Here is a 288,358-nt window from a genome sequence, read left to right as displayed (position 1 = left end):
AGAGGGGAAACAAGGGACCAGAACCCAAAGGCAGAAGCTCTGTGATTGGGCAGAACTTTGAACTAAATAATTAGAAGTCCTTTGGGAAGAAAAATCTAGACCTTTCCCACCTCATTTTTAAAATCTGGAATTCCCTACAAAGTTCTATAGTGCCTTCATATTCTCGTTCTTTGTACTTCTAATAAGTAGCTCTTATTCCACATACACAGACAAATCCAAACAGAGGGTGTGATCTTAGGATATACTTAGGCTTCTTCAGCTCTACCTTTTCATTTCACAGGACTGGGCAGAACAGAGCAGCAATTAGATTAAATACCTGATTTATGTTTAAAACAAGAGAAAATATCAAAACAGACTCAAAATACACAAACATTTTTTAAATTAAAGAGCTGCTTACAAAACCCTGGATGATACATAGAGTAATGAGTTTTATTCCTAAAGGTTAAGTTCTGGGTACATTAGTCAGTTCAGACTTTGTTCATTATTCCTGAAGCACTTTGTGGGACAGATGAAAAACCTGGCATCACTCTGTCTGAACATAACCCCCCGCAAGGCGTGGAACTCATGCTCGGAAGACATCAGAAACACTTAGAAACTTAGTGCCTTCAGAAACCAAGGTGGAAGCCTTTACACTCAATCTTCCCTCAGAAACTCACACAGAGCAATTTCATTCTTTCTACCAGGATGGAGAAAGCAGATAGTCAGAGAGATCTCTTTCTGCCTAAGACTAACAGCTGTAGGTCTACAGATGTTGGGCTTCATTTGGTAGAGCGCAGTCATTGTATCCTCTTTTTTGAAAGGTGGTGAGCTCGGGTTTGATGTGCTGCTGTTAAGTGGCATAGCTACATTTACACTTCTTGAAGGTCTGGACTGGTGTCTCTGCCTTGGTTTGTCCTTTTGCTAGCTGAGCTTAGTGAACTTATGCTCATACAGAAGGCACAGACTTTGAAGTTATGAGAAGCAGGTGTCAATGTTATCATCAATAGCACTTCTGACACATGACTTCAAATGGGATTCTAACTGCATTTTTGCCAATACACAATCCTTTAATTTCCTCTAACTTAGCATAATTGCATTACAGGAATTTCAATGAGTTCTTTGAACCAAGGTACAATTAACATCCTTTCAAAGGACATTCTCAGCCAGCAGTTTACCCCAGGTAAACTTCCCTTCTGAAGAAAAGAGTCTGTTTAAGTGTAAATCAGCTTCCTCACTTCTGGAAATTGTTTCCACTCTCTTTCTTCCTCCTTCTCAAGCACACTTTCACATCGAAACCTGTCTTTAAGGCTTTGCATGTTATAAGGTATATTTTCAGCCAGAAAGCAGATAAACAAAGAAATTAAATATTTAGTTGATAAACAGAAAATTAGTCTCTGCCTCTAGATTACTAGACCATGGATTAAAGTAAAAAAATGCTGCTGATAGTGGATGTCCTAGGTAAAAGATATCAGTGGCCTTCACCTTTAACCTGATTTTTAAAGTGCCCTGAGAAATCGTTACTGCAAACTTTGGCTGATTGAAAACTGAATGGCAGGTGGAAGAGACAGATGAAGAATAGGCTGAATGAAGCAAAGACTGAATGATCCTGTCTTCTCTCCACTGGGTAAAAAGGGGAGTTCAGCTTCCACCGCTGTCATTTTAGCACCCTTATATAGCATGAAAATACACATGTAGAAAAATCCATGTCTTAATCTCTACGCAGTGTCATTTAGGAAATCATCTGACATTAGCTAATCATGCACATCCTCTTCACTTCCCTAAGACAGGCAATGCTGCTGAATGGGAGAAGATAAGGACTATGTTTTCAAAAGCTTTCAAATGACAGTGTTTAATTTCATCATTATTTTTAGGAAAGAAAAACCCTTATAAGCCTTTTAAATAACAATACACAGTCCTGTGGCAACATCTTGGCTGGCAATTATAGGTGAAGGTGCCGTGCTATAATAAGCTTTGAAATGTCATAAGACATTTTTCCCTTCCCTTTGCATCTATTCATGTTACAGCTGTCAGATTACACTGCACTCAAGCCATGCAGACTTTCCAGAGGCAGCCCATTTATGTGCTGTGAACATTTAGGAGCTATACATCATGTAGTGTTTATTTGAATTTGGATAGAAAATTAAGAGTTTTAACAGTGAAGTTCTATCTTATTTTTCTAAACACACGCAGAAGGGCTTGAACTTTTGCATGTGAACAAAAGGCCTCTATTTTTGTCTTGGATTATCAAGGATTAACTTAATGATTTCTGTGGAAAATAAAACCTTAAAAAAAAAAAGAGAGAAAAAAAAAGAAAAAAAAAGGAAATGAGAGGTTTGGTCACATTAAAAAAAAAAAGACATCATTGCTAATAGCTAAACAGATGCAATGAAATTGTAATTTACACAGCTTATAGGTTCAGTTCAGGTTGAGTTTGTTCTGAGCCAAATGTTCAGCCGTTAGATGTCTTTGCATGGGAGATCTCATCAGTTTCATCTCTTTTCTGAAATATCTGATGCTATGGCTAAAATACAACCTCCTTTCATCACAAGATTTTTGGTTAGGTAAACATTGTTCATAGATAACACATAATGACTTTTGGCTTCCTCAAAATATCACTTAACTGTCAAGCCAAGGTCATGCAATTATTCCTGGACTGCAAGGGAAGCTGGGAACCATTAGATGATCCATTTTAAAGCTGAGGATCTGGTATAAGAAATTTCAATGAGGTTTTAACTGCAGTTTTAGTGGTCTGCACTATGTATTTTTTTACTTCTTGTTTACATCCAGAGCAGGAACAAAATGCTTAGAAAGCTCATTCTACAGCTGACAAATACATGGTAATGGAGATCTAAACCTGTGTTCTTGAACTAATTCTTTCAAAATCGAGTCAAAGGAGGATTTAATCAAGTAGGGTTAATAAATTTACAAAGCCCTTATGATCACTATAGTTATACTTTCAGAAAAGATCACAAATCTAAAAGACAGCTGCCCTCAAAAAATATTAGGATGAATAAAGCAGAACAAGCTTAAGCTCCCAGAAAGTTGTTCCTTGCTGTGCTAGTCCAGATTGTGTCTGGGGTGAGGAGATAAAAAGCACTGGATTCATACTGCTCCAAAATTGAAACAGAGCAGGGGTGAATCAGGCCATTAAATTTGTAATCAGATCTGTTGATTGTCCATGGTGCTTTTAGTTCTGCTCTGTTTTAAAATAACTGGGGTTTTACTTGATAAGAAAGCATATATCACAAACAGGTTAGCAGCCCTGAAGAGCTGTTCTAAAAAACTGAATTCTCCGATTGTCAGACTTGATAATTCCTTATAAATTCCTATTCAAATTAATTGATTACAAAATCCATAAGAACTGTGGATGGGGAAGTGAACATTTATTTTCCCCTGAGATTGAGGTGTTCTAACTTGTCACATTAGGGGGCTTTGTAGATTTTGGGGGGGGGGGGGTGTGTTATTATTATTATGTGTGCTGCCAGATCACACCTGCTTGTGCTTTCTTCCCAAGAATATATACATTATTCATATATATATATATGAAAAACATATATACTCTGAACCTTTCCCAGAATTTATTTAGCAAATAGGTTAAAATTTTCCAATGAGAGTGAATGTGTTGTTCATAAAAAAAGAAAAAGTATTTTCATTTGTATTTGCTCATGATAATTTCCATACTTGTTTCTTTGTCAGACAGACACTTAATGCTTATATATAGTTATGTTTATATATACATACATGCATCAATTCAGATACTGTTAAAAAGTTTTTCTCTTTGCATGCTTAACGTACTTTGACATAATTGCCTAAATAAACGTCAATAACAAAGAATTTAGCAGGTCCTTGTCCGGAATAACCTTAAACAACGATGCTTTAATCATATGGTGATCAGCCTTGGACTGGAGACAGAAAACATTATGTATTTCCCCCCACAGCTCTGTAGTCATTTGTCGTGTACATGATGAGTGTATGGAAAGGACATTCTTTAAACAAAGACAGCAAGAAATAAAGTCATCTTCAATCACTGTCATGAATATTCTGTTTAATTGCTGATGGCTTTTATTTCACTGCATTGCAATGCCCAGTCTGTTGTTTTGCAGCCAGGCTTTGCAGCAGATCAAAAGCTACAGTGGGCTCTTCCCCTTCTCAAGAGGCCCAGAAACAAGAGCAGAACCTGCCAGTTCAGACCAATATCTGCTGCAGGGCGGTGAAGATGCGTCAGGAGGAAACAGATTTCTCCCTGACAAGGCAGAAGACAAATACCCTTCCTACCTGCTCTCCCTTGATTGAAATGACACATCGCTACACCTTTCTCTCATACATGACTCTTACAATCACAGCTCATTATCCTTGACCTGTCCTTAATACTGTACAGTCTGCCTAAAATAAAGGCTGAATAGTCTTTTTTACTACTCTGTTCACACAGAAATCTTCTTTTTGTTTTGTCAGAAGCCATATATTTTAAAAGAGCATCTACCTTGACAGCTCCAAGAGACCTTGACTGTATCAGGAAAGAGTTCTGCTCTTTTAATAGAAATATTCCCCCTTGAGAAGAAGTAAATATATCACCCATAACTACCTCTGCTCTTCTCCTCTCTTTGACATCCAAAAGAGGAGACACAAACAGAGTGTGTGGCTGGTTGGCCATGGAGAAAACGTTAATTCTATCTTAATGAGGAAAACAGGCAATTCTGGAGGGAATCCAGGCTCCAGGGAGCAGGAACCAGAATCAAAGACCATGCTGATGTTGGTTGCCACATGCTGTGGTCTTCCCAGTTTAGAAAATGCCACATTCCTTTGAAGTGCCCACAGAAACATCTGTGGGTTTGTGGTTTGGGCCCTGTTAAACATTAACTGCTTACTGCCACAGAGCAGGATCTCTCATCAGAGCCTGTAATCTGTTTGACCAAAATACTGCAAAAGAAGCAGGGTAAATTTTGAAAAGCTGTCTATGCAAAACTTAGTAAGCATAAATAATGTATTTCTTCCTGGCTTCAGTCTGCTTTAACAGAGTAGTACTAAAGTAGTTTTGCCATTGCTGCCGAGTGCAGCTAATGGTCTTTTTGTCTAAATTACAGTTGGTCCCTCCACAAGTGTGTTTCCTGCCAAGTGTGGTTTCATGAAATGCTGAGTCAGAGGAGCTGGAAGGAGGGACCAACAGAAGCAGCAGCAGCTGGCGATGGAGCCATAGAATTAATGGCACTTTTAAAAGAAGGTTTAGATATTATGTTTTTGGGCAAAAGGGAAAAAAATCTGGAAAGCAAATAAATTGTAAGGCAGCGTAAGTTACAGTGTATCATTTCCCAGAAGGGAATATCATACTATAGTGGTTTGATGACGTACAGAGTAATGTCTTAATACTTAGGAGTAGAGCCTTTAAAATATTCATGTGCTTCCTATTGGACTAAGGGCACATGTATAGTTGCAGGTCACCATACATCAGCACAGTGATCTGCCCCGGGAAATTTGAGGCAATTTGCCCTGGTTCAGCTTTCTGTAAGAGACACTTAAGTAAACCAGCTCATTTTATATTTGCTTGAGGACACGCATGTTCGCAGCTATTGTACTTCAAGTGATAAGCTGGTGGGTTGTTAAGTGACAGTAATTCACACTAGTATCTAACTCACACAGAACTTGAATACTCGTGAGGGTGTTAGCCAACTTTCTGACTTCCAGTTGGGCTAAGAGTTTTAACACATCATCTACCTTAACTTGCCCTCAGCACTACCAGACAGCCACCACCTCTGAAAGACAGAACATGACAGCCAGAATGACAAGAATAGATAAATATCATTTGCTTCTTACACTTGATGCTTGGAAATGGGAACAGGAAAAAAATGGTGTGTTAAGTGAGATGGTGTTAAGTGTAGTTTAAGCAACTCCCGGCCTCACTGGCTCCTTGTCCCTTTCAGCCTTCCTATTGTGTCTGCAAAGCATATGTGGGAATACAGAATGAAGGGATCTCATGCATTTGAACATTAACCCACACCAAAACTGCTTGTTTTCCACCCAGAAAAGTAATTTATATAAAAACTCTGGGGTCAGTGTAACAAAGAGGGCAAGAACAAGTGCCTGCAGGTTTGTTTTAGCCAGCATGACAATGGAAAAATATCCATGTAACCACAACCACCTTCTTAATTTTCAATGTCTTTTACTGCTCCAAGCTCTACTTCCAGCCACCTGGGACCTGATCTTGTTTCCACCTAAATGAATTGCAGCTTTGCCATTAACCTTGATAGGAGTAAAACTGATTCTTGATATATAAAGGATATGATTTTCCACATTTCTTCAAGGGTAGCATGGAGGAGTACACCGGCATCAGTGAATCCAGCCCTCCATGCTGGCTGCTCTGTAGTACATACTTGGTTTCTAAGGAATCAGAGACCAAACATCACAAGCCTCCCATATCCCACCAGAAAGGCTCCCAACACTCCATCACAGGAGAGCAAGGGCTTAGCAAACTGCAGCTAATGACACAGCAGGAAACATTACTGTTGTGTGAGGACAGCCCTTTCATTAGCGCAGAATGTGAGTTCCATGCACAGGATGGGTCTTGCAGCAAATGCTGCCAAGCTAGGGCTGTTTTGCCAAAATCCTGCCACCAAAGAAGGGCCACAGGAGAAGGGAGGGAAGGAATATGTTGGCTGTAACTGAAGATAGCCTTCAGTTACAGAGAAACTACATGTGTAGGCTATAAAGTTCAAACCGGATAAACACAAGCCTGCTTGCAGCTTTGCCACAGGTGGGAAGTCAAAGCCAAGAGGACTGAAGTCTGGCTTTACCTTACAACCTGGCACAATTACAGAGCAAGTTAGTTGCCCAGAGCAGTGAAGACATTTAAGTGCCCCGATTGGTCCTTTTTATCTCCATGAAGGAAGTAATCACAGTAAGACTCTCTTTTTACCCTAGACGCTGTTGCCTCCTGACCTGTTTCTCACCTTTGACAGGGTTTAGAGGTTTTAGTTACAGCCTGATTTTTCTGTTTCTTTTTTGTACTTTAAAAGATTGTTGATGCAGATAAGCAGCACAAAGGGGAAACTGACCTTCTTATGCTCCCTTATAACCTTAAGCTTCCTTTGTGGAACAGAATCAGCAACACCAAACTGGGAGGATATTTTGAGAAGCAGCTAATCAATCGGCACTGTGAAGATGTTCAGCTATGATGTTGATGGGTCCTTTATGGAGCCAGTTATACAATGCATTATTATTATTATTATTATTAATTAATTATTATTATTAATTTTATTATTATTGTCGTTCTTCTTGTTGTTGTTACCACCACTCTTTTCTACATCACACCTTTTGTTTTGATGGGTTTTGTTTGGGGATTTTTTTATTTTCTTTTATTTTGGGGTTTTGTGTGTTTGAATGGTTTAGGGTTTGTTTTGCTCAGGAGATACATTTATTGCATTTAGCTGACTCTTGGCCCAGATTTTCATTTGTAAGGAATGTCATGATTTAAGATCCTAAACTTATTCATGCTTGTTTCATTTATTTTCTCCAAGGAAACATTTTGCATATCAATGGAAAATATGAGGGTGTTTTCCTCAAACCATTTATTAGGATAACTGTTAAAGAACACTGCCCACAGAGCACTGAGGAAGCAAATGATACAGAATGATTTGGGCATTCAGATGTTGGGCTGGACATTCGTGTGCTGCAGGAGCAACCTGTGGGCTTTCTGCTGATGGCTCAGCTTTATTTTGCATGTAATTTCTCATCACTACATTTTATTGTTGTTCATAGAAGCTCATTTATGCATTCCCTTTCATTCCTTAATATTTTTCCAGATGAAAGTCTGCCTAAAGCATTTTATGTACTGATAGAACTTCTCTTCTTTTGATTTTTTTATTTCACTTTTTCCTAGGAAAACTAGACAAAGCTGATAAGCTGGGGTATGTGAGGACAACAGAGATGTAAACATCTAGAGAGAGAAATGAGACTATGGCTCAAGAAGCCAATGTAAGATTGTACGAACACCAGCCAAGGCTGCCTGGGATGCATGGAGAGTCCCTCCAACATGTAATTGCTTAGTAAGGTACTTTCTGTGCTGATAGCTTGCTTACTTCTCTTGCCCATGGGGTTTTTTTAAGTGTTCTTCCAAATGTCTGCCTCAGTTTTTCCTCATGGCCTGTCACCACAGAAAGCTAACAAGGTGCAGGGTCTCCAAAGTGAACAGGGAGATTTGTGCTCTTTCAGAGTTGTCAACGATTGTTTTCCTTTTTCTGTTTGACTCCAATTTTCAGCCTGTAGCAGTTGAAATAGTCCATAGGAGCTGACAATTGTACGCTGCTCTGTTAACAGGGGGTAAATGGTAAGAGGAAAACATCCACTTTTGTACTACAGAGACTGAAAGGCACATTGATAAACAGGCAGCCTCTGCTACTCACAGAACCCAGTTACAAATGAACTTTGCATCTTTACTGTCTTACTTTTCCTAGAAGTGTTAAGGAAGTAGCACTGTGAGGGCTGGTCTCTGCAGACATTTGGGAAAAGTTATGGCCTGCTAATATCCCATTTAACAGGTTAAATAAGCATGAATACATGTAAGATTGTGTGTTTCACAAGATTTAATTTTATGCTAGTTTCTGTACCCATCGATTTTCCCCTATCCTTTCTTTGAATAAAATCCACAAAGGGAAAATCTAAAGGCTCACCTTCTTCACACCCTCTTAATGAATGCATAGGGAGAGTTGACTGTTGTAGGACCTTACATTTTTAGCTTTAAGGGAGAACAGGACATGCAGAAAAAGTACAATGAATGAAGACCAGAAGAATGAGAATACCAGTTTAAAGGGGCATTATTCAAAGTAGCTGCCTCTGGGCATAGCATCTCTCCCTCTTAGCAATGAGCTCCCCCATTAGTTGCCACAGAAAGGGAGGCTTGGGAGAAAGCAGCCTGACATAAAGTGTTCTATTGATGGGTATTGATGTCTCCCATTGGCTCTCTGGGGAGCGGGTGAGGCTAGTGAGGGCTACTGCTGCCTCTGACGTGGTTAGACATTGAAGTGTTAAGAGTTTTGCCTCATCCCTTCTGTAGGCTGGTTGGCACGTCTGATAACTTTCAATTAGTAAGAGAAAATAAGAGGGAAGGAACACAAAAGATCCATTCTGAAAAGTAAATGTGAAGTTTTAGTCATAAGGGAGGATTTGAGTAATCACATATTTGTATGATTTTGAAATGGCTAGGCATGGTGGAGGGGCTGAGATCCTACATCCTATGGCATCCTACGACTGCCAAATGCTAGCAAAAATGTTTTGGTTTGTTGTGTGGGTTGTTTGGTTTTTGGATTTGGGTTTATTTTGGGGGGGAAGGGGGGGTATTTTTGTTTTAATAGCTCAAGATTTGCCCTGGAGTGTCAAGTATACGACTTTGGTTTACATCTCAGTAATGCAGATCGGCAATTAAAGGTACCAAATGACTTCAGTTTAGCCTGAGTTTAATATATTTGAAATCTGATTTGACATTTGAGTAGGATAGGTTCTTGAATCCCATGGTGCCATCTTAATATTAGAGCATATATTGCCTCTACTGAAATCATAAAATCATAGAATTGTGTAAATCGTATAATTATGTATTCACAACCAACTTGTAGAGTTCCCTAATCTTGTTTGGATATTGTACTCAGTTTGTTACTAGCAAACAGCATTTTTTATAGTTGGCCCTGCCCTGAATCATTCTGAAGTCTGATATTTATGGGTAGAAGAGAGTTTGATGGTGTTCCAGCAACAATCAGGACACCTCCAGACATAAACCTTATTTCACAGACTGAACCACCTGCATGTTATATTTTTGTGTTAACTTTGAAACCAGTAGACAATATATTTTAGGCAATATATATCATTAAACATAGTACTTTTCTGGATCAATAGCATTCCACATTCCTCATTTTTATGTTAGGGTTGCTCCATTGATCATGTTTGAAGTTAAAGGTATACTAGGGCCAAATTGACTCTTGACATTGCAAGATACTTAAAAAAGCTTTGTAACAGCAGCTAAGGATCTCCATGCAAGTTCTTCCACGCATTGCTCTTATATAGTAAAGGTGAGGCTAATATAGCAGCTTAGCTTACCTCAGTGATTCATAGGTGTGGTAACTGCCCCCAGGGGACTACTGTGCAAATCAGAGCAGATTTGCTCCTCCACAATTGCCCACAGGGTCTGATTTCCCTGTGTCTTCAAAGAATGGAGCATTTTACTTGTGAAACTGAACTGGTCATGAAGTGCAGCAAGTAAATAAAAGGGTGATAGGACATATTTTTTAACTTGTTGCATAGCTATATCCATTTCTGTGTTTTAGTGTGGTTATGAGAAGCGTTAGTCAGAAGACTGGCACTGTAGGCACAGTGCTGCCAACTGCGTTAATCATGCCTCTGAAGAGGCGGAGAAAGCTGTAGTAGAGGTATTAAACAACCTTCAGGACCAATGTCTAGTAAAAATTAATGAGCCAAAGTCACCAGCATGCTCTGGCTGTTCTGCACTGCCCCAGCTATAGGACAGAGATGTAAAACTAGTCTGATGGGTCAGATAAACACCATTTGAGGTTGCTTTATATTTCTAAGGAAGCACAAAAGGAGCTGGAACACCTGACCCAGGCAGTTCCCACTTTCTTCTCTGAGTCATGATGGCATTTAATTGCTAAATGTTTCCAAACATATTGAAAAATGCATTAATATGGAAAGCAGACAAATTAAGAGATCTAGATTGTTCTCTACCTTAGTGTGCTATTATTGATTACACTTTATAAAGCATGTAATTATGATTCTGAGCACAGCAGTAAAGCACACTGACAAGTTTTCAAGTACTGATCAAAAAGCATACATTAGAGTGACAACGCTATTCTTGGATTTTTGAAAGAATTTGGCCATATAATTGCCTTCATCTCAATAAAGAGAAGAAAACATGACCTGCTAGATCCACAAAAGCATTTAGGAGCCAGCACCCCATAAAAATCAATGGGAGTGTTTAAATGGCTTTGTGGATCCAGCTGGTGTGCAAATGACAGAAGTCCTTACCTCTTCTGTACTTCTTATTTACAGGTGAAGGACATTCAGGAGGTGATTGCAGCATCAAGGAGCAAGAGAAAAACATTCCTTCAGAGAGATTTCTGGTATCCACTGCACCAGGGATATAATAGTTCCTAAGTAATGTAGGGGATTTTTTGAAACAATTTGTCCTGACATTCAAAAAGGAATGTGAGCTTTCTGCAGCAAAGCCTGCATCATCTGATTCCTCAGTCAGTTTAAGGGAACATATAGAAAATACACACGTCAATATGTCAAGCAATGCTTTGAGGCAAAAGTAGATGTTCTGGACAACTGAAATCTTTTCTGAGGTTTTCATACTTAAGAAAGGATTGATCTTCTGTCTCTATAGTACCTCCAGCTCCCACGGATTTCAGAATGGCTTTTAGATACATGACTATAAAGGGGATGACTTACTTGCCTTTATTCTCCACAGATCTATGTAACTTCTCAACAATTTTATTAAAACATTATTCACATGAAAAGGAAAGGGGAAAAAAACCTTTTAGTTTCTGTGTTTAGCTTTTTTTTCATACATGAGAATCATCAAACTGTGCTTACTAGGTTAGGAAAGACCTCATTAAGTCAAATATCTGCAGTTTACCCTGTTGTGGAAAAGGAAAACAAAATGTATTCACAAATAATATAACCATTGCATCCAAAAAAAAGTTGTCAGCTAAACTGTCACAAATAGCAGATTGTGAGCTCTAAGTTTAAAACTCCTGAGTAAAGTACCTGTTTCTTCCCTCCTTTGCAATACTATAAATAAAAATAATTCTGTAAACTTCATGGAATTATAACAAAATGGGATAAAAAAATATCAGGTGAATAAAATGCACACTGAATCAGTTCAAACAAGATGCAGTAGATGGATTAGGAATAAAAGCAGTTTTGAGCAGACTTCACCCGGATTGCAGGCACGTTCCTGCCACTGTATCCGTAACATGCCCTGATCTCTTCAGAAGCCCTTGCAGCACACTGCTACTGTTCCCAGATATGAGTGCAGTATCCAGCATTTGGCTAGACCATCAGAGCTGGAGCCAGAGCAGCTTCCTGCTGAGCAGACCTGAATAAAATTATCCAGAGGGCTTTGGTAAAAATTAGTGGGCTTCAGTAAAATTACTCAACAGACCTTAGTAAAAATTAATTGCATAGCCTAGCCTAAAGCACAAAGGATAGCAGTACCAAATGAACAGCAGCTGAGTTTGGCTCACATTGGAAACAGCTAATTTGATGTTGGTCAGAAAAAAGGGGAAATTTATTTTGTTACTGATTCCAACAGGAAATGAAAGTAGATCTTTTTTTTTTTTTTTTTTTAAGGCTGCTTGTTGAGTCATACCCCTCTGAAATTTTCTTCTTTGTACTTCTGGGAATAATATGCAGTGCCAATGTACCTTCTTGTTTAAACAATGTTTTAGATTGCTGAAGCGAGGAGGAATGTGTGCCATGTCACATGGTTTCTGTAATTCTGCATAAAGAAGCAGATGAGGCTGGTTTGATCCCTGTGGAAACTTCAGCTATATTGAAGGTTCCTTGTGTTTGGTAGGACTTTAATCAAAATGTTCTGTATAACTCAACATCACTAGAATAATGGTTAATTTGAGAAAGTACAGGGCTACAAATAGGAAACTGAAGAAATTAAATTCAGCAAGGCTGTGTAAGACTTTAGTGGGATTATGGAAAACACAAAAACTATTCAGGCAATAGGCTGGGTTGCCTAGAAATGGGGTAATTGTTTAATGCAGTTAAAAAAAAAAAATCATTTATGCTCCTGGGCCTTTACTGTTAAAAGCTTCGTTATCTGCTTATTTTCTACCTTTATCCTTTATCAAAGTGTAGGTGAGCTGTACACAGTATAACCAACTCACATCACTCTGCAAAATAACATTGTTTTGTGCAGTAGATACCTACATTTCCATGGAAAGGGATTCATTTTTCAGAGAATTATAGCCTTTGGAGAGAGAAAAGACCTATTAGGTCATAAAATCTGTTCCTCTGCCAGTACAGGATTTGTTGCATCTATGTATATTCATTAGTGTTTTGTTCAAGCTGTTTTTCAATAGAGCAAGGGGACTTCCAGGGCTGAACTAATGAAACAGAAGCACGGCTGAGTATATCTCACTAGAAGTTTGCCCCTTATACCTTCCTTGTCTTCCTTTACAAGTGTTATATTAAAAATGCATTTTTCACTTTCACAAATGCCTCTATACTAGCCAAATGTTTATTACAGCTGCATCTTAATTAAATGAATTGTTTCTTCTCTTTCAGACAAATTTTATGCCTCATGTTTAGGCAGAATTGAGGTTTTGAAATTTAGGAAAAGAAAATGATTCCTTTCTGAACTTTCCCATCTCTCTGAATATAGTAACCATGATGTAGGGCTTGACAGGTGACAATTTTGAAGAAAAAGCCATGTACTATATATCAACATGATGTAACATTTCACCTGTCTGTGTCTTATCTGAATTTCAGACAAGTCTGCATTATGGAAATTTATCTCCACCTTTGAAAAGGCTTCAACCTGTGCTCTAAATAAAATGAGAACTTGCATATCATTAAAGTCAAGCCCAAATAAAGGCTTAAGGTCAAGCATGTATTAAACTGTTTTTAAAATATCTTTAATGAACTTGCTAGTTCAAGAAAAATAGCAAGACAAGTACAGTTTCTTGTTCTCATTCATAAATGCATTTCAGTATAAAAACATGCTAATTTCACCTAAATACAAATTTCTTGGGTGAAATTCAGCTCAGCTGTGCAAATATAGAAGGACTTATTAGCAAGCACATGATCATAAGCCTTAACACACAAAATCACATAAAACTTCACATACTTTCAGAGTAGAGACAAGTCTTACTTTCTGAAAGCTGAACTCAACATTACTTTCTCTCTTCGGTGATTTTAAATAAGGCTTTGTATGAATTCCCGAAGGTGCTATGGGGATTATTTTATTACTGTTTCTACACTTTTTGTGGATGATAAAATGAATATGATCTGACTGATCTAGTGATAACCAAAATCCTTGTGTCCACACTGGCCACTCAAATCATCTTAGCGCTTTTACAGGGGGATAGAAAAGTGTTAAGATAGTTACCTTGGCTCCTTATTCACAAGACTAATCACTTAGTTTTGAAAGCCAATTTGTCTTGTTTTTTGGCCAGTTTGTGTTGACCAGTTCTGGTATTTTAGCAACTTTCTTAAAAAAGCATGCATAAGGACAATCCTTTGGAAGGGGATTAAGGTAGGGTTTTTTTTCTGGTGAAAAAAGACTGTAACTTCCTGACATAATTTGCCACTTGGCTTTCTCACTTAGCTTTCTCACTTAGCTTTACAACAACAAAAACTTCAGCAATATCAGCCTGGCTTCACTGAGTACAATATGAACATATTCAGTTACTGAAGAATCCTTTCAGTGAGGCTTGTCTGTGGCCGTCTAAAACAACAAGCAGTCAAGACATTTCCTGTGTGCATGCCTATGTATAGGACAATACCATACTTCAAGAGACTGCACAAACTTTTGTGAAGCTATTAGAAAGGTTGCAAGGTTTATAAAGCAGCAAAGCTTCTAGATGGTATCATATTGGTCAGTCTCACTGGTGCTGCTATAATCAGCAAAATTCCTCAGCCTGGAGCTCGTTCGGTATAAACACAAAGGTGGGACTGGCAAGTTGTTTTCAAACACCTCTGCTATGAAACACATATTCCTGGTTGTTGAAAAATCAGATTTGTTAAACTTTTCGCTTCCTGCATGTCTGTATTCTCTCTGGCTTCTAGGGACAGGTTTCCAGCCAAGGTGATGAAGACTGAAAGTGGTTGATGATTGTCTTCACAGTAGCTGGTGGATAGACACTCTGCTAAGATCTGCCTGTCACATTATTTTCATAAGTTCTGACAACAGCATAGTCAAGTTTATGAAACAGATGATTCATACTATGTATAGCTTTTTATGCATCTGAAATGTATATACATATGTGTTAAAAACGTGATGGGAACTGTTGTCACAGAATACGCCTGCATAAGGAGAGACAGTAATTCTTCTTGAAGGGGAGGACCTGCAAAACTGAAGTGACACTCTAGCACACTGAAACACTGAAATGCTGTTCTATTGAAATAAGCAGCCATTTAAAATTTGTGCTTCACCATATTTTCAGCTGCATAATTTTCTATGCATCTAAAATTTTATTAGCAACATTATAAGGGTTTGTCTGGAAATAACGTGCATTTATTTGTACGTGTTTTACAATAAGAGACACATTAAAAGGCTCCTATAGTTTGTTCCTTGGTTGAATGATGGTCATGTGTGGTTTACAATTGAATTGTAAGGACAGGAGGACAGGCAGAAGAAAAGTGACAAATACAAGAGTCTCTCTGCCAGCAGGGAAGAAGAGCTGTAACGAGCAAAACTCCCAACTTGATCTAATTTACAGCCAAGCAGAGCTTCAGGAATGTGCCGGAATTAATCTTTTTATTTATCCAGAATGAAGGAAGAGAATTAAGGGCAAGCGGAATAGCACTGAAATGGACGGATTTGTATTCCTTCCTGAAAAACATCGCATCTAAGTGCCTGACAGCTAAAGTTCATAAGTGCAACAGCAGATTTTTAAGAAGCTGTATAGCCTTTCTGTTTGTTCTTTTCCTGACAGGGGATGGGAAAGAGAGTCTGGGTTTGACCAATAATGTGATCATTGTTGAAAATCTACAGCAGTACAAGAAATGAATGGGGAATATAGCCATAAGAAATAGGAAAATTAAAAAAAAAAAAAAAATAAGAAGACAAGACTAATGAATTTTCCTGACTTAGGCCCCAGCTATGAAAAGTGTCTAATCAAAGCCAAGGATTTGCAGTGTTAAGCTTTTCAGCTTGAAGAGCTATGATCAGCATGCCAGCATGGTGGTTTCTGCTCATCTGGGTTCCGACTTTCCAAAAAGCCATATCAGATCTTTACTTTTCTAGTCAAGCAATTCAGTTTAAGCCTAAATAAAATGAAATATATGAATAACCCATAGAAATAATTCCATATTGGGAGTCCCATGATGTTACTACTGTTCTTTGATATAAGCTAAGTCACATAGTTGGACTTAGCTTCCACATAGACTTACTCCTATAGTTGTTGGCTTTTTGCACTCACATGTATTTTTACATTCCATTCTCCACAAACTTCTTTTTTCTTTCATTTTGGCAGCTTGCCAGTATAGTAGCCAGATCCCCTATTATATGCCAATTAATCCCTTCTTGATGAATTTGAATCATTTGTATTTTATTGTACACAGTAGAGAAATACATCATGGCAAAATGTAGTACAAATAGGGCATGGGTTGTTCAAGTATAAAGCCTTTATTGTCCTCTACTAGAGGAGTATTTATAACTTCAAATTAAAATAACTAATGCCCTGCTAGAGGAGCTTTTTCCATTGTATTTGAGAAGCTTTTTAATATTTTTTTCCAACAGAATGCTAACAGTGTAACATGCCACATTTTGTTTTAGAATCACACATGAGACGTAGAGATGAGATGCAGAGTTATGGTAGTGTGCAAATATAAATAAATACAAATAATTGCATAGTACTACAATAGGCTGCAATCATTTTTTAAAACCTCTAAGGAGGTTTCTGCATACCTGGGGCCTCTGCCCAGAGAAGAGCATGTTTGGTCCTATTAACTAAACCCCATGACAACTGCATGTTCCACCAAGGCAGAAGCAGAGTCAGGAGGCATTTTAATCAGATGCCCATAGTGGATTTTCAAATCTACCTCTGCTAAAAGCACATACTTAAATCCAGTGAGGCTGCTCCTGTGAGATAAAGAGGGTGCTCAAGCACATCCTTGAGCTGCAGACTTGACTTTGGCTTCCTTAGGGCACAGTCCCACACTATGACAGAACTGACAAGTGGTCCACAGTGTCTGAAAGTCAAGAGATTTTGCCTGCGCTTTCCTTTTCTTCCTTCCACTCCCCTTCCTGTCCCTTCACTATACATTTACCTTCTCCCCTCCATCTCACTAACTTCAATGCTTTTCTGACCCCTAGATAAACTGTTTGCTCTACCAGCAAAAAAATCCACATTCACTTTTTTGCCAGGTTATTTTTTGCCATTTTACTTAGCTGAGGTAATGTGTTAATGAGGTAATGCTCCAACAAGCACCAGAGCCAATACAAAATAAGTGAGCATCCAGGAGAAAGAGGAAAGGAGAGCTTGGAGGGAAGGGGGGCCTTCATCCTCATTACAGCTGCTTTTAATTCATATCAGGTTGCATTAGCCACTGTTTACAAATAAAGTGACTTCTGAAATTGCAACATAGTGCCACCTCTTTAAACACAGTTGTGCTCATAAAGGCATTGGCTGAACTGATGTTGTTAAGTCCAGTCTTAAACTCCTACAAAGGTATTTTATTGCATAATATTATTATGATGCCTAGATGCTTCCCTCAAAATTCAAAAGGAATTAAAGCTCTGTAACACAGCAAAATTGTGTAGCCAATTAGAAGACATAAACTGTTCAGACGGAAATGTCTGTATGTTTAAGAATAAGAAGGATTTCACTTTTAACCAACCTTATAACACATCCTTGTATGTATCCTTTACTTGTTAATCTGATTTTATTTAGTTCTAAAGAGGAGCTTTGCATACTAATTCAGATTAATCAGGTCTGACCGCATGTAATTAAAAATTAGTGAGACAAAGGCAGACCCTAAATCAATTCTTTAAGAACATCTTCCTTCAACTACAAAAGATTAGACTTTATGCATCAGTTGCTCTGAAAGGAAAAACAGTTATTATTGAAGAGTATGCTAACATTTTATCATTAAAAAATGAAGCACGTTTCCCTAACAAAATTAAATGATCCGGACAATAAAGCACATTTGCAGAGATCAAGAATGATAAAACCAACACTAGAGTAAAATCCAATGCAAAAAAAACATTAAAGCACATTCCTGCAGTGAGCTTCTGGCGAAGGACCCCTGTGCAATAGAGGTCCTATAACATTTCAGTGTTTGCAGTGGATATAACCCAGGGAAATAAATCCGAGCCTATAGTGAGAAAAACATTACACTTTTTTGTGCAATTCACAAACAATGTAACCTGTGCCACAAGTTGGTTAAAAATTAGAAAAGCTACCTTAATAACCTCACCTTTTTTAAAAATCTAGTTTGAATTTATTTGAGAAGCCTTCTTCACCATTTCACTGCAGTTGGACACGGCTTGTCACAGCAAAGAATCACAATTTCCAAAACTTCATTGGTTTTTGGTTTCTTTTATTTTTTCAAAAGAGAACATTTAGTATTCTTACAAGAAAAAAAAATAAGTCTGCAAATCTCTGTGAAACAAAGAATTTTATTACAGGGACAATTAAATGACCTAGAGCATATGCACAACTGTTCCCTTCACAACTAAGGTCACATTCTCTGTTATTTCATGTGAAAGGAACAAAAGAAGGCTAAAATTCAACTCTGCACCCAGCAAATGGTCCTCATTCTGCCCTCTTCAAGTCCCATTTGTGTTATTTAATGTCTCTCAAAGGAGTCTTCAGCCTGCCCTAATATGTAAATAAGTATTCCCCTGCTCCCACCATCTCCATCGCATATACCAGGACAGGAAACATGGCAGCCCTGCCAGCAGCTGTTAAAACGGTGGTAAGATTACGATCACAGTGGCAGGGGAAGCCCTCTTTCAGGGCCTGAATTTAAACCACTGTGTTCATTACGGTCCATGCAGGAAAACCTCAGGGAGTGATAAGCCTCAATGTGCTTGCTTGCAACGTCGCATCCTTAGCAAATGGAGGACCCCACTGGTGAAGAGCCGGCGACACAATGTTTGCCTCTAGCAGCTAGCACTGACTTACCACACCTGGAATGGGTGCTGCACTTCAACTCAGGGGGCCAATAGCCCCAGAAATACAGGTAGGGAAGACTGACGTTTACTAAATAATCTTTCCAGATGGACCACAGAGTGTAGGCTTTCTCCCACAATAGGGATTTATTGATATTAAAACTCAGATGTTGTCACTAAAATTAGAATTCAACATACTGAATTCTGCTCTTCAGAGGGCATACAGTTTCCAAAAGTCTTATTTACCTTTTTGGGGCCAGCATTTTATAATGAATGCTGTCTTGTCCATGTCACTGTCTGCTTACAAACAGCTGCTGCAAGCATCTGAATAACAAGGGATTTCAGAATTGACACAGTTGCATTTGCACATATATTAAATATATGTCTTAAATTTATCTCAGGATATGTAAGACATCCTCTGGGAAAGCTGCACAATTCAACCATGCTTTCTATTTTTGGCAATAATTAAACTATACTACAAAGAGTTATTAGACTAAATGACACTGTAAACCCCAAAAGCAAAATAGATAACATCCCAATATGATGTTCTTAGTCCTGTCTCATACCTCATTCTTTTCAATACTGCAAATTAAAATTAGAGTCAATGGAAACTAAAGAAGTATGGGGTTTTATGCATGGGCTAACATATTTAACTAGGTGAGAAAATAAATACTGTTTACCTTTTTCTGTTTAAAAGTGTAAATCCTTCCTGCTGCACAAATTTGTAAAGTAAAATTGCTCAGTACTTATACATCTTTCATGCTTATCTTTTAAATCAACAGTGATAAAACCAGAATTTTGAAAGTAATAGAGTATATAATAGGAAAATCCCCTTGTCACTTGCATTAAAACACTACAGTGAAGTACAAAATAAAAAAAAAAAATAAACTATGATTCTGACAATAGTCACTTGGAAGATAAACTTATCATGGATTATATATCTTCTTTTAAATAATGCATCACACGTTTTTCTGAACCACTGCAGTTCCTTCTCAAGGTGTTGTAAAAACTGAGCAACCTGAAGCATATTTATACAGATTAAGTGGTTTCTAATACTCCAAAGAGCACTTAATCTGCATGAATGTGCTTCGTGTTGCTATGTGCCCCTAAAGCCTGAACAAGGAGCCTAAGTGATTCTGAAAGTCTGCAGCACATTTGTATTTTGATAAGTTAAACAAAGGCAGAAATGGAAGGAATATGTTAATTGGCCCTGGCAAGCAAGACAAGCAACTGGCAATCAGATGCTTTCCAGCCTGAGCTCCTTATTCTCCAGCCATATCCTTTAAACATCTCAAATTATACTAATAATGCAAGTTATTATGCTAATATGGAGTCAAAACCAGCAAAATGCTGGAAATGATGTATCCTTGATAAATGTTCTATAATCACCATGACTAATGTTTATTAAAATGCTGCCCTAGAAACTGAAGCAAAGGCCAGCTGTTTTACCTTAAGGGTTCTGCTGTGGCATTTTTCAAATATTCTGTGTTTATTACTTTTTTGTCTAAATGAGAGAACAGCAGCAATACACTCAGCAAAAGAGCCTTTAGATTCTGCCACCTTCTTGTGGCAGAGCCAGGAGCTGTTTTTAGGTAGCCAGTATATCTATAAGGTATGCTAAAAGTGAAATACACAACAGGAAAAGAGAGAATTTAAAAATAAAAATAAAATAAATAAAAATTATAAAAATAATATAAAAATAAAAATATTATCTTTATACCAGTTCCGCACTTTGTTCCATACCAATTAAAATAAGAGGAAGAAATTGCACCAGCAGAACTAGCACATGACTGATTGGTCTTACTGACTACCCTGGGGAAACAGACTCAGCAGTGTGTTTTGCTGCAGATGTACTTCCCCTTCCAGTGTTTGAGATGAGGACACAAAGATGTCGTGTGATGTGCAGGAGGATGACATTCTCCCACTCTTTCTGCTTATAGGAAATGAAGAAACTTGGTGGTAGATAAGTTTTGAAGGGACTGTGGTATACATGAAAAATTGTTTCTCATGTAATTCATACTGTTATGGAGAAAACCTTTGAAAGATTGTCAGAATACAGCAAGGCATACTGTTTAAGTTTCATACAAAATACATACAAAGCATTAGCACCTTTTTGTTGTTGTTGTTTTACTCTATGCAAAGTAAGAAAGTGTGGGATCTTGTAGAACATGTAACAAATATTCAGTACAAACTAGTTTTCCAGCAACTGGGTCCCAGAGCTGTATAAATATCTGCAGAAAGCAGTGCCCAAGGCTTTAGGAGTATGTGAAATGAAAAGGATACATCTGTCAGCTGGTATGTAGCACAGGAGGCAAACTGCTGAGTGAATTGGCAAGGGAGAACAGAAGATGATAATGAAGACAACACTAAAGTCACTAGAAGAGATGGAAGGTAACATTTGTCGGTCTTCAGTTCAGCATGGCTCACAGCACTGGATCATTTGGAATCATTCATCAGTTCCTAAGGCATAAAGGTACTTTCTACACAGAGTACTTGTCCCAGATATCTTCTTCTGATGCCTGTCCTGAGAGAGAGAAACAGTTTTCCAAGCTAATAAACAATTCAGGAAGATCTTGCCACAGAAGAGCAAAGAACATTTGGGGTTAACAAAGGGCTACTTAAATAGCTGGGGAGAGCACAAAGAAGTGAAAGAAAAATGATGAATGGCTCAGATTTGCATTTTTTTCTTCTTGTTTATGTTTTTGTAAATTTATGTATTGTAATCCTAAAGTAGCATTCTAAGCTGGCCCCAACCTCAGGGCGAAAGACAGGTCTGCCATAATATCTTTGAAAGGGAAAGATACAAGTCAAGAAAAATAGAGTCGTATAAATGGATGATTCAACTCAAATGGTTGGGATACGATGCAAAATTATTTCCATAAATACATTTGTGTGGAATGTGCACTAAATTCAACTGTTCAGACACCCCTATGTTGAACTGGTCCTTTGTATAGATAGGGACAGGATGTTTTCTGCCTTGTCAGCTTAAAAAGTTTCAGGCAATAAAATCAGTGCAATGTGCAAATGGCACATACCAAACTGCTCCTTCCTCACATTTGTCATTTTACTGAAGCCATAAAACTTAGGCATGTAATGGAGGGAATAAGGGGTTTTTAAATAGTTGGGTGAAAGTGTGGTTATTTTGGTGATGAAGCTTAGTAGGTTTATAGGTGTTGCAGAACAGACAGATCCTCCACCCTTTTTGGGTGCTCAGGAGTTAAATTCTGGCATCCATCTCAGAGGTACAAAAGAGTTTTCTCTGCCATCATTAATGCTCTCTTACTATTATTGCTTGGAGGTTTTAATATACCTCTGAGGTGTCCCATAAACAGAAGTCTGCAGGACAGCCAGTACCAGTAACACTGCACTTGATTTGCATGCTGTAGGATAGTTTTTGCCACACATTGTTCCCAAGAGAAATTAGAACATATGGTGAGCATTTTACCATCTTTGCCTCTAACAGGTCTGGATAACCTAGCAGGAATGGACTAACAGGATTTTTGTCACTCAGTTGTTTTGCCTGCTGTGAAAAGGCATCCTCCCTCACTGACAGTCTTCATCCCTCCATCCTCCAAAAAAGGGAAGTGCAAAGTGCCGCCCGCATGTGGCCTAAAGGTTCTCCTTATCTGATATGCAACTGCTAGGTTACTTTTTGAAGTGATGTTTTCAGGCAGCTTTTTTCAGCTTATCTGTTATTGCTGTCGTTTCTACGTTTACAAAACATACCAAGCTACTGCCACACAGCTTGGCCAGGACCATCGCTTCAGCTTCTCTAGTGCCTCCCACCTCTCCAAGCTCTGGGCCTGCCTCCCTGCCCTCCAGGGGTGCAAACACCATGATTCTCCTTCCAACTGGCTGTCAGGTCCAAGGCATACTTTTGACCTTTCTTTTTGGGAGCTTGAGATCAGCAGTGGAAACAGGGACCAGAAGGTTCTTTTATAGCAACAGGGGGATTTCATTGTCACTGCCCTTTGTGTGCATCTCTCTCTCTTACCACTGGGAAGAAATCAAAGCACAAAGGAAGTTCAAAACAACAAGACTTACAACCTTTTTCAAGCTCACCAGCATTTTTATATCACCCTTTTGTAGATCCAAATTTCCTTTAATTCTCCCTTTCTCCTCCTTCTACCTTGTCTTTCTGGCTGAAGCTCTTGCCAAGCTAATGAATCCAACATAAGTAGGCAAAGCAACACGATAATCCAACCAAGACAAAGTAGTCATAAATTATTACAGGCAGCTCCAAATCCAGTCTGCTGTTGTCTTGGCGACTGACTGGGAAGCACCAATAGTTTCTTCTTTCTTCTCAGGCTGCAAGATGTCATCCACATTTGTCTGTCTTCCCTCCCCTGCTTCCCCACCCTTCCTTTGCCAGCCCTGGATGTTACACACTGTCTGATCTTGGGTTTTAATGAGATAGCTTTGTTGTTAAGCAGTCCTTGAACTTTCAGTGCTATCTGCTACTGTATCTTTTGCTTCATTATTTTATGATTTTTAACAAAACCTCAGAAACACTGGACTTTTAGTCCTGTGAAAAGCCCCCTTCTCCCTGCAGCTCTTGCATTTCCTCGCTATAAGCTGTCATGCAGCCCTGTGTGATGTGTTAACTCAGTCCAGGAGCCACTATGCCACTTGTCACCCTGATGCTTTGTGTTCCTTTGACTCCTTTCTGTCGAGCACACTGATACTTCTACCAGCTGATCTCTGACTTAGAGAAAGGAAATAATGGAGCTGACCTCATCCCAGAAAATAAAGCAGTCTTTTACCTGGACACGTGGTAGCAAAGGGGTTCAGGGCACCATTTCCCCTTGCCACTGCTTCTTTGCTCTCTTTTTTTATTGCCACACATGCTCTGTATAGGAGAAAATGTCTAATACTTTTTTTTTTTAATCCAAATTTGATATTTTTGTGGGTTTCATTCTCTGTTTTCTAAGTAATTTTTTTATTTTTATTCTTTCATGTTGTCTGGAGAACATATAAGGGTAAGGTGGTTTATACCTTCTTCAGTTAAATGAGCAGTGATGGACACTAATATATTGTACATGTACTTAAACCAAGCAAATATTCTATCTTCCATCAAGTATATAGAAAGTTGCCTAGACAAACCATGTATCATGTATGGAAAACTGCAAATACAGAATGTATTTGATGCCACAGTATGTTAATAAGGAGTTTACAAAAGCAAAGAGAGATATGTAATTCCTATCAACCTACCAAGATGCCTTTGCTTTCTTCTCAAGTTTCCTCTTTAGAAGTTAAAAGCATTTACAAGCACATGATACGTTTAGGATGTAGCTGAAGTTGTGCTGTTATATTCCTGTAAGGCAGCATTTTGAAAATTTGGCACTTAGAAGGCACAACGTAGAGATGTTCTTTATAAAAGCGAGTCAGGGAAGAGATGTTCAGTTCAAAATGGGTTATTGCAGTAGAACCTCAGGCCCATGTGTCAGAACCAAAAAAGAAAAAAAACCTCTAGTGTTCCTATTGGAACTAGATGATCTTTAGGTCCTTTCCAACCCTAACTATTCTATGATTCTATGATTCTATGATTATAACACAGGTGGCTTATTTTCACCCACAATTATACAGGTTTGTCTTTCATTTCCTAAACAGGAACATGGGATTAAATTTCTTCAATGCTCACATTCGGGACTTTTAATTTCCAATTCTCATAAATAACTGCACTATTAAAGATGACATCATGATTACTCACCTTAAACAAAGAGAAATTGTAAAGATGGCTGGAATTCAATTCAGCAGAGTAAACACGTGTAATACAGCTATATGTGGAATAAATTCCTCTTTTAAAATCTTCTGAAAAATGTGCTTGCCTGAACACGTATCAAATTTACATCTGAGTTCAGAAAAAGACCCAAGAAAATTATGCCAGTCATATTCTTGGCAGCCATCAACAGGGTAATGCTGTCAAATATGGTATAAATTTCCTCTTAACACTTTGTACATCCTGCTTATCTCTCCTCACCCACAGCCACACAAAAGGGAGAAGGTGGAGGCTGGTGGCAGCTTGGAGACCAGACAGAACCAACAGGTGAGACCCTTAAACACCCAAATGCATTGAGTGTGTCAGAGACTACATCCAAACAGACCAAAACAAAGGAGTAATCTCCACCAGGAGGAAAGAGAGGCAGAAGAGGACTCCTTCAGCTGATATAATGAACCAAGGAGACACAGAATGGAGAAATAATCCTGTGTCCTTGGTGCCTGTAGCATAAAACACATCTGTGAGCAGAGGATCCAAAAAGAGACTGGCAAAAAAAGACAGAGAAGGGAAGAAAAGCCAAGGCATAGCATCCAAAGAAAAAAAGGAAATATGGAAAGAGCTAGGTGGAGAATCAGGAAGACATTTGCTGTTATGATAGCAACAGCTAATGGCACCCTCTGTCAATAGCTGTTCACTCAGGAGCAGTGGGGTTTGGCATGGTTTTGAGAGTCTCCACCTACTTTCTTTTCCTACTGCTAGATTTTGCTCACCACACCCTCACTTCTCCTGGCACTGCTGTGTCTTGCAACCTGGATAGAGGATTTGCTCCAACTTGAAAAATAAACCAGCACAAATAAAAGAAGGGCTGTTGTAGAAGAAAAGTCACAAAAAGGTGAGGATTGCTAAGATGACACTGTCATTAGAAAGTGGATTTTGCCATTCTGTCCCATATGCCTTCACAGTAACACCCCCCTCCGATGCTGCTGCACTTCTCTCTAACCCCTTGCAAAGCCAAAATAGGTGGATGCAATCACACGAATCACCCCTCCTGCCTGCCCAGGTCCCAGACTCCCTCAGACAAAGGCAGGCTGGGCTCCTCAGAGAGCCCAGGGAGGCAGGCATCCATTGCTTGGGCATCTGAGAGTGGCTCTGACGGTTGCTTCCTCTCAGTCAGAAACCTGATTCAAAAGGACAAGCTAGGAAGGCTGGTGGAGTAGTCTGACACTCCTCTCTGCATAGCAGCACTGGTTCAAAAGAAGAGATGAAAGGCAGCCTTATTGTTCTACCCCCCTCCCCAGGGCCACCTAACCAAGGGTTTTGTTGTTAATATGCTCTTGAGAAAGTGGAATGCTTAAAAACACATTTTAGAGATGAAATGGCCTCAGTCACGTTTTGGACGTGCCCTGTACAGCTGATATGGATTGGTGTACAGCAAGAGCACTTCCACATGCAGCAACTCTTCCTCGTTTTGGGATTGCAAGTGGGCCAGATGCCATAAGCAGATTCAGAAAGCCGAAAGGCAAGCAAAGCTTTTCCAGAGAACTACCATGTGAGGAAGACCACAGAAGCCACAAAAGCCACCACTACCACTCAGTGCACATCACACCTAGAGGTGGGCTGTGTTATCCACTAGCATGTTGGCATTGCGAAGTCCACCAAAGTCTAATTTTAGTCATCTTCATTCATATCTGGCCTCAGTTCTCAGTTGTATCTATATATGGCTTTAAGTTTCTTAGGAAAGTCAGGATTAATCCAGTCTTTCTGAGAGCTGCTTAGACAAACTCTGTAAATGTCCACTCTGTATCATGAGAGCTGCCCTGGTCCTTCAACTGGTTTATGTCTGGGTGCTATATGACAAGCTTTCTGTAGGTCCCACTTCCAGATAGCCCTTCAGGGCAAGTGTGGGTGGTAATGTAGAAGTGCAATGCTGTTGAACATATAAATTTTGTCTGTGAATTTAACAGTGAAAGATTTTCTGCTTGTATTAAGAACTCTTGCTATGCACTGATTAGTTCAGATATGTGCACACATCCATATTTATGTGCACGTGTGTATGCAAATATATATATTTATACATATTTTATATTACATTAATTTCTAATGTATAATCTCTTTTCTAAACAGATGGTTGCACAGAAAAACATAGCAAGTTTGTTGGATAAGTACTAGACCTGTCAGTGGACACAAAACATATTTTTTTTTTATTACATAGAGTATTTATCTCACGTTACTGTAGATTTGAATCACACACGAGAGCTCACATCTGCCTGAACACATCCTAACTGCAAATGATTTACTACTACTTAGGAAAAGGATCACTCATTTTTTATTGTGTCCCCACCTTATTTGCAAGTTAATGCACAAGGCAGACCTTAGGCAGCCTTAATCTAGTTTGCTCTCTTAGTTCCCGAATCCCTCATCTGTACACTGCCATTCAGCACAGCAGGGGTGTCAGGTTCCCAGACCAGAACAACTCCAGTCCCTCTAATTATTGAGTGAACTTTGTCTATGGCTTTCACTGAGGTAATGGAGTCCACAGGGAGCAATGATTTGGTATAATGAAGGTCATTCTCATCAAGATATTTATTTCTTTAAATTAATAAGAAGGCAGGAAAACACCTATCCTGAGCTGTAAAAACACTTTATTGTTGTAAAAGCTACAACCAGAAGATAAAACTGTATCACATGAAGAAACAGTAAGAACTTCTGAAATGGAAAATGAAGAGAAATGCATCACCTGCACTGCATGTTACTCATTAGACTCTCCAAAGTCTCATTTTACCACTAGTATATCCCTGCTGAGGTGATTGGCATGCAGCCTGTGGTGTGTGATAGCTGCTTAGACTTTCCCTGGTTTCCCAGGTACAAGCATAGATAAGCAGCCAGAGAAGTTAGAAAGACAAATACAGGATAAAGAAAAAACCTTTGTGAATCATGTTCACTCTAGCTTAGTCAGGTGGAGTGGCTAAACCAGATACATAAAATGTGGCTGCATTTACTGTCTAGACAAAGTTAAGCTAGCTGAAAAGGTAGATTCTTTCTTCGTTTAAAGAATCTTGGAGGGGATTCTTTGAACAAAGGAGGAAGTCTCCCCTTTACCCACAGAGCAGAATGCACACGTGGAGTAAGCAGCATTACTGAGACTCCCATTCTATGGGAGGCCTCTACAGTCATAAACTCAAAGCTACGGACTGTCAATTACAAAATCTAACAGCAATTTGTGGATAGGCAATGCGATTGGTTTTTAAACACTGGAACAGAAATAATAGAGAATATTACGTTTCAAAAAGCTAAGATCAAGAAGCAGGTCCATGATTAGTAGTGTTAGGGATGGGTTCAACTTTAAAACCTTTGAACACCTTCAGAACTAGCAGAACACAGTGCCGGCCAGAGCTGCAAATCCAAGCACTGTTTGTGGGACTAGTGCAATTGATACCAAGGTGACTTTTGTTTTAAGTCAATATGCTTTAGCAGACTGCTCTAACGCAAACAAACAAACAAGCCAACCTACCAACCACTAATAAGCTCTGCAAGTAAAATGTCACTCCAAGAAAGTAAAGATTGTATTTGTGAATGAAGTTTTCTTTAATATTAAAGACATAATGTGCCTCTAAGGTCCACTATGAGCAGGGCTCATGGCCATAAAGTTGTTCCTGTTTTCTTTTGGTTATTCAGGGCTCTATAGAATTATTCTTTCATTTTACCCAGAATAAGTGAGAACAAAAAGCCATCTTTGTGTTTTCTAAGTTATTGTAAAACAGACAAGGAAAACATGGCACATAATTTCTTTAAACTCCTGGAGGCTCCTAAATGAAGTACATGTTCCTCACTGAAGGATTCGCAGTAGCATTAAAGACCAGCTTTCTTCCAGAGACAGTATCTCTTGGTATTTTTCTACCATTGCATCTTTGATTAAAACAGACATTTGAGAATACTGAATTTCCAACTTTTACTCTAGTAATCCAATATCAAGCTATCAAACCTTACAACGGTTTCCACATTCTGCCCTTTTTTTAACGTTTCTGTTACAAGGAGGTTTGAAGCTGCTGTTGGTTTGCTTTGCTGTTTTTAAACTGCCTGCCCTCTTGGTTCCTAACCACACTCCTGTTGATATGACTTCTGGACAAGCTGACCTTCATGCCTAGATGATTTCCTAACTGTATCCTGTTCTGATCCTTCAGACAACCCATCCTGGCTATGTATGCAAGCTGGGAATGTTTTCCTGAGATGTGCCTCCTAGTCCCTTCCTTATGGATAGACTCTACTGCTCAACATGAGCATATTAAAGATTTTCTTGAAAAAAAAAAAAAAAGCACGCTTTCAAATTAATTTTTCTGTCTGGGATTTTGAGATAATTCTTGTCCTCTATTCTCAGAAAGTTCTGAAGATTTCTTGTTTTACAGCTATAAATATAGGTGGACTTTTTTCTTTTTTAATGAAGCTCAGCTATTTTGTTTCCTTCTAGTGTCTCCATTAACTATTTAGGATTTTCCTTTGTAGCCTTTTTGAAATGTGACAAGTGTTTTTCTATCTTCACACTTCAGAACTTCAGAAGTAAATTTTCAGTACTCTATTTTGGCACATATCTGTCACTCATAATATATAGCGTAGCTGAAATGAAAATAAATGCCACAGTCTTTAAAAACTCTGCACACATTCCAGTCCTACGAATTTCAAGGGAACTGTAGCCTATTAACAGGCAAGTCTAAAGCCTCACTTGCCCATTCTGACTAGTCTTGTTCATGCAGTCTTTTGCTCCTTTGAAAAGCACATAGCAAATGCCACCACTAGTGCTTGGCAAAATTCTCCCACACAGTCAGTACACTGACTGACATCTACTTCAGATAAAGTAAATGGATTTAAAACTGTCTCCTTGCATTTATCTAGCAAAATCCTATTTATAATGTCCTTAAACTACAATTACTACTTCCAGAAGTCTTTACTATACGTAAAGGGAGTACTTTACTCAGCTTTGTGAAATGAAGAACTGAATTATTATTTCTACATGTCCAAACCACTGTTCAGTAACCATGTCAAAGTAATGAAACAAAATCTTTAAATTAATTTTAAACTCAAACTATTCTATTGGTGTTGAAAGACTGATTTTTTTTATTTTTTAATTTTTTTTTAATTTCATAAAGCTCTTGTTTCTACTTCATTTTAAGGTGCATGACAAAGTCTTTAGATGCTTTAAATGCACACTTCTGGTAGTTTTGAAAAAGAATGACACATTGTACTAACTGAAGTTCTGGTAATTTAAATATATAGCATTAAAAAGGAAATTCACGTCTTTTATGTTCCCCTTTTCTGTGCTATCAACACTTTCTATTAAATAGTCCCACAGTCTTCTTTCTACTACAAAAGACATACACATCAAAAACAACCAACTCAGTGAAGAGTTTTATTGGCAGTATCTTTACAGATTTGGACAAAAAAGTACTTATTGATATAACATAATTCTGCACTGGAAAAAATCAGACTTGTAGCTATCTGTTTTTTCAGGAGCAATGACGGGAGGTTTAAAGTCAAGATAATATAAGCAACTGTAGTCCTTTGACCAAGCTTTGAACCTATATCTGTGTTGTGTTCTTCCACTTTGGCTACTACCAGTGGAACAAGATAAAAGAAGATATTTTCAAATAAAAATGAATGCTGTAAAGTGTATCATTGGAGTTAAACACTTAGTAAAACTTCTGACCTTCAGCCCTGCTGAATTCAAAACACAAAGGCAACTTTGAAATGCTGCATATTGGGCCCAGCTGACATTTAAATATCAATTCTGAATGTGTCCACACCCAAATATTGATGCATCAGAAGTGGGACTATTGATTTTTGTTCAACAACATGTTTCAGCCATCTGCTTTCCTTCGCCTAGCTGTATTTCTGTCAGTGCTTACAATGAAACGACTTTAGTTGGGGGTACACATACAATGAAATGTCTCATTTAAAATAAAAATGTATCAAAGAAAGAACTGTGTTTGCCTGAAACCAGTGCCCAGACCTTGCTTGTACCACTGTATTGTTAGCTCTGCTCACCCAGGACCTGCTAACAGGAATGTTCTATAAAACAAATGTTGCCTCTGAAACCACTGCATGGAGGATGCTTGCTCTGAAGGACAGGTAGGATCCAAACTGTAAAATGCTGGGATCCTGTGATTCCTGCTTTTGTGTTTTCAAGCTCCTTGGAGTAATACCAACACACAGCTTAGCCTGGGCTTCTGCCCACAGAACTCCTCAAGCCATTGTCTTGGAGATACTACTATTTCTCACTTCTCTGCCAAGTCAAACACAATACCTTAAAGTGCCTTTGCTCACACTCACAGTCATATGGGAAAGGAAAATTCTTCTGGACAGATACATCTATGAGTTTAATCAAAATGTCCTTCTTGCCTCACTCGGGAGTTTGATACCTCCTCTTTCTCTTCAGTTCTTGGCCCCTCTGCTCCTTGTGACAAAGGGTTTCAATGCCGAGGGCAGAAGCTGCCAAAAACAAGCTAAGGATTCAACTTGAATGATCTTTGAATTAGACAAAAGATCAGGCCCAAGTCAAGTACAAATTCAGAGACAGCTGCATTTTTCTCTCATTCCCTCCTAGCGCATAATTCTTTCTACAGATTTTTTGCATTCTAGGTGGATCACTGGAAAGGAAAGCTGAAAAGCAAGAGGGCGATAAGATAAGGACCTTATATAGGAGGTCTTAAGATGACAACAAAAGCAGGTACACATTGGAGGAGGATCTGTGCACCATACTGCAGGTACTATTATTATTCTGGCAGTGCCAGCAGGTGGGGAGCTGCAAGAGGGCATTCATTTGGCCTGGCATTTCTGAAATGAGTTTTGTTTGTTAGTGCTTAATTAACCCTTATTTTGTCTTGGTTTTTTTTTTTTGTTTGTTTGTTTTTGGTTTTTTTTTTTGAGAGAGAAGTTATAATTTACTCTGGTTTCCTTAACTCTGAATGCTGGCAACCTGGCTGGCCAGAGGGCACTCAAGAATAGTTCTGCTTGGCTCCTGTTGTGTCCCACCACTTTGCATTCAGACATATCCAAGTGTTTTGCAAGGAGGGAGGCAGATCATTGTCCCCATTATTCCCATTTTATGAATAAGGAAACTGAGACAGAGATCACAGGGTTTGTTTTGTCCTTGGGACACAGATTCAAGAATAAAGCATCTGGCCCCTTGGCACACTTCTCATTGGAACAGCGCATTGCCTGGGATGGCAGGATGAATGGTACAGGTGTGGGGGAGCCAAAGGTAGGCACAAGCTGTTCGATTTCAGTGATTATCAGGTTTTAAGTGCATTCTCCACTTTGCATTTGAAAAACTAACTCATTGTGCTATTATATTTCTCCTCACTTCCAGATGCAGCCAGATGCATTTCTGGTCACACCAGAGAGCAAGGGGCACAGTCTCCCCAAATCCTAAATATAGGTAATTATCACATAAAGCTACACTGACTGATTTAAAACAAAACAACCAAACAAATATCTCTAATTAAAACAGGTACAACAAAGTGGACAGAAACTTTCACTGAAACGAAATTAGGTAAAAAAAAAAAAAAAAAAAAAACCAAAACAAAGCGGAAAGAAAAAATGAAGTTTAAATCTTTGAGACCTCGATGTAAAGAGAAGTTTGAAGCTAATGAAGAGCCTGATGAGAAGGCTTCACTGCCTGATGTCCATCTCCATTTGTCCTAAGCCACTTCATCTGAAAAATGATTCAAAGAATAAATGCGTTCATAGCTTTTGCTGTTATGGCCCAATCATATTTAGTCAAAAAAATTGGGTCAGTGTACTTTTTATTTTCTTTCCATTCTACTAACTCAACAGGATACTGGCTGAATTCCAAGCACGCTGTGCCCAATTCCTGATTTCATAGACACTGAAAAAAATAACACCAATGACAAAACGGACTGTGGATGGCTCAGCTGACACAGCCATGGGCAGGAAATGGCTGGTTGTTGCAGCATATTTTCCACAAAGCTATCCAGACTGCAGGTTTTGTTATTTTACATCTCACCCTGCCAACCATGCCTATTGGTTGCTGCAACCAGAGCTGCTGTTGCTGCTGCAGGGTAGAAAGCAAAAAACAAAATAAAAAAGATGGAACAGCAGAAACAATGGCTAGTGCTGTGAATATGCACAGTGGAACAGAGTAGGTATAACCCGGTACTAGCCTAATTAATTAATCAGTCTCTGATACTCATTCCATTGTACCTTGTGAGAAGTCTAGGTCATGTTTGTTAAAACTGGTCATTTGGAGATGTGAAAGGGACACTCTGCACTGCCTTTGTGGTGTACGGGGGTGTACGGGGGGAGAGGTGAAAGGAATGCAGTTATATGTATGTGCACATAAATGTGTATATATATGTATGGTATATATATGTGTATATATATAAATATACATACATCATGTGTGTGTATATATATGTATGAATGCACATGATGTATGCATATTCATATATATAGGATTAAAGGCTCCTGAAATCTAAAAGCATTTTCTAAACACTTTTGGGAGCTGTCTTCTCTCCTTAGTCATCTTAATATGATTAAATACCTAAGCAGTCTCCCTATAGAGAAAGAAGCTTTGGACACCTACTCTTGTCATAATAACATACATAGAGGGCGTTTGAAAAAAACCCCAACTAATTAGATTCACCATATCACTCCCAAATAAAAGCAAATGTGCCCTTTCATTTCTAATCTCTTAGAACAATTTATCTGTGAAGGGGATAGTTTTTTAAAAAAACTTTCCTCATTCCTGAGTTGTTGCAATTTGGGGTTTGGGTTTCTTTTCTTTGCTGGTGGATTTTGGGGTTTTCATTTGCTTGGTTTGGTTTTGGGTTTTTCTTGGGGGGTGTGCCAGTCTGAACGAAGAGGACAAAGAAGTTGACAACCTTAGGGGTGTTTGAGTGTGTATGTTTGTGTATTTATGCATGTAAGGGAAGGGGGAGATAAAAACAATGGGAAGATTTTAAACAGTTTGGAAATTTAATTGAGAAAGGCTCAAAGAAGATCAGGTGCTGCCCCACAGACTCAAGGTATTCAGATTGCCACAGCAGCCTTACATTTAACGCATGAAGGGAGCACCCAGTAGGGCTGGGACAACAGTGATAATTTATGCACAATGCTAAACACCAAGACACAAGTTGTAACTTCCTGTGCAAGCACAATGTCTCTAGCCACTGCTTGCTGAATTAGTTGAATGATTAATTTGCCCTCAGTAAGTGTGAAGCAACCTCATCTTCCAGTGAAGTAGCAATCAAGAGGTTTTCACAGCACTACTATCAAACGGTAAGTAACACCTTCATTCTAGTAAAATTAAGGTGCTGAGAAATCCCTAAGTAAACCATAGATACAGCTGGGAATAAAAGCTGGACTCCCCAGTTCTCAGGCTTATACATTAACCAGTAGAAAACTCATCTCCTTTTAGTCAGTGGGGAAAGACAGCTGAATTTCCATGGGGAATGCCACAATTATTCTGTATAATCTTACAATTATAAACCACTGGCTTACTAAGGGTGTAAGACAAATCTTATTGTAATACACACAATCTGTGAAAACCAAGCCATGATGAAATAAGGAAACCAAACCCACATGGGTCATTGTTAATGAACTAAAATCGCTAACAGGCTATTCACACTTACAGACTGATGTCAGACGGAAATTCATGTTCTCAGAAAGATTGTTATGGACCATCTCACAATCATTAACAGAGATACACTTCCAGTCCCCCACAAGAGATGCATTATTGCATCAGGTACAATCAAGTAAAAAATGGTTGCAGGCTATATCCTATGAATTCTCCCAGGTAATCATAGAATCACAGAATAGTTAGGGTTAGAAAGGACCTCAAGACCATCTAGTTCCAACCCCCCTGCCATGGCCAGGAACACCTCACACTAAACCATGCCACTCAGGGCTTCTTCCAACCTGGCTTTGAACACCGCCAGGGATAGAGCACTCACAACCTCCCTGGCCAACCCATTCCAGTGCCTCACCACCCTTGCAGTAAAGAACTTCCTCCTTATTTTCCATCTAAACTTTCCCTGTTTAAGTTTGAGCCCATTACCCCTTGTCCTGTCACTACAGTCCCTAATGAATAGTCCCTCCCCAGCAACCTTATAAGCCCCCTTCAGGTACTGGAAGGCTGCTATGAGGTCTCCACTCAGCCTTCTCTTCTCCAGGCTGAACAGCCCCAATTTCCTCAGCCTGTCTTCATACGGGAGGTGCTCCAGTCCCCTGATCATCCTCGTGGCCCTCCTCTGGACTTGTTCCAGCAGTTCCATGTCCTTTTTATGTTGAGGACACCAGAGCTGCACACAATACTCCAGGTGAGGTCTCACAAGAGCAGAGTAGAGGGGCAGGATCACCTCCTTTGACCTGCTGGTCACACTCCTTTTGATGCAGCCCAGGATACGGTTGGTTTTCTGGGCTGCGAGCGCACACTGAAGCCGGCTCATGTTCATTTTCTCATCGACCAGCACCCCCAAGTCCTTTTCTGCAGGGCCGCTCTGAATTTCTTCTTTGCCCAGTCTGTTGCTGTGCCTGGGATTGCTCCAACCCAGGTGTAGGACCTTGCACTCAGCATGGTTAAACTTCATAAGGTTGGCATCAGCCCACCTCACAAGCGTGTCAAGGTCCCTCTGGATGGCATCCCTTCCCTCCAGCATATCAACCGGACCACACAGCTTGGTGTCATCGGCAAACTTGCTGAGGGCGCACTCAATCCCACTGTCCATGTCACTGACAAAGATGTTGAATAAGACCAGTCCCAACACCGATCCCTGAGGGACACCACTTGTTACTGGTCTCCAGATAGACACTGAGCCATTGACTACAACTCTTTGTGTGCAGCCATCCAGCCAGTTCTTTAACTACTGAGTGGTCCACCTATCAAATTGACATCTCTCCAATTTAGAGACAAGGATGTACAAGAATACAGAAAATCATTTTGGGATTAATGATCCTGATTCCTGTTTACTCTTTCCTCATAGAGTAAATGAATATTCCGTGTGACTAAAAGTATCAGGACGTGTCTCCATAATGCACTGAGGTCAGGATGTTTTTGGCAGAATTTGAAATACAACTCTCATCCCCTGAGTACTGGAGCTCTCTCACCAGTGAAGAATTGCAATCAGGCCTTGTAGCAGTAATCAAACAGAAGTGATTGTCATGAGGACAGAGCACATTGAAAAGTAAGAGAAAATTGGATAGGACTTAGGACAAGTAAGAGATAAAGAGGTGTTGTTGAATAAAACCGGTAGCAAGAATTCCTGACCTATTTATGACAATTTGATTAAGAAGGTGAGAAGTAACTATCAAAGCAGGGAGATGATAGCTAACAACTTGTTATGGGAGGGTAAGCATTGGCAGCACATGACTCTTCAGTGGAGTACACTTGGTGGAACTTTGTTCTATTCTTAAAAAGTTTGGGGGGGGGGGGAGGTTTATTAATTTTATTTTTTCACTTCTTTTCCCTTTGGACCTGTCAAAAGAGTCCTTATAAAAGCACTGACATCTGGAAGCAAACCCAGGCACTGAAAGAGACAGGCTCAGTGCTTTTAGCTCAGCACCTTCAGCATGAAGGTCACAGCCCACAGCATCACCCAAGCAGAGAAGGTGAAACACAAGGTCCAGGCGATTCAGTCACCTAGCTCAGAGCTTGCATGCAGCTGAACTGTCATTCACCCCTTATCAGTGTTTGCTCTAGAATTCCAATGTTGAGGTCAATTAAAGGGCAGTGTGGGAAGTTAACACTCACTGACTCAAGGGCTGCACAATGGCTGACTTTGGAATTAATCAAGGTCTGAGGTTTTTCTGAGTTACCAGCTGGTTTAGCCTTATGCAGACAGCAACTCTTAAAAAAAGAAAAGAAGTGGCTGGTAAGCCTGCCTACGCTAGGCAGTTTACAAGGCATTTCACTTGGGTTCTGCATCAGCATCACAACAGAGCTTTCCCCACTCACTAAACCAAGCGTCGTGGGACTGCATCCAGGAGAAACAAAGCTGCTTAAGTCAAGAAGCCATGAGTAAAAATTCAAGTAGCAAATTAACTGAGTGCCTAATATTACATGCTGAAATCAGTTATCTGTAAAGAAATCAGGACAGCCCTTCACAAATGTGACCTGAATTTTATTTCTTATCTTCAATATGCCGTAAACCACTTCCCTTCCAAATGGAGTACATACTTAAATAATCATACTTCATTTTGTATTTTCACAAAATCAAAAAAGGAATTACTAAGGTTCAACATGTTCAAAAGAAACGACTCTTCACAGTCTGTCAATTACAGCTATAACAAGGAACTTCCAAAAATAGTTATTCAGAGGTGACTGTATTTCTGTGGTGAGAAAAGTGATTTCCATTATGGCTTTTGCTTTTTCCAGAAGAGTGAAATACTCACTTAAAACACAGATTTGCCCTTCTTTTTGGGTTTGGTGGGGTTTTGTACAAACTTATCTCCTGCGAAATGTTCCTGGGTCACAAAAATTTCAGCAACACAGTCATGACTTGTTTTCTATTGTTGGTAGATAAGTAGAAACTACAGGACAGCTTTTTGGTTCATTTTTGAGTTACAGAATAGGTTTCAGGGAATCAGACACATGATTTAACATATGTTAGATCCTGCAGACAGATTTGAGCTTAGCAGTAAGCATGTGGCTAGTCTAATTTAGAAGAATTACAAAATTAGGCATGGCTATTTGTGGGATTGGGTAAGGCATTAATTTTTAGACTCAGAGCATTTGAAGAATCTGATCAGTTCTTTATTTTTGAAGGATAATTCCCTTTGTTTTGTTGCATTAACTAGCTTACACCAACCAGCTTCTTAGTGCCAAAGATAGGTGACCGCTCAGGACAACAACCTGGGCTCCTTAATTCCTCCTTGTAGAATCATAACAGTAGATGCATTGCCAGAAGTGAGCTATGGACACCTGATTTCAGCAGGATTCATGTTTTACAGTATCCCGATACACCTGACCAAACACCTCACCTTGGTTTTACTGCCTCTGATAGAAAAAACCTCTCTTATGCTACTATGGGAAATAGGAATATCTTCTGCATTAAGCCATCGACTCTTAATAGGCGTCTAAACAAGTAAGTGGGTCTCCTTATCCCCTGTAGCATCTTTACTGCCACAGTATTTTCTCAGAGAAACCTTCCACTGACTTCAACATGATTGGTATTTTAGTCTTCATCTTTAAAATTACGTATTGCGTACTCGTTGGGTTTATCTAAGTGCAGGAAAGGGTGACACAGCATAAATTGCCAATACTACACGGATAACCTTGGCTTGACCTTGGGTGATATTCTCTCTCAGGGAATTTTACACACTGAGATTGTCAAATAAAGATATGCTTTTAATAAAAAAATTTTATTAATGGAAGATTTTTCTCCTTTTTGTCCATAGAATATATATTAAGACCAGACTCAGAAAACCACAGCTTGACTTTCTACAAACCTATACCACAACTAAATATTAAGGCTTCATCACATGTCAGCATGTGAAATCAGGACTTAATATTTAGCAAGGCTTTCATTTATAAAATAGAGTTTAAAAATTAAAAAGCACAAATAACATGGCATTTTTGCCAGCAAGATATTTTATCACCTTCTCTTGAAGCTCAGAGGAGAGAAGTGACAAACTGAAAATACAACTGATAGCCATCTTTACCACAGAATCCTTCAATGATGCTTTATCTTAGATGGCTTCTTCTAAAAAAGAACTTACTCGGGACTACAGTAAACTGACTGCAGAATTAAATGCAACTGTTAACAGGTGTCATTTGCTATGCTTTGCATGAAAAGCCTGTGCCTTTATGATTTTACTTCCAGTTTAAGTTGCTTCTTCCTTAGAGGCATCAGGAATGAGTTGTTGCTGGTGTACTGAAAGAAAAGATTATATTGCTGAGCTCAAGTTCCATTTCACACTGCTACAAGCATTGCCCACTCTTTCTGAATCATAAAGCACGACAACCCCAATTACCTAGCATGAAGTTTCTTTATGAATAGGGTTTAATCTTCAATGAAAGGTCTACCACTTCTTTTACTCATCAAATCCTTTTTCATCAGTTACCGCTTCATGGAAGAAACATTGTCTGAGCTTTTGCTCTAACTTACATTTCAAGATTGCTTCAGGAAAGTTAAAAATGTCACTAGTTAATCTATAATAAACCCACAGTTTGTATCTGACAAGGCATGATAACTCACTGCTGTAAATGAAACTCCAACTAGCATGCTCAAAAAAACATGCCTGCTAAAAGAACATTAAATTTTCACCACATGCTGATACTGGTTCCATACCATCGCATAATTTTTCTTCTGCTTCCAAATGTTTACACTCTCTAAACTTCCCCCATCTTTTTCTGCATGGTATTTTTCCCAGATCAGTTTCTTGAACAAGCTCTCCTTCACCATAACACTTGCACTAGCATGAAGAAAGAAGCGGCACAGGCAGGGGAAAAAAATGGTCAAGAGCATTCTCCTAATAGAAATATCTATCTAACCCAGTCTGAGTGATTACCTGTTAAAGAACATACTTGTAAAACACCCAGATACAAGCTTCTCGAATTTTTCAAAATGTCAGAAGTAGACACTGGGTCTTCAGAATTAAGTAAAAGTGCATTAAAATATAGTTATTCCATTTAACACAAGCAGTGTTAATACATTTTTAGTGAGTAATATATTTTTTCCTAGTAAAGTCTAATAACTTTGGCATAAAGAGATTGACCTAAATATAGATTCTGCAATTCAATAATGTTCATGTTATAGAAATTAAGTTTCTCTTTGGGTTTGCTAGACTGATGAAATACAAGCTTAAAATGAGTGTAACTTGTGTGCGAGTTTTAGCTCGGTTTTCTCCCTGGGCTCACATTGGCAAACCCCACAGCAAAGCCAATTTGTTGGGGTTCTTTTGCCCCTCCAGTCAGGGCTGGGACTGGCAAGCCAGAAGGGTATATAGCCTGATTCTCTGAAAAGGGCCAAGGATAATGAAACCGTCATGTCCTAAAAGCAACATTTCTTTCATAATATCCATCTGGAGATGTTTGAATATGGAGTTTTTAGTGTTCAACAAACAGATGAATCACCTAAGGATATGTGAGAATCAGTCAATCAGCTGGACTAAAATGCTGAATATCCAGCAAGGGTAGACATTGTAATAAGCCCTGACATACCTGGTTAGATAACTCTGCTACTGCCTGAACGCAGGGCCCTGCTATTTGCCGTGATCTGGGCTTATATAAACACAGACACGCTCAAGCATTTGATAGGGCACTTTTTCATTTTTTATAGCATTACTGGAACCTTCCCGAGAGTGCGGAAACAGCATTTGTTGGAGAACAAGCCTCATTAAAATAAATGACATTGTTGCTACTTCCTCAGATAACTTTGCTTCTGTCTCAGCAGAGGTAGACTGGTTCTATTACTGGGAAACAGTCTCTATTGCCAATTCTGTGGTAGAGGAATGGCATTCTAAATTTAAAAATCCTTTTCTATTGATCCGTGTTTATCACATAATACTACACTGGCTTGCATTAAACAGCAGAGATACATTTTCATCTCTATGAAGGGAATTAAATGCCCAATTCTTATTATTGTTAATAGTTGTGTGCCTAATGCCCAGTGTGCCTGCCTGCAAACATACCCCCTTAATTGCCTAATGTGCAGTCTTGAGAGAAGCAGATTATTCAGCTTTATGTTTCTGCATTTGCAAATATACTAAGGAACTGGTGGCTGTGGCACAAAGAACAGATTTGTCAATGTGTTTATTTTCAAAACAGGATAGCAGAGGGACCTTGTTCTAGCAACTCTTGGCTATAGCACTGTGAAATTCTAAAAAAAAAAAAAAAATAATTAAAAAAAATGAAGTATTTTAACATATGGATTTCTACAGTGTGGGAAGGCTCTGCTTTGCATTCAGGACTCTTTCCAATTAAACTGAATGTTATCTCAGACCATTTAAAATGCATATAAACTGTACTTATGGGTTTCCAGTTATGCTTACCCTCCTTCTGAAAGATACCACAAAGGGCATGACCAGAAATGCAGAAATATCTTAACTCTTGAGTTTACACATGGGCTTCTGCTGTGGGTATTTTTTTCCTTTGGATGGAAAAACATAGATCCCTAAAGACAGTATCTGCCAGTGCTTTTCAAAATACAGTTTTTGCAAAACTCTCTTTTTGAGAGAGTTATACATGAAAACGTACATGGAAAGGTGTACAGTGAAAAACAGATGTTCTGAACAATTACTTCTATTCAGCATCACACCAGGGTGAAAACGATTTTGACCATGATAAGTAGTCCACAAAGAGCTTCATCAGTTTCAGTGGGACTAAACCTTGTACCACATTACTTCCTACAATGACAATATGAGAATTTAGTTATATTAAGTGAATACTATTAAGAATTGTACATTTGCAAATACATTCCAAGGCTGAGAATAAATCTGAAAAATTAATTCATGTGACTTCATAGTGACTGTATCTATTTTTGGAATCCAAAGTTTATTGAGGTCCATAACATAAGAAATCACTATATTCTTGGTAAAATCTTGTGGCTGAAGTTCCCTTGTAAAACAATAAAGATATTTAAAATACGTTTCTCACAGAAGCTGTCAGGAGATTCATTTAGTGCAGATCAATCTGTCCACATTATCTCTATTCACACATTCCAACCACCTCTATTGTCAGAAGAAAAAAGCACAGCACAGAAAAACATCTAAAAAAATAAATAAATCCCTTTTCCTGTGCTTTGAGAAAAGCAGAACTATTTCCTCCCACAGAAGCCACAGAGAAGTAGGTGGCTAATGGAATAAGGGTATGTGGGCCAGAAGTCTCAAGGGTAACAAGGGTGAAGAGTCGCTTCCTCAGAAGCAGGCAGAGCTATATCCTGAAACTTTTAGTGTCTCTAAAATGAGCAATTCTTTCATGCTTTCATCTGGGGAGAGTGTTTTGCACAGACAGCCCACCTGGGTGCCTCAAGCCGTCTCTAATTGAGCTCTGCCTAGGAAAGCAGCACTTGGCTGTATTCTCTCTTGGCTGTTGCTCCTGGGTATTCACCTCCATTCACACCCACGCTGCAGCTTACAGCATCATCGTCTCTACACCATGGTTAGGTAATGAGGAGGACATCATAAAGCCAGGCTGGAAGGGGCTTTGTGCAATCTGGTCTACAAGAAGGTGTCCCTGCCCATGTCAGAGGGTTTGAACTAGATGACCTTTAAGGTCCATTTCAAACCTAACCAGTCTAACATTCTGCGACTGCATGATTCCATGGTTCTATGATTTTACGATTAGATGCCCCATGTCACTGGGGCTGAGGCAGGCTAGAGGTTTACAACCCCTCATGTCTCCCGTTTGCTTGAATATTTCTCTCATTTCATAGAATCATAGAATAGTTAGGGTTGGAAAGCACCTCAAGATCATCTAGTTCCAACCCCCCTGCCATGGGCAGGGCACCTCACACTAAACCATCCCACCCAAGGCTTCATCCAACCTGGCCTTGAACACTGCCAGGGATGGAGCACTCACAACCTCCCTGGGCAACCGATTCCAGTGCCTCACCACCCTAACAGGAAAGAATTTCCTCCTTATCTCCAATCTAAACTTCCCCTGTTTGTCAGATGGGGCAATAGCATACTGAGAAATAAACCTCTTTACTCTGCCATATCCCTGTAAGAGAGATATCCTTATTAGCAACTGCCTGAGCCAGTCAGTCAAAGTTTTCCCAAATGCTTCTTAGCATCAGCTAAGTCACATAATATTAATACCACCGATGTCTGCTACATCTCTATGGGATTTTAGCAAAGAGCGAATGTTATTAGAAGAGATAGTGTGGCTTTCCCTTCATTTGCTCTTACACTATGCTCGTTAAACAAGAAGCAGTTCCTCAAGTCATGCCAATCAAGCACTGCTATCTAGGACCTAATGTTCACAGTGAGACACAGAAATACAGTCCCTAAAAAGCCAGGTGGGTACCTGGGAGTGGCGTAATGGTACTGGAAACGTTTCCAGATTACTGGTGCCAAACCAGTCTTGGCGGCACTGGACAAAACCAGCACCGTTGCTGAAATGAGTTGGTACTTTCTCTTCACTGTCCACTGCAGAAAAATCATTATCCCTGCTGGCACACATTAGAACCATTCTTGTCCTCCTCAGTGCGAAGTCCCAGGCTGTCCAGGCCCCATAAGACCCTTGTACTTCTCAGGAATACTTTAGCTTCATTGGTGCAACTGGAGGAGATTTACAGGTGGGAAAGGGGAAGCACAAGACGAAGCAACGTTATCTCCCCAGGAAAATAAATCTATTCTGTTGCACTGGCAGGAGCGAGCCGAAGCAAAGCCGCGTGAGCAAAAGCTGAAGACTCCTCTAAACTCCCCATACTACTCTATCTTCAACAGGATACAAAGTGATAATTTATCCAAACATCGAGACAGAGTTCCTCAGCTAGTGTAAACAGGAGTTTACCCATTGGCTCTGGCCCTCCTGAGAACAAACTCCCATTGACTGATAAGTGATCCTGAGGATAAGGCACTATTGTTGGGCTGTTTCTAAGAGCTGGCCTTCATAAACTGATCCTTTCACGGGTGCCATAGGCACCAAATTCTAAAGCACTAAATTCACTTGAGAAATCCCACAATTAGAAGGCAAATTGACTCACCAATTTAATCTTTAAAGGTTTTATTTTACCAACCTAGATTTAAGAGGGTACAAATCTAGGCACGATAAGATTAGCAGAACACAAATAGGTGAGCAGAGGCAGGGCTACCCCAATGTATTTTCAAATCAAATCAAAGAAATTCCATGTGCTCAAGGGCAATTATAGTCATGCAACTGCAGATGACTGAAACCCATGACTAATAAAAATTAAATTGGCCCAAAATTAATCATATGCAGCAGGAATGATTTAATTCAACCAGATTAGCTGCTAAAATGCCTCTAGAGGGTTGGATCTCGGAAGATATACCCTTCTATCTCAAGGCTCAAGGAGCAATATCTTACAAAGGCAAATTAACAATAGAATGCATTAGCTTGTCCCCTCTTGATCTCCACAATGAAAAAGCAAGCAAGGGAAAACACGACTGCTAGTGCTGGGCTGTTTCTGCATGCCTGGTGAGGTGGCCTGTGAGATAAACCATGGGGCAGCTCACTGGGACAACCAGCATGCTCAGGCTGACTGAATTTCATGAAAGGAAACCTCTTGTACGGGAGACTTCACTTGCAGACTTGCTGTTCAGACAGTCTGACCTTGAGGGTGGCTGCAGAGCACCCCTCTAAACACCAGAATGATGTAACCAGTACTGTCATGCTTTCCATTGCCAGCACCTGAGCTACACATATCTCCTGTGGTGAGCAGTGACCTAGCTTTCCACAGTTTGTTATGTGGTCTTACTGCTTCTGAATGTGAGTAGCAAAGGAACAAGGGAATAATCAAGAAAGCAGTGTGCAAAGATAAAATGCTGCATAGTTCCTTCTCTGATGTATCTTTTTTTTACATTATGTTGTTCAGTTTGAATGAAACTCAAGTATATCATTCATAGCATTTCATATTTACCTATAAGATTAATTCAACTTGAATAGTCCAGCTTCTAGGATGTTTTATTTTGCAGCTATGGACCTTCACTCAATTGGCTGCTAGAAACTGGCTCTCAAAGCAGGAGGACCCTAATGTCCAGGAACTTCTGTGTTCTTCCCAAGTGGTATGAAGCAACAGACTCCATGGCATGATTCCAGTGGGTCCAGGAATATTGCAGGTGGGCTAAAGGTTGCATTTTGTGAACTGCTACCCAGTGAAATAGTCCCATTCATTGTAGTTTAATTTACAGCAGACCAGGAGACACAATGGCAAGGAAAAATAGTGTAGATATCTTTACTACCCTCTACCCATCTCTGAAGCTAGGATTAGGTATTCACAGGTTCTTGTTTTGGACAAGGACTTCTCAGGTACCTCAGAAGTAGGTAGTTCTACCCCTTGTATATCTGGGCCTACGCACTTCCACTAGTACTTTAAAAGACTCCCTTCTCCCTGCTTCCAGGCAAAGGTACACAGCTGGATTTCCATCAGAGTAAATCCCTTTGGCTAACTTCTAAATGTGGAAAAAGCATAATCCTGATTTCCCATGGTTTACTTTATCTTTCTTGCATTTATTTGTAGGGGCACTACTGATAACCTGTATCCTGTAAATAAATGATTGTACATAATAATTCCCTCCATCAGAAAACACTACAATCCTGATAATTTATGGGGTGGTCTGTACTCATCAATTATTCGATTGGTCATGGAGCTAATCAGCTAAAGAAAATAAAGACACATTTTCTTTCAGTCTGCACTGCCAAGATGAACATTGTGCTCTAAATAGGCAAAATATGCATTTAGTTTTCTCAACAGCTGGATCTAGCACTGCGTAGGAATTTCTTGAGCATCTGGTATAGACTAGAGCTGTAACACCATCCCAACTTTCCAGCTCACTCAAGTATTTTAGTCCATTCACCCATACAGGAATTACATCAGTCACATAATCCCTTCACTTTCCCTTCTAGGGCATATAAAAAGAATCCCTGCAGTTCTCAAATGCTAGTTAGGAACTGTAACTCTGATGAAACTGTTTTGTAATGTAGCTGGACAGGTTGCACAGTGGCTGGTCACTCTGCTGGAAGCTGGTTTTAAATTTGATCCTAACACGGATCCACTGAATTCTCTCAGAATATGGACAGGACTTCATTTATCTGAACTTTGATTTATAGTAAATAGAAGGAATCTGGATTTCATTTATATAACTCCCTGAAGATGCATATTATACATAAATTTATTCTTCTGTTCCTGTTCCTTTTTATAAACCTAAGCAAAGACGATCTCTCCAAGAATATCTATTGGAAAGCCAGGGGAAGAAAATAGAAGAGCTGATATGTGCAGATGATTTTTTAATGTTGGGGAGGCATTTAGCTCAAGCAGTAAACACTTTTATTTTTATGAATAGTATTATTAAGGAGATTTCATGACATTAAGAAAGCTTCATTATCATAGCTTTCCTTTAAGTCACTATTGAGTCAAATACAGCTGTAAAACCTTCAGTGTGTTTGGTACTTACACTTCAATCATCTTTTAAATTTTTCATAAGTCACAGTCCAAAGAGAGTAAAAAATATGAAGTCGCTATAAAAAAATATGTCAATTAAAATGATCTTTTAAATATAATTTTCCTACGCAGATCAAAATATGGTCAGTGTAAGCATGAGCTCTGTCTTCCCTCCTTATGGGAATTTTTAGACCAGATGTTAAGGCTTCAGTCACCACATTTGAAATACATTTACAGTGCTGTTGAAATACATTTACAGTGCTGATAATACACAACACTATTTACAAAGAATCATAGGGAAATTTAAGGTGGACAAGAGCTCTGGGCACGACCCAGTCCAACCCTGCACTCAGAGCAAGGCTACTTTCAGGGTTGGTTGGGTTGCTCAGGGCCTTATCAGGTCAAGCACTGGGTGCCTCCAAGAAGGGAGATTTCATAGGATCTCTGGGCTCTTGTTACTGTGCCAAACCACTCTCCCAGTGAAGGATTCTTCCCCTGCGTCTCACTGCATGGTCTCAGATGCTTTAGCCTGTTGGCTTGCAAGGACCATCTGCCTGTGATGTTGTATACTGCCTTTTCACAATCGTCTTTGCGCCCTTTCATCAACACTGCCAGGGCAGTGTTTTCTAGAGTCTCTGCCATAGTATCTTTCCTTTGCTGCTCTAATGTTATTTCTTGATGTTGCTTCTCTCATGAACCTGCAAACACCAGTAACATTGTTGTGGGGTATTCTCATGGGAAGCAACTTTTTGCTAGTGTGACAATCAAACCTTCTAGCCTTTTGTCTTCAGCTATAGCATTTGGATTATATTAGGGGATGAACAATATGTATGCACAAAACTCAACTAACAATCAGTGGACAACATCTGCTGATCATCAAAGTGTGCTCCAGGCATCCCTAATGTTCCTCAGTGGGAATGACCAACAAGGATTTGAGAAAAGGCTGGTGGAAAATATAGAATTACTGTGGGAAAATTACTATGGGAGAACACTGCTGTGTAGGAGAGAATGTGGAGGGAGGATGCTCCTCTGGAGACCCTCATCACTTCCCTTCCCAGCTGGTCAGTGAACAGTTTCCTCTATGCCTTCTTTTTGTCTGTCTGTTTTTTCTTCTTTACCCTTACACTTTTTCCCCGCAAATAGCTTTCATCATCAGAATTGATGTACACCATCAGTGGTAGACGGACCTTGCTAATATGCCTTCAGTGCATGTAAACCTTTGTGTTGAGAATTTTTCAGTGAGAATTTCCCTTTCTGCAGCTTGTCACTGCTGTCCCTTATCCTCTTTTTGTGCACACTGGATAAGAGCTCTGTGCTCCCTGTAACCCTTCCTCAGGTAATGGAAGACTGTAATTACACACACACAAGGAAAGCTTTTCGTGTACGTCACATCCTCCAGTTTCCTCAGTTTCTTAGCAGCCCTCCTCCGGACTCTTTCCAGTTTGTTAACAATTAATTTTAGGTGTCCCTAAACCAGATGCAGCAATCCAGAGGCGGCCTGGGAGTACTGAGCAGAGAGGAAGATCACTTTGTTTAACCTGCTGGATATATTCTTGCTAACACAGCCCTGGATGCGGTTAGCTTCCTTCTCTATAAGGACACACTGCTGGCTCATTTAACTGACTACCAGGACCACAAATTTGCTTCCAAAGAACTGCTGATTTCCCAGTCAACACCAGCTGGTGCCTATGCATGGTACAGGAATTTACCTTGGCTTTTGCTGAAGTTCATGAGGTTCCTCTCTGCGCTTTCATCCAGCTTTTTGAGATCCTTTCCTGGCAGCCCTGCTCTCCAGCATGCCCGTGGCATCCCCAGGACTGGTGCCACCCACAACCTTGCAGAGGACTCATTCATGCCAGTCCATCACCCAGGCTGTTGTGTACAAAGATGAACAGGATCAGCCTCCCAAGAATACCAGACTGCTGCCAGTTAAACTTCCAGTCATTAACCACTACTACAGATCCAATCCATATGCCCTCAGTGAAGCTATGTGGGTACTCTGCAAGAATACATGAAAAGCTTTGCTAAATTTGAGGCAAACATCCACTGCTCTCCACTTAGCCACAGAGCCCAGCATTCCACCACAGAAAGCTAGTCAAGCACAGTTTGCTTGTAAAGGTAAGTTTGCTTGTAAAGTAAATCTCTTCTGGCTCTTCCTGGTCTTCAGAGCTCTCTCAGGGTTTCCCTGTTGCTTAAGCATGGCATCCTTAACTCAACCACACTTTGACAAAGACAGCTGAGATTCCTTATTTTCTGTAGTTAATATTCTACTCTGAGCAAGCTCAATGATATTGTAAAAGCATATAAAGATCTTAAAAATTAATGACCTAAGGTTTCTTAAAGTTTCTGCCAAGACTTTTTCAGGAGACATATAGCACAGCACTTCCACTGCTCATTTCTGTCTTTTAAAAGAGTGAGCCTGTATTCTGCAAAACATGGATGCTCTTTTTTTAGTGGCTAAGACAATGAAATAAGTGAAATTTTAAGGGCTGTACCCTCACTTGTTTACATCAACTCATACCCTTTAGCTTCAGTGTAACTGTACTAGTTTATACCAAAGGAGGATCTGGGCTCCAGTTTCTATTTCCAGCTCCGTTTTGCTCATGTGAATGCAGCAGTTAATTCAGAACATATGGAAGAGGTGGGGGAGGGAGTTCCTGCTCACACAGCTCATGCAGCTAGATTGATTTTCGCTAATGCCTAAAAAAAACCACAGCACACGCCATGTGTGACAGTCACTGTCCTGCATTTGTGATATGAATTATATTGTATAAGAAAATGTGAGTGTTAAAATTTAGTAGCATGGCAGTTACGCTATGCAACACTTCACCTGCCTGGAAATACAGTTATTTCCATTTTCATAGTAATGGGATATTGTTTCCCAAGATGCACTGAGAGAAAACACACTTAATGGGATTTTATGTGAACACCTGGAGGACCAATTTATACAATGGAACTGGGCTGGAATTACTTGATTAAATGCAAATCGTTAATGTTGTAAACAATACAGAGTAAACCAAAACTGAATGTGAAATAATGAGAGGAAAATGGGCTTTACAGTGTTTGAAACACACAGGTCAGATCATGAGGCTTCCATAGTATCTGCTAAGGCAATTTCACGGTGGAAATTGTTTTTCTATTATAACGAAGCCAACTTGCACATGATTGACTGGGAGAGATGTGGTCTCTAGGTCTATGAAAGTATTCCTAACTCTTAGTTACCTCCCTAATTTCCCACTCAAATCAACTGGAAGTATGAATACTGTATAGCTTTTTAGATCTGAACTATGGCAATAGAATCCTTTACATAGGAGGTCTTGAGTTAGAAGTTTCTTCTCCAGAAATGAAAAGGAAGAATATATAATAAGTGTAAAGGAGGGAACAGCTTATATTTCACAATCTTTGCTTGGATGTGGCCCATTCCCATACTCCCACAGAGAAGCTGGGATGTTTAGGCAAGCAGGATGGCAGGAGCTAAAGGAGATGGGAAAATGTACACTGTAAAGGCAAAAATATTACAAATTAGGAACAAACACAGTGAGAACAGTAGTTAAGTGTTTATAAATACCCATTTCCTATAGCAAAGCTCTAATCCAGACACAAGGCTGCTTGTGTCTTTTACTGAATTTTCATTGCATCTCCAGGGTCAGGAAGGCAGGGAAGAGGGATGTCAAAAGGACACTATGCCCTGAGGTTTCACCACAGCTCTGTTCTGTGTTGTCTCAACTGGAGCGCTTGAATTGTAAAGGTGCAAAACACGGTTCCCCTCAGGTACCTCTCACATTTGTAAGAGCTGCAGAAATGTGACTACCTTAGGAAAGATTCCTTTTTTCTTCTCTTTTTTTTTTCTTCTTTTTTTAAGCACTAACAATCTAGATTTAGGTGCCTAACTTTAAACACTAAACGAGTTTTAAGATGTCAGCTTTCATGCCCAGCTTGAATGTTGTTTGTTGTTTTTTTTGGGTTTTTTTTTTTTTTGTGATAATATATTTAGCTGGGTCAAATGTATCCCTCAAGTAATCTGGTCTGTTGTGCTTACAGTCTGCTTAACTTTTATTTTCTGATTATTTCTTCTTTGGTTTACCTTTGTTCTTCTACCCTGTGGCAAATAAACAATCCTTTTATTGAAGATAGCTAGAACTGAATGTGAAGACTCATATGTATTATCACTAAGGGTGCCTTAGAGCAAAGGGAACTACCTTACTTTTTCTCTTCTCTCACCAACCGCTCTTGTAATAGTGCAGAGTATTGTTATTATCATGGCATGACTCAGAGAAACAGCAAAAGAGACATTTTAGCAGACAGGATAAACAACTTCTGAGGAATTTGGGCCCTATTTCTGTCCTTTATGTATCCTTTTCAACCCCTTGCTGGGCTTTCACCAGATGCTCTTTTCAAATCTCATGAGTTATGGGGCTTCCCTATGTAAGAGGCAGCTCAAAATTCACTGATAACTTCTTTCTTCAGGGAACCCTGGAACAAATAAGATTCAAAGACAACATTCAGCCAGACACAAATTAGTTTGGGATCGGTTTGAGATTTGGCTTGAGGGCTGAACCAATTCTTCCTGCATCCCCTGCTAAGCCAGGTTGTTCATCTCTCATTTTAAACTCTAGGTACTTTACAGTAGTGTGGTATGCACTGCTTCCTGTCAAGACGATATGAAAAGACTTTCATATCTGAAAAACATTCAGATACAAAATCACCAGGAAATCTGGAAGATGGAAAAATTCCAGCTTTACAAATATTCTCCCAGAAGAATCTGCTGCTAAATTGAGATCTATTTGTTTATCATTTTTTTAACTCTCTATGGGAGACACAGCACTGGGACAATGAGCCATACAGATAATGAGCTGGGAAGAAGAAATGCTGTAAGTATTGTCCCCAGCTTCAGGATATGTAATGTCTCTCCATATTTTTTTAAACACATTTGTCATACCAAAGGCTGTAACTTAAAAAGCGCTGGATTTCCAGGCTGTAGGAGACAAAATTCAATAACAATAATTATATTATTATTGTTGTTGTTGTTATTGCTGTTACATGAGCAGCAGAACTCATGAAGACAGATTTCCTAAGGGTCTCTGTTCTTGTACAATCGCGTCCATCTACCTACAGGCGCCCGCAGGCAGTCTCCATCTTTTATGATACTTTCATGATACCTCTACCTTGCAAAAGGTACATGCTATGGTCACTTCGGAACTAAGGTCAATCAAACAAGTTTTCTACATTTCTAAATAAATAAACACACAAGCATGCATAATACATAGGAAGAGGCTCCAAAGTTAAAAAAAGCCTGCAGTCATGGATCCTATACTGGGGTAAATCCTGTCATTCACCATCAGGACCTACCAGCAGAAAGAACAACCTGCATAGGAAAGAAATGAGTGAGTAATAAAGGCAGGTTTGTAAAGTCTAGGTCTGCTTTGATCTGCTTTTGTAATTAAAACATTGTCAGCTGCTAAGACCTATCCTGCAGCTCCATTGCTGATGAAACTAAAGGAATTCCAGAGCAATGGCAGTAATGTACAGGAAAAGTGCCAATTTAGGGAAACAATACCACATGGAATGAATCACAGAATCACAGAATCACAGAATCCCAAGGGTTGGAAGGGACCTCAAAAGATCATCTAGTCCAACCCCCCCACAAGAGCAGGGTAACCTACAGTACATCACACAGGAACTTGTCCAGGCGGGCCTTGAATATCTCCAGTGGGAAACCTCCATTCTTGTCAGCCTCAGAGCATAACTTCAGTCCCATCATGACCAACTCCACTAATGCCAGGAACCATCAGTGTTTAGCTAGGATGATGAAAAAGATACCTGTATAAATTGCATTGAGCTAATATAAATTTCCACCTGCCTAGATTTTACAGCCCTAGTATTAAATCCCACTGTGGATATGCAGTATTCTATGAATCGGAATTTTGCTGTGGTTTAATGGTGGGAGACAGGATTCACCCATGGTTAAAAGCCACTGAGATCCAACACCAATTAAGAAAGTCAATGTAGAAAGTTAATAGTGCACTACTTGGGTCTCTAAATGATTTAAAAACTTACACGTAGGGCTTTCTGTCCTCCTCAAAAACACACATCAAACAGATTTCATAAACTTGTGATAGGGCTGGGAAAATCCCTATTCCCTATACAAATTCCTTTTGGAAGTACTTTAATTTCTGTTTAGCTTCCAGTATCAGAGTCTTGTGAAAGCACCCTGTAATATGCATATCTGTAATTCTCTTTTGACATTAATATTTGTATTAAAACACTCAAGTTCTTTTCAAATTCAATACTAGTAATCCTAAAATACACCTGCAGTTACAGAGGACAGCAGCTAGCTCAAAGCTCAGAAATATAGTGGTATTTTAGGTGGCATTATCATTGCCTTGGGGAATGAAAACATTCTCTTTTCAGAATCAGCAGTTTCTTATCTGTGACTCCAGTGGGTAGTGCGTGGTCATCTTCTGGCATCCTCTGAATGCTTAATGTTATACAGGGAAGGGTATTTGAATGATCACTCAAGCCACTTTCATAAATACTGATTTCATGCTTCTCCTCCATGTGACAGCACGTGTAATACTGAAACAGAGAACTTCCGGAATCAGGACCTGTAAGAATGAATCAAGGTATTACAAAAATAATTCTTTTCCCTTTTTTTTTTTCTTATAATGAGAAATTGCTTCAATGTCCAGTTGTGAAAGATTTTTCCTAGATCTTTTTAAATCTATTCCTTAGGCTGCAGCTTTTTGCTCTGTGATAAGAGAAAACACTTTCCCAATATGTGTAAGTGAGAAACTCTTCTCTCTTCATGTCATTATGAAAAAAACTGTAGCAAATCCCACTGATGTAAAACTTGGAAAGGATTAGCAGGAATGCAGCCACTGCTAGTGTATTTTTTCCCTTTTGTCAGTGATAAAAGAGAAATACCCAAAATGGCAGAGTCCAAGATCAGATTGCTGATTGTGGCAGTTTCCTCTGAAGAGTCCAATACAAAAATTATGTTTCTTCTTCATGAACCCGCTGTCCCATATAAGCGTGGCACTCCCTGTAGTTGGGAAGATCTCTTTGTTCAGGCAACATGCCAGCTGAAGTTGGCTAAGAAAAGTGCAACTGTTCCTAAGTAACCATTAACACACTCCAGAGTGTGCATTTGTCAGCCAACATATACATCTAGTATGTAGCTGAAGAGCTTTCAGGCTAGGAACATTGTTGAGTGCTTATAAATTACACAGCTGTACTTGCCAGTGTAAATCTAGACGTGGGTCAGCTGCACTTGCCAGTGTAAATCTAGACGTGGGTCAGCTGCACTGTATGCAGTGGGGCTCAAGCAAGCATCACCTGTATGGTACAATACAGATGATAGTAGCCCTGCTGAAATCTCTGCTTTGTAAGAAATCATCACATGTACATGAGTTCACACACATGTAACTGTGCTGATACAATTAGATCCCATCAGCATTTTTGAATCACATATACACTGGGTTTGACTTTTCATCTGACCTTGCGAGACACTGCTTTTTCTGGGATATTCAGATATTCGGTCCTTGGGCCATCAGGTGAATCCTAATAATATTAGTATCTCATCCTTGGCTCATTTCCCAGCTTGCTAACTCTCTAACCAACATAAAAATTGATAACTTTGTGATAACTTTGTGCCTACATTAGATTGTTTCCTTCAAGTCACCCACCCCTGCATTGAATGCCATTAGCAGCAGCAACAGATACCACTCTTAATGGAGACTGGCTTTTATCAGCGGAGGGCAGACTTCTTTACTTCATGCACAGCAGTGCTGTCCATCCTAACGTTCACACTTTTGCTACTACCAAGTAAAGCTTAGGATTGACATTCAGAGTAATGACTGACAGAACATGCCAAGTTAATACCAATAACTTAGCAGCAGGATGTAAGTAGGCTGGCAGGCTCTAACCTAAATGGCACATAGCTCCTGCTACAAATGGTAATTCTCTCCTACACAAGGGAGCTGTGGCCATCATTCTTATAGGATGTCTTTCTTGGTTTCTAACTGTACTGGCACTGTATATTATTCCTTGGCCCAAGAAACACTATTTCATATCCGCTGAATGCCCGGAAGGAACCAGTCGAGAGGTGAATATTCTGATATTCTTTCACTGCTTCCATGACTCACAAGAGATGCCATAACAAAGCCATACGCAAGACATTTTCCAGTCCCAGTCGCTTCATCTTTCCATCCCATCCTTTTTCTCTCTGTTGTTTTAGTAAGACTGCAAAGTCTTTGGTGGCAGAAAATCTCTTCCTATGTGCTTGTGCAATAAAGAGAAACAGGCTCCTACCCCAGCTGAAATCTCTGGATACTGTTTTAGACTATTAAACACTTTTGGATCTTGGCCCGAAACAGATAGCAGTGCACACAAGGCTGTAATAGCCTAGCTGTGCCTGGTTCTTTTTCACACGTAGCAGTTTCCTTGACACTAGACCTGATAATTATTGGATGAATTGCCTCTTCCACTCTCAGCCCCCAGCAACCATTATCTTAATTACAGTTCAGCTGGAATCAGACACAAAAATCCCACAAAAATCAACAACATTAAGAAAAACCTTCAGCACACAGAGCTGCAACCACGTAAGTCAAGTCTGAGGTGTCATGTAAATCACCTCAGCATATTTCATCTGTGCTTCAGGTAAAGTCCACTTAACATTTTTAAAAGCATTAAATATATAAAAGATGTTCAGTTGCATGAGGTAATAGGCATGGTGAAATCGCAATCTGTTTGCGAGAGGTAGATTTTAAAACATGGCCAGGTAGAGCTTTTTCTTTCACCAGTCAGTAAATAACTTATAGCTCATTAACTTCTGGTGACTTGTATCTAAAAGGAAAGTTACACACGAAAACCGAAACGCACTGTCGCATGACAGATTTGGATTTTTTAATAGGGGATAACAGGGATATTTGAATTTTACAGCAAGCATAAGAAACTGGTTAGCAGGTTACGTATTTATGCTTCTATATTCTATACTTGCAGAAGCAGAACAGACCCAGACACAGCACAATTATTACATGGTTTATCCTGACAATACAACATGTAATGAATGAAAGAACTTGTTACCAAGGAGATAATTGGACTCGAACAGTGAGAATATCTCAATGTGCCAATTTTCAGCATCAGTTTTTCTTTTGCTGTGGCTGTGAACTGTAGCTGGCCACATTTTTATAATAGCAAACTAGGGTCTTCTTTTTGTGTCGCAGATTCCATAGTCTAATATATTACTCTAACAGGGATTTTATGCTATATATTAATGATTTTTGTTTGTTTGTTTAATAAATAAAACACAATTAAAAATAGAGCATCAGTAAGGAAGGACAGTTTATAGACATGTCAAAAAAGATCAAGAACAAAATGGTATTACATCAGATCCTCACTAGAAAAAATCAGAGTGTATAGAAAACTCTGCAGGAGGCAGGAATGGTACATATTGATGTCACATAGAAAAAGGACTTCTGTCCACCTGTCTGGCTAGACTTCATTATCTTGTCGACCTCTGTTCTTACTGCTTTAAACTCTATTACCCCATACTTACTAATATCTTTTTCTAGGCTTCTCTGATAACCACTTTTAGCATATTATCTGTAGATGAAATCTCTTTGCCTTTTTTTTCTTTATTTTTCCAAAACCAACTTCAAACCAACAAACTTCTGAGACATGCGTATCATATAGAGTATAACGAATGGATTAAATTGCCTTCTTCTCAGTCTATATCAAAGCACAAAGAGTAAGTAGATATGACAATTACTTTTAATCTTTAGTTGATGTTTGATATTTTTCTGTTCGCCACGTGGAGGGATGTCTTGATATGCCTTATTGTTTCTTATCCTCTTTGGTTGAAGGTGAAGCAACCAAAACATCATTTTTTTCCATTACCACCTGCAGCCTGTATCCTACACTTCAATGCTGCTAAATTTATATATCGATGAATTACACAAACAGGTTGGAAGTAACTAAAGAGAACAGCCTAAAGGTTTGTCTTTAGTTATTGCCTTAAAAATTTTCTTGCACCTTGCTAAAGTCTTTAACAGCGTATTTTTAAATGGTGGTTGCAATAAGGCAATGCATGATCATCTTCCAATACTATCAGTGCCAGCTGAAGACATTTCCTTCCTCAAGGGCTCCCACTGTCCCCTTGAAGACTGACAGTCCTTCAGATCCAGTGGGCAAAATGCTTGTGTGAGGCCTCCTTAATCTCCTCCTTAAAGTTGCAGTCTCAATATGCCATGCTGGTAAATGCTGGTAAAATGAGCAAGATAGATAGCCCAGCTCTTTCTGGCTGTAGAGGGTAAACAACGCTTCCATGAGCAGCTTGCTGGTGGCCCTGAGAGAAGCCCCTAGAGTAACCTGGATCTTACAAACAGCCATTAGAGGGAGGAGCAGGAGATAGGAGGCTCTGCTTCTCCCCATGCTGGGGTCGTTCATTCAGATTTCTTTCCAGCCTCTAGCCTTTTCCTTAAGTTTCAAAAATCCAATATTCTTTCTTCTCTTTTTCTGGACATTCACTGACAGTCATCCAGATGCAAAACTGAAGGAAAATGTCTCTTTTGTTCAGAGAAGAAACATCCATACCTTTTACAAAGCCTTCCCTATAGTACTGCCACGCTAGGAAACCACATGTAATACCCACTTTTCCTGACTTCCTGTTTATCATCCAGTTTCTTTACCCTCCCATATTTTCATCCAGTTTTTGTCTCCTCCTATAGTTTCCTCCAATAAACCAGCAACATCATAGGATCATTTTCTAACTGTAAGTACACAGTTTATTACAGGAAACAAGGAGATTTGCTTTGCAAGACATAGAAAAGCAGCAAATAGCTGTGAAGTGCTGCACAGAGATTGGTCTGTCGTCTTCCCAAAGGAGGTATCAAGAATAAGTAAAGAGTATCATTTAGTTCACTCACCACAAAACCTGTATCCCTAGGCACTAACAGCACATAGAGACAGCAAGTTTTACCCTGCAAAGAGATGAAGGTGTTTTCCAACTTAAATGATACTATGGTTCTGTGCTAGCATATATATAAGCCTCTCTAGATACTTACAAGAGGAAGAACACCTTTTAGTGTTCTCTGCCCCAAATTTGAGGGTACTTCCTGTACAATAAGCAATGGACACAAAGCTGCTTAACCGTTTGCTTTAGTCTGGCTTGAAATTCTATGTTGTGTCAATTAGTGGTGGGGCATGGCTGGTGTGGTCTAAATGCAATAGAGGAACCAGAGCTGAGCGGACATCTCTTAAGTTTTTCCTGAGCCTCCTCAGCTCTGTGCAGCTGCCCTGCTGATGCTCAGAAGTGATGCCCACACCTCCTGAGACCTTGACAGCTTCTGTTTATTTTACTTTCAAGCTCGATAAGGCAGATGGGAATAAGTTCCTTGCCAAGATAAAACCTGTTAACTGCGGTCATTCTATCACTGCTTTATTGTCTTGAGTACCCACTAATCTTCAAGCAGCTTCACAAATGTGTCCCGCTCCATAGCTATTGAAACTTAACTAGCCAGTGAATCTTCAAGTGATAAAGATGGGAGAGACAAGAAAAGATGATAGGATTTCATTTTTTTTTTCTCTCCAGATTCATAACAGTGAAACAGAGACAAGAATTTAAGACAGTGGAGTCACTTTCTTTTTAGATTTTTCTAATGGAGGATTTTTTCTTCCTCTTCATAAGTTAAATAGCTAAGAAAAATATGTTGTTGATGTATATAAGATAATGCTGCACACAAAGGATGCTCTGATTATCTCCCAGTTTCACAAAAGAACATTTGTCATCGCTTCTGATGACATGAAATAAAATTGTGATCTGCATCAAAGACATCAGTTGAGAAACAAAAAAGTGGAAATTCATGGAGAAAATACTAGTATCGACATTAGCATGATGAAGAATGCAGTGATGCAGAGACTTTGTACAGCAGAAATATCAGTCTCTCCAGAAACCTTTCACTGTCCCCATGCAAATTAAAAAGAGATAGGAGGATTGTGTGTTATGAAAGTAACTGTAAAATAAGGCCAGTGCAATAATTCTAATTCCAAAATGGAATGTGGGAAAACTTGGTTTCTAGTAAATGTAAATGTTATGCTTGATGAAATTAAATTATTCTGATTTTAGCCACTTTAAGTTTTTCTTATTGGTAAGGAAAAAAAGAAATCTCAAAAGGAAAAGGTGTTCAGCCCCTCTGATTTCCCATTCTTGGTCAAACTGCACTATTAGAATTGTGCCCAATCAACAAGTCTCTCTTCTGCCCTCTATTTCTGGACTCTTTTTCCCCCAGACCAGTAATTATGCTGTCAGGTGCCTCCCATTCCTCTCCTAAGTATTTTCTCAAGGCTTGTCCACACTACAGAAATTTATGATACAAAGAGCTGTGCCGGTCTTCTAAGGATGCTTGTAAAACACTTCACATCCATACGCCAAAGTGCTCCAAGTGGTTTGTAATTCTGCCAAAAAACACTTGGATTTTTCTTGTGTTCAGCAAGGGCTAAACTTGGCTCGAGGACAGTAGGGACAGCACTAAAGGAGATAGGATGCAGCACTTGTGCTGCAGCCCTACAGAGGCACTCTGTCCATTCCCAAAATCCACCCTCTGTCAGAGATACACTGGGAACAGGGAGATGGTTGCCCAAAGGACTCCACAGCTGAAAAGCTTTGGGGAGGCGAGCAGAAATGCTCGTTTGGAACAGCAGTAGGCAGGGTACTGCTGGATATAACAAATAGTTTGCATTTAAACCAAAGAACTGGGATCAGCTTAATGAGAACCCTTCTAGTTATCAGGGTATTAGTAAGGCAGTGAGAAAATGACACAGGTAATAGAAGGAATTCCTGCTGCTCACTCCCCTGCCCTGCCTGTCCTCCTCAGCCTTTGCATGCAGAGCTCTCCCTGCTCTCCTTTCAGTCAGGATCTAGGAAGGAAACATGAGGAAAAGGGGGGGGGGGGGGGGGGCTCACTTTCAAAATAGCAACAAATAGCTCCTCTGCAAACTATGACTGGAGGTATAAGCTGGCAGCTTACACTGCTTTGCTGAAATAATGAGACTAGAGTTGTAGAAGCAGGCTACCTAAAATGTACATTATTAGTTTTCTTTATTAGGGACTGGGTGGGAGAGTGAGGAAGAGCTGCACTTCCCTGTGCGTTGTTCCTGCTGTCACTTGACAGCTTTTTTGTCCTTGAGATATTCTTTCAAGAGGCAAGGAGTACACCAGCTCCAAGTAACTCCAGGATGGGGAGAAGAGGGTCAGTGTATCTAGGGAACCGTGTCCACAGCAAATTTGACTGTTGAAAAATAATCTAGAATAATTTTGTCAGGAAGGTAAGATTTCATTGTAGAGAATAATTTAAACTTAAACTGTAAGGAATTTTAAGCATCATTACAAAATTCCCCACATAACACATTAGGCACAGCACAGGGAATCCTTATTTAACTTAACGATGAGCAGGCTGACCAGATTTTCAAAGTGAAATAATGGGATTCCTGCGGGGGAAGAAGCACGGTTCGCTCACAGACATTTGGAGTGAAAAGCAGAGCAAAAAAGGAAAAGACAGCCAGTTTTCTCCTCCCTTGATGTATTTCTCTACCTTTCCTCCACTCCTTTTGTGAGATGCACGAATTCCTCACCGGGTAAGCCCCATGACAGTGAGTAACAAACAGTAATGTTGATGAGGGCAGTAAGCAATGCTGGGCTTGTACTGATGAGATTAGCTGGAGGAGAGGCAGAGCGGAGCAAGGATCCGGTTTGCCCATCATAAGAACTCTGGGCTGTACGATGGGTAGACAAGATACACTGGTTGATACCCTCACACACACACCATCCGACACACACACGACTATGTACAGACTCAGACCCACATCCTCACTCTGTTGCACAGGTCATTCCCCTATAAAATGCTTATTTCACTAGCTAATAGATTCATTGTATTTTTTCCATGATAACTGCCAGAAGTCTCAGTCTTGTGTGTGTTGACATCTTGCATAAATCTCAACCACCTGGTGATTTTTCACTAAGCAAAACTGTTGGGTTTTGGCTAACTCTACTCAGCATCCCTGCCTGAGGGCACAGGACATTCTCCCTTTACCAGCAGCTGGGACATAGTGAGGGGCTCTCCCGCTTTTTATTCTTTCCCAGGTCATTTGAAGCAAGGCCTGCTGACCTATCAGGTTGTTAGCTGAAAGAATCATCCCTCAAGGAAACATTTCTTTTTCTTCTTCCCTGTGTTCCCGTTCTCAAATAAGCCTCTCCTTATAGGCTTACAATTACCATGAGCTCTCTCATTTTGTCCAGAATTATTGCCTCTTGTTCTCCTGCACAGGAGAGACCTGCCAAAGTCGAGGACTGGTGGTAGTTATCATCTCCATATGGTTTACATACCATATACTATCTGCCACTTGAATTAGTTGCATAGGATATTTGTATATCTTAGATAAGCTTTTTCCAAACAGGAACACAGTGGGGTTTTTTCTCTTCTAAAATGCCTCTATTGCATATAAATAATGAAAAAACTAAGCCCTCTACACTGAACTGGGGCAATCTGGTAACTAAAAAAACCTCATGAGGCTAGGCTTGAAATAAGGCTTTCAGTTTCTACAACACAACACATGTGGGACTGATGAGACAAGCTGAAAATATGATATGATGGTGAGCTCACAAGCATGTGGCACTTCTTTGACTCATTTGATATATAATAGCATACTAACACCATCCTAGAAAAAGACTATTGGTGTATCTAAAAACATACATAGGCACCTTTTGTACATTTTGCTGCTCTGCCTCTTACCTATCAAATCCAAATATTTCTACTTTGTTCCCCACAGACACAGTACTTGGTCACTTCTGTCTGTTGAGGTAAATAATAACAATAATAGTAATGGTCACTATAATAAAAATAGTCTGAAATAAGCTTTTCATTTCCAGCCTTAATTGCTGGACAGAATTCAGAGGAGGGCCGCAAAGATGACCATAGGGCTGGAGCATCTCTCCTGTGAAGACAGGCTGAGAGAGCTGGGCTTGTTCAGCCCAGAGAAGAGAAGGCTCCGGGGAGCCCTTAGAGCAGCTTCCAGTCCCTAAAGGGGGGCTGCAAGAAATCTGGAGAGGGACTTTTTGCAAGAGCAGGTCGTGACAGGACAAGGGGAATGGCTTTAAACTGAAAGAGGGTAGAGTTAAACTAGATAGTAGGAAGAAGCTCTTAACTGTGAGGTTAGTGAGACACTGGCTGCCCAGAGAAGCTGTGGCTGTCCCATCCCTGGCAGTGTTCAAGGCCAGGTTGGACGGGGCCTTGAGCAAGCTGGTCTAGTGGAAGGTGTCCCTGTCCTTGGTAGGGGGGATGGAACTGGATGAACTTTAAGGCCCCTTCCAACCCAAACCATTCCACGATTCTATCATTCTGATCTCACTAAAGCCCATATTGCTTCTATTTATCCAGGAGGATGTTACTGCTGAAATGATACTTGCTGACTAAGGGTCTAAATATTCCCGGTTTAATGTATTTGCCTTCCATCTCTTAGCTACACCAATGCCAAGTCTGCTTCCTTCTCTTTTATTTTTCAATTTGACTTCAGTATTTGGCTACTACCTACTTTCAGCATGTAATATCAGCTTCAGTACCCCAGACCACCCATTATTTTCACTGTGCTGGCTAAAATATTCCAAACACCATGCACGACTCTCTTGAAGACCATCTTATCCATCTAAATTACCCTAATGGAACTTTTCTGCTGAGGCATGGACTTAGGCAATGAATATATGTACACATGAGGAATACAATGTAGGCTACGGAGTTCCACCAGCTCACTATGGCCAAGCGGCTGTTTCATGGCCTTTCTCCCCTTTTCCTCTTCTGTTACTATTCAGGAGCCACACTGCACTCAGTATTTCTGAGGAATCTTCTCTCTTCTGTGAACCAGGTTGCATGCAGCAACCATTACCAGCACTCACTCAGAATAATAAATGATAATTAGCAAAAACACTTCTCCGGACTGAAGTGTTACTGTTCTGGAAAAACACTGTTCTGCTTCAACAAGATGAAATGGAAAGCAAAAAGAATGGTAAGACCAACGTTCTTGCCTGCACCAACTGCCCCTGGCCAGAAGGTAAAGCTCATCCATGTAAGCTGCTGATTTCTTCCACACTTCCAAAGCTGAAATGCCTTCATGGAAATTCAAACAAAGGCCTAGTCTGGATTATTTCTCATTCAGCCCAGCACTGGGTCACAGAAAGATGCCTGATGGATACAGAAGTGGTGAGTGGAAAGAAGTCTGTATTTTAAATTGCATTTTAAGCACCAGATGTTATTATAAAAGTTGATCAGTTAGACTACTTTGCATTAAACATCCAGAAAACTTTGCTCATATCTTCCAGGGCAGAGAATGCCATGCAGTAAGCATTTCTTCACATTCATCTGGAGATACAGGCAAAAGAGAAGGAAATATAATTAAGACAGGACATTTCAGTGATCACAGTATCAAGGAATCTAGTTATGTAAATCTGACTCAGCAATGTGAAAGCATGAGCTCAGAAGGGAAATAAGACCAACCTTTCCATGATGCAATGTAAATGTTCAACTGTAACAAGATTGCTACACTTCTTGAAATGCAAAACTTTAGATTCAGAATTCAGACAAAAGTTGATTCTTTTCTATCATGAGCAACAGGGATGTCAGAAAGGATACAAATTTACATTCTTTTCCAAGAAATCTCCAAAGTCATATCAAGTACAAAACTGAAGCAATTATGGAAGTTTGGAACCTGATTTAAACTTTCTCACAACAAATTACTTTTGCAGAGACAAATACTTATGACAGAGAAAAGAGAGAAGAGGGCAGAGCACTGATTATATATCTGCACCTAAGTAGCTATTTATATCTTTAATAGCCAATTTATACCTTTAATAGCTAATCTACTGTGTTGTCCTTTCATATCACTATTAGCCCTTAGATAACTTCCAAGAAGCATACTTAGACAGAAAGCACCATTCTACCAGGCCTGGAACTTGGCTTTGGTGCTAGGATGCCATACGTTCTTACACCAAAATTGTCTCAAAGATTAATGTTGTTTGCAAAATGTGGCACAGAATTCCTCCTGATAGACTGTCAGACTAATACCAGCTTATCCCATCCAACTTCAAACTCATCTGCTCCTTTTTACAAGGGAAAGAATATGCTTCTCAGAAAACATTATGCTTTTAAAATATTGTTTCCCTGAAGACACTCTGAGGGTCACATGGCAGATGCTGTATTGGTACAGCTGCCTTTGTAAGCGTGTTTGAATCTCTGAGTGTCTCAGGCAAATTCAATATTTGATTAAAAAAGAGATACTCAGTTATCTGCAACATGGACCCACTGCCTCAGTAAAACAAAATGACAAAACAATGTTGTCTCAATTGCTAGAGTACTGCACAAATGTCTTCCAAGGACACAAGAATGAGCAACGTTCCTCAAAGCAGCTAGCAGCATGGTTCTCATTTTAGGATCTTTTTTTTTTTTTTAATTTCTCTGATATTTTCTGCTGATATTAGAAAAAAGCGTTATTCCTTGTAAAATGAAACATTTTGCCCAACTTAAAAAGATGTGGTTTACATTGGTTTGGCTGTTATTATTAACACATTTACATTGGTATTTTTAATTAATTTTTAAAATTAAATATTTGAGGCAAAACCAAATAAAAATATTTGCTAAATATTAAAATGTTGCGAACTTTATCAACAAAAATTTTTCATAGAATTAGCACCACTTTCTGCAAAGGTTTAGCTGCACTCCAAAATGTATTTTTTAGTAAACACCATTTGACAACAAACATTCTCAACTCAATATATCTTCATTGTTGCTTCCTTAGCTATCATCACAGAGAACAGCAATTCACACATTATCAGACATTATGAAACCAGAGATGCCCAAAATATCAAGAGATTTGGTCAGTCTCCCTTGCTCTCCAGCTGGCAGTAGAGGGAATCCAGCCATAGTGCAGTTGGGATAACAATAGATTTTCAGCAAAGTAGGCGGCTGTGCCAAAGCCCTGAAGATCTTCCACCACTCCTGCTGCTGAGGTGCCAGGAGGAGGTCTGGGGTGAAGGTCCCCCCCGAAGAACACAGCTTGTCCACTCATCTGTCACAGGAAGGAGCCTTCCTCCCCGGGACTCCCATTTATCCGATCTCTGCCCATTCCAGTGACAGGAGAGGACATTGGCCTGGTGGACTCTCTCAGCCTTAGGGCAGTATAACTCTGCTTTTGCTATGCAGCTGAGAAGCTCTCAGTTGGCGCTGTGCCAGGCACTCTGTATTGCTATGCTTTGGAGGTTTTCACAAGGATGAAAGAAAGCATTTAGGGAGGTTCCAGAAACGATGCTGATGGCTGCCATGCTAATGCTTGTAATGAATTCTAAATTGGTAATGGGACCACTTATGGATAACTAAAGGCTTATTCACTTCCCTGGATATCTGCTTTTCTTCCTTTACCACTTTTTGCTGGATTTAGTGCCAGGATTCATTTTGCACTTTCTCTTTTCCTCTTTTTCAGTTCTTCACTTTCGTACTGTCATTTTTCATGCTGTACTCTTCATCTAAAAATTATCACCTCTGAGGCTCTCCACTTATTCTAGTGGCCTTACTGCAGCAAATGCATATCCTGCAAATCCTTAGGTACCATTGATATTCTCTTTTCCCGTACGGGGCTAATTCCTCAAGTTTGCATGATTTTGAAACAACACAGTGTGGATAATAACATTTCTATGAACATATGATTTCATTTTACATCTACTGGATAATGCAAGCTGCATTTGTACCACCTGGAGATAGGTGATAGAGTAACAAGTGGTAAAATAATAGGTGGTATAATGAAGGACTGCATTAATGGGCAGCAATCATAACTGACACAGACCTATACTTTCTGGCTGATGCAGGTTTAAATGATGCTAGTGTTGATTACAGTATGTCTTATTGCCTTAGGAGATATGTATTAAGTATAAAGGTTTGCAGTTAAAATTCTGTGAGGCACAAGGCTCCTCTGGAACATCTATCATGTCAGCAGAACTGCTAAAGTGTAACTCTGGTCAAAAAAATAATGACACTATAAAAATGACATCTATCACATACTATATTTATTTTCCCTTGGTGATTTCCAGATTAAATCTGCCCAGTTTACAAATCAAAAGAGACTTTTTTTTTTTTTAACTGCTCTTTTATCCAACAGTCTATGTTCCCTGTTCAGAATCTGCCTAAGAAAAAAAAAATAATAAATTAAACTATATTCTTTCTGTTTCATTCATCATTTTCCATCCTCTTACAATAAAAATTCTCCAGCTAAAATACAGGTTGTATTTGTACTGACATGGAATGAATCAGAACAAACCATATCTCACTCACTTTTCAGATCAGAGCAAAATGTGTTTTTAATCCCCAGTAAGCTACATACATATATAGATGACATGGAGTGATCAAGCTGGCCATTTTTACTAAGGCAAACTGAACAATATTCCATACTAAAGACACAGCTAACACACGTTTTACACATCAATTTATATGTATATACACGCACACATATATCTGTATGTAAGTATGTACATATAATACACATCTGTTAATTGTTACACATATATATTTGTATAAGCTTTCAAGCGAAGTCCTAATCAGAAGGTGTCAACAACATTGTATATCCCTTAAACACTTGTGCTGATATCCCTCTGAAATGTCCTTCCACGTATAGGAGAAACGGGTAAAAGGACGGTAGCAAACTTTACTGGCACCAAATGACTTCAAGCCCCACAGTGCTCCATCTGGGTTGAAAAGCATTAGAATTATTTGTATTATTTCCTAACCCTTTCCTCTCCTATTTGCTGACCTATCTTTCCTTAACTCTCCCCTTTGACATGGCCGAATCCTGTCAAACTGTGAATCTTTTTCAATTTGTAATGGGTAATACAGTTACTTACTTTTTGGTATCTGTTCATAGCATAAGAATAATGATGTTATACACAGTGTTATAGCACAAAATGGACATAGCTAGTTAGCAGATATTTTGACAATGGAAAGGAATATGATTTCTAACAAAAACTACTATAAAAAATGCTGCATTTAAAATACCAGGATTACAGAGAAATTGAGAAATGCAGAGGTAAAGCTGATGTTTTAAATTATCACTTAGCTCTACTTCATCTTCAGCATTAATCACTAGGATGGCAATCAGATCATCTCGTCGCATGTATGAGGTATAGACAAATAGAGGAAATCAAAGCAAGGCAAAGGTCTTGCAGATAAATAGAATATACTTTGTGGAGCATGCTTTGCCATGATTGAGTCCACTTTGGCTAAAAGTATGTGCTAGGAGTTGATCAACCTGACTTGCTTTTGGACCATTTGCTTGTACTAGGTTCCTTCACAACTTTACTTAACTGTTTGATAGTGTGAATCTGGTGGCAATTCCTCCCTCCATCACATCCCAGAAGAAAATTACATCATCCATCCTCTTGTCCAATCACAACTTTATTGCAGGAAGTTATCTGGACAGAAAATTATCAACCCTTAGGAAAGATGATAAAGAACAAATAAACAAACAAAAAAAAAAAAAATATCTAAAGCATGTGTCCTCAGTAATGTAACCTACCTACCATGAGCACATTTAACTTATTTTCCACTCCTTATACTGGGCCACAATCTTTATTTTCCACACAACACTTGGGGTGGATGCAAGGTAACTAAAAAATCACCTAAAGTTCTCAAATGCTGACTAATGCGTAGTGCTATTCTTCAGACACTAAGGCAATTTTATGATACAGATAAAGTTTCTCTATGCAGGAGACACAACATTTTAGGGGTGTCTATGAGACTATGAAGAAAGATACCACATGAAATAATGACCTCTACCAATCTTGCCACTTTCTGCTACAACTGCACATGATCAATGTTAATAATTTCATTTAATGAAGCACTGGAAGGTGAAGAGAAGAACAGGAGCCGAGATAGAATTTAAGCCTCAATTTGTCTATATCAGTGGCTGGCTTACAATCTGGTCCCCTTTTAAGCCTTAATGTATTTGTGTCAGCTAATAAATTTGCTATAAAAACCGACAATAAAACTGAGTTAATGTTGACAGTGTGTATATGACATCTATACTAAAACATATTCATATACTCTTAGAAATTAAAACCATATGGGAATATGTTTAATCATAAGGAAAAGTCAAGATTTCGTAATCTCTTCCTACCCCAAATCATCAAAAAAATAAGATCTCAAGAACATTCAGCACAGACCACCTCAAGTTAAACAATTCATTTGACAATGCAATCAATTTCAACCAATGAACTTATTTAAAACATTTGGTTAACTTAAACTTGCAACTGAAAAACTATTTTAACTCATAAAGTTATTTATTCTGTTTTCTAGACAAAGAGCCTTGATTTGCAATTTCTGAAACTGTCATATTCTTGTCAAAACAGTCTTCCACAAGAAGTGGTTCTGCCTGAAAATCCTGCTCAAAATATGTTTGACCAACGCCACTGTAATTTTCCACCCAAAATCCTCATGTACAATATAATCAAAACAGAGCTGTGAAGTACAAAATATATAAAATTTAAAAAATGTTAGAAGTTAATTCTAAAAATTAAGCACTGGCTATGGACAGTGGAGGAACACAGTCAACCCCATCTCTGATGTCAGATGCCCAGTGAAATCACACAGTAACTCCAGGTTACAACTCAGGCATTTGTGTGGATCCTTTCTTTAGCGGAATGTTTATTAAAAGGAATGACCCTCCAGGACACATGAAAGTACCTTTTTCTTTCTCTTTCTGTTAGTACAGGAGCCCATGTGGCTGAGATGTCCATGCTGAGCTTCCTCACATCTCCCTGCCCTTCCCTTCTGGACCATACCGCTGACACGCAGCCTTTGAACTAACAATAAAGACACAGAGCCCAAACTTACTTTCATTAGAAGCCTGTGCACTTTTTGTTTTTTTCCCAGTGAAACATAAAGAATTGTTCTCTTTCAAAATGGCTGCTATTCCCCACTGCCTTCGGCAACACTGATACTAAGCCATGTATAAAGACAGAGGCTTCCTACGCTGAAAGAGGAAAGCGTTTTTAGAATTATGTTTGTAAAAAAGAATTAAATGTTGAAGTGTGTATCTGCTGGGATAAGTGTAGTCACAGATTTATTTTGGCTGAACTCCAAGTTAGGAAGTTGTGAGTGTGCTTTGGCTCGACAGTCAGAGAGGCAAATTAACAGAGTGCTAATATACCCCCTTTCAGCCTACTGCTTCAGGTAGGACTCTAGAAGAGGCTGACTCATGTTTGGGAAGCTCAGAAAGAAAGGTGAGAGAACAGGGAAATCTGGCTACTGTTGACCCTTAGCTGTGAATAAAAAGAGATCAGGAAATTTGTTCCAGGATTAAAAAAATAAAAAAAAAGGCACTGATCTTGTAACACATTTCCTGCAAATGTTACTGTAATGCAAATATTCATAAGTGGCAGCATGTTAACATTCATAAGTAGTATCATGTTAGTATTCATAAATAGCATCATGCCAACTTACAGTAATTAAAGGAATCTATGTGGTGAAATTCTTAAAGTTTTAACACATTTGGTGTTAGACAACTTAATAGATAGCAAGGATTGTGCCCCAGCTTTGATTGTCAAGTTGTGAGGTAGTGAAGATCTCAGTGCACCTGCAAGTGGGAACACTGGTAGGACACCAGTTCAAAGATGACAAACAGCAGCCTCACAATGACCAACCAGATCTCTTAACAACCCTCCGAGGTATCCCGTACTATCCCATACGTTCAGTTTACCTAGGCAGCCCTTAACTTGATCATCCTTCCCTCTCCCAGTCCTTGCTATGAGATATGGAGACCTGGGAAGCCTGCAAGCACTTCATTCCTCATCTACTCATTGCACATTCTTTTTTCCCGTGCTACATTACTCTCCAGGGACACAGAGAACAACAAACAACTCTATACGTATTTGAAATTCATAACTATGTCCTTCCCCTCTTTTCCTTATGGAGAACATCTAATGATTTTGCATTCTTCCCTGGGAAGCTGGGCTTTCCAAATTCTAGATTATGGTCATTTTTTACTTTTAGTCCATACCATTTTTGAAATTTAACACCTAGAACTGCACTCAGTCCACCATATAATACCCTACTTTCATTCAAAACACTGCAGTTTTCCTCTGCACACCAAATATGTACAAGGAGATTTCAATCTTCTTTTTTTTTTTTTTTTTTTTTCCCTTTGCATAATATAATTAGATTTCATGGTATTTAAATGTGAAAAAGGCTGTGCAGGACTGATTCTATGCAGTGGAACTCCAATGACAATTCTCACTGATTTAAAACTCAGGCTCAGGGGTCCTAGGAGTGACTTCGATGTCCTCCTGTGTTGTTGCTAGCTGAGAAGCTTAACCTACTTCCTACTTTTTCTAAGATTTAGAGGCAGCCAAGTGCACATCCACTACTGGATGAAACAGTATGATAAACAGCTATAACTGTTGCTCAGTTTAATCCTTTTGACCTAAGGCTGAAGCTGTACCACTGCGAAGCTGCCACTAGCTCAATAAAGCACACTGCAGAAGCTTAGTTTATTTTTCCCAGACCAGAATTGGTGAAAGTTGACTTACCAAGTCTTGAAAGTAAAGATTGAGATGTAGTTAAGAGGAATTATGGCTATACACCTAACTTTGTATCTTTTTCTGGCTTTTCTATGTTCTTTGAGTGAATAAATACCTTAATTTGAGCCATTTTTACCTAGTGTGCTGATCACAGACTCTTTGGCAGGAATGATTTTGCTCTAGCCAGATATAACTGGTTCCATAATGCTAACACAGCAGAGAATACAGAACTACAGGACTGTAAGGCTTCATCTTTTGTGAGGTCTGAAGGAAAATAAGCCTGCCACCTGCTAAATATCTTCACAGGATCTAAAGCAAAGTTTGACATGCAACCATAACAACCAGCTTGGATTTTCTTTCTTAAGAGAAACCGGGGCTAGTTTGTACCCAATCCATAAAGTTCAAACCCATTCTTTTTATGGTTTGTGGGAATTGCATAAACATTTTTCTGAGAGCTGCTTACCATTGTGTTTTGAAATAATACAAATAATACAGGTGAGCACATCAGAATGCAGATGCAAAGACCTTCATGGTGAAGACATAATGGTGTGATATGATAGCAGCATCAGTGCTGATTCAGAGCTGTAGGCAGCATGCAGTATCACTGGGTAGTCCACAAAAGCACATTATCTGGTAGAAAAGCCACACTCCCCTCTTTGGTTGACACACACAACTGGGGCTGTTTAATGGAAGAAATAGAGCTCTTTTACCCCTTCAACAATCTTCCCTAGAGATTGTACATCTTATGTTTGCACTGAGAACAATTTACAGACCTCCTCAAGTTTCTTTCCTTTTTGTAATATTAGTACATTTCAGTGGATGCCATCATGCAAATGCACCATAAAAAAAAAGATAGAAAATGATATTATGCACACCTACCTGATCTCCAGACGCTAACAGTTTTGGGTTATCTGGTTTTCATTTCTTAGACTAATACAAAATTCAGTTTTTACAGTTGCCTCTGTGGGTGGAAGGATGCAAAAGATGTGAATAAAGAAGGCTTCCTAACAAATGTTCTTGAGTATGCTTTAATCTCTTTTAGGAGTTAGAAATTCTCCTTAATATTACTTTGTTGTTGAGCAATTTATGTTTTCTTCAGTACAAGATGAAGTGATGGCAAAGTGTGAGAGCAACAACAATGAAAAGAAAACAATAGTCTTTAAAGCTGAGTTTCACAGCCTCAGCCACCTTGAGGGCTGTTGTTTTATTCACCCTTTCAGTATATTAGGTCTTAAGGAATTATTTTTTCTAGTGTCACTATAAATGTGACAATTTCTTGATACTGTGGTTTTATTAGTGGAAAATGTGAAGATAGTTTTGGCAATGGTTGAACAGCATGTGACAGGACAGCCTGTACAGAAAAGTCTATGATACATCTGCAACAGTCAGAACAGCAAAAGAGCCATCAAAGCATTGAAAAAACTCTGTAAGCAAATAAATAATCTAGGACTGAATTATTATTCAGTTCAAACATTAAAGAATCCACACATCAAGGAAAATGCCTAGATTTAATATTTTTAAAGGAAATCTATTGCTGCTGAGTTTAGAAAATAATTTCTGAATTGAAAAACATCAGAGTTGTGAAACTTGGAGAGTTCTTCTGACCACACTATAGACCTGTGACAAAGTCCTGGAAGTAGAAAGGAGAATAATTTTGCTGTTCATCCTGTCTCAACCTTAGAAGGCAAGAATGCTTATTTTTGATCCAATGTTTGTTGTTTACTCCTAATTTTTTTGTAAAGCCATACTGAATAACAGAGAACTACCTATCTGGAAGGGATTTGAGAATGTGAGCTTGTACAAAGGCACTTTGCTTTTTTAAGACCAATCCTGTGACTTACTTGCCTATATAGCTTTAAAAAGAAACACAAATTAACACAGATTTCTAGGTTCTACATCCATCTCCTTCCGACCATGCTTTCCACATCATAGCTCCAGCTTAAACATTTCTTATATTTGCTGCATACATGCCAACAAAAATCCCTGACAAGTGAGGTGACAAGAGAGGAAGAATAATTCAAAGAAAGACTGTGGTGCTTGGAAGGTGCTAATATTTACTGTTGGCTTCTCAATTAGAAAAGGTAAATTTCAGTCAGGTTGTGAGACTGAACTTAATTGTTTTGTCATTATAAAAGGTCTTTGTTCCCTGTGATGCAAACCTGTCCTCTATTCAGCCTTATGAACAGAGGGAAGCAGGAAATTAAAACTCTTTTATACCTGCAGTAAGTAGCAGGCATGTGCAGTGAAGATGGAAGAGGAACTGAAGATCTAACAGGCTCATGAGTAACTTAAAGAGTCAAGATTAAAGTGGCTTATTTAGCATAAATGTTACAACAAAGTAATACAAAATTGTAGCAAAGGTTTTCAAGCTTCTTTAAAGGTGTTCTACTCTATTTATTCAGTTAGCTACTGAAAGCTTTTTATACGGATTTTTGTTCAACTTATTTCTTAAATAAAACTTTATTTGGCAGTTCCAAGTTGTCTGTTTTTATTTAAACCTCAGCAAAGTGTTCCAGAAATAACTGCAATGTAAGTACTTACCAGAACTCTAACAGTGTAAGTCAATGTTTATCAAGTTTCAAATACTATGTAATAGTGGATTGCTGAAAAGCCCCATCTTAAATCTTGTTTTTCTTGTAACTTTCCTGAATTCTGTGATTTTTTTTAAATTTAAGAATACACAGGACCTCCACACCATCTACTCAGTTTGCAGAGCCTCCTTTTCTCATCTTAACAGGTTCATTCAACTATAACATCTTCTGTAGTATCTGTCTCATAACTCAAATCTTACAAGGCTAGAGATACTGTCAAGGACAGAGTGTACACAATCTCTCTTCACCATCCTTCTTGAAGATGAAGAATAACCTCCTGCTTTCACTCCCTCTACCAAGTCTAAAACTAGCCTCAGTAGCTCAGGAATTATCTTTCTTCTGTGTTTACATAATGCTCAGAACAAAAAGGCCCTAAACTCAGCAGGAGCCTGGTACGAAGTGTCAGTAATGCAGGCATATCAAAAGAGGCTTTACTAAGAAGCTCATTATTAAGTTGCACTTATGTTCCACCTTCTTTGGAAGTTTTGAAAAGCCTCTTATTATCATCATTAATATCTCTTGGATATAAAGAAGAGCAGGAGGGGAAAAAAACAGCCCACAATTTTAGTACTTGGTTTATCTATTACGGAGTTATTTTGGTTTAAATACATTGACATTTCATCGCATTATGAATACAGTGTAAGAAATAGAGGAAGGAGGAGAAAAAGCTATGCAGAGAAGAAAGAAAGTGATGAGAAGTAATAGCTTCCACTACTGAGACAAGGCAACTGCTTAAGCAGAGGAGCAACTTGTAGAGGAGAAAGGCGTGAGAAGAATATGTGGGAGTAAGTCTTTATGGCTGTTTCATAGTTGAAGTATCTAGAATAGGGAGATACCATCTTTGTAAACAGAAAACAAAAGATCTTTTGCCCCCCTATTTCCTTTTTTTAACCTGTTAATAGAAAGGATAATTGATTTTTTTCTTTTTTTTTTTTTCTTTAGCAATGAGATCCTAGCTTTGTATGACTGAGAATTATTGCTTGAATGGGACAAAAAAATCTTGAAAAAAGCATTTTAGCCAGCAGCTTTTGCAGTTTTGGTCCACATCTTACTTATAATGCTACTTAACCTTCATTTTAACACAAAGCTAGAATATATTGACCACTTTTATCAAAAGCCAAAAATAACACAGGGCTCAGTATTTTTCTGTGCAAATATTATTAAAGTTGGGGGAAGAAGGGAAATAAAACTGACCTGAGCAGAATGAAAAATAGTGCTGCAATTAAAGAGACTCAGCTGTGGCAGAGAGAGAAAATAAGAAAAGGAAAAATACAGCAGCATGTAGGAAATAAACAGCAATTAGTGAATGAGGCTATTGCTGCTTCAAATTGGTATTTAAAACTTGGAAGAAGATCAAGCAACTTTCCTGTAGCTTTCCTATATTAACATGTACAATAAAACTTCCTATCAGCAAACTGCAGCATAAAGGAGTTAATGTGTTATGCTACCACTAAAATAGCATGAAAAAGTCTTGGAGGGGAAAAGAAAGGAATCTGGGGGAGAAAGGTTTCTGCAGTTACACAAAATGATTAATTTTGTCTCATGTGTATTTGGCAATGAAGATTTAAAATTTAACAATGACAAGGACTGTTAGTATTGCAGTTGATGTTCTAAGTGGAGGTGCTTATATTACTTAGGTTTCATTTTATTAATGTTAGAACTCTGTTATTACATAAAGACAGACAAATCCTGTAGAGTAAGAATATATCTGCTTAAAACTGTATTTTTGGTATAACATGAATGCTTTTCAAAGCATACTTTATTTTTAAAATGTTATAAATGCCCTATGTTTCAGAGCTAGAAGTCACATTAATATTAATCTGAAATGTTCCTAACATTTCCTTTGCTTAAAACAACTAAAGTTGGAAGAGTTCAGTTGCCATAATGCATAATAATACACCTGTCCCCAAAACGTCTTTCAAAAAGATTGTTTTTGGGGATTTTTGAGCTGGCAAAGCCCCCACTCTCTCTGGAAATTGTTTCAAAGCCCATCCTATGTGAAGGCCTGCTTTAGTTGACATTTATGTGATTCTCTTCACAGACATCGTAGGGAGGTCACAGTGCAAAATCCAAGTGTTTGTTTTTAATTCCTAATAGCAGAGAGGTTTTACACATGAAGCAATCGTTCACTCCTTCAAGAAACATAATTTATCTCTTCCCTTAGCACAGTCAGATCCTGGAGACTTGCCATTTCAATTCTCCAGGACTTTACAACCCACACTACAATATTCAAATAAAATCTAATTGTATTGTGAAAAGGGGAGGGAGGAAAGAGAAATGTTAGCACTGATTAAAGTTGAAACTTCAGTTCTATGAAGGTCAGGAAATTCAAAATAGCTTCTTATAATATCTCTACCCTGCTTCAGTGTGTGAACATGCAAATGCTTCTTTGCAGTGTGTTCATGCAACAAAATACTCTTTTACATTGTTTGAAAAGATCCTTTTTAGGATCTCACTTTCAAAGAAAATCCTTCAAAATATGAGTAACATTTCCTTTTTAATCAGCATAGTAAAGCTGAGTGTTCCTTGCCCATATTGCTTGACAGGCAAAGTTGCTGGTACCCAAAACAATTGGCTCAAGAAAAGTTAGGCTTGTTACCAAAGTTATTATCAGTGTGATTTCCAATAAAGTTTGTACTAGCTGAGATTGTGAAATCCAGACAACTAATTTAAAATGTACCCTTTGGCATGTCAGCCATCAATTTGAAAGGCAGCTGAATTGTCTATTAAGTCCTCAAAGCCAATCAAATGTGTATTGTCTTAGTATTTCCAGTGTTTTCTCTAAAATTATTATTTTTTATTTCCTTTAAATGCAGTAGTAATCATGTCATTGCCTTTGGACACAATGTCCAAGGCTGAGCATGTTTTTAAAATTAATCCCATTACTCTGTCAGATCTCTCCCCTTTTAACAGTTGAAAAAATAGCCTCCTGTAGAGAGTCAAATCTTTTATTTATCATTTCAGTGCTAGCTACAATTAACTTTGTTATTTCAAAAAAGTTATCCTCTTACTGAAGAGATCTGAAGGAAAAATGTCCTCAGTTAAAAGGACACACACTGTCAGCATTGTTAGTCTTTGAAAATTGTCTCACATTGTGCTTTTTTTCATAGGAGTACAGGACACAATTCATACACATGTAAGTGGCTGGAGTGCTGAATAATAAATATTAGACTTTCTGTATCTTCCTCTGTAAACAAATTGATTGCCTATAGCAATATGTCACTTCTACATAGATTAAAAAAAAAAAATAACCACAGGAATCTTTAAAACAAGAACTTCAACACCAGCCAGCTGTCCAACCCTAATCACCTTGGCTCCATTTGCTTAAAAAAATAGTAGCCAGATCCTCATGCAACATTTGCTCAGAATCTAAGAGAAAGCATCAGTGGAGTTCAATGGAAATTAACCTGAAGCTGAATTTAAAGAATTAGGATACATCTTGGACAGAAAGGACCAAGGCAACTAAAGGAGCAGACTGGGTAAGTAAAGTTCAGTACAGGAGAGGGCACACTGTTCATTCCCTGCAGTACGAGCCAGAGGAATGGCAGCTTCTCAGATTGGGACAAATTTAAAGACAATTGAAGTCAACTGACTCACATTTAGCAGCAAATATTGCTTGGGCTTCACCAAGGAGAAGCAGGCTTCAAATGTGACCATTTAGTATGAGCTCAAAACATTCACTGCTCCTTTTTTTTCCAGTGACTTGTGGATTTTATCAGCCAGTTCATCCTAACAGTAGGCTTCTTCAGCAAGTCAAAGTAAATTGTTATCCCATTGACTAATTTTTAGGGGGTCTAAAATTTCTGTGGGTTTTTATTTGTTTGTTTAAAAAAAAACCCAACAACTGAAACCAGTCTATACTATGTTTCATTTAACACTTATGGAAAATTAAAGCTTTTATAATAGAAAATTACCAGTTGAAAAACCTTGGCTATAAGGGCAAGAATATAAAGCAGGTGCAGACTCCTTTATCCCATCTTTAAGGTGATTAAAGGAGTAGATTTGACAGTTCCGTGTTTGAACTGTTAGCAAGACATTTGAAAAGATACTGCTTAACACTAGAATATAGAAGGACACAAATAAAATGGTCTTGCTTGTTTGGGAACTCATTTTAAGATTTATTTGCTCTGTAAGAACTAAAGAGATAACCCCATGTCTTTTCTGTACACTTCACAAATAAAGAATATCAGAACCGATTGTTAGATGGTTAGAGATCTAAAACTATGATGGTTGTGTAAACAGATGAATGTACTGGCTGGCCAGAATTATATTTCTGATTCATTCATCAAGTACCCTGTATAATACAAACTGAGTAAATGGGTTTAGTTTATTGTATTTCAAAAAGAGTTTCTTTAATCTTTTGTTTTGTTTAGTCTAGTTTAATTTGGATGCAGGTGAATCATTACCTAGGTGGAGTGCCTCCTGGTAACAGGATGATTATTATTTCATTTCCTTTTTAGTTTTAAACACACAAAATCTTTCACTGAAATAATACTAAATATTTTGCATTAGGAGTTTTCTTCAGACCCAGCATGACAGGAATAAAATTAATGCTGTCCTTCAGTTGACACCAGCAGTATTTAAATTTTTGTTAAGATTGTGCAGAGTTCTTAACATGTATTGGCACTGTACTCCATCATGACTTCATATTGCTAGGATAATGTACATTATTTTGTACTTAACACTGACATAATTCTATTCAATGCGATTTTGCCTTGTAATAATGCCTTATTGGTGTAAAACCATACCGACTCTGACTCCTTAAATGATCTCACTAGGTTGTATTGAGGTTAATTTCAATCTTGATTCTGTACTTCTGGTCTTTGACCAGTTTTTAGACAAGAATGGGCTCGGGGAGATCCATGGCAGTCAATAAAACAGACTTCTTCTGTACTTTTAAAATACCTTTCGGTACAGCTTTGAACAAAAAATAGTGAGATCAGCTGAAGAAATGCTTCACTAACACCTTCCTGAGGCTGCACCTGTAATTGGTGGTGCACAAGATGAACCAGTTTAAGCACGGCACTTTAGGAATATCAAACCCAAGTACTTCTATCTTCCACATCTGGGTTGTTGTGGGATTTTTTTCACAGTGGAGGAAAGTCCCTGAAGAGAGGAATTTCAGGCTGTGACTCAGACTAAAACTCTCTCATTGCTTTTTTGACATCCACTACTTCTGCCATTTCCGTTTTTGAGCTGCTATCAGGATGCCTGAAGGATCTTGATTAATGCTGTGAATGTAAATCAGATCAGTACATATAGGCTGTGCCTATGCAACCGGAATTTTATACCAGATGGATATTACTGTGCAGTATTGTGTACCCTCACATGTCTATGGTCACCTGGCTCATGGAAGAGGAGTAACAGGTTGAGCAGATAATTCTACAGAACATGGTGCAGTTTTTCCAAGTTGGCTTCCACTACTGAGACAAGGTACTTGCAGTGACAAAGACCAGAGCAGTGACGCCTCCAACAGCAGCAACAGAATTTCAAGATGACAAAGGCTACTTTCCTATGTATCTGCATGGATGTTTCCACATCTCACTGTCATCAGAAAGTTCATTTACCTACTGCTTGCTTGTCCTAAGCTAGATATTTGAGCAGATCACAGAAAGGCAATCATAGCAAAGATTAGAAGCAGTGGAAGGAACAATGCTGTTGTGTCATAACAGTAACTTTGGTTGTTCAGAGAGATCTATGAATTGCATTACATGGCTTCATTCCTGATTCCACTAGGACTCATAGAGGGATGTACATGACTAACCTTCAGCAAGGTTTCAAGCCAAAATCTTCATCTACATGACAAGATATTTTTTCACGTTGCTTCAAGGCCTATCAATTATTAAGGAAGGTTCACTAATATTAATGTGGAAACATCAATGTTGCCAAGAACTGGGGCTCGTTTCCAGCAGTGCCCAAAGGAAAATCTGCTCTCTGGATAATCTGGATATTAATGGTGTTAAGACTTCACACCTCAGTAGGGAATATCTGGTTTATTTTTGGTTCCCCAGCATATGGTGCTTTCTCTGGGTACCTTAGGCAGAAGAAAGAATAGTTTGGCTTCATTTTGCTTAATCTGAAAACAAAAAATGCTTTTGGACCATTTATAGTTGAATGCTGAATGTCACCCAAGGATTTGTGGAAAGGCCTGTTTCATTCCACCAGAAGTAAAGACGGAGTAAGTGATTCCTGTGGGAAGGTCCTATAGCCATTGCTTGAAAGGGAACTCCCTACAGTGACGGGGCAGCAGAGCTTGGGGACATGCTGCTCAGCCTTTTGTTGAAGATGTCCACTATCATCACTTTTCCTTTCATTTTCTTCATTTTGACCCTTTCCAGAGCCTTTTGATCCAGTTTGGTCCTTTGGTCCTAGGATAAGAAACTATCTGCTCTCAGCTGTCTCTTTACAGCTGTCTTAGAGCAAATACAATACCCCCCCACACACCCGAATAAATCTTTTATTCTTTCTCTTCCTGTGGAGATCTGTCTGCTGTTCAGTGGAGCAGAGCTACCCCCCTTTACAGAAGCTGCAACATGACAGAAATATCCCAGGCACTTGGTGCCCCCTCTTCATAATAACAGTGTCAACAACATAATCTTTTTCCCCTTTCTCACCTCCCCCGCAGTTTTTGGGGAGCCATTTCCAGCTACTATTTTACCTTGTGATTTCTTTTGGCTTCTCTTTACAGGCTGAGACAGATTTGAAATTATCTTCTACTTAAAGCTTCTGTGACAGTAGCTGGATGCTTGACCAGCAATGTTAGACTTTGGTGGGTAAGTAGGAAAAAGAAAACCAATTAGATGGGTGCTAATAGCATTCTGCATTTATCAAACCTATTCTTTTGTGGATGCTACCCAGAGGCAAGACTTTCCTGAGTTATAGAAGGATCTTACTCAAAACAGCCAATAGGCAAACTGAAAAGATGCACAAGGGTGCTATTTATCATGGTCTTTTCATGGTAGAGGGAAATACTAGTTAACTGAGCAAGCATATGAGAGTTTCTTGCTTGAAGTCTGTGCACCTTAGCTTTCAGGTTTTTATTACACCTACAAATATTTATAAAATACACTACAAAATTAATAGCATTCTGCAGTAACTGTTTAAGGCCAAGCAGTTTGGAATGCCTTAAAAATCTCTACTGATGTTTGAATTGTCTCTGTAACGTGATTTAGGCCATTTATGTTGTAAATTCTCAGTAGCAGGAAAAAAAAAAGAATGCACTAGTGAAATCGTGAGCCAACATTCTTTCACTATTGTTCATGTTTGAGCTGTCACTACAGTAAGCATCCTTCCTCTGCAAAGCATCATGTTTGGCCGGCTTTTTTTTTACTCTAAAGTTCTGGTTTGTCAGCTTTTTAGAGGAAAAGTGGAGAACTCACACTTTAAATTCCCCAAGACTGAGTGTGAGCTGTAGCCACATCCCATCTTCATACTGAAGTGACATGTGAGCACATATAAATCCCATTTGCTTGTTGTCCTCAGGAGAAATTATGACCAGGAGACCAGGTCTTAGAAGCATGTAACTTTTAAAAGGTTCTCACATGAACTAATTGAAGGAAACAGCTATTCAATAATAAGCCTCATGTTAAGGAATACTTACCGGTTAGGAAGGAGACATGTTCAAATTAGCTTATACAGGATTCTTTGGCTTTATCGGACATGTGATTCCTGGAAGAAAACAAAACTATTTTTAGATGAGCACCTCCTAAATTATACGCCACTTGCTTCAGCAGGAATGTGAAGACATTTTGGGGGAGATACTGTGAATGGATATTATGCCTTTTGGAGTCTTGTATTCATTCATACAAAATGGAGAGGTAGTGGGGTAGTGCTGTATGTTAGGGAGTGTTTTGGTTGTCTAGACCTTAATGATGGTGAATAAAGGGTTGAATACTTATGGGTAAGAATCTGGTGGAAAGCTGACAAGGCAGATATCATAGTGGGAGTCTGTTACAGATCACCCAACAAGCACGAAGAAGCAGATGAAATATTCTATAAGTAATGGGAGAAGTCTCACAATTGTTAGACATTTTTGTCATGTGATACCTCAACTTACCAGACATCTGCTGGAAATAAAATACAGCAGAGAAGAAAAAGTCTGGGAGGTTCCAGAAGTGTGTGGAAAATAACTTCCTGACACAGCTGGTGAGGGAGCCAACTGTGGAAAGCACCCTGATGGACCTGTTGTTTGTGAACAGAGAAAGACTTGTGGGTGATGTGATGGTTGGAGGATGCCTTGAGCATAGCAACAACAAAATGATGGAGTTTTCAGTTCTTGGACACATGAGGAGTGGGGGCAGAATTGCTATCTTGGACTTCCAGAGGGCAGACATAGGCCTGTTTAGGTGCCTGGTTGACAGAGTTCCCTGGGAGGCAGTCCCAAATGGCAAAGTAGTCCAGGAAGGCTGGACATTCTTCAAGAAGGAAATCTTAAATGTGCAGGACTGGATTGTCCCCATGTGCTGAAAGATGAGCTGAAGACCATCCTGGCTGAACAGAGAACTTTGGCTGGAATTCAGGGAAAAAAAAGGTGATCTTATGACCTTTGGAAAAAGGAGCAGACAACGCAGGAAGACTACAAGGATGTTGTGATGTTATGCAGGGAGGAAATCAGAAGGGCCAAAGCCCAACTAGAACTTCACCTATCTACCACTTTAAAAGACAATAAAAATGTTTCTATAAATACATTAGCAGCAAAAGAAGGACTAAGGATAATCTCCATTCCTTATTGGATGCAGGGGAAACATGGTGACAAAGAAAAGGATGAGGTACTTAATGCCTCCCTTGCCTCAGTTTTTAATGGTAAGATCAGTTCCACTCCAGGTACTCAGCTGCCTGAGCTGGAAGACATGGATGGGGATCAGAATGAAGCCCCCATAAACCACGGGAAAATGGTCAGTGATCTGCTAGACCACTTGGACACACACAGTTCTATGAGACTGTGATTCATCCAAGGGTACTGAGCCTGAAGTGCTCACTGAATGACTTTACATCATTTATCAGCAGTCCCGGCTGAACAGGGAAGTCCCAAATGACTAAAGGTTAGCAAATGTGACACCCACCTACAAGAAGGCCAGGAAGGAGGATCCAGGGATCTACAAGCCTGTCAGTCTGACCTCAGTACCAGGAAAAGATACGGAGCAGATCATTTAGAGTGCCATCACATGGCACATACAAGACAACCAGGTGATCAGACCCAGTCAGCATTTATGAAAAGCAGATCCTGCTTGACTAACCTGATCTCCTTCTATTACATGGTGACGTACTTAGTGGATGAGGGAAATGCTGTGGATGTTGTCTGTCTAGACCTTTGTAAAGCCTTTGACACCATTTCCCACAGCATTCTCCTGAAGAAACTTGCTGCTCGTTGCTTGGACAGGCATACTCTTCACTTGGTAAAAAACTGGCTAGATGGCCAGGCACAAAGAGTGGTGGTGAATGGAGTTCAACCCAGACGGCAATCAGCCACAAGTAGTGTTGCCCAGGGGTCAGGATTGGGGCCAGTTCTGTTTAATATCTTTATCAATGATCTGGATGAGGGGATCGAGTACACCCTCAGGAAGTTTGCAGACAAAACCAGGTTAGGCAGAAGTGTTGATCTGCTTGAGGGTAGGAAGGCTCTACAGAAGGATCTGGACAGGGTGGATAGATGGGCTGAAGCCAACTGTATGAGGTTAAACAAGGCTCAGTGCCAGGTCCTGCACTTGGGTCACAGCAACCCCATAAAACACTATAGGCTTGGGGAAGAGTAGCTGGAAAGATGCCTGGCAAAGAAGAACCTGGGGTGTTGATCAATAGCCAGCTGAATAAGAACCAGCAGTGTGTCCAAGTGGGCAAGAAGGCCAACAGCATCCTGGCCTGTATCAGAACTTGTGTGGCCAGCAGGACCAGGGAAATGATTGTCTCGATGAACTCGGCACTGCTGAGGCCACACATGGAATATTGTGTTCAGCTTTGGGCCCCTTACTACAAGAAAGACATTGAGGTGCTGGAGTGGGTCCAGAGAAGGGCAACGAAGCCAGTGAAGGGTCTAGAGCACAAGTGTCATGAGGATTGACTGAGGAAACTGGGGTTGTCTAGCCTGGAGAAAAGGAGGCTCAGGGGAGACCTTATCACTCTCTGCAACTACCTGAAAGGAGGTTGTAGAGAGGTGGGCATTGGTCTCTTCTGCCAGGGAACAAGCAGCAGGACAAGAGGAAATGGTCTCCTGTATTGCCAAGGGAGGTTTAGACTGGATATTAGAAAAAAGTTCTTCACTGAGAATGTTGTCAAGCATTGCAACAGACTGCAGAGGAAGTGGTTGAGTCACCACCCCTGGAGGTATTTAAAAGACTTGTGGCACTTAGGGACACGGTTTAGTGGTAGACTTGGCAGTGTTAGGTCTACAGTTGGACTCATTGATCTTTAAGTCCTTTATGTAACCTAAATGATTCTATAATTCTATGAAAATACTGTCTTCAGCAGCAGTAACTGCCAGATTTTCATTTCACTCCACTCCTCAAGAAGAGTCAGACTGTGATTTGAGGGGGCTTAGTCATGATATGTATGTATATGCAAAATGTGCAGAAGACACTGAAAAAAACGAAACCTTTCCAAAACTTAAATATTGCTTACCAGCGTCATCCAGTTCAGGCTGAAGTTAGTGGAGTTTACATAGCACCCTGATTCCAGGGAGGTAACAGCACCAGGAAGGAGTAGTAAGGCAGAGTAGTATGTATGGACAAAACTCCAAGCCAACCCAAGGCCTGGCATTTAGTGCAGACAATGTTAAATTACAGCTATTGATCATATAATTTTTGTTTTTTTATGGACAACTAAACACTACATAATTCTTTGGCTTGATGCAATCACCATCCAACTCTTCACAACTGTGGCATATCCAATACCATCAGTCCTCTTTTGATCCTCAGGTACTTCTTCAGGTACTCTGTTGCAACTTATTAGACATTGACATGAGACCCAGATTTGAAAGGAATTCTTCATTAGTTCTGAGAAGCTCGTATGTGTTTACAGCTTACTGACTCATCTCCAGGTGGGATTACACATGCTTCTCTTCAGAAGCTTGGGACACGTTCAGGCAGAATCAAAGGGGACATGGCTGCTTTAATGGATGCAGAAACTAGCTATTACTTAGCAGTGGAGTGGGGCACTCCTGGCTTCCCAAGGGCATTTATTTGTAGAGGCAATCTGGTCATGATGACTCCAAATCTGTGTGAGGAGAGAATACAGAGAGATGTAAAGTGATGAGCGTGGGATGGAAGTGGAAGACTGCCAGAAGTGGAGCTGCAAAGAATGTATTTACAAAAGCTTCAGCACAAAGGAAAATGAGGGTTCTTCCTGGAAAAGGCAGATGCCTGGGAACAAATACTGATGGGTGTGTTTCAGAGTGAGGAATACTATTTTGGGAAACTGTGGTTCTGACTGGGGAGTTGTCTGATAACCAAAGCAATAGTGTGAGGAAAGGGTTTATATGATCACCAGAACATTGAGTAGGAAGCTGGTACACGTATTCTGTTTTTCAAATAACTACAGCTGCAGGTGAAATACAGTGTGTGGTTCTAATACCAATATTTCAAGCAGCATGTTAAAAATTAGAGGGTCAGTGAAGAATCGGAACATTTATTAAATGTTTGGGAACTATGTGTTTTAATGAAATACACAAGGACTTTGATTTAGTTAGCTTAATGAGGAAAAGCTTTGATTTAACAAAGGTAACTGGTTTGTAGTTCCAATACAGGGAACAGACATATGAAAAAGCAACTGTTCAGCTTATTGCTGAAAGAAGTAACAAGAGTGAATGCTTGGAAATTAGATAAGTTAGATAAATGCCTACTTATTACACAGACACTTTTAAGGAGAAGGGTAACCATCCACTGGAACAACTTAGTTCAGGTGACATTACACTCTCCATCACCAGTCATTTTTAAATAAAAATTGGATTATTTAGAAAAAGAGAAAAAAGTCTAGTTCAAGCAGCAACTACTTCAGCAGTGTTTTATAAGCAATAGTACATCAAAGGTCATCCTACAGACTTTTGTTCATTTAATCTAGGCTATTTAACATTTCCAATCTAACAACTTTAAGGTAAATCACAAGCATGCACAAAGAAAGTCTGACTGCAAATCCTGCAGCATTTTCAGTATTTGCTTGTTTTTCTCCAAAATCTATTCCTGCTGTGCAATAACTGCGGTGCAACGTAGATACTGCAGCACCATCAGACCGAAAGGTACCAACAGCACAAAGCTCAGAGCTGGATGCAAAGTCCTTCTGCAAATCAAAGTGAGTACTTGGGTGTTTAGCCCATGCTGTGCTCCCTGCTGCTGCCTGCAGCTCGGAACTGTGAACAGACGAGGTTACAGAAGCAGCTGACTGCACCCTTTCCAAAGTGGTTCAGAGAAAGGCCTAGGTGGAAAAAGTGCCTGTCCCTGACTTGTGAAGTAAGACTTTCCACAGAAGAACCTTATTCATTGGGAAAATGTGACTGTAACAAGACTGTCACTCTAAATCAAGCTTCCATGCCTGCCTCAAAAACATCCCCTTGCTCCAGACAAGTTCTTGGCCTTGTTAGGAAAATTACTAGGTAATACTCTTAAGACTGTGGTTTGATGAGGTCAAAATAAATGATTAAAATGGTCCCTTCTGACTTTGCAAAATACAAAGACCAGTGGATGTGATCCGTTCGCAGTGGAGAAAAAGCAAGAGATTTTATTTTAAAGCCAAAGAACTGAAGTCCTAGATTTTTTTTAGTTAGTTATTTTCAGAATCTGCACATGTACTGAATTGTGCTCCTTAACACAGAAACAGATCTGGGTCTGTGATTTGGGGAAAAAAGAAATAAAAAAATCCTTAATTTTAACTCCAAAATATTTCTGTTAAGACTCTTGGTGGGGGGGAATGGACAAACTTTCAAATGTGACAGGCACTCAGCAACTCACATAGATCCTAAGGTCAAAAATAGCAGAGTGGGGTTTATAAGGAGGAATGACGTAGATTTAGGGCTTTGACAAAGGAGCTCTTGCTCATCTTGCCGTAACGGTTGTTAACACCTTAATCCAAAGAACTGTCCTGCTCCTTGGCCTCAGCCACCATGATTTTTTAATCCACAGCCTGGTAGCTACCTGGGGGCACTGCTCAGCTGTTTAGCTCACACTGGTGATGAGCTTGAATTAACACTGTGGACTGCAAACTGGTGAAGGGAGGTACAACTATGTGCTTCCCTCAGCTCTGGGGATGTAGACCTCTTCGGAAGGGACAAGGTGGGCAGCTCTTAACAGTAGCAGACCACAGTGCCACAGGGAAAAAAAAGCCTTTTTGTTTGTTTTTTTGAAGACCTTAGGTTTGAACACAGCTCTGCCCAGAGACCAGGCTTTCTGCAGGACGTACCTAAGCACTGCGAGGATAAAACCTCAAGTCTCCAGGCTGCCAGAGGCTAACATAACCAATATTCTTCCATTATGAATAAATGTTTAGATTCCTAAAGTTCAGGTTAATGATCCAGTTATGCAAATTCAGATAGCATTCAGAGAGATATTTTGGGCTTGCATTACTGCAAAAAAGAAAGAAGACCTCCAAAATGTCACTTTGGAGAAGAATGGCATTTTGAAGTCTTACTAACGTAAAAATGATTCAAAAACTGGGAAGAGTTTTTTAATTAGAAGATTTTTCTGAAAGTATGTAAAATATTCCTGCCTGGCTACACTCTGTGTCAAATTTTCATGTGGACTGACTTTCTGCAGACATATTGTAAATGCTTTTAATAAGAACACTGCTATTATTAATCTGTCAATAAAAACAATTTTTCAGGTGTTTGAATACAATTTCCTAACTTTTTAAAAGCTCTAAACTTCTTGAATCCCTGGAAATAACCTGTAACATGTTTATTTTAATCTGCAATTTTGGGGAACATTGACTGATATAAAACTCAATTTTCGTAATTGAGTTTTCTCTCCTTGCAGCAGAAAAGGGTATCAACAGCATATCAACTATTTTGTCATACTGGGCCATATTACATTCTACCTTCATGTTTCCTATGCAAAACATAATCATCAGTATTATAATCCATAACAAAGGAGGGTATCTCTGAAGTATAACTACGTTTTATATTCACAACAGTTTCTTCATTGGAGGAAGCCGTATATTTCTGTTGTTTTGTGAGGAAATCTTAAAGCACTACTATTTTTTTCCCCCAATATTGTACCCAAGAGAGGCAGGTATTGCCTCAACCCTTTCCTTCAGCTTACCCTTTGATACTTCAGTCAGACTCAGCTCCTTCTCCATGCTGTTGCGGCCTTTTGAGGGGAGCAATGAACTCGTGAAAACAGAGTCTCTGCCACCTCTCTAGTGCTTAATACAACAGAAAGTATTTGGAACTCCAGGGCAGCTCCTCCAGTCTCCAAATAGGGGACATGGACTTGTTCTACGAAGATGGCTTGTTTGCAGAACTGTTGCAACACAGCAGTTGTTGGGGGAATAAGAGGTATATTAGACGTAGACAGATCTGTCAGGGGATATAGCTGTGAAACTCTTCTGAGCTATAACATTATAATTTTCAGATTTGTAACAATGCCAGGTTTTGGGCAACTTTAACAGCTATTGGAAAAGGCAAAACCTCAACATACAAACCATGCCCCTCCCACAGTTAAAGTCTGTGCTCCAGAGCCTAGTAAAATCCCTCAGTGAGATAGCACTAAGAATTTTGTAACAAAAACAAAATGACATATTTTCCTTGATCTCCTTCTTCAAAAAGAACAAAGGATTTTTCTCAAGTTTTCAAAAAGCACTTGGCTTGAAACAACCAACCAGCCCGGAGAATTCAGTCTTGTTCACTAAAAAAAGAAAATATTACACTAAATGAAAACAAGATTTGGGGATAGAAAATATTAGGCAAATCTAACTACAGGTGTTAAAAATTGTTTAATAATGAAAGTGGTAATCCACATGACAGCTCTATGCTGGTTTACTATTTATATTTATTATTCTATTTATGTATATTTATTTTACTATTTTTATTTTTTAATAAAAAATTAGATTTCTGGCTTCTGAATTTTTGCTACCTAGAAGTCAGGAGTAGTAAGGCTGATGTTCTGCAATTTACAGTGTTTCTTTATTGGTGTTACATACATATATTTTCAGAGAAGCCAAAAGGTTTATTCCTGCCAGTGAATTCTGGCTATGGATAAAGAGGGAGTACAGGACTCTGCTGACTGCATGAGTCAGAAAAAAGTGAGACTTTGATCCCAAAACAATAAAATGATTACTTGATTTTGCTGGAAAGCCAGTCAAGTAAAATTACTCTATAATACAAATATATAAAAATACTAGAAAAATATCTCTTCAAATAAGAGAATTATCAGAAAATTTAAAATAGTTAAAATTTACTGAAGCTACATTTTTAAGAAGCAAGTTATCTCTTGCTACTGGCCTATTCAATAGGAAGCAGTTCTATGAAACTGTAAAACTTTCTTCTGTGGTGATTAGAAATCATCATAAGCCCTTGTTACAAGTTGTCATCCTTTCAACCCTTTATCACATCATATGATTAAGGCCTTGCTGTTTTTTTTGTTTGTTGGTTGAAGATATCTGGCTGAATAGAGATGCTAAGCTGATCAGAAGGTCATCTTCTCTATCTTGATTTTCAATAGGAGCTCTGCAGGCCAAACAGCTTGCTGGCACTGGGCAATGATGCTGAATGAGATCCCTGGGAGAATGAATTAGAAGCACTAAGCTTGACTATGTTGATACCCAAATCATCACACCAAGGGTATAGACGTAAAGCAAATTATACAATATACAAATATATTGCATCACATCTGGATTACATATGCTCAGCTTCATCTCCATAGAGAAATCCTTCGCAAAAGTTGCTAGCAATTAACAGAAATATAACTGTGGTGACAGACAGGATTTAGCTCTCAGGAAAAGGAAAAAACCCTTTTCCAACAAATCATATATATGTATATACACATACATAGCAATAGAAAAAGATTGATGTTGCAGAGGGACTGTTAAAGCAAAACCAGAACTGCTCTGTACAACATTCTTCCATCCTAAACCATCTGATTTTCAAATTTGAGCAGAACAGCCCACTAACTGCTGCAGCTGTAGTTACCTTTCCACGCCTTGCATTTTTTTGATGTGAGAAACAGGCTGAAGAAATATGCAGAGCTATGCACATTAGGTAACGATAGTGCCAGAAAAGCCCATGAGGATAACTTAAGTTCTGTAAGAAATTACAAGATATAGTCAAGTAAATATTACTTACTGCTAAGACTGCCCTTCTTCCCCCCACTCCCCCTCAAAACAAAATCAAAGTTTTAATTATCACAATTCTTAAAATATTTAAGCTGTTTTGGCACCTGTGCCACTCACTTTTTCTTTCCCAGATACATAAAACTGCATTCTTCCTGGCAATCGTGATTATCTGTTTCCTAAAACAATCATTTTCATGCGTTGCCAGTGACTCAGAATCTTACAATTCAGAGAAATTTCCCTCACCCCAGGAATTTTATATATGTGAAATTGCTATATAGAATATACTGTGTTACAAGTATACTGTGTTAAAAAGTTGTATTTTTATTTTTGTTAGTGCTAGTTCCTCTTCTATATGTTAAAGGAATATCCCAAGGAATCTGCGTTAGCAGACAGGGTGTGCAGCCTTCATGTCATAGTAAGAAACAACCACTGCTTTTTCCACTATTGTGATAAAATTCAGTAATAAGCATTGAATGCCCTCAGAGCCTTTAATTAGGTGTTTCTTGGTTGGTTTTGTTTTGTTGTGTTAGCAGATAAATGTATTTCTTCATATGTAATGAAGAATACAAGGAAACAGGGTAAACTAGTATGCCTTTAGTACTATTGCTTGGTACATATATCCTTCCACCTTGTAAATACATAGACATACCAACAATGGTATGCTTGTGTGCAGTGTGACTCCATTTGCTGAGATCATGTGTATAAATGTTTGTCAGATCAAGGTCTAAACTGTCAGTAAGGTGCTTAATTTGTATAATTTGAATTGAGGAGAATAGTCATAGCAGTACCAGGCAAATTAAACATAAGGATAGACCCACAAGGGAAAAGGTCTTTTTTTCTTTTTTTTTTTTTTTCTCTAAAATATTTGAAGCCATGAGCAATCTAGTATGTTCCAAATTGAAAACATTAAGTTTTTACAGAATTTTCATGAACCCGAGAAACGAAAATTAATTTGGACAAGTTGAGAGGTTCAGCTCCATGACTAACATGGGAATTACCCTAATCCTCTCCTCAACTTAATCATGGAATTTTAACAAGGTTTCTCTGGAAGCCCTTGAGATCTCCTAGGTTGAACAAGAACTTATGTCCATTATTTTTATACTACTTAAAACACACTCATAAATGCAATCTGTAGCCGAGTTATGAGATAAACCCTTTGAGTTCTAAATCACTTGTTCAAATCTTGGCCAGGAATTGACACTGTTCGCTGTCTTTTGCATGATACACATGAAAAGGGTTGGCAATCTCAGTCTAGTAGCAGTTCTACCACTGAATCTCCACCTATGCCTACTTAATGCTAGAATATTTCTGGGGGGAAATAAAAGAAAAAATAAAAAATGCATGCTGTTTTCTTGGGCTTAAGCTACAGATGAATAGCATAAGCCCTGAGGAATCATCCATGTCTGGAAGCAATGTATAAGTTTCTCCTCTGCTCTCCCACACATATGCCTCTCACCCACAACAAGATGCAGTGCAAATTATACCTTAAAAGGTATAACCCACCCCTGCTCTCTTAGCTCTTCTTTATCACAGTACCTGGAACTAGGAAACTCTGTAAGCTGGAGGAAACTTTTAGTTACAACCATGTAAACAAGGGAAGCCAACTGCTTGACAGAACCTTGTTCAAAGCTAAAAGACTCAGTAAAATCATGTTGGCAAGAGCAATTTTTCTGCCAGTGTTACTATTTCTGCTAAGTAAATTTAAAGGCAGCAGCAGAACTATAAGAAGCATCAGCCAGAGCTCAGATCTGGTAACCTTCCAGATATGCTGCAGAGCCTTTTATTTTTTTTTCAGGCCTTTAGGGATGGATGAGTTGAGGGATATGAGGAGCCAGGCCCATTTAGATGATAGGTAATTACTCTCATTGGACAGTTGGCTTATGGAGTTGTTTATATTGTGTGCTTCACATTTTGCAGAACACTTGTAAGAGTGAATAAATACTGCAGTATGATCATTAGTAAATTTTAATATTATGTCTGCCTACCTGAAAATGCAAACAGGAATCTTTTACTCAGGGAAAGTCACCATTTCATAAGCAAATCCACACAAAGGCATTAGAATTGCTAAAGAGACTGAACACATGCTCTGTCAGGTGCAAACTCTTCCTTGTAACAGGATATAAACATCAGCTGTGCCCTTCTTACTTTCCCTCAGTCTGTTTTTTTTTTCCTCGTAGGCTAAATTTTAATCCTGAAACTCATTAACATACCTTGTTTCCCTCATTGATTGTTCTTCACAACTGGCTTCAGTACAGTTTCATAGGCTTCAACTTTAAAGCAGGCGTGGGAAGGGAGGGGGGGGATGCGTGTGTGTGTGTGGGGGGGCTGTTTTTCTAGCTGGGGCTGCCTGTCCTCGGCTGGGTCTCATCTGGCTGTTAAGGCTTGCAGGAGGTGCTCACCCTGCTCGCGGCCTGTTCTGACCTGGCCCACGGAGGCGGTGGGATGCACGATCCTGATCCTGGTGGTCGGGCATCTCCGCCGCCGCTACTTGCTCTCCCCCGACTTGAACAAACAGCTGCATCGCAGCTCGTAAGCGACCAGTATTTTCAATTTCGAAGCTAATGAAATCAGCATCGTGTGAACAAGTACTTACCCCACCTTTCCCAGATAAAATATTAAAGCAAATCCACTGTTTCCTTTCAAAACACGAGCATGGCGTTTTGCATTATTTTCTTAAGCAGGGAAAAAAAAAAAAAAAAAAAACCACGGTATTTTTCTTGCACGTTCAAATGTAAAATAAGATGCTTTAAAATAATAATGCACCGTTTTGAATCAACATTTCATGAGATTATCTAGGGGCCAATGGCTACAAATTTTTTGCTTTACTATGTCCCAGGATGGGAGCTCTGAGGTGTGGACACAAAAACAACTTCACCAAATGACTTGTGGGCGAGAGAAAATATTTGCCAGCTCTGCAAATGACCCAGCACTGATACTTGCTTCTGTAACTGTTCTGCTCAGCAGCACTCCCCAGTTTCGTTAGAGCGCGCTGAGATGTTTTGGACCCATGGACCGCAGCCCCAGCCAAGCTGCTGAAAACATTTGCGGATAAAATTCAGCAGGTAGCTTGGAAAAAAAACGGACGGGGGAATAAAAACTGAAGGGCTGTGGGAGTTACCCCGCTAAGCAGTAACAGCTGAGCGAAACTTTGCCGAGCCGCCAGCACCGGAGTGCTGTGCAGGGGGACCCCGCAGCCCCCGGTCTGGCACCGCCGACCCCCCCCCGCAGCTTCTCGTTGCACCGGCTGGCCCCTACCGAGCACAGTGGGGAAGGGGCAATCCCTCTGTCCTTCATTCCATCCCTCCCCAGCAAGTTCTCTCCTTGGACCCCAAACAATTGCTTCACACCAAGTTGGTGGGTTGGAATTTGGAATTTATCCCCCAGAGCCGGCTCTCAGGGAAGCCAGCAGGGACACTACGATTCGCGGGCAGCACCGATCCCCAGCGCTCGCTGTGCCGATCCCTTCCCATTGGCCGTGCGGCCGGCAGGGAGCGACGGGAGGCGGAGGGGGAGCTGCCAGCAGCAGGCAGGCAGGCAGGCACCGTGCGAGCGCGTACACTAGGCGCACGGCAGGCAGAGGCTGCTGGGGTATTGTTATCATTGTGCTTCAGCGGAGGGTTTTGCCTGCAGGGGGAGGGGTGGAGGGAGGAGAAGAAAGAGGGAGAGAGAAAGTGCGGGGCGAGCATGCAGCAGGGCTGGGGCCGGCGCAGCGGCGGTGTTGGCGTGCCCGGGCTGAGGCGCTGAAAGGAGCCGCCTGCCCGAGCTCGCTGGGGGGCACCGGCGGGAGGAGAGAGGCGGGCACTGATTCACTCGTGGGGAAGGCAGAGAGCTGAGGGAAGCCGCCGCACCGGCCTCGCAGCAGAAGCAGCGACTACTTCTTTCTTATCTCCCAGCCTTTTGTTCATCCATCCTCCTCCTCTTCCCTGCCCACTCTCTGCACCGCGGAGGGGGCTCGGCAGAGAGAAAAGCAGCCTGACCCAGGGCCGACTTTCACCCATCCTCCGCTCCTCGCTCTCTCCGTCTCTCTCTTCCCCCGCTGCATCGCTGCCCATGAGCTAGAGCGGCAGCCGGCTCCGGCAGGCGGGGCACACGCCGTCCGCAGCTCCCGGCAGCTGCCGCTGCCCGACCCTCTCCGCTGCTCCCCTCGCCCCGCTCCGCGGGCTCTAGCCGCGCTCCGGAACTGCTGGGGGCCGCCCTGCCGCCGCCCCTCCTCGTCTCCATGTGCCGGGTAGCGGGAACGCCGCCGCGGATCCTGCCGCCGCTGGCGCTGATGCTGCTGGCGGCCCTACAGCAGGTAAGCACCGCCGGCGGGGAGCGGGGCCGGGCTGCGTCTCTTTGTTCCCTTGCGGGCACCGATGCCCGGGGAAGGCGGGAGAGCCGGGGGGAGAGGGGAGTGTAGAAGGGGGCTCCGCCGCCGAGGTGGGGATCTCGGGGAGGGGGTCCGGGAAGGCGGCAGCCTTCCCGACCCCTGCAGCCGGTGTGGCTTGTGACCGCTCGCTCGGAGCCACCTGCTCGGGGGCAGCCCCGGCGCGGGAGCCGCTCTCGGGGCCGGCTGAAGGAGACAGGGGGTCCCCGGGGCGGGAGGGGTGGCAGCGGTGTCGCCGCTGCTGAGGAAACGCTGGTTTCCGCCTCGTTCCTGGGAGAGCAGGTGCCGGAGGACGAGAGGAGACGGGGGGGGGGTGTGTGTGTGTGCTGTCCGGTATCCGCTCGGCCGGCAGGAGGATGGGATCTCGGCCCCGGAGTGAGCGCGAGGACAAAGTAACGGAGTAGTGGAACGGGGTGGACATCGCTCCTCCCGACGTGGAGAGGAGTCCCGGAGCTGCCGGGCAGGAGCAGCAGCCGCCGCGCCCCGCTTGAAGCGGCTGGGGCCCTGCGTACTGCGCCGCGCCTGCTCCCGTGCCCGTTAATCCTTTCCCAGGAAGAATTTAATCAGCCTCCGCCTGGGCGCCGGGCTTCCCCACCCCCTCTCGTTAACGGGAATTTCCACTGGGACGGTCTCAGGCTCCGAAGTGTTTAATTTATTGTTATCAAAGTCCTGCTGCTGCCTCCCCCCGGCGGGCTCCCCGCCTGCTCCAAGCGGAGGGGGTCCCGGGCGCGCAGTCTCGGGACGCGGGGCACCACTGGGCACCGGCTTCCGAGGTGGCCCGGTCTGTCGGGGAAAAGGGGGCTGTCTCTTTTCGTGCAGAAAGTAGGGGTTTGCCGGCCAGAGCCGCTGCGAGGGGCCGCGGGGGAGAGATGGGACTGACGGGACCTCGCGGGGGGAGTACGGGGAGACGACAAAATGGATCCGGGTTGGGGCAGCGAGGGCAGTGCCCGCCGGGCGGTGGTTGGGCTGGGCTCCCCTCGAGTGGTGCGGGGAGTCCGGAGCAGGCTCGGAGCCGAGGGAACCCCCAGCGGAGGCCGGGGGTAGGTGGGTAAGGTGGCGGCGGGTTCCTCTGCCGCTTTGTGCTCGCTGAGCTCGTATGCAGCGCGGCGCCGGGGGTGGAGAAGGCGGTAAGTCTGAGGGACAGATGGCGCAGATCATCGCCTCTTAATGGTATTTACGGTTGGGGCATTTCTGGCGGGCCGGGGGAGCGGGTCGAGGCGAGGCCGGCGGCGGGGACGGGGTGCTAGGGAGGCCCCGGCGCCCTCCCGCCGGAGCGGCTGGCGCAGGGCAGGGGGAGGCGGCGGGCGGCAGCCACTGTCCATGGTGCAGCCACCCGCTCCTCCGCGGCGGGGACAGGAGGTGCCCCCTCTTCCTCCCGTCGCCTCTTCCGCCGCTTCTGTCAGTCCCCGTCCTCTCACGGGGTCCCCGGTCGATCGAGCCCTCTCTCCCCGCAGTGTCTGAGCCACTCGTAGGGCATGAGGCTTGCACCAGGCGAGCGAGGTGCTGAAGTGCTGCTCCACGGCAGCCGCGGATTTTGCCTTGAGTCTTAGGAGGACACGGGGCTGGCTGGCGTGACATGGAGTGTCCGGTTGGGCATGAGCGAATTCATGTGAAAGCGGCCACCCTCCTGCTCAGAAACTTGTGGTGTGCCACTTACAGGCTGCTGTTGTCTTGGGGTTGCTTTGGGGTGGGTTTGTTTGGGTTTTTTTCTTCTTTCTTTTGGTTTTTTTTCCCCCAGTTTCTGTACTGGTTAATTTTCACTTGGGTTTGTTTCCCCCCCACCCCCTCTTCCCCCCTCTTTTCTAAATGCTAGTGTATCAGCAGATCTACACTTGAAGCTTTTCTTTCTCTCCCCCACCCCCCAAGTCCTTACGTTGTTTATTGTACGTCCTTCAAGTCCTGTTTAGTCTTCTGATCTCAATAAATCTTTAAAGCACAAATTCTTCAGTAAGCTTTCTTGTTTGTTTGTTTTTTTTTTTTCTTCCCTTCCACCCCTCCCTACCCAGAGCATGTTTAAAATTGAAGCACAAGCTATGAATTAAGGACAGGAACTAGCCATATTGCTTTTATGCATCACTCTGTGTCACTGGCACGTTACGGTTGGGGAATCCAATTTCCCCCTTGTTTGGGTATCCATTAAATCAGGTTAGGGTTGATTTTTAATAGTGTGTAACAAAATTGGAACTTGGGTATGAAATCAGATTTATGGACCTGCATCTGTACAACACTTTCATTTTAAAAGCCTTTTGCCCCCCCCCCCCCCTTCCCTTTCTTCTTTCATGCGTACTGCAAAGAACCTTCACAAGCTTGGTGCAGTGCTAACTTTTCTTTTTCCCTGTCATCATGCCTACTGCTTTTGGTTTGTAGGAGGTTTTCTGTATTGGGTTCTTTTGAAATGCTGAACCTTTTTACTTAGTTTTCGTTCTCTGCAACATCATAAAGGAGCTATCTACCTTTATTTTCTGGAGTTGCTGATCACTTTGTTATTCACCAGTGATGTAGGAAAGCTGTCTTGGAATTACTTGGAAGATCATAACTGGAAGCAGGTTTTAAGGCAGATCTGTAGGAGCTGTTTAGGTACAGGAAATAGGGCTTTAGATTTTTGCCAGTATGTAACCTGCATAAGGCTTAAGCGAATGAAAACTGCGCTTTATTTTGCTGGTTAACAAATCGGTGTGAGTCTAGAAGTATGTGAAAAAACCTGACAGAAGAGAGGATGAAAGGAGCCAGGCTTGCTTCTCTGGCCAAAACAACAGTTACAGATTTTGGAACTGGGATGACAACAGGGTTAAAAAAGGAATGGCAAAGCTACAGGAATGAAACTGCTGTTAGTTAGAAATGAACTGAAAAGAGAAATAGAAATGAAGTGCTCAAAAAGGGAGTAAATCTATTTTTTTTAATGTGTAAGGTGATTGGAACACTCTGTGGATGTTGACCATTTTAAAATCAGAAACAAGTAAACAGTAAAGCGGTTTTGGAGCCTTTTGTGCCTAGGTGACTGATTTGAATTTGAATTACGATGACAGAGGATGTAAGTTATTACCCTCTGCAGGCAGTTTTGGTCTTATTCCAGGTCTTAGCAAATCTATCCAGGTGATAAAGCTACTACCCTAAATGACACTCCTGTTAAGCTGCCTCTGCTCAGAATCCAGCAGTGGCATTTCCTGCCAGCTGCCCCCTCTAGTAATCACCCCCAGAGATAGTCACTGGCAGAATTGGGGTGAATCATATAAACATGGTTTTGTGCAGAAGTGGCAGCGAGATCTCCTGTTGTGGGTGCGACTTCTGTCTTGTACACCTGTGTCTTAGACTATTACTAAAAAAAAAATTAATTAGTCTCTTTTAAGTAATACAGTAAATACATGATTGTGTAAGCACAAAAAATGAGATTTAGAGTATCTCTTTTTTTAACAAATTGGACTCCATCATCAACTCCTTTCAATGAATTTAATGCATTTTATAGCACATCGTATAAGCCCCAGAACAGGACAGTTATGTGAGTGCCTCAGCCTCCTTGGATGTAGGTCTTTATACTCTGGCTTTGCTTTGTCTTCAAGGAATATATCTGAAAAGTTAAATGTGGTGGGATATTGCAGCAGAGATCTCTCTAATCCGTGTCTGGCTGGTCTGAGTGATACTGATACCACTGATGCATCCTCAAGATTCAGATAATTGCAGAACTAAAGAAAAAAACCTAGAAGTATCTCTTTAGTTATTAAAGTGGGTATTTTATATAAATATTTGTTTTGAAAATATTTTTAACTGCTTTTTATGCCTATTTTAGGACAGATAAGGTGAAAAATGAATTTTTGAAAATTAAGTCATTGATTGACAAAACAGGAGATAATTTTGTGTTTTAAACAAGTTCCGATTATCTGAGCAGATACTGTAACAAGCCCAGAAATGTATATACTGCTTATATAACGAGGTATATGTTCTGATGTATTGCCAATTTACATATTTTTAATAAACACTGTTTTCTAGAAAGCCTTCTGCTGTGCTCTCTCTTTGTGCATAGTACTGCTTCCTAGGTATGCAGCTTAATATTCTAGAAAGATTATAGTTTTTATGATACCAGTTTTTAAAATATTGCCCCAAATGATTGTATTTTTTAACTACATCTAGTCAAGAGTGCATAATTCAAAAACCTCCCCTCTATTAGTTTTATTTCTGCTCCCAAAAATTGGAGGAGCTCCCAGAAACATCACTGTCCTGTCATGTTCCGTCTCAATTTAGTTTCAGTGACACTTGTATGTCAATAATTTTTATTTATTAGTTTTTTTAAAGTAACTGAAGGCTGTAATGCATAAGACAGTTTAATTGTGATGGAAGTGCATGTATATATTTAAAAATAGCTTGAGGAAGCTGTGAGTAAAGTTGTTTTTACTCAACACAGACAGTCTTGTGTGAGGGACTTTTTGTCATGTGGAAAGGAACAGGAATCATTGAATAGCTTTTCTTGCCTGAGTAAGAGGATCATTTACCAGTTAAACTCTCTGTCTCTCACTGAAAATGCTTTTTAGGTTAACCAAAAAAGAAAAAAAAAAAAAGTTTAGAAAATTTGCAGTAGTTTCAGTAGTTCACCAGCGCTCCCATTAGGATGAGAATTTGATTTATTTCAAACAATGTACGCGTACAAAGCATGAGTCTGTTCCCCAAAGGCTATGCAACCTGTAATGTTCCATGGCATTTTTAGTTTAAATTGCTTCTTGTTATAAAGCACAGCAGGAGCCTGTAGTGTCCTTACTGAATAGATTGTGTGCTTCCACTAACCCAGTAGCACTAGTTGTGCATAAGATGCAGTGAAACATACCAGGAGTGAAGAGTGATGAAAGCAGAAGGAATATGTAACGTCTTTTGCAGTAGCAATAGTAATTAGAACAGCACTTCTCCTCACCTATCGTCAAACTAAGACTCTCTGGTTGGCCAAGCATACGTAGGTGTGAGTCATGGTAGGAGGAAAGGTGTTGTATTTTACTGCAGGATGAGTTTAGGGAGGATTTGTGTTTTGCTAAAGCATGTTTGTAGTTTGTAAGTGATCTGAGGTGGATCTTTTTCACCTGAGTGTTGGACTGTGCTGCCGTTCACCTTGAGAGGTGTATCTCTCTGCGTGATTCATCATTTGATTTGATACTGCAGTTCTCACTGAAAGACCATGGGAGCACTGTCTGAATAAAGAGGGAAAAATAGGATGTCTTATTTTTAAATGGCTTATGAAGACAGATGTGGGATCAGTGGCTTCCAAGATGGAAGGTATATCACTGCTAAATCTTTTCAACATGTCACTTAAACTATTTGGCTTTAGTCAGTATTTGTGTATTTAATTAAATACAGTGTTTCCAAAAGGCGCATTTATCCTCTAGGCACTCCTTGACATATTTAAAATATGTATTTTTTACCAACAGAGTCCTCTAGGGACTCCTACATTCCTTATAATTAGCATATAATTATCACCCAGCAGCTGAAGACATAGTTAAAATTTTGTGATCCCCCAAGAGTTCTTCTAGATAGGCCTTGCGAGGCCTTGGAAAGTGCAGCATCCTCCTGTACACAACAGTTTTCCTGGGCAGAGATGTTCAGTGTGTGGGTGAATTTGAAGGCTGTAGGTGTGGGTGCCCCATCCCTGGAAGTGTGCAAGGCCAGGTTGGATGGAGCTTGGAGCAACCAGGTCTGGTGGAAGGTGTCCCTGCCTATGGCACGGGGGTTCAAAGTGGATGATCTTTAAGGTCCCTTCCAACCTAAACCACTCTTTGATTCTATTATAAAATCAGAGAGGTCATTTATTCTCTTAGAGAAATGAGAATGTATTGTCAAACATAAGGATGATTTGTTTGGGTTGGTTTTGTTTGGGTTTTTTTGTTGTTTTTTTTTTTAATATTAAAAAATGTGACTTGCAGAAATTCTATTTGGTTTTGTTACTGCAGTTGAAATCTTAAGATGTCCTTCTCTGATGAGAGCTGTGGCTTGTCTGGAGAACCATGTGTCTTGGGAGATGCAGCAATTGCTGTTCTTCTGACTGGGGGAAGAGAATAGTCCAACCTGGGCTCTGGCTTTGTGCTACATGGAGTATGCCAAATTAAGTGTCAACGTGTTTAATAAGGCAAATGAATGTTGTCTCTTAGTTGGGGTTAGGAGAAAAGGGTACGAATATGATTCGTGAAACTCTCATCTAAAAAGCTGTGGTGATGAACCAGTGGTGGTTCAAGGCAACTCATTTTAAACTGGGTGGTACCATGAAAATCGCAGGTCCTGTTATTTGGGGAGAGTGAGAGCTTTAAGTGTTGGCTTAAGAAGCTGGATTTTCTGATCTAAAATATCCTGGTTCATGAAGTAGAGCACTAATTAGAAGTGAAGATGGCACAGCGAGAGCCCTTTCTAGTGTAACTGAATGACCTCTGGGAGGATGTAGCCTGGTACCCAGTTTGGAAGCTTTTGGCTTCCAGAATTATTTGAATGAAAGGCATTTTTCTTTTTTTTTCCAGTTGCAGCCTATGGTTGAAAACAAATTGTACTTGACTGCATTTACTGAAATACTGAGTGCCATGAGAGTATAAACTGTTGCAGCTCTTTGCAGCAAGTCAGATTAAGAAAGAATTGCTGAATGTTTTCAAGTTTATCAGCTAAAGCATTTTGGAGATGTGTGTTATCCTGCAGAGTAATTTTTTTGTAAGCTTTATGGTAGTAAGTAGATACCCATGATAAAAGAAGACCCACCTTACATAGAATATCCCACTATGTTGGATGACGTATGTGTACAAAACTAAAAATAGATAGAATGTTCCCTGGGATACCCAAGTTGTAAATGAGTATTGGGTAACATCTTGGCCTTTAAATTAATGAAGAAACACCCAGTCTTTAAACACAGTCACTAATGTTTTTATGATCTGTTCTTAAGCTGAATATTACTGTCATAGTTGCAAATTAATGTTGGTTATTAGGGAGGGAGATCTCAAATACCCCATCCTGCTCTGTCATACATATAATTATGTCAGATGTTGTTTTGAGCTTCACACAATAATGCCCTGTGAATTGGTTGAACTTGGCAACCAGCAGCTGTACTATGTCCAATTATAACTGTATAGTATGACATTTTCTCTCATGCATACCCCTCTATTTCTCATTTTACTACCTAGTTTTATTTTCCTATAGGAATAAGCTACAATGAGTGTAAAAGCAAGCAGTCTTTCAGAAACAACTTTCCTTACATTTTATACAATTGCTATTAGGAAATCTAATGTTGAAGTACCTGCAGATACAGACAGTGGAAGAGCAGAGACTTTGATATTTCAGATTAATAGCTGCTAGTGAACTCCAGTGGTGTACAGTATATTCAGAGAGAAAAATATCAGCCCTGTTTGAAAGCTGTCTTCAGGAGCCCAATTCTGCAAATTTAGAATGCGTGTTGTGATAAAAAATTGCTTCTACAGTCATGTGGTGAGCTTGCATTTTTAAACAGATGTTTCTTTACAGAACCACATTCTAAATATGGCTACTTTTTAGAGAGTATGGGAATTGGGAAAAGGTATTAGTCTAGAACTGTCAACACTAGTGAAGCAATCCTCTCTGGTTTTATTCTTGTTTTAATTTATGATCTTTTCACATGTGTGAGGCCCATGTTGTTGGAAGATGCTAACTAGTGCTGTTTAGAAAAAGATGTAACCAAGAATCCCTTAGAAGTGTGGAGTTGAGATTTTCAACAGGTCATTGGTTGGTTTTTCAAATTGAGCTGGAATACAACCTTGAAATTAAACCACAGGTTTCTAGATACTCAGATATCTAGATAAGAAATTAAAGTAACTGAGGAGCATGTATGAAAACTGCAGGCTTAACTGCCATAAGTGTATCAAAATGGCCAATTCTTCTAATTGATTGAATAATAACTTTGACAGAGGACTTGTAATTTACATCGTGTTGCTTTTGTACTTGCAGTTTGCCTATTGCATTTAAGATGAGATCTACAGTACTGAGTTTATATGCATGGTCTGACACCATATTTGACTTGGTGTTAGCTCTTTAGCTCTGGAGATAGTAATGCTGGTAACTCATTTTGCAGTTAAAAATGAGTGAATAAGCCATAAAGGATGAGGAAAGTAGAACAGTTTTTCAGTAGTAACCCGATTTTGCTTTAGCGAAGTTGGTTAGTACTTGAGAGGAGAATGTTCCACGTGCTGAGCTTGTTCAACACTTTGCAACTCCATTGAATATGTTTTATATGGGTACAAGCTGAAGTAATTGCTTTCCATCTTAAAAGATAAGGTATTTTTAAGTAGTGGCTTTGTGTAGATGAATGTACGACTAATATTATCTTAGCTTTGAAATAGTCTCGTACCAATCACACAAAATCCTGTAAATTACAGTAATGTTCCCCATAATCTTCACTGGCTTTCCTGTTTTTCCCCAGATAAGGGGATAAAAATGTTTCAGCATCCTCTTCTGCTTTTAGTTATAATGGTTTAAGTCTTGCAGTACTCCTAGGCTGAACTTGATATGACCCAGTGTGTCTGAAGCTACAGCTTCTACTTAATTCAAAATGCTTAACATAGGGCGATTAAGAATTGCTGAAAATCTGAATTCTTCTTTTCCTTGTGTTTTTATTCTCAAACAATCTTTACAAAGGGCTGTTTTTGGAGAGCAGAGTACAGTCTTTTGTTTCCGGATAAAATTGATGGCTGCAAGTGAAAGAATAAAGAAGGCTCTCTATTCATGTCCCCCAGCCTTTGTTTCAGTGGGCATTGTTTCAGTTTATAAGAGCTGTTTAGTACATATAGATTGCTAGAAAGGCTGAAAGATTCCCAGGCGCATCAGCTCAGACTTGTTAAAAATCCAGCTATCTGCTCAGCTGCCCACCCAGGACCTTTTTGTTTCAAGGATACCATGAAAAGCTTTTTTTCTTTTTTTGCTTTCCATCACATTTTCTTTGAGGTCACCTTTTGTACAGTAGTTTAAATGAGTCTTACTGTTTTTCTTTCTAATTATGGAAACCTTACCAAACCTATGGTTTGAGTTCTAAAGCTGAGGAAACTGGCAGTTGGAATCATAATTATTTTTGATGTTGCCATCTTTTTATCTTAAAAACTCAACAAGTGGTCTGTTGGGGCTTAGCTACAGATCCAAATTCCAAGTAATGTAGTCACATGGTAGCTTAAACTGTTATTTTATGTTTGCTTTCTCTTTAGGATCCCCATATAAATATTTTAAAGTACATAAGTAATTGCACAAAAGTGAGATACAGGTGTAGTATTTAAGTCACAGTTAAATCCATACCACAGTTTAAGTTAACCTGATATTTGATAGTTACAAGTTCTCTTACCCGCTGCTTACCTGGATAGTGAATTGAGAGTTAGGTAGTAAATTCTTTTTCGGTAGTGTCCATGTTGAGCTGCTTAGTAAAGACCATGTTGGTGCAATACAGTGTGCTATAAATGCCTCCTTATGTTAGTGATAAAGTTATTCTAATAGGGGTTGGCATGCTGAGCTTGGCCATGTGTGTCAGTGGAGAGATTACACTTCTGCTGCCTGATCCCTCTTCCCTGAGGGAGCCCTTCTGGTTTGACATGCTTCTGTCCCACCTCTGTTCTAATGCTCTCTTTCCCTGAGATTACTATGGTAAACGTGCACCATCATCTCCTCTTTCTCCATCCCTTTTTTCTTTTTTTTTTTTTCTGGTAGTGTTTCTTTGCCAAGTGTATGCAGACGTGCTTACGTGGCCTTGAGTGGGTCTACTTGATGGAAGCCCATCTGGGAAAGTAAAAAGGAAAATCTAATTTAAGTCTTGATCAGATTTAGGTATGACATAGCAGCATAGTTGCTCATGCTGTCAAGGGCCATATACTACATCTGGGTATGCACATGGATAAGCCTTTGCTTGTCATGTAGGTGTGTTTGAGATGCTGTGAGGGCTCTCACAGTTTCTCAGAAATATCTCAGCCCAGGCTGGCGTGGGAGCTGGCCTCTCCGCCTTGTGCATCATGAAAGGAGTTCTGCCATGTATGGTCAGTTAGCCACATGTAAGGTGGGCTGTTGTCTTGTGTGGCGCTAAAATGAGACAAAAGCAACTTACTGCAAAGAAATCTTAGTCCTTCGCCACAGAAAATTGGATGATTTCTTTAATATTTTTTTTTTTCCAGCTAGGTGACAAACTGTCCTAGAAAAGAGCTTCTCTATCAGAATTATCTTCTGAACATGGAGCATTACAGAACAAACAAGTTTCAAAATTCTGTAGTGTATTTCTCAATAGAAAGGCATTTATGAAACTCTTTGAAAAAGTGATTCGAGGGGAAACTTTCTTAACTAGTGAGAGAACAAAGTTTCAGTGGCTCTGTTCTTCCATTGTGCAAATTTAATAATGAGCTGGTCTCCTTTTAACTTAATGTCCCTTTGAAATAGAAGGAGATTGCATTGGAAACATTTGGCTTTATATGGTATCTGTTTGAATGCTAGTGCAAATAAAAGTTCTGTTACTGCAAGTGTAGCATTTTATCTTAGTTTACTTGTGCTGGTGCAGGCTCACATAGAAAAAACTCTAAATAAAGTGTTTTAAATCAGTGGTTGAAGTTGTTCCTCTCAAGTAATCTGACTGAAAAAGTTGGCGGTCGGTTTTTGTGCAACATTTATTTCCAGAGAAAAGAATGTTTTTGTTCCCCTTATGATTCCCCTTCAGCCACGATGGCTGGTTTTGTGGAAATGTTCAGTTGTCAGAAGAATTAAGATTGTGTATTATTTAGATCTTACTAGACAAGTGGGATTTGTTCCTTCCATTCCAGTTATCAGAAAGATTAACCCTTTGCCCCCGTGGTCCTAATTGCAGTCATTCAGAAACAAAGATGCTGCTTGTACAAGGCAGGAGCAAAATGGAGTATATGCCAACTGGAATGTTTCTCTGGTGAATGAGGGTTGTGAGTATTACATAAATTTCATCTTGCATTTCAGGCACCGATAAAAGCAACCTGTGAAGATATGTCATGCAAGACTGGATTTCCTGAAGATGTTCACAGTGCAGTGGTGTCAAGAAGTGTACATGGAGGACAGCCTCTTCTGAATGGTATGATTAGAAAAACAAGCTTTGATATTGTTTTTTTTTTTATTTTTCTTTAGTTTTCTCTAGTTGTAACCCTAAATCGCTCTGGAGCACATTTTCAGCTTCAAATAGGGCACACACTCTTGCAGGAAAGAACATCAGCTGCTCTGTGATTATTTTTTGATTGCTGTCATAGGACTTGGAAAATCTGTTGGCATTAGTGGTAGCACGTGCACCTCTGTTGACTGTAATCTGTAAATACTGAGTAATACGAACCTTCCCATGATTGTCCACTAACTCTCAGCCCAGCATTCACACTGCTGTTTCTTCTTCCCGCTGACAATCGTATGTCATCAGTCTAAACTTAGAGCCCATGTATGAATGATGAGGATGTAAAGAAAATCTCTGTTCTGCTTTAAGTCTCCCATATAAGTGCTGCGCTTACACCTAGTACTGGCGCTCATATTAATGCAGAGATAGCTTCCTTACTACTTTTTCCTGGCAACCTGAGGAGAAACACCTGTGGTAAGTAAGACACAGGACAGGCAGCAACATTAGAGAGTGGATGCCTGTGAGCCCTTGGTTGATGACCTCAACGCTGGCCTCTGCAAGGAACCGTGCCAGGAGAGGCAGGGCAGCGCACTGCTCTCTCACCCTGGCACTTACCTGCATCTGAATGGCACGGTGCCCAGGATGAGGATGAGCCGCTCCCAAGCTCACGGTGTGTTTGGCAAGTGCAAACCTTGCCGTCATGAGGGATGCACTGCAGTCAGATCATATGCCTGCAGGTTGTCCAGGATGGGAATTCAGTCTGTTGCTCTTTTTGTGTCTCTATTTCTTTTTCACAGCACATGCTCTGAATCTTTCCTGGGTTTCCCAACCGGTTAAGTTTCAGTACACAAGTTTGTAGAAATAGAACATTTCACAAAAAAAATTGCATTAATTTGGCTGTTTTCTGAGCTGCTACCATAGTACTTTTTTTTTAATCTAATTTGGAAATTGTGGAACTAAGAACATTAGTTTTAGATGGTTTCAAATACATCTTAAATAAGTACTAATTTAATTTAATTTGTTGTTTCTTTCACATATAAATATGGTTACACAGATCAAGACATTTAAAGGAAAAAATCTAATGAGTCTGCAAAACAAATAAAGTAAAAGCTGTAGTCTTGATTTTACATGCTGTATGTAGCAGTTTCTCCTTAATTATATTTTACAGACCTATTTTGTGCTTTTTTAGAAGTATAATGGAAATGTGAATGCAGGATGAATTGATTAGCTTTAGCGTGTTTAAACTGGAGTTATTAAAGCTTTTTCTGTTCTTTTTCAAGGAAGTATATTCTACCACCACAGACTTCCCTTTTATTAAAGTACAGCTTAGAAATTCATGTATTAAAGTAAATGTTCTGCCAATTGAGAAAATAATAAAAAGGAAAGAGAATTTTCTTGCTTTTTCACCAGATGGGAGTTAATAGATGACTCTCCTATAGACTCCTGTAATAGCCATCAGCACTGAGAACTCCTGTGGTAGGTGATGTGCAAACCTAGAGAAAGTGGTGGAAGTGGGGATGTAGAGCACAGAGGGCAAGAGCTTTCCAAAGGTGTTACCTTGAAACCACCAAATATTTGTTACTGGTTAATTATCATACCATCAGTTTATCTTACAATGGAGATCACACAGGTTTTGAGATCTACCCTGTCCTGTGAAAGTTCTGTTCACTCTTCATGGATTCAAGACCCTTTCTGCAGTTTCCCCCCTTTTTTTGTCCACCCCCTGGGGAGCATAGTGGACTGCCCACTAATTCTTTGTTGGCATTGTTCAAGCAAATCTGATGATAATGACCAACCAGCCTTAACTAAGTCTGAACTAGGAATGTACGATGGGAGACTAACTTCCTTTCTCATTAGTCATTGCATTCACACAGTCTCTTCCCTTGCTTCTCAGAAGTGAGTGAAGCATGACTATTGTTTTGTCCTTGAATGGTATTAAAGCGCGTAGCATTTTAGGGAAGTAGGAATTGGAAAAACTGTATGAGGCATATATCAGCTGGTTGAAAAATGACCTGGGGGAGATTTTTCTTACCACTGTTTCCTCAGCTGAATTACTGCAGTGGTTAATTCTTTTGAAAATTTTGACATGCTTAAAAGCATATAATTTGCTGGTTACACATAAAACATACAGCCCATCATTGCATAGCTTTGACTTAAATTTAATTACACTGTCGTTTTGAAATACTATTGTTGTCAAAAGCCTGTTTTCTGGTTATTTAACTGGATTCAGATGACTCTGCAAGTTAAGTGTAGTTGAGTGATACTTGTTTCTTAAGCATAACCATAGGCCTGATTCTGATCTTAGTTGTCTCACCTCTCTTACTGTGTAGAATCATAGAATCATTGAGGTTGGAAAAGGCCTTTGATAACATCAAGTCCAGCTATTAACCTAGCACTGTCAAGTCCACCACTAAACCATGTCTGTAGGTGCCACATCTACACATCTTTTAAATACTTAACCACTGCCTTGGGCAGCCTGTTCAAGAGCTTGACAACCCTTTTGGTGAAGAAATTTTTCATAATATCCAGTCTAAACCTTCCCTGGTGCAACTTGGAGCTGTTTCTTCTCCTGTCACTTGGTCCTTGGCAATAAGAGACTGACATCACCTTGCTACAACCTCCTTTCAGATAGCTGCAGAGAGCAATAAAGTCTTCCCTGAGCATCCTTTTCTCCAGGCTAAGCAATCACAGTTCCCTCAGCCACTCCTCATCAGACTTATGCTCTAGACCCTTGCCCATCTTTGTTGCCCTTCTCTGGACCTGCTCCAGCACTTCAGTGTCTTTTTTGTAGTAAGGGGCCCCCAACAGAACATAGTGTTTGAGGTGCGGCCTCAACAACGCTGAGTACAGGGGGACTATCACTGCCCTGGCCCTGCTGACCCACACTAGTTCTGATTTAGGTCAGGATGTTGTTGACATACTTCCATCTAATCTTCTGCCAGCTGTTGACCAACACCCCCAAGTCCTTTGCCAAGTCCATCTTTTCCAGCCATTCTTCCCCAAGCCTGTAGTGTTTCATGGGGTTGCTGTGACACAAGTGCAAGACTCTGCACTGAGCCTTGTTGAACGTCATACAGTTGGCTTCAGCCCATCTATCCACCCTGTCCAGATCATTTTGTAGAGCCTTCCTACCCTCAAGCAGATCAACACTCCTGCACAACTTGGTGTTGACTACAACCTTCTCAAGGATGTGTTTGATCCCCTCATCCAGATCATTGATAAAAAAACTAAACAGGACTGACCCCAATCCTGACAAGTAGTGGGTAACACTACTTGTGGCTGGTTGCCAGCAGGATTGAATTTTGTTCACTGCCACTCTTTGCGCCTGGCCATCTAGCCAGTTTTTTACCAAGCAAACAGTATGCCTGTCCAAGCGATGAGCAGCCAGTTTCTTCAGGAGAGTGCTGTGGGAAGTGGTGTCAAAGTCTTCACAAAAGTCTAGACATACAACATCCACAGTGTTTCCCTCATTCACTAAGCAGGTCACTTTGTTGTAGAAGGAGATCAGGTTATTTTTGAGGGAGGGTTAGATTTCTTCCTATCTTATTAAAAAAAACCCAAGTTTTTAACTGATAATGGCTTTGTTAATTTATATTGCTAGGATAGTATGTCAACATTTATTAGTTTCTCCTTCTGTACATGAGGGCATGAGAGGCCCCATCTTCAGTTGTTATCCATGTGTTCAGATGTCACAATATGTGAAAAATCAGTGGAACAATGTATTCAGAATAAATTGGAAAAGGGAACCCCCCCCACATTTATTAGTGTTGTATTACTGTATGTAGTAGTCAGAGAAGAAGAGGTTAAGTTAAAGAAGGACTTCAGTATGTTAAATGCCTTTGCTTGTGCAGGTTTTATTGCAGTTCTGTAGTTTATCCAAGAAAAAGTACTTGTGGCAGTTTGATATGCCTGCTTATCTAATCTTTGTTTTACATCCTACAAATTTTAAAATACAAATAATGCATTTCTGCTAAAATCATTCACCTAGGAAGATTACTTGAATGGTTATTTGCAGTATTAGGGATTCTTACTCTGGTAATTTATTTTAGTAGTTTCATATCTTTCAAAGACTTTATTTTAACAATGTCCCTCCTGTTACAAAATGCATGATTTTAGTTTTCTGCTAAGCAAATTCGTTGTCTAGACATGATTCAGATGTATCCTTAGAGCGTTGTGTAGCCATAAAATATTTCTAAGCACTTTGAGTTGCACAATGATAAAGGAAAAAAAAAATTTGGTGTTGATTACTGAGATAAGTGGTGATTATGGATGAGTAACAGCACAGTTTCATGAGCCATTTAAGCCAGGTTGAGCTCATACTGTTGCCAAAAGAGGCACACTTACGCCTTCCCTCCTCTTTGAGCCTGGTACCAAGTGCTCATGAAACCATAAAATGAACGTGGTTAGCTAATTTATCTGGTGTAAACTCTCACTCCTACTCCTTTAGATTTTTGCTAAAAGATCTTGTGTGCTTAAACAGAGCCGAGGTGTCCCTGCTGCCTTCTCTCTTCTAGCAGTGAAATGCTTAGAAAATACTTGTTTTGATCCTTTCTGACTGAGTGACAAAGCTTGATTTTGGCATTCCTACTGACTTATTTTGTAGTTTACTATTGAAAATACCAGTTGGTCTGAAACAACCCAGAAATGCATTGCTGTGAATGTGGTGCTCAGGCATTGCCTGGTGTTTAACTAATGTTTCTTTATGATGTAGTCAAAGTTACATGGGCACCAACTGCCCTGGGTGAAGCCAGTTCACTTCTTAGTGAAGTGCTAGTGGTGTTTTATCATCCTGCATAGAAATGCCCATCATCAGCTAAGAATAAAATTCTTTTAAAAATACCACCATTCTTAAAACTGAAGCCAGCAGCATATCTTTTAAGGCTAAGGGCTTGTTCCTTTCTATAAGCAACTCGTATGCAACTGTATTCTTAGTATGGTAGCTTTGATATTCTGGTTCATGTTAACAGTAGAGCCAGAGAAAGTATTTTTAGCAGAATCATTTTTTTTAAGAGGAAGATTAGTCTTCCCTGTCTCCACCCTCTCCCCCCCCCCCAAAAAAAAAAAAAAAGGACTCTCCCCATGAAAAAAATTAAAATAAAAATGGTAACCACTTTGTTTGAAGTCTCCTTGCCTTAAGCAAAAAGACAAGTTGACAAGTTCCTTCCAGGAAGACAGCCAAAGAATCTCAGATGGATCGGGTCTCTCTATGAGCTGCTGGCAAGCTGGGAAAAAAATGTTTCAGTTCTTCCCAAATATATTGTTTACTGAAATTCTCTTCCTGTACCCTTAGCCCTACCCCCCCCCCCCCCCAAAACAAAACAAAACAAACTAAAACAAACCACAACCATTCTGGTTATTCTTTTAAGCCTTAGTGGGAGTGAGAATTACTATTTGGGTTTTTTTTTTTTTCTGCAGAAGCTTATGTTGGGGAAAAATACAAGTATATTCCCAGTCCTGCTTAACATTTAGTAAGTCTAGTTTTGCCCTCTACCATGTGAAGCAGAGTAAATTTTAATGCTCTTACTTGGTGCTGTTGAGCCTTGTTGTTTTATTTTGTTACATTTGCATTCCAGTTCTCAGTCTCTTGCTTTTCTAGTCCTTTTCCTCTTCTTTTCAGCTTTACTTTTGTCCTCTTCCCATACCCCACAGCATCTTAAATTCTCCTGTGTCAGTACTGAGCTTACTCTCCTGGATTGGAAGAGCTGCTTCTGTTTGCTTTAACTACACTAGCACAGTGGCTGTTTTATGATGCCTGTGGTCTATTCACATACTAAGCTCTTAATGTATTCTCGGATACTTGTCCCCTGAAAATCAGAGCTTTCTTTTGCAGAAGCAAGTGATTGCTTTTGTTGAGTTGTGGTTTCCTTTTCCCCACTCCTTAGTTAAACATAGAATATATCCTAGAGTATACATAACATGTTCACCTTGCTGAACAGTGGTGAAATATCTGCTTGAACGGTGACCCCTTTTTTTCTCCCTTTAAATTCTGTAAAGTTCTACATTTAATTCATATATGATACCTGCTTTTACTCTTTAGTATTAAGCTGCTGATTAATGTTGGTATTTTCTCATTGCAAGCTTGTATGTAGAAGTTACATATATATAAACATATATTACATATGTATTAAAAAAAAAGAGGATAAATACAAGTAGTGAAATTCAGTGGTGTTTTGGATGTATGCAAAGGATAAACATTTCAGAAATGTTAACTCCGTTGTCCCTCGGTGGACCCTTAAGCTGTTATGGAATGACTGTCTTTGGATCAGTTTGTATATGTAGTATCAAAGAATTTCTCTTGAGTTCCAGATAAGAAGACATTCTAAAAGAAGCCTATAAAAATGTACTAAACAAAATGTTTTCCTTTTATGGAATATTTGTATTAGAGGTGGAAATACATTTTGTAGTAAAAACAAAATAATTCCTAAATGCACTATTCTGTCCACTTTTTCCTGAGAAGAAACCTGACTCACCCCTGTTCCCTGCAAAAGGAACATTGCCTGTATTTCCAGTGTAGATTCTTATAACTACATCTTGATAAAGAAAAAAATAAACTTGCAGAGCAATTATAGAAATCCTGAACGGTTGCAGTGTTCTGGGATGTGTAAATTACTATCTTAGTTAATTAGTCCAGCTCTGGTAGTAATTTCTGTTTATGGTGCATTTACTTGGAAGGCACTGAATTAATTAGTACTTATTCCATTTTCCTATATTCAGCTGGTTTCTTATGAGGATTTGAAATGTAGTGTCCTTTCTGTGTGCAGAAGTATGAATTATGAGAACTGAGTTGTCAGCTGCCCCTATAAGCTCTGGGCATGGCTCAGCAGGGGATAGCAAAGATGTTTGTTTCCACCTCTGAATCGGGGTCTAGCTTTATGCTGTTGGTATCACCATTTAGTGTAGCCTCAGCTTAGTTTTAAACTCTGCCATCTGGCCCTGATTCCCAAGGGGCCATTATCTCGCCTGGAATCGCTAATAGTTGGAACCTTCTCCAAGGCTGATCTGTGCTGTAGGGGAGGCTCGGAGGAATGGTGGTTGCAAAGCTGTGCAGAAAGCCTACCCAGCAAAGGTGCCCTTAGGTGGGAGAGGCTTATCAAGTGATAGAAAAAAAGTTGCTGTTGCTTGCAGCAGCTGCATTAAAAACAAAACAAAATAAAATTTCTTTATGTGAGTGGATTAGTGTATGAAATCCATGGATCAAAAACTCAGGTAAGGCCGTCTGCATTAGCCTAACATGAGACACATGGTATGCATGATTATGCATTTGAATTCTCATGTAAGACTACTGTACATCTTTTGTTGACTTGTCATTCTTCTAACAATCTGGAAGACAAGTTCACTAGAGCATCCTATTGAACTGATATAGGAAATGCCCTGTATTACAGACATTGCAGTAGTACATAGGGATACATTCCAGTGGTAGTTAAACACTTAATGACTACATTGAATCAGATACTGCTGTGTTGAAAAATTAGATGTCAATCAACAAATTCAAGTGCATTTTGAACTGCTCTGATTTTGGTTGAATGCAGTGAGGCAGATTGATTGCTTTGGGTTGAAATTGTGACACTCAACATGGGGGCATTTTTTAATTTGGAAATTATAACTTTTGGAAGCATTCACTTCCAAATTTTTAGGGCATGTCTTAGGCATCAGAGTCAGCCCTGCTGAAATGAGAATATAGGAAGGGCAGAAGGAAGGTACAAGGGAACAGTTTTGGATGGAAAGGAAATTACTAGAGCTGCTATTCTCTTCTAAGCTGCAGAAGGAGTAACTGGCCTTTGGTACCCTTTAAATCTTTCCAATTTAACATAACACACATAGTTTTCTACTCTTCTTCATATACTCCAGCTGAATGATTTGTCATCCAGAGGGTAAGGAGAGTAATGTTAGGGGATAAGTGGGGTGAAACCTGTAGTGGAGAATGGGGCTGAGGCAGGGGAAAGGGGAGAATCAGAAGAGTCCAGGTTATGAAGGATGCTGGAATAAGTGGAAGAATTAGTAGAGACTGCTTGGTGTAGTTCAAGGAAGAAAAGGAGAGCACAGGTTTTCAATAACTCTAGAAAGAACGGAGAAACTTGTCATTGTTTGAGGGCTTAAGGGCAGAAGCAACTTAAGGTAGGAAGGAAGATATCTTGGAGTACTTCCAGATTTCCTCATGACATCCAGTTTGAGCTAGTCATGGGCATCTGATATCTGTCCTAAAGGAAGCGCCAAGGACTCAGTGGAGCTCACCAGAGTGAATTAAGTGAGCAGATAGTGCTGAGAAGCTTTTCTAGGAGAAACTGCAAGGCCTTTTTGGCATCAGAATGACAACATGATGCCCACATCCCCCCATTTTTTTTTTTTTCAGTTTACACTGATGCCAAGGAACTTAATTATTTGAGTATTCAGCCAAGATCAGAACATGCATAAGAGCCTTTTGAAGATAAATGGACCTTATAGCAGGAAAATCAACTTCCCTGGAGAAGTATTTAGAGCTGCACATTGTGGCTTGTCCACTGTTCTGGAGGCAGTACTGGGTTTGAGCACTCAGTCCATCAGTGTCTATAGAGTGGTCTCAAAACCCACTGCTGCTTCTTTCTACAAGTGCATTGGTACCAGTAATGTTGTTTTCATTGTTTCTCACCTTCATTATAGATGTGCAGTTTAAGTGCATGTGAAAGCTGGGAGAGGATATACCAAAAATGCAGCTTTCTTGCCTGATGTTATAATTACATCACAGTGATGTGGCTGCCGGATGAGTGAGTTAGATCAGCAAGTTGATATGTCTTAAAACTATTTGTGGTAGGGTAGTTCTCCCCTGGGTCAGCTTGCTTTGGTGATTTACTGGGACCTGCTATGGAAAAGGAGATGAATTAATGAGAAAAAGGGATCCATTGGGGGTGATAAGAGAAAAGGGGGTCATAGCTGAATGAGACTCCACTGTGTTGGATTCCCTGTTAGGCTTTTGGTTTTGTTTGGGGTTGTGGTTTTGTGTTGTGTGTGTTTGGCTTTTTTCCCCTCCTTTTTCTCCCTGCAGTGCAACTGGGAGCTTTTTTCCTGCTGTTTTAATTTATTCCAGCTGAGGATCAGCTCCCTGCCCATCCCTTGCTGCTTGCTGCATCCTAGCCCCATACAAGTGTAGCAGTGGACTGTGCTGGTGGCTCCTTCCAGATTGCAGATGACAGTGTGCAATCCCATTAACCTGGCAGCCCAGCTGCAGATGATCCTGGAGAACCAAGGCACCCAGCACTGGCCGTGGCTGCCATCCCTAGCCCCACTGCAACCCTGGCCTGCCAGCGGGCACTGATGCTGCAGGCAGAGGAGTAGCACAGCACAGCTCAGGTGCATCTTAGTCTCCTGTGAGCTTCCTGTAGAGCTTCAAAAAGTGTCCCATTTTGATATTTTCCTGTTCCCTTTTACTATCTGCTGTGTTTGGCACATGCTATGTTCTTGTGTGCTCGCCTGCAGAAACAAGCTTGCTCTTGTGCGCTGTGCTGTCTTTTAAGAAGTAGGTTTTGGTTGGTTTTGAAAGTTCATGGCACATGCCTCTCAGGTCATGGAGAAGAGGAATTATTTAAGAGCCTCTGTGAGTTCCAGTTTAACATTCTTTTAAATAGGAAAGTTATGAATCCCTAAAAGCATAATTTGTAACATGAAAGCTATCAAAAAGCTGTGCAAGCTGTTAAAGTGTTTAAAAATTTGATTCTCTGCAGTTTAAAATGTGAAATAAATGTACACTAATTGTTTTGAATGGAGATGAAGATGGTGTTTGAAGCCAGTCTTTAAAGGAATTAGTGAGATGGCACAGCAGTTAATGGTGGAGCACTATTTTTCTGTAATGGGCTCAGCAATGTTCTCTAATTAGCTTGCAAATTGATATTCAAATACAAGTAAACTGGCAATCAAATACAAGCAAAACATCTATGTAAATAGAATATGGTTTCTGCAGTTAGCATACCTGTATCGAAATTATGTGTGGGTGGAGGGTAAGCTCTTAGTTATTTTTCAGCATGGAGCTTTTATTAATGGTGGCTCAGTGGTTACATTAGGTCAGGGTTTTGCTTCAAGCACATGAAAAGAGGAAAAGAAAAAGTACCCCTTTTCTTCCACAAGCGAGTGGCTTTTAAACATTAGTAACATAATACCGAGTGTGTACAAGGTGTTTCCTGTATTCATTTCTTTCAGGTTTTGTCAACTAGTTGTATATATAGGATTTGATGGGTAGCTGAGTCAGTGGAAATTTTTCTGTTGATTGTCCTGGATTTGGATCAAGTTTATGTTCACTATTAGAATTGTTGCTGTATGGTATAGCCATTTAACTTGCCAGCCTTTTGCCAGAAACTGAATGCATAAAGTGTTATTGATGTTTGTGTTGTAGACTTTTCTGCTACATATTGTGCAAGGTTCATGAAGTTGAATTGAACTCAATACCTGGCTTAAGTAGTTTGTAAATTTTTCTAGGAAGGAGAACCATACAACAAAACTTGTGCATAAGAACTGTTGCGGGAAAGATAAATAAAGATCGTGCATTTGAAATTTGGTTTTCAGGGTCTTTTTAAACTCATTTTCTAGTCTATGAAACTCCTCTCAGTCATTGACACACTGATAATTTCCTAACTACCCTCTAAGTGTAGTGTTTGTTGATAGTTGGAACTGTGACTATATCAATGAGTCGACTGTGTGGTTTTATTGTACCCCCATACTTCTTCCATCAGTTGTCCGTGGTGTGTGTTGTTCATCAGTCATCTTTTATGCTAAGAGATCTATGGAATACACTTGCCCAAATCAAAATCTTATCCCTGTGCATTCATTAAATCCATTATTGTTTGCATAGATTTAGCTTTCAGTGCTGGCTGTGGTCTGAGTTCTTCAAGGGAAAAAAACCCAAACTCAAAAGCTAAAAAACCTTGTGTTAAGAGTGTTTTGTAAAGCAGCTAGTATGCTTTTTACACCACAGAAATAATACGTCAGTGAAAGCCTCTGGCTTTCCAGTTCACCATGTGCATTTCCATTCAGATAACAGCAGTTTTCCCTTTACAGTGCTGTAGTGCATGTTTGTGCTTTTATAAAAAATTGATTAATTTGATTCTCAGGGGATGGCTAATGGGGGAGTGCAGGTCCCTTGGAGGGTCACAGGTTCAGATCCAGATCCTGCATCTGCATCCAGTAACCACTAACAGATAGCCGCTCAATATGTTATGCACATAAGAGCCGTGGTTGGATTGGTTTCTTCTGAAAGAGTTTATGTTGAAAAGGTGCTTGTTATGTAAGAGCAGGAATACTTCTGGAATTACTGAAAACTGGGTCAGGACACGCAGATACGGAGCATTTGTATGAAGGTAGCTGGAGAAGGTCAATACCATAGTGCTTTCTAGACAGTCTAGAAGAGAGAAGCAATGAAGTGGAGATTCTAACCTCTTGGAGTTCATTTATTGCAGAGCTGAGATGCATTAGGACAGGAGTTTTAACAGCTTGGAGGAGGAAGGATGTCTAGCGTTCCAGGTATCTGAGGTGTTTTTTGCCTACCTGGAATTGATTCAGCATGTGTCCCAAAACCACAATGAAGTCCGTATTGCATTTGAACTTAAACAAACCCCAAATAAACAATAAAGAAAACCCTTTTAATTCTTACGCTGCATGTCACTGTCTGCACTTGTGAATGTCTCAAGTCTCAATTAAAATTCTGTCATGATGCTCGTGTGCAAATTAAATATTTAAGAATGATATGTGTCAGTATTACAAAAATACATAATTTTCCCCTTAGAGAAGGTGATCTTATCAGTTGTTATAACTGCAGATGATCGGTTTCCTCCTCCTGATTTTGAAGCAAAGGCTCTGTAATGTACAGATGCTGAAAAAAAATAATTCCAAAAAGCCAGAGTAGTCACTAAAATAAAAGATTTTTTTTAGCCTTCAGTGGGTTTGTTGTTTAAAGGAAGCAAAGCTTGCAAAAGCCACAGGTGCACCTGGCTTTAGGACCCAGTTTTGCAAGAGAGAAATCTGTTTTGTGGTCCAGACAAAGCTTCCTGTGGCTGCTCCAGTTTGCTGGGCAGGACATGGTGCCAGGTATATGAAGCCTGGCTTCATTTGGCCACCATGTCCGAGTCTGTAGGTTTTGTATTCCAGCTGATTTCAAATGAAACGACAAGTAACTGAGTCATACTAGTATTGAGTTGTGTGTTCCTCTTAAAAACAAAAGTACCTACAGATTCTTATTTTTTAAATGCTTTTTTTCATGCAGGACATCAATAATAGACTGAAAAAGTAAGCTCTGAATGTTCTTTCATGTAAGCGACTTAACCTTCACGTGGTGCTTAAACTTTTTGTAAGGTATATGAATAAGATCTTGAGAAAAGCGGGTTTTGAAGACTACTGGAAAGTGGTTGTGTGATCTCTGTTGTCATACCATAGAACTCTGCCTGGGTCCTCTTGGGGAGGAAAATGTGTTGTGTTGACTCATTGAGTGATGCGCAGCTGTGTGGTGAGCAGGGCTGGGCTGGGGCCAGTCGATGGATGCAGGTCCCTTTGTTTGATAGATCGATACATTGTAATGAAGTCGGTGCTCCACTTCCCTGGTAAGGATCACTGCAGGGGATAGGAAGGTTCCTGTTTTTCTGGAATAAATCAAACTGAAAATTAATGTTTGAAGATTTTTTTTCCTATTATGCAGGGATTGAGTAACCTTTCTTAGTTTCCTCCACACACTGAAGACCCTGTAACACAAACTCCTAAGTTATCTGTGAACTGGATGTGATGTGTTTTTCATGACGACTTCTTTTTGAAAATACCACAAAATAAATCGATAACTGCTTTAGTTAGAAATCTAAAAGGGTTTTGGGATACTTGATTGTCAATTTGTTTCCTGGTTGTTGTTGTAGGAGATGGTCTGTGTTTACTCCTCTGGCACTTAAACAATTAAAATACTGTGAAGGTGAGCCTAGCAGATGAGCAGAGTCTGGTAAGGGTTTATATAGTTCCCTAGTCATGTTTTTTTTAATTGCAATATTTCTTGTAAAACATAGCTTTATAGAAGGTGTAGAAATAGGTAAATGGTTTGATAAGCTGTTACCCAGCTGTTTTAATAATGCTGTCAGCCACACGTATTTATGATACAGAGAATTTTCCAGGCTGTATATAGTGTCAGAATGTCATTGAAGGTCAAAATACGGTTTGTTTGCTTAGAGGTCTCTGTTTTTATTTGGTGCTAGACTTCTCTGTTTGTATTACTGTTTTAGTAAGAATCTTGCTGTCTTTGATTTAAAATTCTTGCTAGCCGAGCACTGATCTGCCACAGGATAAATTGAATTGAGTGTACTGTGCCATAAAGTGAGAGAGGGGGGAAAAGGTCACCTTTGTGTGATAAATGCAAACTGTATTGATACCGTTACTCATTTTGTATCGAATACTTTAACTTTGCTGATTTTATCAGCAACAACAGGGAAAATGTTTTATTAACAAAAAGGTAATATTAGACAAGTCTTCAAAAGGTGCTAGTGATGCCAAGAGTGTGGTTGGGCCCCTTACTCTGTAAGGGACAGGCACGTGGGTTTGGGTTGTTTCAGAATGTACCTGCTTAGTTATGATAAAACGGTTGGGGGGTTAATACTCATTTATACAGAGTGTCTTTACTGCCTTTCTGAGCTCTGCACATGCAGATGAATGTGCTATTTCTCATCTTTTGAATTGATGCACCTACAAAACATTCTAAAATAATTTTTCTTCAATATAGTGAATACGAAAATTAAAATTTAGCTGGTAAAATGTTTTTGCTGCAGGCTGCAGAATTTTTAGTGGTTCCATGACTTGAATCATCAGGTGTCCAAAGCCCTTCGAGATGGATTTTGCAAGTTCCAGACAATACTATGTGTTAAAAAACAAACAAACAAAAAAAGAGATAGTTAACTTGTCTGTGATTGAAAGACTTAAAAGATGCTGTCATGTGGGGCTATTGACAACAGCCAGAAAGATTAGGAGGCCAATTCAGGAGATTGATTTCCCCAAGCTCCCTAGTAGCAAGAGTATAGTTCCACCAGTTTAGAGCATATAAGAATTCCAGAACAGCAGCTCCCAAAGTTAGAAGCATACCTAGGTAGTAAGAGACCAGTGCTAAAAAGATGAGTCCATATAGTAAGATTTACTGATATTAGTCCTACCTGTGCCTCACTCTCCCAGACCTAAATGGATAGGGAGGTTTGGTGCAAAGGCACTTGCATTGCTGTGGGTAGGTGGTGACATTAAAACTTGGTCTATCGTTTTGTTACTGTAAAAGATAGCAGGACCAAAGTGGGGTGGAAGGAGGGCAGGGGGGAAGGAGCTGTTTTGATGCAGGACTGTTGGCACTACTTATGTAAGTCACACTTCAGAGGAGGAGACAACCCAGTGCTTCTTCACTAATTGATGATGGAGGAGCTTGGGCAGATTTGCGTTTTCATGTCTGAGGCTGAAGTTCTTTATTACAGTTAAAAAGATCTAAGGCTAAATTACCGCTGGAGAGGAAAGTCCCACAGCTCTTCTTAGCCCTACCCAGAGGTCCAAATGCTTCTTTTGCACTGGATATAGTGGTTGTGCAGCCTCAGTATAAATCAATGCAGAGGGCTGATCAAATAGCAGGCTTACCCCGGAGCAAGAGGAATGATATTCCCTTGGATCAGCAGGGTGAATTGAATTGTCCTGCAGCTCTGCTGCAGTGGCTACTGGGAGAAGAGAGAGATGGGAGGCTGCAAGTCTACCTCCTTTAGCAGCATGTTCTGCCTAAAAGCTTTTAATTGCTATACCAGAAGTGCATCCTAGCTGTGTCTGTACATACTGGTCATCCTCTCCTGAGGTCTTCATCCTTCATCTTTCACTGGCCAACAGTATTGCTTTGCTGTTGTTTCTTCAGAGCTGCAGAACCAGTGGTTGATTTGAGCATCTAGTATGCAAATGAGATGATCTTTTTGCTGTGATTACATTTTTTTTTTTTTAATGAATATATAAATCATGGATATTTCACCATTAACTCAAGCCCTTCTGTGAAGCATGAGGACATCGTGCAGCATTTTCATCTTTTCTCCAGTCCGTCCAGTCCTTTTCTCTCTGCTGTGATCATCCAACAGTAAGCCTCTCAACAAGCAACAGTCTCTTCAGACAAGAAGTGGCATATGTCTTACTGCAAATCTGCAAGGCAAAATGAGGCAAGCAAAGCTGACTTACTATAGTTGTAAGCCACTTCTGCATGCACCCCTTCTTGAACTCTTCTTTAGTCACCTTCAGTCATGGAAAATACGACAGTCCACATGTGCCGCTCCAGAGGCTTCAGCGGGATGCTTGCTCTTGAAACTGTTCTGTGTGAAGGAAGAGCTTTGAGGGACAGCTCTGCTGGAGCCTACTGCCGTAACTGAGGATACTGCTGCCTCCATGTATCCATGCTGGCTCTCTGCTGGAGGCTGCCATCCTGCAGCAAGACTGATGACGCAGGCTGCCTTCTTGGGCTTTGCCTCTGAGGGTCAAAGCCTCCTGTGAATTATCAATAAAGATGTGCTGACGCCAAGGCAGCAGCAGAACTAGAGCAGCAAGACAAGGATGAGCATGCCCTTCTGTTGTGTCTCACTAGGCATTGTCCTCAGCAGAGAGACAAGATAGGCTGGGAGTGGTAGCATTTCGTAGGTGGAAGTTGGAAGAACGCCAGGGCTCACCATTTGGTCACAGAGACTTGTGAATCAGTCTTCAGAGAGTGGTCTGCAGCTGTATCCTGTATAAGTTCCTGTGGTGGTACGGCTTGATGCTCTTCATCTAATGCTGAAGTCTCATTCCAGGTGTTCATACTGTGGCTGTGGAGGTTTAAAAAATTAAACATTTCCTGTGCTATGTAATAATTAGCTTGATTAAGTTTGGGTTGAAAACAATAGAATGTTTCTTTTTATAGATGAAGACTGTGATTTGTTCTTAATGGCATTTTTAAAGCTTTGCATTAAGGAAAAAAAAAAGCGCCTTTTAAACTTTAAAACTACCTACTCCAGAGGTCTTCATATAGCACAATCTACTTCTCTTAAATTAGTGGTCAGCATAAAAGTAATTCATCAAAACTGATGGATTTACATGAGTATAAATGTGGTACAAGAAAGAGGAAAATTAGTTCCAGAGTTTCTGAGAATACTTGAAATTTGAGGCAATTCTGGCTAGTCAAGGATCAACCACAAACCTAGTAAGTTCCTAGTATTTAGATTTTCTGCTTTTTTGGAATATCTATCTCAAATGGAAAAGGGAAATTCTATAAAATCTTCTATAGAATGTATATTCTGGAAAAGATTTGCAAGTTATTTTCATGTATGCTATGTGAACATTACAGGGAATGACAGATGCTGGTTTCCTGTTCAGGGATGGATGGGCATCAGGATGCCTCTGCAGACTAATAATTAGTGTGCTTTTGTGTATGATGAAGAACAGAATGTATCTGATGGTACAGGTGTATTTGTTCAAAAAATTTTTGATACCTGATTTTATTTTAATCTGAACCAGTGGTCAGGAGTTCTTTTGCTTTCTTTTTCTTATGATTTAAAAATATTTTCCTAATACTGGCTTTCGCTTGTTAGATGCTTGGCAGTACATTTTAATTAGAAGACTGATGTGCAAATTCGTAATCTAAACATCCAAAGTTACATTAGTGTTTCATACTGGTTTACATGGACTATTTTTTTTTATTTGCCCTTGACTTGTAATGAGCTTATTAGCTACAAGCTATCTCCATGCCCATGGGCAGATCCTGATTCTAAAAGTAAAAGCTGACAGCTGTGGCCAGAGGGGGCTTTTCAATGCAATACGGTGTGGCTTTGCCAATAATTTTAATTTCCTAAGCAGGCTTTAAAGGGGGGGGGGGGGGGGGGGAAGAGGCAAAAGGGCTTTCATTGTTGACTCAAAAATTAATATAAATTTCGTTTTCATTAATTTTCCTTTACATTTGATATATTTTGTTCTTTCATGAGAACATTGTGAAAATAAATCTGCAGTATTTAGACAGATGTAGTACAGAATTATTTCATCTGAATTCAGTGACTGCCTGTCTTGCATGGATGAATACTTGTCATGGTCCAGAACTTTAGAAGTAGACTGGAAAACAGCAATTTCAAGTAGTACTAGAAATTTTATAATGTTTAGGTTTTCTGGAATGCTCTACAAGGCACTGAATGTGAACATTATGTTTTAAAAGAAATGTTTTTTATATACTTGCATCTGTCCAAATTAAGTGGAGATCAGTAAATAGCTCATGATAGATAATGTGCACCTCAGTCTTACTTCAAGTATTCTTGGGGGAGGAAGGAAGAAAGTCTGGTTTTTCCTTATGCTTGAGAAACAGGCCTAGATGGTTTGACCGACTTCACCATAGCTTTTTCTTGTATTCTAAGTCACAAGTTGTGAAATTCATGTTGAGATGAAATATGGAAATCTGTACTTTCCTTCATACTTACCATTACAAGTTAAGACTGGTAGTTAGAGATTAGTTTTGTAATTTTTTCATACTTCTGTCAAATGGCGATAGATACGAAAATAAAGTACATCTGTTTTTTCTCAAACTATAAATGCAGTGCCTCGATGGTAATTAAGTTATATAGGCTCAGCTCTTGTTAGAAGCTTTGTTTTGGGGTGTTTTTTCCTCATTTACATTCTTGAAGCAGCAGAAATTAGTAACATTTCATCATTTACAGTCAGCACAGTTACTGCATTCAGAGCTTAAAGTAAATTTTGCTTTGTAGAAATTCATGGTTAACACTGAAGATGGATCTTGCTGTACAGTGCTGAAGAGCAGAACATCTTGTCAACTCATCCTAGCACAGGAGCTGCAGGGAGCCCTATAGGGAACATCACACTACTTTTTGGGAATTCTTTCACTTTGCAGTCACTGTTGTTGTGGGGAGCAAGAGCCCACATCATTTAGTGTGCTACTAGAAATGCCAAGGGGTTGGAGGTGATTTGGAGGTGGAGTATTTGCTGTAGGAAAGATTGGCTGGGAGATGGCACCCACCAAAAAGGTCTCTCCCTTTGTTCAGCCACCCTGCTCCCTCAGGAGTGTTTCCTGCCTGCTTTCCCCATCTGTCCAAAAAGGAGGGCCAAGAATTGCGCTTTGTCTTTGTCCGCAGTCTACTTCCTGCTGAGCCAGGTAAAGCCTTGCAGGAGTGAAGAGCACTGTAAGGCCAGGCCTGGATAATTTTTGCATCTCACTGAGTCTGTGGGTGATCCAAGGGCTTTGCAGAGCACGCATGCAATGCTGGCACTACCACTTACCTTTTCTTCTCAGAGTTCATTTGCCCATCAAGATGCATGTTGCTCATAACTGTAAAACAACAAAAAGATAAAATAGTGCAAATACTCATTCTCTTCCCCTGTCACACAAATCCAGAACAAGTATTAGTGTTGTCTATCTTTATATTTAAATTCCTGGCTAGCTAAATTTCAAAAGCAGTGGTGTCTGGTCTTTGGGAACACTTTTAAAGGTGTCTGACATTGATTTAGGTGGCAAGTACAACTTTGGAGAGCTCAGAGGAACAGGATTTCTAGCGTGGGATGCAAATCGTGATTTAAAAAATGCAGAGCAGTGCTCGCTGTTCAGAGCAGTTAAGCCTGAAAACTTCTTATTAGAAATGTTAAATGGACTTTTCAATAATGCAGTAAATGTGCTGTGTACTAAAGGCTTTGATTTTTAAAACCAAAAACCAACAAATCTTGGTTTTATGTAACCTGTTGTACAGGCTTTGTCTTTTGTTTCATGCTGTTCAACAGGTCAGTATGGAATACCAATTTTTGATACCTAGTCCAGTTGTCATCTCCCGCGGTGCAGCCTTTGGATATTGTGCATGCAGGAGACTACCATGTGGATCATGTAGCTCAAACAAAATGTGAAGCTAGTTAGAAGTCATTTGGTTGCCTTGACAGAAGCAAAACACTGTTTCTTTAAATGTTGCACTTTGTCACAGTCTGTTTATCAGACTGCTTGGCTTTGTGTATATTATTGATTAAGGTAGCTTGTGTCCTGTCTTCGCTACTGTACCATATTGGTTTTCTATCTTACCAGCACTGTAGTACCCCAGGTCATAGCAAGATTCATTTCAGCAGTGATCCATCTGAGTTTAGTATGAATTTGGGCTGATGTAGATACCTTTGTATTGTCCACTTGGGAAGGAAAGCTCTGGGGTCAAATAGCTCTGAATAGAGCCACATGTACTAGTGAGGTCTTGCTGCCCAACAACAGGTATGAGGCTAGAGGCAGAGGCGTGGGCAGCCCCCAGGCATGGTGGTGCTTGTGTGCTGTGGGAGAGAGGGCTGTGGGCAGCTGCATTTACTGAGGCACAGTGTGGCACCAGTTTTACCAAGCAATACTAATCTCTAAGGGATTAGACCTGTGCTTCACCTTTGCACTGGGAGTGAAAACTCAGTAGCAATCTTCAAAGTCCTGGGTGGCTTGAGATTACATTTAAAAAAAAAGTATAAAAAGCAAGTCCTGAAGGTAATACTTCTGTTGAAGAAGGGTCTAGCTATAGAATAAGCTTCCAATGGCCATCGCGAGTAGAATAGTCTTTTTACAGAAAAAGAAGAGAAAAATAAGTCTTTCCAAAGACCAACTCTCACCCACTTCAGCATAAGAGACAATGTAAGAAACCCTAACATAAAGTCTTTTTAAATGTTTGGTTGAAAGAGTGCTGTGTAAAGAAAAAGAAGTAAGAAAAATGGAGGAATTCCCCTCACTTCAATTGAGGTCCAGAGTTAAAATTCTCATGAGAGATTTCAGTAACCACTGACCTTTTGCTCTCAGTATTTTAGCATGGAGAAAGTTAAGGATGATGGTTTAACTCCCCCCACCCCTCCCATTCTTTTTTTTTTCTTCCCCTCTTGCTTTTCAGTCTCTATTAATCCAGTGTTACACTTTGGAGAAGGAAGTTTTTTGTTGCTGCCAGTTAGTGTCTGTTCTTTAAGACAGTTCTAACTTTTTTTTAAGTCATGGAAAATAAAGTGTTGAGTGAGTGACTTCTGAGTGAGACCAGAAAGTGCACCTGCATTAAACCTGTCTTTGAATGCTACAGGTACCAAGGCTATTTAGAGCAAATGACATTAGAGGTGTGGCTGTGAGTGATGGCCCTTATCTCTAGCTGTCACCTTGGTGTCAGATCTGATGGGATTTGGGTATGCAGGCACGTGTGCCATATGCCAAGCCGCTGTCCTGCTGTAGCTGCACAGAGGTCAGATGCTGAAGGCAGCTCTGGTCATTTCTAGGCAGCTCCCAGGATGGTCCCAGTAGAAAGCCGCTGTGGTTTATTTTGGTCCAGTGACCTTGTCTCTGGCCACAGAGCAGAGATATGAAATAAAAAGGACTGTGTGCCTCCTGAAGCCTGTAGTGGGTGTGATTTAAGAAGTTATTTGCACGTGACAAGGTTTTCCATAAGCTTCAGCGTATGAATGTTAGCTGTCCTTTCTTGCTAGATTTATTAGTTGGTAGTCAGTGTTGTTTTCTGCGTTAAGTTGAAATGCAAAAGCGAAATTTTCAGTCAAAAGCAAAGCAAAAAAAAAAAAAGTGTTCCTTCCCCCTTAGGGGAAACAATCAGTGCATATTTAAAAGCAGAATACCTTTAATAGCACAGTGAATAGCAGAGCATCTTTCTGTGGGCATCCTTTACAGCTAAAAGAGGAAGAACTGGGGTCATATCCTGTCGTGCTAGGTGGAGAAGTCGTTGTCTGCCCACTGGCATAGTCTGTAATATATGACAATCAAACACGCAAAGATGACATAAAAAATGATGTTTAAAAAATAACATAACCTTAAGGTGGAAGAAAAAAAGAAAAATCATAACAATGTGAGCAAGAGTCTTGTGTTTCCCATTTGTTTGTCTGGTTGGTCACATAAAATCATGTAGCTTTAGTAATTTAAAGCTACCAGTCAGTAATACAAAGAACCTTTAGTCCTTAGGTGGTTCAACCTGACATAGAATCCAGCCACTTTGGCTAGTAAATTAACCCAGCTTTTAAAATGCCCAAAGAAAATATCTTGGAGGAGGAGAGTGCTGCACTGAGGTACAGGACCGTGGAAGTTAGTTTTGATGTTGGAAGAACAGAAAACAGAAATTGTGCCAGTTCTGTTAGCAGATTGAGGTTTTTAGCAGTTTTTGGCAACTGAAGTTATTTTCATTTTTTTTGTTTTATTGTTTTTTACAGATTCAGGTTACTGCTGAAGTATATTAACTTGGAGGGGATGTGCTTTATCAAGTTGCATTTTATGCCAGCTGTACACTGCTAGCTCTGTAGAGCCTGTCTTGATGCTCCCTGTCCTAAAAGAAGGCTTAAACCCTCCATTTCCCTGTGCTAGACCTGTGAACCACTGAGAAATGTGATTTGGAGGTGTGATAATTGGATTAATATATGAGAGAATTAATGTGCCATGGCATTAAATCAAGGTGGTCTTCTGTCATTTTTTCGGTTCCCTGGGAGCAAAAAGACTCAAGTTGGCATACTTACTTACCAGCTGAAGTCTAAAGATGGGTGTAGTGAAGAAGGAAAGTTGGGAGGAAGATGTCAGGGGTTTAAAGCTCTTTCATATTTTTCCAGGCAAAATTGTGTTAGGAAGGGCCTTTGTAATGATGCTTTTTTTGTTTGCAAAGCCCACTGACAATGAAAAGCCCTGTGTAGCACAGGCTATCATTATCACTATCTGTGGTCTGACCATTGCTCAGTACGCATATTTTGTGATGTCTGTAATCTTCTGACAGGACAGGGCTATTGAAATGCCACGTAAAGTTCATTCCATCCTTTTCACTAGTTAGCTAAACTGTCTTCAAAAAGCTGGTTTTGCTTTGTGGCAAACCTTGGAAGGCATTCTCTAGGGTTTTCTGTATGTAAAAATTAAAAGACAGTGTTACACAAATAGCTGCAGACTTCTTTGAGTCGTCTTTCTCTCATTTGTTTTCAGAGTAGTTGCATGTAGGCTAAATTGACCTTTTTGGCTTAAGTCTACACCATGTGACAAAGGGCTCTGGAGTTACTTGAGGAACTCCTAAATCTGTCTTTTCTGTGCTCCTACTGTATCCCTCCCTCCCTGTAAGCAGGACCCAGCCCTGCCCCATGGCACATTTTCACCCTGCTTTCCTAAATCCAGACCCTGGCACTGCTTTTCCAGCATTCCTGCTGTTGTCCTCCTCCATATCCCCAGCCTGTCAAACCAGAAAGGCCTCATCTTTTTCAGTGCGTACCTTGAACCAAATGTGCCTTTGCTCAGCATTCTAGGAGTGGTGCTCTCCTAGGGGAACAGGTTACTGTTGTCATTTAGCAGCTGACAATCTCCTTGTGTACATACTCAAGTTTTGACACATCCAGAAGGTGGGAAACTGAAAACTACCATCCATTGCTAGTGTGTGTCTGAAACATTTGTAGGTGTAAGGTATGTAGTTCTAGTGCTATTGGTTCTAACTAAATCACGCTGCAGATCTACCTTTACTTTCTTGTACAGCCTTCTCATCTCTTGTAGACAGCCCTGTGAAGTGTGTGATGTGGAGAGCTGGGACATCAGGCCGCGTGAGGTTTGTGTGCTAAAAACTGATAATCTTGTAAGGTTCACAGTGGAGTAGGGTTTGGTTTTGTTATTTCTCAAGAGTTGTATGTAAATTATATGGTGACTATTGGAATTATTCTTAACAAGAGATGGCATGCATTCTTGAGAGTAATGAAAGACCAGAAGTGCAGGGGCTACGCAACAAAGAGGCATAAATGGTTCCGCTGGAATAATGAAAAGTTGAGCTGTAGTTGTCTGGTGCTCTCTTGGGATGTGGTGCAAGACCAAAGTTAACTCAGTTTCTCAAAATCCCCGTAATCTGTCAAGTCACTTAAATGTTTGTGGTTTTGTTTCGTAGGAAACCATTCCACAAGATGCAGTACTTAAAGCTCTCTGTTCATTCTCCAAGCCAGATTACAGGGTGGGAAGAAGTGCTTAAAAATAGGAAGGGAAATTCACTCTCCCTTTTTAACTTTCTTTGTAACAATAAGGCTAACTAGACTTTGAAGTCAGCTTACATTTAAGGTTAGGGAGGGAGGAAAGTATGACTGGTTGATTTTACTACAGAGATCTGATGTGTCTAGGATACTACAAATTTTGAAAAGATTTTAGATAAATGCAGTAGTTTACTATAGTACTAAGGAAGTGCGGAAGTCCAACCACCTTCCTGCTCAGGGCAAACCTGATTTTTTAGTAAATTGGACTTCAGGTTTGCTGCTGAGGTCTCTCCCTGCTGGAAAGAGTCAGGCAGCAGCCACATGGTGAAGCCCTGAGCACCAGCCTGTCAGGTTGCACTGACAGAGCCCTAGGCCCAGGGAATTAGAATTTGGCTTTTCCCTATTGCAGCAGGAGCTGCCCCCCCATTTAGCTGGGTACTTCTTCCCTGTCCTTCAGCACTGGCCAAATAAATAAGAAATTCCATTTACTTAGATTGCAACTAGAACAAAAAGTTAATGAGGGCACATGTTAAAAATTAATAAATGTCCGGAAGAAGTTGATACAGATGTTTTGGCTGGTCCGTAGCTTGCAGGGCTTTATTTCTTTGCTGGGAAGGGACCTCTTGGTCAAAAGCCAAGACTAAAGTGTTAGAAAATGAGTCTGTTTATCTCTTCACCATTTGTCATGCTCACTGAACATCTAGGTTTATTTATTTATTATTGTTTTAACTAGACAGCTTGCAGACCCCCTATATTTCTAATTTCCCAACCGTCTCGGCCCTTCGCCACCAGTTGTGGGTTATTGGTTTGTTTGCCAACCTAAGTGGCACCAATGGACTTTTAAATACTTTCAGTTGGAAAAAGAAAAAATCTGGATAATCTGGTTCAATTCATAGAAGGATAATACCTATATTGTAAACAAGGAGTTCTTTCAAGATGAATCTTGTCAGTAGCTACGAGAATGATACTAAAGAAAAACTACTCTTGTAAGACCCAATATGGGAGGATTTTCTTCTTGTAGCTGGGGAAGAGTGAGCTACAGAAGATGTTAACCATTTCTCTTCAGCTCCTTTCTGGTTTGCAAGGTGGCTAACCCAAATGTATGAAGTAAGTTTGTGCTTATCCTTTTGAAGAAAGTGTTGCTTCAGAATGAGTAATTTGCAAATCTCAATTCTTTGTGCAGGTGGGCTAAAGAAACAAATCCTAAGTTGTGTGTGGTTTAGGGAACATAAGTTAATCTGCATACACAATTGTGGCACACTTGTATATGCACTCAAGAACTAGATATTTACAAAGAAACATGTAATGCAGTAACATCATTTTCTTAAAACTGATTTCTTTATACTCACTTGTAAAACAAAAAATGATCAAAAATAAGCATTCTTGTTGAGTTTCAGATACATTATTTTTTGCAGGTATATTAACTGGAGAAAAGATAGAATGTTTCTTTAATGGCTTGTGTTTAGAAAACTGTTCAAGAGACTTTTTAAATTGAAGTTTATTTGGATTCTGTGATGATCATTTTGACACCAAATCATGCTTTGCCCAACATCCGTGTCAGCATTGAGCATAGGTTAAAGCTTCTTGCTTACCATGAAGTTTTGAGATGGTGATCATTTTAAGGCAAGTTTATCTAGACGGGAAGTGGACAAATTGCTGTGCTATGTGGTATTACAATTACATTTTTTTTTTAATTTCTTTTTTTAAAGAGCAGACTTCAAATACATAATGTTAACTCAGGAAAGTGAGGGTCTATTTGACCAAAGGCCTCTATGCTTTCTTCTCTTTTCCATGGAGAATCAGATAATCTCATTTCTGATGCTGCTCAGGGTTCCATAACATAATTCTGTGTAGACTAAATGTTCAGCTTCATCTAATGACTTCAGTGTACTTTTGAACTGACTGCATAAGTTATGTAATAGAAGATTCATGCACAAAATATACAAATACTGAGTTAGCAGTAGACGGGGTTTGTGGATGAAGTTTACTGCATGCAGATGGCCCACTTAAGGTGCTTCTACTTGACAGCCTCTGCCAAAGATACCTTTGTGGGAGGAGGAAGGGTGGTAAAAGGATGAAAATGTAATCTTGGCACTCTCTAAAAGGCCAAGGTGTAAGTAAGCATCTTGCTTGATAGCCTATCGAGGATTTGGGGATCAGGTAACTTGGGTGCATTTCTTTATGTTGGTTTTGCATTTGTTTTGGAGACTGTAAACAAACATTACATGAGTAATAGAAAGAAAAGTAAAATACTGTGGGTTTTGCTTAACAATGTAGTTATTAAAGGGGACAGCAGTTGAATTAAGTAGTCTGAGTGCCATCCCTCAAACAAGGTAAAATCTAATTGCTCTCTGGTGTGCAGAGCCCAGGGACACTATACTGAATAAAGATTTTAAATTAGACTCCAAGAAAAGAAATGTAAATGCTGTGAATTACTGTGCGTAAGTTATGGGGAAAAAATAGAGGGAACAAAGAGTCTCGGCAGGCTGATGGCCAGGCTGTGGGGCAGAGATTTAGGGCAGCACCGTATCATAAGGTAGGCAAAAATGATTGCATTATGTTGTTTGAATAAAATCAACCTTAGAAATACTTTTTCTCTTTTTTTTTTTTTTTTTTTTTAAGCTTTCTGTTAGGAAAAAGAATCATATAAATCTGATGTTATTTGGGTCCCTTATTTATATTTACAACTATTAGAAGGGAGCTGTCACATTTAGAGGGAAGTAATTAGGCTTTTCTCATTCTGAAAAATAATTAACTGTAAGCAAAGAAAATTCTTTAGAGTATTCAAATAGAATAAGCTATTGCCAATTAGGCTGTACACCATACCTGATGGGTGGAGTGCTTTGTTAAATACAACCACCTAGGGTGGAGGGAAGCCTTATAAAAGGTATTGCAGTGGCCTTTTAACTAAAATTGGAGGCTCTCACAAGCATAGTAACATTTCATAGAATGGGGCTCATTCTAGAAGTTGAATTGAAAGCCCTGGTATGTACACTATTCCGAAAACAAACTAACAAAAAGCCAACAGAGGATGCCGTATTCTGTTCTCATGCTAAAATGTGTGTGCTCTGGACATTGTGCCTGTAAAAATGGCTTTGTACTTCCTAGTGTATTGTTTGTCAGTGAGATCTATATCAAATTCGCTTAGTGTAGAAGTTTAATTATGTTCCCTCTAATTGCTAGCGTTGCATTTTCAGGCTGGAACCTAAGTTTAAAGTGCATTTTTCTTTATCATCTTCAATATTAAAAATTGTGTGGATTCAGCTAAGTCTATTTTTGCAGCTCTGGTTCTGGCAAGAACCAGAGCTGCTGCGGGAACCAGAGCACCAAGAACTGGTGCAGCCATTCTTGTTAAGTAGGCTGTATATTTACAAATAAAAGAAACTGCTTTGTCCTTGTACCGACCCACCACCCACTGAAAATAATTTTAGTTAACACTTTCATAGGTGTATTGGCATTTTGCATTTGGCTTACAGTTTATAATCAAATGTGTGACTTTGTTCAGGAAAGCGTATTTTTAGATAGGATGCTAAAATGCCATTCTCTGTCTTTCTTTTTGTGTATAAATAAGCATGTCCTTCATCTGTATGAAGTGTGTGTCCAGTGATGCATTTGTTTGTTGTTTAAGGTTGGGTTGTTTGTTTTTGCTTGGACAGGTAGCTTTTCTTATTGCCAGATATTTCTGATAGCTTTATTTTTGCATCTCCCTCTCTATCTTAGTAAATCTTGAGAACCACAGAACCTTTCGAAGACTAGATGTAAATTTGCTGTCCTGGAGTGCAGGTGTTGCTAACCTTGAACTTTAGCAGGTATCTTATCCTTGATCTTGTGGAGTCATACAGGCATTCGTGAGTGAGATAAGGCCAGTATCATTGTCTTTTTCTTTTACCATAATAGTGGGTTTTTTGTTTTTGTTTTTGTTTTTTAAACTGATGCCAGTTAGCCTATTTGAGGAAATTCCTATGTAGAAATACATGAACTTTGTTCTGACATGAACATTTTGATGTGTGCATGAATATGCAGGTCCAGCAGCCTTATTGTTTTACCTCTGACCTGTTCAGTGCTGTCTCTAGAAAGTGGTTCATAAAATGGTTTTAAGGATGCTTTCCAGATGTTGATGTAACTGAAAAAGAAGATGAGATAAGGTTTAGTAAATCTTAGTTGACACATGAGAAAGAAAAGAGGAATGTGCTTTTTATTTCTCTCACCCCTTTGTCTATGTTAAGGTATTCATCCATGGGTATGTCAGTATAATTACATGCAGATTCTTCTGGGTGAGTAGGTGGGGGTTTTGTTGTTTCCTGGGTTTAGTGGAATTTTTTGTTCAAAATTTTGGGGTTTTGTTTATATATGAGAAGGTTTCTCTAAGGGCTTTCTAATTTTGCTATTCTTGTTTGTGGTTTTTATAAAAAAAAGAAAAATCTTATTCTTTTGGCCAGCAATAGTGCTTTCCAAATACATGTTTTTCAATTCCTGCTGTACCAGCAAAGCTCATGTGGGAAAACACCAAAATTGCAGCAAAGAAAATAAATTCTGCAGGTGAGTGATACAGACTGCCCACTGTCACATAGCTTGCAAAGCGCTAAGAGCTGTTCCCATGTGCGAGGCTGTTTTTCTCCAGAGATGGTGCGGTGTTTTGGAAGTTAAGAGAGCCAGGGGAAGTGTTACTCTTTCAGACGTAACTGTGTGGTAAGTGGTTGTTTCTTCTTCAAGACTTTTCCTGATAATCTGCCTCCATTGTCCTTATTTATGCAGACCTGTGCTCTCATGGTACCCTCACAGAATCCTTCCTCCTCCCTGTACTGTGTCCTTCAAGTGCTTTGCAGATAATTATGATAACTCCTTATTTGTTGCTTCCAATATTAATTTATGATGGCAGGCTCCTTCTTGGGTTTGTTGCTTAACTTTCTTCGGTATGTCTTTACTCTTATTTATCTTAGACCTGACAAAGTATTTGGAGGACTAGTTAGAGAAGCTGACAGAGTAGATTCAACTTTATCACTAATTATCCTGCTTCCTGGACTTGGAGAGGCAGTGTATGTATGCTATGTTCTTTTTCTCCTAGGTCATTAGGAGAGGAAAGTAGTCTCTGGTATTATTGTGTTGACTTAAAAGGGAGCATCAGCATTAACTAGATGCAATGAATTTAATGGGGTTTTAGTAGAGGGGAAAATGATTTAAAGAACATAGCAACTTCGCCATACTCTGGTTATGAGAGAGGCCGTAGGTTTGTTGTCCTTTTCTAGCTATATTTTCTTGACCTGGTAACCCTTAATCACTTTGTATGTTTGAATGGTGTTTTTAAATCAAGGAGCAGTTGACAGAAAGGAGAGGGTTGTTACAAATGTGTAAATGATGACAACTCTTATCCTAGTGAGAACTAGTAGAATTTTTATGGCAACTTACAGAAGAAATATGTATGACTTACTGCCAGACATTTTATGTCAGGCAATTAAAATTATTTAGGAAAGCTGGATATCTGAAGCAGAATCGGAAAGCAGATCAGTCTGGGGAATTGTCCCATCTGGCAGCTGTCTGCAAGAGATCACTGCAAGCAAGAACGATCTTTTCTTTTTCACAAATAATATATGCTTTTCCAAATTTAGCAGCAGCCTTTTGAGAAATGCGTGTTTTAAGTTTCATTGCCCTCTCTGGGTGCAAGTAAGCACAAGTGAGGAAAGACTGATCTCCAAACTGAAGCAAATAAAAGGATCATTGCCCTCCAGAATTGATTATCTAATAGGCAAAATCTCCCAATCTCAGATATTTTATTTTTTTTCTCCCTGGCATAGCAGATTTTATTTTATTTTTAAGCATCTTATGGCAGATTAAAGCAAGTAGTATAATAGGATTTGAAATGCATTGAGCAGCCATGACTTTGTGGTTTCTACAGCCAGCTGCCTTGTGTCAGTTCTAGATCTCACTTGCTATGAAGATAGCTATTTAATTACTATGTTTTCTGTCTGTGTTTGCATATCTTGGAAGGTCTGCTAGAGATGCATTAAGAAAAGAAGCTCCACTGTCAGGAGGCATAAGTTTGTTAGATGGAGACGTACATGTCCAGTGGAAAACATTTTAGAACTTCACAAAAGGAAAAAAAAATAATCCAACAACTGTTTTCTTTCATGGGTTCCTGGGTCTTTTTGGACGTCCTGAGGGAAGAGATGACAACTCTTCCCATTTCCTCCGTCCCCCTCACCCCCTCCTATATCTTGCCTTTTGGATTAGGGAGGGTAAAAAAAAAAAAAAAAAAAAAGGGAAGGAAAAAAATTGTCATTCTGGGTGTTCTTTATGAATTTTTAACTTCTTTCCTGAAATTAGTGCCTGTTTCCAATTCCTATGTTCCCTTAATTCTGACTTGAAAGAGGTATATAACAACATAAAATCACTGACAGGTAGTCTTTCCTCTAACAAGCTTCGGTATGTTACTGTACAACCCTCTTGACAGTACAGTGTTAAATGTTGTGTTCATCATGAAGGAATTGTTGGTGTTTTTTTTAGTGTAAATTGACAGATATTTCTATCTGAAGGCTGTTTCCCTGTGCTTGGAACAAACTTGCCTGGGTGTTTAATGCTGGATATTGATTTATTTATTAATGAAATAATGCTTAGAAATAGTGTTTAACTGAGTATTCAGGATAGCAAAAACCCGTTTGTAAGCACACCTATTTTCTTTACATGGGAAATACTTCTTATATGCAATTCATTTGCCACGTTTTGGCTTTCTTCAGCTTGATTATTTCCTTTTGGAAGTCATTAACATTTTGTTGACTACCACATGTAGAGCAGAATGATCCCTTGTAGTAAGGTGATGACTGGTTAAATTGTTTCATGCATAAACTTCAGCTTCTGTGTTCATACTTAAATTATTTCCTAAGTATTAAGTCTTTTATGTAATAGGAAAAGAACTGTGGGGAAAAAATACCTGGGAAGTGGCAGACCACATAGCTCAGTACAGTTTCTGTGGAAGTTTGTAGTTTAAGTTTGATACTTTCAAGATGGTAGTTTTTCTGTACTCTTTTTTTTTATAACAACCATGAGAACATCACTTTCACTCTGCTCCAACAGCACTGCAACTAGGAACTGAGAAACTACAAAGATGGAAACCCTCAGCAGAAGTTTAGACTGTTCTCTTGGTTGCAAAGACCAAATTCTAATATATGTAACTGGTCCACCTAACAGCAAGACAAACTCACCTAATGACATCAGCACTCTGAGATGCTTAAAAAAAACTCCAAACAAATAATAATGCAAGCTGGAGAAGGACCTTCCTGGAATCCTAGTTCTTTTCCTATAAAATTGCAGTGCAGTTTTAGAGATAGTTTATTGCGTTCTGTTCTTGTTCTCATGCTGGTGGAAGTCATGCATAATTCTGGCCAAAATGAAATAGTACGGTTTTTTTGTCTGTGTGTTTTTGTTTCTGAAATGAGCACCAGAGAGAACCATGTGTTGGGCAGTATATTTCTCTGCTTCAGTCACAAACACAAGTGTTTCAGCCCTATCTGTCTCTTCATCACGTAGCAATGCTGTACTGTGCTATGTCACATAAGGAATTTTAGCTGTTGTGGCGGACCTATGGGACTCTTTAATTGTGACCCAGGATTTATACTGTGGTCTGCAGTACTGTGAAAACGTTATTCAGTGGAGTCCTATGCTCGTAAAGGAATTTGTACTGGAATGTGAATTCTACTCTGAAGGGAACAATATGTTGCCTTTCTGAAAAGAGGTTTTGCTTCTCTCTGTTCATATAATTATTCAGAAATGAAAAAAGAACAAAAAGGCAGCTCTTCCATTCACCAGGTCCCAAGGTACTGAAGTAATGTATTTTTTTAAATGCTTTTAGTATTGTATTTCAGACTTTTTCCAATTTTAAGTTGAAGTCCCTTCCAAAGTAGAGAAGATTGGATGCCTCGGTGGTCATCATTATGTCCTTAATGAAAACCTGAGATGAGCACCTTTAAAGCAATATTTGGGGTTAATATTGGCAAAAAAGTCCATATTTATTTAGGGTTTTTTTTTTTAATGCAGCCATGATGGTGAACTTCTTTTGATAAAAATTTATTACTGTTTAACTATCCTTGAAGCGAGAGGTAATGTTTTAAAGTTGGATCTGGTATCCAGCTCTTGGATATTGGCTCTTTATTTATGAAGACTATGTAAACAGCTCTAAGGTATCTTGCTGTGTATATGAAAAGTGCATATTTCCTTTTTCCCAGAAATGGACAAATGTATTTAGCCACAGTTTTGCTTTTCAGAGCATTTGCACATTTTCTGCTGAACCCGTATTATGCAAAGATAAACTCCTAATATCACATACACACCTCTCACTATCCCTCCCAAACAAACCAAATGGATAGCCTTTGTCAAACACTTAATTTAATCAACTTTAAGTGATTTGTGTTTCCTAAACAGAACCTTTATAAAGGCAAAAATTTGAGGGGGTGGGAAACAACACTGATGTTTCATTGCAAATCCTGTCCTCCTGTAATGTTTCAGTAATAGTGATGCACACGTTTTGCACTGCTGTAAAAATACTGTATCCATTACTTTGTGTGAGCTTGGCATTGGTGCAGCTGCCTTGGTGCATGAACACAAAAGAAGAACCTGACCAATTAAAACCCCTCCACAGAGATAAGGCTTGTAAGTAGTTCTCTCCAGCCTGAATTTTTGTCACTGTTATTGTTCTGTTGGTCATTCTCTAAGAACAGGAACACAAAGGCTTTTATATCCCAGTAAAAAATGGAGTTTCTAACAAGGTGGAACCAATAACTGAAAATAAAGACCTTTGTATTTGGAAGAGCCAGAAGAAGGAAGGGGGTGTGGGGGTGAGGGGCTTCCTATTGGGAAACATACATTAACAAAACAAAACGTACTCACAGACACACGAGTTTATTAGCAGTGTTCCAGCCATCTTTTTATCCTCATCTCAAAAATCAAATTTCCCATAGATCTGCAAGCTTTGTTTTGGCAGGCTGTTAAATGGATGACTGCATTGCCACATAAATACCATAGATTTGAGACTTAAATTGCAGAAATTAATCCTATCTGGCATCTTTGTCTAGCATTAAAATTTCATTGACCACCACTTCTAAATTTTGGGAGTAAATTCTAATTATGCACATTTAACTTTTATCTACATGAGGAAGCAGACTTTCACGTTGTTTTCATAGTAGGGGAGAAGGTAAGATGCTTTCAGGTCTAGAACGGCACATGTTGAAGCAATCTGAGTTTCCTGTGATGTCATCCATTGATATATTGACAATCAGCCAAGGTTTTCTTCATAATTCGGCTTACTTGCATAAACCATGTTTAAAAATTGTTAAAATGGAAAAGAAACATAACATGGATAAAATTAATGTTAAAGATACCATATTTGAAATTAATTTGAATTAATTTTAAATTAATAAAATCCTTTGCCAGTACATAAGTAGAAAATTATGGATAGCTTTTGTCAGGCTTTTTACTTTTTCTTTCACAGAAAGATTCATGTAATTCGTGATGCACCTTGTGTTGTGCTTTGTGGGTTGAAACACTGTTTATTTCAAAAATACTCTTCTGGGCAACTGTGCTGTTAGAACTTCTGAGACAAGGTGGTACACATCAGCCAGAACCATATTCTTAGCAAACAAAGTGGTCTCACCAGCAGACTGCCATTTTTGTGCTTTTAGTTGTGTGCTTTTCTGGATTAGTCACGGAGAAACTACTCCAGAAATAGTTTTTCATGTTTGATGTGTGTTTTGATTAGCAGTTGCCCTCCTGCTTGTTTTCTTATCTGCCCTGGTATTCCCCCAGTAAAAGTGCATTTTACCTGTGAATGATGATAGTCAACTTTTGCAAATCCCTTTGTCTTGGTTTTAAAGGAACAGAACTGGATTGATTGAAGAAGGAGGAAGGGGAACCTTGACAAAAACCACCATACATGGTTCTTGATATGTTGTCTTTTTTTCTACATTTTCATGTAAAAGAAGAATAATATGGAAAACTATATATCTTGTTTTCTATGCTTGAATTTAAGAAGCTGAAGTAATTTTGCTAAGTATATTCTTGTTCGACTGTCCAGCTCTTTAATTGAATGAGACCTTGTGTTGTTGCTTCTGAAAGCAATTCCACTTATGGACTTACTTCATCGCCAATATTTCCTCAAATGAGGTTTAGTTTTAATATAGTGTGATGTGCTTAAATTGTTTTCTTTATATGGTAGATTTCTTTGAAAACTGCATTTAATAAGCCATTGACATGGAAGACTGGAATGGTACATTAATAAAATGAATGTTTGACAGGCATGATTTTTTAAATGTACATTGTTTTCCTTTTCGTATGACTGTAAAATTAAAAGTGCTCATAGTAATTTAGTTTCAACAAATGGTGCTTTTAACCAATTTAAAAATAACTTTTTCTTTCTATTAAGCAATTTGAATATTTATACCAACTAGGTTATTAGCTTAATGTGCATCAGTTATTTTGACCAACGGGGGGAGGGGGGGTTGGGCGAGGGAAAGCACTGTGTAGTTCTTACTATAGTTAATTTGTTGTAAAAAAACCAAACCAAACAACCCCACAAAAACTAAAAAATCCAAACCAGTAAAAGTTTATGCAGTAAATCATATTACATTAATTTTGTAGTATAAAAACTATACTTTTGTCTTACTAGAATAAACAAAATATGTAGAGGGAGAGAGGATGTAACTCAGAACAGCTGAAAAATAAATGCTATGCCTGTTTAAGCTGCCGTCACTCTGTGACATTTTTGAAAAGGGAGTGTAGAAAGAGGCAACAAATAGAGAAATGCAGGTTGCTGCAGGTAAGGTGGCCATGCTGACACAGTCTGAACTCTGAATGTTTCCATACTAACTTGATTTCATAGAACCATAGAATGGTTTGGGTTGGGTTGGAAGGGATCTTAAAGATCATCCAGTTGCAACATCCCTGCCACTGGCAGGGACACCTTCCACTAGACCAGGTTGCTCAAAGCCTCATCCAACCTGGCCTTGACCACTTCTAGGGATGGGACAGCCACAACTTCTGTGGGAAACCTTTTGCAGTGTCTTACCACCTTCACAGTAAAGAATGTCTTCTTAATGTATAATCTAAATCTCCTCTCAGGAACAACAATTTCAATATTAGTTACTTTAGTCTGAGGTTTTATTTTGCTGTCATAACTGCATTTCAGGTGAACTACAGATAAGAGTGAGTAGGTGGATGTGTAACTATGTACATGTCACTTGACATGAGGCGTGATAGTTTAAGGTTAAAGAATGTTCTTCTCTTAAAAATAGTTTGGAAAAATTATTTTTTTAACTATTATAAGTGTCACATAGAATTACATTAAATTATTATAAAGATAATTCTCACTCTTTATTGCATTTTGTAACCCACAAAAGAGTCTGTGTTTGTAATTGTCTTGAAAATCAAGCAGGGAGGCCTAAGCCTACAAAGTAGTGTAGGGGAATCTCTTTCACACATCTGTTCATAGTTGAGCGGGTGTATGGGGGCTGTGCAAGTAGAAGGGCCCATTTGACTTCAAAGTTTTGGTACTTCATGTGTACCATGAAGAAGGAAGTTGTCGCAAGGTTATGGGTTGAGGTCTACCTGGTCCTGCTTAGACTGGTTTTTGTCCTCCAGTTTATAGTAACATATTATTATTTGTATAATACATGCATTATCATTGTTGTTTATATAACTTAAAGGCAATGATGAAAATAGGATTGTTCAAGAGATGAACTTGCTGTCTTTTGGAATGATTGGTCAGTATCTTCAATTATTTGTGTTTGTTTGTTTGCTTGCTTGTTTGTTTCTTGTGTAGTATTGCGGATTGATTTACCAAGTCAGCAGCAGTTTGCTCTTTCCTAGAGTGAATGTCTGAGTTTCTTGTTACGATTTTGTGCGTGCTTTTGTCTTACTTTAGCTGCTTTCTTTGATAGCCTTAATTTACCTTGTGACATCACAGTTGTTCATCTCTGACCAGCAGCAGAACTGCTTTATTGTGTTTTTCTTAGGGCAGATACACAGCCCTTTGTGAGCCTTCCTCTCCCAGCTTTCATCCCACCTTTTGTCTTCCTAGGGTGGAATTTAATCCCACCTCAAGAGAGCTGTTGAATTCAGCCAGTGGTAAAAGGATGCCATCTCAAAGCTGGAGGAGAAAGTTGACAGGTCCCGAAGGATGAGCCTCTTTCAGCATGCCTGCTTAGCTAAAATATTAAAACTGGGGGCTCTGTGCGTGCCATCTTAAGAATGTGTCAGTGTGAATAACCTCCGACCCTCGACTGTATATCATCTGAATAACAGCTTTGTGCTTCAGAAACTTAACACACAGAGCAGGACTAAAAGCCGTGTTTCATTGGTTATTTTGGACATTTAACATTCAAGTCGTGTAAAAGAAAGAAGCTCGTTATGACTCAGTTCCGTTAATTAGACGTAAATTACTGTCTTCAGGGCCTTAACACAAAGGAAGGTAAGGGGAGTTCTGCAGGACCAGAGGATGCAGAAATTGTATTTCGATGAGGGCATGTGCTGGGAAAGGGTGGCTGAGCACAAGCCCCCATTGAACCGGGGAGCTCACACTGGAGCGTGCCTGTGCAAGGCCTGTAGTCAGAAAAAATCACTTTTTAACCTGCACACAGATTTGTTGTGATTTATTCCAAGATGAACGGTGTGGCTGACGCTAAAATGATGTGATGAACAGAGGTAGTTTATCTAGGAAAGATTTTAATCTACTGCAGAAAGCTTTAAGGAGTTCCCATTTTAAAATGGAGATTAGCCTATAATTCCTACAAGTTCAAAGGGAGATCCAAAATTTTTCCTGACATCTCATGGTCCTGAGATAACCCTGGTTTTCTCGTAGTATTTATCATCTTTTTATCATGTATAGGCTAAAAATGGTATGCCTGTTACACGTTGTCTAGCATACGTTGTCCTGAAAGAAGAAGAAATGTAAAAGCATTAAAGAAATTAATATACCTGTATCTCTATTGCAGAAGAGGCAATAATTTGCATTGAAACTAAATCATTATATAAAATGCTGGTGTTTTTTTTTTTTCCCCATTGCTTGTAAAATTAACCATATATAAACTGTATGATTTAGAAGATGCTTTAACCCATTAAAACGATTTCTAAGGAAAAAAACAACCAACCAAAACTAAACAAACCCCAAACAAACAAAAAAAACCCTGAACAAGAGCACCATGACAAAACAGTATTTTTCAGTTTTACTTGTTGCTTGCTTCAAATCCAGAGCTGAAAGGATTGTTTTCCATAGTGTAAACATAGGAATGTTTCTTGTCCACCTTAGTAAAGAATAACAATTGCCACAGTCTTACCTCTTTGCTAGGATTGTGTCCAGTGGTAGCTTGTGCACTTAACAGTCGTTGAAATTTTTTGTGTCTGTGTCACTTGAGTTGATTTCAGAAATAACATACTAGCCTAACCTCTAAATGATCAGAGACAAGACAATGGAGCAGTCCTTTCTGAGAGATTAGAAGAAAAAGGAGTACTTAAAGTAGCATTTGATTTGTTTCTGAATGTTGGTATTTACTGCAGAAAAGCTAGCTGTAGAGAAAATACCACAAGATAATGGGTCAGGCTTATCGCTGGAAGATGGACATAGTTGTTTCTGTATTGTTATCTGTCTGGCTGTTCAGCAAATACATTTTTGGGCCAAACAGTGTATCTTTCTTCAACTTCTATGCTGTTTCTCTCAAAACAGTTTTCTGTTCCTGGGATAATAATGTTGATAAGTAACTAGGCTGAATATACCCAGAGAAACAGAGATTTGTGGTCTTGCTTCCTGATTTTTTGTCTTTCTCTGTTCAGCAAAAAGCCACTGAAATATTCATAAACAAAACAGCAGGTTGTTTAGCACCACAGAAGCCAGTATAGCAGAGGAAAGGCAAGGGGAGGACATAGATGGACTTGTAAGTAAAAGTCAATGAAATGTAAAGTTTCAGGCTTTTTTGGAAAGAAAATGGGACAGAGTTTAAAACCTGTAATGAAGTGGTCAGTCTGGGTACCTGACACCTAATGTGTTACAGAATGCATGAAAAGGGTTTAGCAGTTACAATATCACTGTTGCAGTTACAATATCACTGTTTGAAATGCAGGAAACCTGTGAAGGCTGTTGTTAAAGCAAAAGCGTGATCTGCTCCTCAGAATTACTTTTGGGTTTATTTTTAATTGATACTCATTTTCTAACCCTTTAAACTACCTTTGAAGTAACAACCTACAAAAGGTAAGAAACAGGTTCACAGACTTTCAAGAGGAAAATCAAAACCTCAAGTACATACTTATTTACAGGCATATTTGCTACTGGAAGTGCTAAGGGTGACGGAAAGCAGCTTGCATCTGTGCTGTTGTGGAATTTATAAAGCCTTAACTTGTTCTGAGATATCTTAGAAAAGCAAAGTGATTTCTTTGAACCAAGTGAATTCTTTTCTTCTTATCTCAAACTGTTTGGCTTGTAAATCCCATTCTAGCCTCATCAGTTACTTCAGCAAGTTCATAGGGAAGCAGTGCATTCTTCACTATGCAGTCTTATTAAGTGTGGTCACTATAAATCATCATCATCACAGTGATCATCCGTCAGTGACAGGATGGAAGATACCATGTTTGCCCATGCAGCTGTAATGGCGTAACTGTTACCACTAAAGGTAGTTGCTGAACGCAGAAGGGATAGTGGATGTTTATTCTAATAGCAATTTTTGCATGACTGGTGTTAAGTGGTTTATATGTCCAGATTGTGAGAATTTTTCTACAGCTAGAAAGCACTTTTGCAATGCTGCCAGCTCAGAATAGCCTTATAGATGTTATTGATGTGATGCAGGACAGAATTCTACACTGATTTTTTTTCTGGTCAGTCAATTTAGCATGTAGGCTATTCAGTGAAATGCTTATTAAATGAGAAATCTTATGAACTATATGAATAATTTGTGAAGCGGAGCAGACCTAGGAGCTTTACTGTAACAGCATATGTCCCTCATGTCCCACCTTCTGCATCATCTGAGGCTAATCTCTAATCTAGCGAAGTGCATAAAACATGAGCTTATTTAAGTCTGTAGTTATCTGTTTATGTCTGTGAAAGGACTCATCTGGTACTTACTCCTTTAGTCCTGGCATATGTTTCTCTTGCTTCTGTTAGTGGAAGAACAACTTTTGAAGAAGCTGAGTCAAATTTGTTAAATATATCAATAGAATAAACGAGGAAGTACTAAAACATACATGATTTATTTCCTAAGCTCAAAGCACAGATAGCAGGGGCACCTCTCATACATAACTTGGACAGACATCCTTCAATGGATTTTTTGCGGTTAGATATTTTTTTAAGAATAAGTAGGTGATCTCTTCTGCCAGCTTGTGTGAAGGGCTCAGCTTCCAGCTGCTAATTTTGCTCCCTTCTGTCTGTGTGCATGTCTTACCTCAAATCTCAGAAATTTTCAAAAATAATAAAACCCACCTTGTCTAAAGAAGGAGATGTCCTTCTCTAAGGCTGGCTTCTCGAAGAGTAGGAGTGTCAGATACTTAGCCAGTATTCAGCAGCTGATACTCTTTTAAACCTGACTGAGAAGTGCCTTGTTATAGTTGTCCAAATTCATGTTTTGGTTGGCTGCTTGGGCATTTTGAGATAAATAGTGTGTTTTTGGTAGCTTCAGTGGTTATGGGAGATTTTATCAACACAAACAGAAGAAATATGTTCAAAAGTTCAGAATATTGGAAGAAAGTTACTGGCATCTCTTCCATTTCATCCTTGATTTCCCTCTCTAATCATTAGTTAGTCACTTTTTTTTCCATAAATGGTTGATAAATGAACTTGAAACTTTGCACTCACTGTCTTCTAACTGAGCTTTGTTCGGTGCCCTTTAGTCTTAATAGCTTCCGCTGTAACCCTGTGAGGTTGTACCAGGAGTAGAACAGAGCTTCTACGAAGTGCTCTTTGAGGACGTGTTGCTTCCCGCCTGTCCGCAGTGCTTAGTGGTATGATGTCCAGTTTGTAAACTTCAGACTTGTGTTTTAGAGGCATATCTTACAGGCTGTGGAAAGAAAAAGGTAAAGGAATCAGCAGTCTGTTTCATCTGAGCCTGTGTGAGTTTTGAGTGTAGATTTGTGGGCCCCCTTCATTGAGAGAGGGATGAGAGCTGGTGGCGTAGCGTGTTTCTGTCTGCTGAGGACAAGGCAAGGAGCACAGTGAATGGTGGGGCAGCATCCCTAAATAAGCAATGAAGCTAAATGCAGCCTAGAGAGAAAGGAAGCCTGATACATTTATCTGATTCATTGCTCTAAGAACTGTGTTGTGATTTCTCCTTTCTAGCGTTAGCTCCTTCCTGCTTCCAACTGGCACATCTTCTCGTATTAGGCCTTATGCCCTTGTTTTGCAGTCTTCCACTATTACTGTTGTTTCATACTTAGCTCATCACAGTTTTCTTAAGTGGCCTATTAAAGCTTCCCTCCAGATTGTTCCTGCTACTTTGGGTACTGCTCAACAGTTTGTGGGAAGCTTTTTTGTTTGTGCCTGTCAACTGCGATGCAAACTAGAGAAGACATTACTCCTTGTCAAGTAGCAGCACTAATTGCAACCCACACTGGGTATATCGTCAAGGCTATTTCAGATCCCATGGCAGGAGCCTTTGCCAGGCCAGCTGGTAAGCATTCAAGGTCAGGACTTGTGTAGGAGTCCCTGAGGGACGAGTACACAGATATCTAACTATGGCTTACTGGAAGGGTTATATCGGGGACTTCTGAAAGACCGCTCACCCTTAGACACTACTTCTCATCTGGACTATTTTACCTGTAGGCATTCTCAGCCTCTAAAATGTTAAACAAATTTTTCAGTAATTTTTTTCCTCTGGATATCTGTGTGTGTGAACCATTTCTGATCTGTACTGACTCACTCCTTTTCAGAAACGCTGCCTAAAAGCAGGCGCTAGTTTCAGTCCAGTTAATCTCTACTAAGGACAAATCTGTTTCAGCATGAGGTTAAAATTTTCATTCAAAAAATAAAAAAAAAAAAAACCCAAACAAAAAAAAAAAAGGAAAAAATCCAACAAAAAACCTTGTTCCTCCTTTCAGATGGTTGTGCCTTAGTTTGTCAAAACACTTATATAGGTGGCTTAGACCTTTTTAAAACCATACACACAGTATTGGAGCATGGGGTTTTCTTGTGACTTGAACCAGTTTCATGTATTATCAGCAGCCAATGTGTGGTTTGGTGAGTGACACCAAAGTACCTTCATGTTTGGAATTGTGCCTTGCAGAAACTCACTTAAAGCATTTTCACAAGTGTCTCTTTGTTCAGTGCAAGCATTTCAGAAGTAGCAGAGAAGCAGTGTTAGCTAAGGAAAGAGCCTCCCAAATGTACGTCCAGAACCACGTGATCTTTAATCTGAGTTTGCTGGTGGCTTGCACAGTAACCCTGGACAAAAATCTCTTGATTTTGTATGTTCATCATTCCTTAGCTCCTAAATAAGAATACTTGCCCAGCTGAGAATAACGTTGTGGGATTCTAAAACAAAAAAGGATTTGTGTGCCCTAAATCCCATGTCATTTTTTTTAAACTATGCAAGTTGGCCTAATGAAAGATACTTCTTCATATAAAACTTACTATAAACTAGATGCATTGTTAAGCATCTAGTGTGTGTTGTCTGGGCTTCTGGCCTCTCCAGTGGAGAGGGAGTTATTTTTAGATGGCGGTTTGCCCAGCCTGTCTTAACCCTTTAGGAAAGCAATTTGTCTTTCAGTTGAGTACTTGAAAGTGTTCAGATGATGAGAGGTTTGGACGCGCTACAGTTGGTTGAAATTAATTCCGTCATCTTCAGCCCTTCATTGCCATTTTTAAAATGTTTATTTTTATTTGATAAATTGGGTAGAAAAGGGGGTAGAAGGTATGCCAGATACTTTCTGGAAGTCTGTTGAAGACATAAGTCTTTACACTAAATACATCAACAGCATCCATATATAAAGGATTTAAATAAACAGTTCACTTAGGTCTGAGATAAATAGCACTCAGTGTTCTAAGGCATTGGTATGCATCTATATATATTTATTAGTATATGTGTGTAGAGCATGAGTGTCTATACAGACAATGCAAATGTCCTAAGATACAGGAAAGCCTCTTGTTTTACATTCTGAGTACATTTTGTATTTTTCTGTATTCCCAGCTACTAACAATATCAGTCTTGTTGGGGCAGACTGTAATTCTGAAAATATGCTTGTTGATGGTCCTTTTGAATGTATGCATGTGTGTACTTATCTTTGGCTAAAGGCCAAAGAAAAGGGTTTTCAATGGAAAAAGCTAATATAAAAAGTTGCAATTTACTGTTTGTCTTGCTCTTAAAATGAACTTATGATAAAAGTGAATGTCAGTTGAAATAACTTCTGATATCAGTTACAGATACAGTCTTTGAAAAAAGCTTTTCAGCAGCTTTTAGCAAACTTTGACTCTACCAGAGAATTTCTAATGGAGTTATTTGACCACTTTAGAATAAGTATAGTAATAACGTATATATTTTGAACTCTTAAATGTTGAAATTATTTTGAAAACGAGATTCCTGTCCATTAGGAACTTGAATGACTCTCTTGTGAGAACTGAAGTGGTTATCAGTCTTTTTAGCAACTTCATAGGCAACCAGATCTCTTCTGTGAAGTGTACTTAGCTGTGTCTTTGTCTGAAAAGGAACTTGTCAGGCTCAATGTTATGAATATTGCATTAGAGGGGAAAAACATTTAATTGTGAATGTATAGTTTATTTGACATTGCTGAGTTTAAGCAATGATTTACCCCCAACTCCGTGAGTTACACACACCTACAATTTAGAAGCAAATTGGAAGATCGTTGATTATAGGAACCAGCATTCCCGTTGCTTATGCTTAGCAAGCTGTTATGCACACAGTCAGCATCCTTAATATTTATTATACACTAGGATTCCCATTTAGCTTTTCTCCTCCCTCCCATACAGACTTGCTGTATTACCAGAGCTTTGAATCTAGGCTCCCTCCTGTACAGTAAGACTCTGTGAGCATCAGTGGGAGTAGAGCAGAGCTGACAGTATGTAATTCTAGCGAACTTCCCTCTGCTTCCGTGACACAATCCCACAGCAGGCATACAGGCTTGTTTTGTGGTTTTTTTTTTTTGTGTCTGCACAATAGGAAAGGGATTTAGCTGGAGAAAATGGAAAAGGGATGTAATACACACATTTAAAAGAGGGGGGAAATGAACTAGAGAAAATAATGTTAAAAGACAGTATTAAGAGCCTGCTCTGATGGGTTTGAAGTGATTTTTTTACTGCATTGAAAGCAGATAACTAAACAAAGCAATCAGTCATACATACCTTTTTGCTAGCATCTCCTACCAAATTTTTTATCCTACCAGTTTCCACCACAGGAACAGCATGAATGTAAATACCAGCTACAGCTGCAAAAAGTGATCTTAGCAGCAGGAGTATAAAACTTCGGTATTTCAGCTGCCATATGAATACAGAGATGTGTTAACAGTCCAGGACTGCCTCTCCACCAAGATTTATACATATATCCAGTTCAAACCATATAAATAGTCCAGTTGACCAAGAGTATTTGTATTAAGGCAAAAATGATTCTACTGGTTCAGGCCTTGCTTTCCAGTCAATCGGGCAAATATTACAAATGACATCGTGGTGATTTATATTATCTAGGGCTCTAAAATCTGCTTTTTGATTGTGTGATATAATACTGTGTATATTTACATCACAAACATCCTTCCTCCATGATCATAGAATCATACAATAGTTAGGGTTGGAAATGACCTTAAGGTCATCTAGTTCCAACTCCCCTGCCTTTGTTTCTGTAATTCTGTCTTTTATATGTTAAGATGAAGGTTTGGCTTTGGAAAATTGGAAACAGACCTGCGTTTAGAATTATATCCATAAACGTGCAGCCCTTAGTACAGAATTCTAAATAAGGAGCAGAATTCCCATAAAACAGAGTAAATGAAGTAAGTGGTTTCTGCTGCAAAGAATGAGAAGACTTGTTCTACTTAGTAATAAAAGTTATGTGTTTCTTTGCAAATATGTACTTTAGGCAGCAATCTTGTGAAATCATTGGCTGATTGCTGCTGATACAAAAAACATACAGATGTTAACAGGTGACCAGAGTTTCATTCTCTCATATGAGAAAAGGAGGGAAGAGTATATTCCAGGTTTGTTTATTACAGTTATGCCCCTTTTTGTTGATTTTAGGTTTTGTTGTACCAAGATGTAGCAGGTGGGTCAGGGGTAACTTTGAAATTTGTCTGTCTGTGTACTTCAGATACATGGAGCACAGACCTTTACGAAAGGCCTGGTAAACTGAGCTGCAGAGATACTACAGATTTTCAGCTGGGGTAGAGGGGAACATTCTCAAAGGAACTAACCTCTAATTTGCTGTTTCCCAGCATTGCTAAGGTGAAATAGTTTTCATAGACATCCAGTATAGCAATGGCACAATGGTTCAATTCCACTATCAGTGAAAGTTTGTTATCTTTTCAACTGCACCGAACTATAAATAGATGTGGTAGAAGATCTTAATTATAGTTTCCCTTAAAAGTAGGATTAGATTTTTTTATTTTTTTCCCTGGGAGTCAGGAGGAGACTTTTGTGTGTGGATTTGAGGGTTTTGAATTGGATTTAGGGAAAGATTAAAGGGCTGACAAAGTTTCCTTAGCTTTGATGTACATTATGGTGATTGTGTAATTGTTTTACCAAAATGTCCGTGGGTTTGGTATGTGAAAACATCTCGAGTCTGAGCAGAATTTGGGAACATTCTCTAAAATAAGGAGGTAGGCTGCGGCAGGGGATCAAACCTGAAAAGGGATTTTGATGCAAAAACATATGCAAGTGCCTATCTTGTTCATCCGTCCTTGCTCTGCCTGCCTGTTAGAATGTGTCTCTAGTGCAACATCATGAAATAGATGCTATTGTTTACTATATGAGTATTTTGTAATATTTCTTTTGTTTATTTAAAAAAATAGAAATGGATGGAGAAAGAATGTTCTACAGTGTGTTCTGCCTCATGTGTCATCATCAAAACATACTTGTGTGTTTCTAAGCCTGGTCTTTACTGTTGGCATCAACGTCCACAATGGTGATAGCACTACTTGACTGTTTAGTTCCTATAAACTTCACAGCAGGAATCAGGATATCATGAGTGCAAGATTCACCTGCATCTGTAAAACAGGGCCCCTCTTTGAGAGGCAGGATCTTGTACTGTGTACCACTGGTGTTTTCTTGTTCGATAGTTGGGGATTTAATGTTAGTGAGAGTAGAATATTTTTCTTCATAAATCTTGCTGAATTGTACTGTCACAGATGTTCAGGTACACAAGGTTGCTACAACAAGGAATAGGTCATCTGTACACAGAGTGTATTGGTTTACTCATCATCAAAGAAACTCTAAATGATGCATCAAAGAAACTTTTTTTTTTGTTCCTGCCAGATTGGCTAGTCTGGGAAACTAACACAGTTTTCAGATTTATTCTTCCACTACTGATATATTTTTAAGGCATTAGTGGCAGATTTGCATTAAACAGATGATTGACAAGTCAAAGACTGTACTTCAGAAAGAATGTCTAAGCACTGGTCATTAGGATGCTGCAACCATAAGTGGTCAATCCAAATTCTTTAAATTCTTGGCTTGTGCCCAAGAAAAAGCTGGGATGCTGGGTAGTTCTTGTTTGTTTCAAGTACAGACCCATGACATTAGACATAACTAGTTGATGCTGACAAGCCCCTAAGTAAGCTTCGTGTCGTGAGTGTAAAGGTTATAGCAAAGACGGACTGCGGTGTCTCCTGTTTGTGACATGCCACTGTAAGAAGATACTGCCGGAGGATGCTTGAAGTCGTAGCAGAAAAGCAATTACAGACCGAACCCCAGAAAGGGTACAGTCAGCCAGTGTTCTGGGTGGCATTTGAGGTACACTTTACACAGGTGAGGTGACAGGATTTCTGGATTTATTTATTTCTTTTATTTAACCTTGCTGAAACCATAGGCTGTCCAACAGAGAGGTATTCTGTCTTGATGTTGTTTGGCCAGGTATGGCTATGTCTAAGCTATGTGATGCCTGAAATGAGATTCCAAAATCCATATTGTGGTATCTATAAATAGTTTAATTTTTAGTGGTCCCAAGAAACACAGCTGCTGTCAGCAATTCAGTTAATACAGTATACTGTCTTGCATTTAATGGCAAGACATATGGGCTAAAATTAAGAGAGATGGTGATGTTAATGCTGCGTTAATGTGTTGGAAATAGACCAGCAGCAGCTGATCCCATCAGGTTGAATGTCTCTTGTATCATTTGACCCAGGTTTTCAACAATTGCCAGTCATACTTAGGAGAAGGTAGCAATCATCTACTACAGATATGTAGTTTTGTGTAAAGATGTTGAGAGGTCTTCTAGGGTGTGATGGTGGTGGTGATGATCCTTCCAGTGTCTCTTTGTTAGGTAGCTGTTACCTGTCCATTTGATAACCCGTCAGAACAGACTGGGAAGGCAAGGAGTTAACATCTCTCCTTGTTTAGCCTCAGTCCTTTCCTGCTTTTCAATCCACTGTAGAGACAAAAGAGAGAAGCAGCATGATAGAAGAGGTTACAATGTGGAAAATTACCAATTTTTCCCTGTTCATCTCCTCTTTCCCCATCCTACTGTCAGTCAGAACTCAATGTTGATACATCATGCACAGGTTTTGGTGTACTCACAGAATTTGAAAGTGGGCATATAAAAGTCAGCAGCCCATGAAATCAGGAAATTTATAAACATTCATGCAAGCAGGCAACCTGTGGCAGAGTGAGACCTTCCATCTTTTCTTTCCTGTGAGAAATAGCTACAAACCTTGTGCTCTCTTTGCAAGTAGCCTTTCCTGCAAGAGGTTTAGATGTGGAGACAGGGAGCCAGAACCCTTGTTGTGTATGTATTCAGCCTTGCATTGTCACACTATTCATCAAGTCCTTAGCACTTAATTCAGAGACTGATAGGTGCATGCAACAGTGTGTCTCTAAAGCCAGCAGCTACTATAGTTGTCATGGCAGCCTCTGATGTAGGTCAGAATTACATTATCAATGAAACGTACCGCAAATTGAACAGGTCCTTGTACATGATGTACTATTACAGTGTAGCCTACAAGAGGTCCGTTGAGACTGAGTGCTGCTTCATGGTGGTAGCCTTCCTCTCCAAACGGGTTAAAGGGGGACAAAAATTATATGCTTGGCCTATCTCCTTGCAAAGCTAGGATCTGACAGAATTTGATATGGAAGTTACACATTACTGAGTTACAAGAGTTACTCGGTAATTGGAATAGGAAGAATTTGCTGGTTGGGGCCTCTTTAGAAAAATAAGCTTCCATTTAAATTCTTTGCTGTGAGTATCTCAATTGCACTGAGATAGAATTATTTGTTTTCACAGTTGCAGCCTAAATGCCACTAGCTGTTCCTCTTCTAGTCGCTGGAAACACTGTGTCTCTGTTACCTCAAACTTTGTTGCCAGATCTGTGACTATAGTTTGAATAGTTTGAAATGAGTCTAGCAGAAGATCACTCTGATAATAAATGTACAGAGTGCCCAGAGCAGCTCCTTGCACAAACTGCCCTCCTTATTTCTCTTCAGGATCCTCAGGAGAAAGGGTTTAACACTTGTGCAGAGTTAAACCTTCAGAGTGAGTAAACATGAGTCTCATTTGCGGGAGGTGCTATGTCGCGCGTTCCTGGGGATAAAGGGTGCTCTGGGGCTTTATGAAATGCTGTGCAAACCAAGTACGGCTTTCTACCTCAATGCGCTGGTCCTGCTGCCAGCATTCTCGGCATACCCAACCCAGGGAGGCCCTCCTCCGTAAACTCCACATGAAAGAGAGCAGACTAAAAGCCTTAGAAAGTGCATCCAGCTTTTTGTTTCCTTTGTCATCAATACAGTGTGTTCTGGTGTCTCCAAGACAACCATGTCTAAAAGGCTGACTGCATCTTTCACTGCTTCTCTATAGAGAGCTTGCCGAGATGGGCTGTGAAGGCCAGCCTCTAGCTGTTTGTTTCTTTTTTATCCAAGAGTTTTCTGGGTAGTACCTTATGTACTTTATGTGCTTGCTTTGGTTTCAGTTTTATTACAAGAATTAAGCTTTGGTTAATCAGTTTTACAGATACTGTTTTGGGGTTGTCCCAGCTCAGATTTCTTTGAATATTTGTAACGAGCAGTTAGGATGTTCCTAGTAACACCCGCAACAATGCTGGCTTTCTTTGCATTTCAGGCCCATTCTCCATCTGATAATAGATGCCTTCCTGCCACTGAATAGAGATGTACTGAATTTTGTGTTCTGCGTGCTCTTTGTTGCCCATGTATGCTGCCTTTTGAATGATTGCTAGTTTCAAATTTAGGTTCAGATAGTCTGAATACTTCCTGTTTTAGTACTTCTGTGTAGTTGTCAGTTTGCAGATTTGCAAATCTGCATAATCTGGGGGGAGTATAGGGGAAGGTGGGGGGAATTATTCATAGTACATGTTCTCTGAGCAGCAGCATCACAATCTTTTTCCAGTGCTTATCTGCCCCGGAATTGTGGCCTCTATGTCCTCTTCTGTGTAGCAAACTTCTCTGCCACTTGCCCAGAAGAAAATTGATGATGAAATACGGTTTCGAGGGCAGCGTATGTTGTCTCCCATGAGGTTAGGGGCTTTGGGAATTACAGTTGTTCTGTTTCCTTAGGGTTGTCTAGGGGAAGCTGGATCAAAGATTCTGGTCTCTTTAAGCGAAAGTTAAGAGTAGTCAATGTAATTATTTGTGTTTTGCACCTGTAATGGTCAAGAACACCACTCCATCCCTGCAGTGGGCCTTGTCAAAGTAGTTAGCTTAGGCATCTGTAGGAGTAACGAAAATGGTTTTCCTACTGTTGCTTTCAGAAGTGGCTGAGACCCATATGCTGACACAAAGGAAATAAATTCCTCTCATGGCAAATTCATCTAAGTGGCTGCAGTTTTATTCTACTAGCAACTTCAACATACTGTAAAAATGTATAGATAAACATCTAGATAGATAACATAAATGTTAGGAAATCTTTATCAAGGATCTTTTGTCAATTCTGCATGTGTTACATGTGCCTGCAAATCCATCTCAGATCCTGGAGATGCTACGTGCATTTAGTGTTTGTTGTCATCCGTTAATCCATTTGTATGTCAGAATTCAGTATCTTGAAGATAAAATTGATTTCTGCAAGCATTGTGTTGGTATAGTTGAAAGAATAAGTAAGGACTTGCCTGTAGACAAGAGAAAGGACTGGGAATAAGGCATTGTTAGTGGAGCTGTAGCCTGCAGTAGAATGAATGAGAGCAACCCATGATGTGTATTGACCAGGGCCGTAACTAATGTGCTAGAAGCATTGCCCCCTTGCATATGTGCAGTTGTTGAGACCAGTTCTGTATTCCCTTAGCACTGATTCAGAAACATTTCCTCTGGTTTTACCAGGGTCTCTGCAGAGCCTGGAATTGAAGAAAGGGGATGCACTGCCAAGGAGGGGGGAAACTGGGACATGCTTCATGCTTTGTCAGCCTTGATCCCCCCTCCTTTTCTGTTACCTATGAGAAGTTTTAGCAAAAGCCACGGGAGCAAATCGTCTGTTCATTGGAAAGGTTCCAGGCATCAGAATGCGTCATTGCTTCCTTTCATTTCCCTAGGATCCAGTCTTGCAGTTCTCCTGCATACCAAACTCTCTCAAATCAATACCAATGTGTAGTATAGAGAGGTTTAGGTATCTACTTGTTTCCCTTTACCACTTTCTTTGCAAACACAGTGACTTTACTTTGGAAAAGCTGGTGTTTGTTTGTTGATGTTTTATTTATTCAAGTATCAATTTGAGATGCCTTTCCAGGAAGGAGTTTTGTTTAACTTTCAAATGAAATCACAAGCAAAAACTCATGCATATCTCTTTTTCTATAGCAGTCTCTCCTTTTTTTCTTCTCTTGCTTCATTTAAAGCACGTATAAACAGCACCAAGATTACTTCAATATTTCTAATTTTTTTCTTTTTTAAAAACCACATGGCTTCAAATTTCCAGTAGACACCGTCCAACAATTTCAAGAGGGCAGTGCAGTGAATAATGCAGTAATGCCTAGAAGCGGTGGTGGTGATTCTTATTTAAAATTTTTTAAGTAAGTTTCCTATAGACTTGTAAGAACTTAAGGTTTTAACTTACAACATTAACAGGCTATGGCTGGTTGATTCAGGCTTTTCAGGTCTTGCTTAAATTCACCCTAATATTGTGGAAGCCATCCTTTAGTTGTTCAGTTGCGCCGTGAGTCATTTGTTCCACGTGTATGCAGTGGTTTTAGAAAATTGACTGATGTGGGCATTGACTTACATAATGATTAAGACCTTGAAACTATAGTTAGTTTTAATCTACTGTGTGCTAACAAAATAACGTAAAAGAGCACTCTGAGTTATCGTTCATAGTTGCATATAAAAATCGCAATTTACAGTTTGTTAAGTTTTTAATAATTTCAGTGTTTCATGTTAAATGAAAATTTTCATTTTGAAAGGTGGATTGTTCCTTTCTGTAAATGGATTAGTGTTAGCCAAAGTCACCTTCTTGTTCTTCGAAGAATAATATTTTACAGTTGACTTCAGTTTTAGGAGTTTTGACAAAAATTGCACTTTTTCCTCTGTCAGAGCTGGGGGGAAAGATAAAAAGATTGTTCAAGGTTATTACTGAAATTCCCTGTTTTCACTAGCTGTGTTGTAATTTCTCATTCAACGTGTGACAGTGGTGCAGCATAAACTACATAATGGCCTATAAATAAGCTTTAAAAATCCATATTTCTGTTTTTATCATTAGTATGGCTGCTAGTGGGCACTGTCACTTAGCTTCTGCCAAGCTGTAAATAAAACTGTTTTGCAGTCATTTGTTGCTTCCTTCAACTTGCCATGCAAATCTTTAGCCTGGGAGAGATTTTCCTCATGAGGAATCTGCCTGGCACTGTGTTTTCCTGTAAAGATGGGGGCAAATTCTGTCTCAAATTATAAACCTTCACAAAAGCAGCTTGCTAAATACTGAGTGTTGGAGGCACTTGTTTGCCTGCTCTTTGTTTACTTTTGAACTGGCTTGTCTGATGCTCTTTCTGGACATGTGAAAGAATCGGGAGGGGGGGTGTGGAGAGAGAGAAAAAAGAAATATAAAAGCATGCCACATGTAGCATACCACTTGGCAAACTTGATAAAGGAGCATACCTAGGACTCAGCCTGATTTCCCTAGACACCAGTCAAGTACAAATGCTTTTATAGCTTTCACTGCCCAAGGCAAGCTGGAAAGAATTACCACCCCTCCTAGTCAAAAGCCACTCGCACAGTAAACAAAATAGTCACTAAACAATTTGCTGCCCTTGATACTTTGCTGACCTGTGTGACCCCTTGTCCTGCCTGTATGGCAGAGCTTCCCCTGCAGCAGTATCGCTGTAAAACTCAGTGCTACAGCAGTTCTCTGTCATTTGATGTTGTGTTCTCGAGCCGCATGTGTGTGTGTCTGAGCGTAAATTCATTGTCTGAGGAGAGGCTGAGGTGTCATCTCTTGTCTGGAAAGGCAGAGGTCTGGAGCAATTAGAAGGAGTAGAAACTGCTTATGGTGAGGTGCTTGCCCTGTGCTGTGTGGTACTGCCCAGCTCAGCCCTGGCAGCAGTAGCAGTGGATCCTCCTCACCTATCATCTTTCAACCTCCGTCCTTTTCTGCAGGAAAACACTTTGATGAAGGAGGGGCATTCCTCAGGGTGATCCAGTAAAGTGGTATTAATACGGGAAGGGATAGACATTATGCCTCATTCCTGGCCTCCTTTACTGGACATTTTTTATTTGCCTTAGATCTTGGTTTAGTGGAAGGTGTCACTGCCCATGCCAGAAGGGCTGGAACTAAATGATCTTCAAGGTCCCTTCCAGCCCAAACTATTCTATGATCCTGTGTTCTATGGCAGATGCATTTGAAAGCCCCAGGAAGGTTGTGTTTTGTTTTTCTGTGAATTTATCATCCATAGTAAGGAAATTAGATTGTTACTATGTGTGCACTGTGTTTATAAGCAGATGAGAAATGTAGACTTGTCTATTGGTCCAGTAAATACAGTATTAAGTCAGGAAACGTAAATATACCTTTTATAAACTTAATAAACTTCATTTTGGAAAGCAGCAGTATTTTACAGCACAGCATTAACTAGTATCAAAAGTGTGTTTAGTTTGAAGAGCCAGTCTAATTCAAAGTGGTGACTAGGTCTTGTAAATGTATTTCAGGCTTGGATGAAAAAGTAAAGAACAATGCCTTGTTTATTACATTACTTAAAACACGCCATGTCTCACCCTCCTGCAGCTGATGACCACAATCAAGAAAAGTATGAAATATTAATAGTAGTTTAAAAATAAAACCTGTTACCTTACTGAAAAGACATTTAGGGAAAGATGGATTCTTTCAATTTTTGTCTAGAGAAATTATACAGCTTTTTTGTTATGAAGCATTCAGTTTTCCCTTCAGGTCAATGAGCACCACACAGGCTCAGGTACGTTTTTGATCTGATGAGGATACAAAGAGAGAATGCTCCAATTTGGCAAGAGAGGAAACATTTACACGAATCATACTCATTTATTTTTTTTTTAAATAGGAAGACAAATATTCCTGTACGAAGTTTAAGTTGTGACAGGTTTTCAGGGCAGTGCTTTGAGAGTCTTGCCTCTTTGTTAGGGTGGCTTTAAGAATGGTTTCCGAATCTCCTGTAAAGATAGCATGAGTTACGGCCGTTCTTCATCACTAAATTAGAGCATCTTGGGTTGTGATGCATTTGACAGAATAGTGGGAAGAAGTGATGTGCCCATATTGTTAGATCTGAAATACATTGTGAGGTAAGCTGTCCCAAGAGAAGGAGATCTGTTTCCTAGGGCATTGCTGTTTGTCTTGGCTCTGCCACCTTGCATCAAGGTTTTGGGAAGACAACTTTGTTTACAGCCTTTGGAGCTAAGACTGTTTCATTCTCTCTGTATCTTTCCTGTTTTGGAGAATGATAGAAGAGATCTCACTGGCACTCAAGAGACAAGGAGATATGTATCAGTAGTATTGCCGCAAACAACATGGACACGTTTTATGGCAAAAGCCTCTTGGAGACATCTAGTTCAAAAATGTGAAGGCAGAGAATTGCATTGTGTCATATGTAGAAAGCAAGTTAAGAAAAGACATGGTGGAGACAGGTGTGTTAAGGAACAGGAAATTAATTAATACTAAAACAAGTTAATGCTGCAATACATGGCAAAAGAAATGTATCTGGTCTGAAAGTAAGGTAAAGTAAAAAGAAAGCTATGCAGCTGAACATGAGCAGTTGAATGTGATTTGTAAATAGATTGAATGCAGTTACTGATTTTTATCCTGAGGGCTTTTTGAGTACTACAGATAAATCACTGTTGCGTGACTAAAATATCAGATGTCTCAAGTTATTCTGTTTCCATGGTCCTCAACAAAAAAAGTTGAATTGTGGAGCTGGAGATATCCAGCAACAAAGGAGTCAAGGAAAAACCATGTGGGTTGCTGATACCAGTTTTCTAAAGATCTGTGTTGCGTCTGTAATGGGCAAAATGCCAACAGTTGCACATTAAAAGTGACATCTCTGCATTTGTGTAGAAAAAAGCACTCTAGTGAACTTTATCAAAATGTTAACTTCTAATGAAGAACAGCAGCTATGTTACGTGCTTCTGAGCCAAGTCGTGTTAATTTTACCCTAATGCCTTTCTTCATACCCAAGTTACTGTATGTAATTCATTTGTGGCATCAGTTAATGTAATTTTTCTGATTTACAACGCTATTAAGCATTGAATCTCTTAAAACCTTCACATGAATATTATTATTGTATGACATCATAGTGTGTTGTCTTTTGTAACATCCTTATGTACACGGTATTGCAAGGATTATTGAAAAATGGACGTGACTTCTAAATGGAGTTCAGTTTTCAGTGGCTCTTTGCTTTGCCTTGGCAGCATATCAAAGCAAAGTAATAATGCCTCGGTGCCAGTGTTTTAAAATGTAGCTCAGATGTTTAGTTTAAGGTCAGATCTGTTCCATTTCACTTGCTGCTTCCTCCTGCTGCTGGGAGAGGCTGCATTTAGTTTGCAGAAAACCCTTTCTCATGGGAAGGTGAGCTTTAGATACCTTGATCTGAGCCCTGAGAGGCAGATCAAAATAATGCATCACTCATTTACCACAATCATTGCCCAACTTAAGAGTTGTTCTGGACTCAGGGAGCTTGGCTGAGAAGGCTGATCAGATTGATCATATTGCTTCATAACTGTCTGATTACCTCATCAAAATGTTATGCACCAACCATGTGGACTCTCTCCATTGGGCAGGAAGGTCTGCAGTACTGTCTCTGTGAGCAGCCTGTCCGACCAAAGCTTGAAAGACACGTGATGGCACATGTGCTGGGTAGTGCCTTTTGGACAACTCCCCAGCCTGTGTTTGCAGGCTGTCAGGCTGTATTCACTGGGAGCCTTGTCCTGAGGGGAAATAAACTCTCCTCACCTTTAATATGAAGTGAGGTAGGGTGATGTGGATAGGGGTCCATTCTTCAGCTGCAGCGTGCACATTTTAATAGAAGATAGATTGTAGTGAAGAATGCTTGCAGACACCCTTGAGCCTTGGTTTTATTTTGGTTTAATTTTCGGAGTGTGCATGTGTGAGGAGGAATTTTGTGTTGAGGTTTTTTTTGTGTTGGGGTGGTTTGGCTTGGTTTGTTTTTATGCTTGTGATTTTTGGAGGTGTGGTTTTTACTTCGGGTTTCTATTTCCTGGAACACAGCCCTAAACCCTAGTGAAATAGATCCTAAAGAGCTTTGCAGAGTTTGCAATGCAGGATGTAGGCTGGCCAAACCTGCGTGCAGATGGCTGTCAATTCCCTCAGACATAGGTGGGAGGAAAGAGTGGTTTTAGCTGCTGCTGCTGAACATCAGACTTCCAACATCTGATGACAGGTTGCTATTTCACGCTCTACAGTTTTGTTTCAACAGAAATTCAGTATGTTGTCTCGCTGAATGACTTTGTCTTCTCTCAATAGGTGAAACTATTACATTTATGGACCAAAAGCATTTTCAATATGCATACGAAAACTTGTCTTGGTTATAGTAAGTGTTTGAGATTTATTGCAAAGGAACTGCACATCATGCACCAGGAAAGGAAAGAATTTTGCCATGAGTAACTTTCATAATAATTTAAATAGATCATGAATCTCCTTATATTAGCTACCACAGGACAGCATTTCTATGATCTTTGTACAATATGTTCATGATAATGCTTATCCTACGAAAAAATATCTCTGCATCAGCAGTCTCTCCTGTAGGACACACTAGGTAGTATTTTCTAAAGTATATAGCAAGTGTAGTATGGGTTTATTTATTCACTTTGCAAACTGGCATTGTTTTGGGGGAGAGGAAGTGAAAAGAGGTGTTTGTTCTCATGACTGAATGCCACAGGTGACTTTTTAAGGAATTCAAACATCTGAGGAAAATCGAGAGGAATGCAGATGACAGCTGAAATAGCCATTGAAATTACAATGGGGTTTTTCTGCCCAAATTCCTTTTGGAAACAGGTATTTAGTATTCTGGTAAGCAAAGGAGGAATGCCTTCCTATTGGAGTAAATGAGACTGCTTAGGTTTCTAAAGACAAATTTCATTTCATTTTTGTGATGCATTGATTCTGCAAGTTACCACTGAATGTTTCTGTTGTCCGTGGTGGCTGGACCATGTTTGATTCATGCAAATGTTAGAAGTTACTAGTATTTTCATGTGGTACCTAGGACTCTCACTCAGGCATCAGTCCCATTATACTGATTGCTGTAGGGATAATTCCTAGACAGTTTGCAGTCTGGACCTTTGGAGGGTGATGCTGTGTAATCTTTACTAAGAAACTTAGAGTGTCATGACTAATAATGGAGAAATCAAGACTGCATAGAGTACAATACCTCGCTGCTTCTCAGCAAAATAGGTTTGACTCAGACAGTAATAGGTTAATTGCCACATACAGAAATGAATCCTAATGATTCCCTTTAGGAGCCATTATCGCATACGGGTTTTTCATTGTGATATTTATAACTGTAATCTTTTGTCTCGAAGCTCATGTAACTGTTCAACCCAACAAAAGGGTTCAGAAAGGTAATATCCTGCTCCCATCCTTAGGCTTTGCTAAAAGTAGAATCTTCAGTTCTAGTTCAATCAGTCAAACCCCTGCCATTTTCAGGCATTATTCCAGTCTAACACAATTTGAATGTCAAGTGCCTTATGTTTTGCGCTCACAAGGCCCACAGGAAAGTCTAGACACCAAAAAAAAAAAAGAAAAGTGCTGCATTTATCATAGGAAATGTATCTTGAAATACATCAGAAGACCTGTTCTTTTTCTTTTCTGCTCTTCTGTGGCTGGACTGAGTTGCAGTTGTTAAATGAGAGTGTGTTTAGTCAGGTCTGTGTCTGTCTATTTCCACCTGTAATAAATTGTATAAATTTGCACAACATTGTCTTGGCATAAGATCCTAAAGTATGTCTTAATTTTGCAGTGGCTGTACTGAAAGATGGCTCTTGAATGAAGTCTGTCTGTATCCCTCTCATTTGTCTGCATATTGTATCCAAGGGTTGTAGTGTGCTTTTTCTTTGCTATATAAACCCAGGTACCATGTTGTGCTGCTGTCACGCTTCTCTGCGTTTTGTAAAGAAAACAGTTTCTATCAGTGTTTTTTCCTAACATAACACCTTTTTTTATTCCTGTCAGTTTTGTTACTGTCAATTTAAGTGGATTATTTGAGCCTCTTAATTTTGTAATCCCTAGACAAGATATGGTAAATGTTCTTGTAGAAAAGCAGTGTTGCTTGAATTTTGGCTGAACCTGTGTCAGCTGTACAGAAGTGACCTTATGGTGGTCATTTTAAAGAGTTTGTAGCATATAGTGCCCTCAGACATGAACCAAGGATACTGTTTCTGCTTGCAGCTAGTGTTTCTCTAGCTTACCAGGTAGACTTTACACAAAGTAAACTAGCAGGTTGACAAGACTCAAGTCTGAAGTCCTGGCTCAATAGGTCAGACGTTTCCTGTTTTGATACCTTTTGTGCTGTTGAGATTTGGTAACATTGCAATAATGGGATGGTTTTCATCTCATCGGGAATATGGTTTAGATAATCAACCAAGAAGATAAAAGTAATTAAATATCGTAATCTGTTAGTATTTACTAAGTGCCAGTCACTCAAAAGCACTGGATTTGTTTTTTTCTGATCACTGTACTTATGTAGCTCAAGAGGCAAAATATGTAAAATACATGCTAATCATTCTTTGCTATATGTAGGACTGAATACAACTTCAAGGTTTCACTATGATGAACTTTTGTGGTCAACAGTATTGGATGATTCCCTACATATTTCTAATTCATTTAAACAGGATGGCTAATGTTAGTAGCCCTTTGTTTTTAAGGTATCTACACACAGATATTGCATCTAGGGGCAATGTGAGGTGTGCTTGAAGAGATGCTATAACAAGCTACTGAATGAACAGCCCAGGTGATAGAGGTACCTTCAGATATGTGAAATAAGGCATTTTCCTGCCAGTTCTCTTGGTACTTCGTAGGTTAAGCCCAGTCCATAAATCAGAACCATGCAGTCTACTCCGCCCTCCACACCCCACCCCCCACCCCCCTCCAGCCCCCTTTCTTCCCCCACTCCTGGAGGGATGGGAAGAAGAATTGAAAGAATGTAACTTCCACGGGTTGAGATAAGAACAGTCCACTAACACAAACCACTACTGCTACCACCAATAATAATAATGATGAGGGAAATAACAAGGGAAGAGAATACAATACCACATGCCGATTGATACCTAGCCCAACCCAGCAGTGAACTAGCCCTTCCGGGTAACTCACAGTTTACATCCTGGGCATGACGTGCTGTGATATGGAATACCTCTTTGGCTAGTTTGGGTCGGGTGTCCTGTCTCTGCTTCCTCTCCTCCGTGGCAGAACATGAGAAAGTCCTTGGTCGGCCTAAACATTACTTGCACCAACTAAAAACATCGGTGTTACCAGCGCTGTTCCCAGGCCAAAAGTCAAAAACACAGCACTGCATCAGCTACTAAGAAGGAGAAAAATGACTGCTACTCCTGAACCCAGGACATTCCGCCTCTTAAATAATTAATTAATGATTAGTTAGCACATCAGCTTTTCCATTTTAAATTATGAAAGTGGTATATACAGGCAGAAAATACCCATTTAGAAGTTACTTTTTCACACACAGGTATACTCCCTTATAATGATATAGACATATTGCCTTAACTAATTGAGACCTCTGCTGTGTGAGTCTACTGTGATCTGGCTGTGAAATACACTGTACCAGCCTGTGCCAGTCACCAATGCTTTTTTGATTTTTATGGTAAGATATTTATGTTTAATAAGAATAACCTAAGGTCTGACATAACATTAAGCTGCCATGCCAGCTGTTTTTCTGCCTGAGGCCTACTGACGGTTCATGTTCCAGTGATAGCAATAAAAATCATAAATCCCAGGGATTATGCTATCTAACACATCAGTGTAAATGCTGCTAGGCTGTCTCTGCTGTTCTTCCACCTTGTTCGTCAACTGTTAGGTTTCTTGCCCTTTTTTGATAAAAAAGCGCAGCGTTCAAGCAAATTGGATATTTTTCCACCATTAGCCATGTGCTAAGGTGATGAACAGCCTTGTATTATAGGGTGGTTCTGCTTTGAGATGGGCTGTGCCTGCCTTTTCCTGTGGGAATGCTGGTGCAGCTGTGTCCATGTCCACCTCCACTGCTTGGAAAGTTCTCCAAGTTCTCCCTGGAGATAACAGAATTTATCTTTTAGGAAAGAAGTGACATGGAGGGCTGCTACAGTTCCTTGAGGGTGACTAATGACTTTCCAAAAGTCATTAAAAATAATTGCAGCTTTGGAAAACTAGTGCATAGTGTGCCCAGAATGGCTGGTGGTAGAGTGGCAAAAGCCACCTTTGTTGGACAGACCAAACTGAGTAAGGAAGGAGAAAGAAGAAGCAACACAGGTAATCATAGAAGGTCATCACACTCTCAAATGTGCACTGGTTTGTGAAGTTGAAGGGCAGCTTCAGGGAAAACTGTTCCCTGTCCCCTTGCTGCATCTGTAGCCCATTGGAGGGACTGCAAAATGTATTCCCAAGAGATGGGTACTGTCCTGGTTTATGCAGCAGAACACAGAACATTAAATGGTCCCACTTCAAGACGCTGTTTTTTGAAACGGGAAGCAGGAGTCTTGGCATGGTCACTGCCATTTTGTCGGAGCTGGGAATTTTTCTTTGTTGCAATGCAATACAAATACAACATTTGTTTCTGCCTGAGAAGTCCTATAATTTAGTAAAAAAAAAATCTAATATAATTTTATTGTATTTATTTTCATTATAAAAAATAGCATACAGCATGTAAGTAATACATGCATGCTTCTCCCTATGTTCTGTTGTTGTTCCTAAACCCCTCTTTGTGTGGGGGCTTAAGCTGCTGTGGAAAACTGCTGACCAGTTGTATTGGTGAAACAGATCATCAGCTCATTTGAAAGTATGCACTGGTTTGATATTCAGCAAGTCCTGCCTCTTTACAGAAACTCCAGAAGCCTGCATTTGCATTTAGTTAATTAGTTTATTTTTTAATTAAGACAGCCCTCCAGTGACAGGCTCTTTTTGCCTAGATGTACTTGAAGCCTGAACTGCAGACAGAGTTGTCAGCCTGAAATTAGTAAGGCTTTTGCACCTTTGCATTTCTGTCAGGAGCACAGTTGAAAGAGAGGGTAGGAAAAAATGGGAGTCTTGGGGAATAAAGTAATTTGTTCTGAAAATCAAGAAAACAGAACACCTGGATAGAGAGGGAGGAGGAGGTATAAAGAGGAAAGAAAGAAGAGCTAGAAAAAAATGTAAAACCTGAAGCCTAGAAGGACTTTGAGCCAAGAATAGTTAGCAAAGAGACAATATAAAAGCATCTATTCTCAGTCTCCTTATTGCTAACAAGGGAGAAAAAAGAAAGAAGAAAAATAGAAAAAGCTAACTTTTTTTTTTTTTTCATTTTCTAAAGATAGACTAAAAGGAAAAGCTGCTTACCCAGTTTTAATAGGTATTTAAGTCATTACTGTAGCAATAAAACTGCCCCTTAATTGCTGCACTATAATTGTAGGTATTTGTTTCTTACACTGCTTAAGGTCACATAAAAATGAATAGAGGTAAAAATAGGTTTGTGTAAAGTGCCTGAATTTTGAAACTGTGTTTTCTGCTCCCCGTCTGCAGAGAAAGTACTTTCCCTTTAGTCTCCGGGTTTGACTGTTGAGTAGATATATTTTTTAATTACCAAATTGGATTTTAGCAGGTGTAGTCAGTTGATGCATTATGGGTATAAGAGATTAGTGTTTAATCCTTCTTTTTATTACTGTGTAGAATAGTATACTTGGGAAAGTATTAAAGGCGCATTGCATACTCCAGAGTACAGAAATGACATTTATTACCGAGTTTTCTTTCAGCTAGCATCGTTTAGAAAAAAAGCTGGTGCAGAACTCTGCAGGGGCCTATAGGCTCATCTATAGTGAAACAGGCTTAAACAATACAGAGTGGAGGAATCCGGAAAGAAGCCTTTTGTATTTTAAAACAAAAGCAGTTGTCGAAAAAGAAGTACTTCCTCTGCTTGAAGATGCTTATTCTCTTTTTCTGCATTTTATTTTTTCTAAAATAAAGACAAAAGGGGTGTCAAAGCGCAGAAGATCTTTGTGTCAGTGAGTGGTAGAGGCAAGGACTGAAAAGGGTCAGTGAATTAGATATAATTTGGACTCTATTTGAGATACCAGTCCTGTGTTTTGCTGATGGCTGGTATTCCCCTTCTGAAAAGCTGCAGAGGCATTTCTGTCGAATAGAAAGAACATTATCCCCATTTTCATTCTGGCATGCCTGTTACGACTTTGTTCTGTAAACAAAGAGGATTATGGGAACTGGGAACTAGATTGGCATTTTATTAAAGAACTGTGTGAGTCTTTCACTGTGAATGCGGGAATCAGACAGTCTGGTGATAGTTACCTGTGAAAGAAAGTACTTTAGAAATATGTTTTAGTGTCTTAGTTAGTAGGGTTTATGAGGAGGCGGTCCTCTCAAGTACAACAGAGTATGCGCTGGGTGTTCATGTTTCCCAGTTACACCCTGCAACAAAATACTTGGGGAAAAAAAATCAAAATGCAGTTGTACAAATTAAGAATAAAAATATGTGCTGCAAAAGTAAGGAGAAGGAGGCGTATGTCCACTGTTCTGTTGTGTAGGCTGCCAGATTGCCTTAAAAGTATGTTATTTTAGGAAACGTGCATATTTGTCTATCTAGATCTAGCAGGCTAGGGAGTGGGGCAGGAAGCACTGCACTTAATGAGCATTAGTTGCAGTAACTAGCACAAATTATTTCTACCAGTGTGTCATATAACTTTTCATATAACTTTATAGCTTTTCTGCAGGAGACTATTGGCTTAGCAGCATCATAATTTCACAAAGTCCTGTATTAGTATGAGGTTTTACCTAATGCCTGCTGCATATCACTTTGGCACTGCTTTCAGTTAATGAAATAAGTGTACAGGATGAATTAAATCGTAAGTCTTGGAGATCACTTCTCCTTTTAATGATTGTTCTCCTAACTGAATAAACAAATGATTAAAGAATGAGTAAAAATTTCCATACAGTATGGAAATAGGGAAAGTTAAGTTGTTAGGAGTCGGATCATGGAGCACCTAAAGTTGGTAAATAGCTTGAATGTATCCCCAGTGTTATGTCAGTTCAAACGTTTTGGTGTGACGCTTTTTTTTCCCATCTTGTGGGCTTCATAGCCTGGCTTTCTCTTGGCACCAGGCTGTAAAGCTTGTGAAGTCAAGTGAAAATGGCATGATATTTGGCCCTTAGTAAGTGGCAAAACTCCAGTTGGTTTTGTGTGACCTGCTGTAGTAGCCTTCTACTGTGCATGGGCTGGGGTGGCAGAATGCAGAGCTCAGCCCAAAGGCAGAGTTTTTCAAAAGCAATTACTGAATTAGCAGGCTTGCATCTCGGAAAGTGGTAAGCAGCTGCCTTCTGACAGCCAGGCTTTCTTTTGAGGTGTTGCAGGTTGGTTGCTCCAGAAAGGCTCATAATGAGGAGTGCTTTGAGATTTTTCTGTGTGGTTTGGAGTACAGGATAAACTACAGTGCATGGATAGAAAAGGAGGAAAGGGGATTAGAAAAAAGACTTAAAACCTATTTAGAAACAACACTGGTGTATTAAAGTATCTCTAAAGGATACTATGACGAATTATAATACAGGTAGGAAAATGATATTCTCTAAAATAACCTGATTATATTGCATATTTATTTTGTATTGACAAATTTCTGTAGCTAATTTTCTCAGCTTCTAGGTGAAGAACAGGACATTTTCCTGGCTGTAGACCACCCATGTATCAAAAAATCAAAAAATAAATAATGTTTTAAGCAGGTCTCAGGAAGTTCTAAAATCAGACCCATTTTAGGAGTGCTGCTGGTGGTGGAAGAGGCAAGTTTAGTTTTGTGATTGTTGTGGTCCACCATGATGTCAAAACCCCACTTCTCTTGAAGGTCATCTGTAACTGTAGTAAAGGATGTCTCATGGGCATTTCACAACCCACTCCAGCAAACCATGAACTGAAATATGAGCATGTGCACTCTGTTAGTAGGCTTGAGAGATCACCTTACAGATAGAGAAGTATCCAGTCTGAATAAATAACTAATTTATAAAGTATTTATTTTTAAAAGTGTGTTTTAGTGTGGTTTTCTCCAGTTTCTCTCTCTGAAAAGTAGGGAGACTTGTTAAATATAGAGTGTTCTTGGAGAAGATAGTGTTCAGATATTAAGTATGCAGATAGCTAGGCAGTTCAAGCAGAATGTTTCCATATAATTTCTCATTCTGTCAAAGGTAAAAGTGGTACCTGGCGGATAGCTGTGTGTAAGCTACTTTCTTACTCTATTTATTTTATCTGCTGCAGAGTGATCCTGGGTGGATTAAATATACCTGGGTTTTCCGTTTTATGGTACACACTCTTAACTGTATTGCTGGAGTGCATATGTTGTTGGAATTTGCTGAGATTTCCATAATGTACTCTGAGTCTTCGTCTTGAAGTTGATGCTTAGGCATTGAGAATAGCATTCAAGAGGTGTAATACCATTCCAGCAAATATACAGAAGGAAATACACTTTTCTCTTTGTATGCTTGTAGATGTTATCTAGAAATTAATATTTTCGAAATGCAGATATCCAGATGGCAAACTCAATGCAACTATCTCAGTATCAAAGCAAGTAATGAAAATCCTGTATTAATATTCTATATTGTACATGAATATGTTCATGAAAAAGTGATATTAATATATCATATCATTCTGGATGCCACATCCTTGGAACTGTTCAAGGCCGGGTTGGATGGGGCTTTGAGCAACCTGGTCTAATGGAAGGTGTCCCTGCCCATGGCAGGGATTTTGGAACTAGATGAAGATTCTTGGAAGTAGATGATGGGTCCCTTCTACCCAAACCATTCCATGACTGTATGATTCTGTGTTCAGTCCTTGGGTCAAGTAATTCCAGTGTTATTTGCCTAAGACTAAAAGAATAGAAGCAGGTTGTCAAAGGGTAAAAACCAACATAAGTAGCTGAAAAAGGTTCTTTACTGTCTGAGAAATGGTTCTAGGTAACAGGATTACTGGGAAGGTACATGGTTAGACCTGTATTTTACAGATACCATGAATCATTCATCTTGTTAACCTGAGCATGAGTGGTGTAGCCCTTCAGTGCACTTTAAATGAATTTGCATGTTTCGTTCTTAATGTTTTGTACACTACACACGTATGCATACGCTGTAATTACTTCCATGCAAGAGTGTTAGCTTGAAAGCTTGCTTTAATACCAGAGAGCTGTAGATTCTCATTTTAGAATGTTGTAGTCATAGAGGTCCTATTTTATTCTTTTTTTAATAGATTATACTTGTCTTGTTTTTAGGACAAGGAAAGACTTACAAATTAGGATACTAACAGTCCTTTGTCTTAGTGCCTAATGTTTAATAATAATCTTATACTAATACTATATATGATTTTTCTTTGGTTTAAAGATCTGGTTTTGTAAATCCTTGTGCACAGCCTTATTTTGAGCACACGAACTAATTGCACTTGCTCCCATGCTGCATATTACTGCTTTGATGTGACTACAGATTCTCTTTAAAACCAAGCTAGTTATATTTCAGATTACGATTAAATACTTCCTAGTGGTTTCAAATAATAAACTTTTAAAAATCAGATACTATTCAGATGCTCAAAAGACAAATATTTAAAAATCCATGAGTTGTTTTTACAGATTATGACATACACCGATCATTTATGCAGAGAGTGTTCTTAAAAAACAGTAAAATCAGATATTTGATTACTCTTTCTACCCTGTAAAGTGACTAAGATGCTGCATAGCGTATCTAGTTAACCTTTTTTTAAATGAAAAGAATCAATATGACTGATCTGTCAACACAAAGTGACTTTTGGAAAGCAGGCCTCCCTTTCCTGTGGTTGTTAGAAAGAGCATGGTTGGCATCAACAGTCATTATTCTCAGGGAGGGAAAGTCCTGTAGCATTTTCATAAAAATCTTTACCTAAAACCTTACAGTCAGAAATCACTCTTTGTTCATACCAGTTGAACACTGAAAAATGAAGCGAAGTGGTCTAAATCCAATTTACAAGACTGATAACTATGCAGTTGGGGGGGAGAGAGTAGCTACTGCACAACCTGTTCTCTGTCAAGGGAATTTAATTATAGATGGTTATACTTGAGTATAATTTGTTAATGTGCGCTCCTTGCAGAGGGAGAATAATTCTCACAAAGTATTGACAATTTTCTATATTTTTACCAGGATACTGTCAAAGGAAAGGGATTTTCATTGAATTTCATAATATACAGTTGCCTGGAGGAAGAATATCAATGAAGTGGCTATCAAGGTTTTTTTTCTTGTTATTGTGGATTTTGTTTTTTTTTTCCTACTGTATTTTATATATAAGAAGATGGGGAAGGAAATCATCTTCGTTATGAATTTTGAATATACCAAAAATGAATATATTATGGTACTGTGCAATAGCTCAAAAATACTTTTTTATAAAATACTGTTGTGATATCTTAGTCTTTTGGACTATAATGACTGTAATATTAATTCTAAATTTCATCTTTTTTAAAAGCCAGTAATGATCAAAGATTAGATTAATATTCATCCTCTTTCCCACTCCCTGCTTTTCAGAAGTAAGTCTGAGAAGAGCCAGAGGTGAATCTGGCTCGCTCTTCAGCCTTTTGGTCAAGGCACCCTTTGAAGAAGAGCTTTTGAGAGCAGCTGTAGCTGAGATGAGAGGTCAGCAGAGGCACAGAGCTATGGGTTATTATTGCTGGCTGTTTTTTTTCCTTAGTCTCTTAATGGGAACTGTTTCTAACTGAGAGTTTTGTTTGTGAGCAGAGATGACACTTGGAAAAGGCTCAGCTTTCTCCATGCCTGGGGTGTATGGGTGGTCCGTGCCTCTGAACCAGAGTACAAGCAGTGCTGTTTGGTAGTCCGGTCATTATGTTCTTAAATTAGTAGATGTAGTGACTTTTGAGTAAACTCTTCTTGGCACCTCTTTATTTTTGTGCTAAACGATATAAAATATCCTGCTCGGAAGTTTGGCTAATCAGAATTAGAGAATTAGGACTGTGGTAATGACTGTGGTGTAATGATTGTGGGTACTGGTAGCTGTTTCAACTAGTAGTTTTATATCCCTAGCTTAGAATCATGCATTTTCTCAGCTGGACTCTGTGTTTCAGCGTACGATCATGGTAAGCTGACTCATTCTGCAAGGCTTAGTGTTGAAAAGAGTGGGACAGTCAGTATCTGGGAGCTTGACCTTCTGCCTCTCTATTTTCTTCTCCCACATGAACAGCAAGCCAGAGGTTCTGTTCACCTTCCTCCAGTCTTGCAGACTGGTAGTCCGTAGATCCATAGGAAAGGAAGTGAATTGTACTTTATGGAGAGGTAAGATGAATTTGAGGAGCAGTAGGGATTGCCCTAGAGAGTAATATGTATGAAAACTTATATAGAGGGTTGAGTATTCATTAGCATTTCAATGAAGCACTCACTGCTAATGAGGAAGACCCAAGGCAACATCTACAAGGAAGACCACAGGGAGGGCCCTGATGGTGGTGTGGTGCCTTTTACCCAGGCAGATTTATTCTCCTGCGTTCAGCGCTTTGTCAGCATGGATTGCTCTTCTCCCCAGTGTGGGGATGGCATTTCATGGAGGCAGACCTTTCAACTCTGCAAGCCATCTGGAAAAAGCAGTATCCCTGCCCAGCCCCCAAGATCAGTATGAAGAAGGTTGATGTTCTGTTTATTTGGAGAAATGCTCTACTTGTCTCATTTTTGTACATGATGGATGCTTTTAAAGTACAGTCATTTCTGTCAGGAGAGGGAAAATGGGGGATTCTGGATAACTGAAAGGGTGCAGTAAGGAAACAAATTTTATGTGTCACCTGAACATCAGTTCAGTCCTTGAAGTTCAGATGAAAAAGGGTATGATTCTTCTTCTCAGTGCCTTCCTAGAAACAGTGCATTACAGAAGAAACCATATGATGCATGACATTTAATAGTGATTTTTCTTGAGAAGGACCTTTAGGTTTTGAAGCTAAATAGTTTGTGCATGGTTTAGCACAATATAAAAAGTCCAATAACTGAAATGAAACACAAAGCCTCTTTTCATCTTAATCTTTACTATGTGAATTTCAGCAGAACCTTCATAATGATATTTTGCACTTCTGTTGCGCATACAATCAAAATACTTCATAATGCCTTGGAAACACTAAAGAATGATCATTGGTTATAAAAGCACACTTTCATTTTTTACCTACTATTATTTGCAGTAACCCAGAAGGTAAGTAGTAGTGAAAGCAATTGGGTGAAGAAAGCTGCAACCTGTTGTCAGTTCTGTTTTGTTAACTTCACATCATGATCTGTACAGTCAGTTTTACTGACTTCTTGTTCTGGTGTACATCTTTCAGGCAGGACAAAAGGAAGGAGTGGAGGAATAAAACAGTGGGTAGGTCATAAGTAGATGAAAGGACATGTGTGATACATGAAATAGATTTATTTTAAAAAAAGATAATAAAATGAAGTTTTTAACTTAAATTTTCTCTGTGAGGTAATTACTGCTGCCTCCATCTTGTAGATGAGGGATGAGGAAACTCTGGCCCCGAGCTTGTAAGGGACATACCTGAGATGATACAGCTGGCTGAACTGGGCATAGAAGTTAATCTCTTAACAGACTTTTGGGTTTCTGCCTTACCTGGGTTGGCAGGGAATCTGCTGGAAGCATAGTTGTGTTTATGATTAATGGTTGCATTGTAATTAAATTTATTGTTTGTTTTTAATGAATTGACTTGACTGGATCTTTGTGAGGCTTAAGGTACAAATCCCTGCAGCCATTACACTGGAAACCGACTGAAATGTAGCGTAGGATGTGGAGGGAAGTGGTTTTCTTGCTCTGTTTGTGTGTGCGTCTTTGGAAAGGAGGCAGGCTAACTAGGGTTAAAATCTCTGCTTAGCACTCCACAGATGTCAGTGTTATGTGGACTGACCCCTAAAGTGCACGTCTTAACTCATAATTGTGTGTGATTATAGTAGCAACAAGTTAAGCCTCTCTGCTTTTGAATCTTTGTTCTTAATGCATTTTATGACACACTAAGTTCAAGGGGGCTGATTTTTCATTTTTTTGCGCTTCATTTTATGTCTGGCTTACAGTGAGGTTTCGAAGCTGTGATGGAAACAAAAAAATACACTTTGGAAGCAGTGAGCCAGAAGATTTCAGAGTAGGTGAAGATGGTGTGGTCTATGCAGAGCGAAGCTTTCAGCTTTCAGCAGAGCCCACAGAGTTCGTCGTGTCTGCTCAAGACAAGGAAACCCAGGAAGAATGGCAAATGAGAGTGAAGCTAACCCCTGAACCGACCTTCACAGGAGCTTCTGAAAAGGTAAAACAACTAAATGCAGCCTCTGTAAATGTATCTCCACAAACAGGCCTGAAAATAGGGATTCGATTCTTTCTGTCATGCACCTCTCCAAGAGGCGGTTTATTAAGGGACACCTAAAGCTGGAGTTTTAGTAATAACTCTTTTATAGTCTGTTATTTTGCAGCTTTACTAAGCTATGCAAAGACATGCCTGTTTAACTATACTGAATTATGTTTGAGCTTTTATATTTGTGTCCCTTTCTTTTTGTTGTTCTTATTTGTATTTTGTTTTAGATATATACCCAAATTTAAGTCGGACACAGTCAGTTCTTTATTCTAATTGTTTGGAAGTAGTAGGGTATTTATTCAAGTGGTTAAATATAATCACAAGATAAATAAATCTGTGTGAGAATCAGTCACGTTTATTAGATGGGAGCTGTAGATTCACAGCAATGGTAGGAAAGCATTTCTGGCAGGGAATATTTGCTTTGTCTTGTCCCTTCATAATCAAGTTAGAGACTGTAAATTATTCATGATACCAACACTACTTGGTAAGGAAGATAGTCTCCCTCTGCTGGAAGCTGTTACAGGATAACCTATGTACTGTAACAAAAATCAGACCTAGCCATATACAAATAACAGTGCATTTACTTTAGGAAGATAGTATTAGGTCTGCTGCCTTTTGCTGTTATATTACTTGCTACTTGCTGTTTCTTACCTTCTCTTATGAAGTTCTTGGTTTACAAGTAAAGAATAAAATTTCTTCATAGATTAACATACCTGTAATAGGTGCACATTAAAGATTTAAGCATAATGTCAAAATAGTGTAGTTATGCAAGACGTTTTTCCTGATAACACACTGGAGACCAAAGCTGTGTAATCCTCAGGATTTTTATTTGCTTACTTGTTGATTATTTTAAATCTGCTAAAGCACATTTTTAACACAGGAAATACTGTCATTTTGTCTGTGAAAGTCTATTAAAAGAACAGATTCTTAGTTATGCCAGGGCATGCCCTGTTCTTTCCAAAGATCCAGTTCAGGCATCCTTAACCATCAGCAGAATGTAGAGTAGTGGAACCTGGACTTCGATTGAGCGTCTGTTTTTATTCTGTGGCATATTTGATTAGATTTAAAAAAGAAAAAAGTTCTGCCTTTGAAAGATTGGAAAACGTTTTTGTCACCCTGTCTTCACCCTTAAGCAAGCTAGCAGGGCTGTATGTGTGCTGGCATCCAAAGGATGAAATGACTGCAGATGTAGGAGGGAATAGGAAAGGAATGTTGACACCCAACAGAGATTAATGCCCAATGTGTAAAGTGGGTCATCTACTGCATCCATCATGGCTGACATAGGTTTAAAATAATTACAGCCTTAATTCTAAGGGTTTTAATAGGGTCATAAATATTTGAGACACTCCTTACCAGTATGTATTAAATTCCTCTTGGAACTCCAAATTATATTTTTGCACACCCAGATCTAAATTTAATGTACAGTAGCACATTACCTGAACTGAAGTTCTAGCTAATGAGAAATACATAAAGGCATACTATTAAATTCTGCAAAATATTAACTACTTTTCAGAAAATACAGAATAGTTTGCACAGTAAAGCCATTCTACAAATGGCTTGTAATTCCATTTCTCCTCAAACTTGCATAAGGAAAAAAGGAGTTCTTAACATTTTGCAGTGCAGTTGTAAATAATACTGGTTATTTTCATACTGTGCTGTGAATGCAAATAAAACAATTCTAGGAACACAGAGGAAAGACAGCCTTTCGGTCAATTATATAATTGTATCTGAGCTATTTTATGATACCTACTGGTAATTCTCCTTCTAACATGTACTTAATTTCATTTTGTACCTGGGAAAGGACCAAAAGAAAATTGAAGACATCATATTTCCATGGCAACAATACAAGCACAGCAGCCCTCTGAAGAGGCAGAAGAGAGACTGGGTTATTCCTCCAATCAACCTACCAGAAAATTCCAGAGGACCTTTTCCTCAGGAATTAGTTAGGGTAAGGAAGTTAATAGAAATGTGGTTTCAGTGACCCTCAGAGAACTCTTGAGGAGATTTTGCATAAATGGTATCTTGTTCATTGCACAAACATTTATCAGTCTTTTGTGTTGGTTTCTGTTTGTACTTCCACGTAGCAGGCTGGGTTGCCTTTGCTTGTTTTTTTAAGTTGTCCCTGTTCTCCTGTACTGGTGGAAGGTGACATTGGTTTGGGTGGTAATTGCCGTGATGACTTACTTAAGTGGTTAAGGAGGATCTCTGCTGGTTGAGGAGTTCTCCAGTCTCCTGCACTTGAGTTTTCCACTTGGGGAAGGATGTGGGGGTGAGCAGGAGGAGGGGTGCACAAGGAGGCAGAAGGAAATGGAATCTGATGGAGTGAGGACACCAGCTGTTCCACAGGGCCCTGCAAGCACAGGTGGGGCAGTTGCCTGAAGCCCAGCACTGGAGAGGACTTCCAGCCGTGGTACTGGCTGGTCATAGTCAAATTGTTGGAACTTGGTAGAGCATTAGCTCAAGCAAATAGGATGTGGTTTTGCTCTGTTCTGTTGATGTGCATGCTGGTGATTCACCTGCTCCTCACAGATGCACTGTCCTTTAATGTTTCCTTGGAAGATGAGGCCAAAGTTCAGTCTTTAAACAAAACCAGTGAGTTTCTGAAGGGCTATTGCCAGTAGCAGAAGAGAGTCTGCAGCTTTGGTCTGCGAAAATATGAGAGAAAGGGAAAAATCAAACCAGACTTTTTATTTCTTACAGTTTTATGTAGTTTTCTTGTAGTTTTATGGTAGCATATGTTTTCTCTAGGATCTAAACAAATCTGTTTAAGGTAAGTATACTGAATTGTTTTGGTTTGATACAACTCATCCTCTATGAGAAATAAGCAGGGATGTTTTTATATTCCCAAAAATTCATTGACCATCTTTCTGACAAAGAGTGTAATTGAAAACTTCAAGCTTTATAATAATTTTGTACAATTCCCAGAATAATTCTTTTTAGATGTTTAGCTTAAAGATTGAAAAAAAAGCTGCTGGTCTCAGCAGCAGTCCCATCCATTGCTTGTTTTTAGCTAATGTAAATGTTATCTTTTTTGACACATAGATTAGGTCTGATCGTGATAAAAGCCTCTCACTACGGTACAGTGTGACTGGCCCAGGAGCTGACCAACCTCCAACAGGCATCTTCATCATCAACCCCATCTCAGGACAGCTGTCTGTGACAAAGCCTTTAGACCGGGAGCAGATTGCTTCTTTTCATGTAAGAGTTTAATTTACCATAAATCAGATTATCAAATTGAAGATTAACATCTGCTTCAAACATGACTTGAGCAGCCAGCATTTAGTTTTCTGCGAGATGTGATTTGAAGAGTTTGTAGCAGATTTGTATTTGTACTTACTAAAGCTAGCTCTTACTGTGTTTAAGCAGCTTAAATACATTAACATACATAAACAGTGATTACATGTGTTTAGATAAAGTAATTTTAAAAGATTGAAATACGGATACCATAGCTTATGTTTCAAATCCAGGCCATTGATCACAGTCTCCACTGTATTGTATATTTTTCAAAAGTTTACTTTTAATTCAGCAACTTAAATTAGGATGTGACTGCTATTAGAATTGCAGCAGCTGTGATTTGAGAAATGGATGGGAAGAATAACCTACCAATTTCCATTTTGAGGGGCAAATCTAAGCATTTTAATGGAATTGTAAAATATGTCTGTCAGCTTATGAAAATTATGTTCTTTGCTGTAAAGAAACTGACAAAGTAGACCACAGATTCCAGTATTAGTGGAAAAGGAAGTTTGAAGGAAGGGGGAGACCTAAAGTTGTCTTCGGCTTTTGAGAGACCACACTGAAATCATTACAGAAGTTGTTCAGCTCCTAGAGAGCGTTCCCAGCATGTCGTGCATTAAAACACTCCTTGCTTTGCACTGTGGGAAGCCCTTGGAGTGCTACTCCCAAATGGAGGATGCAGCAGGAGTCATCTGTGGGGGAGGAAGAGTAAATGATTCTTGCAAGAGAACAGCAGGTCTGGCATTCCGTAGGACCTTTACTGAGACTTTGGCATTGGCAAGTCAAGATTTACTGACTTAGGAATTTACATTTATATGAGTAATTTCCAGAGTGGTGAGTTAATAATGCCTTCTTGCTTCTTTCTACTAGGTTTGAGTGTGTATATATACATACACAGCCCTTTTTGACAATTGGGGCATTAAATTTAAGTGTCTCAGTATCTTTGAAACTCAGTCCATAAACTTTAGCTTAATTTTAGCCTGGAATTTCATGTGTTTATTTGGAAGTGATTTATCACAAACCCTACCTGGTGCTCAAGGTAACACAAATATATTCTATATGCAGTTTCTATGCATTCATATGTGTTCAGTATACATAGTATCTGTAACAAAGTTTTGAAAGTGTTGCCAGTGTTCATTCCTTATGGATTTTTAAAAAGTTGCTAGCTGTTTAATACAAACTAAATCTGTGCATTTTTAGAGTCTCTTTTCTAAGTCATTATTAAAAATTATATATGACACTAGGCATTGGTATTACTCAAAATTTCAGGATTCAGAATAATTTTCAGCAAATCAGTCAGTCTGCAACTTAGAAGTCTGAACAGCAGTTCCATTAGCAACCTGAAAACTTAAAAGGTCAATATGAGGGGGCAATGACAGAAAGAAAAATACTTGGAGCTAAAAATGTCTGTCCTGAAGCTTCCTGTCACCAATATTCTGTCTATTTGTGCCTGTATGTTGTGCAAATTCTAATACTTTTATTATTTTTGCAGCTGAGAGCACATGCAGTGGATGTAAATGGAAACCAGGTGGAAAATCCTATTGACATTGTTATTAATGTTATTGATATGAATGACAATAGACCTGAATTCTTACACCAGGTTTGGAATGGGACAGTCCCTGAAGGCTCAAAGCCAGGTAATAAATGGGCTTTCAAGGCAGGGGGAGGTGTATGCAGTATCATGTTGAATGTGATGAAGGGGTTGCCTTCTGATCTTGTGATACTTTGAAAGATGTCTTTAATGTGATGAACAAAACCTCGGATACAGTCTTACTATTTCACCTTATTTTTAATTCACTTTTTAGCATGCTGGTATTAATTTCCAAAAGAAGAAAGCATTACGTACATAAACAGAAGTAATATGATTTTAAGTTCCTGTTTTTGAAAGGCCTATTTATAATGCCATAGTTTTTACAGTTATGTTCGTGATAGCCTTTGGCATTCAGATAGTTGACAGGTCAGGGTATAGGAGACTGCTGAAATATCAGCAGATCCAGTTCTAGTTTTGAATCTCAGAGGCTTTGGAAGTACTGGGATTTGAAATGAAACAGTTCTATCTAAATTCTTGAGAAAAACCTAAATGTTGTTCACATCTCATTAAAATCCTAATCACCTCAGACTAAAGTTTGCACTATGGCTGAAACCGCTTTCTTGATTTGTCAGTAGTGCAAAATGAAATTTTTAGAAAGGTTAGCACAAGATATGTATTTTCTCAGTTTGCAGTGTTGACTTGGCATTTGAGATATGTCTCAAAGACCTTTGAAGGAGTATTATTTACATTGATTTTCAGTCACTATCAGTATGTGCACCAATTCTGAACATTAAGTATATTTCCTTTGGCCCAATTAATAATGTTTTCATCTAAACATGAGAAGCTCTGTTGTTATAGAAATGTTATTTGTGGCAGAACTGTAGGATTTCATTGTTTATGGAGCTTCTTCAGTCATAAGCAAATCTGATATTACTATAAACACAAAGTATTTTTATCTTTTCTTATGTATTTTAATTACTCTGTTGGTGAGTCTTGGGTTTAATCGGATTGTTTTAAGTAAGAGAAGGAATGTGCAGAGTTACCAAAAGAAATACGTGCTTTGACCGTTGCTTGTAAGTGATCTTGTGTAATCTGAGTAAGCTGTTTATGTTACATATATAACATCAATTATTTATCCTGCTGCTAGGAACCTACGTGATGACTGTTACTGCCATTGATGCTGATGATCCCAATGCACAGAATGGGATGCTGAGGTACAGAATCTTATCACAGGCCCCGAGCAGCCCCTCTCCAAACATGTTTACAATCAACAATGAGACTGGTGACATTATCACCGTAGCAGCTGGGCTTGACAGAGAGGTAGGTCTTAATCCCATAGGCTGGTTTATACTTATTTTTGATAGTAACTTACAAATATTTCTCCCCCTTCCCAGTCTGAATTTTCTCCCTTTCTATCCCCTGTTGGCACTGGTCATTGTCCTAGGCCAAGAGCATAAAATCCAAGAGAAGAGGAAATTAGGACAGGAATAAAAATCAGACCCACATGTTCTGTATGCATAGTCACCCTTGGTTCCATGGGGTTGTGGACAGGATTTTGTCTCATAAGCCTGTTTGGTTTTAAGGAGGAGGTACACACTAAAGCAGAGCAATGCAAGTAAGAACATTGGATGCTTGGCCTGGGTGCTGAGATGGGAGGTGTTTCTCAGCACCAGCCCTTTCCTCTTGCTGAGCTCTGTGGACAGAGATGATGGAAGTAGATGAGATGAAGAGTAGATGGAAAATGGAATTGGCTATACGTTTTATGTATTTTGGAAGCTCCAGGAGAGTTTGTCCTCCCATTGTCTTTTTCCTTGTTCTTCACAGAGGAGTGGCAAATGTTGAAATCTTCTGCAAGCTGTGTTGCTAAATTTGCAGGAATTCTCTGATCTGAATCCTGCTTATTAAAATCAATCGGGAAAAACATTGCTGATCTTAAAATTTGAAAAGCACGGTTCTAAGAAATAAACCAGTCAGTACTGGGAAGTGCATAGATGGAGATCTGTCTCAAGGCCTAGACACACATTCAAAAACTTTAAAAAGAAAAAATAAATTAAAAATTGTGACTGTCAGTAATTCCTTGCTACATGCTGGGCAAGTCCTGTTCTGTCTAGACAGTTCTTCACTATGCCCACCATCAGAGAAGGAGGGTGCCAGATCCTCTGTTCTGGTTCGCGCATCTGTGAAGTGGGAATAAAAATATTTCCCTCCCAACTCCACATCTGTCATGGACTAACTGTGCTTTTGAACCACTTGAAAACTTCACAAGAGATAAGCGTTGTTTTATAAACAAGCTATAAAATCCAAACAAATCTTTTTCAGTACATATTTTTTCAACTTCTGTTTTACTAACCTCATTTTAGCTCATTAAATCTGAAGGTTTCTTTAAACTTGATTTGCTGTTCAGCTTTTAGCTGTTTGCTTATACTTGTTTAAAATAGAACACAAAAATACTGTCTGATGCTCTGGGTTGATTATTAATATTCTGATGAATTTCAGTTTGAAAGGGGCAATCAGAAGATTTGAAAAGCTAAGCAGACAGATTTTGCAATTAATTTTTAAAGTTTTATTGACATTCTGTTTAAGTTGGTTTTGAAGAGAATGAATTTGAGGAAAGGAAAACCCTGAACTTTACAGTATTGTGCCCTATTAAATTAAAAGAATAATGGGCAGCATTGCCCTGGTTTTTAAAATCCCTTGGTCATCTTTGACAGGTGAACTTTCAGAAGGACATAGCGATAACTCTGAGTTTTATTGCTTGGTGACTAGATGTACTGAAGTGATTTAACTTGGAAGAAACCGGCTGTTCTGTATAGCTTAGGCCCTCGCTCTAGCAGCTGGAGAAGCGTTGTCATTTGCTATCACTTTTCCGGATGGATCGCTCTACTGATATCCAAATGAGTATTTATAAACATTTCTTGCACATGTTGAATATTAATGATTAATGTCAAATCGTTCAAATATTAAATTAGACTAATATGAGATAAAATGGTTTCCTTCCCAAGCCATTGCTTTGCTTCCTTCATTTCCTGAGTCATTTAGTGTAAGTCAATTAAATTAAAACGACCAGGATTCTGAGAAGCCAGATCTGAATTGAGCCCATGTCTGAGAGTGGGCTGGGGAGTGCCTTGTTGCCCAAGGTTCATAAAATACTAGACAGAATTTAAAATTCTTAAATTATGTGACACATTATTTAGGGTAGCATTAGTGTTGTAGGCATTCAAAAAAAGAGTGGTTCTTCTGATAGCATTCCTCATCTGCTAGTATTTTAGATTATCGTGCACAATGCATTATCTGTGCTAACATGGCACAGGAGGAGAGTTGCTTAGGTAAGGGGACTCAGCTAAAAGCAGAAGAAATCTTTCACTTGCTATCCCAAAAGATGCTGTTTTATGAGATCCAGCTGTTGTTATTGCTTTTGCTATTGCTGTGGAATTCACTTCAGCATTAAAACATCTGCTTTACTGCTGGAGGTGCCAAAGGAGTCAGGCAGGGTACTTAAATTTACACACTGACATTCCTGCCTCACGTGAGGTTAATTCAGTGAAGTGCTCTTTTATTTGGCCTGTGTTGAAGTGGAAAGATGTGACCTGATGAGGTCTGCGTTCTTTCTTGAAGCTGCCAGTTCATTTTCGGATGTGTTGCTATATCTGTGCAGGCTGCTGGCATGTGCTCCACAGCTTATTCCTGGCTGCTTCTCACAGTAAAAAGCAGAGAGCCACCTCCCCCAGTTTCCCCATGCTTGCAAAGTTTTGTGCTTGTCGATGTCTGGTATTTCATTCCCAGCAGTTGATCTTCTGTATGTGAGTGCTGGGGCAGGGGAAGAACAAACAAAACCACATATAAGCTGTCTTTTGGGGTACTTTTTAGGGGTAGATTTCTTGTGCACTTTTCTGTTGGAATTAAATAAGAAGGCTGTATGAAAGTTGAGTTTCCCAGTAATAATAATGGGACTTCCCTTAATGAAATTTGCTTCTTGGGATCAGTGTGTTAAGACCCAGATGAATCAGAAGCACCTGCTGTTTCAATAACATAGAATGATCTGGCTGCAAGATTTGCTTCAATACTGCTCTAGAGTTTATTGCTTCACAATAAATAAAGTATATTTTTTCCTGGATGAAAGTGGTAAAAGTATTTCCTTGATTCCCTTGTGACTGCTTCTGTTAGTGTCATGAAGGAAACCTTTAGGATGTTTATCAAAGCATTTGAAAGGTCACTTTGCAAGTATATTTTCCAAACCAGAATTCGTATACATATTTCTGCATTATTGGACCATACATTGCATTTCTGTGTAAATAATAGAAGTCTTGCTTTTTTTGAACTGTGGGATGTATATATAGTAATACACATTTGGGGTGTGTTGTAAGAGTTCCTTTGTGAAAGAGGACAAGAACATAATAAGAGGACTGAGGTAATACCTTCAGTGCGAGATAAAGATTCGTTTGTTTTATTTTAAAAACGTTTTTTAATTCAGTGGCTCATATTTGCTGCTTGGAAGTGTGCATTACATTTCTAACGTCTGTCATAGTGTCTGTCCAAAATCTGTAAGAAAGTTCGATACAATCAGTGGAATCATCCTTGGTTATTTTTTGTGTTGCTATCCATAGTCCCTTTTTGTAAACTGTTTCCATGAGAAGTAATCTGTCATATACCGCAGTCTTCAAGTAGTGGGAGAGAATAAGGTGCCAAGTGGAAAAAAAAATCCTTTTCTTTAAGTATTTTTATTTTGCCAGCAGGCTTTTGCCAGTGTTAGTAAACCATTCATGAAAGTGATATTTCAAAGTAATAGCAGCTCCTTATGTTTGTGTGTTTTCTTTTGGAAAGAACTGAAGGGTAACACCTAGCTCTCTAAGCTAGGAAGCTGAACTGGTAAATGGAAGAGCATGCACAACATTTGCATTTTACCATCAAGGAGTTAAAATCAACTTCTCAGTAACTCTATGCAACAACTCTCTTTCTAGTGTTCTTTTTCACTAGAACCTGGTCAACTTTGTTTTAAACAGTCTCTGTTGGGCATTTCTTGTGCTTGAGGGAGCCCTGGCCCTGCTCCAGCTGTGACGGGATAACGGCATACACAACGGTTGGAGGGGGGGAGGAGGAGGCTGCAGTGGTGGCCATCTTCAGCCAGGGTGCTTAACTTTTATGGAAACAGCCTGTGCAGTTGTTCCCTCCTCCCCTTTCTCCCAGTGTCCTTACTTGTCTCTGTTAGCCTTGACATCTTCCGTTTCCATAGCGATCACAAGACGTTGCAAACGGCGGGTTCATTCTTGGGCTTGGCTGAAACAAAACCTTGGCAGTTGTGGCAGTTTGGCCAACTAAACCTACCTTGGCTCAGTTTGCTTAAATGCTTTTGAGGACTTACCCTGTTTTAGTATAAACGGCACTCTGTGTTGGGGGATCTTTCTTCCCATTTGAAAAGCTATGTTAAATCTGTGATAACAGCATTAACTGTATAACACGGTTTCGATTTTTGAGAACAGGAAGCAGGCAGTCTGTCCTTGTCTCAGTGACATTTGAAGAAAATCAAGCAGTAGTTCCATATAGCTAGATGCAACCTTGTGCTGTATTCCTGTGGCACAAACTTTACTCCTGTCATTTTGGCTGATGCTAACTGGAATAAACAGTGTGATAGGCTCCATTGCTTAGTGCAGTGCAGTTTTGGGAACAGCTGCTGTCCTATGGTAATGTTAGTTTTGTCTAAATCTTATGTTGATGTCATTTTGTGTTTTAGAAAGTGCAACAATATACATTAATAATTCAAGCTACGGACATGGAAGGAAACCCAACATATGGTCTTTCAAACACAGCAACTGCTGTCATCACTGTGACAGATGTCAATGACAATCCTCCAGAGTTCACCGCCATGACTGTAAGTAGAGGGTAGGAGAAACTGAAGGATGTGCATATTTATAACCATTCCCCATTTTTCTCATTATATTCGCAGACGGTAAATATTTATTACTTATTAAATATATACTGGCAGGCAGAATTGAAATACATGCAGAATATTATATCCCTTAGATACAGTATTCTGTTTAGGCCAAAAGGCAAAAGCTGACAAGGGAATCAAACCATCCGTTTTCTGGGTGGCCTCAGGTAAACTTCATTAGATAAATTGTCAGACCTCCAGTGAAGAGAGATGCGCTTCCTAACATTGATGAATATTCAGTATGGCGTGGCTCTTGTCTGCTTCTGCAGCCAAGGTAAAATGTTTCCTTGTGTTTTTTGCAGTTCTATGGGGAAGTACCAGAAAACAGGGTGGATGTGATCGTGGCAAACCTCACGGTAACAGATAAAGATCAGCCTCACACGCCTGCTTGGAATGCGATGTACCGGATGACTGGAGGAGACCCGACAGGTCGATTTACCATCCTGACTGATCCCAATAGCAACGATGGGCTGGTGACTGTTGTGAAGGTGAGAGATGGTTGTGCTTCATGGAGTTAGGCAGAGATGGAATAAGTGGGAGAACGCTGGGGAGTGGGGGAAAATGTGGGCTCCTGAGGCCAACATGAATCTGGAAAGTAGAATGGATGGGCAGTGTCTGCCTTGTGGAAGTTGGCTGTCTCTTGGAGCATTTCTTTGCTTAACACTATTAGTAGTACTCCAACTGATCAATTTTTTTAAAAATCAGGCTAGGTTGTTGAAAGTGACAGATTTTGAAGCTGTATTTGCTAAAAGACAGGAATTAGTCTGTGAAAAGTCATTTGCTTAGTACTGTTGCTAGAGTAAAAGAACAGCTTCCTACCTTCTGGCCCCCACTAGTAATCATGCTTGTTGTATGTGGGTTTTATGTCAACACGTTCCCATTAAGGAACAGATACAGGCAGTCAAGGCACAATCAGAGAGGAAAAAGTGATAGGTGGGAGGCTACTTCTACAAGAGACTTTTAAAGACTGGCTATTTTTAAAGCCTCATTTAAATACCTTTTATGGAATAACCTGTCTATCTTCATTCTCTAGCCAGCACAGCTCTGTGTTGAGGAGTGACTTATTTCAAGTGATAATAACAATGTGGTTCTATAATTAAACTTGCCAGGCATTAGGCATCTTTCCTCATGGCCCTCTAATAAGTGTCTCATCTCTTGAGTTGGCCTGTTCTGGTTTTCCTGATCCACTTCAAGGCAACTGATATATTTCCCTTTGGAAATTAAAACATTCACTTTTTTTCCCCCTTAATTCTTTTTCTGACCCCCTTTTTTCTGTTTTTAATCCTGTCAGTATTTGGTGACAAAAAGATATAAGTTTTTAAACAGCTGTAGTGGTAATTCACAATAGGTTTTTTGCTTGGGGTTTTTTGTTTGTTTGTTTGTTCGTTTTTAAAGAACTTTCTTGTTTTATAACTGCACTTCCCCAGAGGTACGTTACAGCCTTCCAGTAAGAATTACATGAATGTTTGTGCTTTGTAGCACTCCTTTAGGCACCTGACATGGGAAGAGTTGGAAGCCTGCCTGCAGTTTTTATTGGCAGTGCAATGAGTTGATCTGTCAACCTGAAGATTGGATTGTCTGCTGTCACTGAATTTATACTGTCATGTGCTAACTGGCCCTGTAAAGGTACAGGGTTCCTTCAACTCTCAAGTTAGTGCAAGTAGTACAGTGCGCAGTACTAAGGCAAATCAAGTCTTGGGGAATGCCTCGCCCCTGTGCAGTGCAACAGCGAAACTCTAGTATCAGACTGATTTTACTCCTCCTCTTAAATTTGACTTCTGGCTTAGTGAGAAAGTCCCCAAACTGAAGGCAGTCTAGAAGGTGAAGATGCGAGCTGTAGGCATGCCAGAAGTAGAATTAGCTGGGATTACAAAGAGTCTTTCTAGTGAAACATTAAGGGCATGGGGATCTCTGATCTATGGGGCTAGGTATGATCATGATCTTGTTTGAAGGTTGTTCATCCTCATAACTTGACAGAGGCAGATCTCTTTCCTCAGGAGAGCTTCTCAGGAGGCACATCTGCTTATGTGAGTGCCTGGCACAAAGCTGGAAGTTTTCAAATCAATTTCTGATGAAACTACTTGTTTCCTCAGTTACCTCTAATGGCAGTACTAGAGGAAGTCACATTCAAGAACAAGAAGGTTTCTAGCTGTTCTAACTTCAAAACTGCTGCTGCTGCTAAGCAAAATGCTAACCCAGTCTCCTGTTGAGGTGTTGTATTTAGTGTGTTTTCTTTAGGCTCTGTGCTCATTTTTGACAAAAGCACTACAAGTAACACTTAAAAGCGTGCTTCAAAGTAAAAATGTTATCATGTGTCCATTGCTGGTTTTAGTGAATGTTAACGCTTTCTGCTCTTTGCTTTTCGCAGCCTATTGACTTCGAAACCAACAGGATGTTTGTACTTACTGTAGCTGCGGAAAATCAAGTGCCTTTGGCTAAGGGGATTCAACATCCTCCTCAGTCAACAGCAACTGTGTCCATTACGGTCATTGATGTGAATGAGAGCCCATATTTTGTTCCAAATCCTAAGCTTGTACGTCAAGAAGAAGGACTACTTGCTGGTAGCATGTTGACAACTTTCACTGCTCAGGACCCAGATCGTTACATGCAGCAAACCTCTCTAAGGTCTATACAAACACTTTGCAGTTATTTAACAATTGGAATATAGTATCTGCATTACAGAATGGATGGGGAGCAAAGAGACTGCATATGAAATAACTGCATTTACCACAGCACACAGCTATATGAATACTTCCTGCAGCTTTCTCTAAAAGGATTTGTTGCTGTAGAGAAGGTGACCCAACCCATATTCATAGATCTGTAAGCTGTGTTATAGCCTAATGCAAAGTCCCACTTTATCAAGGTAGAATAAAGTATATGCTGTATCCCAACAAATTAAGTCAGAGCAGACACATACTTACGTGAACTAAGATCATTTGCAGTTTCAGTTAAGCAATAATTTTGACACGGCAGCAAAACCACATCATATTGTTGACCAAATCTAAAGGGTTTTCTCATTTATTCTCCAGGAATGCCAAGTGCTGCTGTTGTCTATCTGTGTGCTCTTGAACTGATAGCTGTGGTCATAATTTGATCATAATTTGCCCAGTGACTAAACCTATGCTAAATGAGAAAAGAGACTAAACCACAGAAATTCCAAAGCATGCATTCTCATGCCTTGTTTAAAACACGGTCATTGACTTCAAAGCTAAGGCACAATGACTAGCTTTCTGCCAGAACTCAGGTTCTGAGCTTACCTAGCAGCTTTTCTAGCCCATGTAGAAGAAACTCCAGAACGTCCTTTCTGTCTTTCCTTCAAAAATTAAGATTGTTACAGTTTTATTTTCATTTCATTTTGGTTAGCTGGTATTTTACTCACTTCTGAATGTAACTGTCGTAGACATGATCATTATGAGGACTTAGGTATATGCATTTTTAATGACCTAAGGTAGCTTGCACTTGATTAATATCAAAGAACATTTCTCAGATGGAAGGATGATTTTGAAAAACACTCCTCTTTCAAATCAAGATGAGAAGTATGCAGTAAAACAGGGCCTCTAAAAATTAACATTGGAAGCACTAGAATAATGCAAGTTAGTGCTACTCCAACACTCTATCCTTTACCTCTCTCCTGCTCTCAGCACTCTGATAAAAGTTAGTATGAACAGTTCTGTCGGTATAGAACAAGCAAGAGGGAGTCTTAATGAATATTTTGAGTCTGAATGTTACATAGTTTACGGTAATCATGTAATTTACATGGCAGGGCACTTCAAGAATCTAAATGTAGGACTGTTTCTAATACTTATTTTCAAGAATTTCAGTGACAAGGCTTAATAAATGGAAAATAGTGAAATAATGTCTTCAAATAAAAAAAAACCAAACTGTTCAGAATACAAGTTAAAATACTAATGTTGTCTTTGCCAGTATTTATGTTGACAGAAAAATAACACCACTTGTGGTCAAATACACAGGTACTCGAAACTTTCAGATCCTGCAAACTGGCTGAAAATTGACCCTATTAATGGACAAATAACTACTACAGCTGTTCTGGACAGAGAGTCAATATATGTGCAAAATAATATGTATAATGCAACGTTCCTTGCTTCTGATAATGGTATGTATCAACATGGTATTTTTTTTTTCAAAAAGCTTTCTTCTGTGTGGTTGAATTGCATTCAGTTTTACCAGGGCAGAAAGTAAGATAACTTAAAACACATCCAGTTGGAAGTCTGTATTAGTATCAGACTTTGTGTATTTCCCAGCTGCTTGGGAAGTGGGCTGAAAAGTAATTCTGTGAGTTTGGAGAATGGCACTGGCTTAATTATAGTAGTTGAGTTTATTGAAAACTGAAAAAAAAAAAACCCTGCGCAGGAGATTCATAGGCGTAAGTGGCCTTTATGGGGAGTAACGTGTTGGGGAGAGCTGTTGTATTTTTCCACATTCAGGCTACAGCAGTACAGAGGGAAAAGTGGCTTTTCATTGTCAGTTCATTAAGGACAATTAACAATCTCTGCTCAAAAAAGAGTCTGATTTCAGCTGGAGTGCTGTGCTGTTTGTAGCCGATACCAGAAAGATGGACAGGTGCAGTTAGGCATTCTGGCATTGGAGAGGAATACTGAAACACTGGGGCTCTTCTCTTTGGGAGAAGACAAATGGTAGAATTTCACAAACTGGTTCTGTATAACAAAGCTAGATTAACTGTTCCTATCTTTTTGGTTTTGTTCTGGAGAAAATAAAATAAATGGAACTGAACATTATGGGAGCGGTGGGGAGTGGAATAAGAACCATTGCTAATTATACGAAGAAATTCAGTGCCACATGTTTCACATAAATGTGCGACTTTAGCAAGGTTAACGGAAGCATAACATTATTCAATGTGGATAGCAAGAATGTCAAGAAGTAGCATGCTGGAAGTCAGTATTAGAAAGAATTTAAATAGCACATTTGTGGTAAAGGGTAGTCGTAAGTCCTCAAAGTTACAAAATAAATTCTCCAGAGGATAAATTATCCCAGTTTTTATCCCGCCTTTTTCTTTGAAGCATTCGATATGGACCATCTCTGGGGATGAACTGGCTGTCTGGTCAGTAAAAGGTTTGAGGCCCTGATCTGTGGATCTGCAGTTATTTGCTGAATTTTGCTGAGTAGGGCATTTTTTTTTATGAGAACAGGCTACATAAGAATTGTGTGTTAGCAGGAGCAGTGACAGTATTAGATTGCCTTGGTAAAGCCAGAATCCCAAAACTGAGGTGAACCGATGTACATGGAAGTTGGAAGGTGTTGGTATAGCTTTGCTTAAGTAACTTTGAAATTAGAAACAGGCTTGATATAATTTTCTTTTCTTTAAGGAATTCCGCCGATGAGTGGAACTGGCACACTTCAGATATACCTGCTGGACATCAACGATAATGCCCCCCAAGTGAATCCGAAAGAAGCCACAACTTGTGAAACTGTACAGCCTAACGCTATTAACATCACTGCTGTAGACCCTGACATAGATCCAAATGCAGGCCCATTTGCCTTTGAGCTGCCTGACACACCTGCTAGCATTAAGAGGAATTGGACCATTGTTCGAATTAGTGGTAATTAACGTTATTGAAGTCTTAATAATTTTAAAGAAATCACTGAATATCGTAGAATGGTTTGGGTTGGAATGGACACCTTCCACCAGACCAGATTACTTAAAGCCCCATCCATCCTGGCCTTGAACAGGTTGGATATGCTTGAATATGTATATCCTTGAATATGCTTTTCTGTATTTTACTTCGGTATTATTTTGCAATGTACATGAATTTGGTTAATACAAATAGGAAAGCACCCATGTGTAAGTTCCCCAAATAACAGGAAGCTTTAAGAAAGAAAAAAATATTCACTGTAATAAAGAAGTCTGCTATCCTGGGTGTCATGTAGTGGGTTGAACAATAAGTTAATTCAGACCTCAAGATGAGCCATTTTTGCCAGTACTGTTTTAAACCTACATGAGCAGTACATTACTTTTTAACAAGTACCTTATTTTCACACACAGGCGATCACGCCCAGCTCTCTTTAAGGATCAGGTTCCTGGAGGCTGGTATCTATGATGTGCCCATAGTCATTACAGATTCTGGAAATCCACATGCTTCTAGCACTTCCGTGCTGAAAGTGAAAGTTTGCCAATGTGACATAAATGGAGACTGCACTGATGTTGACCGGATTGTTGGTGCAGGGCTGGGCACTGGTGCCATCATTGCAATTCTGCTTTGTATCATCATCTTGCTCAGTGAGTATATAGATTTCTTAATTCTAACTCTTTTAATCTTGCTTTGCAAGTATTATCTTATGTTGTAGTCCCACATGCCTTGATAAAACCAGGGGAGTGATTAAAGACTCAAGTCCAGAGATTGTTGCTGGTTCGTTCAGTGTCTTAGACAAGTATGAAAACCCTCCTGATGGTGAAGTATGAGGAGTCTGTGAGATCATAACTAGCACTTGCCTGGCAGTCAGGCCCCACAGTGGGTTTGTGAAAGATTTTTCTGTGCCCACGAGCGCTTTTTCTGTTACATCAGTGAGTGACCAAGTTGAAGATGTGATTAGTCTTGAGACACCTAGTCTCTTTGGTGTTGTTGGTACTGTGTGATTTGATGCCACCCACAGTGGTGAATAATGCCTTTAAGGATGCTATGGTGTTACTACTGTTGTGCCTTAGATTAATGTAAGTAGGCCATTTGATTTTTGGAAAGTAATAAATCAGAGCCCTTCATATAAGGCCTGACAAGCAGGCAGCCATGCAGGAAGACTGAAGTGTATGTTTAAGTACTACATAAAGTTGTGGTAATATTTTATTTTTGTGTCAAGTCCATTCAATAAGGGAAATGACTAAACATCATGACTAAGTGTCTGTCCAGTGTAGTAAATTAGATGTTGGCCTTCCTGTACGTTGTGGTTAACTGATTTCCAACTGTGGTGGCACACAAGGAAAGGATTAACCTGTTCAAAGTGTACTGTGCACCAGTCCAGAGCATACAAAATGATGGAAAGGAGTAATTTGGAAACATAAAATAATAAAGTATTTGAGCCTGGCTAAGCCCATGGCTGTACACAGGCACAGTACAATTACTTTCTTGATATAAGACACTCTTAAAATGTTAGGTATTGAATTAACAAAGCTTTATTGAAACTATCACATCCTTCAAGACATTCTTCATATATTGACATTGCGGATGCATTGTAATTTCTTTCCATGAAGGTGTTTATAACTGGAAACATGCTTATTGTATTAGGAATTACTTTACATTTATTCTGTTTTGTTTCTCCTGCAGTTTTCTTTAACAGCTTTAGTTTGTAAGCAAACAGTATAACTTGAAATTCTTGAGGTTCAAGATTGAAAATATATAGCTCTGAATGCCACTGTGTTTTCTTAATCCTTAATTTCTCTTGCTTCTAAACATAATTCTAAATTTAGGCAACAGTACAGTCTGTTCTCTGCTGAGCTTTATGCCAAAATAGCCTAACCTTGGTGATGTTCAAACATCAGAATTACTTAGACTATATAATTTCTGTATATTGTTGGGACATAGTGGAAATAAACATAAATAATCTGCTAGCATTCTTGCCACTACTGGTGAGATTCCCTTCTTAGTTCAGTGTTTTATGAAGCTTGGTTTTTCTTATTTCTTTTCATGACAAGTTTATTCTGCAGATGTGGAATGGGTATGTGATTTATGACCTTGAATATGTGTTTGATTTCCAAATCCAATTGCCTATAGTAGCCTGGATTTAAATATTTCTTGCTTAAGATCCCTTCTGTGAAACTGTTTATTAAAAAAAACAACAACAAACAACCATACAAAAAAACAAACGCCAAATTTGTACCATTTTCTGTGGCTGTACTTCAGAATGAAAATGTGGGTTTTATGTCTTCCTTTTTGGAATGTAGTTTTAGTTTTAATGTTCGTGGTATGGATGAAACGCCGGGATAAAGAGCGTCAGGCAAAGCAGCTCTTGATTGATCCAGAAGATGATGTGAGGGACAACATTCTGAAATACGATGAAGAAGGTGGTGGTGAAGAAGATCAGGTGAGGAATGATCAGTGTTTTTTACGCATAGATTTGCATTTCACTCTCCACTTTATTTTGGGGTTGGGTTTTTGGTTTTGGTTGGGTTTTTTTTTCAGTTCCAGAAATACCAATTTCTTGCCTTTTGGAATATATGCAAAATCAGTATCTTGTCCACTTAAGTCACAACATTCTGACCATGTTTCAGCTAAGGCTGTTGTATTTAAATGAAAATTAACATCCACTCTCATTGCAGTCCGTAAATCTTCTTCGCTCCTTGTGTGGGATTCTGTTGTACAGAATCACCAGTGCAGAGTGCCTAATACAGTCTATTCTGAATATCACCCTTTTTTGGCAAGGGGTGAATGCCTTTCAGATATACAGTAATGTTGGCTATTGACAGATTGCCACTACTGGGACTTCAGCTTGGAAAGTATTTATGTTTCAAGTAGCTGTCAGGGCACATATGTGTTTAGTCAAATACCTTTCCAGTCAGGTGCCATATGCATTTACTCTCATGTCACCTCTGATTGAACCGCTGCTGATATGTCAGAGGACTCAGGGTGATGTGTATATACTAAGAATAGCTTCTTTTTCCATATATTTCTCCAAGTTAGTGAATTTACAAGCAATGCGATTTCCTTGCTTCAGAGGAGGTTTTTTTGAAGTGCTTTATGAACATGACAAACAGTAGATTTATGCACATTATTAGTGGTAGAAGTAAGTATAATAATTGCAAAGGGGACAGTGCATATAATACAGGCTCAGAAATGTCCCAGTAAAAAGCCTTGCAAAACTAAGCGTAATTCTTCCATACATCCCCAGTCACAGTCATCTGGCACTTGAGTTATCTAAAAAGTGTCTCCCTTCAGTGGTACAGGCATTTATAGCTTCCTTCTGCTCGTTTGTTTGTTTGTCTGAAATTTGCGTTCCCCTTAGTAATTTCCATGCTTCCTGCATTTCCCCAAGTACTGTTCCTACTTCCTGGCTTTTCTTTTTAAGCAATTTGCAAAGGAAACTTCAGTTTATGCAGTTTTGGAAAATTGCTTATGTTATTAAATAAATTGAAGACAACCCTTTGAGTCTCTCTCTATATTCCAGTTGTTTATACACAGACAGTTTGAGTACAAGAATTACATCCTGTCTGTGCATCTGTTACTGCACAGAAGTTACAAGCTTTAAGAACATGAAGAAATTTCTGTCTTGTGAGACCAGATTTTCCAGTTCACATATCATAGACTGGTTTGGCTTGGAAGGAATCTTAATGCTCATCTAGTTCCAGCCCCCCTGACACGTGCAGGAACACCTTCCACCAGACCAGGTTGCTCAAAGCCCTGTCCAGCCTGGCCTTGAACACTGCCAGGGATGTGTCATCCACAATTCCACTTGTCCTGTCACTACCTATTGTTGTAAAAAGTTCCTCTCCAGATGATTTGTAGGCCCCTTTTAGGTATTGGAAGACTGTCCCCAGCTTTCGTTCATCCACAGTTCTCTGGGGGATCTGTTTAGCAATTTTCTTTGATTTTCAATTGCTGTCCATGCAACCTTCAGAACAGTCAGTAAGGTTCTCAGAGTATATACTGTTCATTGGGAAGTCACAGGAAATGCTAGAGTAGTTTTGGGACAGGTTGGGCTGCAGATTGAAAACTTTCAGCATGGTTGTAACAGTCTACAGGGAAAGTAAAATACTGAATAGTTTAGAAATGGTACTGAAGTCTCTCTTGTCCATCTTGTACTGTGCTCCTCCTCTTATACTGAGGTATAGATAGAGGCTGCCTTTGTGGGAGGTATAGTCAGAGTAGTGTGGTAGGAGGCAACATTGTATGAATGCTCTAGAGATTAACAGGATGTAAACCATCCGCAAATACAGCCTTTCACTGCAGTGAATGAGCATAGTACACTCAATGAGAGAAAAAACTGACAGTGGGTGGAGTAGCAGTAAAGTGGTAAGAAATGTGAAATTAGGATCATTTCCTCTCACTGTGAGTAAAGGAAGCATCTAGACACAGAGAGGTGTATACATGAATGAAAACTGAATGATTTTTAACCACAAAACCCCTGCTTGCTTTCTTAAGACAAATTTTAAAGCCACAGTTAAAAATTAATTTTCTTAGCTGCCAGCCATGTAGTTTGGGTACACTGGTCCCTTTCCTGATCCAGCAGTAGACCATTGTGTCTGAGAGTCTAAAAGGGCTTTATGTACTCCAGATACGTACGAGCAATACAGGAAAAGAAAGTAAAAGCTGATACGAAGCATATAGCAACCTTTTATATGTATATTTCTGTTGCAAGACTTTCAGACCACTACGTAGACAAAAAGGGAAGAGGCCCTCCCACAGCTCTGAAGTTAGGAATTTATTCCTGTACAGAATGGCCGAATAGAGAACATAAACTTGTCACGTAGGCACTTAATATCGCATCTACAATGGATGAGGGAAATAAGTTCTGTCTTGCTTTTCAGGGAGATTATTATACTTAATTTTAGTTTTATGTTTTGCAAAATCTATTTTCTGTTTTGCTTGACTAGATGATAATAGTTCCAGGTTCATTTGTTCTCAATTTCCTCCTTGCCCCCTTCACCTTATGTGCCTAGTGGAAAGAGGGAGGATTATATTTGCTTGAGTTTTATTCAGTTTTGCATGCATTTTATTTGAGATTTAAGAACTTGGAATGCTAAGCTTCTGAAGTGTCCCAACAAGTTTCCTACCGAGTATTAATCTCATTTTTGCAAATTGTGGCTTAGCAAAGTACTATACAAGCAAAGCTATGTGCAAAACATTGTGGGCAAAAGGCACGGGCCATAAGGATCTTTGCATTTATGTCAAAGTTAAAGTAAGCATTAAAGTGTCAAAGTTACTGTCCTAAAAATGCATGAGACTGCCAGCAAAAATCCATTTTCAGAATGGGGCCTCATACGGTAAAACTGCCACTGTTCTATTAAAATCAAGAAAAAATATTTCATGTCAACCTTGCATCCACAAGTCATCAACAGATGACAGAGGAAAATGTACTATATCAGTATTAACTTTTTATGGTGCATTCTTTCCAAAAGCATCAGATTGATTGAACAAGCAGCTTCAGTAGAAGGCAGGGCGCAAGGTGACTCAGAAACAAAGGACCATCCAACCCAGGGTACATCTCATGCAGCAAAACAGAAAGGAATGCTCAAAGCTTCATGTGAATCTCAGTGAAAACAGTATTTCAAAATCCTCAGATATTTTTATCATCTGTACCTTCTTAAAATACTTATTTATAGCAAGCAAATTACTTAGGCCTTTTTGAAGTCACCTGCTTTTCTGGATGAATACTTGGAAGATTTGCCCTCTGTTGCTTCATTTTTGTTGTTTATCCGAGATGTTTAGATGACCTGAAGATACGGCTGGTAAGGCTTGAAGATAAGTGAAGTTGGGACTCTGCATCCTGAACCAAACTACTTTTAGATTAGTGGGTTTGCTGTTGGGGTAATTTATTTAAGAGGGTTCATTTGTTCATTTGAAAGTTATGCAGTTTGGTTTCTTAGCTGTCATTCCAGACCCAGAAACTCCTAAAGTACCCTTGGCGCATTCCTTTGAAACTCTTTGTATGTGCTATCAGGGTAATGTCTCCTGCAACACATTTTATGAGTTCCAAATTCCAGTTAGTTCCTCCTAGTCATAGCAACTGTCAACAAACAGGTGGAATTCCTGTTTGATTTTGTTTGTTGGTTTGTTGTTTGGTTGGGTTTTTTTCTCTCCTGTGCTAACATTTTGAAGGAATTATGCTGTAAAGTCTGTCATAAAAGAGCAATTTTTTCCATTGTGAAGGTCTTCTATTAATCCCAGTTGAGACCATCTTGGCCTGCTTTGTTCACTCTGACAGACGGAATGCTTGCAAAGAAAACTGAGGTTCTTGAATGATTCATAGTCTTCCTCTAGCCTGGCATGATGTACACGGGGTTGTGTGATCTCCACAGCAGTTGAGAAAAGTGCTTTTAATTCCCTAAATCAGGAAAGCTCTTGAGCCATAGGTCATAACTGAAGTCAGCCTGCTCCCCACTGAACAGTGTTTTCAATACTGAAAATGTTCTGGTCTTTTATCAGCTAGTTTCTTGTGGGCTGAAAAACTGTACAGCACTCCTGTTATTCCAGGCAGAAACATTTTTTCCTAATACTAGGAAAGATCAATGTAGTAGCAGAAGCTGGGGACAACAGGGTAAGAAGAGGAAGCAGAGGTATTCCAGATATTGTTAGGACATGAGAGGCTTTGAGTCAGCATTGTTCCACTGAAGTCAGTGGTGGACCAGTTTGGTTGCTGGTTGGAGGAGGGAGGGGAAGTGTTGTGAGGTTTTTTGTTTATTTTGGAGGTTGTTTGTTCAGTTTGTTGGTTGGGTTTTCTGATTGTTTCAGTTTTCTGTTTTTCAATTTGGCATCTGAATCTTTAACTCAGCAATTGGGGTGGGGACGCTACAGTTTGCTATATCCTGAAACAGAAGTGCCTAGTTTAGGTTCAAATTATGAAACTGGTAGTGACTCTCTTGATTATTACTTGACCATGATCTAGAGCTTGTAGTTTTTTCACAAATGCAAGGTGTGAGGTACAAATGACAAATATTCTCTCCCAACATGATGTACTCTCAACTTGTAATACTATTGTCAGTTCTAAATTCCAAAACCTCATGTCGGCTGAGTGTTAAAGCAATTAGCACTTGTCTGCAGCATGGTTCACGCACATAGCAGATCACAACCCGTAAGCATCAGTGATTCGTTTTCATTGCATGTCTCGGGCCGTTCGTGTGATTTACATTGAGGCAGTGAGTGCTTGACTGGGATATGTGCAGCATATGTCAGCCTGGTAACTGTGATACATCTTTTTCTATGTTATTGCCTCTGTATACATCTCATTGCACAAGATGATCCTCTCATCTTGTCGGAGCCCGTTTCTATAGTGTTTTCTGAATTCTGGTAGTACTTGTTCACGCAGGTAGTCTTGTTGAAGCAAGTTCTCTGAGCAAGTGGGTGGTATGCTTTGAAAGTATTGCAGATTAGCTGTTTTGAACCTGTATTTTAATCTAGCCCTTGGATCTCTTTAGCACAAGAGTTTCCAACACAATGATTCTGCTATCGTTCACAGTAATTTTCATCCATAAAGATTCTACGTGTTCCTTTCTACAACACCTTTTCTTATGAGTCTTTTCAGACATTAGTCAGTAGCTTGTTTTTTGTCGTGTTTTATTATATGTTTTTATAGAAAAATAGTAACATTTATTTAAAAGGTGATAATAGCATTAAAAACATATGTTATTTTTATGTGTGCAGGACCTAAATTCCTCCTTTATAGAAAGGGTAGCATTTGTGTGTCATTGACAAAAATGAACTCAGTAATCCTTTGGCATTTTAGGGTTTTGTTCTGGGTTTTTCGTGTGCATGTTTTGGTTTGGTTTTGGGGGGGGGGGGCGGGGGGAAGGCAAGGCAGGTTCCTTATAGTCATAACTTCCTGTATGCCTGCATCTTAAGATAACAATGGTCATCTGTGTTGGATCTTATTGTAACCTCTGTCGTAAATATGACAATGGTTGTAAACAAATTTGTTTGATTATATTTTATTTTCACCACCATAAGTGTTATTCAGATCACATTCTAACATTTACCTTGCATTGCATTAAGATTGGAATGTTTTATGTTTAGAAATTTTAATTATAATGAATGAAATAACTGTTGCTAAGATATCCCTAGGAATATACAATATTATAATTAGAATGTAGTTATTTTGGGGATTGTGTTTGCTTACTAAGACATTAACTTCATTTTTTGAATGAGCAACTCATGGAGTGCTCCCGTGGAGGAATTACTGTCATTCCTTAGTGAATCTTTATCTCATCATACGAAAAGTAATGTTTCTGTAATTCCATTAAAAAAATTCTTTTGTCTTTTATCCTGTCTAGAATCTGTGCCTGTTATGGTATTTTATCTGCAGCTAGAGTGTAACTTCCACCTTCTTTATTATTAGAAAAAACTAAGTTAGCTTCTTGGTTACCTTAAAAATGAATACCCCAGATGGATCTATAATAAAAACAAAGGGGAAAAGCAATATGGCAGAAAGTAATCAGAATGTGAGTGGCAAATAAAGAACTACTGTTAGCACAGTCATTCTAACTAGCTTCCCACCTGTAGCCTATGTCTAGTCAGTCCTCTCTGCTTTGTTTTTTTTTGGGGGGGGGGGCATTATTTCAGCAGATGCAAGATTTAGGGCAAATTGTAGTGTTTTGCAGAACTTGGGCAATATTTTGTGTGCAAATTTCTCATAGTTTTTCAGGGTGATGTTTGGTGGGTTTGGGAGTAGGATGGTAAGATATAGCAGGATTGGGTTTCATTTCCTTTTTTTGGTTTTTAAAAGATCTCGGCAGGTGGGAACATTCAACTGTGTAAAAATATTTCTTCCCTTTCCTTCCCTTTCTTCCCCATCCCATTCCTCTATCAGAATAGACAGTGATTCTCTTAGAACAAAAAGGCAAAGCAGAACATGTATTTTATCCATAGGTGCTTCAAATCATAGTTTGCTTTATTCTCTTAAGCCAAATACAAAATAGGGTTTACACTAAGCCACCATACTGTAAAAGGGGTGACTGAAATGCACACTTCTGCCAATGTTGCTTTTCATGCATTTACACCACTGCAGCTGATTTTGTTCAGTGAATTATGCATACAGCTCTTGCCATCAAATTAAGTGATCTGGTGACAATTGAATTGATTATTTCTTGCATGGAATAGATCTGAGCTTTCATATTTCTTTGCAAAGGCTGCATCCTTTGAAAATGAGAAACAGGTGTAGCGCTTTTGTTATATTAGTCATATCTTCAGGCCTGTATTCATGCATAGCTGAAGACTTAGTTCAGTACAAGGTAAATAAACAAGTCATCCCTGAAAGCGTATAACAGTCTTGTGAATGGCCAGGAAATAAACTGAGAGCTCTGAGAAAACTGAGAATCCAGATACATAAATTGTTAATAAATGTGTCAGGCTGCACGTGCTAGGATGTATCAATGTTAATGTTAGAGAAAACTTCTTAGTAGTGAGTGGAAAGCTCAATTTAGATGTAATATATTCCAGTATTTTCAGAGTTTTCCGCTCTGGAAAGCAGTCCCATCTGTGCTCAGCAGTTCATAGTTTTAGTAAGTTGTGGTTTCATTCTGTTGTTTGCAGTTCTGCTTCATAATGTTCCAGTATGCATTCATATGAAGCGGGTCCAGACACTGTAAAAAGTTTTAAGTTTTAGCAAAGTACTTGAGTAGATCTTCTAAAATACAAACACAAACAGAACAGCTGATTCAGGAAAAAAAAAAAACAAAACAGTTGGCTTTATAAAACTAGAAGCTTTGGAGAAACTGTGTTTTCTGGCCTATTCCCTCATTTTTATTTTGGGTTTTTTTTCAGAAATTATAGAATTTGGTAGCTGTCTGTCAGGAAGCAGCATACTTTCTAAAAAAATCTTGTCAACCACCATACCTGATGACTGCTGTATGAGGGATTATCACTCAGATACTGTTAAATTAATAGCTTCATTGCACAAGAGGAAGTTGTTTAAGGGAAGAGATTTTGAAGGCTGCATTATCTTGAATCTCTGTAAATCAGTGATTACTCTTGAATATGAAATGGCCTTTCCTTCTATTTTGGACATTTCTTCTATTCAAGTTGAGATATTTAGACTGTGGTTCAAACTGCTGTGTAGATGTTCTCAAGGAATTGCTTCTTGGGGTTTTGGACTCTTCTGCCTACACATCTTGTAAGGTGGTTAATTTGTTTTGGCTTGGATAGCTGGTTTTGACATTTAGCACTTTCTCACTGGGATCTCGCATTTCAGGAATGTGAGATGGGAGCTAGTAATCATGTAAGTCTGTTTAAAGCTGTCTAGAATGAGGTGAATACCTTATAAGGTCAGTATTTGTAATCAGCTTGGTGGGGAGGCGGTTGGTGGAGTTTTGTGGGGTTTTTTGAGATTGTTGAATTTCATAAGATGCAACTTCTGATAAAATGTCCTTTTAGTACATCATGGTTTTATTTTCTTTCTTAAAACAAAAGCAGATCAAGCCCAGAGTTTTTCTGCTACAATGCACATCAGAGTTTTTTTCAGCAAGAGCAAATAGTGGTGCCAGAGGTGTTAACCAAGGAGACAAAAGTTCGGATGGTTAGATCCAGAGCAATACTGATAAAGCATTAAGATTGCCATGTCTTGCACCACCAGTTATCTAAAAGGTAGCTTTATTTGTCTCATTGTGACATCAGATCACTTTATAAACAAGGAGAAGGACCCAAGGGATTTTCAGTTTGCTTTGATCCCTGTCATAGAATGGCAGGTGTTTGCTTCTCTGTTGACCGTAGATTTGGACAATCAGACTAGTGAAAATTTTTGGTTTCTAAAGGCCTGAGTTTTGCTATATGCAAAATGGGAAAAAAAAACCCAGTATGTTTTAGTGACCTTCCAATAGAGAAAAACTGGTAATAGAGTTTCCCTTCCGTAAACAATCTAAACTTGTCCAGAAGTTTGAGGAGAAAAACTCCAAATGCTCTATTTGGATTTGCTTAAATCCAGACTGAACGAAGGGAAAGAGGTATTTGTTCTAAAATTGCTGAGGTTAGGGCTCAACAGCAGAAACAAGTAATTAAATGCCTCCAACAAAAATTGGCAGCCACATGAACTAGACGCTCACAACCTAGTTTACAGCCTAGCACATTTCCAATGGAGGGCCTAGTCTTGCTCCTCATTAGTCCTTCAGCAGATTGTAGTTATGAGCAGCTTATCTGGAAAAAGACTGGAGCAAAGGCAAATGTTGTTGACTTGTCCTGAAATAATGACCCAGAATGTTGCTCAGAGCTGGTTCTTCCAACTTACCTAACATGTTTTGTTCTCTTTCTGATGTGCCAGTTTTCCATTTAGCTGTCACTTCTGCCATTAGCTGTCTTAAACTCTGCTTGAGACTAACTTTGAAGTCTGTTCAGGAGCTACATGAAAAGTTTTCGCATTTTTCTAGCTGTGAATGCTGCATTGAGTGAAGAGATGAAATTTGAGCAGCCCTAAACAGCTTATGCACTGGCTCTTTAAAACATTTTCCTTCTTTTGCTTCACAATAATTGAGTAGAGTTGACTTTAGACAGAATGTTGAAACAGCTGGAGTTATTGCATGATGCTGTGTTTGTATAGCACTAAGCCAGTTTGGGGAGATGGTGGATGACTTGCCATACCTGTCTGATGTACAGTTAGTATTGATTTTAATGATACGAGAGATTTGAGAGTCTGTGGTAATAAGCACAATGGATCAATCTTCTCTTCCTGCCCTGACACTAATAGACCTGCAGAATAAATGTCCTCCGATTGAAGGGTAGTGTCATAAATTAACCCTAGAAAAGAAAACCAAAGTGGGATTCCACATAAAAACACATTCTGCACTGCTGTTGCCTTGCAGATGGCAATCTTTGCTTTCTTTTTAGCTATAGAGCCTGGAAATGCCTCTAATTGTAGATACGCTCGAGAGAATGGCCTTAGATGTGAAGATAATAGCCTGACTTGTCATACAGAAATGCAGTATGACTCCACTAATCACAAAAAGAATTGAATGCATGAGTGGATAGAAAAAATATTTTATCTTTATAAAACGGAAATGACCAGAGACACTCTCCAGATCTTCATATACTGTTATTTAACCATACCTGTTTGAATTCCTCCATAAGGAAAAGTTTGGTATTAAAAAAAATGGTATTTTTCATTTCTCCCTCTTGGCGTTTTCCATATTTCATCTTTTGGGTGGGTATGAAAAGCACTTTTGGATTGCATATTTATAAATTCTAGAAAGTACATTCTTCTCTGATAGGATTTTCTGATAGCACGTCTCTAAACTACTTTGATTTATTTTATGTAACAAGAAGGGAAAGGATGAAAAGTTCTCTTCTGTTTACTCTTCTCCAATTCATACTGCTTCATGGAGATCACTTACTCTGTTTGGTACACGAAGAACCAAAGGGTAGGAGTTACAGCTCTGCCACAAAGAACTTGTAATCTAATTAAAGCATATGAAGCTGCATTCTCAGATCTCAGTGGAGCTGTTCCACCCTTTTTGATTATGTATTTGTGTGCAGTCAGCTGAGGACCCAAGTAACAAATTAGGAGGTGTATTGGATTTGATAGTCAGTTACAATTCTCCCAACAAACTACCTTCATGGCTGTCAATAAGCCTTTCCTCCTGCTGAAAATTCTGGGTTTGAGAGCATGACCCCAGAAAGGACCTACATCCCATGAAGTGACAGCAGAAGTAAATGCTTGCATTCCTTCTTTTAGGAGCCAGTAAAAAAACAATGAAAACCTTATTGTCTGTCCAGACAACTTCTAGCAAGCTGTGATTATAAGTAAGATTTTTACCAGAACAGTACTGTTGTAGAATAGAGACTGTTGATAAAGGAGCTTATTTAAGATGCTGCTCAACTGCTTGGGTTATTTGTGGGGCAGCCTATCTGGCATATAGTAGAGTTGGCATGAACTCCAGTCTACTGGTAGTCTGTGAAAGGATTTAGTTTTAAGCCTTTAAGCCCAGTTCTTTGTTCTGCATTTTTACCAGTGCCTTGTGCAAAGGCATCCTAGAGTATGACTACCTTCTAGGCATGACAACAGTGAGGTGAATGACAATGCTGAAATGTATCAGACTGTGCAAATAGTATGCAGGAATATCTGTCTCAAATGCATAAACATCCATCTAATTAAAATTTTTATATACATACATTCTGCTTATTGGAATTCATAGTGCTATGCTAGCTTCATCAGTCTGCCAGAGTTTGAAACTGTGGCATCAAGTACTTAATGCACAGATCCACAAGTAATCTCTAGAAAAGTGCTTAGAATTAAGGCCACATCTGAGGAGCTTTGTACTTCTTACGACATTTTCCCACTTTGGCTTTCATATTATGGAAGCCACATGAAATCAGTAAGGAGTCTTAAATTCATTCTTTGAAGGTATTATAGAAAGCTGGAGAGCAGTGCACTTGCCTCTTTCTCGGGATGTGAGAATGTCTGGCATTTGCTTGCTTAGAAAAATAAGAGTTGGATTTGGCATCTTTGCACTATGCAGTAAATCATCATTAGTAGGTAAAGTGTTTAGTCTCTTAATAGTACTACTCAAATCCTTGCTGCTTAATGGAAAACTTACGAGTTTCCATCTACAAGTCTGATGGAATAGAATAAGAACGGTAGATTCCAGGAGTATAAATCAAATAACATCCTGTTGGTATGCAAATAATGTTACTGACTTAGTAAGCATTGCAGTCCTGAAAATAGGACTTCTGGTGAAATGATACTTTGCGTTTTCCCTTTTTTCCACCTCATGTTTCACCCTGACAGATTTTGTTTGAAATTCTGCTAACATACTGTCTTTGTTTCATATTTTGCAGGATTATGACTTGAGCCAGCTCCAGCAGCCTGACACTGTGGAACCAGATGCCATCAAACCTGTTGGAATCAGACGTCTTGATGAAAGGCCAATCCATGCAGAACCTCAATATCCAGTCAGATCAGCTGCTCCACATCCTGGGGACATTGGGGACTTCATTAATGAGGTAAAGGAGAGGAAGAGAGTTTCCTCCTAAGATCTGATAACCTTTTATATTTTGTGTATTGTACTCTCCAGGAGCAGCAATTTATGTTTGAACATAGTAACTTTTTAAAACTTACTTGTACAATTAAAGTTGTCTTGCTAGATAGAAGTAAATTTGTTCTTGTGCAGACAAGTTTAATTAACTTATTGAAACAGAAAGGGAAGATATATCAATTAACTTATATACATGTGTATTAATTACATTCATAATGTTATCAGCTGCAACCACAGTATCTCCAAGCTGAATTATTCTATGGGTTCCAAGTAATAAATTGACTAACAAAATTATAGTTTAGCGTAAATTCATTTATTATTTCACAGTAATTTAGTAATGAAAAAAGCTGATTTTCATTTTCCTCATACATTACCCTTTGAATCTAGATAATAGTGGAAATTCAGTACCTTCAGTAAGACTGAAAGAATTCCATCAAATACAATTAGTGAGCAGGGCAGCTAAATTAAATGTTATTTAAGTGCTTTTGAAACTTGTCATAGAGCTTTAGAAGTCTTTGCATTATCTTCAATTCTTCAGTCTAATAAAGGTAAATGTAAGTAAGAGACTGTACCAGATTACAGTTTTGAAAGAAATGTTCCTACAAATACTGGCTTTGTTATTTCTATTGCTGGTCAATTGTAACTCAATGGTTTTGTGGTACTTGAATGTGTTTCTTGTACTTGCTGATTATAGGAAAACAAATACTAACTCAAAATTTATCACTTAAAATAAGCTGTATTCTGTAGATGAATTCTCTAATTTGTCATATCTTCCTTGGCAACTGAAACTGGATAGGTATTACAGAGCTGGTTTTGCAAATGTGGGGGGTTTTTTCTGCTTCAAAGGAAAGTCAGGCTAATATACCGAAGTCTTTTGTGTTAGCCGGCTGCAGAAAAGTGAATTTGCTCTTTTTAAGGTATACACTGATACAATTCTAAAAAACACCAAGACTACAGGTTGATGACTAGCAAGAAACATACAAACATTCTCATAGGACATTGTATTTAAGAGACTCCAGTTTTGGGGAAGAGCTGTTTAGAAGGAGATGTTTCAGTAAAGAGGATTTTTGCATGCCATGCACTTCTAAATATTAGAGTTATAATTGACTTCTGGAAAAGGGTAGAGACATGGGACAGTAAAAGGCCCAGGTTATTGGTCAAGGCAGTGTGCGCACAAAAACTTCCTTGTGCTTCCTCATCTTTCTCCAAATAATCAGTTTCCCATCCTGTTTTCACACAATTGTGACCAGACACCACCCACCTGTCAAGGGGTTGGGAAGAATCCATAATCCTTGATACAGTTTTTTTTCTTGGCCTCGAAGCAGCTATCAAGCTCTCTTACAGAGCCAAGACAAGGAATGAGTGTGATTTGGCTGGAAAGCCACAAAGGGGCCAGAGTTTGTCTAGCCTCCTGCAATTTTTGAGTTACTTAGAGCTGTTCTTGCAATACTGTTTTTCAGTACATTATCACTCTTGAAGATTATAGCATCAGTGTGTACACATGGACCTGTACAAACAGTACATGCTGTCTTGATTTAACCCAATATGTTTATATTGCAGTACAGACAAGAATGGAGTCGTTTTCTCACTGTTGCCTATTTTATTAGATCAATACCTCCATTTATCCTTCCCCTTGCCAAGAAAAAAGAAAGCTTCTACCAGCTATTTTTAGACAGCAAAATAATGTCAATAATGTCACTGCCTCTAAAATAAACCTTGGAAATATATATGACATTAAAGAAAGCATGGCAATTTTCTTGTCTGCAACTTAGCTCAGGATTAATTATATCCTTCGATTGAACTATATGAGCTGGTTTCTGTGTTTCAAGCATTATATATTTAGCTTCTTTTTCACAAGGTATTTCTTTCTTAGGATTTCATAGCAATGTGTCATTTTACTGTGGGGCATTCAACCTAACCCTCTCTCTAGCAGACAGTAGCCACCCAGGAGTTGTCCATACTGTGTTTTGGCAGAAGTCTGAGCAAAATGGAGATTTTATTTCTCCAGAACGGTATCATCTTAATTTGGGTTTTATTTTAAAACTTCCTGTGGCAAATGTGATTCTAAAAAGTCTATGGGGGAAGAGGGGTAAGGTAAAAAAAAAAAATAAAAAAACACTCTTTCACGTTAGTACTCATTTACAGTTAAATTTCCAAATTATCAGCATCTAGCTCCTAAACATTCAGGTTGCACAGGTTTTTAGACTTTCTTCAGAGAATTCCACTTGCAGTCCTGGCAAGATTATACCCAAACAAATTGGTAAGTTTCTCTCAGTTTTACTTGGAGTAAATGGAAGAAATATCGTGGGTAAAACCCATACCAGACATTTCTTAGGGCAGATCATAGAAAAGATATGCTGAGCTGTGAAAACAACATAGCAAGGTAAGAAAGGTCAAAGTTCTTATCACTCTTCATTCAGCTTCAACATTATTAGGCATAACTTTTCCGTTGGGCAGCCCTAACCGAAACCACCTGCAGAACTAGCCCGGGTGCTGTCTGAACATGGAGAGGCTGCCTTTGAGTTGTCAGTACATTGGTAGCAAATTCTGCATTACCTCATTCATTTGAAAATATGTAAAAGATAGTTCTGGTCTTTTGGAGGACTTGGCTGTATTCCCGTAGATGCTGATCAGCATGATCCTTTCAGATGCTGGCCCATTTGCAGGAACTGATATAGTCTGTTGAATACCCACCAGCACCTCAGACACACAGCCAGTGTTGTTAGAATTAGCCTCTGAAATGCTCCAACTTTTGACAAAAAAGAGCTATAGGTAATTGATTTCAGATATTGGAGGCTTTAGCTACCATTGCCAAACAAGCATGGGGTGTTTTTTTCTTCTTTTATTGAAGAACTTTAGAAACAAAACCCTGAAGGAAACCTAGTGGTTCATCTTGTTTCTTTTCTTTTGGCAGTACTCTGTTTCTTCGGTATATTATTTTCTAGCTGTCATCCATTGTATTAAATCTGCTTAACTCAATGAGACATACATGAGTATTTTGTAGTGGTGTTCTAATGACTTCTCAGTTGAAAAACAAGTTACGAGCAGGATAAAAACTTGAAGTATTTTTATAACACTTATACAGTTAAGATAACATATACAGAGCTATGAACTTCCTGATACAAGAAAGTTCCAGAAGTGCCTTATAATCAAAATATGTTTTGCAGGCATAAGTTAAATGACCTCGGGGACTTTCTTGTTTTGTCTGTTTCAATGAGTAGATGAATCTCTAATTTAAGAAGAGAAGGGAAAAACCTCCTTTTCTTCCAGCCAAGTGTATGAACAAGACAGTGAAATAAGTCATGTCTTATTAAGAATCCTCTGTAGACCTTGTTTTCTGTTTTGAACCTTTTAAAACATAACCTGCAGAGTGTGGAGCATAATTAACACTTAGAATAGTCAGAATTTGCAGGACAGTTTAAATTAGGCCCGTTTGAAGTAGCTTTGTTAATCCTGTTTCCAAGAACCACCTAGAAATACATTTGCTGTCCCTAGAAATATTAAATCAATTATGCTGTGGTGTGGAGAGTGTGTGGCTAAGAATATATTTCTAATCAATAGAGCACATAGCCTGAGGTAAACTGAATTTGAATTGCAAACTAAAGATCTCATCCCATGAGGACATGAAGGACCCTCAGTTCGTTCTTAGTAAATGGCTATTGATACAGCACACCTTCCAGCAGAACAGACTCCCTCGATGTTTTCTGTTTTCTCCTGTCAAGTGGAAAAATGTTTCTAGATGTAAACAATTTTTTTTGGTATTTCCCTGTAGGGCTCTCTGTTCTTACTTTCCTTCTCATCAAAAGTCTGCTGAATCTGGTTGAGTACGAGGATTAATGAAAATAAAAGCATTAGATTTTGTACTGGTTTATGTTAAAGATGTTGAGGGTTTTGCTTTCTCTTGATTTGAGGTATATTGACAATGGCACACATGCTAAGGAAAGTATTACTTCAGGTTACCATTGTTCCTCAGTCAAGGCACTGTAGTTTCTCCTTTTCTACTCCTGTCTCCTCTTTAGTGAAAGTACCATGACGTATATAAAAAAGGAAAATGGTAAGATTGCTACTCAGTCTGTCCTAGGTCTCAAGTGGACCTTTGTATTGCCACGGCTCTTCTATGACTGGTTGTTGCACATTATGGGGGTACAGCAAATGCAAGGAAATGTGACTTGGTTTGCTCTCTCCCAGCAGGACCACCTGGTCCCCAGTATGTGCCCTAACAATTCTGTTGAATAAGCTTCTGCATCTAGTAAAAATGTTGGGTTTTCAGATCAGGAAACTGTAACAAAATAACTAACGGCTCTGCTGCCCTGAGATTCTCGAGCACATCTGGGAAAGGCTTCTCTTCGGAAGCAGTTGACAACACATGAAAGCAAAATCAGTAGAAGCAGTTCTTGGCAGCCATTTGTTGCCTTTTCACTCATGCCAGTAAGGCAGGCTGTGATACTAACTACTGAAAGGGACAGTGTCATAAACAAAAAGGTGGCGATACTGAAACCAGAGGGAGCTTCATAAGCTAATTTCTCTGCCATAGCTGACATCCAGTAACTCCAGGTTCAGACTTGCTATGGAATACGGCAGTAAAGCGCAGCAGTGCACTGGGTAGGTTCACAGAGTATGCTTAGCAGAGGGAAATTGAAGAAATCGTGGTATTTATTTGTTTTTTTTAGTATGCAGCGCACCACACAAATACAGGAGAAAGCTTGGTTGTCATTTGAAGAGTTAGAGACTAAATTCAATCATTATACTATGAATCTAAGGAATTTTTAACCAGAAGGCAGGTGAAAATGTCAGTGTAACTTGGGCCGTGCAGTTGAATCAATACCACCATAACATGGCCTGTAGCTATGTTCTCTGAATGAAATGGATTACACAGTAAGTACAGCCTTTGAAACAGTGAATTAGTTAGTGAGATGTTATCTTGTAAGTCAGTAGCACAAAACCAGTTTTCTTTTTAAATGCTATCATGATACCAGCAGCAAAGTGAAAAAGAAAATAAAAGTACATCTTCCCCTTTGGAAAAAAAAGATGGAAAGAGACTGCCTTGCCACCTTGCCATGGATGGCTGACAGTTATCAGAATTTTTGCAGTGATGTAGGAAAATGTTTTGTTCACTGATTCTTAATAAATTAGTATCCTGTGGTTGGCTGGCTGTTAATAGGCAGAACTAGGAAGTAGCATTCCGTCTCCAAGCTGCCTTTCTGAATGACTTTTACACATTGATACTTGGATTCATACCTCAGCACTCCTTAAGCTCAAGTGGTATTTATTCTCCTTCCCTGTCACCTGTGTTTGAAAAGCATGGGTGTCTGTCACCCCAAGCAGGCTTAAGGGAAGATGTAAATACCATAAGGCCAGTTACTGCCTAAGAAGTAAAGTTGCATTTCTGCTTCAGCAGCAGAAATTGAGAAAGCTTTAGAACTGTTTCCAGCTTTGAAGCTGGATAAGGGAATTCTTCCAACCTTGCTATTGCTGTTTCAGAATTTTAAATACTTTGTGCTTATTATGGCCATCAGGATGGAAAATGCCAAAGATAACAAGCATCCCCAATTATTCTTCTCAGATAATTCAAAACTGTGCTCCTAATGCAGGCTATTAATAATCTGCTTGATGTTGTTGTACTACATGAAAACGTGTTCTTGATTAGGGGTCATTAGTTTGATAAATATGCTGGGCCTTTCCACCACTGATTTGCAAAATTACTTTTGGTACATTTTGCACACTTTTGAATTACTCTAGATAGGCAATATAGAAATAGAATTCTCATCTACCTTATTGACACCGTATGCTTTAATTAATGGGTTTAGCTATGTATGTATTTCTAGAAGAAAAATCAACATCCATTTCCATTATGTCACATTCAGACTAAATACAAAAAACCCCGTACTTTTCTAAAACCAGAATATATTGAATAATTTGAAGGAGGCACACTCGGTCCTTCAAATAATGAGGAGTATAATTAAGCCATTCTTTAAATAAGTAAATATTTAAAATTAAAAATAAGACCAGCACAAATAGGTTTGATTCAGATTAACAGTGAGGAATTTAAAGTCTTAGCTCAACCTTACAGAATTCTGGAAGATACATTATCCCTTGTCAGTGGCTGCGAAAGTAGATCCTATTTGAAGTGGAAGATCTTGAAAACGCATTGCTGATCTTGTGGAAACAGCAAGGTTGAAAAATCCAAAACACAAGAGGGCTTTTTAACTTCAGGCTTCAAACCTTTTATGTTCAGCTGGTAAATCTTCCTGGGATAAGCACAGCATAATAGTCTCATATTCCAAAATTAATTACTTACATTACTCTTTAGGTTTGGACACGTGTAAGATAACAGGGAGAGATTTTCCTCTGGACGAAGTGTGGTTCTTTCCCTGCCTTCCTCTTATCCAATTTGTTTTGGTTTTAGTTTGGGTTATTCAGCTCTAGAGTAGAAATTTAAAATTACTGAAGACCTAATATTCATGTGCTAATAACTGGAATACTTCGAAATGGGGAAACAAAAATGGTTATAATCTTGTTTTTAGCTTTGATGTCATTGTGCGTACGTGTGTTTTCCGAAGAGCAGGAGGAATCTCGTGGGTAGTTATGGCAAAACACATAAGGCTTAGGCCAATGTTTCGAATCTTTTTCTCTCAGCAGCCTACAGGGGTACATGGATTTTACAGGACTAACTAAATACGGTATTTGGCACACACAGGTGGACTGTAGGCCAGCAGTGTCAGTGGATATGTTATTGGCCATGTGAGATGGCTGTTAAAGGGAATCTTTGCAAGCATGCCTATTTCTCCTTCCCCATCTGTCTGTTTAACCAGTCCTATATTTTTCATGCTGCCGGTTGTGAGCCCTGTAGTTCTGAAACTATGTTTCTATTAGCATCAGTCCTAGTGCTGTGATGTTCTCCTAATGTTTTGTTAGAGCCGTATTTGCAACTACTTTCAAAACATCTAGTTCTGTAATGCTGGAAACCTGGCCATTCTAAAAGGAATTCACGTAAGTTCTTGCTGGAGTTACAAAAACAGGAATACAGTTTTGAGTTGGATTGTAGAAGGGTAAGAGCTTGGTTTACTTAAAAGGCAATTGATAGAGAACCACCCTGGGATATTCCAGTTGTGTTTTGTCTTTCTCAGATGCAGAATTCATCTCTCTTTTTTGTGTGTGTGTGTTTCTCCCTCTCCTTCTTGCAGGGACTTAAAGCAGCCGACAATGACCCTACAGCCCCACCATATGACTCCCTCCTAGTGTTTGACTACGAAGGAAGTGGCTCCACCGCTGGATCCTTGAGCTCTCTTAACTCCTCAAGTAGTGGTGGTGAGCAAGACTATGACTACCTAAATGACTGGGGCCCACGTTTCAAGAAACTTGCTGACATGTACGGTGGAGGTGATGACTGAACTTCAAAGTGAACTTTGGTTTTGGACAAGTACAAACATTTCAACTGATATTCCCCAAAAGCATACAGAAGCTAGGCTTTAACTTTGTAGTCTACTAGCACAAGTGCTTGCTGAAGGCTTTGGCTTAGGCTGCAAACCAATTTGGGCTCCGTGGAATATCAGTGATCCAATGCTGTTTGGAAAAAAAATATTGAGCTCAGTTACACTTGAATTTTACAGTACAGAAGCACTGGGATTTTATGTGCCTTTTTGTACCTTTTTCAGATCGGAATTAGTTTTATGTTTAAGGCTTTAATGGTACTGATTTATGAAATGATGCATTAAAGAGAAAATATGTTGGGGTGGGGAGGAGTAACGTGAAACACAATATGCTTCAACATGCTTTTGTTACATCGCATTGCTTTTATTAAAATAAGAAGATGAAAAATAAAAAAAGTCCTCATGGAACAATTTTATTATCTGGGAGAGAAGACCATGAGGTGGAACAATGTACATTACTTCTAGTTTTAGATGTTAGGGAATTATTTTTTTTTTCCACTAAAATTCTAAAACTTATGCAGCTGGTTGCAAATAAAGGGAGTTTTCATATCACCAGTTTGTAGCAGAATTGATTTTTTTTTTTCTTATGCTAGAATGTTGGACACATTTTGGTCTTAATCCATGTACACTTTTTTTTCTTTTTAATTTTAATTTCTAGTATTTTTTCCCACTTCACTGTAAAAAATGGTATGTGTACATAATGTTTTATTGGCATAGTCTGTGGAGAAGTGCAGAAACTTCAGAACACGTGTATGTATTATTTGGACTATGGATTCAGGTTTTTGCATGTTTATATCTTTCGTTATGGATAAAGTATTTACAAAACAGGTTGCAAACAAGTGACATTGATTCAATTGTTGAACTGTAGTTAGAGTACTCAATATTTTTTTTATTTTTATTTTTATTTTTATTTTTTTTTGTTTGGGGGGGAGAAAAGTTCTTAGCACAAAAGTTTTACATAATTTGTACCAAAAAAAGGGGGGGAGGGGAGTTGGCCTGATGCTGGTGGCACGAGTAAATATACAGTATGTTTTGGGGGGTGGGAAGGGAAGGGGGAAGGAGCTTTCAAACTGGAGAGACTTCTGAGAACAGCTTTGCCTCTGTATTGTGTACCAGAATATGAATGATACACCTCTGACCCCAACGTTCTGAATAAAATGCTAATTTTGGATCTGGTGCTTGGTTTGGCATTTTGTTCTCCTACGTGGGCAGCCCTGACTATAGTCAATATAAAGTACACAAAGCGTGTTTGAGTTTCGTGAGAATTCATGTGCCTTTCTTTAGTAGTCAGTACTTCTGGAGTGAAAATAAGCTGCATGTAGAAGAAAGTTTGACACAAATTTGGAAGGCAAGTTCCCAGATAAAAGCAGAGTGATCTGTGCCATTTCCCAGAATTCAGAATTCTCAGTTCCATATGGATGGCTAGCTCTTTCGTTCAATGCACATTATCTAAATAACAGAGCTTGCATCATTTTTGGCTTGTTTCTAGACTGGCAGTCTAATGGTTTTGTGACTGTGCTGCGGGTTGCATAAATAAATTGCAGATCATGGCAATTATCTGTTGCCTGGACTTTCTTGCACTGAAGTAAAGATGACCCCCCCTGAACTTCCGTGCACATCAAATTGTGTCCTTCAAGGAGCTGCTCACAATCACAGAGCCTTATCAGAAAGTCCCATTAGGAGACTGCTAAACATCTTTCTAACCTGTTACAATGATTTATTCACAATCACAGAAGGTACAGCACTCCTGCCTTCTTCACTTGTGACAATCAGCTCAGGTTTAATGGCTACATTTACACTCATTAAGGATGTAACTGAGCAGTGTGAAGCTCACACTCAGCAGAAATGCCACAGTTCTGCAGCTTGTTCAGAGAACTGGAGCAGTGGGAGAGGATCTGGGCTCTGTGAGGCTGGGTGGGCAGGTTGGAGTTAGTCTCTGGGTGATGCTCTTCAGCATGGTGCCATTTCAGTCCTTCTTCAGCACTCACACTGTAATACATGTGATTTGACTGTGACTTCCAGAGGTAACTCCTGAAATCTGAGCTGGGCAGCATTAAACACTGCATGCGAGGTACCTCCCCCTTATGGCACTTTTCATGGGCACATCTCCTTTCTCTACTCTTTGTTCCTGATGAAAGTTGAGGGGTAGCAGTCCTCATGCATTGGCATGTAGCGCTTTGGCCCCTGCACGCATGGCTATTATTTATCTCATGAATTCGTAAGTGTAGTTTGATGCTGTAACAAAGCTTTAGTTTTTTCAGTAATGTATCAAAATTATCAGTGACCTTCCTTGAGCTATTCTGCATTAATTATCAATATGGGGGAAAAAAAGATATAGAGCAGGACATAAAAATGGAAATCTGGCTGTGCACAGTTAAGGATAGAAAGGGCAGGATTTAAACTATAAATACATGTTAAAGTAAGCAATAGGCCACTTTTAGCGTGTTGATTTTCAGTCTCTGGTAATCTATGCAAAATGTATTTTAGGCATAATTCTATTATTGTTACTTGGAACCAACAAACTGGAAACGCTAGATGAATTTTATTTAATTGACATCGAATGTTAGAGATACAGAGAGGGAAGGATTTGCGAAAGATTTCCAGGCTTGGCTAAAGTGAAGCAGAGGTCATCTTTTATCAGCACTCAGCTCTTTTGCACAGCAATAGGAGCTTTATCTTGACCAGACAATCTTCCAGCCCTATCCACAGATGCTTTGAAATTGTAGCAACGGTTCTCAAACCTAGTGTTAGGTCAGCATTAGGTCTACTGAAGAGAACAAAGGGTAAATCATTTTTATGCATCTCAAATGCTCTTACAAGAAAAAAAAGGATGTTTGAACTGATCCTCTTTCATCAAGCTTCAGATTTGTTCTGATTCTAGAAATGTGCAACTAGGTTTTGTACCCGTGATAAATGCTTGAATCCCCGTCAGAGGGCTTCACTGAGCAGAAGAGGATGGCTGAACTTTAGACCCTACCATTGTCTAGGGCAATTTGGCAGCCCGTTTTGGAAATGGGATTTGTCAGTGATATATATTATCTCTGCCTTGTAGACACTGTATCCAAGGGAAGTTACTGGCAAGAAATAATGCCTTAGGAGCTTTCCTATCTCAGCCTTTCTGCCGTTTGTATTTTGTTTCAGTTGTGGTCCTTTATAGCCTATGTCCATATGACTTTCATGAGCAAAAAAGGTAGAGAAGGGTGTTTTGGGGGAATAAATATCTTAAATGGATACACAAGGCCTTACATGTGGATGTATCTACCTTCCTGTGTTTCCTCTGGGATTGTCTACTGTTGCTAAAGGGTGTTACTGCTCATCCCTAACAGTCTAAAATGTGTTTACATTCCCTAAAAGTAGTCGAACCCCAAGTGACATTTTAATTCTCACCTGGTGACTTTACTGGTGGTGACATGCTCTTGGCTGTGCTGTATAGCACTGTTACAAGCTGGCTATAAAGGTCACTGTGATCCTTCTGAATGCAAAAAACACACATAAATCAGTTTAATAGGGCAGACAATGCGCACCAGGTTCTTCCCCTTACTCCCAAGATTCTCTGTCTTGCTTGACTCTGCTTTATGAAGTGTTTATAAATCCATGTAAATTTTAAATGGAAGATGTTTGGGTCTGTACTGCGCTGGTTTGCAGACAGAAAATATTTCTTAGTTGTGAACAGAAGTATTTTAGATAGTTGTTTTCTCCTGGTGCCAAAGTAGCAAAGTTGCTCTCATGCTAAAAGCCGCATGAAGTCTGCTTCTTGGGAGTTCTCTTTCTCAGTCCATAGTATTTTTTTGGAACCCTACCAAATTACTTACCCTGAAGAACATTTATATCTACTCTGCAATGGTCCCATTCACCTTAACACACAGGGGGAAATGTCTTCTGAGGGGTTGGGGGACACATCCCCAAAAAGGTGTCTGAAACCTGACTCTGGTCATTGAAGATATCTCAGGTAAGCTGACCCCAATTCTTGCCTTGCACGACTGCTCCTGCCTTCCTGAGGAGCCTTCCTTCTAGCAGGAGTAGCATGGTTCTGGCAGATTGACCTTTCTGGATCAGGAATGTGGAAGCAAAATCCCTGCGTTCACCTCAGTCAATATAATTACTCAAATGCAGTCACACAAATATCTTAATACCTAATTCGCAGTGGTGTATTTTACGCAAAGTTATGCAGCCAGAGATGATTTAGATTTGTGTCATATTCGTCCTTTTTTCATTTCCTTTACATTTCTTTACATAAGCTTTACTTTTACTTTAGGCAAGGATCCTAGGAGGAGTTTCTCTAAGGTGTAGGATAGTTTACCCTTAATACAACAGGAATAATGAAAAATTTTCCTTTTAACAACAAGGTACTGCTGGGAAATAGAAGAGGAGAAAAACGGCTAAGGAAAAATGTCTTAAGTGCTTCCCACAGCAACTAAAGGTGCCTTCCACCCTAAGGATAGGGAAAGAGCCTCCCATTTGTTAGGGACCCTTTGGTGAATGAATCCAAGGCACAGTGCAGCCAAGCTGCTGCTACTGTACTGGCCAAACTGTTTTCTTGGTGTAATGGGGAACTTGGACATGCCTATTCTCTGGATCTTCCAGTGTCATGCTACTGCCTTTCCTGCTGGGATACATTCCACCGCTTTGAGCTTTCCCGGTTTTTCCCCTCAGTTTACCTAAATAGTTGAACGCTGCCAAATCTCAAATCAAGCTCTACATATTCTTCAACTTTCCGCCTCAGAGAATCAAGGTCTTAGTCTTGGTTTGGTTTGGTTGTTTTGCTGTATACTGGAGGATGTATTCTCAACATAGCAATGGCTGGGAAGACTTGTCTAGCTCTTCAAAGCCTAGTGTCCTGAACAGTACTTTTCCCCTGCAACTTCTGTGGATTTCTAGAACATGTAAAAATGCAGCAGTTGCCAATAATACAGCAGCTACTTATAACCAGATCTCATATTCGTATGTTTTCTTGAATTTTCTGTCACAGAAGGTTGTACACTAATGTAGTGACAATGTGAAGTTACAACCCCCAGGGAGCTCTTTGGAAAGATCAGTCAGGGTGAGGTGGTGGATATGTGCTCTCTGAACTGCTCTCCATGTAGCTCAGGCTGTGGAGGACGTATGTACGTGTGTAATCATAGATTCTATGATTCTAATCATAGAATAGTTAGGGTTGGAAAGGACCTCAAGATCATCTAGTTCCAACCCCCCTGCCATAGGCAGGGACACCTCACACTAAACCATCCCACCCAAGGCTTCATCCAACCTGGCCTTGAACACCGCCAGGGATGGAGCACTCACAACCTCCCTGGGCAACCCATTCCAGTGCCTCACCACCCTAACAGGAAAGAATTTCCGCCTTGGCACTCAGCAGATCAAAACGATGTCACAGATCTCATGCCCCTCTTCCCTGAGCACACAAAAGCACTCACATGTGACCATTGGAATGCAAAACCTGGAGTCCATGAGCACCTGCATGCAGCTCACCGCACTCGTCCCCACCGTTCCCTTATCACCTTTATACTCAGCCACTACCTGGACAAGATGGTCATTATTTTCTCATTGCTTTCATCTTTTATTTCACCCACCTTTTGAGAAACTAGTTTTCAGAAAGTATTTAGGACCATTTGTCTCTAAGTAACAAAGGGAATACTCTGAAAAAAAAAATCAGATTTTGCAGCATTCACAATGGCTCATATTTATTACTGTTTCTTATATTGAGAGACTTTTTTTTTTTTGACACTAAGACGTTTGTAAACCTCGTGGTTGTATGCATTTATGTAATTTCATGAAACCACCTTCAGATGGTTCACCCTCCCCCAAAGAGCCTAAATACTAGTTCTGAAAGAAACTGTTTCTCTCTGGGTATGAATAATGAATAGTAGCATCGTGCAAATTACTTTTATGATCCTGCTTCTGAAGATAAAATTTGTTGATATGGTATGGGTGTATATAGATAGATCTGTGAGCCCACCCGTTCTGTGTTCCATGCTACAGAAGTTTGATTATTACATTACATTTGTTATCTGCAGTACTGCAGGGCGAGCTTGTAAAAACCCAGCTGTCTCTGTGCTCCATAAATCAAAAGTAATGGCCAGCTAATCAAAATTACGTTCCAATTCTAGAACATTCATTACTGGTGGCATTGTATAAAGCAGATATAAAAGCAAGCAGAGTTTTTGTGCTAGGATGATTAGAGGGAATTACACTAAAAATGTAGAATCATTATGAGTATGTTTTGACTTGAAGTTAATAAACAGCAGTTTGCTCAGCAAGGTTATTTTAAGATAAACTGAGAAATAAACAAAAATGAATCTTTTAGCCTGACCTAGTCAGGAAGCAGTATTCAGCGCCCTATCTTTCTGAGAACTGATTTTTCCTCATTTGGGCACAATGAAGGCAACCAAGAAAAATAACCAAAAAAAAGTAAAACCAGACCCTAAAAACTCCTTGTGGAATGGGAGAGGCAACTTCAAAGACCTGCTCGGTTGTGATGTCTCATAAAAGAAGAATTCCGGGCTATTGCTGAGTTTTTTGATCTTCCCATTTTTTGTGTACCAAGAATTCACTGACGAGAGCCTGAATAATCTTTGACTGCAGAGCATCTATGTCCGAGCCCTAACTTTGAGTTAGTTGCTTTTGTGTTTCTTACTGTTCCTTGGTGGTACGACTAATTATATATTTGCTATTCCTAAGAAAAGACTTTAAAGCCCAAACTACTGTTTGGGATGTAAAAAACCCCAGTCCATGCCCAGGAAAAGGGAATTGTGCTTTGGAATGTTATATGCTGTGTGAATGCCATTATTTTGAAAATAGCTTCTTGAGTTTTGCCTTGAAAATCTCTGGAAAGCTCTAGATTTCATCCTGAAGGAAACATCACAAATCCTTTGCATTTATTCACTAAATTATAATTTTCTGGACATTCCCACTCAGCCTGCAGCTCTTTGAATTCAAGACTCTAATGGCAATAAGAACAAGGACTACAAAGCAACATTTTGAGCACAAGCCCTCAGAGACTGGAAGGCAACACTTTTTGCACAATAGCAGTCCATAAGGTCAAGTTCTCATGAACAATTTTGCTACACTGGTGTCAGTGTGTCTACTGGAGCAATGTATGACAGAACATAATGAAGAGTGGCAGAATACAGCCCTTCAAAAATAGGTTCAGACACAGAGCTCCTGAGTCAGTGGAGATGCTCCTAATCCGGATTCCCTCAGAGCAGCATTCGGCTCAGAGAAAACATTTACGTCTTTAGTATTCCTGCAGCCATATATCATAGACTCATAGAATTGTTTGGGTTACAAGGGACCTTAAAGATCATGAGTTCCAGCCTCCCTGCCATGGGCATGGACACCCTCCGCCAGAGCAGGTTGCTCAAAGCCACATCCAACCTGGCCTTGAACGCTGCCAGGGATGGGACAGTCACAGATCCTCTGGGCAACCTGTCTCACCACCCTCATACTGAAGAATTTTTTCCTTATAAATCTAAACCTACAAACCTACTCTCTTATATGATAGTATGTAATTCTAAACAACCCTGACTAACCAGTAATACATTCATGAATGCTTTTGTTTCAGAAAATAGAGATTGACATAACAATTCCAAGTTGTTACCAATTGTCAGTTGACTTCGTTTTGAAAAATGACATGATGTTTATTACAGCTCACTGTATTCACTAAGGCGCTATGTTTGCTGAACTCTGGACTGTGCTGTGATGACAGGTTACTCTGTTTAAATGAGCATTTGCAGAAATCTGTTTCAGAACTATTTGGAAGACCATTTTGATGGCAGTTTTGTTGTTTGATGGTCTCAAAGACCACTAGACGTGTGGAGCTTTAGTAGCTGTCACAGGAATATCAGATCAGCTGCCATTCTAGAGGAAAGGGAAAGGATGACTCCATGAAATTGGATTTTGACCCTGCTCCAGTCATACATACAGTAGAAAAAAGCATATAGTAAAGTGCTGAGTCATGAGCTAGATGCTGTATAAGTATTTTATGTAGGTCTGTAGGCCACAGTCCCTGAGCAGCAGTGGTTATTTTACAAAGACAGGATTCATTATCAGTGTCAAATAAAACATCAGGCTTCCCTGAAGATCATCACAAGGTTATTTGTCTCCCAACTTGCATGAATATCTCATACATATTTGTGCATCCCTAGAAGTGTTCAAGGTCAGGGATGCCTTTCACTGAACCTGGTCCAGTGGAAGGCATCCCTGCCAATGGCAGGGGCATTAGTACTTGCTTATCTTTAAGGTCCCTTCCAACCCAAACCATTCTGTGATTCTATGATTCTATGAATGATTCTATGATCATATTGCAAAGGAAATTTTCTCTACCACTTGAAAATCCTTTTGAGTCTTGAGAGTGCTGTTTTTTGTAACTTAGAATCATAGAATCACAGAATAGTTAGGGTTGGAAAGGGCCTCAAGATCATCTAGTTCCAACCCCCCTGCCATGGACAGGGACACCTCTCACTAAACCCTCCCACACAAGTCTTCATCCAACCTGGCCTTGAACACTGCCAGGGATGGAGCACTCACAACCCCCCTGGGCAACCGATTCCAGTGCCTCACCACCCTAACAGGAAAGAATTTCTTCCTTATATCCAATTTAAACTTCCCCTGTTTAAGTTTTAACCTGTTACCCCTTGTCCTGTCACTACAGTCCCTGACGAAGAGTCCCTCCCCAGCATCCCTATAGGCCCCCTTCAGGTACTGGAAGGATGCTATGAGGTCCCCATGCAGCCTTCTCTTCTCCAGGCTGAACAGCCCCAATTTCCTCAGCCTGTCTTCATACGGGAGGTGCTCCAGTCCCCTGATCATCCTCGTGGCCCTCCTCTGGACTTGTTCCAACAGTTCCATGTCCTTTTTATGTTGAGGACACCAGATATAATATGGTGAGGACACTTGGATATAATACTGTGTGAGATCCCCCAGGGAAAAAAAAAAAAATAAAATTTGTGAATGCCCATTTAATAAACAATATAATGAAATTTGAGCAGAAAGGGCAGATTGTAATAGTACCGCATTGAGAACAGCATGTAAATTTGACCATTGCAGGCAATTAAAGAGGTGTTTCATGACAGCATCATCTTGTTATGACCTTTCTTTAAAGTGCAACAAAGCAGGTATAATTTTGGAGCTAGAGAAATAGGGACAGAATGGGCACTTATTCTAGTGTCATGAAGACTGGGGACTTGTGACCCCTTTCAGTGAAAATCAAATTGCCAGTGTCAACCTATCTCAGGCAGACAGCACCTTGCATTGATTTTATACATAATTTAGCACAATTGACAGTCTTCAGGACAAGCTGGAGACTGATATGCTATGGAGGGTACATTGCTTATCCTTTCTGGAAAAGTGGGTCCCTTGGGGCCGCGATTTATGTTTAATGGTATGACAGTTGGGACTGTGAAGAAGTGGGACTATGTTAAAGCTAATGTGAAGATACTACTCACAGTGCAGCAATGGCATAGTAAAAAACTGCCTCCACTGAAATTCTTATAAGATATCCACAAACCATTTTTATCCCTCTGCCTTGCCCCAAACTGTAGTAAGAGAAATTGGAGTACCTTACCCATGTTGAGTTCTGCACATACAGTACCAGATGTAATACCATTACCAGCTATGGTAAGCCTAATCAGCAGAAAAGAAAACCTGATCAGAGAATAGTGCAGCTTCCTTGCTGATGCTCTTCTGCTTTTGTCGCTGGTGGAATTGCTCAAACAAATTAGCAGCTGTGAGATAAACCTGGGCATAAAACTGAAATGTGTCCATTTCCATTAACTGTTCAGGTCTGAGCTTCCACTGCAGCTCCTGGGTGGTTATGATGGCACCTCTCCAGGGTAAGAGCAAATGCACAAGCATTTGTCATGAAGTAGCTGCTGATCCCCAACCCCATTTATACCACTGGAATTTGTGTATTGGCCTCACCAACCCTCAAAGGGCTCCTCATATAGTGCCAGGCAAATGTGAAGTAGTAAGTTTAAAGGTGTGGGTTTCTTCCTTCATTCTCTCATAGAAAATCTTTCTACTCCAAGAGGCACCACCTCTGACAAACAGTCAGTACACAGCTCTCTGTGGTGTGCCCTGATTTTGGCTACACAGACAGTCTCTGGTCAATCATAGAATGGTATGGGCTGGAAGAAACCTTAAAGACCATCTATTTCCAACCCCCCTGACAAGTGCAGGGGCACTTTCCACTAGACCAGGTTGCTCAAAGCCCCGTCTATCCTGGCCTTGAACACTGCCAGGGACGGGGCAGCCACAACTTCTCTGGGTGGCCTGTTCCGGTGCCTCAGCACTATCAGTAAAGAATTTCTTCCTAATATCTAATATAAATCTCCCCTCCATCAGCTTAAAGGCGTTAGTCCTTGTTCTTGTGAAAAGAATGGACAAACTTCTGTTCCTGAGCTGGACATCCCCAGTATACCCACTTTGATGGAGAGGTCTGGTATTTTGAAGTACTAGCAGAAATATCCCAGCTCTTTGGGAACAATAGTAGCTGAAACCCATTGTTCCATCTTATTTTCTTTTGTTTTTGTTTATGTGAGTCAGTGATGAAACAGCCTGTGTTCGTTGATGATATGCAAAATCCAGTACATGTAAGAAACTATTCTTGCAGCATAATCAGATAATTAGATGCTTTGTCACTGTCTTGCACTGTTTAGTATAAAGTACTTTGAATGACAATATGGCAGCTCTTTCCAGCAGACTTTACAGGCTGCTTGTTGCTAGCTGCAAGTTAACTTTAATTGAGTGTCCTGAGATTTATTACAAGGAAGGTAATAACCTCAGTACAATAGCAAGAAACTGCATCTTTTCATAGTTGTCAGTGTTGTAAATAAAAGTTAATTTTCCAACAGCCTTACTTATTCTTCAGTGATCAGGTTTACCAAAACAGGTATAACCTGAATCCATAATTTCTGGAGACTCTGTAAAATGTAAACACCTCAGTGATGCAGTGGCATTGTGTATGAATGAGTATATCTTGTGGTGGAGGCTGAAAAAGGAGAACTACATTTTGAAATAGCAACATGAATTTTATTGAAGCAGCAATGAGTTGTTTGCCCTTTTATTTAGCCTTTATGATAGCAAATAGAAATGATTTGGCTTGCCAGTCAGACCTAGAAATGAGGAGGAGGAAAAAAACCAGCCCAAAACCTCCATGTAATTTTGAGTCAAATGATGTCTGGATCAAACTCAATGCAATTTACTTTTATATACTGTCCTCCATACAGATTATTACAAAGCAGTTTGCAGGGAGAGTTAATCATCAGAAGCTAGAGGGGAAAGGAAGGTTTTAAAAGCAAGAATAATTTGGTAGCTCGAAGAAGTCATTGGGGTTTACTAGAGTTCTGAGAGGAACGAGAAAAGTTCTAGGTAGAATACTTTTTTTCCTGTCTTTGGTAGGCAAAGTACTGTGTTCAGTTTTGTCAGAAAATGGCACATTGTTTCTTTAATGACAGTACCTCTGAATGGCCCATCTTGTCAGAGGCATGTCAGTGTCACCCAACCTCAAATCTGTTCCAGTTCAGCTCTGAACAGCAGCTGCATGGACTTTTTACCATAATTAGGTAACAGTATTGCTGAGATAGAGCTTCTGCACTACAAGCTTTTTTTCCCTTTTGTTTTTATGAAACCTGGTATCCTCAAAATACAGTCAACTTGGTCTATTTTGAGATTGAGTTTAAAAAAGAATGGGACAGAATGCTGTGACAGTGTTCTGGTTATACAGATGTGAATACGCACACCTCCCCCCCTTATTATACGCTACTATTTAATATTTTGTATATTGGGGCAGATTCCCTGATCTCGATTGAGTTTCGCATAACTACTGAAACAGCTCAGGCAAGGCTAATTTACACTAACTGAGGTTTTTATTCATTTCACCTGCTTTATATTTACAGGTATCCATCAGTTAGTAGTTCTGAGTGTATGGTTTTAGTGACACAGGCCATAGAAGGACCATAATGTTAATCAAGGTCATGATGAATACCCATGGAGCCAGCACTCTGAAGGCTGAGTGCCTCTCCAGACTCTCATGGGCATCCCAATACACAAAATGCTTCCCAGACCTTCAAAACACTCCAGGCAAAACAGAATTTTCACCTGATGGCTCTTCTTCTTTAGCTGAGGATGGCCTTCCCTGAAAGAGCAAAGCAAACCGTACTGCACTCTATTACATTACCGAGATGTCTTTGCTTACACTGACAGACAGCTCAGCCTGGAATATACCTCAGGAAACAAGAGGAAAATGGGTATGAACCTTTTTTCTCTTGCTTTTTTTTCCCCTTGTCTTGCACTGGGAATATCCCAAAAGCTCCCAAGCAGCACATTAGCAGACCATAACATAACTCCAGCTTAAAAGCTTAACCAAGCCAGTCATTTGTTACTGGTCAAATTCTTCAAATTCTTCCAACCGTTGTGTGTATGAAGTGTTCTTCAAAGAATTTGATGCATGAGTGTCAGCTGGGGAAGGGGAGGGGGGAAGTGGGATCCTACCAGAGACTGAAAGCTGTTCAGCCATTTTTGGGAAGAGAAAGGAAGTGTGAAGTAGTAGGGGTCAATTACAGCCCCACTGTAAACAATGAAAAGGAAGAGGTGTAAAGCCATACACACTGGTGGGCTACAGCCAGGCAGGATGCTACCTCTGAGATAGCACTCACCAGGAGAGGAAGCAGCCTTCCATGCTGCACCCTGGTGAGATGCTTTGTTTCAATGTGTGAGCTGGAATGTGCTTTATTCTCACCAACCAGTAATATGTGGTAGGATATTGTGACAGAAAACTATTAGTCTAGCCCATGGAAGATGCAAGAAGATGCAAAATGCTTTTTCTTTAATGTGGGTGCTATGAAATGCCTTTGTCATGCACCATTAACGGTGTCATTTTAGGAAGCGCTGACTCTAGGAGATGCTATGCCTCAAGCTCCCTTCAAGAATACTTTTAAAGATTATTGTGATTCCGTTCATCACTTTTCTAACTGATGACCTCTAGCCACACAGCTTCTACACAAGTGTAACTTCACAGACCTTGATACTCACACTCATTACTGTGAGGCAGAAGTTGAGCCCATAATCATCCATGTAAGAGAATGATGGTTACCCAAGACTTAGATGGTATGTGATACTGTGTTACAACTGTTGTGGGTTATAATAACATCAGCTTCTGGGTATGAAATCTCTTCCCAGTTTAAACATCTTTTTTCCTGCTGAAGAAGTAGCTTGCCTCACCCTCCAAATTGCCCTTCAGGCATTAGGATTTTTTTTTAATTCACACATTTTCACTTAGAAATATGGGTGTCTATTGCAAAAGTTTGCAGTGTTTGGGAAACAAAAATGCCTGACTCTAAAACTCAAACCCGGAGTTTGCTTACAATGAACTTTCTAGTTCAGAAACTTCTGAAATTTACCGCGGCTTCTTATGTGCTCTATGGCCACCCAGACCTTCTTGTAAGGCCGAGATATATCAATAACACAGGATACCTCCACTCACTTTTGCTGCCTATTTACTCTTCCGATGTTTCAGCCCTCACTTCTCTGTGTCCTATGATTTCTTTGTTTTCATACTTGTGAACCTCCAGCTTCATCTCATGCATCCAGTACAGAGGGGTCTTTAGGAAACTGGTAGGTCTGTGAATTACTTATTTAGGAGGCCAATTCTCCCTGGTTTAACAAGAAAACAAGACTTTCATGAACTGGCTCTTGTTTTCAGCCTGCTAATTTTCTCTTAAGATTCAGCTCACAGTATTTTGATACCAATGGCAAAAATCACATTTCTAAGATTTTCAAAGGTGTCCTTGATGGCCACTACACTCAGAGTGAAAACATTTTTTTTGAGGTTTGAAAAACAAAAACCATGTATTTGGCTTACATGGCATGGTTTTGCTAGTGGCAGGGCTGGGGTGTCTGCAGGGGCGGCCTCTGTGAGAAGGGACCAAGAGCTGCGCCTGTGTCAGACAGAGACATGTCCAGAGGGCTCCAGAACAGACCTGCTGCAACCCAAAGCTGAGCCCCTCAGCAGTGCTGTTGGCACCTCTGTGATAACATATTCAAACAAGGTAAAAAAAAGCTGTGCAGCAGCTGTGAGAAAGAGTGAAAAGAATGTGGAAGAAACAGCCCTGCAGACACCAAGGTGAGAGAGGAAGCAGCAGCAGGAGGTGTTCCAGGTGCCGGAGCAGAGATACCCCTGCGGTCCATGGTGAAGACTGTGGTGAAGCAGATTGTCCCCCTGCAGCCCATGGAGGACCATGCTGGAGCAGGCAAACATGCCCTGAAGGAAGCTGCAGCCCATGGAAAGGATCCCTTTCAGAAACATGTTTTCTGGCAGGAGCTAGCCCATGGGGCACGCATTCTGGGGTGGTCCTTGAAGAACTGGAGCCCACAGGTAGGACCCCATGCTGGAGCAGGGGAAGTGTGCAGAGGAAAGAGCTGCAGAGATGAAATATTGTCCCATTCCCCATTCCTCCCTCCCCACCTCCTCCAGTAAAAGAGCCGGGAGTGAAGGAGTGAGATTGAGTGTGAGAAGAAGAAGGGCGTGCGTGCGAAGGTGCTTTAGTTTTGTCTTTGTTTCTCACTATCCTGCTCTGGTTTTTATTGCACAATAAATTATTTTCCCCAAGTTGAGTCTGTTTTACCCATGACAGTAATTGGTGAGTGATCTCTCTGTCTGTATCTCGACCCAGTCTTATTTTCGCCCCCATCTGTTGAGGAGATAGAGTGAAAGAGCAGCTGGGTGGGTACCTGGTGGTCAGACAAGGTCAACCCACCACAAAAGGAGACAAATAATATCTGAGTGACAGTATCACCGCATCATGAAGTTTTCAAAGCATATAGAAACAACCATGCACACTCATCCCTCAGTTTTCTCAGGTCTGAGCAGCAGGAAGAGTGAAATACCCTAGGAATTCTGCAACCTCGAGGATTTGAGAGAGGAGAGGCAAAAAAAACCCAACCCAAACCCTGAAGGGAAGCTTATGAAACAGAACCAAGGGATTGAATAGGTTTAAAAAGCAGCCAGTGGTTTAGAACTGTAATGAGGAAAACAAGCCTCTGGTTCAAAAGCAACTGCTTTCTTGTCCATTTACAGGGTAATCAATATCTCATCCTAAAACATCTGTGAGCAGATATAAAAAAGAAAGAATGTTTTATTCTAGAAAAGATTTGCTGACCAAGCCCATGCTCCATCAGAAATGGAAACATAAATAACTAGAGAATATTGATAATGATTCTTAGGGAAAAAGAGCTGAATAAACAACACTGAATAAAATGTGAAATTGCATTTTATCTTTCTGTTTTCTTGTAAACCTCTGTGCTAGCAGACCTGAACAGTGTCTGCCTTTAGCACTTGATCAGAATTCTTCCCCAGTCAGCCTTTTATTGTTTCCCTGCCTTATTTTAAGCATAATTATCAGATTGATAAATATATGCGTCAAGCATAACATTAGCAGAGCCTGTGTTCTGAATTACTGCGGAATTGGTGCTTTTAGGGAGCAGAAACAATTTAGGACCAGAAAATGAGCATGTTTCACTGAACAGATTATCTTTTCCAGCTAATAATAGTTCATATCAAATACCATTTCGTGAAAGATAGAGTCCAACTTGCACAGTCTCTGTGAAAAACTGTGGAAAATGTTCCCTACAGCACTTGCATATTATGAAATCAATCTTGCATTAAAGGACACTTTTCAGAGTAGTTTCAATCCTAAAGTAGGCCTGTATGTTGCTGTGCTCCCTATATCTTTATATCACAGTGAGCAGTCCAATGACCCAACAGTGCTCCATTTCAGGCCCTGTGTAAAATTAGGCTTAAACTCACGGTAGTGGTAATGGGAAGTGAATTGTTCAGTTTCAGAGAATTTCTGTCTTGAAAGTTCCAGTTAGAGCATATAATACATGCACTGGTGGCTTAAGCCAAGCATCTAACTCAGTAGGTCTAAGTACTTTCTTCAGCTCCGTTATTGAGTGCTGATGTCAATCTGCTTTCCTGCTCCACAGACCAAAGCTCACTTTCCACAGCAATACTCCTAAAATATTTCTTCTCCTGAAGGCAAGCTTAGCTTTGGCACTTTCAGGAAGAGTTCAGCCTGCTACTTGCAAGCCTCTCAGGGACTGGCAACTTTATTGCCAAAAGAGAAAAGATAAGCTGTTTCAAACAACAGGCTTCATTCAATGAGCTCAAATCCTGTATACAACTTGATGCTGAACACCAGGCTGGGAGAGCAGGGTGGCAATCAGGCAAGCAATAGTGAGGTCTATGTTTCTCATGCAATATTCCTTCCCTGAGTCTTTTATTGTGTCAGGTTGGCAGTGACAACAGCTGCTCATGGTGTCTTCCAGCCCCAGTGATGCCTGCAGTGTAGAGCTGGCTGATGGTCCCAAGAGCCTGGGTTGAGGTGCTCTGAGGTGATGAGAGTGCTAAGCTGAGAGCTACCTAATAAACACGAACACAAGTTTCTGAAAGGGGCGTGTGTTGGCTACTCACAGGTCCCTTTCAAGTCTCAAAACCAGCTGCTCTTAAGCTGCTTGCTCTAAGGAGTGCAACATTTTCAACATAAGCCTTTCACAGGGCCATTAGGCTCACGTATTGTATCTAGAGGCTTTAAATGGTCCAGCTGCAAAGCCTTGGACAGGCCTGAGTTTGCAAGCCTGGGAAAAAAAGAATAATCATTTTGGATGAACTGAAATCACATAGAGGACTGTCTTTTGGGAGGTTTTGGCTTCTCCCTTGGGTGGGTCAGAAGATGAGGTATCTCAGCAAAGAGATACTGTTCATTTTCAGCCACTGGGAAACTGTCCACAAGGTTGTATAACTGATTTAAAGCACTGTAGTCTGTTACAGAAACGAGGAGAATATACAGCAAATGCTGTCCCTACTCCAAAAGTTTTTTTCAGTCTACGTAGTTTACATTCAGAAGCTGTGCAGACTTCTGTTGCCTGTGCAACCATACAGACTGTATTACTGCACGTTTTCCAATTATCCAACTTCTGTGGGAACAGAAGGTCAGCGGGCCATTCTAGATAAATATTTTTGTCACCTTGTGCTTGATAACTAAGTTTGCCAAAGGGTAAACAGCCATGATTTCGTCATCAATCTAGGAATGACAAGGTTCTCAAGTGCATGAGTGCATGGCATGCTGCTTCAATGATAGGGGCAGAAGACGTGCATTGACAAATGGAGCAGAGGGTAATATTTTGATTGATTGCATGCATAGAAGGTTATTGGTGAGGCCTGAGACCTTTGGTAGGATTCAAAGATGAAGATGCAGAATTTGAACTAAAAAACGTATGCTTCTGTGGATCTCTGGGGAAGGATGTGCATAAAGGAGGGTTTTGAACAGTATAAAAAGACTTTAAAGTCTCTAAGAAAGGAGTAATTCCAAATGCAATAATAAACTAATTAAGCACTGTTAGAAACACAGTGAAACTAGTGCTGCCTCCTACAGACAACCCACTCTCTTAAATAAGCACTTAAATAATCCCCATGTGGATTTCAGTGCAATTTTGTCTGACCTTTATTTAAGGACCACCGACAGGGCTATTGATTATGGTTGGTCAGCCTATGTGAATTGGCTGTAACCTAGAGTCAGTGCTGTTTATTTCTTTGCTTACTTTGTTCCTTCTTATTTTAAAATCCAGTTATTTTCTTAAGGGATTTTTTTCTTCAGCAGAATCGTCTGCATTTTTCTATCCTCTTGCAGCTATTGGTCTCTTCTTTTGTTCTCCCCAAAGCTTCTGTAGCCACCTCCTGCTATTTAGATATTTTTTAGTTCATGTGAAAAAAACAAAATATTTCCTGTCTGTCCTAAAAATCAGTCTAACACTTATTTAAAAAACACAGGAGTGGATTCACTCCCTGTATAGCCACAGTCACATTCAGTGTACCTTGGGGAGGAATTTCTTTTTAATACTGTGTTTTCCCATAGTACTACTGCCATATCTGGGCCAAGAGTTAGTAACTGTATGAAAACCAATAGAGATAAGGGATTTCATCCTTGAGCTCTTCATTTTAAAGCCCACAAGTTCTGGACTGCTGAATAAGGACGCAAGATCATGGAATCATAGAATGGTTTGGGTTGGAAATGATCTTAAAGCTCATCTACTTTCAACACCCCTGCCATAGGCAGGGATGCCTTCCACTAGACCAGGCTGCTCAAAACCCCATCCAACATGGTCCGCAGGCATAGCTGTGCATGGCCAGTGTAGTCATTCTCTTCCTGGATTACCCACTCTTGAAAAGAAAAAAAGACGGTCCTACTACCTTCCAATATCAATATTCCTTTAGACTTAACAAACTGCTGCTGACAATCATAGCCACCACATATGAAAAAGATCTGTCAAAAGGTAAGAGATTTTGGAGTAGTAGTTCTTCAGTTCTAAATCTGTACATTTAAAAAAGAGGGGTATACACAGACATGAACATTTGGAAGGTATTTTTTTTCCTCCCACATTTAGCATATGTATAAAGACTTTTCCAGGATGGAAGGAACAAGAGAGGAGGAGGAGGGGCAGGGAGGAGGCAAAATTGTCTTCCTTTCTAAGATGCAATCTGAAGTGATTATAGAAATACTCATGTTAGCTATATTTCTGAAGATAAGGCTTATTCATATCAATCAAAACAGAGTGACAGCAGCGGAATGAATTTTCTTCAAGCAGTTCTGCTTTGTAGACTCTGATGCAGCCCTTTGATATGTTTGTTCAACTGTAGAAGGGCCCTAATGTCACAGGCAAAGCTAGTTTCTCTCTCAGCTATCACACACAACAGTGGGGGGCTCTCCTGTGCTGCAGGTGCCTCTAACATCAGTACTTAAGGTCTTCCAAAGGACACAGCTTCCCTGTGGCCTATCCCATATTTCCTCCGTGTTACTAAGCTGATAAATCAGTTGTTCTTAAGGTTTTCTTTTTAAGTTTAATGCCTAACTTTCAGCAACTGGTAATTCCAAACAACTGGCAAACTGTTAGACCTACTGAACAGTTTCCATTCATTGACACCAATGCCAGCCATTTCATTGTTGCCAGCGAAAATACAGGTGGGCTGATACTGAGTATTCTTCTGAAGCACTTAATGTTTAATTTTTGAAGTGTATTTTGTGGATGAGCACTGTTTATTTGCATCTCTTTGGGTTGCAAGTGTCTAAAACTGAAGCATTCTTGGTTTTCTGATAAGAGATCCTTGACTACCTGCTTTTTAGGTTATCAGTAAAATAACAGAATCTTGGTATAATTTTTCTGCCTTGAGTAAAACAGAAAACATAGAAATTAGTATTTTAAAAGCTGCCTTTTTAATTCAAAAATCATGGCTATTGCAGGTTAGGTGGCAACATTTTTGGCAAGTTCTGACTGTATATGAATTGGTTTGCACCTCCATGTGTATATAAGCAAATGGCTTATATATTTTTTGTCTATATCTGGTGATGGTGGACAGTCAATAGTTGCCTTAGAAAATAGCTCTTTTATATTTATGTGACAAATGTTAACTGTTCTCCTGGAAGCAATTTCTCTGTATCCACCATAAGCAGTGCTGGTCTTTCTCAAGGTCTGAATATCCAACAGCTTGGTAATGGGACTGGTGCGCAGCCATACTGTTTGATTGACCTTTTCCTTGGCTTGGAGATGGTAGACTGCAGCCTTGCAATGCAGGATCCACCCTCTCTTAGCACTGCTAAAATTCCACAAGGGAGGAGCTAGGGACCACTGACACTTGTGATGGAGAGTGGCAAGCTCAAGTGGCCAAGTAAGAGCAGCATGCAGAAATAGTGACATGGAGCTGATAGGGAGCTCTGAAGCACCTTCAGATATTGTGTGCTGATTATCCCCTAACCACATAAAGCCAGAAATCAGGACTAACCTTGGGACATGCTCAAAGCAGGACTTTCAGGCATAGAAAGGACCGTAGGGTCTCTCTTCTGAAAGGTATTGTAAATTCTCTAGACAAAGTGTGGCATCATCAACTAGGTACATCTAAGATTGTGTTCAACACCAAATTTAGCAAGAGAAGCTTCTGCATGCCATGGAGCCACACTCTCACAGACTGCTTATACCTTCCCACCTGAAAGCTCCTCTTTGGAGTGTTTTATCACTTCCTCTCAGCAGCTGTGTAAATCCTACAGTCTGGTGTTCCTGCACAGGAGAAAGGACTCAAAGAAGAGGCGGTGTCGGGCACACTAGTCATTCAGTGGGTAAATGTGTCAGCAGAGGAGTGCATTGAAAATTGTCTGTCTGAGAAGAGTCCTAAGAAAAACAGATGTATTCAGGTGGTCTGCAGCTCCTCACAAAGCTTTTCAGTGCTCTCAGCAAGATGCTGCAAAACAAAGAAGTTCCATCTTTAGGATACAAACTTGGGAATGAAGTATGCTCAGGAGAAAAGGTTATAGAAGCCAGTACAGTTGTTTCCAGCTTCATCATTAAATACATCACATGGTTTTAGCAGGCATATAATGGGAGTCAGTTTGTAACTGGCCTTTCTTGTCACTCAGAGGCAGACCCCCAGATTATTATTAAATCCCTAATATGCTGCAACACGACAATAAATATTAAGTACAGAAAAACTGCAGTAATCTGTATTACTTGTTTCATCCATACACTGACCCTCACAAGGCCAGAGAAATTCTAGTAAATATAACAAATCGGCCAAGTTGTTCAGAATTAACACCCACATGTTCTTAACTCTCAGACATAGACAAAAGCAATCATATATGGCAAGACTTAAACACATTGCCTTAAAAAGTGGTCATCAGCCTCTCTAAGAGTAATCCAGGATCCAGATGGCACAATCTTCACTAAGACTAATAGTCAAATTCATATATAGCAAACTTTTAGCTGTACCACTAGCTAATGTTTATGGGCATTGTTATTACACTACCAATAGGATCAAACTATTCAGGAATAATGAAAAGATGTGTTTTAGCTTAAAAATCACCTATGATTTGTAGTGACCTCCTAGCTAATTACCTGGTAGTCAGGATGGGGGTATCTGTGAAGAAGACAATTTATTTGAAGGAGGTAACTGGAAAGGTTTAGCAGAGGGTGCTTTGTTGACTGTCCTTGCATCAGGTCATAGACCTGATCATATGCTGTAAATGTCACTGTGAAAAAAAAAAAGAAGTCAGAAGGAAAGACAGTCTTCACATGACTTTCTCAGCCACATACCCAATTAGAACTGGGCTAGTTAAAAAATCATCATGCATTCATTGTAACAGCTGTAGACACTTGGAAAAAATTCAGTGTGATCATAATACTTTAATCATGCTATCGATCTCCCTTCATGTATGTCAGTATTACATTTTGGATTCACTTTGTTTTTGTGGGGTTTGGGTTTTTTGGTTTTGTTTTTCTTTTTTACACAACCTGCTATGTTATTACATCCAGCCTTTGCATGAAATACAGGGGGCCAAACCTGTGCCCTTTTGTACAGCTACAGGCAGCCCACGCAGCATTAAAATGGCCATCATTTTGCTGGTCATGTCTTGTGTGGGTGGTAAGATGCAGAAGTATCCCTTAAAGGGTGTTCTCCCTAAGTCAACACAGGATAGAACAGGGACTAAAGTAAACAGGTAAGTTCTAGCTAACATTTCTCAGGAAAAAATCCCTAAAATAAATTACAGAAATGACACCACAAGGATAAAGATAACAAGTGAATAGCTAAACTGTTTTAGTGCAAGTAATTTATGTTTCTAACTAAGAACTATTCCATTATTTCACATTTCTGGCACAAAGAGGTCTTTGTTAAACATCCATATCACCTATTTCTTCAATTAAGATCTAAGAGCTAGCAGTACGTATTCTGTGGCATTTTTAATAAATCCTTTAGCAGACCACAAAAGATCAAAACCAGCAAGTAAGATAGTTTTATGAGAAGCCTGTTCTGGCATTTTTCCACCATGTAGAAGACATCAGAAAACAAAGCCAATTTAAGAACAGTTCTCCTCCTCCTAATGCACCAAACAGGGCCTGAAATTATTCACTTTAAATTCAGTAAAAAAGCCCCATTACCTTTAATGAGTTGCATCAAGTTCCCACTGTGGTAGTTACTAAAATGTCAATATTTACAGTTGCCACCAAGAAACATCAAACTGTCACAGTACTCCACTTCTGATAATACAAAACTAGCTCTCCTTGGTTAACACCACATGGTAAGTGCAGGGAATAGCAGTCACAGTAGGGATAACAAAACGTTTGATGAAATCCAGGCACTGAAATCCACAGTGCCTTTCTCTTCAGAGGCACTCAAAATGCAATAGGTCTACAGCGGCACAGTAAGTAACTCCCACATCAACCTCCATTAGATAAAATAATTAAGTCTACTTCAATGATTTGGAATAACAGACCATTGTCACAGGACCAGTGTTGTGTGCTTTGAAGAAAAAAGAACCTGAGCTGCACCATGCCATTTATTTTCCATAAAAGCTTTGGCTTTGCCGTGCTATTCTTGCATCTGCAGGAGCCCATTACCTGGGAAAATATTCTGTTCCATTGGCAATTATCTCTTAATTATTTCTGTCCTTTAAGTAGCCACTACTTTGAGGATTTTACATTATGTGATGCAATTTTCATCACTGAAGCTCCTCTGACTTTCACTGTCAGGAGTGCATTTTTATATTAACCCTTGCAAGTACCCAGGAATACCACCAAGGAGTCAACAGTGTGGTAGAGTTTCAATGACTGCAATAGGATGATCACTGTACAGAGCCACTGCTTGGGAACCAAGTGATTTGTATATAAGCAGTCAGTAGGGACAAGAGAAATACCAGGACTTGGAAGAAATTAGTAGATTTCAGCTTTTCACATATGCTGTGTTCTCCATAGTAGAGCTTTCACTAAAAGAAAAGAAACTTCTATGCCTTCCAGTTGCAAAAATAGTCTTTGCTATGTAAATCCCATCACTGCTGTTTTGTTGAGTCTGCAGCCAGCCAGACTGAAACAATGGCACCCAAAGAGCTCACAGCTCCCTGGTTGCATCTTAATGGGCTGTTTGTTAACTTCAAAGCTGACCATTTGAGTGCTAACATTATTAGGCAAGTAATCCAAAACATAAGCACCCAGCTTGAATCATTAGCATTTAATTACCTAATATTTTCTCTTGTTTAATCTACAGGGCTGTGCAAACTGGTCTTAATTTTTGGTTTGAACAGTGGAGTGCTCAGTTTGTCTCCCTGTGTGGAGAGACAGTCTTGCGAAGAAGAAAATATTTGAGATGGCAAATACATGAGTTTTTTAATGCCAGGAACAATGCAGTTTTATGCTAAAGTTTTCTCAGAATTCAGTTGGTATGTTTCAGTTATTTCTATTGCCTGGGATCCTTGTAATCTGTTCTGATAAGCACTGTTGTTAAGAAATAAGTGAAGATTTAGCTGCTACCGAAAGAGTTCACAGTCCTTTCTCTTCTTATTTCTTTGAGCAAACAAAAAAAAAAAAAAAGAAAAAAGAAGTTTCTATTGTTTTTTCAAGGTAGTGTAAAGGTCACTGACAATAGCTCACCTATAGATGCCAATGCCTGACATTTTGCCTGAATACAACAGAAACATGATAAGCTACAAAAAAAAATATTCAAATTCCTTTCTAGATAAAGCTGTTTCTCAAGACTTGTTCCTTAAAATTAAATGCAGCATTTAACTCTTATCTTACGAATCTTACCCAAAGCTAAGAGCACTTCTCCTGAATGTAAAAGATGATTGCAAAAAGATGAAGTAACGCTGTTCGTGTAAAATACACATAGTGAGACCTGGAAAAAGACAATCCATTGTCTACAAACTGATGATTCAAGTAAACATATGATTCAAAGTTGCAGTTTTTATCAACTGAGTTCAGGCCTGGAGTTTGAAGCCATATATTTCATCCAAATCCACAGAGAGATAGATACCCCCTCACCAAAGAATAATCCTCAAATTCCTTTTTTATTATTGAGAGACTCCTTGTTGTGTGTTTTGCAGGCAATGGTAAGCCCCTGGCAGCGCTGAAAGTGCCTGCACTAATGCCAGGTGCAGCAGCACCAGCAGTCAATAGTCATGGCTTGCCCAAAGAATAATTCATATTTTCTTGGGCAAAGATTCACAATTAGTGCATTGCTACCAAAAAGTGTTCTTATGTATGCTGTTATGAGAAATACAGAAGCTGTAGCTTTTTAATTCAGTTAGACTTCAGAGACTGTAACCTGCATAAACATTGCCAGGAACATAAGCAATTACAGGCTTTGTAAAGAAAAATGAGGTGATGATGGCAGAATATGAGGAAGGTGACAAAACCAAGCAATTATAGGATATTTTGACATTTTTTCCTCTGAGATTTCTGTTCTGCTATTAATTTCTTTTTTTTTCAGTGCTTCTCTGAGGTCTGGTCTTCATTGCTAAACAAGCAGTGGTTTTTACCTTAATATAGAAAGTATCATCTACCCTGAAGAAAAAGCATAATGAAAACAACACACCAAAATTTCACTTCAAGGTAGATTCACCTAGACAAATGCCATTCTCCTCCTGAAGTTAAGCTTAGGGTAAATTTACCCAGAAGGAAATGTAACGGAAGAGGTCCTCTCTGTATTTTTTATTTCAGGGTGGCCCATTTACATTAATTTCCTTGGAGTTAAAAATGCAACATTTTTGCATGTGAAGAGAAGACCTAAAGTAGATAGATATATCAAACATATGTATGAAGAAGAACAAAGCTGCCATGAGGCCTTTTTACATATTCATAGAATACTTCAATTTTTTTTACATAATATTTTCATACAGAGACTAGTTTGTGTAAGCTTTATTTATATAAAGCCTGTAAAACTCTGTAGATTCACCATTACACAGTGTCAGTGTGTGAGAGCTCTACTGATCCAATGTGAAAGCTTGGATAAACAACTGTTTTCATTTCTGGATGCAGAAAGCATTACTAGGCAGATTCACTGTCCGAGAGTTAGAAGATGGAGCTGCCACATATATTTCAAGATCACCCAAAAAAGACCACTGTGAAAATATTGGAAAAGAAGACATTGAAATTAGTGACTGCAGGGCTGACTGAAGTTCGGACAAAAACTCAGGCAGAAATAAAGCAAAAAAGATGTGAGGGCACAAGCTAGGATCTTACAGTCTGGACAGCGAAGTAATTAAAGTGCTACTTTGTCACTGGCTGCATGTCAACCTTTTCCTTTCTCTCATCCATAACAAACAAACAAATGGCTCTATCGTCCTGCAGCAAGTTCTGTAGGGTGGCAGCTCTTTTCCCCATTCCCAGACACGCCTTTCTAAAACCTCTTGTGTGGTTCTATGGTTGAAAATACTGCCTGAATTTTGCAAGTCTTTCTCAAGCCCCTGTTGTTTCATACAATCATAGAATGTTTTGGGTTGGAAAGGACCTTAAAGATCATCTACCTCCAACCCATCTGCCATGGGCATGGACACCTTCCACTAGACCAGGTTGCTCCAAGCCCCGTCCAACCTGGCCTTGAACACTGCCAGGGATGGGGCAGCCACAGCTTCTCTGGGCAACCTGTGCCACTGACTCACCACTCTCACGGTAAAGAATTTCTTCCTAATATCTAATCTCTCAGCTTGAAGCCATCCTCCCCTTGTACATCTCCAGCTTTACTTTAGTCCCCCTTTAGGTCCTTGAAGGCTACTATGAGGTCTCCCCAGAGCCTTCTCTTCTCCAGGCTGAACAAGCACAACTCCTTCATCCTGCCTTCATAGCTTTGGCCATTTCCATTGCACTAACATCTTCAATCCACTCTTTTCTATACACAGTTGCGGGAATTTCATGAATCATCTTGAAGCTGTAGAGTAACATAATATTGTAATGCAGTAATGGAGGGTACCAGCTGATGGTGACATATGTAAATTGCCATAAGGATTGTGTGCAACAAGAGTCTTCAGAAGGTTCAGACACTCTTCATAGCTCTGCTCCCATTCTTTCTAATGCTCAGGGAAATAAAAAAGTAAAATCTTCCTTTCATTACTTCTAGCTTGGCCTGTTACAGCTGGTGGCAGCTGTTAGGGGACTTTTTTCTACCACTCAGATAATTGCGTTTGGCATTGATGCCTGAGTAGCTGCTGCAAGCCATCTTGGAAACTCCTACAGCGTCTACATTATTCTTTTTTCCTTAGTATTTTTTTTTTTCCTTTGGAGAAGTTATTACCAAGTGCACTGTTTACTGTTTATTGTCGATATCACAGGGGAACCAGAATGCAAAATAGATGGCTGTAATAGCCACAGGGTAACATACTGGGGGCTAGCAGAGGAGAAATGCTAATTCCATTGCTATTTCCTGGCCCAGATGGTCAAGACTTCAGTACATGATGGTTTGAAATGCTATTATGAGTACAAGCTAATATCGATTCTACAAAGAAGGCTTTGGCAAATCTATTACCAACTCTTTTAAATTACACCTCACTAACAATTTAGGGTAGCCGTTCATCCAGAGAAAAGAAATACAGCTTTGGGCTTGCTAAACTCTTCTCTGACTTGACCTTAGGAGGAAAAACTTTGCAAAGTCACATTAGTGCTTTTTCTTGGCAAGAATGAACTGCAGATATGTTCTGCAGAAATCACTTGCTCAAGCAGCAACCCTGTCCTTGTGCCCCATACAGATCTAGCTCAGTCACTCAGTGAGAAAACACTTGTGGCCACTGAAGGTATTACTGTCCCAGCCGTTTATAGTAGCCCATCCACCAGAGACTTTCACCTCAAAATAGGAAGGGCCATGTGTTGCCACTCCAGTTTTCTTCAGCTATCTCCCCAAACTTTCCTCTCTGATGGATCAGATGAACACGTTGGGACTGTGAATTCAGTGTCATTGAAGCACAAGAATGTTTTGTGGGGCCTTGGGGGTAGACAGCTGAGGGCAGGGTGGGCAGCTGGAGGCACTGATTGCACTCCTGTGACAAAAACTGGTCCCTGCTCATCTGCTATAGCTCTGCAAGGCTACAGTGGTGCTGTCCATATGGATGACCTTCTGTATTAGCACCAACTGGTGCCATTCAGAAACAGTGAAGAAAACAATGCAGCTAGACTGTGATAGCTGAGGAACCAATAAGGTCTGCTGAACCAAAGGAAGGTTTGTATTCCTACCAAGCGTTTCCCACATATTCAGACTAAGAAGAACTTGAGGGCAATTGGTAAATAGTGGAAATAGACTAAAGCAGTATACAACACTAATGCAACCAATATGGAGGCAATTTTTCTTCCAGACATGGTCAGAGTCATCAGTGCACTCAACCTAAGTGCAGTCCTAATGTGATTCAGGCAGTTTCAAATATGCTTTTCCCTAGCCAGACCACCTTTCACCGCCACAAAAAGTGGTCCTTTTCCAGTACTAAGCTATATTGGCCCCACAGCTGCTAGATATAAGCACGAGGTATTCTCAAAGCTCTTCTTCTTTTTCTGTAAGGCTCCTAAATCATGGAGTTTCTTTCAGGCTATGCTTCATTTGGTCAGACTATGTGAACTACAGGTCTCCTAGGTAGCCCTAGAAGCTGCATTTGTTTCTCCATTGAAGAGCAGGGATGAGCTAACCACTTTAGCATAGTGTTAACTAGAACCCTTTTATTGTAAAGGAGATTCAGTTTGAAAACATGGTCTTAAATGCCTATAACTTGTTTGGAGATTCAAATTTAAAAGCAAGCACAGTGATCTAAAACCATCCCTTTTATACTGGAATGAGTTATTTTCAGTTCTTTGAGATTAAATTTTTCTTAATAATGCAAAGTGTATACTTGTAGCTCTGGAATTATTACATCCAGGAGGATGTTTCCTTGCAATACAATCACCTCTTTTTGCTTCCAGTCTTTGTATCTCTAGTTTGACTGTCCCAAAATGCCGTTCATTCATAAGGCCATTGCTACACAGAATATATTCTTCTGCCTAGCAAGCTCTGTGTCCATTATCACTGATATTTTTGTACCACTCAACATGATTTCAGCAGCTCTAGATTATCCTGAGTGTATAATTTTCCTGTGTCAAACACTTGTTGTTTTCCATTTATGGCACTTATAATGCATTTTGGGGTTGTGTTTTGGTTTTTTATTTTTTTGCTGCATAGCCTTGGGGACGAAGACACATACATACACAAAGTTGTTTGCCTGCAACATGCAGGTCATTGAAGCAAGATATATCCTTTTATGAGGTTATGGAGCACTGCACTGTGGTCATCACGTTGCCCTGTTCAGAATAAATCAGAGAGGAAACTGTATAATTAGGAGCTTTGTGTGTATTTGAATGACACTGTATAATAGATACTGGAAGCTGGAAAGCCTTCCAGAGTTTGTAGTGTGGGTAGGAGTGTACTCTCCTCTTCGAATTTACTCTTCTTACTTGGTAGAAATTGATTAGGCAGCAAGGAAATAAAATTAAGCAGGCAACGGCCTACAAGAGGCAGCAAAGCAAGCTTCAGAAGGGGCTGAGCATTGCCCTCTTGCTGGACTACGGGATGTGAAGGTGAATGCACCTCTGGTAAGAAGTGATAGGCAGTGACAGGAAGGTTGGCTTTGCTAGGTAGGCCTGGCAAGAAGGAAAATAGCAGAGGAGTAAGGGTGGTCACTGCATTTGCTTCACCTGTGCCAACACCTGCACGTTCCACACAGCCTCACCTGTCTTCCAATGCTGCCCTGCCATTGAGTTTTGCCTCTGCTGATGACAAGCTGTGAGTCAGCTCTGTCCTGTGGGCACAGACCTGTCCATTCCTTGAATGCAAAGCTCTGGTTCTCCTTCATCCTAGCTAGTAACTCTGTGTCTGTGTTGTAAAGGATCAAGCCCCTCAGACCATGTTTTCTATACCATTCTCATTTTCCAGCTTCTCCTTCACTGTGTTACAGTGCCACCATGACAACATAAAATGTACAAGTGTCACTACTATTTAACTCCTGAGTTCAGAGTTCTGCTGAGCTCCAAAAGCCCCTGCTTGCTGGTAAGATGTGGATAGCATGGGATAATTTCGGGATGAATTGCAGTTCTAAATTAGCTCTGGTTTTAGGGTACATTTCCACAGTATGGCCAAGCTGATGTATAAGTTAAGTACTGACAAAAGAGGGAAACTATGGTAACCTTTCTTCTGACTCCTCCTTTCTCCACCTTCTCTCCCTTTTCCCTTCCTCAGGTTCCCCTCCTGATTCCTTTACAATGGCTCATCTGATCTCAAAAGAAATGTTCCATCTTGTCCCTTTCTGCCATCTGATTTGGGTTGGTGTGTCTTGCTGTGTGACTTACACAAGTATGAGAGTCACCTCAAAGTGAGCAGTGGGGTGGCATGGTTAGGAGCATGAGCAATGGAGATATTTGGAAGTCGAGCTGGACCTGCTTCTTTAGCAGCAGAATGCTATTAGCTTGTCTCAGTCCATATCATAATAAGATCAGACCCTAATTGTGCCCATGCACTGGACAAAAATCATGTCACTAATTTTGCTTATTCTGTAGTCTGAGCATTTCCTAGAACAATAGTCACTGAATCGGGCTGGAACAGGCCTCAAGATGTCTTTCAGTCTTCTCAGAGCAGGGTCAAAGGGACCATTAAACGTATCTTTGGTTTAATGTGTGCCAACGGACTTAAAGACACCCCATTTTGGTTGTAAGATATACCTGCTGACAAAGTGTAGAGCTTAAAAGTACCTAGACCAATATGGAAGTGGATTCAGCCTCCCTGCAATTCCATGAAAGACATCCTCTGTGTAAGTATCATTCATGGCCTTATATTCGTCTTCTGAAATTGCAGGTTCAGAACACTTCCCTTCGTGAACACTTTCTTCTGCAAAGTGTCCCTGGAATGCTGTTTTCCACAGTAACTCCTGTCAGGTTTAGCTGAGAGTAAATGCGAAAATATTCTTTCCTCATAAACAGATAAGGTAAAGGATGTCAGGGAAAGGAAACATTATGTCCATCTTACAGAGAAAAGCTTTGCTGAACCTTTTTTCCCTTCCAGAGTCCCAGAGATCATGTGCAGCAGTGTAACAATGGGGACACCAACCTCCTGAGGCTCAGCCCAGTGCCTTTCCTTGAAAACTATTTTTCTTCAAAGCTGTCATCTAGGAGGATTTTTTTTTAGCTGTTCACATATCTAAGATTTGTTGGGGACTTTTGCCTAAGCTCATTGACTTTCTTGAATATAAGAGTGCATTTGTTTCCTTGATCTGCTATCACACACTTTCTTTTTAAACCGAGCTTACTGTATAATCTTATATAGCCTTTGCATTTGTTCTTGTGCCATGCACATATTTTTGTTTGCCTGGTGTGCCTCCATGCACTTTATGGAAATTATAGCTGCTCTAGTTTGTGCTACCACTGCCCTACCCACCTCACTTTTAAAACCATCTGTAATTCCTTTAGAAATTTTTCCTTCTGCAGGATGTTCCAGCATTGATATGAAAAACATTTGAAAGGCTGTTACAAAGCAATCAGATGCCTTGCCTTCTTTTGCCAACTGTTGGCAACACATGGTGACCAAATGCAGAGTTTTCGTAAGGGTGCAACAGTCTTCTAATATTTTGATTGGAACATTCATTTTGTTCATTCTCTGCAAGTTCAAGGGTGAACAAATTATGTTAATCCTGTTCTGCACAGTGTGAGTTCATCTTTTCAGCTTTTCTCCACTGGAATCTTTTTTTCTCTTGTGCTGATGTGGACTGAAATATTCTGTCTGGCTTGTTCAGTATTTCCCTCGATGTCTTTCTAGTCTTAGCTGCTGGGATGGATAATTTCACCTATTCATTGCTATTACTCTCACTATTTGAAATCTGATGTCCTTTGCCTACCTGCATTTACATTCTCTTTGCAGCTGGTGTATGAAGAGACCCTTTTAACCTCAGCTGTTTGCCAAAGTTTGTGGGTCTCAGAGCTCTATGTTAGGAGTAAAAATGGATGACAGAGCTGGGTATCTTTGAGGTAATCCCTTTCTGCTCATGCAGCTCTTAATATAGAAAGAATTAAACATTTTGAGGCAATGTATTTGCTCACAGCTTAAAGTGGGTTTCAGTCAACATTCAGCTTCAAGCTCTCAATTTTTGTCAAGGTAGTGTTTCTACTGAAAAAAAGAGGTATTTCTGCTTGTGTTGTTTCACAGATACCTCCACTCAAAACCAGCCACAGTCACTCATGTAAAATTTCTGAGTGGTTTCATCTTGCTGTTTGTGTGGAGAAGCAGAGATCCATATTACAGCTGGAAAGCAAGATGTTTTCCTGAGAGAAGTACAGTTTTATTACCACAAAAGCAGAGCAGCAACTGAATTTGTCAGTGCTTGTGATATTTTCCCACCCTGTGACTATAACCATTGGTGCACCTAGAGTGCCTTATTGGAAAACATCTACAGTGCCAAATCTAAACACTAAATTACTGATTATCTTCCAGTAACTTGTCCAGAAAGACAGACATGTTCTCCAGTATTTCAATGAGAAGGAATCAGCTGAAGTAGCTCCACTTTCTGCAGCCTTAAAAACCAGCGATATATGATCCAGAAACAATAATACAAGTGCACCACTAGTAGAGAGAGTGACATGATCTGGCTTTTCAACCTGGCTGCTTTTTCTGCTCATCTTTCCTGACACTAATTCCCCAAATTAACTTTGCATTGAACATATTACCACTCTGGTAATATGGCTGCATCTGCACTCCTAATTATCAGAAGGTGTGGCCAAAACATTTCCTGAATCATTGCCTGGTCTCTGCGCTAAGGATGCATGAAAGGATTTTGGAAGGTCAGACACTTTCTGTGTGAACATCAAATGTCCTAAAATACTCTGCCTCTACTGTGGATTTCAAAACTTTTCTTGAGCACTTATGTTAGCAAAATTTACTTGCTGAGAGGCATATGAAACACAAACACAAAGGTGGTTAGAACATGGCCAGACCTAATTCAATTTTGTATTTAAGTGATTATCCTCAGGAAAAATTTACTTAGTACTATTATTTTTAAATTTAATTTCTTAGGAAAGGTGTAGAAAAAAGAAAGACATTTGTATAGAAAATATGTCAACAACTACTCAAGAACTACTGTAATGCTGGGATGAAACAATGCCTGTAGACAGGCAATGCAAAAATGTCTGAACACCTTGTTTGGTGCTCGCAAGTAGGCTAAACCCATTCTTGTGTTAAATTCTCCACAGGCCATATTTCTCATTTTCTGCAACCGGCTTGTCAGCTGGTTAATATTGCAAAGATCTACGCTACATTCATGGGTGCCAGTTTGAAGTGTCAAAGCTCCTTTAAAAGAAAAATAAAGTGAACCTGGGCAAAATGAATAACACATATTTTATAGCCAGAAAGTGTGTTTCTCTTTTAAGCTTCAGAAGAACTGCTAGTTTCTTCAGCACCTGATTGCAATGATATTTTTTTCCCAAGGATCAGAAAGCATTTATACCTTGATATCCAATTCCTTAAGGTATGCCTGCACTTATACATTTAAGTATATTTCTTCTCTGTTCATTGTGTACTATGGCAAAAGTTGGAAAAGATGTAAATTTTTGCTTTATACGTGCCCAAACACTAGCAAACAGTGTCAACCCTAACACTTCCTGTGAAACAGCAGTCGTTGATTTTTCTCCAATGTTAAACAGAACAAAAACACTTTTAAATTGGTACCCCAAACTTTGCCAGAGTTGCTTTTCACAAGAAAATAGCACCTCAATGCCACAGCCCCTAGTGCCCTTGCTAGATTACAAACAGTGGTCACGCATTACGTTTGTATGTTTGTATGGAATGCAACGTAAATCTCATTTCTAGGTTATAAATAATGAGAAAAGATTGTGGTAACTGTAAAGGAAGACTGCAAAGGGTCTAAAGATTGCTGTTCAGTTATTTCCAATAGATGAAAGACAGGTAGAAACTCTCATCAAACCAGATCATATAAAGCCACCCACAAACTGAAACTGAAATTTTCACTGGTTTGGAAGATATGCAGCCCTGTTGTCCTGGGATAACATGACTATGATTCACTGCCTCAAAAGCAATCACAGATCAGCAACTGCTTTCTGCCCCCAGCCACTCTATCCCATGTCAGATTGAAGGTCATAGCAATTTTCAGCAGGCTGGTGAATGCCTGGGGATTTTGTGGCTTGTGTTTGTCACGAATATGTGAACACAAGTTTGTCATCTAGTTTACAAGTGCACAGGGCTTATATCCATAGCTATTATAAGTTAAAAGCACTTCGAGAAAGTTAGGGCATGAAGGATAAGAATGCACCCATTGCTCTTACCTATATACACTTGCATTTGTAAACTGGAGTTTAAAGAATTTGAAAGAATTTGGGCACTTACTTACACACACATAGGTAAAACAACTGTCCCTAGTCTCAGATTACCTTATCTTCCCCCTGGTGAGGCACTGGGCAGTGCAGGAGATGGGGGAACATTAAGTAATGCTCTTCTGCTGTCCTTCACTGCTCACTGGTTTACCTGCCAGACTGTTTCTGAGTGTCCTTACACTAGCATGGGTCCCTTACGGGTAGCTCCAATAATTTCTACCCTTCATGGAGGGGAAGACTTCAAGGAAAAGAAGGTAGAAAATGGAGCTGTGAAGCAGTTCCTGTGGAAGGAGACTATGGCTAGCAGATTAGGAGAGGTGAACAAGCGCTGACAAAGCTGAGCAAGAGGCCAGAGAGACTTTACAAAACCACACTGTGGAGAGGCTTTTCAGGAGGGTGAGGAGAAGATTTTTATGAAAGGACAAGCTGTGAGGACCAGCACAGGAAGGTGTACAGCAGTAAGGGGGGGATGCAGAAGGCCCAAGAGATTTAGCGTCAACACTACTAGTGTGCTTCCTGAGGAGAGGACTGGTCTTTGACCTGCTGAGGGAAGACCATGAACTTTTTGGAGGTGATGTGTGTCTTACTCTGGTTTTGGAGTTGTGCTAGGCATTTGGCTGAAATGCCTAGATAACACTGCTCTCCCTGCAGGTTATGCTGGCATGTCCTGTGGGAACAGATCAGCTAACCTGGGGCATTTCACAGCTACAGACTGGGAGGAGAAGAGAGTCAGATCACCCCTGCGGAGAAGGACTTGAGGGTGTTGGCTGATGAGAAACCTAACATAAGCTGGGTTCAGTGTGCACTCTCAGACCAGAAAGCCAACCGTATCCTGGGCTGCACCAAAAGGAGCGTGACCAGCAGGTCGAAGGAGGTGATCCTGCCCCTCTACTCTGCTCTTGTGAGACCTCACCTGGAGTATTGTGTGCAGTTCTGGTGTCCTCAACATAAAAAGGACATGGAACTGCTGGAACAAGTCCAGAGGAGGGCCACGAGGATGATCAGGGGAGTGGAGCACCTCCCGTATGAAGACAGGCTGAGAAAGTTGGGGCTGTTCAGCCTGGAGAAGAGAAGGCTGCGTGGGGACCTCACAGCAGCCTTCCAGTATATGAAGAGTGCCTATAGGGATGCTGGGTATAGACTCTTCATTAGGGACTGTAGTGACAGGACAAGGGGTAATGGGTTCAAACTTAAACACGGGAAATTTAGATTGGATACAAGTAAGAAGTTCATTATTGTGAGGGTGGTGAGGCACTGGAATGGGTTGCCCAGGGAGGCTGTGGATGCTCCATCCCTGGCAGTGTTCAAGGCCAGGTTGGATGAAGACTTGGGTGGCATGGTTTAGTGTGAGGTGTCCCTGCCCATAGCAGGGGGGCTGGAATTTTATGATCTTAAGGTCCTTTCCAACCCTAACTATTCTATGATTCTATGTTTCTATGATCTGAAACAGCAATCTATTCCTGGAGGCCACAGAGCAACTACCTCAGTGCTTACTACACCCCTTTGCATCTTGAGACACATTAGACACTCCCACTTAATCCACTCTTAAATCTGTAATTTGAATTACCCAATTTTTCTGCTTTTAATTTACCCCTTCCACTCCAAAAAATGCAGTGTAATACTACTGCTGCAGAAAGTCAGTGAGTGCCCTGGGTCTAGAGCTCTCTGTACCCTGAAAGAGCTCAGGGACTCGTGCTGAGGAAACCTCTTTGAGTTGCAGTGCCCTAAATTTCAACTAAACTGCAAAAAAATCCTTGATTTTGAAAGAAGTAATTGGAAACTTTGCCTAAACCTTACTGGTCTCCCATAGGACTGCTGGTTTTCTTCTGTAAAAAAAAAAAAATTAGAGCTTTTCCCTATGTATATTCGGCATTGTTGTGGCAGAACATACATCCATGCACATCCTTCGGTGTAAAGGTTTAACAATTTTTCTGATGTGTGCTTTGGGGTAAATGCTAATATATACACTTGCCTCCCTTATGAATGTCAGCATCCCCTAGAAGCCATATTTTTGCGTTTATTGCTAACACGTAAAGCGAGTGTCATGGTTAAAAAAAGAGGTAGAGTACAGGTAAAAGAAGAAGGCTCTAATAGAAAGAAGTCAAACCCAGAAAAGAAGTAGTAGGAATGACCAACTCTTAATGGAGAGAAGTTCCTGAAAAGCTGAGTACAGAAGTGGCAGGAAGCAGGGGCAGCAGAAAGGGAATCCCATTTTATCCCCAATAAACTTTGCGAAGATGTTAGAGGAAGGAAGCAGAAGAGGCCTTCAGTCAGATAGCGGACAAAACATCCGTATTTTCTACTGTGCCATCTGCTTCTGCATCTTGCAGTGCATTGCTACATACAGCTGCTGCCACCAAATGCCCAGCTAATTTTAGGGTTGTTTTCCCTGCTTGAGCTTGGGTAAATAGCCTCTCAGTCTCCATTTGTAGGAGATGACACATGAGCTCTCCCACCTGCTGTAGAATTCCCGATAATGTCCCTTGGGAGACCATAAAGGTAGCTATGCAGTTGTGGGATGAGAAAGAAAGGTCATATAATTAATTAGAAACTGCTAAGTTGTCAACAGCATTGGCTATAGTAAGCAGTTGGTTTTCAGCCTGGGGAGGGGTTGACTTGCAAAATAAATTAAAGGAAACCTGCAGTGGAAGGGTTCAGATTATTCATCAGTGACTGTGTAAAGAAGCAAAAGAGGACAGAGCAAAGCTTGCAAACAATAAAGAATAGCACTGTTACAGCAAAAGAAGAAAGAGCTTTTTTAGGAACGTGATCTGTGCCACATTGCTGGACAACAAACCCTCTTACTCTTGGGTAGAGGAACTTGCTGCTGTAGCAACAAGAAATTGCATTCTGGGGATATGGAGGTTTGTATGGGTAGGACTTGTGTTTGTTTTCTTGCTTATCCATATGCATTATTAGGGTGTGGAGGAGTTACCTACTTATAATTTCAATGGCCTGTCACCTGAGCTGGATGTGTGTGTGGAGAATGACCTAAACTGTACCAGGGAACAGGTGAAGGAAGGATAAATTAACTGGTAACTGAGCCCTGATTTGGTGTGTGGACAAGTACAAGTATTCCTCCGGGTTTGAAGGTTTGGATTGGGAAAGGCCTGAGAAGGAGATGTTTAAACCCAAGACAAAATGCTGGTAGTCAAAGACTTTAAAGGAAAGCAAATTGACAACAAATTACTGAGCTGCTTATAGACTGATCAGTTCTAAGTTGGTGTCCCTGCAGAAAAAGACCATCATAGTCTCATAGTCTCATAGTCTCCTTGATGAAAACCACCTGTTGATGGAAGCTGAGGTTCATGTTAAATAAACAGGAGTATGCATTAAGAAAGAAAAAAATGCTAGTAAGAATGCATAATAATGTAAACTGAGAGTATACATTCACCTTGAATACTGTTTACAGTTCTGGACTCAACACTTCAAAAAGGGTAACACTACAAAGAAAATGGGTCCAGAGAAGGGCAAGAAAAAACAGAGGAATAGGAAGATGTGTACTGTGTGCATGGTGATTATGAATGTGAATGCTTTAGAGAGAAATAAATAAATTGTTACATAGCAGGAATACATCCAATACTGATGAGAACAGAGAAGGTCAGATAGAGGCACCTGTTTGCTTCTGTAATAGAAAAATACAGAGACATCATAAGGGGAAGGGAGAACAATTTAAAACTATTAAAATGATGGTTTTGGAAGCATAAATAATATGCAGCTGTGTATGAACTGCTGTAAAACATGAATGAAAAAAGGGGATTAGTAGGATTTCAGAGAGGGCTGACGACCAGATCTCCAATGGGTTTTAGGTGGCTAACTCCTACTGAAGTGCATGTAGTAACTTCAATTAGCTATGAGCTCAATTTCGGGAGTTTCTGAACATGCTGGCTATAATCCAGAAAGACATGTGTTTTGCTCTCAGCAGGTAAATAGTGTCCCTGATGAGTACACCTGAAATTACGCCCCTGAAGTTAAGCACACACTTACATTCTTTGCTGGACTGGTATAAGCATGCTTGATACTGAGCTTTCCACAAATAAAATACCCACAGTTATTCATCCCAGGGGAAAAAATTGTTTCATTGAGGAACAAATACCTAGTGATACGCATACTTTAAATAATAACAATAGCACTCATATAATAATGTACAAGGACTGACTCAGATATGGGGACGAATTGAGCACCGGCTGGAAATACACACTGGTTGTTTATTTCACTGTCAAGAAAGATGTTACATAAAAAATTTAAAATATTCTTTTAGCTTAAAGTCACATTTCACCGTCTGACACTCTATTCTGGAAGAAATGAATAGTCTCTTGTCAGTATGCCTTAGTGAAAAAAAGAAGAAAGAGAAGCATTTTTCAAAAAATACACCCACATCTAGAATATTTAGACAGAGAAATGCATGAATCAAATGCAGTAAATAGTTCAGGAGATTTCAAGTTTTGGTTCATTGTTGTAGAGAACTGTTAGGATTAGTTACATGGTATGCGCTCCTTAGTGGCAAAATGAGCTGCCTTTCCTTCACTACCCTTCAGCTCTCTATGCCTTGCTCCTATACTCATTGAGATGTGCCAGCACAACTGCTTGTGGGATTGTTTTCTGGACCAGATTAGGGAGATCTGCGTTACAGAGCAAACAAACAAAAACAAGGACAAAAGTCTTTTTTTTTTCTGGAGGTTTTCCTTTTGCCTTGGACAGTATCAAGGGTCTGAGACACAGAGTGTTCCAAAAACAGTCATATTGCCTTTGTCAAGGAGACAGCAAACTGCTGCAGATGAGCAGCTGGGTCAGGGCAGTGCAGAGAAACTTCCCTAGGCAGTTTTGTCAGCAAAAATAACATCAGATTGCCCCACAAGTCTCTCTCTGGAGTCAGAGTTACAGCAGGATTTAATTCATAAGTTGATATTTATCCCATCTCTCTGTCATTGCACATTATCTACATATATATACATTTGTATATATATTTATATAGATATATATATGTAAATATTATATGTGTGTGTATCTCTGCATTTGGAAAATGTTAAGTTAGTGACTTATTAAGATGTGAGATTCATTTTCCTTGAGAAAAAAAGCCAACAAACCAAAACCATGCAGGGAAACTGATGTGTTTGGAGATGGATTTGAAGGTGCCTGGGAAAACACACTGCAATGTTTGTAAAGACAAACAATACAATAGAGTCCTAGCTGCCTGCCACACAAACATTCCTCTCATGTGAATGGATGCTTAATTATGGAGCTACAGTCCATAAGCATGGGCAGAGGAGCAGATGGCAGGTCACTCTACTGATACGGAGAATTCAAGCAATCTCAAACACCTTGCAGTGCTTTTACCCCTATGATCTGAAACTGTATGACAATGGAATGAAGTGCCAATGGCTCCCTTTTAGGGATCAGTAATCTGCAGATAGACCTAATGAGATATTACCCATTTTCTGCCAGTTCCTATGTACCTGCACCAAACCACCCATTTTTCCCCGCTTGCTGAAGTATGCTCTGTGCCTACCAGCAACGTGCTTTGTAGAGCTTGCGTGTGGTGAAGTGCAGAATCAGTAGGTGTTCAGCCATTCTTCCTGTCCCAAGAATAAATGGCAAGACAACCTGCCCAAGAAGATGAAACAATTCTCCAGGCACTTAGCATACTATGTACTGGCCTGTGCCAGTGACTGAAGTATCTCGTGGGTAAAGTTTTCCTGAGACATGATGAGAATTGCATTCTCCTTTAAACTGTTAGATGCCCTGCACTTCAAAGTGGTTAAGCGCTTTTAGTGTTGGGTTTTTTTTTTCACATTCTAAATCTTCTTAATACTTTGTTACCTGGGGGAAGTTCATTAGCATTCACCTATATGGAAATGATTGGGAAACAGAAATGCAAATTACTCTCAGACAATGCAAATATATGACATTTTGCAAATGAAACTTGCAAGGCTTATACGCTCATGTTAAAGCATATTCCTGATGCAGCCACTATAGTCAATTAAGCTGGCTATGACCAGAATATGTTATTGCATATCAGAGGTTAATTGTTCTCCCCTTTTTTGTCTTGATCTCAGCAGGCGCTCCTATACACCACCTTCTCCTTTTTTCTTTCCCAACCATTGACAACACCAGTTGGAAGCAGCTGGCTAGTTTACTGTCTTGTGTCAGATGTGTTAAATGCTGCGTTGCTGAAGGTAGCAGCTCACTTCATTCCAGGGGAATATGTTGAATATTCCAGGACTGAGTTTGGTCCTTGGACTTCCATACTGTATAGTATCTAGCTTTGCTTTTTCTTACTTCTCTGTGCAAGTAATAGCTGCCTGTGAACTTTGTGGTATAGGAGCCGCCCCAAGTTTCCTGCCCTCAGATTGCCTTTTGGTATGCACTTACACCTCTGAATTTAAATTGCATTGCTTCAGTGCTTCAAATATGATAGGCATTCCACAGACAAAGGAATGAGCAGCTGTCCCCTGAAAAACTTCCAAAAACCAAATAGGTACCCAGCCCTCAATGAAGGGCTAATCTTCAAATATAATTGTGCACTGACATACGCATGTATTGGTTTTATCTGCCAATATAATTTTTTTCCCAGCCGCCGCTCTACCTGACCACTGGTATATACACTTACTGTGTTCTGTACAGCAGAAACGGGACATGGGGTTAATGTATAGATAAATGAAGGTTTACAGAATCACAGAGGCTGTGGATAAAATGAATGCAGAACTGTTATGACCAAACTTGCAATATTTGAACTAAGGAGCACTCATGGAATGTTTGTAGGAGATGGGTTTAAGACAGATAAAGTGCTTTTTACACAGCATTGATGACCTTCCAGAATTTGTTGCTACAGAGGTTGTAGAGGCAGATATTTTAATGGGTTCAGAACAGGGTGAGTGATTCATGGACCACAGGCCCAGAAACAGATTGTAAGAGAACAGGTGGGGATACACCCTCTGGCACCGGGTACAACAGCTGTGGAAGCTAAGGGTATGATAGGAGGGAACGACTGCAGACAGTGATCAGGCTTGGGTGTACTCCCTAAACAACACTGGCACTAAATTTTTTCTGACAGATCTGAGGGGAACAGCTTACTCCCTACAGTCCCACCCCACTTAGGCTCCCTTGAAGGGCAAACTCTTCAAGGTGGGGTCTGAAGTTCTCCTCATCTTCTGAGATAACACAGGCTTTTCCCACTTTTTCCTCTCTATAAACATTCTTGACTGGTATAACCCATATATCTGAGTTGCCACCATGAGTTCCTCAGCTTCACTTCCCAAGTACGTAAAAGTATCCTTAAAAGACTGGTGGAAAAGTGCCTGCAAGAGTAGCTTGAGCAATACTCCCTAAATTTCTGCAAAATGGGTTGCAGAGTCTCTGTGTGCTTGTTGTATCTCTAAGGACTGAAAGAGATTATATATTAAGATATGAGAGATAATGCATATAAATACCACTTTCTTCATTTCTGCTTCTCACACAATACCATTCTCAACAAACTCATGAAAACTTCCCACACAATAATATTCAATAAATGGACCCAAATTTTCCAGGATGATTTAATATATACACCTAGAATGTTCCCATAAATAGACCCATCAAAATGCTTTGATTTTACACATACTCTTCTTGAAAAATGATATCCCATGCAACCAGGATGTCATTTTGAAACTGAATAATCAATGTGCAGAAATAAGAACTTTTGCAATTAATCAATAGGAAGTAAAAATCTTAAGTTCCAGTATTTTTCACAAAGCATCTCTAGCTTTTCAGTAGCAAACTTCAAGAAGGACCTACAAACCCCTTCAAATCACAAGTCTAGAATTAAAATTTGTAACTTGTCTGGATACTAAAAAGGGGAATAATGAAGATATTACATTATGTGACATTACAATTTGCCATTGACCCCCTTTTCATGGACATGAATGGTTTCTTTTTTGTGTCTGTTCCATATGGTCTGTGTACTCGCTTCCTGCTAATGTGTGTCACATCTTTGTCAGTGCTTTCTTCTCAAGTCATCGAATCAATTAGCAAAATTACATTAAGCTTTGAGCAAATATATCTAACTTGTTCTTAGCTTTCTTTTTGATGAGATGCTTCTTACCAGACCTCATGAAAGAACTCCAAAGCCTGTGCTTACTTATTTTCTCTAATTATTTTGTAAATCTAATAAAAGATAAAAGTTCTTGCAGCCCTACATCTTAACAAAATGCTGGAGAAGGAACTCAGTCTTAGCACTTCCATTTTGAAGATTGTCACTGTGGAGATGTAGGAAGCAGGGAACAAAAGGGGTTTGGGTTTTTTTCAAATTACATTGATGTGGAATTTTTGATGGTACCTCAGCATCAAAAATACATTTCCAAGTTTGGCTTTTTCTTGAGAGTAGGAAGATGACTTATTCTGCCCGATGATTTGTCATCTTTGCTGGTACTGCCAAGTGTATTGATTTTCATTAACATCTCTCCATTTGCACAAGGAATTCAGTTAAAGGCTATTACACAAACCTGTTAGCTAGTAACGGGTTTTGGTAGGTAATAATTGCCTTTGCTGATAAATACAGCAGAAAAGAAATTATTTTCTAGTGTAGTTTTCACCTTCTGTGCTGTGTTTTGTAGATAAGGTTTCTGTGACTTGAGATTTAGAATTCCAAGTTATGTATAAAATAATGTAAATACAATCTTGATGCAAAACGTCTTGAAGTTGAAAGTTGACTTTTGACTGTTTGGCTACACTAGGCATTGTATCATATTTGGTGGTCATTTAAGAAATAACCACCCACCTTTCATATATATCCATATATGAACTGGATCATTATATAGCCACTGCTTCTTGGTTTTCAATCTGAAAAAGCCAAATGGACTGGGAGAAAGAGGGGTTTCTTTTTATAGGGGTTTCTTTTTACATCATAGACATAATTTACAGGGTTTCTTAAATCCCTCTAGTAGTATGAGCAATACAGGAAGAGATTTCATTATTAAAAAGGTTAAAGATCACTGTTTTTAAGTGAAAAACCTCCTTGGAAACATAATAGGCATATTTCACTACACTGTGCTTCTAAAGAATGTATTTAAGGAGTGATGAAAACACTCTTTACTCCTACCCAACCTGTGAGGGCAGCTGCTTTGGGAAAGGGGATGGTTGCAAGGGAGAGGGAATGAGGAAGAGAGAAAACCCCCCTACTATGCCAAACAACTTACTATAATTATCTCTTTGGTTTTTCTCATTGTGTTCTTTTGTATTTACTTTGAAACTAATGTGCTTGGTGGACTTTCCCAGCTGTGTCTGAGCTGAATATTACATCAAGCACCCCAGCCCAGCAGTGGTCTTGCAACCCTGTCTGATATTCCCTTTGTGCGTCAGGCAGAGAGAGATTTTGTTTCATGCATCATTCATAAACTCACTGCTGGGATTCTACAAGTCATTATATCTCCCAGTCTTGTTGCAGAGACTTAAAACAAAAAGAGATGACTGTATAGTCTTCTTTTGTGGAAATTGGTCACAGGTGCCACATCATAAGCTGTTGCTGATGGCAAAGAGAACACTTACTTTGAATACAAGGTTAAAAAAGTAGTTATTTACTGTTGGGCCCATGTCTTGAAAGTTTTGTTTAGTCACATTGTGTGCTGTTTTGTAGCATTATTTCACATCCTGACAGAAGAGTCACCTGTATCCCCAGCAGAAAGAGCAGGAGGAAACAAAAACTGTATGTGGAAAGCTGCTCCTTGAGAACTTCTGAACATCACAATCATCCAGTCAACCAAAACCTTTTCTCTTACACAGCTAAGTCACAGTTAGACCTCCTTCTCCTCAAATTAAGCCTCTTCTTTGTGTCTATTTGGCCTTTTCCCTCTCTTTTCTCCTCAAATATTGCATCACAGTGGGTGATACTTCCTTTCCTCCTGCTCTTTCCAGCATCCACAACAACCATTCTGTGACTAATTGGGTTGGGCTCATTTCATATCTGGTCTCAAGGGACATCTATTTTCACTGTCTCTTTCCCAAATGAAAAATAAATGTAATACCCCAAAACAATAAAATGTTAATTCCTGACCTTCTTCGCAATACCCTTATGAAAGCTCCCTCTTCCCCCAGAACAAGTTGTTACAGCTATCACCCTTACTTCTAGCCTAGACCAGGTGTGAGATCCATTGTAACAAGGGATATTTGTACTTGTGATGATAAATGTAGTCCACAGAGGTATGTTCTCAGATGTTTCTGGTAGTGGCTTATATAATCCATCACAGTGAACTCTGGAGTAAAGCCTCCGGATGGGTGACGAATCCCAGGCTGAATTAGTTTATAGTAAGGCAAATGTGTGCTCCTATCTGTTCCCCCGAAATTGTTTCCTACAGATGGCTAGTCACATCTTTCACTGTGTTTTCACCTGATTAGGCAGGAATATAGGAAGTACCTGACGCAGATCCCATTCAGTCAAGTGAAACAGAACAGGAATTTGATGGTACCCAGGAGAAAAATCCCATATTCAAATTTCTGACTTCACAGACCTCAAAGTTCCCCACGGAAGAAGGGACATTAGCTTTGATCTTGCAGTGGGCCTTACTGCGTCTCCCAGTGATTGCTCCCTCATCTTAGTTGTATGATTGTTCATCACACCCAATTTGTGCATAAATGTTAAAGGATTCAGGACTGAAGCAGAGCACTGAAACATGCCATGTTTCTAATACCATTCTTCAAATCTTTCTAATAATGTTGTCTTCTGCTGACCTCAACAGAGCTTGAAATAGATGTAGTTATCAATACACGACGATACAGTACAATACACATCTACAAGAAGGGCTGGATGAATGTTCTGGGGAACTACAGGTCTATTAGTCTGTGCTGGGGAAGGTTATGGAGCTGATCGTCTAGAGTGCCATCAAGAAGCACATAAAGAGCAACCAGATGATGAGGCCCAGTCGGCATGGATTTATGGAAGGCAGTCTTGCTTGGACTTCCTTCTACAACAAGGTGACCCACTGTCCCACAGCATTCTCCTGGAGAACTTGGCTGCCTATGGCTTGGATGGGTATACTAATCACTGGGTAAAAAACTGGCTGGGTGGCCAGGCCCAAAGAGCTGCAGTGAATGCAGTTAAGTTCAGCTGGCCACCAGCCACAAGTGGTGTTCCCCAGGGCTCAGAACTGGGCCAATTCCGTTTCATATCTTTATCAATGATTCAGATGAGGGCCATGCTAGGTTAATGGCTGGACTTAAAGATCTTAAAGGTCTTTTCCAACCTAAAAGATTCTATGTTTCTGTGATTCTATGATAACACACAAAAAGCCAGCTGGAGTGTCTTGGTGTCTATTGTAGTATAACTAAAGGAGTCTTCTAAAATAAACTAAAATGATGAATTTGTCAGACAGCGCAAGCTCAGAAAGATGCCCTGCTCCTGTCTTGGTCTTCATTGAGTCTGAGGAGTGTTTCCTTTCTGTTAGGGATCTAGTAAGGACAAAAGTAATAATAGAACCAGTATTAGCTTTGTGCTGTTCTGACCTTTCTGCACTTTTCAGTTGATTACCACTGAAGGAATTTAAAACCAGCATGTTCACACCACTGATGTCACATTACCAAGAAACCTAGGCAAACATTCAAGAGCACAACTGCATATGCTTTTCCTTTTTTTCTCTAGCTCACTTTTATCTCAGGTCTATTTGGGGAGCGAATAGCAATGATGTTGAATAATGAAGACACAAATCCACCTGAACCTTCAGGCAGTTATTTTTCAGGTCACATTGAGGGTTGTCATGAGTGAGTATTATTTACATGGTGCTGAAGTTTAAGTTTTGAAGTGCATTATTTTAGGAATTTTTCTAATTAGTCTTCTATTACTTTTTGGGATGCATGGGATACTACTTCAATACTTGTCTGTAGCATCATGTAGCTTCTGAACTTAATTCTGTTTTCTTTACATGCAGACTCCCTCTTAGACTGTGGATGAATACATGAATTTTGACAAAACTAATAAAAATAAAATAAGCGTGGAGACAAACATGGGGGAGTGTTATGCTGGTATGTTTCCCAACATGCAGTGGAACTTGTTGTGTGTTAGTTTGTGCACAACAGTCACAGTGAGCCAAGGGTGATAATGCTCCAGGCAAATTAGTACACAAGAATTCTTGCCTATCAGTTGGAGATATCTCTGCTCGTACTATATTAAAGGTGTGAGAATTTTTTGTGTGATGGTAGAATGATATCTTCTGCTATCGTATACTTCTTTCATTGCAAAAGCCTGTGCAGTGTCTTTAAAGGTTTATGTGAAGGCTGTGTTTTGCTCCAAGTGACTGCCTTGTTCCCAAGTGTTCCTCCACATGCTGCAAAATGAAGACATTTACCTCTTCGCCCTATGAATTACCAGCAGCTTTTCACTCAGCTTGTATTTAATTACTGTTCAAGTCTTTTTCTGTGGGTCTCTGGATCTCATTCTGTGCTGGTATTACCCCTTGTGGAGCAATTTGCATAACACAAAGTATCAGAAAGTGTCATTTTGATTTAGTCTGCTTCTGTTGAAGTGTAAACAGCCACTCAAGATGTAAAGCATGGGGTATTCTCTGTTCCTTCTGCACTTTGATTCAGAACCTCAATGGCTCTTCAGGCAGATGGATCAATGTTTTTCCATGAGGGAAACCGAAGGGCAAGAAATACTACAAATTCCTCTTTAAGGTTTGTACAGAATGTGAAGCAACCGGAGTTTCTTATAAAGCAGTAATTAAACTGAAACATACTTAGTATAAGCAAAATTATGCATGGGAACTTTAGACCAGACTATTCTCTTTACAGTATTTGCCACATCCAAATCAGAAGCTGTTTGGGTGGCTTTGGTGAAAAAGTCATTTGCTCTCTGAAAAAATGCTGCAAAATTAGTTCATTTCAGGTCTGCTTTTATCAGTCGTCTAGGGGACATAATAAACTCTTAAATTTTGTAAAGAATAGGCAGAGCAAGGAATCACTGAGGACTTTATTTCTGTCATCATACCTCAATTGACTTGCTTTCTCCAGTAGCTACACTGCAACAACTGTTTGCCAAAGAGCCTGTCTTCCCTTCATTACAGTTTTCTAAATCTGTTCCTTACCTCCTGAACTCTCTGGCATTTTATCTGGAGTACATACCAGTTCAAGGCAAAGGACAGGACTGCAGAGATTTCTCTCCCTGAAGAAATTTAACCTTTGTGCTGGATTGACATGTCTGTGCTCTTAAAACCATTTTATACCTAAATCGTGTTCAATTCAAATCCCCCAAGCACCAGTATTTCAATCTTGAGGGAAGGGGGGCAATTTACATCTAATTTTGGGGTGGGGTGAGAGGAACGGTTCAAAGAAAGATATCAATTATGAGCAGGACAAGCTGTTTTTCACCTGCTTATTGAGGCGTATGCATAGGCAAATCCTTAGCTGCTGTAAATTAGTGTAATTCCACTCACATCTAGAGGAATATCTAATTTTTTATTATCTGTATCTTTGTTTTCAGGTACTGAGTGCATTACACAATTTCCTGAGTGAGGTAATTTGCATTTAGGCATGCTCCAGCTGCACAATTCTATAATGTTTATATGCTTGTCATTATAAAATGCTAAGTGAACAATAACAGGGACTAAACAGAAGCATAGGAAGAAAAGACTTGCATGAAGTCCATGCCTTGCACAAATATTCAATGTGTTAACCTGCTTTATTGTTATTTTCAGTCATTTCTTAGCTAGGCATAGACAGCCAGCCGGCTGTAGCGGAAAAGAAATAGTTTCTCCAACAATTGGAAGAAATTTAAAAATAAATCTATGGCACAGATCCTTTATTCCTGCTGCAAGAACTGAGAGAAGAAAGCTTTTCAGTGTAGAGAAAGTTAAAAAGAAGAAAAAAGAGCCAAGGATAGTACAGGAAAACTTCAGTGTGTGCAATGAGGTTAACCCTGAAGGTAAAAGGTGTTCACTGAAGTCCATGAAATGTCTCCTCTACACCTAGTCTGTGTATTTTACTCTAAAAAGCGGAACATCTGATGAGAGAGGAACTGGGAGGCAAAAGTACAGCTGTCAGAAAGACCAAATGAAAGTAGCCCTTGAGATGAGAATGGGAAAGAAACGAAGGAAGAGAGAAGCAGCACTAGGAAACCTTCTGTTCCTTTATGCAGACAGTCACTTGCAGTCTCCATCTCTGCCAGGGTCTGATTTCTGGCCATCAAAGCAGTCTAACCAAAACCTTTCAAAAACATCAGATGATCTATCCTGCCGGCTGCTGGTTTGAAACTGTCATTTGAAAGCCACTGACGTTGACACACAATGAGTTAACAAGAGTCATCATTTAGAACTCCAAGTGGTTTTAACACCTGGGTTATGAAGTTTACTAAAGAAAAGCTTTATTAACCATTCAAGCACTGTCACATTGTCTTTTGTCCTCCAGCGAGATGTCTGGCCTTCTGATGAAGGGCTGGTACCTGTTAGTGCAGCCCCTAATACAAGAAAATCTGAATTTCAGAGACAAAATGTTATGCAGCATTCATGCTTTGCTAAAAAACCTTAACGTTAAAAACCAGATCAGTCCCTCAGACTGTTAAGGACTCAACCGTAAATAATATTGGGTAACCAAAAAGTTCTCTTACCCTTTACTATCCAGATTGCCAAACTGCTGCTCTCCAATGAGGGAGCAGAAATAGGCTCTGCCATTCAGTTAACCAGTCACAAAGGTCAAGTAACCAAGAACACAATGTTTGAGGACAGCCCACATTCTGGGAATCACTTATCCAAGATGGTTATTTAAGGACAAAAGATGCCACAAAATAAAATCTGATTACTAAAAATACCTGTAATTTTATAAGAAAATATATGCCATGGTTGAGAACTGCTGAATTCTGTGTTTGACTTACTACCCTTGAGAATAAATGTAAGTAAATCTAAGAAAGCAGAAGATTTTTAAAGAAAGAGAAGGCAGACTCTTTGAATAAACATTTCAGGCCCAGTTCCAGCTGACCCTAAGAAGCATGCCTTTCAGCAAAGCAGGTGCAACCAGAATCAGCCGAATGGACATTAAATGTTAATAGACATTACACACTGCTGAAGGACTATGAAGGATTTTGGCACAGGGGGATAAACAAAATGCACCCAAATAAATGGATTACACAGTATAATAGGTCTATGTCTTCTCTCAGAGATGTTTTGTTCAGGCTTAGTTCAACCTAGCACCAGAACTAGAAGCAAGATTCCTACATCAGCCTGTCACTGGATGTAGACAAATAGATGCTGTGGACTGACACAACCATACAGCTTCCTGATCCCAAGTAGTGTCCTCACATGAGGTGACACTGCACCTTGTGAACGTGTCACCTTGACTCAACAATAGTTGAAGGGGTAGGAGTGAAGCACAGAAGGGCAGTAACAAGGGAGACACTGTGCCAAGCTCCAAGTTCACCCTTCATCTCTCCAGCACACCGATGTCACTGGAAAAAACACTATTTTCCCCTCTCACTTATACAGTATTGCAATGAGGCTTAGTGGTTCTTTCCCCCCTGCCTTTGGAAACTCAGGAATCTAAACTCAATACCCAGAGAAAACACCAATAACTTTTCTCTCTAAGGGAAAGAAAATAGGAAGAAAATGGGTTTTCTATTCATTACAACATTTTTTCAGTAAAAGTCATGTAGCTAATTCCCAGTTGGGATGCCCTGTGGTCTTCATTTTCAGCCATCTATATGAGGTTCACAGTTTTAAGATCAAGAGAGGGTGCCATTTCTTATCTAAACTGGGTTTGCATGGCATGATTTTGATAGTGGGGGGGGCTACAGGGGTGGCTTCTTTAAGAAACTGCTAGAAGCTTTCCCTTTGTCCAATAGATCCAATGCCAGCTGGCTCCAAGATGGGCCCACTGCTGGCCAAAGCCAAGCCCAGCACTGACCATAGTAGAGCCTCTGGAATAATAGATTTGAGAAGGGGAGGAAAAGCCTTCTGTGGAACAGCAATGCAAAAGCAGAGTGAAAATATGTTAGAGCAACAACTCTGCAGACCGTAGGTCGGTGCAGAAGAAGGGCAGAAGGTGCTACGGATGCCAGATCCCCTGCAGCCCGTGCCACAGATCATGGTGAAGCAGGCTGTGCCCCTGCAGCCCATGGAGCAAATATCCACCCGCAGCCCAGGGAGACCCTGCACCAGAGCAGGGAGATGCCTGAAGGAGGTGGTGACCCTGTGGGAAGACCATTCTGAAGGAGACTCCTTGCAGTACCTGTGACCCCATGGGGGACCCACGCTGGAGCAGTCTGTTCCTGAAGGACTGTACCCCATTGTAAGTACCCACACTTGAGCAGTTTGTGAAAAACTGCAGCCTGTGGGAAGGACTCATGTTGGGGAAGTTCATGGAAGGCTGTCTCTGATGGGAGGGACCACATGCTGGAGGAGAGAAAGAGTGTGAGGAGGAAGGAGCAGTGGAGACAACATGCAATGAACTGACCACAAACCCCATTCGCATCCTCCTGTGCTGCTCAGGGGGTAGAAGTGGGGAATTCAGGAGTGTAATTGAGCTCGGGAAGAAAAGAAGGGTGGGAGGAAGGTGTTTGAAGAATTTTGTTGATTTCTAATTACCTCACTCTGATTTGATTGGTAATAAATTAATTTTTCCCCATTTTGACTCTGTTTTGCCCATGATGGCAACTGGTGACTGATTTCTCCCTGTCCTTATCTCAACCCATGAGCCTTTTGTCATATTTTCTCTCCCCTGCCCAGCTGACAGAGCAGCTTTGGTGAGCACCTGGCATCCAGCCAAGGTCAACCCACCATGTTATCTAAACCTGGAGCTTTTACAATGGGATGATTCTACTCCAGTAGTTTTATTTTTGAAGATGTAAGAATTGTCGAGAAAAAAGAAACTTTAACCTAAGCAACTCCAAACACGCTTTATGCTATAGAGGGGAAATAAAGTTTGAAGCCCTAACCTCACAACTGCCTCAATTTCTAGTGAACCAACCAAAAATGTGAGACGTTCCAGATGTTCTAAGACTTCGGAATTCAGATTCAAATTGCACAGTATCAAGCCACTTTTAAAAATAAATATGAAATGTGGTACAGATTTAGACAATTTAATCCAGTGAATTCTGCTCATATCCTGTATAAAGTTGTTTTGCTATTCCCATCAGTAATGACTTTTGTAATTGGATATGCTGTGAAATTCAGCTCTTCTTCATAGCTTCATCTATTACCAGTTTCTCTGTTCTCTTTTTGATGCTCAAATTATCTCATATTCATCTGGACTTTGTCAATGCAAAGCTGTTCTTATTACTAGCCTTTGTTTTTTCCTGACTTGATTTCTAGTCAAACTCCTTTCTTGTAAATATATATCATTAACATACTTGATTAACTTATTAAACATTGCAGCACAAGCTCATTATGTTTGTCTGTTGTGATTTAACTATCATTTTTGGTGCGTTCATTGCAACAGAAAGGCTGTATGGTGCAGAGGGAGTGCAGGGTACTGCATAATGCTCTCTCCCTGTCAAGCAGAGGTTCAAATCCAGTCTGTTCAATAGCAGCTTTAATTATCACAGTCTGACAGTTTTGGAGAAGGATTGTTTGATTGCTGCCTCATAAAACTGGGAGTTGTTTGTGTAAAGATTTTCTTGCAAAAAGTGAAGAATCAAAGAAAAGGTGTTTTCTTCTAATATTGAATAAGGGACTTTATTCTAACAGTGAAAACTGTTATCCCCCTTGGCTTTTCTTATATCTTCTCTTTTTACTTCACCATAGAATTTCTGCTATGAATTTTTTCCTGCCTTCACTGTGCTTATCTTCTGCTTCTTAACTGAAGCAGCTCCAAGTCTGTTGATGCCACAGTGTGACCCTGAGCAATTCACAGTGGGAACACACATCTTTTTTCCAGCTACATCAATGCTAAAAGGGTGACCAGCCAGGCCCTGCCTCCTAGCTACCCACCCTTGCCAGAGGCAATCCAGCCCAAGCTGCTTTTAAGAATGTACTGGTATCCAGCTGGGTTAGCAGAGATGTACTCACCGCCCTCTTAAGCAAGACCCACTTGTCTAGGCTGAAATGGGTTGTCAAGCTTTGCTATGAGCAGCTGAAATAGTCTGGAGGAGTGGTAGCTTCTGCTGGGAGAGTGGCTATTAGAATCCTTACAGTTAGGCACTGGGTAAGCTGCAGTAGCTTCTTCTGTCAGCATAAGTGTAAGTAGAAGATGACACATGTCCACACTCTTTGGTCAGCGTTTTTTGTCTCTCCCTCTGTAACATGGGGTTGATGCTGTTCCCTGAATTTCATGCAAGGTAGAGTTCATCATGTGCAAGCTACTCCAAGAATAATGGAAAGCACAAAAGTCAAAGTGTGATTATGAATTAGTATGTGAGATCCTAGCAGAAAAATGATGAGGGAGATAGCTACTGCATTTTAGCCATAACAGTAAGTAAATGTTTGTTTCCATGCTAACTATTCATGGCAGATAAGAATTGCATCTCCCAGTGTCCCTGGAAGAAAGGGGACCAGCTATATGTGCAAAGTGCTTTCCTGACTATATAGGACACCCCCACTCCTAGACTAGAGAGGAGCTGGGTAATTTTTGCTTTCTAGGTTCTTCTATTTTTCTGTCTGTACAAGCTCATTTGGGCTTGCTACTACATTAAGGACAAGAGGAATGGGCACCCATGTCTGCCTGTTTGCTGCACAAGACACAGACTGCTGGTCTCTTGTAAAAAGTAAAATAACAAGAAAAACCCTCCGGGGAACAAGAGATTTCTCTACCTCCCCACCATGCTTCTCTACAGGGATGGACAGGTCACTTCAAAACATTATTCTTCATAATCAGCACCTTTCTGTTGATGCCTCGTCACTGAAGCATCCTCAGGGCTGCTGAATGCACTTAGCCGTCACACTGCCCTACAGACAGACAATACTGGTGCACAATTCCGGGCATATCTATTGTTTCCTGCCCACATTTGAAAAACTGTTTCATTGCAATGCAGGGGTGTCCTCCAAGAAGAATAAAGTAGGCCTGTTAGGTCAGGTTTCTGATGTGGGAATTGGCAACTAAGCCAAAAGTGCAATTTCTCTGCAGTGTCTGCATACTGAGAAAAGCACTGATATTCCTGGGAATAAAGTCACCTGTGGTATTCTCAGGAAGACAGTAGAAAAGGTGCGTCTATGTTAGGAGGGCTGGGACACACCGTCTATATTAATTAAGAACTGAAATTGATACTCTCCGGTAAAGACCACTATTTTAAGATTTTCTCATCTCCAGTTCACATCATCCGTTAGAGAATCTAAGAAATACTTTTGTAAAGAAACTAATCATTGTTTCGGCAAAAAAGGGGGCAAAACAGTAGATGGTGACACTGTCCCTTTGCTGTCTCATAGATAAGATAGCTCTCATGCTACAGGAAGAAAAAAATCTCTCCTTTGGAAAAATTAGTAAGGAAGGTACGTGGTCTGTATTGTGTGGGAAATCAGTCTTGATGATTGCCACTGTGCCTGCTGGCTTTAAGCTTGTCAGTCTCTGCAGTGGATAGTCTGGGGTCTTGCACCAGTACTAAGGTAGACTTTATAAAGCGTAGAGCAGTTGATAATATGCACCACGGGACAATCTGACTATGTGAGTGGCAGATTTTCAATTTGCAATATGTCCTTTACAAAGTACTACACTTTCTTTTTGAACAAATGAGGAAAAAAATATTCGTGTGCTCATCAAACTGTTGGAGCTACATGACAACAAGCAAGAAGTCCGGAAACCATGGAAAAGAGGGCATCATAATCCATAACACTGCATAATTAATCATTTTCTCAAAAACAGAATCTTAAAAGCCTTGAAGTGTTTATAAGCTTCCAGTGGCCTATTAATAAAACACAGTCAAAATGGAAATTAACTCTTTAAAATATGACAGTAGGTAATATGAAATTTTCCGCAGGATAAAATTAGTCTGAGGGCATGCATCTTTTTGTCTCCTGCTCCTTTAGAAAGAATCACTGAATAAATCTAACTTTTGATTTAAACTGAAAACATGTACAATAATGTATGGGATAGATGGTAATTAGTTCTGAAGAGCAAGAAACATGTTCGTACAGGAGCCATATAATTTAAAAATAAAACTGTTCCAATGGTTTAGCACATTGGCTAAACAGCACAGTTTCTGAAGGCAAGAACTATCAAGAAATTCAAATCTTCCTTTTCATAATATTCGTAACATTTTTCCATTGCTTATGACAATTTCATTTTTTAAATAAAGCCTAATTGGTTTACAATAGATACTCATCACTTCGCATGCCCAAAATACCATCTATTAGAGGAACATTAAGGTGATAAAATAATCCCACAGAAGCAAGAAAAACTGTAGTTGCAGATTAAACCTTTATGGTTTAATATGAAGGGCACCACAGGAAGACATCAATGTGGAATCTAATTTTGGAAACGTAATGATAATGATTATTTTTCAACAGCTAATAATTGGCATTTATACTAGTGTCTTGACTCCTGTGTGATCTGGATGCATTCAGCGCCACTGAAGTGAAGCTACTTTTGAGTGAATGAGGGAAGCAGGGGAAAAGTGGCTCTGTGACATGCTGTAGAAGAGTGCTGGTAAGAGTGTTTCACACAGTTTTCCCTACAGTTGCCATGAAAAGGCCAGGGGTGTTTATGTACTTGAGCTCTGAGCTGTGGGAGTTAAGCTAAAGCGGTACTGGGTGCTTGAGAAGAGCTCAGTCTAATGTCTACCTAAAGTGAGAAGAGCTGAGTATATATAGTCTTTACAGCCTTTTAATTTAATTTGTGCTTGGCCAATTTGTTTTATTTTGGATTTAGTTATTTTTTCAGTTTTCATTATGCTAAGTAAAAGCTGAAAATAGATCATATTATTGATTTGAGGGTAATATAACAAAACTGGTGTAAATTCAGACAAAATTACGTAATAATGATATAAAAGCTCTTATTAAGCTTCAGATGAAGGAGAATGTTTATACATATTGAGCTAGCCCAAAGTTTTGGGAAGTTCCCAAACCTGTCACTTCCTCAAGATTACAAAAACTGTGACGTATCAATCCTAGACTGAGTCAAAATCAGGGTCCTCAAAACAGACACAGTGGTTTAGGGAGTGATTCTGGACATCACTAAACCAGTGTTCTCGAACTTTCAAGCTGTACTTCTCCATACATCTTAAATTGCCATCAACCAGCAATGCTTTTACAGCAAGTAATCTGTGCTCTCCACAGCTTCACTCCCCTGCTGTGCTGGCATTGTCTTTTGCTTGTGGCTGAGGCCCTAAATGTTGATGTGAATAGAGGGGAATAAGATTGGGAATCCAAGCTGGTTAAACTTCATGACTTCCCCGCCCTCCCTTTCTTCCCTCTTTTGGATTAGTTTTACTCATGATCCATTCCCCACCCCATACCTCTGTGAGCCTTCAAATGCGCCGATGCACTCTCCACAGAGAGGAAAGAGCTGCTCAACCTGAGTCCAGGGAGCAGGACTGTTTCCTTTGGCAGCAGTGTTGGAGGCATGTGGCTGCTACCACATGGGATGTGTTTTTCCCCTGGGAGCTGAGCTGACAGCAGGTGACACAATCACAGTGGTGACCTAGTTAACTGGGATCTTGGCCCAGGTACAAGCTCAGTTTTCTGCCCCTAGAGACCCTGGTTTCAATATAGAGCACGTAAAAATGGAAATGGGGCTTCTCATCTCAATGTAACCTTTCTGGCAGGTCATGGGCTACAGTTTGGCCCAGAAAGCAGTTTCTCCTCAGGTGCTGCCTATGCAATACACATAAATGATCACAAATCACATTCTCCTATCATTTGCACTGATCAGATGTGAACCAGCCCTGGCCCTGCAAAGGTTAGTTGCATGGTGGTGCTCATGCCAGTAAGTTATACTGACAAGAGTTTTGTGTGTTGTGCTGACACAGTTAAATGGTCCACCAAGGGGGAGCACAGGCAGATTTGAGCCACAGATACTGATGTCTGTCTGGTCAACATGTACTCAGAGTGGTAAGGCATGTTATGAATCAACCAGTTTGATAGACGTCGGCACAAGCAAACCCTTCCAGTACACGCTGAATAAATGCTGGGCTCTAAACTGTCTAATGCCAGGGGAATGAGATTGAGTTACTGCATTTAGGAGCATTAATCTTGGGCTCAGATGAGTTGTGTAAGATTATAATTGAGGGCTTGGAAACTTCCAGTTTACTCTTTATCTTTCTCTGCTATAAAATGGCTGAATGATTTTTTGGAATGAAACCCAAAACAAACCAAAAATATCAGTGCTGTGCTAAGATCTGTATTCCAGATTATAGTACAGAACATATTTTTATGGCAGAATTTAAAGCAGAAATGTGGGTAGAATCTTAATTAAAGGAATGCTATAGGACTCACATGATCAGTTGCCAACAGCTGTTATACTGTATATGGTTAAATATCACCTTCTAGGCCTGCATTTAGCAATATCCCCAACATTCAATGTTTCTTTTTCATAAGTACAACAAAACCTGCACTTTAATTTAACGTGTAAACTGCATGTAACCTTATTGGCATGTTTACAATGATATTCTGATTCAGTTTCTTTCATTCTTCAAGTAAGGTCTGTGGAGAGAAAGGAGATTATCCAAGGACATTTTACATATACACAGTGATATCAACAAGGTACTGGAGACCATACTACAGCCCAAGTTATTTAAAATAATTATTCCTTTACTGTCTGCATGTGAAATCAGAATCTTGTGTGTGCATATGAAATTGCCCCAAAATGAGGATATGGCATAAAAAAATTGGGGAGAATTCAAAAGAATGACGTTACTGAGTTTTATTCTCGGGTTGCCACATGTTCAAGAAGATGTAGTTGGGTGAACAGAACATAATCTGTAATGGGAATATATTGGTTAATGAAGGCTCACAGCACATGGGGCTAGCCGCATCACAGGCCTAATTGGACACAACAGCACCGATCTCAGTGGTGTTGTACCCACATATGCTGGCAGCAAATCTGGCCCCATGCCCATAGGCAATAAGCAGTAATGTTAGAGCAAATAGGAAAAAGAGCAACTCTACTAATGATCTTGAACTGAGATCACTGGTGACACAGTTCAATTATAGCATTAGTTCCTGGTGTCAGAGAGGGGTTAAAAAGGAATGTAATGACTCTTTAGCAGATAGATTTGGAGCAATTAGAAATCTGCAAATGTCTCCCTGTGTAACTAAAAATATAATTGCTTTTGAATAGCTAGGCTATAGAATCTTTTCTTTTTTCTTTCTTTTTTTTTTTTTTCCTGCACTGAAAACTGTGAGTTTTACTCTTATGACTCATCTACATGGACTTAATTGACTGTTCGAAACCCCAACCTTTTAGTGGGTACTGATGAGGTTTTAAATTACCCTGAATTGCAAGCACTTTAAAATACAGGCAAGGAAGTGTGCTAAGACAATAGAGCATACAGAGTGAAGTGGTGGGTTTAGGTTATCTTGGTTTCACATCTCTGCTTGGAACTCCACTAAGGCCACCTAGGAAAGTGTAGTATTGCCCACTGTTAATCCCTGTGTTGCTCCAATACTCTGTTGTCTGCAGGGGTTTCCAACCAGGCACTAAAAAGGCGTAGAGCTTGTGTTTATTATCGCTGACTGCAGCAATATGATGACTGAGCTGAAATAATTTCTCTGGAGGACGGATGACCTTGCTATCCGTTCTGTACTTCAGCTGAAAACATGCAGGTCAGGGAATGGGAGAGGACTGGTTTCATAGAGGCATCTGACACTTCCCCACCAGGATCTTCTCTGTTTTCCTGGCTATCTTCTACATCACAGGTCCAGACCAACACAGCACACACCACAGCAACTGCTTGGTAGATAACTTTGCTTTCATTACCTTAATCCTGGAGCTTCTGGGAGTGACTGGGTTTCTGGGATCTTTTGATCACAAAAGTTCTAGCTTTTGACTATTACAACACCTGCAGGAGTAGTTCCTGAGTGCTGAATAGAGACATTTGCACTGTACTGAAATAAACAGGAGTGCTAATGTATTACAAAGCAGTCATACTGTGTAGATGGACCATACTATGCATGTATTTCAGGCAGCTTTTCAGCCCAGTACCACTCTTCTGCAGTGCTCCCTGCCTCAAAGGGAGGGGAAGCTCCTCCAAGTTCTGTACTAAAGATAATCTGAACAGCAGTGTTTCCATATGACAAAGAGCTGGAGAGCCAGATCTTGCACTTCTCTCCTTCTTCACCTCAGATGTGTCAGACTTCAGGAGGAATGTAAAGCCAGAAAGCAATGTCTTTCAGCTGTCATTGTGTGATCATAACCCACTGATACAAAATAGACCCAAAACTACTCTTATCAGGATTGGAGTCAGGCAAAAAAAAACCTAAGGAGTTGTGTAAATTCCATTCATGCAGCTCAAATAAGCTAGGCGGGTGTCTCCTGCAGGGCTTGGTGAGGTGCTGCTGCCCTTCCATGCCTTTCAAAGAGTCTGAAAGGCATACTGCAATGCAATGGGGAGAAACTCGTCAGAGGCCAGCAACACAGGAGCACAGAAATTTTCATGCTGCCAAGCATCCTCTCTTCTTCCAGTTTTGTAAGTCATTTTCATTGCGGTGAGCAAACTTCATTGATAGACATGACGACAGAGGAATACTGATAGCTCTCCAATAAAGAGCTACCTCACAGGTGTCAGACACATGAAATAAAATGCATATCAAATTGGCTAAGACATCTCTGCCTGAAATCCAAGAGTGCTGGCAAGCAGCAAGAGATGCCAATTTCTCTATCCCCATAATTTTATTTTGGACACAGGGAATTGCAGAGACCAATAAACCTTTTGGGCTAAACCCCCAGCACCAAGACTCTAGCAGTTCTTCAGAATATTGACCCAAAATGAGAGCACAGGCTGAACATTGTCATGAAGACCTAAAGCAAATATACATATATTTGTATCATTTTTATGGCACCACCAGATGTTCTACCTCATATTCTACAGTGCTGATATGGGTAGTGAGGCTGCCTGAAAACATCAGGTCACTTGACCTTGAGTGGAACTTTCCTCACTCCTGTGAACAGCAAGGTTGCATTTGTTAGCTAGGGAGGCAATAAATGTTTATGCCCAATTAAGCAATTGCAGACAATACCTATTACGTTTGGAGCAGTGGTTTTTAACAGCAAAAAAGAATTGAAAAAAAGAAAGTATACTTGCCATTTCTTTAAGACATAAATCCACAGAGGTTTAATTGGAAGGAGACAGGTGAAGGAGAGCAGTACTCTGCCTTGTTCCAGAATTTCTCCCACATAACATTCCCAGCAGAGCAGTAAGTGTCAGCATATTCCACAAAGGAAACGAAAGGAAGAAAGATTTTATTACAAGCACAGTCTTCACTGTGTATTCAATGATCTACAGGTAAGATATTATTACTGACACTTGCCACTTCTGAGAGTTGATTAATTGCTTTGGAGGTATCAAGAATATCTTAGCGGAGTCCAATCTGTTTGTTTAAGAAAAGATCAACGTTGGATGCTTGTTAGTGATTCCTGATAACTCAATCTTTTTCTCTTGGCCACGTTTTTAATTTTCACCTATGCAACCCTTACATCAATTTTCAAGTGATATTATAGCACTCCAGAGTTGCAGGAGACAATGCAGTCAATTGTAGCAAAAGTCTAATAACTAGAAGTTCCTGGATTCAAACTGTGATTAGCCATTAACCTGTCGTGTGACCTCAGACATGTCTCTTAATTCTCTTGTCCTTCAGTTTAGCTATATAATTTGTCCTCAAACAATTACAACACCCAACCAAAATATTAAGAGCTTCCTGTGCACCAGCTATCCTGAGAACACAGAATTAGAAAACAGTGACTAAAGGAGCACAAAAGGAAAGTGAAGAAGGTAATGGGTGCTAAAATAGTTACCATATAGGAAATAAAAAGGTTCATCTCTATTAATGAGAATGTCTTTTTGCACTGTCTGCTCTGTAATACTAGACAAACCTTTTTCTAAATAATCTCATCTGCATCTGCTTCTTAGGGATTTCTTTTTCTTCTTCCAATTCTGTTGACTAATAAATCTGGCATTCAAGTTATTTTTAGAATTAGCATAATTTTACGGCTAGAGCAGATGAGAACAAACAGCTTTCCATGTCTGGAAAAAATCTGTTAGCTCACTCATAGCTATGTTGGCAACGTAGGATCATAGAATCATAGAATAGTTAGGGTTGGAAAGTACCTTAAGATCACCTAGTTCCATCCCCCCTGCCATGGGCAGGAACACCTCACACTAAACTATGTCAGCTAAGGCTATGCCCATACTGGCCTTGGACACCGCCAGGCATGGAGCATTCACGATTGCTTTGGGCAACCCATTCCAGTGCCTCAACACCCTTACAGTAAAGAACTTCCTCCTTATTTTCAATCTAAACTTCCCCTGTTTAAGTTTTAACCCGTTACCCCTTGTCCTATCACTACAGTCCCTAATGAAGAGTCCCTCCCCAGCATCCTTGTGAGCCCACTCCCATTATTGATCCCCCCTGCCCCATGTAAAGTAAATCTGTAATTAAAAATTTGGAAGACACTGTTTTGCAAGCAATGTGAGCCCAATTCTGAAACCCTTTTACACCATTCTAGACACAAAAAGAGATTTCTGATAACGAATTTCAAACACAACTAGGTGAAAGACCTGCTTGCACTGATGTAAACACTGTGGCCTCCAAGTACGGACCCAGTCGCAAGTGCTCACAAATTCACTTGCTCTGCTCATTTTGAATCAAAAGCAGAGTAGGGGGTGGTCCAGGGTTATCGCAGCTTGTCAGAGAAAAGTCACTTTGAGCTTGGGTGCACTCTGACAACACACCCCAGCAGAGTCCTGGTCACTCCAGCTTCACCATGTCCAGAGCTAAACACATAACCTCAATACAGTATGGATTACACCCGGTTAACAATTATACCTGGATTATCATTTCCTTCAACATCTTTGTGCCAGGGTCTGTTTTGCATTTTGTGGGGTCAGTCCTGTTTGTGCCATTTCTACTTCATTCCCTGCACTTTATTTTCGTGGCAGACCAGTAGCTATGGACCTGCATTTGTAGAGACTTTACAGACTGTTGCCACGTATAAATTCAACACCAAAGGAAAAAAAAAAAAAAAACCAACCAAAAAACCAAGCTTGCAATTAAAATACTTTGTACATGAATTGATTGCATCTTATCCTTGAATTACTACTCTTCTCTTGTTCCATATGGCTAAGATGCCTGAAGGAGAGTTGTTGATCACGGATGCCTTCTCATGCACCACAAGCCATGCAATGAGTCAGTACTTTACCCTTCTACCTTTACAGCCTGTCCATGACACTGACACTCCACCATTACCACTTGAGTCTTATCAGTGCCATTCTAGCTGAATTTCTTATTAACGCACTTCTAGCTGCATTTGTCTCCCATCCCTCCTCAGCAGAAAGGAATTCCGAGATGTGCGTATTCTTTCCTTGATGTGTATTTTATTTTTCAGAACCACCTTTTATTATGTGCCTCAAAGGAGCTTGCCTATGAAAATCTAAGGACACAAACAAGGCAAGATTTCTTGGTACTAGCATTTAATAACCCCACTAGTATATTCTGATGAACAAGCTTGTGGGCACACAAGTCTTTTTTCAGAGCAGCTCATACGCGATGCTTTCCTTTGGCAGGCCTCAAAGTGCGTGACAAATGAAAGCATCGTCATTTTGCAGATGGGGAAGAGAGGTGTGGAACAGGAGCCTAGCACAAGCAGGGCATGATCTCACGGCTTTTAGGAAGCACTGAAATGTAAATAATCAAGAGAAATGCAAAAGACTCCATACCTAACCCCTTCACCAGCATTGTGCACTAGGATCTCCCCTCCCTGACACTGCCAACACAGTGTTAACATTCCACAAACGAGGTGGTAATTCAAGATACAACATTTTAATTATTAATAAAAGGCACTTGGAGACATCATGCCCTATTAGAGAAGCCTCTTACAGTGAAACTCTGCAGATGGGGCAGAATGTTGGCTTAAATGATATGGTTAATATTCAGGCAGATTGATAAACTAGTTTAGATCCTGGCCCTCCCTCACTGGATTTCTGTGGATGTGTCTCCTTGCTTGCATCCCTTCCCTCTCTCCTTTTCCTCCTCCTGCTCCTACCCTGCCCCCACAATGTAGTTGCTGCCACTGCTGTAGCTTTCAGACTCCAAGGTCAAGTTTTGAAGGTAGAAGCTTAATGCTGCTGAGTCTTAAGCTGGGGCTCCTGTCCATCCACACCCTCCTCCCTCCCCCTTTTCTGCATATCTTTGCAAGGAAGAAGAGGATGGGCTCTTTTGGCATTGATTTAAGTGCAAAACAGGATGTATGAAAGCACAAAGCTCAAACGGTCAGTCTTGGATTAGGATAGTGGGTTTAAGTTTTGACAGGGTTTTAGGTGATGCAGGAAGAGAACAATAAGAAACTCAGGGTAGGGAAGCTCCAGAAAAAGATTAAGTGATCCTGTGAAATGGTTCTGCTAGATATAATGGACCAGTGAGCATCATTTTTATACGCTCTAAAATTTAAAGGAACAGGAACCTAGCATGTCTATAACGATTTTGGTCAAGGAAGTCCCCCTGTTTTTCCCACTTGTACTGAGATGCTTTATTTTACCTCTCAGTGCCAGTATCAGACTGAGGCCTATCAGCACATCACTGTGGGACAATTCACTCACAGCAAACTTTAAATGAAGTATCCACAAATTGAATTACAGCCTCAAAGTGCTCCGTAATTCATGCTTTCACTGCATAATACCAAGAGCGCTTGCATAGGAAAAGCGTACTGAATTTAGCGTAAAGCCTTGTTTTTCCAGTATTTTGCGATGACACCAAACAAAAAAAAAACCAGCGTTTTGCCTACTCATCGGCACTAACCTTAAACCTCCCTATCCGTGAGTGAATGCAAGTCTGTGAGCATTAGAGGGCAGCACAGTAACACTTTCCCACCTGCAAGGAAAAAGATTTTAGGATGCCGTCACTTCCAAGTGGTCTAGATCAGACAGTTGTGTCAGACCTCCATGAGTTTCACGTATCTCCCATTAAGAGAGCTCTTTTCTTAAAGGCCTGGGGAACAGAGGATGGGGACAATGTTGGTCACAGAAACAAGGGAAAGAACAGTAACTTTCACATTGTAGCTGCTGTTAAGTTCCTGACCTTACAATCTCTGTTGGCAAAGGCGTATCTATCCACTTGTGGCTTGCTTTCATTGCTCTCACTTTATAAAGCTTTTAATGCTGTTTTCTGGAAGAGGACAGAGCCAATCCAGTGCAGTGATTAACATACCAGATGAGTCATGATTGAAGAATGTTGTGTCTTACAGACACCCAAAAAAAGTCTGTCTTTGGAAAGGGCAAGTTTAAACATGAAAAGAACTAATGATGTCTAATAATGACAAATCACCCTGTGAGTTATCTAATTTACTAATGCCAGGCACCTTGGCAATTTTTGTACTCTAAGTAGGAGACTGGATCTTGGTAAATAATCCATAATTACACTACCATCAGATGAAGATTGATTCAAGAAGGCCATTTCTATGCTGCAGGATTTGAAAGATTTATTCTTTTCCTTTCTTCTTTTGTGAATAAGTCATTTTAGTTGTGACAAGATAGGTACATGCTATATCAGAATATACATGAAAATGTTACAGAACTCCTCCATTGCCCAGACAAGCCAAAAGACCTATCCAATTATAACAGGATGAGCCAGCCCCAGCTCCCAACTAGGAGTCACAACAAACCCAGCTGGAGATTCAGACCAACAAGTGACCTCCAGACTGTCATTCCATAGGCCAGTGAGCTGGAAACAAAGCTAATGAGGAGGTGATCAGCTCAGTCCCTGAACAACCAGAGTTTCCATCCCTGCCTCATGCCTGCCGCATCCTCCCCATGGCACAGAAGCCAGCTCACAGAGGACCAGAACTGATCAGAGACAAACACTGAGCATTTCACAACTTGCTGTACCATCCTGTGAGTGTCCAGAGGTGATGTAGCTGAGGGAAGTTTAGGATGCATGAGCAACACAAAAAAGGCACAGCCAGAACCAAAAGGAAGCAAAAAAACTCTTTCACAACTAATTAGAATGGTGTGGTGTCTGAACTCCATCTTTCAGGCAGGTGAGAAGCTTTTTCTCCATGGTAAGAAAGCCTGTGAACAGACGCCTGAGGCCTGCAACAAACATTCAAAAGATGGGAAGGAAAAAAAGAATAGAGAGAGCCTGCTTGCATACTTTTAGCAAACCAGCTGAGCGAAGGCTTGTAGCATTGAATTAGCTTTTAAATCAACCAGACCTTCCACAGTCAAGGCTAATGCTTTCATTCCGGTACTCAGTTTGACATCCTTTACCCACTCATTCAAACACTACCCGCTATCACCGAACTGTGCTGCAGGGTGCTTGACAAAATGGTGAAAAAGCAAAAACATACATAAATAAAACTTGGCATCATATGTCTTTCTGCCTATGTAAATCAACAGCCTTGCTTTTATCATGAATGTCTTCAAAACAACTTCCCTTTCCAGTACACAGTAATTTAGCATTGTCCAGGAAAAACTCCCGTATTTCAGGCATTTAATTGCACCACAGATGACTGGAATCTGAGTGAGAAAACAGGCACTTATGTGAATAAATACATTATGAATAGTCTTCTAAAACTTGATTTGGAGGAAAAAAATATAATGGTTGCTTCTTGATTGCCTCTTGGAGAAAGCTCTGGCTCCTGTTTGCCCCACACATATGCTTTTTATTTATGTGGAGATGCACTATCTGGAGGTAAAGAGCGTCAGGCTGGTTATCACCTTACATCAAACTGGGTTATAACCAAATACATGTATAGATCATTTATGTATGTGTGTATATGTATTTTATATATACATATGTCTGAACTTTTCTTAATCATTTGACTGTCTTGCATGTACAGATCAGTGGTTCACAGGGAATATCGTCAGCATTATCCACTGCATGGGGCTTTCTCCAACAGACTCTACCCCTCCATGGTAAAGCCTTTGGAAATACTAATAGAAAAATAAAACTCAAACGCAGATGCCAATTATTATGAGGTGCTGCTGCAGTTATAGTGACATGCAGGACGAGTGAAAGGAGACCTAAGATTGCCTTAAAGCAACTACCCCAGCTACCAGCAATTGTGTATCTGGCCAAATATTTCCCCATCACCTTAGTTTGCTTTTTGCCTTGAGCTACTGCAAGTTAACAGATAAGAGGTATTTTGAATATAGAAACAAGCTGCAGTCACAGCAGTAGTGGCGGATATAGTCTTAAGGGGAGAAAAACTTAGAAGAAAGAAATTTGACAAGAGAGAGGAGAAAAGGAAAAACATGGCAGCTGGGGCCAGAAGAAGAAATTGCTGTCATGATGGGCAGTAACAAGCTTCTTCACACTTGGTCAAAAATACAGTAGCATTAGATCTTGTCTGATATTTCCACTCCCTTGTCCACTTCTCACTGTTGTGTTCATTTTGGTTCTCTATGGAGTCCTGCAGTCTCCTACAAGACTTTCAAGAACAACTGGTGAAACAATGTAGGCTAAAGGGAGCTTAGGTTCCCTGGGAGTTCAGAAAACCACCCTCCACTGGATGCCATGTAGTGAGAGCAAGTAACTGGTGTGACAAGAAAAATTCAGGACCACAGATTGTCTTATTCCCAATCTCAGCTTGTGAGGATTGCCCTCAAAACCCTTCAAGGACATTTAAATGTTTGCTCAGCCCAAACCATGGCTGTCAGTCAACACTCCTAAGACTGGCCTATGTCATAGACCACTTTTCAGATAGCTTCAGTCCAGCTGTTCTGGGTTCAGCAGTGACAGTTATTTTTCTCCTTCTTAGTAGCTAGTGCAGTGCTGTGTTTTGATTTTTTGGCCTGGGAACAGTGTTGATAACGCCGATGTTTTCAGTTGCTGCTCAAATGTTTGGTCTGGCCAAGGACTTTCTGAGCCTCATGCTCTGCCAGGGAGGAGGGGAAGCTGTGAGGAAGCAGAGACAGGACACCTGACCCAAAACTGACCAAAGAGGTATTCCATACCACAGCACGTCATGCCCAGGATGTAACAGAGAGTTACCCGGAAGGGCTGGGACTGCAGGGTTGGAGGAGGTATCGGTCGGTGCTCGGCTGGGGGGAGTGGGGCGAGTGGGGCGAGTTATCGGTCGGCTGGTGTTGAGGTGTTGTATACTTTCCCCTTGTTATTTCGTTTATCATTATTATCATTGGTGGTAGCAGTAGTGATTTGTGTTATACCTTAGTTACTAAACTGTTCTTATCTCAACCCGTGAGAGTTGCATTCTTTTTGATTCTCCTCTCCGTCCCTCCGGGAGCAGGGGGAGGGCAAGAAAGCGGGGAGTGAGTGAACAAGCTTTGTGGTTTGGGTTTAAACCACGACACCAGCCCATCAGGTGTACAAAGCTCAAAGCAAGAGCTTCAACTATTATCTGGCAGGACTGTGGACCCTCTCTCAGCTTTTTCAGCTCAACTGGACTGCTGAACATTGCCCATTTCCAGCACATAGCAGTGGCACGACAGCACTTTTCATTTAGGTATACAAAAAAGTTCAAAATACAAAATAACAAAACAATACAAAGAAGTGAGCCCCAGCAAATAGCTTACAGCTTCTGAAGACCCAGGTGACTGCTTGTCTGCACCATTCATGCAAGTGGGCTTGGCTGGGAAATGCAAGGTACTCTTTGACGTGTAATCTGCCTGTGGATCATTTCTGATGCACTGGAAGGAGTGAAGAAATGTCAGACAAGCCTTCTTTTACATGGGACTAGATAGCTAAATGACAAGAACCCAAGTTCACAAACAGACTGATGTTCCAAAGATGAGAAAAAAGTCCTGCCTAAAGCCTCTCATATTCTGTACCTGAAAATTTGTAGTCAGATTTGTTTTCTTGTGTAAAGTTAACCAGTGCCACATCCAAATTTAACATCATAACCTTGGGATACAGTTTGCCCTGACTGTCCAGCTAAATCATCTTTCTGCGGCTGTTTTCTGCTGTATTTCTATGGAAGGCACTCTGGGCCTGTACCCTGACCTGGAATTTGAAAATTTAAATGAAATTTCAATGACAAACCTTGCTCTGCACACTCCCAGATTTGCTGTATTGACAGCTCCACTTCAGCAGCTATCTCCCACCTAAATCTCATCACAGAGATAAACATGTGGGAGTTTTGTGGCCAGCTTCCCTGATGTACCCTGCTTTTCACATTTGCCAGCAGTGTTATGTTCTGTGCAAAACACAGGGACTCTGGCAAATGTTTTAAAAAGTATTGGGATTTTGGATGCTACCTCAGTTTTACACAGTTGCATAGTTGTGATAGCATCCACCCGGGGGATCAGACGCCTGGGACTAGTGCATTTTTGAAGAGTCAATGATTTCAAACGCCTGCTTCTTGCAGGAGCACCTCAACAAACAGACTGTTTTGGGGATAAGATTCTAAATCACTTGCTGAAGAAAGAAATAAAATCTCTTTCTTCAAGTGTGTGACTTGAAGAAAGTGACTTGACACAAGGCAAGTGTGACTCCACCCAGAGAATAATGTGCATGACTGGGAAAGGAACTTCCTGGGTTATTGATTGTAAGAATACAGTAGATATGCTTTAGGCAGTGATTTAATAGTACAAATATCACTGACAGTCTGCTTTTCTTCTCAGTGTGGTCATAAATAATTGTTACGTTACGCATTAATTTTCTTGCTATTTCTTTTATTTCTAACTTTAACCTGTTTCGGAGAGTGCTTTGATAGAACAGGTTCTTGCTCTGGTTTTTGGTTCTCTTATTGGCTTCTCCTGGTATGTCATTGTGGTTTTCATGATTTGCCTAAGGGTGAGTTAATACAGCAATTTTTAGGCTTTGTCTGCTTGAGGAATGTATAGATGCATGATCTGATGTGGCCTTCAATAGGCAGCTATTGTAGCTATTGTAAACTTCAATAACTTTGCAGGTGCATATTGCTAACTGCATGGAACACTCTACAAGTCAAGGACAACTTTTGGAGCTGCACATTTATGTGAGATGTAGTTGAAGTGTATGCTTTCAAACTGATGATATATGTCCTTGTTTATGTTGAAATGTGCTTTTTTCCCCTGTATCAAGGAACAGGCTGCCCAGAGAAGCTGTGGCTGCCCCATCCCTGGCAGTGATCAAGACCAGGTTGGATGGGTTTTGAGCAGCCTGGTCTAGTGGAAGGTGTCCCTGCCCATGGCAGGGCTTGGAACTAAGTGATCTCTAAGGTCCCTTCCAACACAAACAGTTCTATGATTTGATGATCATCCAAGTTTGGAAGTGTTAAAAATAGGTATAGTTGCTCTACTGTAGCTACAGAGTAGAAAAGCATTCCTCTATTGTTTTTCATAAAATCACACACAGTGTTAATGCCTGATGTTTTTCATGGCTTGTAAAGACACATGGATTGTGTATTTTGGTGATGAGATCCTGGTAGAATGAGGACTCACAAGCTTTTCCTGCACCATTGGAGGTACATGTTCTGCATTAAGCATTTATGTACTACAAACAAGGGGAAAGGGCTGACACTTTTTCTTCTCTTAAGTAAAACACATACAACCCTCTCATAATTATGGAGGCAAAATCAGCTGGTAAAAACATAACACAATGAATTTTGCTGCAGAACTGCACTATATAGTTTTGGGGAAAAGATATGCACCATTTATGCAGCTTCACTTTTAAGGTGAATCTTCCCTCTTGAGTACTGGATTTATTTTTTCCTTGAGAACATGTCTGAAAATATCTTCAGCATAGCATAATCTGTCTTGTTATAAAGGCAACGAGAGCTCATCAGAAGTATATTTTATGAGCTCCAAGTAGAAAAGCTCCCCCAGACACGGACAATGTGACAGCTGGCAGACAAGCAGCAGACTCTGTCAGAGGAGAAGAAAGCTACTCAACTGTTCTTTAAGTTGAGTAGCAGGACTTTTAATGAGTAGAGCCTCCAGTCCCCGTGATAATATGTTTGGTGCGCATAGCTCTGCCATCAACTGTCCTTGTTTGCATGGTACGTTACTGTGATCAGTCCTATTTTGAATCAACGAGCAGTCCTCTTCTAATCACTCTTTTGCAGAATATCATGTTTAACTCCTGGATTTCACAGTTCTGCATGATGCAGTTGGGCGTCACTCTGCAGAAAGACGACTGCTGTGCGTGTGAAGTATTTGAGTGATTGGAGCGGCAGGGCATAGCTGTGCTGGCTCAGAAGACAGGGAAAGGTGTGAACGCAGCACGAGCTGAGCGAGCCACTGTTCAGGAAGGGTGAAGTCAATCAGTAGGGCAAGACGTTTGGAGGGCAGAGAAGAAAGGTTGTGAATGACTGATGAAAACAAAACCACATTGGCAAAGAGAGTCACTGTGGAAAAAGACTCTTAGAAACATATCCTCTTATGACAGAACTACAGTGATGTTGGAGATAATAGAATGAGAAAGCAAAGGAGGAATTTCTCTTAATGAATCTTAATTCTGAAATGTGCACAAACATTTCTATTCAGATCAGTTCTCCACTCATCACTCTTAAGGAAAACTCTTGACCTTGTAACCGCTCAGTCAAGATCTGTTTCCTATTATGAAGAAATTCTCTTATTTCCTGGAGAGCTGTCATTTTCATGGAAAATAAGAAACAGAAGAGTGTGTGCTTTTTGCAGTACAGGAATTCATGGTCTTACAGGTGTTTAATTTCTGTCTTAATTTTCTCTGCATTAGGCCTTTTTGCTATTCTTTAACTTCCTCTTTCTACAAAGAAAGGTGGCCAAAACCTGATTAGAAGAAAGTAGCTTGAAATGCAGTGCTATGTGTCAGGGACCTACCTCCAGTCCCAGTCCGTACTTGAGCATCCAAACAGAAGTTGCTCCCTTGGAAACTGCTAGCCTTCTCCTTTCAGTTTTCTTTCAAAGAGGTGATGATGCTCCGGAATCCTCTGCTTTGTCTTAGTTCACTGTTTCTGTTAGTGTTATGATCCCTACTCTCTTCTCATGGTTTTATGTCATTCCCTTGTGTTTGATTGTTTTCTAGGCCCTTGGCAGCTTCTCAGTGAGAAGATAGGCTGTTTATTTCAGGTAGACCATCTCTAGCATGTGAATGTGGCCTCGGGAACTTTGATATTGGCTGGAAATAAACCAGCATGGGAATCTCAATGACACAAGGCCAGGCTGAGCTTTGTCTTATTTTTCAGCTTTCTGTTTTCATTCCCTTGCTAGTTCTCCCGTAACTTTGTTTTGTTTGTGTTTCTTTTGTTTTTTTTTAGTAAAGAAAGACCTTACCTAGAAATGCTACAAGGAGGATGGGCAGGGAGAACCACAGCATATCAAGTGTTTTAACAAATAGATATCTTGCTAGTGACACAGCATATAAAAGATGAAGAAGTGCAGCTAGGAGCCCGATGGCCAGGGATGTCAAGCTGAAAGGATACAGAGGATCCTACGGCATTCCTTGCATTAGGGATCATGAGACCTACATTCACCTCCACATTTCAGTGAGTACTGTCTCTCTTTCCTCAAAAAGTTAAATTGCATTTGCTGTGCTACAAACAAGGAGGTAATTTTGAAGAAAGAATTGCTACCATCTTTCACATGCAGACTCATTAATTTCTGTGATGTGCTAAATCTGCTCACTTGGTTGATGGTTAGTGCAGGCATTTTCTAATTGCTACCCATAATGCACATCTAACCCCAGAGAATCTAATTTTGAAGCCTTTATTTTCCTCTTGCATTTTATTAGGTGGGATTATGTTAATATCGAGTAAATTTACAAAAGAAAATCTTTTCTGCTCTATCAAAGCACTGTCTGGACATCCACAGCAGAGGCAAAGGCTTCAAATGCTTATGAATGAAAAAAGGCAGCAGCAAAGCAAAGTCAGTATTTTGTAATTTTAAAGTATTCTGCCACTTTGATGTTGATCATATATTGAATTCTTTCAGATGCTATTTGATTGTGCTGTCCAACAAAGACATAGTTCTAAGTTATATATGTGTCTCAGGACCTTTCAAAAATGACTGGTTCCCTCCATAATGCTTTCATTTTTGAGGTAACTATCCAGAGAAATCTAGAAAGAATCCTGTTTTTTCAGAAAGGTGGAACTTTTTTCCTTGCTCATGGAAAAACAAAAATAATCTGGGAAACGTAGTGTGATATATGCTTCCCACAAAAAGAAGTGATCTAGCAGCAGTGGCCATGCAGGAAGAACTGGAGTTTAGGGAAGTATCACCCCCGTGTCCCATTCGATGAGAGAGGACTTCCACATCCTCTTTGTGGAAGAATAAAAGAAGCTGAGCATTGGCTTCTCTGCTGGCCTCGCACATGGCTGCTAATGTGGGCGCAGAAGTCTGAGAATTCCAGACTGTGTTTACTTTGAAGAGGTGTCTCTGACTACGCTTTGAGTCACAATGAATTGAGCCTGCAGCCTAAATGAGGCTTGTACTAGTGAGTTGCTGTCGAAGAGCTGCCTGCCGTATTTTCCCTCTTACAACAGCCTGCTGTGGGGGTCAGACTAACAGCCAGAGCTGATGCAAGGGGGAGAGACTGCAAGAAAGTAGGGAAAACCAGGGGCTGCATTTTCAGTATCTGTTTGATCAGTTTGCCTGTAACGCCAAACTTCATTTTATACTCATTTCACTGAGCAGCAGAACTTCAGCCAGACCACTCTACGGATACGCTATGTTCAAGATCTGAAGGGCCTCCTATTTTCATGTGCCCATAACACAGAAGTACATTGCTGTTTGGCTTGTTGGCAGAAACTAACTCTTCCAGTGAGTGCAGTGTGTTGCCTCAGTTATGGCCCAGAAAAAGGAGCAATGAATCAGAAGCTGTTCTGAAAAAAACCCTCAAGCACTAAGTACAGGAAAATAGGCTTGAAAATACACTGCCAAATGTACTGCACTGTGCTGCAGTGTGCCTTCAGTGTGATTGGTAAGGAAATGCTGGCCATGAGTTTACAGTATCTTCTGTGTGCAAAAGGACATTTCACTTTGAAAGAGAGAACTGACTCTGATGCTGGGTCTCCTCACCTGATTTTTAGGGCTGCAGGCAAATGTCTGCATCACTGTCTGTGCACTGGCCTGCTTTTAGGCCAAACAAGTGGGATGTTCAGTGGAAAAGAGTGGGACATGACATGAGAAATTGCTGGATGTGACAGATAACTGTGGGAGGAGCTGACAGAAGCTAGAGATAGTGCCATGAGGGATGGATGGCTGGATTTCACAAGAGGTGAAGAGGGAGCTGCAAGAGAAAAAGCCAGGCTTCACAGATAACTGAGCAGGGGAATGCTGGGAACCTTCCTGGCTGTAGTCCTGCAAGGCCAACAGTGCCTAGTATCAATAACACTTTGGGTATAGATCTAGCAAAACTGGCACCCGTGAGGAAAAAAATGGGTGTCTGTTTATTTCGGAAGAGGCTGTGGTAGGCAAGGAGGGGTATGAGAGAAAGGAGGATCAAAAATGGGACAGGATAATAAGATGCGCAAATCCTGTGAGCAGTGCTGCCTGTGGGGTACCTAATGGTCAGTCCTGCTTGAATAAAACAAACCTGTTCTTCTGACCATAACACAGGGTTCCAGGCTATGGCAAGGAGGTTCAGGCTGGAAGACAGGGTACACTCCTGGGTCCAGAATTAGATGCCTGGGTGTCCTGGGTTCAGCAGTAGCAGTCATTTTTTTCTCCTTAATAGCTAGTACAGTGCTGTGGTTTTGACTTTTGGCCTGGGAACAGCACTGGTAACACCGATGATTTCAGTTGCTGCCCAGTAATGTTTCATCTGACCAAGGACTTTCTGAGTCTCATGTTCTGCCGGGGAGGAGGGGAAGCTGGGAGGAAGCAGAGACAGGACACCTGACCCGAACTAGCCAAAGAGGTATTCCATACCACAGCACGTCATGCCCAGTATATAAACTGGGGCAGTCACCCGGAAGGGCAAGATCACTGCTAGGAGCAGGCTGGGTATCAGTTGGTGGGTGGTGAGAGGTTGTATTTTCTTCCCTTGTTATTTCTTTTATCATTATTATTATTGGTGATAGCAGCAGTGATTTGTGTTATACCTTAGTTACTGGACTGTTCTTATCTCAACCCATGGGAGTCACATTCTTTCAATTCTCCTCCCTATCCCTCGGGGAGCAGGGGTGGGGTGGAGAATGATCAAGTGGCTGCACAGTTCTGGGTTGCCAGCTGCACAGTTCTGGGTTGCCGGCTGTGCTTAAACCACAACAGTGGGTAAACCAATGAGGCACATTGGTGTCGCTGCATCCCTGCCCATTCCTATCTCAAGGCCACTGGCAGCTGCCACTACTTTTGACACCGGCAGGAACAGTCTGGAAGCACCTTACTGGGACAGAAACAGATAAAACCATTGGCCCCATGTAGCAGACCTGCATTTTGTCTCAAGAATATCCAAGAATAAAAAGGATAATCATGTTCCATCAAGTAATAATACTGTTGAGAATGTTCTGTAAAACTAACAAGAGTGTATCAGAAAAGGAAAAATAACCCATAAAAGGTCTGTTGAAAAAAATATAATTTTAGTGGGGCGCAGGAGGTTACTTAGGGACAGCACTGAAGGGGGTAATTTCTCAGTGTTGTCATGCTGATCAAGTGGGAATGCTTGGAGGACTAATCATAAATAATCATAATCATATCCTGCTTAGATGGATATGGGTTTAAACTTAGATGCAGTTGCTGGCAAATTGTTCTATAAAGATACTGAAGGCAAAGAAGGGATATGTGAAATCAACAGCAGAATGGGCTAATTAAGATCTTCAGATAGGTTCTTAAAACTGGGTTATTATGTGGAATGTTGCTTACTTGACACGCTCTCTAAAAATGTTGCTTTTTTTTTTAGTGGTTTATTTTTTTGCTTTGTCTTTATTTTAAGGGGAATGTTTTCTTGTTTGGTTGGTTTTGGTTGGTTGTTTTTTTTTAACTTAGCCCCCCAACACTTCTGTTTTGACCTCTCAGGGGCGTACAGGTGTACAGGGGAGAGTCAGATCTAATGAACAGCTGCTGGAGACAAATGGGCCCACCCTGCAGGTTCTTGGTCCTGCTGCCTCCATGTGTTTTGCAGGGAAGATGCTGGGAACACACTAGTACTGAATACCATTGAAAAGAAAAAAAACCCCCAACTTTTGAAGCAGCACTTTTTTGTCTTAAATGTTACTGGGAGAATCTCAGTCAACACACACAACATTGCCTTCTCAGAGGGTCTTGTGGTTGTTTAAAACTCCTTACACTGTCTCCTGAAAAATTCACTGTCTCTGCTGTAGTTTTCCATTTCACCCAGGGGCCTCTTGGCTAGCTTATGAATTCATTTAGTAGCAGCAACAGGAAGGCTGGAAGAAAGTGGACATGACAGAGCTGTAAAAAAAGCATTGGCTCTGGCAAAGGTAAGGAAATGCTGCGTCTCTGCATCAGCACTTCCACATGAAAGGATGACAGGGTACAGAGCTAACCAGAATTCATCAGCCGCTTTGTTTCCATTAATAATTTAAGTTGTTCTCATTTTTTTAAGAAAATAATTTTTATTTAATATCTAGAAGGATTCTGCACTCATTCCAAAATTGATGAATCTTTCAAAAATTTCTGGCAGATCAGCAGCAGTTTCAATTCCTAGGCAATTGCAGGTACTGCGTTGGCACAAATATTTAGAAAGTACTTGTCTGGGACACTACTCTGGAAAGCAAATGTTTGCATCTCTCCCTATGCAGAGGATCAAATCTGAGCTCCAAAGGGCAGCTATCAGCATTAGAGGGAATTTATCTCCCCAGCTGCTTTATTACCACTGCTTTTAGTGTGGAAGCATTTTGCAATACTCCCAAACACAAGCACATGGAGTTACACGTTTTGCTTTCAGAGCAGATCCATGTTATTTTATTTATTTAGTTAGTTAGTTAGTTATTTTGTCAGCTGTGCCCATAACGACAATTGATGGTTCAGGTCGAATGCATGCTGTTATGCTATTTTTATGCGTGGTTGTTGGGATTGCTTCTTGTTCGTGTGATAGTGGTTGCTTGCCAGCTGCTGGCTAAATTCTGCTGGACAATAAGGAATTTTTCCCATCTGAATAGATTTACTCTGTATGCATCTTGCAGGTGATAACATCTGAGGTTCAAATAGAGGTATTTTGGTAAAAGCATGTTCTCACTGCCCAGAGCAGGGCTTTCTTCTGTAGGATTTGCATGTTTTCAGAGAACTATGGCTTTTGAGAGTGACGGAAGTGCGATATAAGTGGTTTGTGATGCTCCAGTTGGACCCTGGTGTTTGTAGATCTCCTAGAAATGAAGCAAAACTATATAAATGGTGTTCCTAATTTGGTCAATAAAAAATACCAGGGATTTTTTCCTATTTGCACAAACTTCGTTCATAATTGTTGAGCTTTTTCGGTGATCCGCTTTGTTTCCACCTCCTGCACAGCTCCAAATTAACAGATACCCTGCAAGACCAATCACTGCAGGACTGGATTGTTTCAGAGACTACTTCAGTAACTCTCATCCTGCCAAATTCCAGCTGACCATGGAAGTCATGCTGTGCACCCATTTAAATTGAAAAGCTCACAGGCTTGGTTGGGTCATTTCAAAGTTTGCAGAGATTTAGTTCTAATCCTCTTAAAATATTAGACCATGCGACCTTGCATACCATATTGTCAGTGGGATAAAGATCCCTTTGATTTTTATTTACACCTCTTCACATAGGAGTGGGCAGTTTAATTCATTATATCTCTGTGCCACCTTTCCTCCTCATCCCCTCCCTTAGGTCACTCATGTGGATGCAGGAATGCTTCAGCAAGTAGGGTTAACATTTTTCTGCAGCTCTGTGCTCTGCTTTGTTCTCCAGAGGCACGCTTCCAAGATGTCAGCTTTGCAGACAAATAAATTGTTTTATTTTTGCATAAAAGATGTCTTTCCATTCTATCTTTGTGGAATGGAGTTTTTCACTATAAATATTTCATGCAGACAATTTCAACAATTCATGTACTTGCTTTCACTTTATAACTTTTCAATTAAACAATGGTTTTTAAAAGCTGGCAGTAGTTCCAGACCGTTGTTGTTAGGAATTTTGTCTTCAGGTTTTGGTTTCTTTATATTTACAGTGTAGCAAAAAGAAGGCATAAGGAGTGTAGCGAAGAAAAGTGCTATAACTGTGGAGGATAATGGGTTTGAAAAAAACAGTACACAGAAGTCCCACAGACCCTATCTTCATTACTTTGTATAATTATTTACACACATGCAAAACTAGTAATAATTTTTGGTTTACTGGTGGGCTTGGCTAGGAAACTAGGTTCCATGCAAGGATAAATATGGGGCTTTTCTGTCTAGGAGAGAAGGGAAAGGGAAGAATTAGTTTTCAGAGATAACTTGAGAGAGCGTTGGTGCTGTCCAAACATTCTGTGTTTTGACAAAGAAAAAAATATCACAAAAGGCTGGGTACTTTCTGTGAAAACATAATTTTATCTGAAACCTCATTTCTCTATCTGGTACTGCAATCAGATTTTGGCTAGTGTTGTTTCTCTATAGTCTTCCAATGTCCAAACTAAGTAAACGTAAAGCAGCAATGATTCTGGCCCAGTGCTCAAGACACACAACTTGCTCATAAAGTTCATGAATTTAAAGTAAAAATATTAACCCGTTCTGCCATCTGCTAGTAACCAAGCTATTCTTAAACCATACCAATATTACGAAGGTCAGACTTTGTACATTGTCTCTTCCTACATATTCTTCCTTCTGAAAGAAGTAATTCTTGTTACTTGCCTCCATACTTCCCAATGCTTCATAAGGCAACAGCATACTTTGTAAAATCTTTAAATAATGCAAACCCATTAAGCAAAGCAAATTTACCAGGTGATCTAATAGAAGGCAACATTGATCTAAACTGTGTCTGTCCAACTGCATCTCCAAACAAAAATGTCTGTTCCTACAAGAAGTTGTACATCCACAGTCTTTCCCACTGTTGACAATCCACGAAGATTCGCTATGGGAGTTTATAGCCCTTCAAATGAGTAATACTGTATTGTAAAGAGAGGTCTTCCAATTTAAAAATCACCTTGATCTAAGGATTTTGTAGCTTTTATTACAGGTCATGTAGTACCTACATGATCACGTAAAAAAAAACTCCTGTTTTTTAATTCCACTGTTAGCTTTCAAAATGTACATTTTCAGGGTGAATCTACAATACATAAATCTTGAGAGGAAATGCTTTCATTTTGGGTTCAGGGACAGGAGAGTGAAGCTAGGCAGACAGATACAGCAATCTGAAGGCTTGGTTCAATTTCTGACTGGAAAGGAAGAGATCCATACTAAAACAGGTGGAAACGTATATAGGGGCTGGTTCACTTTTCCTTATATATAGCTTCAGCTACACTAATCACTTTCTCCCCACCACATCTACTCCCCAAAGCAGGAGTGAGGTTTGTAACAAAGGCAACTAAATCCAAGATAGATGGTGAGTCAGAGGCTTCAGCTGTGATTTGTGCAGCCTGGCATATTAATGTAAACTGATAGCAGCTTATAATGAGCATCTGCTATTGCCTCCTGTTAACGACAAGGTACTGGACTTGCTGGGCCTTTGATATGACCCAAGTACAGATGCTCTGGTGCTCTTTGTAAGAGCTCAAACCACTACTGCAGTTGCTCAAAAGCAGAAAAAAGCCATGCAAGAGCTATCACAAGTTTAAATCAAGAGAGCTTCTGAGTCCAAGGCCAGAAAAGTTAAGAATGGTCTTTGGGGAAGGAGACGAGGGCATATTTACTAAGAGACTCGAAGCTATAGATGGACTGCAACCCTGGTGCAGGCTTACGTTTTTTTAAGCTATGTTGAGGTTTGCCTTCTGTTTTGGACTTTGGAGGTTTAAAACGTACCAGATGCAGTGAGGTGAGCGCCAAACAATATTGTGGGGGCTGCATCCTATTAAAAAGGAGGCCAGTCAGTTCCAGGTATGTGTGAGAATGATCACTCACACAGCTTCTGCCTGAATAGTCAGTTTTAATTTGTTATGTTTCATCTCCTGTACTCCAAGAAAGGTGATATGTGTGATAAGGGGAAAGTGTCTCAAGAAAACTGAGGTTGCAAATTTGCAAAGAGATTAGGGAGCAAATGTGAAAATTGAGGCAGCTCTTAATTCATTTTAAATAGCTGGTTGGCAAGTCAACAGTATTTCTCTAAATGTGTGGTTATATGCTGAACAGGTATATAGCACATGTCAGACAGCTAGATCTATAGATCGCTGCTCTGGAACGGTATATAACCTGTGCTGAAAATTAAATGTCATCCTATGTTTAGTATTTGATACAGTGAAATATGACTTTTGAGCCCTGGGTAGAAAACCAAGGACTAAATGAACTTTGAGATCCTGCTGCTGCCACGTGAAGGAAGAATGCAAAATGTTCATGCTGGAGCAAATGAGGGTGCCACAGCCTGTTCCTTGTGATGAAGTGACTGGATTAGACAGTTTCCACATAAACAGATGTGGGGAAGGTTATTACTATCTTAAAGCACTAGTGTCAGGCAGCAGGGATGTGAGAGAAGTGCCAGGTTATAAGCAGAGACTTTTTCTCAGGATTCAAGCTGTTGCTTTTCTAGCTTTCCATCCTTTCCCTCTTCTGAGTGATCTGATGAAATTATTAGTTGATGTGATAGGTGATAAATAAAGGGGGATCACAATGGCATTGTCTAGAAATTAGGAGTGGGCTTTATAATTTATTTCCTTCCCAAACTGCCTCTTGCCCTTAAATCCTTCCTCTCCCTTCCTCCCTGCTTCCTCTCTATTATCGTCTCTGCTTATGCCCTTATCAGTGTATCATATTCCTTGTCTCCCTTTGGCCGCAGACAAGCCCTTTTGTCCTATGTGTGCTGAGATGCATGCCCAGCTGCTGACTGCACCACAAGCCACATGCCCATGGGTCCTGCCATGCTGCTGGTGTAGCTGGCTTGGGAGCAGCTGGGCACTCAGCTGGTTTATGGGGTGAGAAGTAATTGTGAGCAAAGGGATGGGTATTCCCTCATTGGACATTCTGGCTTATTTTGGGAATCTTACCTGTTTTGGCTTTGAGTGATGTGGTGCAGGGAGGGTGTCTCACTTTATCGGCATGGTATGAATTTTTTTTCATTTGAAAAAAGAAGCTCAAAACTTAGAAATATGAAGATGTGCCCACACATTCATGTTAGGAGTATAGGAAGTTAAAAGGGGGAAAGTAAGATTAAATTATAAATTCGCTACATGCTGGACAGAGTGACCTGCGGAGCACCCCAGCAGAGAGGGAGTGGGCAGTGGGCCTTGCGCTGCTCACAAACAGGTGATGAAATCTGGGAACAGAGGGTGGAAATGAGTGGGAATCTTGAGATTAGCTTGCAGGGACTGAGAGGACAAAACTTGTTAGAGATTGCAGAGGAATGGTAGAAAGGACAGAGTTGTCAGATCACACATGCTGTTGGGATAGGAACCAGTAGAGGTATGCAATAAATACTCACTCCAGCATAAACATCACCTGATAGGCTATCAAGAAAAGAAGCAGATCTTAAAAAGGTACCCTTTGCTTTTTAATTGAGAGGGGAGAGAACTGTGGGTGTAACAAGCACAAGCTGTTTTAATTTGATGCTATTTAAGAGGTGATTGCTTTAAGTATAGCAATACCTCATGGCTGTACAAGGGTCCCTGAAATCTCTGAGGCTTGAAAATGAGAGGTGGTTGTTATTCAGTGCAAGGAGTCCTCCCTGAAGTCTCTCCTATTGCTGCAAGGAAACTATATGATGGCTGAAGCAAAATGATCCAATAAACACACCCACCCGGGGAGTGAATCCCTGTGGGCAGCAGATACAGCGCCTGGACTGCTACCTTGGAAGGTGAAAGCAGGTCAGATTATAAATGCTGCAATAATTACAGTATCGTTGAAGACAATTTCACTATAAATGAAAAAGTCAAATGATACAAAGGAGTCAATAAGGCTATGAGAGATTGTTCAGATATCTGAGGGTAAAATATGAAAAACTAATGTTGGAAGAACACTAGGTCCAGGAAAACTAATGTGGCGAAGTGACTGGTCAGCACTTTCAGGGAGGAGATGTAGGCAGAAAAAATGGATATTCAAAGATCTGAAAGGGAAGAAGGCTCTTCCAAGTCCTTGGGGTGAACAAAATAGACATTGTGAGACAAGCATGCTAATGAAAGGCCTGGGAAATGCATAAAGAAAGTTCCACTCTGAGTAACTAAACAGATGGTTTTTGTTTCTGTTATGGCTAGAAAAATGAGACTGCATGTTGAAGAGCCAGAGTCAGGCTTGGTTGGCTGGGATGGTATCAAAAATGGGTGAGCCCTGGGCTGGCAAAGAAGAGTGCTCATTGCTATCAGGATTCATGGGAAACGAATCCTTGTTTGGCAGGGGAACCACAGCTCTAGCCTTGCCATGTCTCAGACACCAGCAAACATTTTGAATCCTCCTCCAGAGGAGAGGGCGTTTTCTGCTGAGGATTTAGTTACTGAATGGCCAAGTCATTACTGAGACCACTTTGCTGTGAACTGAGATGCTGCTGGTGGCTGTCCAGACTCCGGAGATCCAATAACCTGTACCTCCATGGCCATGCTGTGACATGGCTGCAGGGTCCTTCTGTGCAAGCAGGCAAACCCTCTCCTTTGGGGGACTGATGGGCTCTTTCTGGCTATGCCGTAAGCTCCAAGTCACTTCAAAGTGTCTGTCTCACTCTAAAGACCCTGTATTTTATGCGTGGTTACCCCTCTATTTCTAAAAATGCTGGACTAAATATAGCAGCAGACAAAAGTCTAGCAGCACAGGCTTTGACCGTGCTCCTTAGTTCCCTGACTGGAGATCTTGGAGATTTTACAACTCCCCACCAAGCTGTTGAGCAGTTGTGACTGCACATAAGATCAAGGGTGGCCATATTTGGGAGTGTTGAAGTAAAAGCCCTCTGAGAAACTGGGACCTATTTGTGGGACTCTTAAGAAATATCTGCTGGCTTTTTAATTTCATCTCACTGGTTAAT

At 39.9% G+C, this 288,358-nt stretch overlaps 1 protein-coding gene and 1 long non-coding RNA gene across 3 annotated transcripts; both read left to right on the top strand.

The window, feature by feature from the left end:
* Window positions 1–6,733: 6,733 nt before the first annotated feature.
* LOC136009351 (uncharacterized) lies at window positions 6,734–11,712 on the top strand. The gene is made up of 3 exons (XR_010610516.1): window positions 6,734–6,868; window positions 7,850–8,020; window positions 11,023–11,712. It is a non-coding gene; the product is annotated as an uncharacterized LOC136009351 (long non-coding RNA).
* Window positions 11,713–91,709: 79,997 nt separating this feature from the next.
* Window positions 91,710–209,410, top strand: CDH2 (cadherin 2). 2 transcript variants are annotated; one of them, XM_065668172.1, is made up of 16 exons: window positions 91,710–92,360; window positions 103,362–103,473; window positions 170,211–170,437; window positions 172,284–172,430; window positions 173,525–173,680; window positions 175,209–175,353; window positions 176,395–176,567; window positions 180,976–181,113; window positions 181,476–181,661; window positions 183,542–183,798; window positions 185,145–185,287; window positions 186,519–186,752; window positions 187,196–187,429; window positions 189,086–189,225; window positions 200,613–200,777; window positions 207,994–209,410. In XM_065668172.1, exons 1-16 carry the CDS (start codon window positions 92,286–92,288, stop codon window positions 208,198–208,200), a joined length of 2,739 nt encoding a protein of 912 aa, XP_065524244.1. In that variant the 5' UTR covers window positions 91,710–92,285; the 3' UTR covers window positions 208,201–209,410. The 2 variants fall into 2 exon arrangements, with proteins under 2 accessions (XP_065524244.1, XP_065524245.1); XM_065668173.1 differs by lacking the exon at window positions 91,710–92,360 and adding an exon at window positions 93,425–93,559.
* Window positions 209,411–288,358: the final 78,948 nt, after the last annotated feature.

Source organism: Lathamus discolor, chromosome 2 (genome assembly GCF_037157495.1).
Source record: "Lathamus discolor isolate bLatDis1 chromosome 2, bLatDis1.hap1, whole genome shotgun sequence".
In the NCBI taxonomy this organism is placed as follows: domain Eukaryota; kingdom Metazoa; phylum Chordata; class Aves; order Psittaciformes; family Psittacidae; genus Lathamus; species Lathamus discolor.
Note: the sequence above shows the minus strand (reverse complement) of the source record. Positions and strands in the feature narration are given on the sequence as shown.

What these genes read in the sequence shown, in the direction of transcription:
- CDH2 (XM_065668172.1), top strand. Translation starts at nt 92,286, where the DNA reads ATGTGCCGGGTAGCGGGAACGCCGCCGCGGATCCTGCCGCCGCTGGCG. An exon ending in AGGACAGCCTCTTCTGAATG is followed by an intron (nt 103,474 to 170,210) that starts GTATGATTAGAA and finishes TCTGGCTTACAG; the next exon opens with TGAGGTTTCGAAGCTGTGAT. An exon ending in ATGCAGCAAACCTCTCTAAG is followed by an intron (nt 183,799 to 185,144) that starts GTCTATACAAAC and finishes TCAAATACACAG; the next exon opens with GTACTCGAAACTTTCAGATC.